This window comes from Stegostoma tigrinum, chromosome 15 (genome assembly GCF_030684315.1).
Source record: "Stegostoma tigrinum isolate sSteTig4 chromosome 15, sSteTig4.hap1, whole genome shotgun sequence".
NCBI classification, from domain to species: Eukaryota; Metazoa; Chordata; class Chondrichthyes; order Orectolobiformes; family Stegostomatidae; genus Stegostoma; species Stegostoma tigrinum.
Genome location: NC_081368.1, coordinates 48,240,474 through 48,528,831, shown reverse-complemented (window position 1 = coordinate 48,528,831; position 288,358 = coordinate 48,240,474). Strand labels below are relative to the sequence as shown.

General features: G+C 40.5%; 4 protein-coding genes across 7 annotated transcripts; 2 read left to right on the top strand and 2 right to left on the bottom strand.

The window, feature by feature from the left end:
• Positions 1-142,876: 142,876 nt before the first annotated feature.
• LOC125458886 (endothelin receptor type B-like) lies at positions 142,877-206,226 on the top strand. 3 transcript variants are annotated; one of them, XM_048544688.2, is made up of 8 exons: positions 142,877-142,946; positions 177,988-178,529; positions 195,555-195,667; positions 197,118-197,322; positions 198,916-199,065; positions 199,733-199,866; positions 200,823-200,931; positions 203,050-206,226. In XM_048544688.2, the coding sequence occupies exons 2-8, from the start codon at positions 178,056-178,058 to the stop codon at positions 203,194-203,196; spliced, it is 1,332 nt and encodes a 443-aa protein (XP_048400645.1). In that variant the 5' UTR covers positions 142,877-142,946; positions 177,988-178,055; the 3' UTR covers positions 203,197-206,226. The 3 variants fall into 3 exon arrangements, with proteins under 3 accessions (XP_048400645.1, XP_048400646.1, XP_048400644.1); XM_048544689.1 differs by lacking the exon at positions 142,877-142,946 and adding an exon at positions 166,554-166,944 and having other exon boundaries at positions 200,823-200,901; XM_048544687.2 differs by lacking the exon at positions 142,877-142,946 and adding an exon at positions 166,554-166,944.
• On the bottom strand, positions 195,693-226,371 carry polr1d (RNA polymerase I and III subunit D). The gene is made up of 6 exons (XM_048544690.2): positions 226,177-226,371; positions 214,020-214,117; positions 210,251-210,327; positions 207,093-207,175; positions 204,647-205,993; positions 195,693-196,603 (listed from the first exon to the last, which is right to left on the bottom strand). The coding sequence occupies exons 1-5, from the start codon at positions 226,216-226,218 to the stop codon at positions 205,934-205,936; spliced, it is 360 nt and encodes a 119-aa protein (XP_048400647.1). The 5' UTR covers positions 226,219-226,371; the 3' UTR covers positions 195,693-196,603; positions 204,647-205,933.
• Positions 226,372-226,413: 42 nt separating this feature from the next.
• sybl1 (synaptobrevin-like 1) lies at positions 226,414-246,560 on the top strand. The gene is made up of 8 exons (XM_048544987.2): positions 226,414-226,524; positions 227,604-227,756; positions 230,639-230,696; positions 231,102-231,239; positions 232,677-232,767; positions 235,339-235,406; positions 236,924-237,016; positions 245,565-246,560. The coding sequence occupies exons 2-8, from the start codon at positions 227,611-227,613 to the stop codon at positions 245,631-245,633; spliced, it is 663 nt and encodes a 220-aa protein (XP_048400944.1). The 5' UTR covers positions 226,414-226,524; positions 227,604-227,610; the 3' UTR covers positions 245,634-246,560.
• Positions 246,561-252,612: 6,052 nt separating this feature from the next.
• On the bottom strand, positions 252,613-287,865 carry LOC125458700 (SLAIN motif-containing protein-like). 2 transcript variants are annotated; one of them, XM_048544175.2, is made up of 8 exons: positions 287,317-287,865; positions 282,435-282,580; positions 270,516-270,665; positions 260,123-260,263; positions 259,056-259,361; positions 258,572-258,709; positions 255,955-256,291; positions 252,613-254,813 (listed from the first exon to the last, which is right to left on the bottom strand). In XM_048544175.2, the coding sequence occupies exons 1-8, from the start codon at positions 287,730-287,732 to the stop codon at positions 254,747-254,749; spliced, it is 1,701 nt and encodes a 566-aa protein (XP_048400132.1). In that variant the 5' UTR covers positions 287,733-287,865; the 3' UTR covers positions 252,613-254,746. The 2 variants fall into 2 exon arrangements, with proteins under 2 accessions (XP_048400132.1, XP_048400133.1); XM_048544176.2 differs by lacking the exon at positions 270,516-270,665.
• Positions 287,866-288,358: the final 493 nt, after the last annotated feature.

Below are 288,358 nucleotides of genomic sequence, written 5' to 3'. Positions count from 1 at the left end.
TAACCATTTTCACAACCTCAGATGTCTCAATTTGTATAATAGACAAAAAGTACATTGCTCTTTTAAAAAGCAGTATTCACTGTCATAGAAGATATGATGACCAATAGGACACAGCAAATTCCTGTAAACAACAATGAAATAAATAGTCAATTTTTTTTTAAACGCTGCAGCTTGAGGGATGAATAGTATCCATGAGGTCATGACAAGTCCCCTGCTTTTACTAAAACTTCTTTCGGATCTTTTATGTCCATCTGAGAAGCTTAAACTCAACGTCTCAGTTGAAAATCTATGTTGCACAGTAGTTTGCTTGTTTGAGAAGAAACGTAGTCAATATTGGCTATGCATCGTTAAGGGTCCAGGATCAAATTTTGATCTGTGTCAATCTAATTCCTCTCAGGAAAAATGATAATGAAGAACATTTGAAATTCTTGTCCATGAGGGGAAAAGTAAACTAGTCTTCTAAACTTTCACTGAACTCATTCAATCCCAATTGATCTATAATTGTGAGATGAAAACAGTTTGAGATTGGCTGGCTTTGAGGATGACCTCTTGCCAACGGTCAGTTACCCTGCTTTTAAACGCTGTCTGCTCATCAGTGACAAGTGACCACAAGGCTTTAGCAAGGGATAGCTATTGGTGACAACAGTAACTTATATTTGTGTGATTATTGGCACTGTGAAAGGAAAAGGAAGAAAATAGCTGGAATATAAACAACTCAGACGTAGCAAGAACTGCAGATGCTGGAGTCAGAGATAACACGGTGTAGAGCTGGAGGAACACAGCAGGCCAGGCAGCATCAGAGGGAGCAGGAAAGTTAACATTTGGGGTCAGGACCCTTCTTCAGAAATGGGGGAGGGGGAAGGGAGCTCAGAAAAAAGCAGAGAGAGGAGGGGTGCAGCTGGGGAAGGTATGTGGGATGGTGATAGGTGAGTGCAGGTAGGGAGTGGTGGGGATTGGTCAGTGAGATGAGAGGGGCTAATAGGTGGGAGAGACGATGGACAGATTGTTGTCAGGCCCCTGGATCTCCTCCAGTGTCAGAATGATGCCACCCACAAACTGGAGGAGCAGCACTCAATATTCCGCCTCCGGAGCCTACAGCCCAATGGCCTAAACATGGATTTTACCAGTTCTAAAATCTCCCCATCCCCGGCCTCATTCTATGTCCAACCCTCCTTCTCATCCCAGCCTCCTTGACCTGACACAACTTGCCCATTTTAGGGTTAGAGAGCTGTCTACACAGGGCCCTCCCTCTTCCCCTCGGGGATCTGGTGGAGGCTATTGAACCCGGCTCTCCCTTGTAACTGCAGATTGTGGTGGTTCACAGATTCACAGACCAACTGTCTGGTATATGGCGCTGTGGAGTCCATGGACCATGTATATATTGAGTGTGGGCACTTGCACTCCATTTTCAGTTACCTCAAATACCTCCTTTTGTGTTCTTGATTAAACTTCAGCCCAACACTCCTGATCTTTAGATAGCCAGGGTGGAGGGGAGTGGGCAGGTCAGAGGATCTCCTTACGGATCTACTCCTGGGCATGCCAAGCTGACCATTAGCAAATCCAAGCAGCGGGCCGTGGAGGGGGTCATTATGGCTGACTGTCTGCCCCTCTCCCGTGGCTTCGTCCATGCCCAGGTGTCGCTGGCAAAAGAGACATGTTGTGCATCAACACTCTCAATGCCTTCCACGAGAGGTGGGCACTGCAGGATGTATGCTGCTTTATTTCCCCCACAAACTCGGTTTTGATTTGATCCCTACCCTCCCCCTCACTTTTCCTTTCACATAGGCATTACCCCTAGGGGCTCCACTTGATACTGATTCTTTAGTTACATAGATGCTTTTCCTCATGGTATGTTAATAAAGTTATTTGTACACCTGGTGTTTTTTACAGTGTGTCACACGTGCACTGATAAAACAAAGAAAGAAAAAAGAAATATACATATACAAGGGATTTATAATCTCCTCAGCCCAGGGGTGGCATGGCAGCTCAGTGGACAACATTGCTGCCTCATAGCGCCAGGGACCCAGGTTTGATTCCCACCTGAGGTAACTGTCTGTGTTGAGTTTGCACATTCTTCCTAAGTCTGTGGGTTTCTCCCACGTGGGCTGGTTTCCATTCACAGTTCAAAGATGTGCAGGTTAGGTGGCTTGGCCATGGTAAGTTGCCCATAATGTTCAGTAATGTGTAGATTAGGTGGGTTACAGGGAAAAGGGTAGGGCGATAGGTCTGGGTGGAATGCTCTTTGGAGGGTCAGTGTGGACTTGTTGGGCTGAAGGGTCTGTTTCCACATTGAAGAGATTCTATGACCGACTATGAGTCGGCTAGCTGGCACAAGTAAATGAAAGGGTGACTTGGTGATGGAATACTGCCCTCCGTGCAGTTGTTTCAAATAAATATATATTTGTTCGCAGTAATTCAGCATCACTGGCTAGATCAGCATTTATTTCTTATTCATGGCCCCAGTAAGGCTGGTAGTTGACTGTCTTTTGAACCAATACAGTCCATGGGGTGTAGGTACACCCACCATGCTATTAGGAAGGCTGTTCCAGAATTATCACACATCAACTGTGAAGGAATGGTGATATAGTTCCAAGTCAGGATGCTGTGTCTTGGAAGGGACATTGAAAGTGTTAGTATTCCCACACATCTGCTGGACTTGTCCATCTAGGCAGTAGAGGTTGCAAGTTTTGAAGGTGCTGACAATGGAGTCTAGGTAAATTAATGCAGCGCATTGTGCAAATGGTACACATAGCAGTTACTGTGCATTAGTGGTGAAGGAAATTAATGTTGATGGTTCTAGATAGGATATTGATCAAGCATGCTACATTGTCCTCGATAGAGTTGAGTTTCTTTATTGTTCTTGGAGGTGGAACCAACCAGGCATCTAGCAACTCTGCCATCACACTCCTGAATTGTGCTTTTTCAATCATGGACAGACGCCAGGGAGAGAGAAGGTGAGCTTCTTTGTACAGAATTCCTAGACCATGAGCTACTCTAGTAGCCAGAATATTTATCTGGCTGCTCCAGTTCAGTTTCTGCTTAATGATAACCCAGGATGTTGAAGGTGGGAGATTTAGTGATGGTAATACTGTTGAATGTCAAGGAGACATGGATAAATAGTCTCTTGTTGGAGATTGTCATTGCCTGAGAGCTGAGTTTCGCAAATATTACCTGGCATTTGCCAGCCTCTGTCTGAATGTTGCCCAGCTCTTGCTGCTTTTGGACACTGACTGTTTGTGTATCTGAGGAGATGCAAATGATGCTGAATATTGATCAAACATCAGCAGACATCTCCACTTCTGACCTGATGCTGGTGGAAACGTCATTGATGGAGCAGTTGAAGGTAATTGGGCTTCAGACACGACCATGCAGTTTCCCTGTACTGATGCCCTAGGACTGATATGACTGATCTTCAGCAACCACAATTATCTTTATTCTAGATATGACTCAAACAGGCAGAGAGTTTCCACCTGATTCCTGCTGAGTCCAGGTTTTTTTAAGGTTTCTTGATGTCACACGAAATAAAATGCTGTTTTGATGTCTTAGGATTATAGAATCCCTACAGTACATAAAGAAGCTACTCCACCAGGGAGTTTGCACTGACTCTTCAAAGAACTTCCCACCCAGACCTATGTCAAGGCAGCTACACCCACTCTGGAGTTTAATTTGTTTGAATGTATTTGAACCGTGGCTGTAATAAAGTCAAGAGCTGTGTTGCCCTGATGGAATCCACACCGAACATCAGTAAGCAGGTCATTGTTGAGCAAGTACAGCTAGTTGGCACAGGCAAGGATCCTTTCTATCGTAGGTTGATGATTAAGAATAGAATGACAGGGTGGTAATTGCCTAAGTTGAATTTATCCTGCTGGACATACCTGGGCAATTTTCCACTTTGGTAGTTAGGTGCAATGGAATAGCAAGACTCAAGCCGCAGCTAGTTCTGCAGCAGGGTCTTCAGTGTTAATGTCAAGGTCCATAGGCTTTGAGATATCTAGTACATTCAGCCATTACTTGAGATCATGTGAAATGAACCAAATTAGCTTAAGAACTAACATCTGTGATGCTGGGGTCCCAGGAAGACGTTGGATGAGACAAAATCAATTATTTTAGCCTTTTCAAATTTCAGCTTCCTCTTTTTATGTCCATGGGACACGCGATGACTGGGTAGCATAATGTTCTTAGTGAGAAGGGGCACAGATGCTCCATAACTTGATAGGTTTAATATCACAGCAGCCAAATGTCAATCTGAAACCAATACATTTTGGCAAGTAGAAGAAAAACTTGCCTGTCTATTGTAAATATTCTTCTGATTCACCATCTTTTCAGAATGGGCAATCAGGTGTAACTTTGCCAATGTTACCGTGTCATGAGAACAAATGTAAGTAAACCCTAGCACCTTAGAAAAACTAGAAATGTGTTCACATCAGTAACATGGTCAATGGTCTTGAAGAGGTGCCAGGAAAATTCGAGAGTAACTTTGTTGTTCAGAAGTAAAATGCCCTGTTTCCACCTCTTGCTCATAGCATAACACATTAACAAAGTGCAGAGAACATTCAGGTTATGCTAATATGATAGGACATCAAAAGAGGGCATGGAGATGGAATGATATGCAAGGCACAACTGTCAAACACACAGCACAGGTGTGGAGAGGGAAGGAGAGTAAAATCAACCCCTGTGCATCTCATGAACGAAAACAGAAGTTGCTGGAAAAGCTCAACAGATCCGGCAGCATCTGTGAAGAAAAAAATCAGAGTTAACATTTCGGGTCTGGTGACCCTTCCTCAGTTCTGACGAAGGGTCACCAGACCAGAAATGTTACCTCTGATTTTTTCTTCACAGGTGCTGCCAGATCTGCTGAGCTTTTCCAGCAACTTCTGTTTTTGTTCCTGATTTGCAGTATCCACAGTTCTTTCAGTTTCTACCCAGTACACCTCATGATCTATTTGCCAAAGTGTTTTGCACTTTTTTTTTATGTGGAATTTTTTTGAGACGTATAACTTTTAATTTCACTCTGCACCAGCTCCAATTGTATTTAGCTCGGCACTTCTGGAATGGAAAGCAACAGGTTGGCTAACAAGTCATCAAACAATCAATAGATGAGATAAATGCAAAAAGTTTATAAACTAATTAAGTAGAAAACAGGAGCATATATTTATATATACTGCACTCCTACTTGCCAGAAGATGCTAAATATTTTAGAATATGAATGAAAAGGTTATAATGGTGGTGAAGAAACAGTATGGGAATGTGAACATGTGTGGTTGATAGTAGAGGAGAGTTGCATTCAACAAGTTTTTTTTAAACAAAAGGAGAGGGGAAGACAAAGGTAATAAGGCAACATATTCCTGAAAGAATGAACTGAACACACAACTACCAGTGGTTGAACAGAGGGAAAGATGAAAAGTAGGATACATGTGGAGTTTTAAAATAGGAGCAGGTCATGATGTTAAAGCAGTAAACTCCCCCAGTGGAGGAAACTCTGACTGATAAAGACCTGAAGTTCTTGTTGGACTTAGTCAATAGGCAGATGGAACTGATAACCAAAACAAAACGCTCTCACTTACCCAGTCGGTGGTACTATTATGTTACGATGTAAATAAAATCTTGTCACATCTCACTGATAATGTTTCAAAATTTTGTTTTTTCTTTCATTTTATGCCTGTTTAATTGATGTGCTGAGAGCCATTTGACATAAAACTTCCATTTCATGTTTCTGGAAGGCTATTTTTCTGCAAGTTGTAATTTTAATAATAATTCTCCATTGTGTAAAAAAAAATGATAGGACTTTAAGGCCAAGCAATGCCATGTCCTTCTGAATTGAACAGGAATCCTATATTGACAGGCACAAATGATTTTTTTTTACAACACATGAACAATGTTGAATTGAATCAGATATTTCTGACTTGTACCAGTTCCAATTCAGGTCAAAAATACTACAATACGTCTCACTCCAGCTCCTCCTCTAAATGTAAGTACCAGACAACATTGCATCTATATTATAAGCTGTGACTGATTGCTTCGGCTAGCAGACATGTTACTAAAATACCTCTTGCATTAACAAGCATTTGTTTGCCCTTATGCACACTTTAAACTTTGCTAATCAAAATTATTGCATTCCTTTAAATACAATTAGGATAATTTAATTAAATAATTGTTAATTGTCAGTATTATTTGAATATCATTGAACCCTTAAATAACAGCACTGAACTACTCCAAAATAGATCATGTCTCAGACGCTTTCTGAATTCAAATTAAGGCAGTTTACTTAAATTTGTCTTATTCGTCCTGCTAATAAACTGCTTTAATATTCAGAATCAAAGAGTTCCTTCAGTTTTGTTTACCCATTAACAACTGTATCACATCAACATGCCAGACTTCTTGAAGTCACTTGGGATGGCAAGGCGCACCAATGCATGCCACTCACGTTGATTCAGAGTACCCTTTGCATCATTATGTGATGGTGAACTGTGCCCCTGGCTGCTTTGGAGGCCCTATTTACTGCAGAGGAGGGTCCCTGGTGGATAGTAGGCCTACCCCAGCAAATCACGCAGGACATCCAATCAGCACCATCCACTTTGAAGCTTGCTTTCTTTCTGGACAACATGAATGATTCATAGTTTCTCAGTGAAGTGAAAAACAAAGAGCAGAACCCATTTATGTCCTGGCTGCTTCGTGTAGCTTATTACTGACAATGTTCAACAAATTACTTACAAGATGTTCATGTTGATTTGACGGCCCAGAGAGTGCACTGTTTGCTTGCCCAATTAAAACTTGCTAATCATAAAATATATTTGAAAAGAACAGAAGCCATCCTAATAGAACTAGCAACAAAGCTCACCATAAAAACCTGCTGTACACAGGGAGCAGGGAGACCAGTTACTCAGTGCCATCCTCATTAACATGCATGCTTGCATTTTATCCACGAACATCTGTTTAAATGTCTTCCTACTTTGACTTTCCAGATCAGACTAATAGAAACATTCTACACTTATAAAAGTGTTATTCACCACTGATACTGAACTTAGGTAGATCCCTCAGTAAAATTACAACATTCTTTTTCTCATGCGTGGGATCAGATTCATTTTTGCCCTTGTACTTATTTCGCTTGAGAATTTTTGAGAAGTGTGTTTGAATTTACTTCAGCTCACTGGTCTGCTTACATCTTTAGCATTCAGTGTACATTGACTGTTCAGGTTGGTTGGCTTTGAATTTATAAAATTGATTCAGAATTGTTGGCTAAATAACGATTGCTGCACTTCAAAAAGTAATTTATTGTGTGAAGCACAATATTGCCTTCACAAAGTTGTTTCAAATTAACTTTTATTTTTGTGAATCTTGTGCTCATCACAATACAGGATGTTTGTTCTAAGGCATGAAATACTTTCCATTTCAGAACCCCAGTATCAACATCTATTAATCCTGGGTATGCATAGCATGGTTCAATGAGAAATAACCCTTCTTCTGTTCCGCAAAAGGAATGATTCAAAATTCCACATTTCTTTTGAGTCAGAAGTGGGTAAGGCCCAACACAGAAGTCTGAAATTTGAAGCTTAAGTCAGAAATGACAAAGTTATACCAGCTTAATCTCCTTGTGATGGAGGCAGATCAGGATCAAGAGAAAGATGAAATGAAAGAATTGCGTAGAATGAAGTCACACCAAATGAGAAGGCCATCAGCTAGGAATGTACAGTTTACAATGCTCAGTAACATACCAGAAGGGAACTGATGAATGACATGTTGGTTTAGTAAGAACAGGCGAAGGAGATAAACAAACATTTAAAGATTATGCTCTAAAGACCCTGTCAAACAGAAAGAACAAAACGGGAACAGTCACATTTTAGAACACCATACTTCACGTTGCAAAATGGTTACGCTGTGCTAATTCTGTTCACATAACATACATTCGGATTCATATCTTACGTAAGTGATTTTGAGCAACACGCCATTCCTGATATACCTATTCTTGTTTTACTTTGATCCTGATGCATGTCTAAGGTACCTCCTGGAAGCACTACACAACATAAGATGCAGAAGCAGAAGGAGGCCATTTAGCTCATTGAGTCTGCACTGCCATTCAATGAGAATGTGGCTGATCTGCTAATGCTCAACTCCACTTTGCTGAGTTTTGTCCAATCTTGATTCCCTTACTGATTAAAGATCTGTCCCTATCAGCCTTTAATATATTTAATAACACTGTCTTGACAGCTCTCTGTGGTAAAGAATTCCACAGATTCACCACTATCTGAGAGGAGAAATTCCCCTTTATCTCCACCTTAAATGAATGACTTCTTATTCTGAGATTATGCCTTCTGGTCCTGGACTCTTTCACAAAGGGAAACAGCCTTTTTGCATCTAACCTGTGAAGTCCCCTAAAGATCTTATATCTTTCAATAAGGCGACCTCTCATTCTTCTAAATTCTACTGAGTTCAGGCCTAAACTACTCAACCTGTCTTCATAAATTGACCCCTCCCTACCTGGTATCAATCCAGCAAACCTTTCTGGACTGTCTCCAAAGCCAGCATGTCTTTCTTTGGCAGGAAAGATTTTGCCCCTGATCTAAAGTGCATAATAACATTTTGTCACACTATGTTCCATCCACCAACTTTTTGCCCACTAGCTTAACCATGGAATTACTCCGCAGGTCCGGAGCACAAATCTTCAGTGCGATTGCTGGATTGTTATCAGGGCCATAGCCTTTTTAGTATCCAGTGTCTGCAATTATTTCTTGATACCATGTAAAGTGAATCGAATTGGCTGAAGACTGGGTATCTGTAATGTTGGGGACCACTAGGGGAGGTCAAGATGGATCATCCACTCGGCACTTCTGACTGAAGATTGCTGAGAAACCTTCAGCCTTACATTTGAAGCAGTCCATGTCCAAATGCAACAAGATCCGGACAAAATCCAGGCTTGGGCTGACAAGTGGCAAGTAACATTCATTCCACACAAATGCCAGACTATGACCATCACCAATAAGAGAAAATCTAACATCTGCCCCTTGATATTCAATGGTGTTATCTTCACTGAATCCCCCACTGTCAACATTCTGGGCTTATCGTTGACCAGAAACTCAACTGGACTCACCATATAAACTAGTGGCTGTAAGAGCAGGCCAGAGGCGAGGAATACTGCGGCAAGTAACACACCTCCTGACTCCCAAAGCTTGTCCGCCATCTACAAGGCACAAGTCAGGAGGATGATGGAACACTCTCCACTTCTCTGGATGAGTGCAGCCCTAACAAGAAGCATGATACCATCCAAGACAAAGCAGCCCACTTGATTGGCATTACATTCAAGAGCATCGACTCCCTCGATCACTGACTCTCAGTAGCAGCAGTATGTACTATCTACAAGATGCACTGTAGAAATTCACCAAAGATCCTCCGACAGCACCTTCCAAACCCATAATCACTTCCAACTAGAAGGACAAGGGCAGCAGATACATGGGAATACCACTAGCTTCAAGATTCTCCCAAGCCACTCACCAGCCTAACTTGGAAATATATATCTCCATTCTTTTACAGTTGCTGCGTCAAAATCCTGACATTCCATCCCTGATGGCATTGTGGGTCACCCCACTTCAGGTGGACTGCAGCAGTTCAAGATATTAGCTCAGCAGTGCCTTCTCAAGGGCAAATGGGGACAGGCAATAAATTGGGCCAGCCAGCAATGCCACATCCCAAAAATGAGTAAATTAAAAAGCTACAGGTTGCCATCCTGAAAATATCCCTTATTTCAACTATCTGCCTTCTACTGGTTAGCCAATCCTCTATCCATACCGAGATATTACCTCCATCACCATGCTCTTATCTTAAGTGTGCCTAATGTGTGGCACCATATCAAACACCTTCTGAAAATCCAATTTCATTACATCCATTGCCTCTTCTCTATCTATCTCGCTTGTTACCAAGAGCTCAAGTATATTTGTCAGACACGATTTGCCCTTCATGAAGCCATGTCAACCATTCTTGATCATATTATGTATTTCTAAATGCTCTGCCATTGACATCCTTTGTAATAGAACCTAACATTTTACCAATACCAGACAGTAAACATATTGGCCTCTGGTTACCTTTCCTTTTCTCCTTCCTTTATCTCAAATAAAGGTGATACATTGACAGTTTTCCAATCCTCTGAGTATTTTCTAAAATGAATTGATTTCTGGATTTTAACCGTTGTGCATGTCTCTGCTGTAATTTCATGATATTCCTAGTTCAGGAGTGGTCACCATCTTCAGGCACTTCTGCATCCTCGAAGGATATTCAACATGCTGGTTCATTTCATATTCAGCCTGATATTGTTTACTACAACCTATTAGTCTGGAGGCTTTTCTGTCTTGGGATAGATACAGCTGTTCCTAGAGTCATAAGTCACTTCAGATAGGGTGAAGTTGTGTTGAATTCTTCTCAAATATTGACATTGATGATGGCATTGACGATTCTTCTAGAATAAATAATAGGACAGAGAATATAGAAAGAGTCAGGAGTCTAACTTCAGACACAGCAATTAAATGGGCAAACATGAGAAAGTGTGCAGTCAATGTGGGACTGACAGTGTTGCTCTTAAATCTGTGCAATATATAAATTAAAGTAATTAAGCTTATAGTGGAGATTGAAATTGGCAGGTGCAATGTTGTGGGCATCACAGAAATGTGGCTGCAAGCAGATCAGGGCTCAGAACTAAGTATCCAAGGATATGCATCCAATTAAGAAGACAGGCAGATGGGCAGATTGGCAGGATTGTCTTGTTAGTAAGAAATGAGATTAAATTGATAGCAAGAAGTGATACAAGGTCAGAAGGCATAGAATCTGTTTGGACAGAGTTGAGGAACTGCCATGTATGAAAGACCTTGATGGGAGTTACGTACCGGTCTCCTCGCAGAAGTCGAGATGTCAGGCAGAAAATAAATCAGGAATAGAATAAACACGTAAGAAAAACATTCTTGCAAATAATTGTGATACACTTTAATGTGCAGATTGAGTGGGTAAATAAGGTTTGTAACAGATCCCATGGAAAGGAGTTTGTGGAATGTCTATGAGATGGTGTTTTGAAACAGCTTGCGGTAGAGCCCACTAGGGAACAGGCAATTCTGGATTTGGTGATGATAATGAGACAGAGTTTAGTAGGGAGTTTAAGGAGAATGAACCCCCAGAGGGCAGTGACCATAATGTGATAGAATTCACCCTGTAATTTGAGAGGGAGAAGCTGGAATCAGAAGTAATGGTATTACCATTGAGTAAAGGTAAAGTCTGCAGATGACACCAAGATAGGTGGAGGGACAGGTAGTATTGAGGAGGCAGGGAGGCTTCAGAAGTCCTGGACAGGTTAGGAGATTGAGCAAAGAATTAGCAGATGGATTACAATTTAGGAAATTGTAAGGTTATGCACTTTGGCCCAGAAAATAAAAATAAATGACTGTTTTCTAACCATGGTAAGTCTTTGAAAACCTGAAACACAATGGGACCTGTGAATCCCAGTTCAAGACTCTCTAAAGATTAACATGCAGGCTCAGTTGGCAGTTAGGAAGCCAAATGCAATGTTAGCATTCATTTTGAGAGGGCTAGAATACAAGAGCAGGGAGGTAATGCTGAAGTTGTATAAGGGTCTGGTCAGACTGCATATGGCATATTATGGCCAGTTTTGTGCCTCATACCTAAGGAAGGATGTGCTGGTGTTGGAGGAGTCCCATCCCAGTCATAAAGAGCTTGTCATATGAGGAGCAGTTGAGGACTCCGGGTCTGTACTCAATGGAGTTTAGAAGGATTAGAGTATCTGACTAAAACTTACAAAATACTGAGATGTCTGGATAGAGTAGATGTAGAGAAGATGTTTCACTAGTAGCAGAGATTAGGACCCACGGTTACAGCCTCAGACTAAAGGGACAACCCTTTAGAACAAGAGATGAGGAGGGATTTCTTCAGCCAGAGGGTAATAACTCCATAGAATTCATTGTTGCTGAAGGCTGAGGAGACCAAATCATTGAGTGTGCATTAGACAGAGATGAATAGTTTCTTGATTAGAAAGTGGATCAAAGATTACGGAGAAAAGGCAGGAGAGTAGGGTTAGCTATCAACTATGATCAAATGGTGGGTCGGAGTCAATTGGTTGATTTCTGCTCCTATATCTTAAGGTCATTTAATCTTAAAAGAGTTTTTCTCCCTTAATCTCCTTTTAATCACTCAGTCCTGGGGCTTGAGCATTGTTAAAAGGTTTGTAGTCTTTGACCATCCTCATCTGTGCATGAGAAGGTTGTGGTGAGTGATCTTTGAATATCACCGCCCATGTGATATAGATACTTCTACTAATCTATCAGAGGTGGAGTACTGGGATTTTGACCCAGTGACAGTGAAGCAATGATGATGTTGACCCTGTTTCAAGTCAGAATTGTGTGCAACTTGAAAGGGAACAGTCTTGCAGAGCTTCCATGTGCTTGTTGCCCTTGTTCTTCTAGGTGGTAAGCTCACAAGTTTATTCGTGAAGGAGACTTGGCAAGTTGATGCAGTTCTTCCTGTAAATGGTACACACTTTTTCAGCTGTATGTCAAGAGATACAAGGAGTATCGTTGAACATTATGAATTAGGCCATATTCAAGCAGCTGCTTTGTCCTGGAAGGTTTTGCATCTTTTGAGTGTTTTTGGAGCTCCATCCATCCAGACAAGTGCAAAGTATTGCATCACACTCTTGATGGCAAGTTTCCCACTGTAGCATTCCCAGTTTCTTCCCTGCCTTCTCAGGCGTGCCATTTTTGTGCTTCTGGTTAATGTTAACCCCGAGATATTGATGGTGGGGTTTCAACAACAATCACACCATTATTTATTAATGCAACTCAGAATCTCTCTTATTGGAGATGGTCATTAATTTCACTTATCAATCTAATCCTGAATGTGTTCCAAGTCTTGTTTCATCCAGCATTGAGTGCTTCATTTTCTGAGGAGTTGTTAAGTGTACTGAATATTCTATAATCATAAGTGAACGTGCCCACTTCTGTGACATTATGGTTATCTGAAGACAGTTGGGCAGAGGTCACTACGAAGAATTCCTGGACAGATGTCCTGAGCAACAGTTATTGGCTGCCAACAATGACTACCATCATCCTCAGTGCTGGATACAACTTTAGCGAATGGAGAATTCACTCCCTGATTCCCAATGACTTAAATTTTGCTAGGGCTCCTTGTTGCCACACTCGGTCCAATGATGCATGATGCCAAGGGCAGTCACTCTCACATCACTGCTGCAAGTCAGTTCTGTCTGAGTGGACCATGACTGTAATGAAGTCTGTAGTTAACCAAGCCAGCAGAAACTCCAAATAAATATTCTTGAGCAAGTTATTGTTGAATGGATGACAAAGACATTCATTGCATTGTCAACAGGATCTTCCCTAATTTTGCTGAAGATTGTAGATTTACTCACAGTGTAGCCAGTGCTGAAACACAAGCCTTCACAATAATAAGGGAGATGGTTTCAAGGCCACAAATTTTGCTCATTAGTTAATCCAGTGCAGTCCATCATTTCTTGATATTATATAGAGTGAATAGAATTGGCTGGAGATTGGCGTCTGTGATATTGGGGACCTCTGGAAACTAAGGTGGCTACAAATGCCTTAGCCTTGTCTTTTGCCCTCGGATAAATACAATCTGTAGCTGCTAAAGACCACAGAGCCTAACGGGATATCCAGGTTTCAGCTGTTGAGTTGGTTCTATATCTATCCCATTTTGCACTATGGCAGTGCCACACAACATTGTTGGATATTTCCCTCACACACCAACCCAGACTTGGTCAGTCAAATATTTCACTCTCCACATACATTGAAGAAGATATTCTGGAATATGGTGAAATCTTCCCAAATCTTGGCACTCACCTTTTTCAAGATGCCACCATTGAGAAGGATATCAAACAGATCAATTGCACCAGATTAGCCTCTACAAGTTATGGCAGTGAGTGCTTGACAGCAGAGACCTCTAGTATCAAATGTCTAAGCATACACATGGTTACTGTCATTACCATACTCCTGTACTGCAACACTTCGCAGCACTCAAGAACTTTCATCACATTGCCTTAAGTGCATCTTCTGCTTTTACTGAGAGAACAGTTGATCAAATGTGTGTGTTTCTTTTGAAACCAACTCCACAATCACTTGGGATGAAACTGCCACAAAATCACCTTCAGTATCTGAATAATGTGACTGCTTGTCTGAAAATCATCACTTCTTCCAGGTACTATTCTTTCAATTCTCAAATAGCTTAACATTCAGGGCAGGACAAAGAAAATGCTTCAAAGAATCTTGCAAGCTCTCATTGAAGCACAGCAGCATTGATACTAATGACTGAGAAGATCTTGCTACCAATTGTTCAAAATGGTAAAAACATCCTCACCAAGTTGCTTTGAGTCATAATATCTTAATAAAGACAGCAGCGACTGAAAAGGAATTAAAACTGGCTTTCTGGATCCAACTACCTCATGAGGCAAAGATCTGTTTTCAAGAATCAGCATTATTGACCCATTGCAGAAACTTGCAACCCCGAGTTAGTGTCAGAATTCAATTGAGAGAACAGCGATTACAATGAGTACAACATGGCATGATTGAGGGGCTTCTTCTCCATAAGAACTGCATACTGGTCACTCTGACCAAAACAGTCATCCAGCAATGCAGCTGTGACATGTAGTTTGTTGAGGGTGAAATCAATTTTTTTCTTGTGTTGCTTTTCTCACTGGTGTTGCTATTGAGTCAGTCTTGGTGATTGACTTTTCTACGTGGACTCGATGTAGCATACGTGCTGTGCAATTCCTGCCTTCATTGTTTGTTCCAAGTGGTGTTCTACATAGAGGATTACTGATTTACCAGCAGAGAGTCAGCACTAGATGCTCATCAACAGGAAACTTCCTTGCCTGTGTTTGAACTGATGCCCATGAAAATTCATGTGTTCTGCAACCAGTGTTTAGTACTCTAGGGCAATTCCTTTCCTGGATGCTGGTGGAACAGGAAGTACCCTTGTTTGAAATTGAAATGGTCTCGGACATTGACAGTGAATATGACTAGCCTGTCAAGCTAGTTCAATTTTGCTACATTTTGTCAAATGTTAAAGATGAGAATTTGCAGGTGAGTTCAAATCAGGTGAAAAGTAATAGAATGGCTCACCTCTCTTTCCACCCCTCAGTTGACCACACAGGACTTTTCAAAGTATTTGTTTACCAATTTATGTTCTACATCTGTAAAAGACACATGCAGACAGATTTTCTCATAGCATTTAATAGAAATGGACTTGACACCCAGTTGAAGCAAAAATAATAAAGATGCTCCAACACATGCATTCAAGTATTCACATACACACTGAAGTAAGTTACAAAGTGGACAGGTGAGTTTAGTTGTTCAAGAAGCCAAACGAAGGTCAATTATATACAGAGCTAACAGATTGATAGTTTGGATGGTTTCGGAGAGGGCTCGGTGGTCATTCCAGATTCTGCATTAAGGTGATTTACAAATGTTGACAGGTGACTCAAGACAAAAACCCAATTCAAGAAGTCCTCAATGGCAGAGTAGGTCATGGAGGCTGAAGTGGAAAGTGGCTCTTGTCATCACAGTTCACCATGCCAGTGAACTCAGTCATCAACTACAAAAATTATGTGGAAATCATTGTCTGCATTCTAAAGGATGTCACACACAAGCTTCCATCAGGCAAAGCCTTTCATTGATCTAAGATTGATGACAGGGACAGATCTGTGATAACTGGAGGCCCCAGTTGAGATTCTGCACACAGACAGTTGATATGTGATAGTCATCAGGCACCTTTGTTGGGATTTGTGTATCTCTGGAAGTTGCATCTGCAACTGAACAGCCCTCTTCAGAATATTGTCTCCCACCACACCCCAATGGGGAGGATGCTCAATAAAGAGGCCACTGCAATTGGTTCATTGCACCTGTGCCAGCTCTCCAAATGAGCATTATGACTTACTGCAATTCAGCCACTCTTTCCACACAGTCCTGCATGTGCTTTCTAGTTAAAGAATCTCAGGCTTTGATTGAATTTACAACCACCATACTTCCAGAAAGTGCATTCCAGACCTTAACTACATGCTGCATGAGAAGGATTTTCATCACATCACATCTACTTCTTTAGCAAATCACTTTCAATCTGTGCTGTCTCATTCTCAATGTTTGAGTGGTAACATTTCTCACTGAATACTCTGTTCAGATTATTATTCTCATTATTTTGAAAACGTTAATCAAATCTCATCAATATTTGAAAGCCTCAATCTAATTTCCTTTCAAGTTTCTCCTCTTCAAGGAAAACAGTCAGAACTTTTCAAATCTACCTTCATAAATGAGCTTTCTCATCCCTGTAATCATTGTGTCAAACGTCTCTTGCAACTCTCACCAACGCATCCATATTCTTCCTGAAGTGTGGTGCTGAGACTTGTGCACAATACTCTGGCTAAGCTCTAACTAATGCCTTATACCAGCATAATTTCCTTGCTCCTGCACTCTATGTCCCTCTTAATAAAGCGCAGAATACTGCATGATTTGTTAACCAAAGTATAATCTGTCCTGCCAGCTTTAATGATGTCTGCATATGTACACCCAGACCCATCTGCTTCTGTACATTTTTTAAAGTCATACCCATTATATTCTACTGCCTCTCCCTGTTCTTTCTGACAGATGTATCACTTTACACTTCTTTACATTAAACTTTATCTGTCAACTATCCACCCACTTACCAACATCTCAATGTCCTGCTCAGTTCCACATTGCCTTACTCACAGTTTATAATACTTGCAGTTTTGTTTCATCTTCATGTTTTGAAATTTACCCCCGAACTCCAAGATCTATATCATTAATATAAATCAGGGGAACTAAGATTCCCAATACTGATTTCTGGGGGACTTCACTGTAATCCTTCCTATAGTTATCCATTAACTATTATTGCCTATCCTATTTCTCAGCCAATTTTGTATCCACATTGTCCCTTTATTTCATGAACTATAACTTCTCTCACAAGCCTGTTGTGTGATATTATATTGACTGTCTTTTGCAAATCCACATGCATGACATCAACCCTCTCTGTTATCTGCATCCCGTCTGGTGCTGAGATAGTAGGAACTGCAGATGATGGAGAATCTGAGATAACAAGGTGTAGAGCTGGATGAACACAGCAGGCCAAGCAGCATCAGAGGAGCAGGAAAGCTGATGTTTTCGGCCCAGACCCTTCTTCAGATAACATGTGCTTTTAAGACAAACGTAAATTACCCATTTGATGTCTAAGTCATGTCTCCTATCTCCACCTGTAAATCTCCTTTTTGATCTATTCAAAACCCTTCTCCTCCTTTTCCCACCCTTTTTCCATTTATATGCCTTTAGGAAATGTTTGGATTCCCCTTTGAAGGAACATACCTTGACCGTATCCAAACCATCATTTCTTTGAAGGTTGCTCATTGTTCAGCTACAGTTACTCCTTTTATTCTTTGGCTTCAGTTTGTCCAACACAGCTTCAGTCTTGCCACATTGAAGTTGACTCTATCTCTGTTAACTATTATTATTCTGGAGCATCCATTGTCATAGAATCATAGAATCACAGAATCCCTACAGTGTGGAAGCAGGCCCTTCGGCCCAGCAAGTCCTCACTGAATCTCAGTGCATCCCACCCAGACCAATCCCCCTATAACCCACCTAAGCCACACATCCTTGAACACTATGGGCAATTTAGCTTGGCAAATCCACCTAACCTGCACATCATTGGACTGTGGGAGGAAACTGGAGCACCCAGAAGAAGCCTACGCAGTCACGGGGAGAATGTGCAAACTCCACACAGAAAGGCATCTGAGCTCGAATCGAACCTGGGTCCCTGGTGCTGTGAGGCAGCAATACTAACCACTGTGCCACAGTGCCACCCCATTGTCCTTTGCTTCTGTCAACCTAAACCTTGTGATACAATGTACACTCTCTCCAAGACGCTTCCCCATTGACATTTAATCTACTCAATCCTATCTTGTTCTCAAGAACCAGATTTACCAGTACCTCCTTTCAAAGAATCATAGAATCCCTACAAGTGTGGAAACAGGCCAATCGACCCAACAAAGTTCCACCCAGACTCATCCCCTACCCTTTCACTGTATTTTTCATGTCTAATCCACCTAATTTACACACTCCGGACACTATGGACAATGTAGCATGGCCAATAAACGTACCCTGCATATCTTTGGATCATGGGAGGAAACCGGAGCAACTGAAGGAAACCAATGCAGACATAGGGAGAAGGTGCAAACTCCACAAAGTCAGTTGCCTGAGGATGGAATTGAAGCCAGGTCCCTGCCGCTGTGAGGCAGCAGTGCTAATCACTGAGTCACTGTGCTGCCCTTTCTTGTTGAACTTGACACATACTTCTGTAAAATATTCCCCTGAATTCTTGCCTCCCTCTGCCTTCAGAGTACCACGATCCCAGTCTACATTCAGGTAATTAATGCCCCCCTCTCAACTACTCTGCTTTACAGTATTTGCAGCTCTCTGTAAATTCCTTCCAGATTGCAAATTCCTGCATCCTTCCTACTGGTTCATGAGCTATAGACTGCATAGAACAATGTAATTGCACACTTCTTATTTCTTAGCTCTGGGCAAATTGATTCTGTCCTTGGTCCTAGGAATATGCCTTTGTTGTCAGCACAAAATCATAATTCCAAATGGCAATCTGCCTCTAAAACGCAACAGTTTTATTTACTAAACTCTGTGTTTTCACATACATGTAGTGTAACCCTGATTTTGTTTGTTTCAATTCCTCTCTGATTCTGACCCAAACTATAAGCTTTCTATTCTCTATTCTAATGTTCTCTGTATCTCCCAGCATTTTGTGTACCTCCCTATTACTCTTGAATATTCTCTCATGGTTCCAACACCCCTGTAGAGTTAGTTAAAGACCTAGCAAAATGTTCCACAAGGAAGCTGTACTCAGGTATAACCTGAACCTGCCCAGATCCAATTTCAATGCTGCAGAAACTTGAAGACCTCCCACCTGCATCATATTTCCAGCTATGCATTCATCTGTCTTATCATCCTATTATTCAATTGTCCATGATACTAGGAGTAATCTGGAGATAACTAAATTTGCTTGCTAATTTTCCTCCTAGGTCCCTTAATTCTGACTGCAAGCACATATCCCCGTTCCTACCTAAAGCATCCGTAACAATGTGGAACCCACTACCTGTCAGATCACCCTTCTCCCAGAGAAATGTCAACAATCACTGTCTGAGATGTTTGACTCTAGCGCCACTGAGGCAGTATAGAATCCTGGAATCATGTCTACAATCACAGAAAAGTTTATCTCTTCCACAAGCTAATGAATCCCCTGTCACTGCTGCTGTTCCACTCTGCTTCATTTACTCATATATATCTGGTCCACCTATTGTTCTATAGACCTGAAGCTCATAATATTCATCTGAAGAGCAATCACCTTCACAAATATCCAGAATGAAAGGCCAATTCCGTAGTGGGAGCTCAGGGACTCCCACTACCTGTCTCATCTCTTTGACTATGTAGTCACCAATTCCCTACCTGCCTGCATGCCCCTGACCTTCTGTGTGACCAGCTCCCTGAACATAATATTCATATAACTCAGCCTCTTAGATGCACCACAGTGAATCTAGCTGCTACTCAAGTTCTGAAGCTTGGAGCTCAAATTTCTGCAGCCAGTGACAGTTTCAGCATGTGTTCATGCAGGCCATGTGAAGTGTCCATGTTTACTCACAAGCTACGCAATGTACATTCCAAATGGTTGAGCTGCCTTGCCATAAATTAAGCTTACTTTTGTACTAGCATCCACAAACTGAAAGTTAGAGGCTAATAAACACCTATGATGTCACTCCTTTTGAAACACAAATCTTTCATGCAGCTTTTCAACTCCTGATCTCGACCGGCTGACAAAGATCAAAGGATAAAAAGAAAACAGCACCTCCCTGACCCCCTCACCAAGCTCCCTTCCTCACCAAACACACAAATGATTCTACTCTCCCCCACTGCAGTAATGTGCACCACACCAAACCTTTCACAATTATACTGCTCAGCTTCAAATGGGTCTGCTATATGGCAGTCACAGAAATATATCAGAGCTGTTACTTAAGGAGCTGGCCTCATCACTTGTCCAGTGCACAGCTTGATTAGCCCAACAAAAACTGGAAAAAAATCTTAAAACCTCAGGGCCGCAAATTTAAGAAAGATGCTAACTGCAAGAAGGTAGTAAAATTTCATAAAAATAAATTAACTTAAAACTTAAAAATACAACTCCAGTATTTACCAAAATTGAAGTGATTCCACTGTCTCAATACACTTCATATTTAAAGTACCTTTACATTGTCTACAGTTTGACACCCTTTGTGTTGCAGAATTGTAGCAAACCTTTAATATTGAGAGTTTTGCCACCTGTACCATTTAATTTCATTTCTGTAGACTAAGACAAATGTTTCTTTAGCCATTGTATTATGAGGCAGTCATGACTTCCTCTGTATTAAATGGTTAAAATTATTCAAGTATCCATTGGCAGAAACATACTGTTTCAAATCCAAGTGGTTTAGTTCATCAACTTCCACTCAGAATGTCTCAGGTGTCTTTTCTAATGGCATTAACATTTTTGTATGATTAAATGTCTGATTTTTTGCTACTTGGAAACTGCATTTTTTTCATATTTTCTAGGCATGCCCTTTAGTTTTAGAGGTGTAGCATACTTTTGTCATACTGAGTTATAGAGCCGTAGAAGTATAGAATTATACAGTATAGAAACAGACCCCCAGGTCCAAATCATCTATGCCAACCAGATATTTCAAACTGAGCTAGTCCCATTGCCAGCATTTGGCTCATATTCCTATAAACTCTTCCTACCCACGTATCCATGCAGATGCCTTTTAAATGACATAATTGTACCTGCCTCCAGCACTTCCTCTGGCAGCTCGTTCCAAACATGCACCACCCTTTCCATGAAAAATTTGCCCCTCAGGTTCCTTTTAAATCTTTTCCTCTAACCTGAAATCCATGCTTGCTCATTTTGGACTCCCCTACCCTGGGAAAAAGACCTTGGCTTTTCACCCTCCCATGACCCTCATGATTTTATAAACCTCTATAACATCATCCCTCAGCCTCTGATGCTCCAGGGGAAAAAGCCCCAGCCTACTCAGCCTCTCCCTACAGCTTAAACCCGCCAATCACGGCAACATCCTTGTAAATATTTTCTGAACCCTTTCAAGTTTAAAAACACCTTTCTTACAGCAGTGAGACCAGAACTGAATGTAATATTCTTAAAGTGCTCTCGCCAATGTCCTCTACAGCCACAACATGACCTCCCAACTCCTGTATTCGATGTACTGAGTGATGCAGGCATGTGTGCTAAATGTTTTCTTCACCACCCTGTATACCTGCGACATCACTTTCAAGGAACTATGCACCTGCATACCTAGGTCTCTTTGTTCGGTAACACTCCTCAGAGCCCTATCATTAACTGGATAAATCCTGCCCTGGTTTGCCTTACCAAAATGCAAAAAGTTCACCACTAAAAGTCTCACTAACTTGATTGAGTTTTTTGAAAATGATGAAGAAAATTGATGAAGGCAGAATGGTAGACATTGTCCAAGTGCACTTCAACAAGACATTCAGCAAGGTTCCACAATGTAGACTGGTTAGCAAGGTTAGATGCAAACTGTTCTCTTGGTAGATGACAGTTGGCTCTCCTCCAATTTTCCAAAAGTTCAATTTGAGTGCTCAGTGCACCTACAAACCCACAAGCTGTTGTTGCTCACAGACATCCACATTGAATCTCTAAGCTTAGAAAAAGCACAAAAGGGACCACATACTCCATTACCCATAGCATTTTACAATCACCAACACTTAACAAACACCAGATTTTAACTTCCAGCCTTCCAATCCACAAATACTCCAACTGACTTTGCAACATCTCCCCCCTTAAGATAAAAAGTGAATTATTACAACAAAACAATGGTTTTTTTTCCTGCATCTTAATGCCACTATTACCAGATCCATATCTTATTAATCTGCCATTACACATCTCATACTAATTCTACATAAATACAACATCAAACACTACCATTTCTTTATTATATAAACATCTTTCTTCCAAACCTGTGATAAAGCATCCGCAATAACATTTTCATGATAAGTAACACATACAATCTGTAAATTAAATGCTTATAACATGAGACTGCAATGAAATAATCTGGTGTTCTTGTCCTGAAATCTTTCCAGAAAATATCAAAGGATTATGATGGGTATACACAACTATCTCCAATGCATTCTTTGCAATGTAAATATTGAAATGTTATCAGGCCATGACCTAACTCAATACCTTTTCTTCAAATGTTGAATTTTTTTCTGGTGGATATGAAGTTTTTTTTGAAAAATAATTGATTGGCCATTCAATTCCACAATCATTCTGTAACAATGCAGCTCCAACACCTAAATCGATGGCAACTTTGAAGGGTTGCAAGAAATTTGGTGTGGCCAAAACTGGTGTGGTGGTTAACACACCTTTTAATTTCTCAAATGCTTTCTTGCATTATTCTGTCCACCAAAATTTTGCCTTCTTTTTGAACAAATCCGTCAGTGATGGCACCGCACTACTAACGTTTGGCGCAAACTTTCTGTAGAATCCATTTAATCCTAACAATTGTAGCACTTTCTTCTTCAAGGATGGTCTTAAAAATTCCCCAATGGCCTTCACCTTCACATTTCTTGGAATCTATCCACGTCCGATGCTGTGCCCTAAAACTGTCACTTCCACCTTCACAAATTTTGTTTTTGCCAAGTTTATGACCAATTTTGCCTATCCATTATCTGTCAAAGAGCTCTGCGAAATGCTCCTTTCCACAAATTGCTGAAGATTGCTAAATCATTTATATAGAAGGCACAATTAGTTGATCCTGCCACAACTCTGTTCATATGTGTTTGAAAAATGGCTGGTGCAGTTTTTGTTCCAAAGGGCATGAATTTAAATTGATACAGCCCATTTGAGCTACAAAAGCTGAAACTTCTTTTGCTCTTACCAAAAAAGGTACTTGCCAGTAACTGTTTGTGAAGTAAGTGGCTTGTCTTTTATCCACACAGTCTTCCGGCCTTGGATTTGGGTTTAAGCTAGATTTGGTCACAAAATAGACATTCCAATAATTTACGCAGAATGGATAACTACCATCATGTTTGGGAAACAACAGGCAAACTCCATTTGCTTTGTCTCGCCTCTGTGATGTCTTCTTGGAGCATCACTTCCACATCTTTCTGGAACTATGCTTCTTTGAGAGGATTAAGCCTGTAGAGGTGGTGTTTTATCAGAACAGCATTCCCTATGTCAACCTCATGTACTATGGTGTTAGTCCTTCCCATTCTGTTTCTACATAGATGCTCATGGTGCTACAACAAGTCTTGCAATTCAGTTCTCTGTTCCTGGATCAGATAGCTCATGACCTTATCACCTTCCTTAAGCATTTCCTCATTGTATAATTTATTTTGATGTATCCCAAAATCCACCACATCTAGGTTTGATTCCTCACTCTGCATGGCAGTCACCAGTACCTGTTTCTCTGATTCCCTTTCCTGTCATTGTAATGTTTCATCATGTTCACTTGACATACCTGTTAATGTTTTTCCCCTATCTGACATCTTTCCCAGATAATTCACCTTACTTAATTTCTTCTCATATCGACCTCATTCTCTAATAGGGGCCACTAAACTTTGCTTTGAATGAATCTCCTATCACTGGTAACAGCACTAATACTTTTTCCCATGGGAAAACATTCAAACTTTAGACTTCATACCGGCATCTTGCTCATTATGTGCTGTGCCACTTTCAATTGTTATCCAGCTAATTCACCTAAATTCATCTGTTTAATCTTTCTCTCACATCAGAAACATATTCCAACTGTGAGATCTCTGACTTCATACCTATCAACTTTCCCTTAATGAATTTTAAAGACCCTCTTACTTCGTGTCTCAAAATCAATTGCTGAGTCGCTGATGTGGGGAAGATTTGCCTCAGTGCAGTCACTGCTTCCAGGAAGTGCATCCAATGTTGGAATGGTAATTGGATGTACTTAGGAGCATAATGGTGGTGCAAAGTGTCATAGACGTGTTGTAATACTCAAGGTGCAGGCAGGTAATTGCAAGAATTCCCCTGTGGTCATTCCATCTCTCTAACAAGTATACTATTTTGGACACTGTTTGGGAGGGGGGAGCAGGTGCGTGGGTGATAACATATCGGGGATAACACTTGCAGCAGCTGCCACACTGATGGCGCCATGGCTGGCTCTGTTGTTAAGAAGGGAAGGACAAAGAGCACTAGACCAGGAGTTATAGAGGGCTCTATAGGTAGGGGTACAGATAGGCGCTTCTGTGGACGTAAAAGTGACTCCAGAATGGTCTGTTGCCTCCCAGGTGCCGGGGTCCAGGATGTCTCTAAATGGTCAGAAAGCATTCTGAAGGGACAGGGTGAACAGCTAGACGTTGTGGCACATATTGGTACTAACAACATAGGTAAGGATGAGTGATGAGGTCCTCCAGCAGCAGTTGAGGGAGTTAAGTAGAAAGTTAAAGAGCAGGACCTCTAAGGTTGTAATCTCGGGATTACTCCCTGTGCCACATGCCAGTGAGACTCGAAATAGGAAAATAGCACACCTCAACACGTAGCAAAGCAGGTGGTGTAGGAGGGAGGCTTTCAGATATCTGGAGCATTGGGATTTCTTCCAGGGTAGGTGGGACCTGCACAAAAAGGACAGGTTGCATCTAAACTGGAAGGGCACAAATATTCTGGCTGGGTGTCACTCGGGAGGATTTAAACTAGCTTGTTAGGGGGGTGGGGACCAAAGCAAAGGTGAATTGACTGAAAGGGAACTAGAGAATAGGATCAGTAAGACTCAGAGGAAGAGCAGGCAGGGTGTGGTTGCTGACCAAAGCGGGTCAGGTGGATTGTAATGCATATATTTCAATGTAAGAGCTTGGATTAGTAGTTGGAACTATGATGTTGTTGCTATTACAGAGACTTGGTTAAGGAAGGGACAGGATTGGCAGCTTAAAGCTCCAGGATACAGATGTTTCAGGTGGGATGCAGGGGATGTAAAAGGGGTGGGGGAGTTGCACTAATTGTTAAGCAGATAACCACAGCTGTACTGTGGGAGGACATTTCGGATGGCTCATTGGTCTGCTATTGGTCGCCATATCAGGAGCAAGTAGCTTTAGAGATTACTATCACATACAGGCCTCTCTACCACATTAAGGTGGCTATGAACAAAGGCCACCAAACTAATTAAATTACCTATTCCATAACGCATTCAGTTTAAAATCCTCATCCTCATTTACAAATCCTGGGACACCATCACACCTCTTATCTCTGTAGCATATTCAAGTGCGAGACTGGCTGTCAGACTCTAACCTCCCTGTTTACCCCTCCCTTCTCTCCTCCAACAAATGTCATTGAAACTTCAGCCAAGTGGACATACTTGCAGAAACTAATTGTCAATACTATTCTATTTTGCCACTTGTTTTGTTTCCACAATGCCGACATTTTAACCACAGCTTCCCTTTAATAGTCCTACTACTCCTTTGTGAAGCATCAGTTCTAAAGAATTTTGTGGAACAAGAATGATATTCAGATGAGATCGCTAAAGCTCCCAATTCCTGAATTATAAAAAAACTCTCCTCCAGACATAGATCATTAGGATTAGAAATCCTTTAGATCAGCACCTTCTCCATTTCATGTTGTCACTAACTACTCAAAATGATCCTTTAGAGGCTATCATTAGTACAACATAAAATCTACATCTTAATTCTATTGTACATCTCGTTTATGCTAAGTCTTTTCTCAAAAAAAACTCATGAAGTTGGATTGAAGCTCACCATTTTTATTATGCGCATTTGTCAGTGAGATGAGAAATGTGGAGGGTTTCAATTCTTTGGATTTTGAATGTCAGCAATATTTCATTATTGCACTTACCAAAGTCAGACTTTTAAGAAAAGCTGGATGAAATTTATTATTTGTAATGCATACATTTCTATTAATGTTTTCACAAATTAGAATTTCTCTCAAAGTTCTAATTTGAAAAGTGGATTTTAACATTTCCCTTCTGGGTTTGAATTCAAGCCAGGCTCTAACAGTCAAAACTCTGCCCCACTTATCGCCTCATTCTGTTGTTTGTACACACACACTCATTGTAATATTTTTATTAGATCATTCCTGAAATAGCTCTGCCCTCATTGTGTTAGCCTTAATAATAATGATCTCTCTCTGTGTTATACTTTGCCTTCAATATAACATGTTCAGTGATAATTCTTTTTGCTCTACTCCCAACTTCCATTATAAGGTTTATGCTTTAATCTGATAGACTGCATTTTCCTTAGTGGCTTTCGATTTTAATACACTTTACTGCAATTAGAAATCTCTAAGCACTTGTTCCACTCCATTTTACTTCTGTTAACAACTTTACAAATTCATAATAATTTAACAGCAACATGGATTAACACACTTTAATTGCAAGATCTCGTTCAGAAATTAACTGTACATCTGACTTTGTTATAAAGTTCTTGACTACACCACTTTCCATGCCGTACATCCCACATATAATAGCTTTTGTGCCTATAAACCTAGTAGACTTCAACCCTTGATGTTTCCTATTGCATTATGCTGCTGTTAATATTATTGGATTTTCTGCTGCATGTAGCCCTATAACACATAATACTTGAATCCTCAGGGCCATTCTCTAATGAGGTTTGAATGCAGTCTGATGCCCAGCAAATGGAGATAACATCATCTGTATTCAGTTTGCATCTCCAAAATTCCCTTCAGTGTTGGATAAAAGGATATTTTTCCTCTGTGTTTTGTGGAACTTCAAACTGATTTTCAGGGATTTTTTCCAGTGACTTCTGCAATATTCGTATCAGTCTTCACATTTCCTCAGTTGCTTTCATCACCCAATCCAGGCCTTTAAAAATCCAAATAGGGTTGGTTTTATTCACTTGTTTACATATCCACAAGATAATTTCATGTTTGCATTGTTATGCTGCCTTGGTTTCACATTGTTCATCAATGCAGTATTTACCGCAGGAGAATGGTGCAAGGATTAGATAAATTCTGATCAACAGTTATTAACTACACTGCGTTCAATGGGAGTAGAAGTTGTGAAAAATGATCATCCATCTGCATGCAACGCTGGCTGAATTTTACTGTGCATTTCAGGACACTGGCATCTGGAAAAAATGGGGATCCTGAGTGTGATCTGCTCAGCCACTGTCCTGAAGGCCATCTCTTAATTAGCTGCTTGTTGCTTAGGCTTCCAATTAAAGATAGCAGGGAGGTTCCCAACGCTGCCCACACACAGACATTGCAACTCCAGAGCTTTAGCAACCCAACTGAGTGAGGCTGACAACGCTGAGATTTGTCAAGGTTCAAGAGGAAACCTCCACATGGAGGCACCCTCAGTTACACCTTATTGAGTTAGTGTGATGGAAATCAAATCCCACCCTTCCCAGATTCTTAATTGAAGTTGATTTATTTAGAGTACATAAAGTCCCCAATTGATCACTCTGATAGATTTATGTAACAGAAAACATGGTCCAGGTTTCTGCATAAGTGTAACTTTTTTTTTTTCAGACTGTTATTAGTTCACACTGTTTCTCATCCGGTCCTCACCAGCTCTGAAGAGAAGATTTTATTGTGGAGTGCTGTTTCTGATGCGGACAGACAAGAAGCATTGGTGTTATGGATGGAACATAAAGAAAATCCTGGGGATAGAGTTCAATATCATCTCGGAGTTTGATGGAGGGATTCCTTTTCTTTCCTAGGTCCTTGAGTTCTCTGGGCTTTTCCTATGGATTCACTCACTTCTTCACAAGAGGCACAGAGGGACTAGCTCACGGATTATAAAGTCTCTGATTTACTGGTTAAAAGCAACAGTGTACAGCAACTGATGGAAGAAAAGACTTGGCTTTCTATAGCTGCCGTATTTTACTGGAGAGAGATTGACACATCTCCTCCCCTGCCAAAGGTCCAAATGCTTTTTACTGTACTGATCACACCCACAAGGTGTTCAGCTGCCCAGAGTCTAATCAGAGAGTTCACATCAAGTTAGTCACCTTTGATATTCACGAATGGTCACATTTGCACAAATCAGTCAGTTGCTTGTTGCTGCCTGAATCTGACCTTGTACATAAACCTCTGTGTTGTGCCATCTCTCCTTATATCTCCTCCCACTGTATTTCAAGCAATTGTGTAAGCACATAACTTCCTTTGCAACCGCAATTTCTTTCCAAGTCCTTAAATGTGTAGCAGTCCTATTCCTTATTCAGTCCACAATAAAAAATAAAGTAAAATTAAAAGATGTGATACTTACGCCTCGGGCAAGTAAATGTCAAAGGGCAAAAGACCCTGCTGACTGAAGAGAAAAAGCACTGCTAGGACTTCCTTTCCTCCCTGAAGCTTCCTCTGTAGGGCATGGAGCACGAAGCTGTCCAAAATCACAACAGGGAAGTTGCCTCCATGAAGCTCGTCACCTTCCCATGAGGCCGGGCCTGCCCCACCTCTGCTCCTGTCACCTAGGGTTCAGTGGCATTCAAGGCATTACCTTTGTTTCTCTCTCCACAGTTGCTACCTGACTTGCTTTGAGTATCCAGCACTTCCGATGTTTTTTGTTTAGTCAATTGCTGAGATTGCAGTAAACAGTGGAAACAGACCAGAGTGTTTTATCTTTGAAACTGAGAAATTAGTTTATAGGGAGACCTAGATCCATCCAAGAGTCAGTACACAGCCAGGTTTGTCAAGTCTCTCTAAGAACACTTGCAATTCAGAACTGGTGCATGGATTTGGTACCTGCTAGCACTTCCAGTTGATCCTTTAAAAGTGCATAAAGAAATTAGGGTACAAAATTTTTGCAATTCCAAAAAAACCAGGCTGAGTACAATCTTTTCAGTTCCAATGGATGTTACCACAGTTACTGTGTCAAAAATCAATACAATATGTAGCCTACCATACTGAAATGTTGCCGTAGTGTTTTGAAACAATCACTACTCAGGTAAAAGAGCAGAAGCCAGAGATCTTTCAATAAGAAACAAGTTGATCCTGAGACATAGACTGGAATTCCACATCAGGTACATACAAAAGTCCCCATGGAACCGATTCCTTGGCAATTGTCCAGTATGTTGAAACTTCCGATGAGCAATTACCTGGGGCCTGGAACTCACCAAAAATCTCAACACTAATCGAGACTCAGAGACTTTGAAGAGTTCTAACTTGTTTATGTTTTTAGTTAGACAAGAAAAGTTAGAGAATTAAACACTAAAGTTAACTCCTGGCTAGCTGTAAAACCTCCTGCCCGAGGATGATTCAGTCAGACCAAGGGTCCAATTTTACTGTCAAATTATTTAAGGAGGTTATGGATAGCTTAAGCATCAGACACTAAATCAAATGCATACCATCCTAAATCCCAGGGAGAATTGGAAAGGTGGCATCAGACCTGAATGACAATGCTTTTTTCCAGGATTACCCAAATGACGGGGATAAAGTTATCCCATTTATATTTTTTGCGATTACAGATGCTCCAAATGAATTGACTCATTTTACTCCATTTGAATTGATATTCAGAGACAAAGTAAGAGAGGCTTTAAAATTAATTAAGGAAAGGTTGATAGGTCCGAAGTCAAAGATCTCACAGATGGATTATGTATCTGAGGTGATAGAAAGATTAAATAGAGTAGATGAATCAGCTAGGCAACATTTGAAGTTAGCACAGTACCTAATGAAGCAAGAATCAGATAAGAAATCTTAAATTCATATGTTTGTCCTTGGGGATAAAGTATTAGTGTTGTTACCAGTGGTAGGAGATGCCTTCAAAGCAAGGCTAGTGATCCCTATCAGATTAAGAAATTAAATCAGGTGAATTATCTGGTAAAGATGTCCGATAGGAAAAAGAGAATTATCAGGTACATCATGTGAACATGCTGAAACATTACTATGACAGGGAAAGGGAACCAGAGAAACAGGTATGAAGTACTGCCATTTAGAGTGAGGAATCAAATTTTGATGATGTGGATTTTGATGTGCCTCAGAATAAATTAAATAATGAGGAAGTGCTTAAGGAACGGGCTAGGGTAGTCAGCTATCTGATTCAGGAACAGAGAATTGAATTGGAAGACTTGTTGCAGTGCTATGAGGGCCTATGTAGATATAGAATGGAGATGACTAACACAGTAGTACATGAGGTTGAAATAGAGAATGCTGTTCCAATAAAACAATGCCCCTACAGGCTTAATCCACTCAAGAAAGCACAGTTTCAGAGGGAAGCGGAAGCAATGCTCCAAGTGTCAAAGCAAATGGAGTTCGCCAATTGTGTCGGCTCCCAAATCTGATGGTATTCGTCAATGCTGCATCGACTAAAAGAAGGTCAATGCTATGACTAAAGCTGATTCACAACCAATTGCAAGGCTGGAGGACAGTGTGGAAAAAGTAGGACAAGGTACTTACATCACAAATTTGGACCTATTTCATGGATACTGGCAAGTACCTTTGTTGGTGACAGCAAAAAAAGGTTCTGCTTTTTAACACCATTTTGGGTATATCAAATTAAAGTCATGCCCCTTGGGTTGAAAACAGCACCAGCCATTTTTCAAACACTTGTGAACAGAGTTGTGGCAGGATTACTAAATGTATCATCGATAGAGATGACTTAGTTATCTTCAGCCATTTGTGGAAAGATCACATGGAGCATTTGGCAGAGCACTTTGGGAGACAATGGAACTGAAAGTTGGTCATCAACTTGGCGAAAACAGAACTCGCAAAGGTGAAAGTGACGTTCTTAGGGCACAACATCAGATATGGACGGAAGGTATTGAGGAATGTGAAGATAAAGACCATCAAGGAATTTCTCAGGCAATCCTCAAAGAGGGAAGTACTACAATTTTTAGTATTAAAGTAACTTAAGTAGTATAGTGGCACCATTGATGGATTTGTTAAAAAAAAATACAAAATTTTGGAGGACAGAACAATGCCAGGAGGCATTTGAGAATTTAAAAGGAGTGTTAAACATTGCACCAGTTTCAGCCATACCAAATTTTTTGAAACCCTTCAAAGTTGCCATTGACACAAACAATGTAGGTGTTGGATCTGTCTAAAAGAAGGGAGGGTTGGGCAAAGACAGGAGAAGTAACTGCCATCTGCCAGAGTTAACAGCTCTCAGCTTTTAAGAGAAAATTGCTGGCTCTCACGTTTTCCTCTGCGTATTAGAGAAAACATCATCTGAAAATCAAAGATACCAATGGCTTAACTAGTTGATAGTCCCCTCAGAAGTATCAATGGAGAAGGTGTTCTTGACAAAATATTTGACGGAGAAGCCATAGAGCGTGGTGGATGACACGCAACCTGGCTTCAATTCTGAGAGACTAAAGTTTTTTTTTAATTTTACATAGGTGAGAGTTGTATTTATTGGAATAGCATTCCATTAGAAGCTTGTTTTATTTGGGAATAGTCAGCTGATGTTTATTCGGTTAATTTGTTCACTGTTAGATAAATAAATTGTTATTTGTTGATTGTAATGTCAGTGTCAAAGATTTGTTTTATTTAACCACCAGAAGTTGCTGACAGGCAGGTTACACCATTTGTCACACTCTTTTCCCAGATTACAGGGCAAGGTGATCGTGTTTGGGGGTTTTGGTCTAATTCTCCACTATTGCTAATGTGCAAATCTTAGCGCAATGGGAAAGTGAAAATAAAGCTGTGGATGTGACAAAGTTAGTAAGAGTTTACGTTGAAGTATTGTTTTTAACAAGGCTTTTGTGCACTTGTACATCTCAAATGTGGTGAAACATCTCAAAACATTTTCTGGAATGTTATTCCAAAGAAATATACTGAGGCCCTTCCCAGCTGCAATAAAAGTCTCCTACCATCAGAAAGGTTAAAATAGCATGTGTGGCTTCATTGAAGAAATTAACTTACAAGATGTACGTAAAAGTGAAGTTCCATAAAGTAGGAAAGAAGTGGCTGGGCCAGACGGAGGGAAACTGGAATGCAGAAGCAGAATTCAAGAAATATAGCAGGACACCCTCTACTTAAAGTTGTGGTTGCATTCCTGAAAATCACTACTTTGCATAAATTGATTTCATGTGAAGCATGACTTCCCACAAAAATCAATGTTAAATACAGAGGTAGGTTCCTGCAGATATATTTTGCCTCAAAATTACAATGAACCAGTTGAAATACTGTACCATACATTTGAAGAATTGTGTAATTCTAGCTGTAATTACTTGCAATACAAAATAAATTACTAAATGTAAGAGGCACTGAACAGACTGGTACTTCATGACCTAATTTATATATTTCTAAACGATTAACTTTATAAACCTCATAAACTCAAAAAGAAAATAAATTTAAAAATATTGATGAAATAAAATATTGTGTAATTTCTATAAATCAATGTTAAAATTGAACTCACCTGATGAAGTTTTAACTGACCAGGCTCCATCTAGTCACAGAGGAAAGTCAGTGCCAACTCAACCACTTGTACTTACCAACCTGAGAATGAAACATGACTTGATATATCACATGCTTAGTTTATATCTATTTAGTTAGTTTACTTTAGGGTTAGTCAGTGAAATACGTTTACGTGAGTCTGCAGATATTTTTAAATACAGAAAACAAACAAAATCAAGGTATAGATATGTTACAGGTAAAAACATTTTAACACAAATATTAAAACAAAGTGTCACTTGATTCCTCATACAATCCATGATAGAGTCTCAAATCCAAATGAGTAATTCAATCCTGCTTCAACTCCTTAAGTTTCTACTTAACTGATTCCTTCCACTTTCTATTTCTTAAACCACAGACACAATATTCCTCGGGAAATCTGATGACATGAACTTTCACCAGTCTGATGTACTAAGCCTTTTCAATTCTAACAACCTTAGGAATTCTCCTGTCTTGGAAAATTTCACAAATTAGAGAAAAGCATAAGAGTTGCAGTGAGAGGTTTCCTCTGAGCTCAACTCAACTCCAAACTTCATGGTATGGAAGTCAGAGCTGGTACCTTGTGACTTTAGCTCACCACTTGCTCCAAAGGGCTTCCATGTAGAAGATTAGGCATTAGTATTTCCAGGGACACCATCAATAACCTGCCCTCCAGAGTTCTGAAAAAGTGTCACTGCACCTAAAACATTAACTCTGTTTTCTCCCCACAGATACCCCAGACCTCTTGAGTCGCCTCAGCAATTTCTGTTTTCGTTTTAGATTTACAGCTTCTAAAGTTCTTTGCTTTATAATGTTACAAAAAAAAACTTGTTTCTGACATAAAATCTTGAATTTTGGACTTTTTATCTGCTCTAAATTTCAATGCTGAGAACTCTTCAAAAGCTTTTTGGCCAACTGACAAACTTCGATCTCTGAAACGCAAAATACAGGCTAGAAGTATAGGTTCTGAGCTTTAATGTATAATCTTTTATCGATTTAAGGAGTCCTGTCACCAAATTTCCATATATTAGTTGAAAAGGGCTGAATCCTGTGGATTTAATAAGAGCATTCTAAATAGTAAACAGTACCAAATGAATTGATTTTATCCCAGTCATCAGGACAATAAGTCCATTCATCATCAGATGGATTTGAGTTGGTCTCCATTTCCTGATTAGAACCTTGTCTTTTAAATAATACTTAAGTTTTGGCTGTAATTAAATTTCTGAGCAGCTGCTTGCTATAACTCTCTCAATTCAATAAAAAGTCAGTCTCCTCTTACCTTCATTTTTTTTCATTTACATTTTCAAAATTTATGCTGATAATTGAATTTCCAAATCATTCTTTAGTCTCCTATTCCTGTCTAATCCTATACACCTGAGATCTAGTCACAGCACAGCAAAAAGAAATGCAGGGTGTTCCTCTTGTAGTATCTTTGTTTCTTTTGCCTCTATAGATTGTTCCATCATCTTTGTAAATATTTTTGAGCCAGCCAGGTTTCACAACTCCAGAGACAACTTTTTCATTTACCAAAACACCTTTAGTCAAATGTGACTGGTTTGTAACTCCCACATATACCTCCAATTAATATTTTTGTCTTTATTATACAGTTGGCCAATTGTCAGGCTTCATGGGGCTCCCTGGACTCATGGTGGAGCCCAAAAACATGGTAGCATTATTAGCATTACTCGAGTTGGTGAAAGGAAATTGTGTCACATCATCGCTAACAAGGTATAGAGCTGGATGAACATCACAGGCCATGCAGCAACAGAGGAGCAGCAAAGCTGACGTTTCAGGCTTAGGCCCTTCTTCAGAAATGGGGAAGGGGAAGGGGGTTCTGAAATAAATAGGAAGAGAGGGGGAGGCAGATAGAAGATGGATAGAGAAGAAGATAGGTGGAAAGGAGACAGACAGGTCAAAGAGGCGGGGATTGAGGCAGTAGAGGTGACTCATTCATAAAGGTGACTTCCCCTTAGCCAGCTCATTCTGGTTTAATTTATCAGATGATGGCTCTTTAAATTTTACATGAGGTGGGATTTCTATCATCACCAGAAAGACATTTTGTCCCATAGACCTGCCAGCCAAATGGAGGCCAGCAGCTTTGAGCATCAACAGCACCAGCAAAACCAGTGGCCACTACTGGCACTGCAGATGAGGAAAAGAGATGGTGGTCACCCATGGGCTACAACATTAAAGTACATCTGGAATCTCATGGAGTCCAGGCTGACAGCCTCCAGTGAGGAGATAGGGAGAGGATGAGGCATTTTGAAAGGACAGAGTTTGAGGGTGAAAATGGAGAGGCACAACTGTGATGATCATCTCTGTTGAGATTGCGGAGTTTCAGAGCACCCGAGCGTTCACAGACTGACGGAGGGACTTTGTAGCTTTGTTTTTGAGGTGGTGGGGGAGGCCGAGGAGTGATCTGGATGTTTCCTTTTCTTTTGGCTTTTTCTCATATATCTACTTCTGTTTTTAATCCTGTCGTTTGTTTACTAAGATGACACTAGCGAATTGTTTCTTTGTACACTTTTCACTGTACTCCTGTATTCCTGTACTTGAGTACACAAGGTAATAAAAACTAAATTTAAATCTAAACTTCCTTTAAGGCCCACTGTTATTTTCCAGCAGCCTACAGGGTTAAACCTGCCGCTCTGACCACTGTTCAAATAAAACCTTTAATGAGACAATAATTCCATTGTAAGAATCTCAACTGGGTAAGCCTGGCCACCCACCTAACATCTGCTTACAGAAGGTACAGAGGGACTAGCTCATAACTTATAAAGTTTCTGACTTATAAGCAACAGGTTCCAGCAATTGTTGGCGATAGGTAAGCTAGCTGTCTTCAGGCTTTATGGATTCTTCTACTGCAGAGAAAATGACACCACCTCTTCCTCTGGAGGTCTGGAGGCTTGTGGTTATTTCATTCACACCCACAAGCTGTTCAGCTACCCGAGAGCCAATCAATAGTTATTGGCAGGCAAAATGTCTTTGTCATCATCGACTGATCAGAGCTCCTCAGACCAATCAGCTATTTGTTGCTGGCTAGATTTCATTTTGTACTCACTTCCTGGTACCAGTTTATCTGCAACGAAGCAGCCCCCCAAAGGTAGAACAAACAACACTGTGAAAAGCATGTACACTAAATGCTAGTAGTTTGCTTTTAAAAAAATAGTAATCCCATCCACAACTCTTGGTTTTAAAAACAGCCATTTTGTCATTTAAGTGCACAATCAAAAATACAGAAAAACAAAAACATACTATCGTTACATTGGACTCTTCAATAATCAGTAAGAATGTAAGCTCCTTTCCAAAGAGAGGTATAGGTTGCACCTGCAACTCCAAGTCTTATCACCACAACTAGACAGATACGCACATTCTAAATGTGCAGAGGCTCTATGAAGGGAGACGGAGCCAAAATTTGAGTGTTGCTTTACAAGTAGAAAAATAACTGGAAAAATATTGGTTATTAATGTTAGGTAGGAACTCCAATGGTTCCCATATTATCTCCATTTGTGAAAGTTAAATACCTCTCTTTATTATACATGAAGTGGAAACAGATTTTGAATTTACCATATGATAGAATGTTCTATTCTTTCAATCATTATAGTCAGAAACACCTGTTTTTCGCCATAAATGTACAGTTTGCCATTAGGAATACGTTGAATGACTTTTAAACTTTTTATTGGTTTATATAGACATTTTCGAAAGCAGGAACAGAGCCATTCAAGATGAGATGGGACATCACAATGAACTGATATTTCACTCTGTTGTAACATCAATATTTAACTGGACTGATGCTACGAGAGTACATCTTCCCAAACATCTGCCACCCACATGCCATAAAATCAAACAATAAATAGACATGTCTGTCCAATACTGTACCCTCAGGCGAACTGCAAACAGTTGATTCCAGCAGCATTTCAGCACTAGTCTGTTTTCAGTTTCCTATCGAAACAATGATCAAAGAAAGGATGTGTTTGGCGAACGTGTAAGAAATAAAAGCTGTCTGACAAATACTGTAATCATCCTTCACTGTTCTTCGATTGCTACAGATCTCTCTCCCTCTCAGAGAAATGATAAGTATCGTGCACTGCTTAACAGTTTTTGCTAAGATGAAAGGTCTGCCACAAAACAACCTGCAGCTAACAGCAGGAGGTAAAAAGAAGTTTGAGATCTAAGACAATTTCTGACAATCACAGCAAAATACCGATTTAAACAAGTTGATGACAATGAGATATAAAGATCTGAATAGCATTTTAACTTTTAACTGATTTTATACTGATGTCATGACCAACTCTAGATAACTGTACTCTATAGCATTCTACTATACCCTGTTATTTTCCACTCATGCTCACTGAAGGGACATAAGCAGCACATTTAAAATTGTTTATATCCCTTCCACCTGCAGCTACACTTAGTAGTATATAATCATGTATTGAAAAATACACCTTTTGTCACACAGCATTGTGAATTGGCTTTACCTGGGCATCACATGGTGGCAGTGGTGTGGATTTGATTTGACTGCTCATACAATATACAATGAACAGCGGTGTGAGATCTTCAGATCCAGTTTTGAGTCATCTGCTCAAATAACACAATCAGTAACAGGAAAGAGCTGAAGATTTAAAATCTCTACAGACAAAAACCCTCATGGCAACCCTCATCAAGGAACGATGGGAAAAATATTTCAGACCTGGTAAGAATGTGCTGTAACAGAGAGTTAATGATTCTCTGAAAGAAAATTAATAACTCCAAAATGAATACAGGCTACATCATGAGGTTGTCATCTGTGGGAATTTTCTCAACTCAGAGCTCAGTGGTGAATGATCAGACATGGGTGGGTGCTTCAATGTGCAAAGCTTAAAATTCCTGGTGGTCTAGAATAACTTTAAAACAGGGCAGTAATCCAAGTTCCAAAATTGCTGCTGTAGTGAACAGACAGCATGAGACTTGACTGCAAAAATTGAAGTGCGGGGCCAAGCAAGAAATATTAATCTGAGGTCACAGATCCACGAACACCGCAATCCAGTAATTAAATATGTAACATTGTGCAGATTAACAGTCTCAGCGGAACTCGTCTAACAGGGATAGAAAGTTTGGGTGTTTTATTCAAGTTGCAGAAAAGACAAAAAATCCTTCATAAAAGCCACGACAAAGACAAGAATTATTTTGTTAGACCGTGAAAAACAGGAATCATACAAATAAAGCAAGAAACATGTATTAAGGCTATGAACAGTGGAATTTATACAACAAAACAGCAAAACTAATTTAAGATGTAAGGGGGTAAATCCATCATTTTACCTGTAAAATGCAGAAAGCCTCCAGTACAGCCCAATGCAGCAGCAGAATCACTATTATTATGAAAATATATAATCACCTTGTTACCTTTTGCATCAGAAAAGCAGAAAATCAGAAATAATATTGCCAATAAGAATTAATTCTAGAAGTGGGCCAAAAGGACACAAAAATAGACACCTTGGAGAAAACACTTTTTGAGATACAAAAAAACTTCTAATAAGATGCTAAATCAGAAGTTGAACAAGGAAATATACTCTGTACACAACTGGGAGAATAGATTATAATGTTGTTAATGGCTCAGTAAGAGATAAAAGAAGCAAAAGTTTTGAGGCACTAAAAGCCTTTGGCAATATGGAACAAAATTTTTGAAACAGCTAGGTGCAATAGGAAAAAAACAGCACCTGGGACATATGTTGATTTGATTAATTATTTCTAAGGATTATTGGACAAACGTAATTGCTGTGCCTTCAAGTCAAAATTCTTCAGGGACAGAATTGTTGTATGAATTGCTGTTTTTCTTTTTGTCAGATTTATTGCGTTCCAAAGAAGACCTGACTCTAGAGAAAGCCATTCAAATAGTGAGTGATGCATAAGTCTGGATGCACTACAGATCAATACAAAGAGAAGGAGGTCAAATTTGGTACAGGAAATCGGCAGAACCTATTCAATTCTTAAGTTGCAAAACAGCAAAAAGCATTTGTAAGCAATCAGTATAACAATAAGGACAGGCATCAGACACTAACAATCCATACCATCATTACAGACCAAAGAAACTTCATTGGTACCGACAGTGCCCAGCTAGTAAACGTAAATGTTTCATCAGTCACACATTCTTAATGAGCAGATGTGGGAAAAAGATTCAAAAAAGCAAGAGGTCAAACAGCTACCCACACAACAGATTAATGAGATACAACAGTCTACAAACAATAGAATATAGGCGATCCAGTCCTTACATTTCAGCAAGCTGTTATATATCTATTATGTAGCAAGCTGTTATATATGTCAATAGTCAAGTTTCACACCGAATCAAGCTTCATTACATTATCTGATAGTGAATCATGGTTAAAAAAAACCTGCAGGTGACAACTGTGGAACTACATTAACCAAAAGTATGCTACAAACAAGTCCATAAGATGTCACCGAATAGTAGAAAACCTATATATACTTGTCAATCAATAAATCCCACTGTTGAGTAGGAATTTGATCCTTAATGTCAATCTTCTTGAAAAGGCAGAAGGAGCTAAACTATATAAAGTTAAGGAAACATCAATCAATGAATTTCTGATCAAACGACAGCTAATGGAAGATTCCATAGAGTTTCCCTGGACCCATGGTAGAACCCGAACAAAATCCATTGAGATTATTTATGCTGGCTTGAGATATTTATTTCACAGCCTTAACAAGATGGGAACCTGTGAGTGTTTCATATTAGCACAAATGCCTTCCGCTGCTATTAACATTGAACAATGCTCAGACTGGGGGCCATGAGTACTCTAGTAATCTGGAGGCACAGGCTAATGCCCTGGAGTCCTGGGATTCAAAACCCACAATAGCAGCTGATGGAACTAAATTTGATCAATAAGTGAGCGTGTCTTTCAGTTTTAAGACAATTGGGAGTGAGGAACAAATGCTGGCTTTGCCGGCAGTGCCCAGAGGCCATGGAAAAACAAAGTAAAAGAAATGAATAAAGAACTGCAATAGCCAGCAATGTTTATAAGTAAGATGCAGCAATGAGATAGCCAATGAACAGTATACCCCAAGTGGTGAGTCTATAGCTGATGTAACTCAGCGTACAACACAGCTTGATGAACAAACAGCCAAATAGATTCAAGTCAGATGCTGGATGCTGAGGTGACTTGGAAGAATTCACGCAGAATATTTGGCGTCTTCATCTTCCCAGGAAGAATTCTCAGCAATTAAGACCCTTGCATTGGAAATTGGAAAAGTAAGAGGCAATTTAAATTAAATTATACATATACACACATATAGTTTTGCAGGGTATATGTTGTGGATGTTTCCTCTTGTGAGACAATCTAGAACCAGGGGTCACTGTTCAAAAATAAGGGGTCACCCACTTAAGTCAGAGATAAGCCTTTCTTTCACTGGCTTGTAAGCCTTGGGGCTCCTCCTTAAAGGCAGTAAAAGCAGAGTCTTTGAATGATTTTTTAAGTCAGAGGTGATTAGTTTCTTGGCTAGCAAGGGGAGAAAAGTTGCTAGGAGTTGATGGAACAAGTAGTTTAGACTATAATCAGATCAGACACAAACTTACAAAAAGGGAGAATAGGCTCAAGGAAGTAAACAGCCTACTCATAGTCCTAACTAGTTCAGTTTTTATTTTTGTCTCTATGTGAGTTTGTATGCCAAATCTGAAACAATCTTCTAACTGAGGAAATCAACATGTTGCTTTCAGCGCTAATGGAATTGCTAAGAGCAAATGAACGAGTCCAAATCAATCAACATGCTGAAGTAACAATTGTACCTGCTTCAGCACAAACCGGCATGAAGACTCAGAATAAAAAGGTTCTAGCACATAATGATGATATTATGTATATAACTCCATGGAAATCACCATTGAGAAGGAACGACCAATGTCCAATGATTCAAGATATTGCTAAAAGGCAATTGCCTATTTTATTAGGGACAAGTCCTCCACAAACAAAATCCAAATGTCTCCTGTTTAAAACAACCTACAGATTTCAGGAACAGAACAAAGATAAGAGTCTTCCGACCAACTAACTACCGTTCATATAGGTATGAAGAGAACCCATTCCGAGGGGAAAGGAAACTTCCAGGTTGCATGAATTTGTAATGTTAGAGGCTTGGGACAATGGCATATGTAATTAAGTACACAAATGTATAATAATAATGGCAAACAAAAGCTTGAGGCATAAGTCGCACATGGATCTGAAAGACTGAGGGGTATCATAGCACCATACATTATGATGAAATCTTATGGATGTGGGGTGATCAGCTTAAAATCTCTAATATCTGGCCCTCCTCAAAGTCTCATAAACCATGGGTAGAATATTCTGAATGAAGTGGGCAATGGAGGGAAAATTGGGAAAATCATGTGAGATGACCAGTGATGAGCTGCTTGACATCAAAAGCAAAAAGTGCATTTTCCAACCAAATACTGAACAGCAACTGAAGATTCTCTCCAATAAGTGACAAAAGAAATGTTTGCATGCATTTGCATATATTAACATCTCATTAATACTTAATATCACTTAATTAACATGCAGTTACCTATTCTCCCACCTGCCAGGTAGAAAGTAGATGGTGACAATTCCCAACGTGGAAGTCAGACCAATTATCAGGCAGTTTTGCTTGAGTCTGAGTTCAAGTTTGATTTATTGTTGTCGTATGTACTGAGATACAGTGTAAAGTGTTGTTTTGCATGTTATACAGGCAGATCATACAATACAAAATGTATCAGGATAGCAAAACAGAGTCCTTCAGCCCTCCTTCTTGAACACCACTCACAAGCACCTCAGAGCACAGTCTTTGGGCAGTGACCACATACACCCTCCTTCCACAGAGGTTGGCATCATACATGTACCAGTTTCATTTTGGCAGGGTCACATAATAATAACTTGCACTTCAATGCTTTATTTCGGAACACCTTCTTTTGGAATGCTGCTGACGGGACACTTTGTACACAGGAACAGGCAGCCAATTATTGAATTGGATCAAGCTGCACATCAGGGTTGCCCACTTGTTCCCTTAGAAAAGACCCTGTCAATATCCACCATATTGAGTTCCCTCAGAAACTAATGTTTCAATAAGACCACTTTTCATTCTTTGCCGAATGGATAAGGTACGTTCAACATTTCCTTGAAGATAATTCCTTTATCCCAGTAATGAATCAAATAAACCTTTTCTGAACTTCTTCTAACACAATTGTATGCTCTTTTAATATACTCCAGATATAAACCATCCAACACACTGTACCTGCAGTAAAACTTACTTATTTTTCTATTCCGTTTTTCTTGAGATAAATGCCAATGTTCAATTTGCCTTCTTTTTCACTTGTTGTACCTGCATGCTGTTCTAATATGATTCATGTGCCAGGATACCAGACTCCTTTGTATCACCAGGCACTAAAATCACTTTCCATTTAAATAGTACTGCTTTTTTAATTCTCCTGCCAATGTTAGAAGTTTGCATTTATCCACATTGTACTCCATCTACAATAATTGAAAAACTATGTATATCCCATTGCAGATTCTTTACCTCCTCCCTACAACTACCTTTTCTACCTATTATGGTGACATCAGCAAATTTAGCTATCACATACTTCATATAAACAGTTGAGGCTTTAGTACTGGTCACTGTGGCATTGCACTAGTTGGCTTGTTAATCCAAAATAAAACATTTATGACAACTCTCTGTTATCTGCTAGCTAACTAATCATTTAACAGTGTTAACTTGTAATCCACTATACCTTGTATTTTTATCCTGTGTAGTAACCTCTGATATAGCCCTTTCTAAAGCCTTTTGGATATCCATGTACATCACATCTATAGGTCCTCCTTTAGCAAACTTGCTTGTTACTTCTTTAAACCAACTCTAATAACTCATCTCCTGACTCCACAAAGCCTGCTCACCACCAAGGCATATGGGTGTGATGGAATACTCACCACTTATCTGGGTTAGTGTAAGTCCAACAATACTTAAGAAGCTTGGCACCATCCAGGACAAAGCAGCCCATTTGATTGACACTACAACCAGAAATATTCACTCCATTCACCACTGACGCTCAGCACAGGATGTACCACCTACAAGGCTCACTGCAAAAATTAATTGAGGCTCTTTAGAAAATACCTTCCAAACCCACTACTACTACCACATACAAGAACAAGGTCAGTAGGAAGCACCAACATCTGCAAGTTCCCCTCTAAGCCACTTACCAAACTGGCTTGGCAATATATTGGCATTCCTTCAATGTCTGTGGGCCAAAATTCCAAAAATCCTCCCTAACGGCATTGTGAATCTACAAACAATAAGTAGACTGCAGTAGTTCAAGAAGGAAGTGCACTACCATCTTCTCAAGGGCAAGCAGGGATGGCTGATAAATGCTATCCATATGACATGAATTAATAAAAGTAATTAATTACATACAACTTCACTTTCACAGAGCCGCATTCTCACTGCCTGATCACTTTAAGATTTTCAAAGTACCACACTATAATCTCCTTCATATTGTATTCTAGTACTTTCTCTTTAACAATGGCTGTCTTTTCTACTTTAACTGTTATTGCTTTGCTCAACTCAGTGCCACAGGTGAACTACGTGCAGTCTCCAGAGTGAAATTAAAGTGTGCAGTGGCCACCTTTAAATAACACCCCCAAGTCACAGACTTTAATTTCTCCAGCAACATTGATTTTATATTAAGCCTGGTAAAACATCTGCACTTTATTCACCAATAAAGCAGTGAAGTGTTTAGGTATCAGCTGGTATGCACAAGATAAGTGACTCAATACAAACAATCTTCCTTACTGTATCAAATTGTTTTTCCACATACAAAATTAAACGTATTTTACTGTTGAGCCAACAATAAATCAAATCGAAAACTAACTACTTGTGTAAATTATTTCATTTTTCTTAAATAAATTGCTTTTACTGGCAACATCCCCTAGGTTTCATGTAACAGCTCTCCTTAGAAACTCTGTGAACTATTACCCTAATACAAATCTGAATGCTAACTTGGATCTTCACTTTTAAACGAAACCATACAGCAATGCAAGAAGTTTACCTGTTCCAATCTGGGCTAATCCCTCACCTTTCAATTCTATTACAGTATCTAAACCTGCTTTGTAATCTCACAGCATGTACAATCACATGAAATAAGTGATAGGAAAAGAACAAGAAGTGGTAACCGTTCTGAAGAAGAAGAATATTGGACTTCAAATGTTAATTATGTTCATCTGTCCACAAACGTTGCCAGACTTGTTGAGGTTCTCCAAAACTTTGTTTTTATTTCAGATTATCAGCATGCATAGTACTGTTTCTATTTTGGGGAAAACTCTACATTGTATCTGACACAAAGGAAGATTTGTGCCATCTGCTAGCTAGAGGACAAGGACAGCAGTCACATGGGAACACCACTGCCTGCAAATTCCCCTCCAAGCTGTATACCATCCTGACTAAAAACTATGCAACCTTTTCTTCATTGTCATTGGATTAAAACTGTGGAGCTCCCACTTAAGGTGCACTACTGTGCCCCTCCTCCTTCGATCACTGCACACCAAATGCAATAGTTCAAGAAAGCAGCTCACCACAATGTTATCAAGGGCAATTAGCCACAAACAATAAATGCCTGAATGCTCAGATCACATGAAAGAAACATTTAAAAATATTTGGCCCACCCTACCCATTGCAGACTTTTTGCAGCCCATGTGCCAGTGACATAACTTTTGGAGGGACAAAATGAAATTTCTATATCTTTGCTGCTCTTTAGCTCTATTTTGCAGAATAGTGGATTCACAATGAAACCACACAATGAGGAAAGGATTAGATTGCCATTGAAAAATAAATTGCACAGCTTTATCTCCTTGTTGCAACTGGGAAGTGATAAACCCGACCTTTTTAAACCTGTTGTCTTAGCTTCAGCTCTTAGATGAAGTTGGATTGCTGAACTACAATTCTAACAGTCCAGTACTTAAACATACTCACCTTCAAGCCTCAGCTGCAGCTCCGATAATTATATAGTGATTAGGTTTCTTCTCCCTGCAGAGGTTGAGGGCATCCAAGTTGGGATTTAAGGCTATGGTTCATTATATAGTAATCCCAGTAGGAGTTGGCTTATTATTTATAACCCTCGCGTACACACTACTGGATATCTAAGAGGGCAGGCCAATTCTGAATTTATATCTTAATAATAATTTCTACTTCCATGGACAACTATTCCAAATCTAGATTTAAAAGAAGTTTAGAAATGTCAATCTATGGGAGTTTGTGTCATGGTATAACTGTTGTCAATGCTGAGTTGAAGAATATGTCCTTAAATTTTATAACCATCCTCTAAAATTTGTTTTTAAAAATGTGGGAGCTCATTAGTTAGATTTTAGTTTATTTATTGTAACTGACTTGAGCAAGGTTAGAGTCATGACTTGAAATGTAATCTTAGCCTATTATTTAGATATTTTCTGTACAATTTTCAATCCCAGCCTATCAATGTAAACAATTAGAGATATGTTTGCATTGAATAAGGCTGGAGATCTAACTGCTAAGGTTTATTATTTCAATGTCATTATAGCTAGTATTTTTGGCTCACAGTCAGACAAACATTACAACAGTCAACTCCTTTTCTAAAGATGGGCAACAATCATAAATCTATCTGTTGTTGGTACTTCCATCAGCCTGAAAGCTGTTCCAGGAAGAGGATGTGTTGTCTATGAGATCATAACTATACAGGAATTTCAATAGAAATCTATGTTTTTAATGTTCCTGGGGAGTTTGGTAGGGGGGTAGGTTAATATGGCTTTTTAATTAGCCCCCATAGACACAAGACAGACTGATTTCTACCTGTCTTGTGTTCTTTCAAGGCTTATATCATTTACCCTGACCTCCACAATCCTCCAAACTCTAGGGAATATTTTGCATTCTACTGAACTCTTCTTTTTTCATTTTGCTTACATTTTGCTTTGATATTTTAGATTAGAAATTGTTATTGGTGATATTAGCTATGATAAACCAAGCGTACTAATTTGCATTTCTCTACCTATTATTTTATAATGGTGTCTGCACTAAAATAATGAATGAAGGAAAATCAGATGCATGTGTAAAGTGTAATATAATATTAACAGTATTTCTAAATTTGTTATTATTTTCTAAACAGAGGAATACTCCTCAAGTTTACGTAAGTGATGGCTTCTGTGCAGATATAGGAAAGACACTAAATTAACATGACCATAGAATTAGTTAGTGCACTTTACAACGCATAAAAAATGTTCTCTTGAATTTGCAGTCTCAAACTTGCTCTGAATACAGGAAAGATTCAAAGATAATGCACAAAACTGGACAATACCCCTTTCCAGTGATGTGCACTCCAGCTCAAAGAGTTCCACATGGTTCAATACAATCTGTGGATGCTACACAGCTTGGTTCATGTGAAGTGTACATATTATATAATATATATTATATTATCAAATAATCAGGCTGAATCGTCAATCTAGAGGCTGCCCTGATTCAAGTGCAACCACCTCCTCGGTGCAGCAATATATGCTATCAGTTATAACACCTAAATTCTTCTAATAGCCTTTTAGGATTTTTGGCGCAATGACTAAGCTGACTCCAATTCTGCAGTTAACTCATTCACTGATGCTGAGCTTTATTTCCCGACAGAATTCAAGTAAAAGAAAAGATTGACTATTCTACAAAGCAGTTCTTGAAGGAAACCAGTCAGAATACATAGTTAAAGCATTTATATCTGTATGGTAATCTAAGATATGACTCTAACACTACAAGAACATAAGAAATGGATACAGGATTAGGCCATTCAGCTACCCCACCATGCCATAACATCATGGCTGATCTTCCCTAATCCAAGCTCCTTCTTTCACACGAGTTCACCATACCCTCAACTACTTGATATTTTTAAAATTCCATTCTAATTCTCTTTAAGTACTTTAAATGATCCACATCCACAACTTTCTTGGATAGAGGATTCCAACTTTTTACTACCATCTGGGAATAGAAATTCCTTTACATCAGCTTTAAATGAATGTCCCTCTAGACTGTAGTTCAAATGTCCCCCATTAGTGGAAACACCTTCTCACCATCTAACCTATGAAGCCCTGTCAGAGGCCGATATGTTTCAATTAGATCACCCCTCATTCTTCTGAACTCCAGTGCATAAAGGCCTGATCCGTTTAGCCATTCTTTCAAAGTCAACCCATTCATCCCAGAAATCAGCCTAGTGAATCTCTTTTGAACAGCTTCCAGCACAGTAAATAGCACAAGAAGGGACTCTAAACTGGGTCTACATTCATCTCAGCAGAGTTGCATCTAATATTCAAGTTAAAAAAATTCAAAGATTTTCGAAGGTAAACAAAGGTTAGTATTTCAGTTGTTGGTGAGTTGGTCGTAAGAGGGAATAACCTTCAAATTAGCGAGAAAGCATAAAAGGGCAAGGTCAGAAAGACCCATTTTATACAAAATACTAATCGAGTTTGAAACCCTAGAAGTTTTGCCTCTAGGAGTCTGGAAATTGGGGTTCTTGAGACAGAGATACTAGACGTTTATTTGGCAATGAAATATGAAGCACAAAAGGCCAAACCAAATGGTGGTACAGTTCAGCCATGACCTGGCTAATAACTGCACGAGAGATTTTTGTTGAGGCTTATGAAATATCTTTTAAATGTCTGCCACTCTCATGCACGTACTTCCCCTTTAACCTATTTTCCCAGCCCAATTTAGGCAACTCTTTCTCCACACTTCTGCAATTGTCCTATGTAACTTGAAGATATCAATTTGAGACCCAAGTAGCTCTCCTTCAAACTAAGTTTGAAATTCTATTATGTTGTGGTTACTACATGCTAGGGAATTCTTAACTACAAGATTTCTTACCAATCCCACCTTATTACAGATGACTTGATCTAAAATATTCTGTTCCTGGACAGATTGTGTAATGTACTGCTCTAAGAAAAATGTTACATTTCCCACGATATCCATCCAGTCAGTGTACAGATTAAAATCATCTATAACAATTATAATGCCCTTTTTATAAGCCTGCACTACTTTCCTACTTATATGTTGTCCTACTCTGAGACAACTCTTCAGAGGTCTGTAGATAACTGCCACCTGAATCTTCTTTCCCCTGCTTTCTTTGTTTCCAATGGAACTGATTCCAAGTCCCAATCTCTTACGTCTTAGGATCACATTGATAGCATTCTTTATAAGCAATGTTCTCCCCTCTTTTTATCCATATTTTCCCAGAACTTCAAATACTCTTGAATATTAAGCCCCCAGTCCTAGTCACGCTGCAACAGATATGGTGATATACAATATCATTAACATCTGGGTGAGATTGCTGAGGAATCCAAGGGATCTGTTGCAATCATAATTTCTGCTTCATGTGTTCAGCAGTAGTGTGACCATAAGTTTGCTTCTAATCATATTTGCCTCATGCCAAGTTTGGGATATTAGAATATAAGCCATACTTCACAGTCTAATTTTTTTTTGTCAACAATCTACACATTTTTGTTTGATTTATTTCATTTGTAACAAATTGCCTGTAGTGTTCAGTGATGTGTAGATTAGGTTGGTTGTAGGGGGATGAGTCTGGGTAGGATGCTCTGAGGTTCGATGTGGCCTTGTTGGGCCAAAGGGCCTGTTTCCACACTGTAGGGATTCTCTGAATTCTAATATCTAATTAGTCATTTTTTTCTTACTAAAGACACCTGGGTGATTTGATTTGTATACCAATCCAGTCTGAGATTCATACAATTAGCCATATTACCATTCTGGTTAAATTTAACATTTGTTATGAGTGATGGAAGAGTGGGACTGAAAAAGAATCAGTTTACCCTTCAAACTTGGTCATAACAAGATGTAAAATGGGACAATCCTTTCTTTTCTTTTCAGTGCTTACATTTACGATTTTAGGACTTTTTTTTATTGGAACATATCCCACTATCTCCAAAATATTTGTTTTAAAGTTGTGAAATTAGATTGAATCATTCGTTTACTTTGTTATCACAAATTTCATTTAAACATCACAAACAAGTTCATGTTGTACATTAAATCACTAGAAAGCCATTCATGTTTGAATTTTTTACAGGATGCTGAGGAACAGCTGAAGATGAATACCAGAGTTTACACAAGCTTAAAATGCAATAGGTAACTGGGTGCATGAATACCTGTGTTGTAATTTCAGAAGAAAATAGGATGGGCCCACTCAGAATTACACAGTGCTTCTAAATAAATGGGCCCTAAACATGCCCTGGGATTGACATAATATTCTGTTGGTACAAAACATCTGCAAGCTCTAAATATGGGTTTTGTCCTCAGAAGAAGCTCATTGGGCATCAAGAACTTCCCAATGTGGGAGTTCCCATGTCCCAGCCCTTTCTAAAGGCCAGAATGATTCCCAATCCAACCACCAATGCAAGTGAGATTCAGTTAGCGATTCAGGACAAAAATATGCCTCATCTTCAAACATTTAAGGCACAAATGTTTTAAAAGTAAAACCATACGAAGGAAATCAAAGGACAACAGAATATTTCCTATTTCAGTGAAGAAAGAAATTAGATTTTATTAATATCTAAACACAAAGATTTTTTTCCTAATGCTGAGCAGTCCTGCTTTGCAATCTATGACCGCAGTTCTCAATCATCGGCCTTCTCAGCAGAAGCAAACAATTCATTTCTCCCTAGACTGTTACAGAATGAGGCTAATATTTAGCTTCTCTGTCTTTCTTTCAATTTGTCTCTGAATCACAGCCCATTCACCAAAAGCAAACTGAAAACCTGAGAAAGTACTTGTACAAACAAAAGACAAACAGGGAACTCTGTGAATAATGTATAACTTTGAAATAAATCTCCTCAGATAGATTGCAGTGTCCACTTATGGTGGAGGAGGCTATGGCTTAGTGGTATTATTGCTAGACTGTTAATCCAGAGGCCTAAATAATGTTCCAGGGAGCTATGTTCAAATCAGATGGTGCAACTGAATTTGAATTCAATAAAAAAAAACAAATCTGTAAGGAAGAGTTTAATGATGACAATGAATCAATTGTCAGGAAGAACCCATCTGATTCACTAATCTCCTCTAGGGAAAGAAACGACCATCTTTATCTCATCTGGCCTACATGTGACTCCAGACCCACAGTAATGTGATTTCATCTAAACTGCCCTATGGGCAATAAATGCTGGCCTCCAGCAACACCCTCAGCCAATGAATAAAGGGAAAAAAGAAGCCTTTATATGACAGTTATATAAAAAATGGCACTGGATTCTTTTGCCGTCTTCTCAAAACTATCCTACACTGCTTTTTAAATAAAATTAACATCTTTATAATATTGTAGACATACTTGGTAATGATTGTATTTAGTATTCAAGAGCCCACATTTTCAGTTTAATATATTCAAAGATGACTCATCTCTTAATAATTAGCTTCATTAGTGTTTTAGTCAAAGTATGTTCATTCACTTCCAATGCACTACAAAATTCGGGCTGATATTCACAATACAATAGGAAGATTCTTTTTAAAAGTTATTCTTTCTCAGGACATGGACGTTGTTGTGCATCCATAAGTGTTCTTAAAAATGTGGTGGTATGCTGTCTTCTTGAGCCCCACAGTTCAAGATGCAATAGGTACATCCTCAGTGCCATTAGGAACAGAGCAATAGGATTTTCTTCCAGTACAGTTACAGCAGTGCTATCTATCTGACAACGTGAAGAATTACCCAGAGATGTCCCATATACAAAAATCAGACCAAGTCCAACCCAGCCGATTACCACTCCATCAATCTACTCTGAATCATCATTAAATCATCATCTATAAAACCTTGCTTAGAATACACTTGGAATATTGTGTTCAGTTCTGGTCGCCTCAATATAGGAAAGAGGTGGAAGTTTTAGAGAGGGTGCAAAGGAGATTTACCAGGATGCTGCCTGGACTGGAGGGCAGGTTGAGGAAAGGTTAGAGCAAAGAAAGATGAGAGGTGACTTGATAGAGGTGTACAAGGCATAGATGGAGTGGATAGTCAGAAACTTTTTCCCAGGGCAGAAATGACTATTACGAGGGGGCATAATTTTAAGGTGAGTGGAGGAACATATAGGGGAGATGTCAGAAGTAGGTTCTTTACACAGACAATAGTGGGCATGTGGAATGCGCTGCTGGCAGCGGTAGTGGAATCAGATACTTTACAGACGTTTAATCAACTTTTGGATAGTCATGGATGAGAGTGAAATGTAGGATATGCAGGGTAGTTTGATCTTAATAGGATAATAGGTTGGCACAACATCGTGGGCCGAAGGGCCTGTACTGTGCTGTACTGTTCTAAGTTCTATGTTCTTAAGTGATAGAAGGCGTCATCAACAGTGCTATCAAGCAACACCTGCTCAGCAAAAATCTGCTCAATGACACCCGGTTCGGGTTCCACCAGGGCCACTCAACTCCTGACCTCATTGCATCCTGGGAGTTACCATTGATCAGAAATTCAATTGTTGTCATTACATGAACAAAGTGGCTAAAAGTGCACGTCAGAGGCTAGGAGTACTGTTGCAAGAAACTAACATCCATCATCTACAAGGCACAAGTCAAGAGATCAGGGGCTACTTCCACTTGCTTGGATGAGAGGAGCTCCAACAACACTCAAGAAACTTGAAACCATCCAGGACAAAGTCAAAACTCACACTACACCAGATTATAGTCTAACAGGTTTATTTGAAATCACAAGCTTTCAGTGGTCATCTCCTTCGTCAGGTAATGTCTGAAGCTCTGCGGTATGAAGGCTGGTGATTTTGAATAAACCCGTTGGATGATAACTTGGCATTGAGTAATTTTTGACTTTGTCCATCCCAGTCTGACACCAGCACTTCCACATCATGGTTACCATCCAAGACAAAACAGCCCACCTGATTGGCATTATGTCCACAGGCATCCACTCCCTCCACCACCGACGGTCAGTAGCAGCAGTGTCTACTATCTACAAGAAGCTCTGCAGAAATTCACCAAAGATCCTCAGAGAGTCCCTTCCACATCCATGACTACTTCCATGTAGAAGGACAAGCGCAACAGATACAAGGGAACATCACCGCTGGCAAGATCCCCTCCAAATCATTCACCATCCTGACTCCGAAATACAAAATTCTGTTCCTTCACTGTTGCTGGGTGAATATCCTGGAATTCCCTCCCTAATAGCGTAGCAGGTCTACCATAGCAGGTGGACTGCAGTGGTTCAAGAAGGCAGCTCACCACCACATTCTCAAGGGCAACTAGAGATGGCCAATAAATGCTAGCCAGCCACTGATGCCCACATCTCAATTAGATTCAGCAACATTGAAGAAACAGTTTAATTGCAATTCAGGATGATAAGTGACTTGGAGGAAAAATCATGCTGGTAGTGCTCTTATACATTTGCTATTCTTGTCCTGCTAGTGGCGGAGATTGCTGGTTTGGAAGGTGAGGTCAAAAGGTGCCTTGTAATGCAACTGCAGTGCAGTTACTTGAAACAGACACAAGGGGCTGAATGGCCTACTCTTATTCCTGGAGCACAGTACGGGTGACGCAGAGAACTGTTAATTAAATGCAAGTGCTCACAGGCAGTATTTTTCCCACTGGTAAAAGTGTTTATTTTCATTTGACAGTATTTAAAATCTAATTTAAATGAAGCATCTGTTCGCTGTGCTTTGATTTTTACATTGAATTAAAGTCTATACATCTAGCACTTTGAGAAAAAGAAACTGACTAAATACCAGTCTTCTTTGGTTGTAGCCCTATGCAGCCTATGAAAAATGGAATATATGGCTGGATATCTTGTCAGACAACTTTAAAGACTGTAGTGTTTGTTAATGCAGTTCTGCAATGTAATCTCATTATGAATGCATGGACAACTTACAACCTTGCTATTAGATGCAGATCTGTAGAAGTTGTTGAAATTGTGACTGTGTGCTTTGTTTGATTAATTGTTTTCTGTAGAGCTAATACAATTGAATATTTTGACGAAGCTTTCGGATGACTGTTCATTTTGACAAATTAATAAACATTTGAAAGGATATTGTCCATATTGCACTGGTGTGATTGACAGTTTTACAAGCTTCTAAGAGAGATTCTTTTACAGTTGTGGTTTGAGTAGGTGACTTTTTTATTTGCTGAGCACTTAAAAGTCTTCCCAGTATAATGATATAGTTTTTGAGCTCTGCACTTAGTGGATACAGGGTGAGGGGAGAAGGGCATGGGGAATAAACAAAGGATTGACTGAGTATGGGATATGGGGGTTTGTGAGGTAAGAGATAAGGACTGGATTCTAACAACCATGTAGAAAGCTGGGACAGAGACTCAGCAAACACAGATAGGCCTTTTAACCTAGTATCAGAGATAATGGGAACTGCAGATGCTGGAGAATTCCAAGATAATAAAATGTGAGGCAGGATGAACACAGCAGGCCAAGCAGCATCTCAGGAGCACAAAAGCTGACGTTTCGGGCTTGGACCCTTCATCAGAGACAGGCCTTTTAACCTGCTCACTTTGGCATCCATCCATTCCCATTCCCACCGTGTATGTACTTCCACTGGAGGCAGGCACAATTCCACCCCAGACCAATACTGGGTCATGAAAGTTGCATATGAATGGGTTGACTTTCAGAAGTCAGGCATGCAATATTTGGATCTGAGGGATAACTTTTTCACACAAAAAGTGGTGCATATGTGAAACAAGTTGCCTGGCAAAGTGGTAGAGGAGAGTACAATTACAATATTTAAAACACATTTGGATAGATATGTAGATAGGAAAAGTTTAGAAAGATGAGGGCCAAATGCAGGCAAATGGAACTAGTTCAGTTTAGGAAACTGGTCAGGATGGGCAAGTTGGGCCGAAGGGTCTGTTTCCATGTTGTATAGCTCTATGACTCTAATTGTCCCAAATCCCACTACTTTGATTCAGAAGGGAAATGTTTGGCCTGGTGTGTTGGTGGTACTTAGAGCACGGTATTGTCTTTTGAGGCTATGTCCACCTGTTTGGATGTGTTGAGAGAAAAAAATTGGGTTTCTTTGGCTAGAATCCTTATACATGAACACAAACGTCACATTCACACATAATAAAGGCAGAGACAGACAGCGCTAAGGACAGGTGTGAAGGTACAAATGGACAAATACTAGCCACTAATCATGGATACGAAACAACTAAACCCCTTTGTCAAAGGGTTAATCACGAGGGGGCAAATTTTAAGATGAAGAGCAGGGGTTTTAGAGAGGATTTGAGAATTTTTTTTCACCCAGAGAGTGGTAGGAATCCAGAATGTGCTGCTTGGGAGGTCAGCAAAGGCAGAAAACCTCACAACCTTTAAAATGCATGAGGATGAGCATTTAAAATGAGATAACATTCAGGACTGTGCACCAAGTGCTGGAAAGTGGGATTAGTGTAGGTAGGTTGATGCAGACTTGATGGGCTGAAAGGCCTTTTCTGTGCTCTACGATTAATTGGCACTTTATTTGGCAACAGGACAGATTCTTAATGTCAATATTCTTCTTGCTATCTGTAATAAAGCACTGGCTATTCTGCTTAACAAATTAACAACATTACTGAGATTGAAAATTTGAATAAAATTATTTATACAGAAGATAGATAAAAGAAAAACTGAATCAGAATTAGATAGAACTGTTACCTGGCACACCCTGTGTGATTTTACTGAAAACCACACTCTTTGCAATCTGAAAGCTTAGAAAGAAACAGAAATAGTTATTTCTATTGACTGCCTTTACCATTTGAAAAATTACTTTTTAAATAATTTAGAAATGTAATGAAATTGAAATGACCTCTTCAACAAACTGGCTCAGGTCAAAATGTGTTACAACAATTAATAAAATGTATATTTAATAATACATTTAATTAATCTCCAAGCCGTTTTATGTATGTTGCTAAGTATAGTTACGATACAATGGTGAGTTTGGCAATTTGAAAATAAAAATCTTATGTGCTGTGGCTAACCCCTTAATTAGATGAGAATTACCCAACAGGCTGTTCCAAGTGTCAGCAGAGCTCACTACAGCTGAGGAGATTTGTACCTTGGCTTCCCCAATGAACCTGTTGTTAGCATTCAGTAGGCTGGATTCATTCATATTATTGATTTGTTAAACTCATTTCCCTGGTGCTTGGAGACAAGGAGCAGATGTGCTCTTTATTTCATTATTATGTAACTACAGTGAAGTACCATCAGAAAGAGTACATTCATTATTTGGTCAATTATTAATTAGTCATCACCACAATCAATTGCAGTTTCTGGAAGTGAATGTGATTTGTCTTGTTTGCTCAATGGGTTCATATCAGCACTTAGTATTACTCCAAAAAGTGTAAAAGGTGGAGTGGTTTTTAGGTCCAAAACTGAACAACTTGGTATACCTTAGCTTCTAAGTTTTCGATTCATTTTTGTGCCTAACAAAGTTCTGATTCTCGAATAGGTGTTCACATTTATAAAGAATGAATTCATTGTTTTGTAGAAGAAAAATATCACAATGATATTGTAAAGTTTGGGGTTAATATGCATTCAGAAAATGGAAGAGAGCTTGACCTTTCATCTGACCTATGCTCCAATCAATATGCATTTTTTGAAGAGAAAAATCAGAGGAAATTTTATTGAACACATAGCCACAGAAATCATGGGCTTTGATTTATACAGGGAGACAGAGAGGGAAGATAGGGCAGATTGGAATCCTAGAATCATGGGTAACTTGAAGTTCTTGCCAAATTTAATGATTGGGCCTCAAAACTAATAAAAAAGGATTGTGGAGTGTAGGGTGGGTAAGTCAAGTGAAATAACAGAAAATCCCAGGGAGTTGGGAAAGCCTATGAAACAAACAAGAAAGGTTAGGGGACAATGTGTGGTCTGTACGGCTTAAGATGATCATAGACAATAGGGCAGGGGTGAGGATCCTGCATATGGGCAGGAAAGGGTTAATATCTAGAAGCGTGATTAGAACCACCTACATTGCTGATTTCATACAATCAGAGACAGTCTGAGACAATCAGTGGAGAGAGGTGGAAGACTTTGAACAAGATCAATAGTACTATTATAACTCAAATTCTCTACTAGTTGGGCTAAAGAGGTACATTGCCCACATCCACAACAAACAGTAACAGGATGTAACAAATGGAAAGAAGGTCAGGCCTGAAACAAAGGTGCAGAAGAAGAAACATGATGATTTTCAAAGTAGAGGTATTTTGTATGGGGCAGTTGTCTGCTGGGTATACTTTCAAGCTGAACAGTAATCAATGACTAGGTTAGAAAAATCTGTGAGAGAGTTATAAATCTAAATAATAAGACAGTAAACTCAGGCTGGAAGGTAAAGTATTGCAAAGGTTCTGCAGCTCCTATCAGGCATCACCATCATTACATGTGGCAACTGTGAACGGAGAAAAAAAAACTAAAATGTGCCATGAAAGCCAGATGCTCTTGGAATGGAATTTCCCATTCCAAAGATAGTCTGAGATATTTGGATTTTTTTTTAAATGGTCAGTTAATTTAACAATTATTATTGAACCCTTAAAGTAATTCAAATAATTCAAACATTGTTCTGGACATAAGAACAAGCATTTCAGGAGTTTAAAAAATACCAATTTCCACTGATGTTTTAGCATTTTATAATACTTTATTACTAACTGTATTAGCAGTGCGCTCTTCACCGAAAGGCTTAGCTGCAATTTGTTTCAAGGGGAGCCAGGTAGTTATTGAAGACCAGTTTATGATGCACCATCTAAAGCATTATCAGTGATGAGATGTGGAGTCATCAAAAAATACATTTACACAGACACGTGTGAAATTCTCAGACTACATCATTGGCCTGAAAGTAGTTATTGAGACAGAGCACAAGCTCTCAGTTACTTTGGGCAGGAGGAAATTGCAAAAAGCTTGAAAGAATACAATGATTCTCTTTGAGATTGATGGGATTTGCATATGGAACAGTTTATGTCCTAGGTAAACTGCAATCAACAGTGCATGGACTCTCTATTGCAACCATTGATTGTATTATGTGATGAGATACTTCATTGAAGAAATTGAATTTTATACTCAGCCTATGAGAGCACAATGGCCAGCAAGTCGGAGTATTTTCAAACAAATCAATGAAGAGGAAATACTGGACCAGGAATGCATCAAAATCTGTCAATATTGTATCGAGGGTTTGCCAAACCAAAGACCTGGTAGTATCTAGTCATGAAAGTTCATCATAAACAAAGAAGGTACTTTACTGATGTCGACAAAATTTTAGCCCATGTTGAGAGATTTCATTTATAGAAAATACCTTAGAAATTCAACATCTAAGTAACTTGAATGTCACTGAATTTACATCAAGGATTGAAGCATCAATGTGGCCTCAGAATTTCAAAGAATATTGAACAAACAGGGTTATAATTACCAAATATATGCAAGATATTGCCTGAACTGAAGGTAACAATTGATGTTGACTAAATCTCCAACCATGACTTGGAAACGACTGGACATAATTATATTTGTCTTCAACGGCATGTCATATTTTATTAACATTAATTACATTCAAGATGGATTGACGTTTAAAATATTATATACTATGAGTATGGAAATAGCTATCAGAGTATGAAAGATTTTTGCAGGTCATGGTAGTCCAAATAGCTGTTTCTGACAATAGACCACAATTTGAAAATAAAAACATCAAATACTTGGCAGAAGTTGTGGATCTGAAAAGGTTCCAGGTTTGCCAACATATCCTTGGTCAAACTATCAGAGCTATCAAGTCACTTTTGAAAACAAATTTCAAAGATCACTATTAGACTACAAATCTACTCCACTTTAATGTAAATGAGCACTTTCTGTGATGTTGATAAGAAGCAAACTCAAAACACAACTTCTTATTCTATCCCTATAATTATTTACAAGGCTACAACCCAAGAATTATCAGTGAATTCAAAACAAAAATAAGTCTTACAAAAAGCAGCAAGTCAAGAATTACAATAAAACATATAGAAGGTCAAAAGGTATGGATACAAGATCAAACAGAGGAGATTGTCCAGATACTGGTATAGTATAATTTTATACTAGTAGAGTAGAAGATGGAAGAGAAGAGATCTTATCCCAATACATTAAGAGATATCCACATTATATATCAAGATGAGCAGATGTTGAACCTGAAATCATAGAAGTACAGAAACATCAAAGTTACAGGAAAATCATCGAAGTCAAGAACAAAATGGTACAGAAGAGGCTACCATTCTTCTGAGTTAGAAGAGAAATCACATTTGAGGAAAGTAGTAAAACTTCCAAGCAGACTGAATTAATAAAGCCAGAAACTTAGGGAGAGACATAGAGTAGATGTAAATGTTAGTATAAAAAGATGATTGTATACACCAATAATAGTAAAAATGGGCCAAACACTTGCGTGGAGAAATGTCATATATGGATATGGAATGGTTTAACACTTAGAAGTGTAATTAGCACCACGCATGGTGATGTTGTTGCATAGACAGACACAGTCAGCCTGAGACAGTCAGTGGAGAGAAATGGAAATCTTCTAGTGTATGCCACAGTAACCAATAGAAGTACTCATGTAACTTCGGTATAGTTTACAACATTGAATTGCTCATTGTTAAATCTTTTTTTATTTACCGTATTGAGATTTCTACTTGATAGACCAAAGAGACAAAGATTGTCCTTATCCACAACAAACCAATACAAGGATAAGCGCCTAATCATAGGTGCCTGATGGTATGAGAGAGTTCATTCATGGGGAGAAGTAGGTTCTTTTATTGAATGGTGCGAAGTGCTGGTTTACCTGCTCCATGAGAGTACTGGAAAAGCACTGAGATGCTGAGTCTGGCTATTTTCACCTCTTTTCACCCGCACAGTTCACTGAGCCATGGGAACACCAATCTATATCATTAAATTTAAAATGAGGTAGAATTTGAGGCTCACAGCATGATAAAAAAAGAATATAAATTGGGAAGTAATCTCTGCAGAACAGATTAAACACCTAGTTTTATTAAAATCACAAGCAGATACATTGATGGAGCCTTGGGGTCTTATATTCCAGAAATAAATCAAGTGAACTTTGTCTAAACTGTTTCTACTGCAAATTAGGGATAGACAGCAAATACTGGTATGTCTAGTGACGCAGATACCCCATGACAGGACAAAAAGAATTGATTTCAGCGATGAGAAAAATAGGATCATCATCATCATAATTATGTCTTGCAGTATCCTTATTTGTCCAATACACATACATAACTTTTATCATGACAATGCATTCGCACATTTAATGGTAGGACTCATGGACCAAGGCTTCTCAAGAAAAGAATTCCTTCTGAGGGTATATCACAGGAATCTTGCATGCTTACAAGCTCAGATATTTGTAATTCACTGAGGCCATTTGGACAGATTGTTGGGACTTCATCAGGGGACAAGAACAAATGATGATGACAGTGACACTGGGGAATATTTGTGTTGAAGAGCTTGGCCCTCTGCAAGTTCTGCTGAGCTGGAAATTGATCCTGCATCCAGTGCATGAGTAATGGAACAGAGAGTCATTGAACACCAATAGAGAATGTGTAAAACAGTGACAGGCCTTCCAAGCACATTGACAACATCTGTAGAGAGAATGGTGGAGCCTACCTCAAGCACAAATGGATTGATGCTGTTGGACATTTTGATGCTATGTTCTTGCACAGGTTAGATTAGGTTCCCTACAGTGTGGAAACAGGCCCTTCGACCCAACAAGTCCACAATGCCCATTGAAGCATCCCACCCAGACCCATCCCCCTATAACCCACACACCTCTGAACACTACGGGCAATTTAGCTTGGCCAATCCACCTAGCCTGTACATCTTTGGACTGTGGGAGGAAACCAGAGCACCCGGAGGAAACCCACGTGGACAGGGGGAGAATGTGCAAACTCCACACAGGCTGGAATTGAACCCAGGTCCATGGTGCTGTGAGGCTGCAGTGCTAACCACAGAGCCACCGTGCCACTCCTGATAGGGTGGTCAGTTCTGCAGAGCCACCAGTCAAATAATTCTTTCTGTAGTTCTACCATCACCTTGCATACTGGATGACAACATGTCAGCAATAGCAAATGGAACAAAACCCTGAAAGATGGTAAATGTATTTAACCTTGGCCTCACTGTACCACACAGACCTGCGCCAAAGTGCTTTCTATCAGGGTGATCACTGCCAAGTGCAATCACAGCATGAGAGGCTTAATGATCAAATGGAATGTGAAAGTAGGTATTGTATTCAAACTACTTCACACCAATTTACCGTTTTTCATTCTGTCTTATCTTCTGAAGGCCAAGTCTGCTCCAGTTCTGCATAGTTGCACCAGGGTTTAAAACAGCCTTAACCAAGAGCACCTCAGTGGTCATTCCAGGGATTTGAGCAGCCTACTTCTACCTCTGCTCAAGCCAGGATTTGCAGCAAGTCGGAGCAGAATTGAAAAGGAAAAGCTAGGCACATGAGTGTACGGTAAAATGTGGTGTTGTCAGGTTTCTGTTATAGAGTTTAAAGATTTTTAATCTTTTTGCATAAATTTCCTATCTTGTCCTTTCTTAGTTACTAGATTGTAAATTGCTTTTTAACTCATATATAGTGACAAGAACCAACAAGGGGGCCAATGTGCACAGGTGGTGGAAAAAACACATAGTCCACTGGCACAACTTTAGTGCACTACATTATTACAGAATCCCAGGCAATTATGTGACCAGCTGCTGATGCATGACTGTCATGACCTTCCTCTTCCTCCTCAGAATCAATTAAAGAGGAATGAGTTGTGTGCCTACTGCAGGTAGAGCCCTCTATGTTCCTCTATGTCGTACAAAGACAATCATACCAGCTCCATTCAGCCATGACTGCTGCATCCTCCAGTGGAGTAGCAGGTGCTTCTCAGGAGCTGAAGCCCAACTTCAACATGCCAGTCATTTCTTTGATCAGTTTTGAGGAAGGGTCACCAGACCCAAAATATTAACTCTGTTTTTTCCTTCACAGATGCTGAGCTTTTCCAGCAACTTCGTTTTTATTTCTTTGATCACATCTGATTGTTACATGGCATTCGCTGTAGCTTCATTGACTTCATTCACTACTGGGCTTCATTGAGTCAGATTTCTCACAGGTTTAATCAGAAAGATTAAAGTGGATATTGCTTGTCTTCCAGCGAACACCTATATTTCTGCCTCCAGGTCCAAAAGTTTCAGGGAGCCTGGACTGCTGTGGGACAAAAGCATCATGGCATCATGCTGAGAATCTGATAGACTCTTGTCATTTTTGTCATTGCACCCCAGATGCACATTGATTGAGTAGAAGCTCTGCAATACAAGAATATTCCTGGTTGACCCAGAGGCGCTCAAATTGCCACATGTGTGCATCAATGATATCCTGCTCCTGTGTGAAACCAGCCAGAGACTCAAAACCAAACTCTGAGCCAGAGCAGCCAAATAGCATACTGCACATTCCTCAAGAGCAGGCACCTACTGATGGGCATGCTGTTTCTCTTTGAGTTTCAATCTCTGACAGCCAATGAGCCATTTACCCAGCTATGGTTCAGAATTCCTGAGAAAATAAAACGTCATCATAAAATACTGTGAGCAATCCTTTTCCCACCAACAGGTGATTAAACAGTTAGGAAAACTGACAACAAAATGTGAGGCTGGATGAACACAGCAGGCCAAGCAGCATCTCAGGAGCACAAAAGCTGACGTTTCGGGCCTAGACCCTTCATCAGAGAGGAAAACTGAATGTTTATACCAGTATTTCTGCTTAATTTCAGCCCCAACGTTTGTGATTGTGTTATCACCATGAGTTCACTGGGCAGCTTTAGAAATTCTGGATGGTTACTTTAAATTTGAAAATGACCTGAAATATTGTTCTAACACTGGAGTTACAATTTGGGCGTTCAACATTAATTAATCTGAGATTTTGGGACTTTGGAAGAAATCTCAACAAGATATTTATTTTATGTGCATCCATGATCAACATTTTGAAGGCATTTGAGTTAATAGTAAAAGTTTCTGCACTTCAGATATATCTTCTTTTCTACAGTAACAACAGAGAACTGGGAGGAATCTATATATACAAAAACTTTTATTAGGAAGTTAGGAGTTACATAAATGCTAAATTTTCACCTCCTGTAGTTTAAATGAGGATGAAAGTCAGATCCCTTTCCAGAAAGTCGGCTTTGATAACGTCGTGGAAATGACAACATTTTATAAAATGCAAAACAGTCTCTGCTGAGACAAGCCGTGTGAATATGGCTGCTATGCCTGCGACAAGTAATTAGAGGGCAGGGTCAATAAGGCTTTCTTTTTATATTGTAGCAATCTGAATAGCTTTCAAGGAGAGGGCAAGATTCACCTCGCCTTCCCTCGAAAGCAGTTCATTAATTTCTGTATTAGAAAAAGTCTTGAAATGGAAATGTGTTTAAATGTCATTCCAGGGCTGGGCCTCATCAACCTTAACAGGCCTTTGTGCTCTGCATAATTTTATTGGCATCATGCATTAATGATAAGATCTAAAAACTAAGGGAAATTTACCCTCAAATGGATTTTGCTACTAAAATGATGAATATTAATGTTTTTCATTATCTTGACATAATTTTGATCTACTCATCGTGTGCCTTTCAAAGCTGAGTAGGTATCTCACAAAATGGAACCAGGCCTGAACTCCGCATTGCAATTCTGGAAGCTCTACAGAGAACTTGGGACATAATCTGACAATCATGATGAACATATTCCCTCTTATGTTGCACAATTCTCAAAAGTACTGAAACAGAAAGTAGGGTCGATACCTCATATACCATCTTAACACAAGTTATCGGAGCTGGAATCAGCCATTCACCCCTTTGAGCCTGTACTATCATTCAGTGCGATTATCTCCGATTTCCTATCCCAGCACTATTTTCCTGCACAATCTCCACATCCCTTGATGTTTTAAACGTGTGAAAACATCCATTCAATATGGATAGAAACATCTTTTGTATAAATCAGCACTTTTATTTCTGAACACCCGCTGTGCCTATGCAATTAGAAGTGAGTATATTTCCATAGAGTATTTACACCATGCATCCTATTTTCTGCCATTGAAACTTTAGTAATGCTTAATCTAACTTATTCATTAAAAAACCTGACGTCATAGTTACTTGGAATGACTTGGAATCATATTGTGAAAGAAAATTTGTGTTTTATCTGAACCCAATCCCGTCATCCTAGAGGCTGGACTCCAACGTCAGCCCACGTCAACACACTCAATTTGTATTTCCCTGACTTCCTGTCCAAAGAAAATGAAATGAAGGTGATTCCATTAAGCAATATTGTTACAAAATACATTAAAAGTAAATATTTTCATATTTATACTTTATATTATTACATGTTGATCGCAAACTTTGATGAATACTTATTGAATGCTATGATGCTGCTTTATTGCTGTTATATTTTTATTGGTATCTGGGATCATGTTAACTTCCAAAATGCAAAATAGAGTTCTATTGGAAAATGCTTTGGAAGCAGTGTTTAGGGTTTTAATTTTGACCCTCTTTCTTCCACCCTGAACTCCAAACCAAGGCCATAGTGTCCACTTCAGGGTCAAACATGAAAGAGGAGTCAAATTGTATGGAGGAAGTTTTCCCTTTTCTGGTAAAGTATCTTGGTCATGAAGCAGCCACCTCTGTAATGGCCCAAAGGCATTGAAAGGAAGCAAGAATCTGAGTATTTATGCAACATGGCAACTCACAGGATATCTGCTGCGCACTTCCTAAATCTGGCATCGGTGTCACAGATAAGCTAATAATTAATGGAGCAAAGGCTTTTCAGTTGATGAACACTACAGATTAGTGATATGGAATTCTCAAGGCAACATGGCTGCAGCCTATTGCACCTTGCATCTGGACGAACCCAGCAATGTTGAAGAATTCCACAACTAGAGCTGCTAGATTCTCCCCATCACAGGGGAAGAATATAAAGAGCCTGTTTTCCAGAGAAAATGCTTGAGTGACAACTCGGATGCATATGTGGCTTGAAGATTGGGCTTTCTTTTATTCACATGTGGGACATGGGATATGGGCGTTGCTGGCTGGCCAGCTCTTATTCCCCACCCCTAACTGCCCTTGAGAAGGTGGTGGTCGCTGTCTTCTTGAATGGCTGCAGTTCACCTGCTGTGGGATGACCCACAATGCCCCGAGGGAGGAAATTCCAGAATTTTGACCCAGTGATTCTAAAAGAATGCTAATATATTTCCAAGTCAGGATGATGAATGAGATACACAATGATATCCCCAACCTTCATATTTCATATTGCCTTTTATGTTACTGTCCCTATGTCCCCATTCACCTTTTGCCCTCCATCCAAATTTCTGTTTAGTCTCCTTATGTTCCTCATTTGCCCCTGAGACCATGGCATTCTGAATTACCATGCACTTGTTAGATCTACACTCTTCCTGCATTGAGGCCAGAATGACTGTGTCTTTGGAGAACCAACTATCCCCATAACTTCCTGTTCCCTCCTATGGTCTGGGAGATCTCACCATCTTTCTTGAATTTACCCATCTCACTGCCAGAATTTCCTCAGCAAACCAGTCCAATAAACATCAACTCCAGACCTGAGCTTTCCACTTTCCTCAGGACTCCACAGACTGCCTTCCAAATAAATCCCTGACTGTGACTACCAAATCCCAAGTATTGAGTGTGGTCCATCTTTAACCCCCTCACCCCTCACCTCAGACTGACTTGGAAGGGCAGGTCAGACTGAGAGTATCCTAACCCACAGAAAGGTATCTCCACAGTGCCCCAACTGATCCTCTGACTTACCCTTGATTTATAAGACTGATGGTGCCCCGTTTCCCACACTGAGGAGAGGTAACTAGTATGATAGAAAAAGAGCTAGGGAAACTAACAGGACTAAAGGCTGATTTGTGGATCTGATGGGATGTGACACAGAATATTGAAAGAAATGGCTTCAGGGACATTGGATGCATTGGTATTCATCTTCCAGGTATGCTTAGATTCTGGAAAATCCCAGAGGTTTGGAAATCTGCCAACGTATCTAAAAGGGAAGGAGAATAAATGTCGCTATAGGCTGGTTAAGCATAATGTCTGTTTTTTGGAAAATGTTTCAGTCTGTTATAAAGGATATAACAGCAGAGCATTTGGATATATACAATACAACAAGTAGCCGCAGCATAGCTTCACAAATGCAAAACAAGGCAGTCCAAAGAAGGTTAACATTGTCGATCCAGGGTCTGGAGGGACTGTCTCATGAGGAAAGTTTGAAGTTGTTGGGTCTGTCCTCATTGGGGTTTAGAAGAATGAGAATGACTGTATTGAAACTTATAAGATTTATGAGGGACTTGACAGAATAGATGCAAAAAGTTGCTTCCCTTTTTAGGAGAGTTGAGGACCATAGGGTAGTGTCTCAAAACAAGGGGTTGCATGTCTAAGAGAAAGAGAGATGAGAAGGAATTTTTTTATCTCAGAGGGTAGTGTTTCTGTAGAATTCTTTACCTCAGAGGGTTGTTGAGGTTCGGTCTCTAAGTACATTTGAGACTGAAACTGACGAATTTTTAATCTGTAAGGGGATCGAGGAGTATGGGGAAAAGGTAGGAAAACAGAGCTGAGTTCAAAGGTGGAGCAGACCTGATGGGCTGAATGGCTTGCTTCTGTTCCAACATCGTGTATTCTTATGAATTGCAAGAATTATTATTAGCTTTTATTAATGGAGGGGTCGAGTTCCGGAACCAAGAGGTTATGGTGAAGCTGTACAAAACTCTGGTGCGGCCGCACTTGGAGTATTGTGTACAGTTCTGGTCACCGCATTATAAGAAGGATGTGGAAGCTTTGGAAAGGGTGCAGAGGAGATTTACTAGGATGTTGCCTGGTATGGAGGGAAGGTCTTACGACGAAAGGCTGAGGGACTTGAGGCTGTTTTCATTAGAGAGAAGAAGGTTGAGAGGTGACTTAATTGAAACATATAAAATAATCAGAGGGTTAGATAGGGTGGATTGGGAGAGCCTTTTTCCTAGGATGGTGACGGCAAGCACGAGGGGGCATAACTTTAAATTGAGGGGTGAAAGATATAGGACAGATGTCAGAGGTAGTTTCTTTACTCAGAGAGCAGTAAGGGAATGGAACGCTTTGCCTGCAATGGTATTAGATTCGCCAACTTTAGGTACATTTAAGTCGTCATTGATTAAGCATATGGGCGTACATGGAATAGTGTAGGTTAGATGGGCTTGAGATCAGTATGACAGGTCGGCACAACATCGAGGGCCGAAGGGCCTGTACGGTGCTGTAATGTTCTATTTCTATGTTCTATGACACCGATTCTTATACGCTAATGAGACCATGCACCTGTTTGTCCTTGGCTATCCCCTTGGACTGAAATCAAAGAAGCCTCTTTGGCCAACTGTAGCAGCACCCCTAACTGGCCATTGTTCCTTTTCATCAATTGGCCATCAGGGACAAGACTCCTCGCCTAATAACTAGAGCTGGCAGGTCTCAATGTACTCATGTGCTGGCAGGAGTGGTGCCCACAATCTGTGGTACACTCAGATGATGAGGAGACAAATTGTGATGGATTGGAAATGTGTTAGTGCTTGGGTTTGGTGACAGGATAGAGTCCTGAGTTTAATATGTCATGGTGGGAGAAAAACTTGAAAAGAGAGGAGGGTATATCTCGAAGGGCACTTGATTGGCCCAGCAAGCCACTTACAGAGGGAATCACCACCACCTTCCAACAGTTTCAACAGATGAATTGAGATGGCCCCTTGATGTGGACTTCTCTTGGCACTGGCTAAATGCCAATGGCAGCAGTGTGAGGACCTGACATAGTATTAATTGTCATAGTCTTCAATTGGCCTATTTGCAGATGGAACTATCATTGACACCCCAACCAGTATGGTGTGGGCAGTGCTAGAATGGATGGGTAGTCACTAGGTTACCCATTGGATTTAACATGTCCCCTTGCCTCCAAATCAACTAGTAGGGGAAACATTAAATCCAACTCCAAGTCTAATCATTTCCCTTGGAGTTAGGGTACAGGCTCAAAATTTACTCAAATATAAGTGAGCACATTTCCAATTCACTGCATTATTGATATAAATTTGTGTAATTTGTATTAGGATACTTCATATGGCCCTGGAGCACAATAGCATCTGGAAGCCAAGGTCTTTGAATTCAAAGGCATGAAGGAAATGTAATTGATAGAGGCTACATCTATGCCTCTATTGTTTTTCCAAACTCACAAACTGTTTTAGCTGCCTCAAAGTTAGTCCGTCCAGTTAGAGACAATTTGAGGTTATAGACCCCACCACAACATTTTACAGTCCCTTTCTTTTCCCTTGAGCTGACTTTCCCTCCCCAGTAATATTCTTTGGAAACTGCATGGCTGGCACATACACAGTGCAAGGTTCCACGCACTCCATTGCGGCACTGATTTATGGTCCCAGAAGTCACTGCTGTACACAGGCTTGAGAGAACCATGGCAGCTGGAAAAAATGTTAGAGGGAATGCTGCTCCCCAGTTCTGAGGTGGGCTATGAGGAATTTTACTGTTAGCCCAACAAAGTCATCTATATAACTAAGGTACTACAAAATCAATTGGAGTCGGTGGTCAGCAACTGTAACAGATTGGAAACCTGCCTTATCACCTTTCTGCTCAACTTCCGACTGGGAGAAAAAGCCTTGTCCAGAAAATCCTGCTTTCTCACATCCAGATCCTTACACATGCACATAAAATACTTTATTTAAATCACATCAAGAGATTTCATGCCAGTTCATATGATAATATGGCTCTAAAAACGTGTCAAATTAAATTAATTTTACATTAGGCTCATTGAAAATCCAAATTAGAAACAATGTGCTAGAAAAGACACAGACTAATTGGTATGATCTTTCATGAGAATGTATGCTGGCAATTTTGTAAAAAACTATTGAGGATTTTCCATTGGTCTCTAATCTGAGGTCCACATGGCAGCCACCTTTGACATGGAGGTGCTAGTGTGGACACGGTCTGAAACTTTTTTCTATTCTATCACAGGATGTGTGCATCACTGGCAAGGCCAACATTTGTTGCATATCACTAATTACCCTTGATAAGGCTGTGCCAAGAAGCCTTCTTGAACCTCTGTGATCCATCACGTGCAGCTACACGCACAGAGCCGCTGAGAAGGCTGCCCCAGGATTTTGACTCAATGGTAGTGAAGAGCTTCAATGTTCTAAATCAGTATGATGCAAGGTGTGGGTGGGAGATCTTGTAAGTGGCGTTCCTATACGTTGGCTGCCCTTGTCCTTCAAGGTGGTTGATGTCATAGGTTCAGAAAGTGCTGTTGAAGGAGTAAGTTGCTGCAGGACCTCTTGTGTAGGTACACTGCTGTCACTATACATCATAGGTGAAGAGACTCAATGTTTAGGTTGGTGTATCTGGCCCTAATCAAGCATACTGCTTTGTCCTAGGCAATGCTAAGCTTCTTACATGTTGTTGTAGTCACACTAATCCAGACAAGTGGGAAGTATCACAATTCTGACTTCTGCCTTGTGGAGGATGGCCAGGCTTTAGGGAATCAAGAGGTGATCTAAGCACTACAGAATTCCCAATTTCCCTTGTCTTGTAGCTACAGTAGTTATTTGGCTAAATGTTAATGGGTGTGGGATTCAGCAAATTAGATTCATCTTGCAAGGTTGCCTTCAACAATGCCACCATACAATCAAGCAGTATCAGAGGAGCAGGAAGTTTCTGTTTTTTCTGAAGAATGGTCTCGACCCGAAACGCCAACTTTCCTGCTCCTCTGATGCTGCTTGGCCTGCTGCGTTCTTCCAGCTTCACACTGTGTTATCTCAGATACTCCAGCATCAGCAGTTCCTACTATCTCCACCACATAATCACTTAGGTTTATGTTTTGTCGTATGTCAATGTCTTCTAATTCCTGCAAGATAGGTAACAGTGGAAATGCACATCCTGTAGTCACTGTCTTGACACATGGCCCGAATAATAAAATGGAAATCACGCAAGAGTGACACACAGTTGCACATTTCAAAAATACTGTGAGAAGTGAACTTATGGGCTCTGAGGTGCCTGTATTAACCTCACACTGAACTCCACTGCACTTCAAATACTTCGATGTTTTCATTCACGCATATTGACAATGCCAAAAGTAGAATAGTGTCACACAGAATTAAGAACATTCATTTACTGCATCCAGCCAGTAATGGTTATGTTAACTCTTTACATGACATATCTTATTCTTGGTATACTTAATAAATATCTATTTTCTCTTGTTACGTTAATAATGTTCAGGAAGAACTTTAACACAATGTAAACTATCATAATTTCAGAACACCTTTGTGACTTTCCCCTCTTCATTGATGGCCCTCAGCAGAATTAACTGAAGCTTAAATCCTCAATACAATGCTGGAATGGCAATGTGACTTGCTTTGTAATTTTAAAAATGCTCAGGAGTTCTCAAAGTTCCTCATTAAGTCATATATGATTCCAACCAGAGAAAATAGCAAGAACTGCAGATGCTGGAGTCAGAGTCAACCCAGTGTTGAGCTGGGAGAACACAGCATCAGAGGTGCAGGACAATCGACATTTCGAGTCAGGACCCTTCACAGTCCTAATGAAGGGTCCCAACGCGAAACATTGATTCTCCTGCTCCTCTGATGTTGCCTGGCCTGCTGTGTTCCTCCAGCTCCACACTGTGTTGACCATGATTCTAGCCAGGTTATGAGAACTAACCTCTCTGAACAAGGAATGATTCACAGTCCTGACCAATACAGCGTGATCTCTGAAGGGAAGTAGTGTCTGTTGCTTCTTTCCCTATCTTCTGGTTCTCTCTGCTGTCCCTCCTGAAAGATTTGTTTGATTAAACCTTGTAATGGCACTTGTGACCACTCACATCTCTAGCATCATTAAGACACATCTACAGGACTGCCTCTTAACTTTGGAGCAGCCAGACCTCTGCCAGCATCACTGCAACCACGAGTGCCATTACATCAACACATCAATTGTGTTGAAAATAATAGCAAATAGAGAAAACTAACCAAAGTCAGGGAGAACTGTAGCATTCACAGGAACTGGGAGGTGAATTTAAAGAAGTCAGAAACTTACTGAAAGCACAGTTTGACACTGAGTTAAGATTTGGGAACCATTCAATCCAACAAGAGTTGGACGCTTCATACCTGTTCAGGTGTCTTGAAAGTGTCTCATCACAAATCTGCATAAGTGCATGAGCTACCTTGCATAGGGTCAATTAGGAGGCTCCTGAGTCAGCTTGGGAAGTTTAAATCCTGTGCTGGCTTTTGTCAGCAAAAGCAATTGCTAGTATTCAATGATATTAGGAACTGCAGATGCTGGAGAATCTGAGATAACAAGGTGTAGAGCTGGATGAACGCAGCAGGCCAAGCAGCATCAGAGGAGCAGGAAGGCTGACATTTCGGGCCTAGAACCTTCTTCAGATAATGGGTCTTCTGAAGAAGGATCTAGGCCTGAAACGTCAGCCTTCCTGCTCCTCTGATGCTGCTTGGCCTGATGTGTTCATCCAGCTCTACACCTTGCTATGCTAGTATTCAATGTTTGTTCTGTGATCAAAACAAATGTCAAAGATTACATTACATTGCCTCAAACTTTTTCAAATGCCACTATTATGAAACAAGTCATTTGTTTCAAAGAAGGACACAAAAGGAGAAATGAATTGAACAGATGCAAAAAGCACACTGTTCACTGCATCTCTTGTTTAAGATCAGGATTTGGTAACAATTCAGGAAAGTTTAAGCTTCAAAAGATAAAGTTTTCAGAGATTATGCCACACTTCATGAACTGCTTTTTTTTAAACTATCCTAAATTTTCCTCACAATAAAATCCCACTGTTGGAGTTGAAAGCTCAGTAAGAAGAAACAGGGAACTTTCAGAAATTATATCATCACAGGAAGTACTAATAGGCCAAGTGTATATGGTGAAGCTGCAGTTCAAACTCATTATAACAAGATGACTTGCTACTGTCCAGAAACTGCTACAGTAGAATAATAAAAAGTGAGTCCAGTTATCAACAAAATAGGCTTACACCCAATATAAGTAAGAACAAAAGTTTCTTGCTAAGTCATCACCGGATTGAGACATTCCTATATGGATTTTTACTTATTTGCCCACCATGAATAAAAACTTTAAACTTTTGCACAAATAACCTGTTCCACACAGCTGACTGGCACCTGCACATCTGAGTACTGACACAGTCATACTGATGGGAACATAATTGTTGAGAGTTAGCCTCAGCTCAGAATCTGGATCACTTGATCCATTGGAACTGGAGGCATAGGTTTGTACTACAAGGCACAGAACATACAGGGCATTTAATAGAGGTCAAAGAAATAGCACTGAATGGATCAGCACCCAAGTCATGGGCTAGAGATCAGAGAAGGTAATAGATACTAATTTCTAAAAAGCTGGCTTGAGGGGTAGTATGGTTTAGGGAGGGACTTTCAGACCACAGAGCTGAGGTAGATGAAAACAATGCCATATATGGTCCAGTAAAGGAAAGAGGTGATAGTTCAGGAGGTGAGAATCAGTGGACTGTGGTATAAAAGAAGGGATACAAAAGTGTGATGCACTATTCTGTTATTTGCAACTCATCTAGACACATGTTTTATTTCTTTCTCTTATTCCATTACCATTTTCTTTGATCTTCTACTGCCTTCCAACGATGCACAAAGCCAACAACACCTGGATGCCCCATCGTATCAGGCAATGGGACCCTGTGTGAGAACCTATCTGGCTATGTCGAGGGCATCTTGAAACCCATTTTACCAGGAGCCCCCAGCTTCTTTTGGGACACTACAGATTTCTTTCAGAAACTCAGCACCCACAAGTCAGTTGAACCAGAAACATTCCTCGTCACAATGGATGTTTCGGCACATCCTGCACAACGATGACATCATGGCAACAGCCAATTTCCAGGCACCATCCCACAACTCATCCTTTTCATCCTCAACCACAATGCCTTCACCTTCGATAACCAGTTCCTCATCCAGAACAGCCATGGGGGTCAGTTTTGCTCCCCAATGTGTCAACATTTTAATGCACAGGTGCAAACAAGACTTCTTTGCTGCACAGACCCTCGGACCAATGCTACACACCAGATGCATTGATGGCATTTTCTTCTTTTGGATTCACAGCAAGTAATCACTGAAACCGCTACCAAGTGTTATCAACAAGTTTCATCCCACTATCAGGCTACTCTTCTGAATCAGTCTCATTCTTAGACACACACATCTCCAACAAGAACAGATACCTCCGTATCTCACTCTACCACAATCTCAAAGGTTACCTCACAATGCTGCATTTCTCTAGCTTCCACCCTATAGATATTAAAACAGCCATCCCTTGTAGACAAACCTGTTTGGATGAGGAGAAATGAGACAGACACCTGAAGGTGTTGAAGGATGCCCTCACAGAAAAAGGATACAATGCCCAACTCATCGATCGCCAGTTCTAAAGTGCCACAGTGATAAACTGTAATGACTCTCAGAAGACAGACACAGGATACGCCTGACAGGGTACCATTCGTCATCCAGTACTTCCTGGGAGTGAAGAAACTATGCCATGTTCTTCGCAGCCTTCAACACATTATCAATGACAATGCCAAGATCTTCCCCACACCTCCACTTCTCACCTTTAAACAGCCACCAAACATTAAACAGACCATTGTTCGCAGCAAACTACCCAGCCTTCAGGACAACATTGACCACAATGCTGTACAACTCGATCATGGCAATCTCTGCAAAACCTGTCAGATCTTCGATATGGACGCTACCATCACACATGGGAATACCAGCCACCATATGCATGGCAGATACTCATGTGGCTCGGTCAATGTTGTCTGTCTCATACTCTGCAGGCAAGGATGCAGGCATGGTACATTGGCAAAACCATCAAACATTACGATAATGGATAAATGGACATCATGCAATAATGACCAGACAGGGATGTTCCCTCCCAGTAGGGGAACACTTCAGCAGTCAAGGACATTCAACCTCAGATCTTCAGGTAAACATCCTCCAAGGCAGACTTCAGGATACACAACAATGTAGAGCCACCAAGCAGAGGCTGATAGCCAAGTTCGGTACAAGGATGGTCTCAACTGGGGTCTTGGGGTCATTTTGCACTACAGGTGACCCCACCACATGAACACTATCAAACATACACACACACTCACTTACACAAACTCACACAGATCCTCTCTCATACACACACTGTCCTTCACACACACACACACACACACACACACACACAACACACACACACACACACACACACACTTGAAACTTTGGGGTGAGTTTGTATTTGCAGATACATTCTATCTTGTTTAAAAACCGTACAATTTACAGACAGTCAATGTGGCATTTTATAAATTCCAACTTTAGAAGTAAAACTGGTCTGATTCCAAACCAAAATGCAAACAGATTCTAAACAAGGCCACACACCCATCAGGCATTGTCTGACCTAAAATGTCACCTCTTCTTTACCCTGATAAAAACCTTTATTTCTCTCGGGACAGTGACTTCAAAGCAACTCGTGGATTTACATATACATATGAATCAATTTATATCTTCTGATTAAAGATTTAACAGCATCTTAGGTTTGTTTAATACATCCGCATCAGTGGTACGACCCTTTGAACCTTTACTTAAAAATTCTGTGTCTGATAGTACCTCTCTCACAAACACCTGAATAAGGAGTAAGACTCCAAAAGCTTGTGTTTTCAAATAAACCTGCTGGACTATAACCTGGTAGTGTGTGATTTCTGACCTTGTACCATGGAAACCTTTTGTCCTCTAACCCACCTCTAAGAGTATCACAGACCTCCCAAACATCACCTATTCCACACCCCCTCCCTCCTCCCACGCCATTGAAACTTTCCTTAGTTCTGATTAAAAAATCACACATGAACTGTTACTATTTTTCTCTCCCTAAGCAGGTGTTGTCTGACCCACTAAGTGTTTCTAGCATTTTCTATTTTTATTAAATAGTTGTACAGCCTTAAAATAGAATTGATAAGTTTTTCTAGATTTTGTTTCCAATTCAGCTCTCGCTGCTAGAACAGAAGAATCGTCATTAAAATGAATATAAGTTTGGTTCAGAGATAATGGGAACTGCAGGCACTGGAGAATCTGAGATAACAAAGTGTGGAGCTGGATGAACACAGCAAGACAAGCAGCATCTTAGGAGCACAAAGGCTGACGTTTTGGGCCTAGACCCTTCATCAGAGAAGGGTCTGATGAAGGGACTAGTCCAAAACGTCAGCTTTTGTGCTCCTAAGATGCTGCTTGGCCTGCTGTGTTCATCCAGCTCCACACCTTGTTATAAGCTTGGTTCAGTCTGCGCCACGATTATTTTACGAAATTTAAGTTTCACGATGGTGGGTTAAGGTGCAACAAGAAAGTCAGCAGAATGTTTGTGATCTGTTGAGGATTACACCAGCTGTGGATACTTACTATTGTGAAACTTTTCAATAAAATCCTACATTTAAAACAATGCCAGTGAGAATATTATGGCAACCCAACCATTAAAAGGTGGCATTTGTCATGCTAATGATAACAGCCTAATGATGAACTGTTTTGATTTACTGCATACGTTAGTCTAAACATAAAACAAATTCAGATAGGAAGGAGACAGTACGCTACACAACTTGAATTTTGAGCATGCACTTAGCAAACCCAAAGCAGACTAACTGTCTGGAAGAGCTGCAACATTGTATACGCGTAACACATAGCGTCCTTAAATGCAAATTCTCTTAAAGACAAGGTACACACACAAAATGCTTCTCCTTTTCAAAAGAATGCTTAACTGTTTACAGCACCTTGTGAGCTTCTATCACGTATAAGTAATTTACTGATACATTCAGATCTCATGACGGGGATTTTGTCTGAAGGTGCTGTTGATTTCCATAGCCATCAGTGGTTTTGTCTGGTACTCCCGCCTGTTAATCAAATTTTCCTGGGCTGTTGTTGCTGTGCCAGAATTTGCTTAAACAGATGAATGCAGCCATGTTTCATTCCAGATTAACCAAGCACTGATCATGTTCATCAAGCTGTTTTCAGTGATTCAAATTTTATGAAAATTTGCTGTTTTCCTTAAAAGCTTCCAGCTCATTTTGAACCTTTTAGTTTTATACCCCAAATTTGTAATCCTACCAAAGTTTTAGCCAGTCACAAGACAAATATTTTTTCTTCTTCATAAACGGTTCTAGTAACTGTCCATCCTCTTCATTTTGTTATCGTTTTGAATTCTTTAAAGCCTAGATCTCTTTCATCAGCTGCTACAATGGTTGTTTGACTTATGTGTCCAGTCAGTTCTTTAACTACAGCATCATTGCCCACTTTGATTGCTGAAAAACAAGTGATTTTCTGATCAGTCTTGTGTGTATTGTGCCCCTCTATCTGTTTTTAACAGCTGTCATTTTCTTTGTCTTAACTTTGAATTCAAGTCAATATTTCAGCAGTTGCTCCTGCTGAGTCTGATCTGTTTTATGTGTGAATTACTCCAGATATATTTGCAAGTGGCAAACTATTCAATGAATCAATAATATAACAATTCATGTACCTTTGTGAGCTGAGTGAAGGAATCCACTAAATACTTCAACATCTCAAATGGTATTCTCAAGTTTGGATTTATCATGAGCTAGTATTTTAGCCTTTTTTCTCTTAAGTTTTCATTTTTATCTCAGCAGCAGAGATATTAGCTCCACTAATTCAGATGTAAGTGCAGCATTCCATTCTTCCCTCATATTCATTTCTGCAAGTGCTTCTTGAAATAGTGTGCTGCAATTTCTGTTGGGTCTCTGATGCTTGACTGGTTCTATACATTGTATCTAGTTTAAGGACATTACATGCTGGCGTACTTCATACTAATATAACATCCAGGCAGATTGATTGTACTTGTACTCCAATATTATCGGTGTTGCACATGGAATTGCAGAACAATGTATGCTGTAAGCCCTACATTAATATGATTCATCATGTCCATAGATACATATCATAAAATTCACAGAAGTATGTTGGCACTTGTCCCTGTGTGCATCTTAGCCAATAATTAATAGTCACTAGCTTTCTGAAGACAAATTGTTTGAATGATGACACTGATACTTTCCAGAGGGTTGACAGTGTGAAATGTGTTCATCACTCTGTCTTGTCATGTATTTTTGTTCATTGATCACTTCATGCATATGCCTGTGATGGGATGCCAGATGGTCTCTACTATGACTTGTAGCTACTCATCCTCTGCAGTCTGTATCTGCACCAACCTTTGCTCAACTGCACTGTCTCTGCCAATAGCCATTTACTGCCGCATGACTCACAAAATTGATTAAAATCTGGACAATTTCTTGGTGCATACAGAAGGCCACATCCATATTTGGGCAATCTCACAGTTGTGTCCACTGAAAGCTTACTAGAATTAGACGTAATCACTGACTCAACAGTTCTGTGTGGTAGCTCCCTGAAAAATCACATAATGAGCCCTTTTCTCTGCATCTGCTGACAGTCATCTGTAGATTTAGTAGGCTTCTGTGTAAATTTCATGGATTTTAGTCAATGAATACAGAGGTTTAATTTTACTCTTAACTGACCTTCTAATGTGGTCCATACCTTGTCAGAATTTTTTAGCTCATTGGCTATTAACCTTGACATATTACGTCAGAGCTTTGTTCTCAATTGCCAAGCAAATCTTAAAAGCTTGCTTTTCTATATCATATAGGGATGAATCTAAAAACCATAGATGTGAGCATTGTTTAAACATTATAAATTCTGTTAGGAGGCCTGCTGTGTCTCGATTTAAACAAAGAAATTTTTGTTTATACAAATCGCACAACCTATCTCTTGCTTTTCTCAATGAATTAAACTGGCCTCTCATTATGGATTGGTCTGAAAGTTGCATTTTCAACACTCTATGAGGGTTGTCTCAGACACTCTAGCATGATTTAAGTCTGTTGACCATGCGTTTCACCTATAGATCAACTTCCTTGGTGACTGTTCAAGCACAATAAATGAATGAATGATTTCATTGTCACACGTATTTTACGATGAGAAAAACAGCAAAATAGTCAGAAAAGCAGCAAAGTACTGTAAAACGATTGTCACATCAATGCAGCAACATTTTGAACAGTTTTAAGAATAAGAAAAAAGTAGAAAGATATAGTTTAAAGAGAGCCCATCAGTGCTGAGACAGCTCATCATCAACAACACCTGCACCGCCATCCCTCCTCCACCACCTCGCCACCGTTTACACGGAAACCAACTAACACAGAAGTCGTTGCTCTTCAAGAACCATGTTTCACCACTGGGCCAACTCCCCTCTATCACTGCCTTGCTGCTGCCTGTGTTGGGCCCACCAATGTCTGAGTTACATCTCCCGCCTCTGGGCCCATCTTGTCAATGTCACTGTGATGCAGTTCCACCACTGCTTCGTTGCAGGAAGCACTGGACCCAACCAATGATGAGGTTGCCAATCCTGACGCGTCATCTTTTTCCGCTCAGCCCAGCTCGCTGATGTCACGTCCACCGATATAGCAGCCACCAACCAAATGCCAGGTCCTTTGCTCATCCCCAAAAAGTAAGTAGGAGCTCAGTCACCAAATTGAGTCCGCTGAGCCCTCTTGGGCCTATGCTGGGGTTCCTCATCCACAACCAATACCTTCCAAACTCTGGGCAAGAGGTAAACACAAAGGAAAAGAAAAGAAAAGCAATCAGAGTAGACGAGCCCTGGCTTTGAACTTCACCTCGCTGCCATCGTGATGGGCTTCATCAGCGCATGTTTACCACTGTTATATGCTATGTCATGTTATTGATCATGATCCAAGAAGCAATTGCTCATCAGGGTTGATTAATGACGTGTTCATTTACTGAAACAGTAAAACATGTTATAACCTTGTAGCTGACGTTACAGTAACTAACTGTTTTGTGCACGTGCAGCCTGTAGTCTCAAAGCAGACTAACTGCCAGCAAGAGCTTCAACATAATATGCACACAGCACATGACGGTCTTAAAAACAAGGATCACATACAACAGCACTAGCCTATGAGCTGTATGCAGTTGAGTGTAAGGTCAGCAGTTCTCCATGCTTAATTCCGTGGCACAATGGATAGGAACAGATTGGACTCTTCCATGGAAGTTCAGGGCATTCAAGTGTAAGTCAGTGGTTAATAGAATGAAAAAATGGTTGTGAGATCCAGAGAAGGACATAGGTGGCATTGGGTATGAAGGAAGTCAGTGAGAAGGACTTGCCATCCTTGATATAGTGAGAACTGGTTAGAACAATCAGTCAGGATGAAAAAGAGAGGATACTAAAGAACAGTGACAGTGCCATCCAAACATATATCCCTTTCAGGGTGCTGTTTGGTCCTTACCGAGCTTTGAGTATGCCTTCATTTTTCAATTACCTACTTTGAGGATTCTTTTGGACATTGTCCTTTACAATGCAAAGAAGGAAGAGTCATTCATGTAAGTTCATTCATGTCCCAGAGTGGTGAGGACACTAATATCCATTTGCAAATCAGCTTAAAGAGATGAATGCACGACTCAAAAGCTCTCATGGCATGGGAGAGTATGTCTGGTACTAGTACCAGGACTGCAAAAATCAGATGGGCAAAAGATAGCTTAAGTGATAAGTCCATAGAATGTTTTCAAGATAGTTTCTTAGATCAGCATGTTCTGAAGCCAACCGGAGAGAAGGCTACACTATGCCTAGTGAGAGATAGTAAGAACTGCCGATGCTGGAGCCTGAGATAACACAGCGTGGAGCTGGAGGAACGCAGCAGGCCAGGCAGCATCAGAGGAGCAGGAAAGCTGACATTTCAGGTCGGGACCCTTCGGGACCCCTGAAGAAGGGTGCCCATTAGCTTTCCTGCTCCTCTGGCACTGCCTGGCCTGCTGTACACTATACTTAGCTTTGTATAATGATTTGGGATTAATTAATTACTCCATAGTGGAAGTGCCCCTATGTAGCAGCAACCGTAATATAATTGAACTCTTCACTCAGTTTGAAGAAGAAAGGAATAGGTCAAAGAATATTTTATTTTTAAATTTAAATAAGAGTAAATATGAAGTTATGAGAGCAGGCCTAGCTACTGTGACTAGACAAATTGAGTTGAAGGATAGATCAATGGAGGGACAGAGGCAGACATTTTTGGGATAATTCAGAATGCACAGAATAGATACATTTCAAAGAATAAGAGAAATGGTGAAACAGAATGAACTACCATCCATTATTAAAAAGAAAATTTAAAGGTAGTATCAAACTTAATGAAAAGGCACATAATTGTTCCAAGGCAGATGGTAGGTCAGAAAATTGCCCAGAATATCAAAAACAGCTAGATTGACCAGAAAATTAGCAAGGAAAGAAAAATTAGGTCCAAGAGAAAGCTGGTAAGAAAAATGAAAATAGATAACATAAATATTTTATATAGAAAAAAGTTAAATTGAGTGGTGGTTCTACAGAAAATGAGTCTGTAGAATTAATCATGGAAAATAAGGAGATAGCAGATTAATTGAACAGGTATTTACCATGAAGAATATAAGTAACATCCCAGAAGCAGAAACAAATCTGGAAATTGAACGGAGGGAGGAACTCGAGACAATTGCAATCACTCCAAAAGTAGGACTCTTTGGGATGACGAGTGCCCAAGTTCTGGTGGACTTCATCTAGCATCTTAAAAGTCAGGTCTAGTGAGAAATGTTATTGATGCATTGGTTTTAATTTTCCAAATCTCCATTTACTTGCGGACAGTCCCATTAAATTGACACATAGTGAATTAAGCACGTCTATTTGAAAAGGGAGAGATACAGAAAGCTGGAAATTTAGGTAGTGTGAGTGGACAAAGATCTGGCAAATATAGTTTCGTGCAGGAAAATGTGAAATTGTCCATTTTGATAGGTTGACTAAAAGGATGCATACTATTTAAATGGTGAGAGATTGCTAAATTACATTGTGCATGAATCACAAAAGGTACAAGTAGAGTAAGTAACTAGAAAAACCTATGGTATGTTAATTATCATAAAGGTAACTAAATACAAAAATAGGAAGTTAACCTTCAGTCACACAGGCTTCTGGTTCTCATTTGGAGTACAGTTCAGTATTTGTCACCTTACTTAAGAAATGGTGTAAATGCATAGGAAACATTTCAAAGAAGGTTTGACAGACTTTGACCTGCATGGGAAAAGGTTGAAAAGGTCTTGCCTGTATCCACTAGAGTTTAACTAAGAGGCAACTTAACTCAAACATACAAGATACCGAGAAACAATAGAAAAAATGATTAACTCACATGGAAGAATCTAGAGCCGAGGGAGTTACTGTTTAAAAATCAAAGGTTGTCCATTTAAAACAGAGAATAGTCAGCCTTTTTGTTACCTCAGTTGATTTACATTCTTTGGAATTCTCTTCCTGAAAGGCGAAAGCAGAGTTCTTGAATATTTTTTAATGGGGATTTGGAAAGGTTCTTGTTAAGCAGGGAGGCAAAAGCTTGTCTGACAGGCCAGAAAATGCCATGATTTTATTAAATGATGGAGCAGGCTCAAGAATTTGACTGGCCTACTCCATTGCTCAAGTGTCCACAACATAAACATTCAACAAAGAGTAAACAATATTGTTTCATCCACAATAAAGGAGATGTTTATAACTCTGCTACAATGTGAATGTATTCAAACTGCAGTACAATCAGCTCTCTGACTGAGCTATTTTCAATATCTAACAATGATGCACGTGTAAATAAAGTGAAACTAATGCAACATGAATTATTTACAAATAAAATTTAATTTTGTTAAAAAAAACTACGTTACCTTTCAAATTTTGTGTTAATAGCAATGTAATTGGGCAAGAGTGTTATGGCTAGGATACAGATCTCCTCTATTTAATCCGGAGAACCTAGGTCGCTTATTAATGCATCACTGTTAGCCGATGGTGGTTTTCACCAATGAAAATCTTCCCCAGCTTATAAATCAAATGTGTTTTCCATGCATGCTGCTGGCACTTAAATTTTAACTATAAATTGCCTGGGAAAATGAATCAAGAGAGGAAAGTTAATGTGACTTTCAGTTCCCACTCAGTTATGACATTGGAAATGGCATGCTACTGACAATCCCAGTAATTATTTTCCTTAGACCAAAGGGAGTTAACAGAAGTCTTAATAGAGGCATTCAAGAAAATATGAGGTTACGTAAAGAGAAATGGTTTCCATGGGCAAGTGGGATGACAACTAGATTTTAAAAATTCAGAAAAGATCAAGAAGGGAAATGAAGAGAAATTTCTTCACTCAGAGTCATGCTAGAATTTGAAACACATTTTTTGAAATGCTGGCGGGAGCAGATTCAATATGAACTTTGAAAATGCATTTGGACTAGCAATATAAAGAGGATTAATTTGCAAGGTGTTTGAGGAGAAACTGAGATTAAATCTGACAACTCAATCAAAGAAATGGCACAAGCACTATACATTGAATGGCTTTCTTCTGTTTTGGTAGATTTTGTCCTGAAGAGCGTTGCTATAACTTTTTCTCCCCCTAAGTGAAGAACGTGAGTGTCTCTTTAAGGGGATAGAGATGGTCCTGGCTTATGTAACTTTTTGGAACGGTGAGGATGAGTTTGTCTCTTTGTGACTGGGATTTCCGTATCTTCATCTATATCACAAAAGACAGGGTTTTTTTGTTTTTCTCCAGTTGATATGTGAATAGAATACCTATTTTTCTCTTCCAGATGGACACAATTTTATGTCCTTCTCAGGAGAGCAGATACAGTTTCCATGTGCTCTGGTTAACAACTTTGAAGAATTGCACTTATTTGGTACAGTTTCCACTTCATATTCTTCCAGAGAACAGGTTGAATAGAGTTGCAGAATGTTCTCAATTACCAGTGAGGCAGTTCACAATGTCACATACAATTATGCTTTTTAAAATATTTCCCTTTTTTGTGGGATCTAATCAGGCAGCCTAATTTGGTGCAGCAGAGGATCATTGACTTTAATACAGATCATTTCAGAACAGTCTGCTTTAGACCTTAAGCCCTCTTAAGAGTGCAAGGTTTGGGTATAATGAGCTCTGTAGGGATTTCTGACACTTGAGATACACCACAAGAAAAAAAATGAATCCAAAAAATAATAATTTGGTGATTTTCTTGGAAAAGAGTAATCATCGTATGTGGAATTTTACTGCAAATCAATATTGCTCCCTCACAAGCTGATTTTATTACAGACAGAACACAGGGACCATGCAGTTATAAATCATCAAATGAAATGCATTGTACAGTATTATTGTGCAATTCTATCAGCACCACATCTGTGGTCAGGGTATCTTAACAGAAATCCTTTACATGTCATGGTATAATTGCATCAGGACTGTATCACATGTAATGATTCAGTACAAGCTGACATGCAAAACAGTCATGATGCAATTGTACATTGCACTTCACATTGGGCCAGATTTTACTGTTGTGAGCATGCCCCTAAACTGCTCAAAACTAAAAACTTTTGACCACTATGTTTCCGTAAGTGGGAGATGATTGTGAGTAAACAGGCTTCTTGGACCTGAATGAACAAGCAGTGCAACAATGTATTTTCTAACTCTGTTGGATTGAAAGACTGAGAAATAACTTTTCACTGTACTTAAGTACAGGTAACTACAATAAATCAAATCAAATTAGCTGCAGAAGAACTAGGGAGGAAGTGTAAATCGGAGTGGTGGATTTGAATCAGGTACAGGAAGAAAAATAGGTAGAGGGAGCAAAAGATTTAGTTGGGAGAATGAAAAGTGATAAAACTAAAATAGTACATCTGACATTTCTAAAATCTCCAAATATAATCCCTTAGGGAATGAAATATGTAATAGTTCACTTTCAATACCAGTAAAGTTAATTGGAATTAATTAACAATCATTACATTGTTAATATAGTACCTACATCTGTAAGGAAAGACATAATGTCACAAAGTCAGATTACTTTTTTTTGCCTAATTAATTGGTGGTTATCAATGTTTACATGTAAGTTGTGCCAAATTTTGTTGCTATGTTCCCTACGTTGCAGCCATGACTACACTTTAAAGTACCTCACAGTACATTCAAATGTCTTTGGAATGTCTCGTGGTCATGAAGAGTGCTATATAAATGCAAATCTTTTCTTGTAATGTCCTTTGGCAAATTTAGTTATGTTCCTTACAAGTGTTATGCCTAGGTGGGAACACATTGGCTGGAATGTGCCATTGTTACATGTTTCCTATTTTAGTTATTTTATTGTCCCATTGGAACATTGGAATGCTTTATCAACATTTGAAACCACTGTATCCAAGTCTTTGACATGCTTTCAGCCTATTCAATTCAGTGTATCTGAAATTCAGGAAAATGGTGTCCAGTAGTTGTTTGGTAGTGTAGTACTTTGAGTATTGTGGAGAAAAAGAAATATTTTATCAAAGTATTTGATCTTGCTTTCATCAGATCAATTTTCAAGAATACCAAAACAGGGAGATCCAACATTTAACTGTTTTTATTCAATCCATTTGAACATGCTATGACACATCTCTGTGGCAGACAAGGCTTGAGAAAATCATTCCTCACTCTTCTGAATTCATAGAGACATAGAGAAATGGAAGATGGGAGCAGGGGGTGGCTATTCTGCCCTTCGCGCCTCCTCTGCCATTGATCATGACCATGACTGATTGTCCAATTCAATAACCTAATCCTGCTTTACCCCCATAACCCTTGATCACATTCACCCCAAGTGCTATACCTAGCCACCTCTTGAATATTCAATGTTTTGGTATCAACTGCTTTTTGTGGGAATGAATTCCATAGGCTCACCACTCCTTGGATAAAGAATTGTCTCCCCATTTCAGTCCTAAATGGTCTACCCTGAATCCTCACACTGTGACAGTGATAATGGGAATTGCAAATGCCAGAGAATCCAAGATAACAAAGTGTGGAGCTGGATGAACGCAGCAGGCCAAGCAGCATCTCAGAAGCAGAAAAGCTGATGTTTCGGGCCTAGATCCTTCATCTGATGAAGGGATCCAGCTCCACACTTTGTTACCTCAGACTGTGACCCCTGGTTCTGTATATAGCCAACATTAGGAACATTCTCCCTGCATAAACCTTGTCTAGCCCTGTTAGAATTTTTAGAGTCTCTATAAGAGCCCCCTCTTTCATCTGAACTCCAGAAAAAACAATCCTAACCTAATCAAGGTGCAAAGTTGGATGAACACAGCAGGCCAAGCAGCATCAGAGGAGCAGGAAAGCTGATGTTTTGGCTGTGTTCATCCAGCTCTACACCTTGTTATCTCAGACTCTCCAGCATCGGCAGTTCCTACTATCTCCCTAATCTAATCAATATCTCCTCATACGTCAGTCCAAACATCCCTGAAATCAGCCAGGTAAAAATTCACTGCACTCCCTCAAAAGTAAACCACAACAGAATTAAACCTGTGAGTCCTTGTTTTTACTTTTCACCAGGAAATGGTGGGGGGAGGGTTGCTACAGATTACCTGTTTGGCAGCAGTGACCCCACCGATATTTCTTATCTCTCAGCCATGGGCCAAAAGGAGGGGAACAAAAGATTAATTTCAGTAACAGAAAACATCTTTTTGGAATAACCAGTTAGAATAAGACTGAACAAAACAGAACAATGTAATAACAATGTGAATAATTCAGGAATTAATGCCACAACCAATTCCAGATGTGCATCTTTCACTCAGTATGGGTTTAAGAGTGATGGGTGTGTGGAATGCACTGACGGCAGTGATAGTGGAGGGGAATAGAGACTTTTAAGCGACTCTTGGATTGGCACATGGAGGTTAGTAAAATGTAGGGCATGCAGGATAGATTGATCTTAGTAGGATAATAGGTCGGCACAACATCGTGGGCCAAAAGGCCTGTGCTGTGCTGTACTGATCTATGTTCTATGTTCTAAAAGCAAGAGCATCCTTCCTCAGAAAAAGAGTCAAAATCTGCCCACAATATTCTAGATGTGGCCTCACAAAGGTTCTGTATAACTGCAACAACACAACATTGCTCCTGTACTTGAAACCTCTTGCAATGAAGGCCAAAATACTATTTGCCTTCTTTGTCACCTGCTTACCTTCAGTGACTGGTGCACAGGGACACCCAAGTCCTGCTACACACTCCTCTCTCCCATTTTACAGCCATTCAAGCAGTAATCTGCCTTCTTGTTTCTGCTTCCAAAGTGAATAACGTCACATTTATCCAAATTATACCGTATCTGCCATTGATTTGCCCACTCTCCCAACCTTTCAAGATCACGCTGAAGGCTCTCTGTATCCTCATCACAGTTCACCCTCCCACCAAACTTGATATCATCTGAAAATCCAAATCATTAATATTTATTGTGAATTGCTAGGGACCCAGCACCAATCCCGGTGGCACCCCACTAGTTACTGCTTGCCAATTTGAAAAGGACCGATGAATTCCTCTGATTTGTTTCCTCTCTGCCAACCAGTTTTCTATCCCTCTCGATAGACTGCCTCCAACCCCATACTCTCTAACCTTGCACAATAATCTTTTAAGCGAGACTTTGTCAAATGCCTTCCGAAAGTCCAAATATACCACACCCAATGGCTCCTCTTGTCAACTCTACTGATTACATTTTTCTAATAGCATCGCTACAGTGTGGAAACAGGCCCTTCGGCCCAATAAATCCACACCGATCCATAAAACATCCCACCCAGTCCCATCCCGATATCTGTATCTTACTCTTTCATAGAATACCAACAAATTTGTCAAGCATGATTTCCCCTTCATAAATCTGTGCTGACTCTGTTGGATCCTGCCACTGCTTTCTAAATGCTCCACTAAAAAGTCCTTGATAGTGGTTTTGAGAATTATCCCCACTACCGTTGTTAGGCTTACTGGTCTATAATTCCCTGTTTCCTCTCTACCTCCCATTTTGAGTACTGGATTGACATTAGCTACCCTACAATTCCACAGGGGATGTTCTAGAGTCTATAAAATCCTAGAAGATGACCAACAATGCATCCACTATTTCTACACTTCCTTAAGTACTCTGGGATGTAGATTATCAGGTCCTGGGGATTTATCCACCCTCAATCCCATCAATTTTCCCAGGACCATTTCTCTACTAATATTGATCTCCCTCAATTCTTCCCTCTCTCTAATTCTTGCATTCTCCAACATTTCTGGCATCTGATTTGTGTCCTTCAGCTTCAAATGAACAAAGCTGTAACTTGTTTAGCCATTCAGCCTATTCTTCCAGGAATCATCCAAGTGAATCTCAGTTGAATTGCCTCTGATGTCAGAATATCCTTTATTTAAATACTGGGAACAAACCTGGTTGTTAGTGTAATACTTCACACACTCAGAATTATAAGAGTGCAAAATTGCAGAATCACAACTAATGTTGGGCACTGTTTTGTGAGTTTCATAGTTATGAGTATGTTCAATACCTTGCTTGCTGTGAACAATGAAAAGGACCACTATTGAAGATAATCCTCCTGTTTTTGGTAAATATCCCACTGAAATCTACATAGCACATTATTCACTTGCATGATCAGTAGCACTTCTTTTGGCTTGACAGCAGCATCCTATTAATGATGGACACCAGTCATGCTATTACTCTGTAGTAGCATCATAAAACAACTAACTTGAAGTTACTCAAAGCTTTTCTTTCAACTCTTCCAACAAATGAAAAGCTTCGACAGAAGTGTCTTTTGTCCGATATATTAGGAATGGTCTTCTTGTGGTTTTGATTGTTCTTAATTATATCAGTGGTAGGCAATGATGAATGAAACAGCCAAAGTAGAACTGTTTAGTTAACTGCAGCATCTTGGTGTTGGATTCCAGTGATGATCTCTACTGGGGACTACCTGAAGTCCCAAAGAGACCATGCCTAAGGCTGCTGGGTCTACAGAGCTACTGGCCTTCAGATTGTCCAGCAGCTTTCTGAGATGGAACTTCCTGTCCCTGAGAGTTGAAAATCCCACCTCCGACCAACAAGGTAACCATTGATGGGGTCCCCACTGGCTCATACCAGAATGGGGGCTGGCATAGGGACAACTGCATCCGATGAAATCCAAGCATATAGTATAGTTAATTAGTCTGATAGCTGAGTTTCATTAGATTAATGTAGCAAACTGTTTTAATTATTTAATATTTAAGCAAATGAACTCCTCGTAGAAGTTTTACAGTAACACTGTCTCAAAATGATCAGCCATATGATCCCAACGCTGCACATCAAAGTAGTTCAAAAACCAAAACACAGGCCTTTAATATTTTATTATCATTACATAAAATCTCTGTTAATCCTTGGAGATGAGTTAGCTTCTTTTAAGATCTTGTTCTGTCTGTACACAATGTCTGATTCCACCAAATCTCCAACTTACAGCTTCACAAAAACTAACTGATCATTTGCTGCTACTTTTGTAACCGATGGCAAACTGCGGACACCTCAAGAATAAAACACCATATTCTTCTCTGAAATGGTAGTGCTTTGTTACTTGTTCCTCCTTTTCTTCCTTAAAGGCAGTGAATTCATGCTGGGCTATAATTCTATGGTTGCCTCTAGTCAGTCAGTACCTTATTTCAGATGACTGTTACTTGTAAATCAATTAAGCCCAAACCCAAAATGCTTATAAACACTCTTAATAAGAGTCACTGGAATATGAAATGGACCTAAACTCAACCATGCAGAGGCCAACTTCATGGTTCAGGCTTCAATACACTGAAGTTAAGAAACTGAATCAAAATTTTTTAATTGAATTCAGATCTTTATTATTATTTTCTTGTGGAATGTGGCTGTTGTTGGCTAGCCAGCATTTATTGCCTGTCTCTTGTTGCCCTTAAGAATAATTTCTAAGCCACTTTAAATAGAAAATATATATGTTTTGGATCAAACATTCTCTCCAAGTCAATTTTACCATAAAAGAAAATCCCATACATTTGTCAAAAATTGGCACAGAGAATGTGATTATCCTCAAAGCCATTCTCAACAGAATAAAACCAGTCCATTGATTAGAAGAACCAGGTTTCGAGTCATTCCATTGAGTTGTGAGCAGTCGGTTAGTCAGTTAGTAGAAGCAGAATCAAAGAAACACAGAACTTCATGGAATTGAATGGGAATGCATTTCAGCTCAATGCACCTGTCATGACTCTGTAGGGTACCAGTAGTTGTGCAGTCAAACTATATTTCAACATAGCACTCATAGTCAAGCAATTGTTGCACTTAACTCCTACAATGTCACATTGATCTATTAATGTACATTATTCAGTACTCAATAACTGTTGTTTAATTCACTTTTGCACTGCAATATGAGTGTTGAAATGAGTGCAAAATGCCAATAGGTAGTAAAATATATTCCTCGGTTATTAGGCACATCTCTGCAATCAGTGGGCACAAATATCAATGCAATGTCATATATAGTCCCTTACTGTATAACTTAAAAGGGTACACATTTCATTCAGCTCTGATTTCCTGAAATCTCTGAACTCTTCTACTTTCAGAATTGTGCTGTTCCTCTGAAATGCATAACATAACCCCTCTGCTATAACTTTGCTGTGTCACTTAATATTTCCAAAACTTTATGGTAGGTAGTTTGCTCTAAACTAGAATACTCCGTTCACTACTTACTGTGCTGGCTGCCAGGATGGCATTTACTGCTAGTGATTTCCATTCACTCTCCTGTTCAACTTCTGCTCGTTTTTGCAAATTCAGCTCTGTGCTCTTCTGCTAGAATTCTCCATTTGCCAGTGAGCAGGATTTTACAGGACCAGTGGCAGTAGGCTAATTTAAACAATGCACTGCAGTTACTGTGGGCATATATTTCTGTCACCTGTTTATCTGTGCAATCAGAAAATCCATTATCTCTCCTTTATTTTGTAGGAGATTGTAGAGGCCTCCCCTCAGCTGACTCTATCAATATGCCTGGATACTGTTTTTCTGGAAAAACCTATTTGCACCAAATTAGAAGATAAAACACATCAGCCCAACTTCTACTCATTTAAATAAATGGTGAACAGGTTAAACAACCTCCAGTGGAGCACTGGAACAAAAAAATCAAAACACTCATGGGAACTCATCAAAATATCGCTACCAGGGAGCATGATGTTACCTGGACACTGCAGCCCACCAGTCCCTAAGCATGTCTATTGTGCCAGTATAGTCCACATTCTCCATCTCCATGGAAACTTGAACATGGAGTAACCACAGAAGGCGAGTAGCCTGTCAGGTGTGACAATCTCCTCCACATCGTCTACCAGTCTCCAGTCAGACACTAGCCCCAGATGAGTTGGGAAACTGCACAGTTTTCTTCTTAGAGCTCCTTCCTTGAAATGTTTCTTATCCACCTGCATGCGTTAATTTAAACACCTATCTTTTTTAAACTTCTACACAGACCTTTGTTGCAGAGCCTTACAATTAGAGATTGTCTAAAAATGGTGGCGTTCCACAGCATGAAACCTTCCAGCATCTTATTTGGGGCAGCATTGCTTGAAAAAAAAACTCAAGGAGATCGCTTGAATAGGATTTCCCTCTTCTGAAACCACAATGACATCTGTCTATGTTATTTACAAAAAATAAATCTTTAAGGTTACCATAATGTTATACTCTCACCCATTATTTATTTAATGCTAATGAGTCTGAGGTTACATGGGTTGTCTTGTTGTCTTTTCTCGAAAACAAGCATCATGCCAACACAATGAGACTGCATGGATGTTTAGTGGAAACAGGACCATTTGTGAGCTCTCCTTTCCCTGTTTTCCTAAAGTCTGTCCAGAGTGGATTAGTCTTACACAAAGAGGGGTAACTGATACAAGGTACTATATGCTGTTGCCACCCAGGAAACAATGCATCAGCATGAGTTGCCGGTATCTGCAAGTGGAGAAGGGAAGATTAGAAAATAAAATCCGAGAAAGTTTAGGCGTTGCTTATTTTATCTGCATTTTTCTCTTTTTGGGCAAAGAAGTTGACTATACAGACATAAATTCATGCTGATCACAACAAAATAAATGGAGCCAGCATTTTTACAAAAGCAAAATCCAACCAAGGCTAGAAAATGCTGTAAGTACTCAGCAGATCCAGCCGTATCCGTGGAGGGAGAAACTGAGTTAACATTTCAGATCTTTCTGCAACATGGAAAGATAGAAATGTAAAAGATTTTGTACAAGTTTGGGGAAGGATGCATCGGGATAAAAAGTAAGAGAAAAATTTGCAAAGTGGTAAATGAGAGAAGTGAAAAGTTCCATGGTACAAAAGGCAGATGGATTGGTTTTATTTTAATCGTTCACAGGATGTGGGTGTCGCTGGCTAGGCCAACATTTATTGCCCACCCCTAATTGCCCAGAGGGCAGTTAAGAGTCACATTGCTGTGAGTCTGGAGTCACATGCAGGCTAGGCAAGGTAAGGATGGCAGATTTCCTTCCCTAAAGGACATTAGTAAACCAGTTGCATTTTTACAACAACAAACAATTGTATTATGATCATCACTGGACTTTCAATTGCAGGTGTTTGTTAATTGAATTCAAATTCAACCATCTGCCATTGTGGGATTTGAACCCATGTATCCAGAAAATCAGCAGAGTTTCTGGATAAATAGTCTTATGATAAATAACCAGGCCTCTGTTGAGTTATAGTAAAGAAGCAAAAGATATGCACAGAGTGGGAATGAATGCCATAATGAACAGTTAGATTCAGAAGCAAAAACTTGAAAAACAAGTCTTAAAACTAGCAAATTAAACAAAAATACAAAGTAGGATACAAAGAATTCATGGTCTGAAATTGTTGAATGCAACATTTAGTTCTGATGGCTTTAACATGCCTCATCGGAGGATAGGGTGCTGTCCTGGGGCTAGTGCTGAGCTTCACTGAGACAGTATAGAGAAGACCACATTGTAAGCAATAAGTTAAGTACACTGGTTAGAGTAAAGCACACATAAACCACTGTTTCAGCTGGTAGGTATGTCTGGGACTCAGATTACGTGGAGAGGGTAGGTAAAGTAGAAAGCATTGCATTCCCTGAGTTTGCATGAGAAAGTAATATGGAAAGAGGACAAAACGTTGGGAGATATTGAGAAGTGGGCCAACATGATGCTGAGGACAAGATCTTTCAGAATGTTGACAGGAAATGCAAGGAATATCTGTTCAGTTGAAGCTTTGAAGTGGCAGAAATGACAGAAAATGATCTGTTGCATATGGAGGCTGGAGGAATGGAAGGTTACGATACCTTATCTCCAGATCCAGGTTAGCAGGCCAATAATATCCAATAGCGGTTAGCATGTCATATATAGTTCGTGTTCCTCTACTTACAAATGGGAATGTCCTTTTGACAGAACGGAATTTTCTGTAGAGATAATGAGAACTGCAGATGCTGGAGAATCCAAGATAATAAAGTGTGGAGCTGGATGAACACAGCAGGCCAAGCAGCATCTTAGGAGCACAAAAGCTGACGTTTCGGGCCTCGACCCTTCATTTTTCTGATGAAGGGTCGAGGCCCTAAATGTCAGCTTTTGAGCTCCTTAGATGCTGCTTGGCCTGCTGTGTTCATCCAGCTCTACACTTTGTTATCCAGGAATTTTCTGTAGAAGGGTACCAACCTAAAACGTCAACTTTCCTGCTCCTCTGATGCTGTCTGGCCTGCTGTGTTCTTCCAGCTCCATACTGTGTTATCTCTGACTCCTACATCTGCAGTTCTTGCTATCTCTCAGTTTTCCAAAATGTTGTTTCAACTAATGCATATTACAGAGTGGGTGAACGTGTAGCTTACGTGATGCTGCCACCTATTGGCTCACAGCATTCAGCCTGTCTATTTACAGAGCTAAGAAATCAGCACTACTTTTCAAAATAACCTATGCCAGATAGCACATGACTTATCAAAGTACCTGTTCAAATATTTCAGACAGCCCCCACGTAACATCACTTAAGAAAAACATGCTAATACACACTGTGCTATATCAGTCCATATTAGTGTCAACCATAAAGAATTCCCTGAGTACAGATCAAATCAACAATTGCAACAGCACACCATACTGACTTGTTGACATCGATAACTCTGATTAGTTTGTTGATAAATGCATGTCTAATGTGGAATTAAGTTGTATACAGCAGGAATTAACTTACCTCAGCCATTATCATTGCAGCCCAGGAAACCTGAGATAAGGTAAGATCAACCAGAGCTCTTGCTGTCGATTAGTGATCCCTGTCAAAATGTCTCTCTTCAAGCCTAATGTAAGTTTTAGTGACAATGAGCCCAGATCTTAACAGGGATAGGCTGTTAACAGCCTAGAAAGTGGCATAAGCCACGAAATAACAGTTCAAGTGGTAGCAACAGAAGATGTGGAAGAGCCTGGGCCCAAATTAAACCCACAGGGGAACCATTTCTGTGCCTGTTATTTCAGTGCATTTTTTGCTAGATTACATATGAACGCATGAAATAAGGGCCGAAAGAGGCCACTTGGCCCATCAGTTCTGCTCCACATTCAATAAAATTGTGACTGACCTGATTTTTCCACATTCCTGTCTATCCTTTTGAAGGGCTAACTCAGACTGAGATCCTTATACTTGTATGCCTCAAATCACCTCAGCCCTAGATACAGAAAAATGTTTGATCGTAATGAATTAGCATCAACTCTTTCAGAATCATTTGCTTATTCAACTTCTGTACTCAATTTTTTCTCTCTGTTATCTTTTAAATGTTCATTTATATAAATACTTTTGCTTTTACCGCTGCCCCATCTTGCCCTACGTCGCCGATTTCACAAATGCCCAGCAGTCTTGAAACTGCATCATTGTGTCAAAATGCATTCCCTTCTGGTTTAGAAGACTGACAAGTCTTTAGCTTGAGGGTTATTAATTTTAATTCAAATGTTGACTTTGATTGGTCAGTAAACCTTTTTCTCTACCAGAGGCCTTTTTATCACTTGGATGGGCTTTGTGGAAAAGGTGATTCTTGTTAAACCAGGTAGTTGGTTCATTACCTTATGTAGAGGTTATTTGATCTCCTGAATTTCCCTCACAAGTGAACACTTCCCTGCTAACTCAGTCTCATGGCCAGATGCGTTAATTCCTTCCTTTTAAGTATGTCCTGAATCTGAGGGCATTTTTCTGGTTTCTAAGGAGTCATAGAAAACTGATCTTCCTTTTGATCAAGTGAATATTTACCATCAGTTTGCTAATATATCTTAACTGAAGCATAATAGTTCCCTACTTAAATTTATTGATGAAACTGGAGTCTTTATTCGCCTACAGTGGTAGGGTTTCTGGTGCCAGAGATATTTTCACATCCTGTCGTGTTACTGCCCACTCATCTCTATCTCTGTCACTGGCACTGATGATTCAGCTTTGCAAGACAGCAAATTGAAATTTTCTTCAGCAAAGGTAGGAATTCAAAATGAGTCCACAAGTCCTGTGAAGTATGCAACATCCTTCCTGCTGACAGTAAGAAATAGTTTCTCTTGAACCAACATAGGTAATCTCAATAGAATTGTTCCTACTTTGGTTCTGTTATCGTCTAGAAAGTTTAATGTAGTCTTTATCCAGCTGCTCCTTAACCAGTTGGTTGATAGCCATTTGTAATTAAACAAGTTTTCTTCAGGAACTAGTCAAAGCCCTTCCTCTGTCACAGGATGATCAGGCCAAAGCGAACCAGTAGACTCAAAAGTGAGGAGTGTTGATTGTGAACCACGCATTCATTTTCAACACTCATTCACTGTTTATGTTGAGGTTTTATTTGTAACGCACCTTTAACCTTCGGAGTTATTCCACCCGGATGATGCGGTTTCATCATTGTAGGCTGTGATCTTTATTTCTTCAGCCATGGTATCTATTGACAAGACACTCATTCCTGGATCAATGTTGAAAATAATAAGATGTCCATTGACATAAATTGCTTCTGTGAAACGCGAAGCAGGAGAATCATTAATTTCAGTTGAATGACAATTTTCCCTTGGGAATGCCTTAGGTATCTTTTTCTAATGCAACAAAATTGTATAAAGTGAGTATCTTTTAAAAAGGAGGGGATCCAATCATACTAACCTCATTGTAAGTATAGGCATTTGGTTTCTTGCTGCTCTGAAATTATGTTCTACTTCTATGTGTTTTCTGGATGTGACAGGTGTAGAATTCTTTCACCACATCTGAACATTGTTTGTGTCTGTGAAGATGTGTTGTTCCAGAGAGCAGATGCTGAATCTTAGTATCTGCTGTTTGGTTTATTTTCCATGTTGATTTATCTTGTCATTAGAACGTCCATGCATCGTAAAGTGAATAGATTCTATTCTTCTCCAGTGGTAGGATTCTTCTCCTTCTCTCAGCATCTATCTGTGAGTCTTTATGGTCTCTGCAGCGAGCACAATTTGAAAAGCTTTCTCCAAAGCTAAATCTTCCTTCAACAGGAAGAAATCTGACAAAGTTCATCAGTAATTCCAACACCAATTCTGTTTCATATAAATTTTGATTTGAAAATTCCATAGTCACAGTATTCCACTAATCTGTAAAGGTCATTATTGATATTATCTACAGGTTCCACTGGAATCTGTACTCTTCTATTAAATAATGCTCTTCAAGATTTTCATTTAGTCTCAGATCAAAATAGTTACCAAAGGCTTTTAAGAGATTGTCAAAAGTATGCTTTGATACTTCAATGATTTATAACACTGTCTGCTACAGGATCCAATGAACACAATTCTGTTATAATTTGCTTTGTTTCAGAATTTAATGTTTAATTTTGAAGCAATTCAATATCTGAGGAATTAAATTGATAGCATTTCAAGTTTTTGTAATTTGTTGCCTTTAAGCTTGTATTCTTTCATTGAATCAATGCTGTTTCAACTTTGTTATCTTTTTTCTTCAGATTTTTGAACTCTACATTATTGCTACATCACTGCACTTTGTTTATCTATCAGATTTAAATTGTATATTATGCCAATATTATATGAAATTCCTTTAATAAAACTTTAAAATCAGTTAACTCGTAAACTGTAGTATTTCATTTCTTTCAAAGGTCCAATTGCATTAAATAACAATGCTGCATCTCTGTACTGGTTAGATGTGCTTTCAATAATCAAAACAGTGGTTTCCATCTTCTGGAGCATTTTTTCACCTCCTACAGGAAAGATGAAGGCTTTCCACTTCTTCGTGGTCAGAATTAATGTTTTTTCATCTTTTGCAATCCAAAACACAATGCATACGCTGTTGAAAAACTTCTAAAATAAAGGTCTTCGGTTGCAGCCTAAAAAAAATTCCTGTTGAAATCACGGTTTAGAACCTGAGTGACTTGATCTTCTAAAAGTCTTAAAATTATTGTAACTTACTTTCTCTGTCAGATACTTCTTTTAATTCTTTTAGATTGTTCTTTTTGTCCTCTTAAATAAATCCTACAAGTTTTCCAATATTTTGCTGTTTGGATTTCTAGAAGGCATTCAACAAGGTACATCACAGAAGGTTAAATCATAAAAAGAGGGCCCATAGCATTGGAGGAAAAATGTTGGTATGGCTCGGGAATAGATTCATGACAAGGAAACAGTGAAAGGGGATAAGGGGTTCTTTCTCAGGCTAGTGCCATGTGACCCATGGGATTTCAGAGGGATCAGTGTTGGGACAGGAAATGCTTACAATATGTATTCAAGGCTTAAAGAAAGGAAGTGAACATACTGGAGTCAAATTTGCAGACAACACAAGAAAAGATGGAAATGCAGATTCTGAGAGGGACACGAGCAGTTACAGAGAGATATTAATAGGCTAAACAAGTGGGCAAAAAGATGTCAAATGGAATATGGTGTGGGAAAATGTGAAATTGATCATTTTGGAAGGAGGAATAAAAGAACAGAATATTAGTTAAATAAAGAAAAACTCCAGTAAGCTGTAACACAAAGGGACTTGTTGATACTTGTACTTGAAACACAGAAAGCTAACACACAGGTGCAGCCGGTATCAGGATGGCTAATGCAAGGTTGGCCCTTCCTTCAAAGGGGTTGGAGTACTGGAGTAGGGAAGTCTAACTGCAACTGTACAAGGTGTTAGTAAGATCATGTCCGGAGTACTGTGAGCAGCTTTGGTCCCCTTATTTTAGGAAAGATATCATTTCATTGGAGGCAGATCAGATAATGTTCACTGGCATGGTCCCTGGTATGGAGGAATTGTCCTAAGATCAAAGGCTAAACAGATTGGGAGTATTTAGTAGAGTTTAGAAGAATGAGAGGTGATCTCACTGAAACATATAAGACTCTTACTGGGCTTGACAGGGTAAATGCCAAGAAGATGTTTTCCCTTATAGGGGAGTCAAGGACCAAAGGACATAGACTCAGAATAAAGGGGCACCAATTTATGACTGAGATGAGGAAGAATTTTTTCTCCCAGTGTTGTGAGTCTATGAAACTCCTTGTCACAGAGAGCTGTGGAGACAAAGTCCTTGTGTACATTTAAAACTGAGATAGAGGGATTCTTGATCAGTAGTGGAATCCAAGGACTGTGAGGAATGAGCAGGAAGGTGGATGGGAGGAATATCAGAATAGCCATGAGCCTGTTGAATGGCAGAGCAAGCTTGAAGGGCTGAACAACCGTCCACTGGTTATATTTCTTATTGCTTTATGGTCAACCTGTGGATGCGAATTTGATTTTAAAAAACTGGAATTAAAAGCTAGACTAATGGTAAACACGTAATTATTGTCAATTCTCATAAAAAAACATAGCCGATTCCCCTCAGTTCTGAGGATGGATCACTCAGCCCAAAATGTTAACTTTGATTTCCCTCCACAGATGCTGCCAGACCTGCTGAGATTTTCCAGCTATTTCTGTCTGTGTTCCTAATTCACTAATGTCATTTAGGGAACGAAATCTGCCACCCTTGCCCAGAGTAGCCCACATGAGACCAACTGCAATTTGTTGATCCTTAATTACCCTCTGAAATGCCTTGGCAAGCCATTAGTTATAGGGCAATTAAGGATGACAATGAATGTTAGTCTAGCCAGTGATTTCGAAATCCCATGAACAATTAACAAATAAATTAATATTCTGGCCCTTGCTCCGTCTATTCCATCCCTACTGGCTCCTTCCTAGCTTAGTGCGGCAGCCTCCCTATCTGGTATAATGGCGCAGCAGACTCTCGCATAAACATGGCCTCGGCTGTGGACTTCTGGTCTCAAGGTGATTCTTCAAAGTGAAGTCCCACCATGGCTAATCACTTAAGAAAGACTGTAATGTTTGAACTCTCAGCTTTCTTTCTTTATTTTCTGATTAAAACTAAGAAGGTCCACAATGTGTAACTTTTATCCTTATTTCCTATGTTTTATGTTTTACCAGGGGTGGGGAAGCTGAGACCTTAAGGCCACATGCAGTACTAGATGCAGCCTTCTGCCTATTTGCCCGCAAGTACTAAATCCACCTTTTTAAATCTGTGTTCCATTTTATAAATGTTTACTGATAACCCAGTCATGTCAAAAACCAAGAACATTAAAGGAAGAGAAGTGAGTATCAATAAAGAATGGGAATTGTGGTATTATGTAGTTGCTGCGAAAGATAAAAAGATGCGTTTGCTCTGCGATGCAATAATTGCAACAGGGAAGAAATACAATGCGTATCAGCATTATGCAACTTATAAGGACCACAAGTATGCTAAACTGGAAGGAGAACTGTGAAAGTCTGTGAAAGTCTGCACTTAAGAAAATAAAAGATCAAATGCGGCAGCAGCTACAGGTACTATAAATAATGTCAGGACAAGGGACTGACATCACTGAAGCAACACATAAAGGAGCCTATATATTCGGAAGAAGAGGTAAGCCATTTACCAATATGGATATCATAAAATAAAGCATTGTTGAAATTGGAGGATGTTTAGGATTAGACAAGGTTACTAAGTACAAGCAACTACGTTTTTCAAGAGGGACCATAAATGATCGGCAACATGAATTAGCCTTCAATGTAACAGAACAGCTTCATACAATACGCCAAAGCAAAGATATTTATTATTTGATTGCCGTGGATGAATCCACTGACATTACTGACACAGCGCAGGTGTTATTTTTTATTCGTGTTATAACTACAGACTTTTATTGCCGCAAGGAGTAACTGGCTTTGGGTACCCTTATGGCAAGGACAGGTATAATTGGCATCTTCACTATCTCCAAAGAAAAATGCTGTGAAACAAAACTGAATTAATGTAATTTATTAAGCGTATGCACAGACAGTGCATCTTCCATAAGAGCAAAATGTGAAGGATTTGTTGCGTTACTACAACAAGAATAGCCCGATCCAGATACGTTGATTTCCTTTTGCTGTCTTTTGCATCAACAGAATCTCTGAAGAAGCATCCAAGACGTGAATCAACTTTCCTGCTCCTCTGATACAGCCTAGCCTGCTGTGTTCCTCCAGCTCCACACTGTGTTATATTTGTGCCAAATATATTGTATTAAGGGACACACTAAATAAAGTTATAGGTATTGTAAACTATATTCAAACAAATGCATCAAAGTATCACCAATTTCGCAACATGCTTCAGCTGAGTGAATGAAACATACAGTGTGGGTCTGCCATATCATTCTAAATTGCGCTGGTTGTCACAAAGACAAAATTTTGCAAAATTTTTATCTTTGCGAAAACAAATCTCAAGATTTTTTGAGGAACTAAATGAACCATGTGAATTGTCAAAAGGGATCTCTGCAGAAATATTGCATTTTTGTGTTATGATTTTGCATAATGTCAAAGCAAAATTTTCTGAACTTTCTGGCAAGATACAACTAAATCTATACAGGATAATAAAATGTGAGGCTGGATGAACACAGCAGGCCCAGCAGCATCTCAGGAGCACAAAAGCTGACGTTTCGGGCCTAAACCCTTAATCAGATGAACGGTCTAGGCCCGAAATGTCAGCTTTTGTGCTCCTGAGATGCTGCTGGGCCTGCTGTGTTCATCCAGCCTCACATTTTATTATCTTGGATTCTCCAGCATCTGCAGTTCCCATTATCACTAAATCTATACAGGAAATGTGGCTAAAAATCTCAGCATTTTGGAAAAAGCTGACCTTTTTCAAAATGCTCCTTACCCGATTGGAACTTTCAGCTGATCATGTTCCTAAACTGAAAAAGGTAGTTAATGAACAGAACACAAGGAAATCATTAAGAAAATGTGATGTGAAAGAATACACTGCTATTCTCTGGACTCCCTGATTGAAGAATACAATAAAAGGTTTGCAGATTTTGAGAAACATGATTTCACACTGAAACTGGCTTTTCAACCATATCTGGTTGATGTCTCCAAAGCACTTGATGACTTACAGCTGGAACTGATTGAGCTCTCAGAAGATGATATTCTGAAGTCTCTATTTATGCTAAGAAGGACTCCATTGAAATATGGAAAAATGCCACTGGATACACACATCTATGCCATCGTGCTCATCGAATGTTGGCTTGTATTGGCACACCTACAGTTGCGCACTAACATTTTCATATGTGACACAAATTAAAATGCGCTTGAGATCTCAGATGATGGATATTCACCTGGAGGACTATTTAAAGCTAAGGTCAACAATGTTGGAAACAGATATCCAATTCCTATCTCACAATAAGCAATCACAAAAAGTCATTATAATAAAATGTGAGGCTGGATGAACACAGCAGGCCAAGCAGCATCTCAGGAGCACAAAAGCTGACGTTTCGGGCCTAGACCCTCTCTGATGAAGGGTCTAGGCCCGAAACGTCAGCTTTTGTGATCCTGAGATGCTGCTTGGCCTGCTGTGTTCATCCAGCCTCACATTTTATTATCTTGGAATCTCCAGCATCTGCAGTTCCCATTATCTCTGATACAAAAAGTCATTAAATGGTTTTTGTCTAAGATTTTTCACTTATTATTAGGCTAGTATCAATTTTGCCAAACAAATAGATGTGTCTTTCCTGAATGTTTATTTTGTTTGAAGACCTCATATAATAGCAGGCTTTAACAAAAGTTAGCAAATATGTTGACAAAAATATGACATTTTGTTGTATATGTTAAATTCTCAGCTTGCGGCCTAATATCTTGGTTAACTATGATGTGGCCTTCCAATGTAAAAAGGTACCCCACCCCTGTGCTATGCTATAATTACTGCAATGTTTAACTTATAACTTTGTTCTTTATTTCTACCTTATTCTTACGATTTTGTACCTAGGTACATGTACTCAAGTGGACACATTGGCAACATTATGCACTTTTCATTGAACTCTTGTATTTTTGTACTTGAGTACACATGAGAATAAAATAAAATCAAAGCATGGAGCTTACTCACAGAAACAGCGATGCTCACTTTGAACTGTGTGCTGTTCAGAAACTGGCAGTCGTACAAAACAATGAATTTATTCACTATGGCAATGCGAAACTCTCAGGACAGACCTCAGAATACTCCATCTGGAGCAGACACTCCTGCTGAGCACCTGAGGAGACACGCTGATGAGCATTTTAGATGTGAGTGTCCAAAACATTTATGGACTCTTCAGCAAGGCTCAGAGCCCTGGTGTGAAATGGGCCTGTCCAGACTGTTCCTTATAGCTTCCTATCCCAATGAGTCATTGACGGTGATCTCGTTCTGCACCATGTCAATTCTTAATTCTGTAATAAAGGCCTTATCTCTCACATTTTCAGTCTTGCAGATGAAGCATGTATACAATGCTAGTAAGTGTTCTCTAATGGGAAGAAATTTTCCCTACAATAGAGGATAGAGCCATGCACTTAGCAAGGGTCAATGATGAACAGCAACTTGGGAAAGGGAAGGGGTGAGTACAGACTTCTGTTCATTAAAGGGTGCATCGCAGTCCAAAACATCAGATAGTGCAACATGTTAAAGATTCAGCAGCATTGGGAAACAGCCACATTGCAAAGGTTTCTGTTTTCCAAGGTAATTCTCACAATTTCTTGTGCCTACCACAGATGCCAACATCGAGATGCTATGACTGAATAATCATCATCATGCAGACAAATGCAGCCAGGCCCAAGCTCTGCCAAAGCATGGACATAGGTCATAAACGCGCCCTCTGCCAACACAGATACAGTAGCACTGATGGGTCCTTGCATACAGTTAGGACTAGTGAAACGACAAGCATTTCATGAGCATTCAAGAGGCAGATCTAAAACCAAAAGTGGATGTGTCCCTTGGAAAAGAGCAGGCTTTTCTGCTCAGCTGGAAACAGATATGGAACATTGAGATCACAGGTTAGGAAGCTGCATATCTGATTTCCTTAAGTGATACATTGTCGTGGGCTGAGAATCCATCCTATCCATGAGCACCAGGATACATGCCACACTATGTAACCTTAACTACTCAGTAATGCTGTTGGTGTAGTGACATTTGGAAAACATGCCAGTCGTTCTGCAGTTAATGTTCTCCTCCAGGCATGTGAAGTGCCTTCCAAGGGCTGAAATCATCACTGAGAGGGGTGAGGATGCATATGGGGTGCTATCAGCATCATCAGCCTCCATGAAACCTCTAAATGTGGGAGCATCTGTGAGATGGTTGTGGTTGTTAAAGGTCAATCATCTCAGGCCCATGCAAGATTCAACAGGACAGTGGCCCGGGACTAATTATCTTCAGCTGCTTCGTCCATGACTAACTCTAAGAATTAAGATGGTGTTCTTTGCTGTTGAGTGATTGGCAATGTTTCACACCATTCAAGATTCCTGAGACACTGAAGTAGTCTGTATCTGTGTGCAACAAACATTCAAGCTTGAGCTGATATATTGTGAGTAACATTGGTGCCATGCAAATGCCAAGCAATGATAAATGTAAAAATCTTGAATGAGGGTGGGGGGAACCTCATTACTTTTATAAGGTCCAGAGTAAGTTCTCTAGATATCAATGTCCTGAAACAAATTTTAGATACCATTCTCACTGTGTGCAGAAACCCTCCAATTAGCCCCCTAAGCAGTATATTTACAACACCAGTTTCTAAGTTAGAGCCATGTACAAGTTCTTATTCCAGGTCTTCTAGCCATTTTCCTGTGACTAAAAAAGTCACCCTTCCCAGCTAAAACAGTCATGTCTTCCTGGGTTCTGATTCTTATACCCTTTTCTGACTGGCTCCTTAGCATATCAGGTAAAACCCTAGTAGGATCATCCAAATTGGCTAATTGGCTAATTGAATCCTGATGCCCAACAGCACCTCACACAGATGAATATTTTCTACTCTCAAATGGTGGGCAAGGGGCAAGGACTGCTCCAGGTGTAAACCAGCAACAGATCTCCTTTGCTTCTGATTTCTCTCTTTAGGCTTATTTATAGAAGTCAATCAATGATGGCTTTTTATGAGAATTCTTCTCCCTTTGTCCCAATGTCCTCCACACTCCATATTTCTACCACCCAATGAACTCCACATGCAGGATACACTACCATTGGTTATGGTTTACTTAAAAAAATACAAAAAGAAATCAAATGGGATTATCATCTCCATATCCTCTACCATCAACATCCTGAGGATTACCATTATTCAGATGCTAAACTAGACAATTGGTATTCCATGCACCATCTTCACCTTTAACTCCCTCACTACTGTTGCACATTGACATCAGTGTGTACCATATCGATGATGCAGCAATTTGCTAAGCATCCTCCATCGCACCTTCTAAAACCCGTAGCCTCTACCACCTCAGACAATAAAAGGTAGCAGATACATGGGAACACCACCACCTATAAATTCCCATCTAAGCCACATATCCTCCTGACTTGGAACTATATTGCCATTCCTTCACTTCTGTTGAGTAAACATCTTGGAATTATCTCCATAAAAGGACTGTGGGTGTACTCACATCAAATTGACCCCTTCGGTTTAAGATGTTTGCTCACTTCCTTAAGGGCAATTAGGGATGACCAACAAATGCTGGCCTAGCCAGTGATGCACACACTCCATGAAATTACTTTTAAATCTTCTGGTGGTGATGCATTGGTAGTTATTAGGACAAGGAGATTAGCGCGCAAATCTCAGCAAAAAAACAAAATAAAAAAATCAGGCTGCCACCACCTCTTCTGATGATGCAAGAGGAACACCCCAGAGAGTGGAGTATTGGCATCAGCCAGAGCAATGAGAAGGCCTTTTGGTGTCTATCACATGTAATCATGCATTTCCTGTAACTTTGAACAGCATGGAAATATTGGCTAAAGATGCCAGATATGTGAGATAACAAAGTATGGAACTGGATGAACTCAGCAGGCCAAGCAGCATCTTAGGAGCACAAAAACTGACATTTTGGGCCTAGACCCTTCATCAGAAAAGGGGGTTGGGGAGAGGATTCTGAAATAAATAGGGAGGGGGGGAGGCGGACCGAGGATGGATAGAGGAGAAGATAGATGGAGAGGAAAGTATAGGTGGGGAGGTAGGGAGGGGATATGTCAGTCCGGGGAGGACGGACAGGTCAACGGGGCGGGATAAGGCTAGTTAGTAGGACATGGAGGTGCGGCTTGAGGTGAGAACATTGGCTGTTTTTGGGATGCAGTGGTGGGAGGGGAGATTTTGAAGCTTGTGAAATCCACACAGCTACCATTGGGCTGCAGGGTCCCCAAACAGAATATGAGTTGGCAACTCATATTCCGCTTGGGAAGCTGGCAGCCCAATGGTATCAATGTGGATTTCACCAGCTTCAAAATCTCCTCTTGCCCCAATGAATCGCAAAACCAGTCCAGCTCGTCCCCTCCTCCTTAACCTGTTCTTCCTTTCAACTCTCCCCTCCTCTCACCTCAAGCCGCACCTCCATTTCCTAACTACTAACCTCATCCCACTCCCGTGACCTGTCCGTCCTCCTGCACACTTTGTTAACTCAGATTCTCCAGCATCTGCAATTCCCATTATCTCTGATCGCCAGATACGTGAGCCTCCTTTTATTAGTGGCAGCTCAAGAGAAGGAGTTAAAGAAGCAGAGAAGAAAAGATCTATGAGTGTTGACAATGAAATCTCTGGGAAAACTTCTATCTTTCATTGCAAGCAGAAGTTGAACAGCAGATGCGTTCTCTCAACCAGTTCAAAGTGAGTTCCACACCATGTTGCTCAACCTAGATAATAGGCATTCAGCTGTACTCTGTCTTCATCAGGTGACCCCCGACATTAATGGTATTCTGGCAAGACCTTCCAGTCCTGCAGTGCCTTAGCCACCTCATTGTGCAGCCAAGGCACCTCCATGTTCTGCATCTCCAGCTTCCTCTTCCATATTCTGAGCCTCCTTTCCCTGTTTTGAGTTGCATCCATCCAACATTTCATTATCCTCAAGGTCGTCACCTCTCTGAAGGAAGTTGTTTCTGTTGTTGCAGACTGGTTGAACATTGAAGGCGCTTTTCCTACTGATGAACTTCACTGGCAGTTCTGTCAATTCCTTAATGGCCACAATGGTGCAGTCAATGATACCTCACACCTGAGATAGTCCTTGTGCTGGAGGAAAACCTCACTGTCCACTGTATCTGTGAGACTGCATCTGGGAATTGGAGGGACTGTCCAGATATCACATGAAGGACATCAAACACCTCTAAAACCTCCCACATAATTGAGTTTGTCAGCCTTTTCCCTCATCTTCTGTGCCCATGATCCCAGGAGAATGACAAATGCCTGCACTGGCCATGCACTTACTACCCATCTTTCTCACAACCTGTGCTGACCCGATACCACTTGTAACAGCATTGGCTAAGTTCCCTTTTGCTATCTCATGAGGTCCAGATAATTACTTGGACCACCCATGACTGGCTCCCAACTGTGCAATTGCCTCCAGTCACTTGGCTTGCCGCACAGAGCTTACAACCCATATAGCCGCACAAAACCCAAACATAGGCCCTGAACAATGTCCTAATGATTTGTTTTTCAATGAGTTTTAAGTACTGTTGCTGTATTGAGTGCGTTATTGGGCAGTTGTCTGCTCACTAGCACCAGGGATGGTGAAGAGAGAACAATATATTTAGTTTGCACCCACGTCCATTCACTCCCCTTGTGTGATCTGATCTGACTAGTCTAGTTTAATCAATGGAGTCAGCTTTAACAAACAAACAGCTGCATCAGGTTGCAGGGCAAAAGACGCCCTTGGTTGGAGTCATACCTGACACAAATCGAAATGGCTGTGATTGTTGGAGACCAGTCATTTTGATCTAGGACATCTCCACAGGAGTTCCCCAGGGTTGTGTCCCTGCCCCAAACATCTACAGCTGCTTCATCAATGGCCTTCCCTCCCTCATAAGGTAGGCAGTGGGAGTATTGACTGATGATTACACCATGCTTAGCACTATTCTTGACTCCTCTGATTTTGAAGCACTCCGTGTCCTAAAAAATGTCAGCCCTCGCGTGGGCTGACAAGGGGCAAGTAATATTCACACCACACAAATGCCAGGCAATGATCATCTCCAGCAAGAGAGGATCTAACCGCTGCCCTCTGACATTCAATGGCATTACTGCCACTAAATTCCCCACTATCGACATCATGGAAATTACCATTGACCAGAAACCAAACCAGACTAGCCATATCAATGCAGTGGTCAAAAGTGCAGGTCAGAGGCTAAGAATCTTGCAGTAAGTAACTCAATTCCTGACTTTGAAACCCTGTCCACCATCTACAATGCACAAATCAGGAGTGTGATGGAATACGAACCATGTGCCTACTCCAGTAACTCTCAAGAAGCTTGACTTTATGCAGGTCAAAGCAGCCTAGTTGACTGGCATTACATCCACAAATATTCACTCCTGGAACTACCAACACTCAGCAGAAGCAGTGTGCACCGTTTACAAGATGCACTGCAGATATTCATCAAGGTTCCTTTGACAGGTCTTTTCAAATAAGGGTTAGCTGCATATTGTGGGATGGAAATGACATTGAAATTAGAACAAGTACGAACTGCAAATATCCTTTCCCGAAGAACATCATTAACCAGTTAGTTTCTACAACAATCAAACCATTTTTAATGATTTCCTAGCTCTAAGACACCAATTATCAGATTGAATAAATTTAATTCCACAACTTGTCAAATGAACCTGGACTGACAAACCAGAAAACCAATGATGTTTACATTGCTTGCCCAGTTACAACCAGTCAGCATAGAGTCAGATTAAGCATGGTGGCTCAGTGGTTAGTATTGCTGCCTCACAGTGCCAGGGACTCGGGTTCAACTCGTACCCTCAGGTGACTATCTGTGTGGAGTTTGCACATTCTCACTGTGTCTACATTGATTTCCTCCAGGTGCTCCATTTTCCTCTCACAGTCCAATGATGTGCTAACTATGTGGATAGGCCATGCTAAATTTCCTGTAGGGCTGTGTAGATTAGTCGGGGTAGAGGGCAATGGGTCTAGGTGGGATGCTCTGAGTTCTGGCATTGACTTGTGGACAACATTGTGACTCAGTGATTAGCACTGCTGCCTCACAGCACAAGGGACCTGGGTTCAATTCCACCCTTGGCTGACTGTCAGTGTGGAGTTTGCACATTCTCCCCATGTCTATGTGGCTTTTCTCGAGGTGCTCCAGTTTCCTTCCACAATCCAAATGTGTACAGGGTGGGTGGATGCTAAATTGCCCATAGTGTCCAGAGATTTAGCTTAGACATAGGGGAATGAGTCAGTTTGGGATGCTCTTTGGAGGATGGTGTGGCAGTGTGGATTTGTTGGGCCAAATGGCCTGTTTCCAAACAGTAGGGACTCTATAAATTTTGCTTCAACTTTCTTTTGTTGTGTTTATTTCACTCTTCGTTAAGCCTTTCCCTATAGGTCACATCTGCAGATGAATGATGTCTTTACATAGACATCTCCAGATTTTTTTTAAAAATCAACACATCTACTATGACACACCTCTGGAACAGGTGGAAATGTAACCTGGATCTCCTGTTTCAGAACTAGGGACATTACCACTGCACTGCAAGAGGCCCACACATGACAAATTATGGCCAATGAGGGGAAACAGGAGTACGTGGGGCAGGGGTATAATATTGTGTGGGTGGCTGGTTATTTAACATGCCTGGTGAGCTCTCATTTTGCTTCACAAGCTGTATTCCTGTAAATACCAGAAGATGGCACCACATGAAAGGGAAACTACAATTGATAAATCCTGTCAGATTTACAGCTGGCTTAATGCAGTATGCATTAACATTGGAGCCATACCATCACAATCAAACCTACAAAGGCCAGCTAATTTCCCGATTTATCTACTGATACTTTACAACAATGTTATTACTGCCTCAATTTTTCGAACATCATGCATCTTTCCAGCATTCCTGATCCACAAAGTTGCAGTGATATAACTGAACTAGTTTTCAACATTTTTCTGACAAAGACTATCATGTCTGTTGAATGTATTAACAGTTGGGACATTAAGCTCACCACAGTACTGAGAATGGGGACAGACTCCTCCATCTTTCATCACAAACCACTGACAGCTCCTAATATACATGTATGTTATTTCCTTATCGTATGGCCAAGCACAGAGGCATATTATCTGCATGCGGCTGAGCACGTGCCTGGTTCACTGGCTGTCCCCTGGTGCCAGAGGGTAATCCTACTTTCACCAGCTATACAGGCTGGTCAGTGATGTGCTCACCAGATTGTACTCCCAAAGCTAATCTAACTAAAGTAGCTACTGAGATGAATGCCTCTGTGCTGTTGGAGGATGCGTCTTCTGACACCTTCCTCATCAGATGTGGTATTAGGATGAAGGGTCTGAGGCTGTTGTTGTTTTGCTTTGCAGAGCCATGGGTGCTGCTAATGGCTGCATTAAAGAAGAAGAATATACAGTTGAAGTTGCAGAACAGCTTATGGAGAGCAATGTCTTTGCCTTCACAAACATCAAAAAGCCCAAAGAGAACAGTTGGTTACTGGGTTGCTAGCCCATTAGCATCTCCTCATCAGAACAAATTACCTGTTTCTGTTCTGCAAATGTTGTGAAATTCTATGTTTGTATGATCTAACTATGCAAGAGGATTATAATCTCAATTTACTAATTATTTAAACTTTCAATCTCTTTGATCTGGAGTGGGGGTCAAAACCTTTTTATTGCAAAGAAGAGATATTTAATACAATAATTATTAACTATATCCTATGTTATAACTTTAACTAATAACTAAGTTAAAGATCAACATAATCTAAAATGTTCCTTTCAAGTGAAATAAAGACTTACTTGTGCATCTTTCAATTTAGCAAAGTGTTTTCATTGCTATAATATACTTTCCTCTACATTAGAGAGACTAAACTCAGGCTGGGTACCTGCTTTGTGGAGTGCCACCATTCATTCTGAACACCCAGTTGATCCAATGATGACCTTTCTGTCTTTGGCCTGCTCAATGCTCCTGTGAAGCTCTACACAAGCTTGAGAAACAGCATTGTATCTTTTCATTGGTCTTCTGGACTCAACATTGAGTTCAAAAATGCTCCAGGGCAATCACATCCTTCCAATAGTGAGGAGGCCAGAACTGCACAAAGTATTCCAACTGTGGCCATACGATAAGGAAATATCATGCATGCTCCTATCTTGTGAAGGCCAATAATCCAGATAGCTCAAACACCGAGAATTCACAAAATAGATTTTATGATGGACATCTATGGTTTAACCCTGCAGGCTAAGGGTGCTTCTTTCCTGAGTCCTTGTAGTAATTTAAATTCTCTTCCAGTGGGAACCTGGCATTTTGCCCCCAATTGCCTCCACCCACCTTGTTTCCCATTCCAGCAGCTTCACCAGATTTCAACCAATGCCTTCTTTTCACTGCTATCCTTTACCTTCACTTTCTATAAATCGTACAAATTATAGATGCCAATGTTATTAAACAGCACCAGATTGATCTTTTTCCATTGGCTTAAGTGAGCCTGAGAATATTTTGCAAGCATCTTTCCTCAGTTAGCCGGATTTGGCCAAGGAGATTATTTCTGTTTGACGTAGACAGTGAATATCTAAGGCAGCACAACCACGTGGAATGTTATATTGAAAGTTTCCTGTCCATCCTTTAAAGTCTGTTCGTATGTTGTCAAGAAACCTCATATTCTTGACCTAATGCACGTAATTTTATGTTTATATTAATATCGTAATCTGTTGCCATTCATTAGCCCACCCAGCTTGCTCTTTTTGAATGTTATCATTCTCTGCTGCACTCATGAACTACCCTCATACCCCACTGTTAATAGCAAATTTCTTTCCTGTGTCAAATGTTTTTCTAGCCCTTCATATCGCAGCTGTTGATATTTAAAGATCACAATATACCCATACTTATCTCCTGGCTTGGTATGCATTATTACTGCTGATACCTTAATCCATACAGACCTACTACAGGCAGAGCTAAACAAAAGAGAATGAATTACTACATTGGCCAAAGAAGACACTGCCGCAGGAACATGAGTAAGTTAGCGATCAGGCATAACTTTTACTACTACTTGACTGATATCTTTTTACTGTTGGCAACATTTCACTCTTATGTATGCAGATGACTGGGAAGACAAAATGAATGCAGATGCATTGAGGTGACAGCAAAAGCAGCCTTGAACCACATCTTTTATCTAAATGAAAATCTGACAATAATAGTGTTGAAAATTTTCACAGCATTCTCGTATGACTTGCAGTTGATTCTTCCACCTGTCCTTTATTTGAAAAAGTCCGTTCCTATTTCACTCCTGAATGCTGTAATTTTGAAATTGTACCATTTTGTTCTGGATTCCCTCACATGAGGAAATAGATTCATTTCAGAGAAGCTACCAACTCCTGTTTTTTTTAAAATACCTTACTTAGAAGATCCTCTAACCTTCCAAACTGTAGGAAATACAACCTACACTTGTACAATCCTTTCCTCATAAGTTAACACTCTAACCCTGATCATCTCACTGGCGTTGGTTCTCAATGGTCCACTGTTCTTTTCTCTTAATTGATTGTTCACGTAATCCATCCAACCACTGTTCATTCTTAGAGTCTGAACTTAGGATTCTATTCAAACAATGTTACAGTGTTGTGATTTATTCCCTTGTGATTAGATTTGTCTTCAGTGAGATACTTAGATAAGGAGTCTTTATAAAAGTGCTGTAGAAAACCATTTCAAGCATGTTTGTTGAACAGTGTGAGCCTTAAATCAGGCTTTGTTCTAGAATAAATCATTCAGTTTAGGTGCAATAGCTTTGGGGTGTTGTGTGGAGTATCAATACATAGGTATTAAATGTGTGACTCCCTCTCTTCAAATACTACTCTGTACAAAGCCTAACAGTAGCATAGAACATAGAACAGTACAGCACAGTTATATAGCTCTGCAGCATAACCTTGCGGCTCTAAAACTCAATTCCTCTGCCAATGAAAGCCAACACACCATACACCTTCTTTACAACTCTATCAACTTGGGTTGCAACTTTGAGGGATCTACGGATGTGGACCCCAAGGTGCCTCTGTTCCGCCACACTGCCAAGAATTCTGTCATTGACCCTGAATTCTGCATTCACATTTGACCTTCCATCAATGTGTTTTGTCACATAACCAAAGATTCATTAAGGCTTGTGAGGCATGACCTGCCCCTCACAAAGCCATGCTATTTCTAATCTGACTGTGCTTTTCCAAATAAACAGAATCCTCTCCAATAATTTACGCACCACAGAAGTAAGACTGTTTCAGAGATAGTAAGAACTGCAGATGCTGGAGAATCTAAGATAACAAGGTGTAGAAGAAGGGTTTAGGCCTGAAACGTCAGCCTTCCTGCTCCTCTGATGCTGCTTGGCCTGCTGTGTTCATTCAGCTCTACACCTTGTTATCACAGAAGTAAGACTGACTGATCAGTAATTCCCAGGATTATCCCTATTCCCCTTCTTGAACAAGCAAATGACATTTGCCAACCTCCAGTCATCTGATACTACTCCAGTGGATAGTGAGGACACAAAGATCATCGCCAAAGGAGCAGCATCTCTTCTCTCACTTCCCTTATTAACCTTGGATATATTCCATCTGGTCCAGGGGACCTCTCTTTCCTGGTGTTTTTCAAAATTTCTAGCACATCCTCCTTTCTAACATCAACCCATTTGAGTGTATCTGCCTGTTTCATGCTGTGCTGACAAACGTAAAGGTCCGTCTCACTAGTGAATACTGAAGCAAAGTATTCATTAAGAATCTCACCTATCTCCTCTGACTCTGTGCACACGTTCCCTCCACTATCCCTGATTGGCCCTACCCTCACTCTGGCCATTGTCTTGTTCCTCACATAAGTATAGAATGCTTTTGGCTTTTCCTTAATCCTACCTGCCAAGATTTTCTCATACCTTCTTCTAGCTTCTAGCTCTCCTAAGTCTATTCTTCAGTTCCTTCCTGGCTACTTTGTAGACCTCTAGAGCCCTGTCCGATCCTTGCTTCCTCAACCTTAAATAAGCTTCCTTCTTTCTCTTAACTAGAAATTGCACTGACTTACCATCAATATGGTTACTTACTTTCCTCGCCTTAGTGGGACAAGCCTATCCAGTACAATGTAGCAACTGCTCCCTAAACAACCTCCACATTTCTGTTATGCATTTCCCTGAGAACATCTGATCCAATTTAAGCTCCACAGTTCTTTCCGAATAGCATTATAATACCCCCTCCCCCAATTAAATACTTTCCCATGCTATCTGCTCCTATCCCTCTCCATGGCTATAGTAAAGGTCAGGGAGTTGTGATCGCTATCACCGAAATGCTCTCCCACCGAGAGATCTGACACCTGGCCTGGCTCATTGCCAAGCTCCAAATCTAATACGGCCTCCCCTCTAGTCGGCCTATCTACATATTGAAATCCTTCCTGGACATACCTGACAAAATCTGCTCCATCCAAACTATTTACACTTAGGAGGTTCCAGTCTATATTAGGGAAGTTGAAGTCACCAATGACAACAACCCTATTACTTCTGCACCTTTCCACAGTCTGTCTCCCAATCCTTCAGTGTCTCTGTTGCTACTGGGGGGGTCTATAGAAAACTCCCGATAAAGTGACTGCTCCTTTCCTGTTTCTGACTTCCACCCATATTGACTCCATGGACAGACCCTCCTCGACAACCTCCCTATCTGCAGCAGTGATACCAGCCCTGACTAGCAAGGCTTACTCCCCCATCTCTTCCTCCTCCCTCCCTATTTCTTTTGAAACATCTATATCCCAGAACATCCAAGAACCATTCCTGCCTCTGTGTTATCCAAGTCTCCGTAACAGCCACACGTCGTAGCTCCAAGTACTGATCCATGCTCTAAGTTCATCACCCTTATTCCTGACACTTGTTGCATTGAAATAGACACACTTCAACCCGTCGCACTGACTGCAGCTTTGCCCAATAAACTGCTTATCCTTCCTCACAGATTCTCTGGTTGCTGTATCTGCCTGTATACTGGCTACTCCATCCTCCCAAAGAGCTCAGGACATGACTTCAACAACAGTTTCAAAGTTGCCTTTGAAGCCAGGCCCAGCAGCACGTTGCGGATAACAAGCACAACAAATTTGTGCTTCAAACAACTTATTGTTTTTGTTGTATTCCTGCAGCTTCTCCAGAATCATTTCAGAATCTACTCTGCCAGCAGTATTCAGAACATACTTTAAATTTGGCAGTCTTACTGCCTTCTTTACATTCAAAGACTGAAAATTATTCCGTTCCACAAAGCACTAAATCAGTGTTAGCAGTGGTTCCAGGGGACAGCATCGTTACAGATATTGACACTCGTGTGCAGCAAAGAGCTTGACTCCAAATGCTTGAGTCCTGCCTTGTGCCAGAGATCCGGACATCTATTCAGTACTGGAGAGAAAATTGAAGCTGGGAGAGGGTGAATCCTGTTGTTGTGGTCCCTATATGACCAATGACAGAGGCAGGTCAAAGAAGAAGGTTCTGCACAGTCAGTATGAGGAGCTAGGCACCAAAGTAAGAAGCAAAACATCAATGGTCATAATTTCTGTACTATCATTTAAGCCACAAGCAAACTGCATAGGGCTAATGATATTTAAGAGATCCATGCATGGTTCAAAGACAGGTGTGAGAGAAGTGGATTTCCATTCATAGAGCACTAGCAACAGTACTGGGGAAAGTGGAATGTGTACCAGTGCGTAGGTTTTCATTTGACCTCTTCTGGTATTCTTAGCACTTGCAAAAGAGATGAATTCTCAACTGATTAGTGGGGACAAGGCACTAAATTTGGGAAAATGTAATATATAAAAGAGTAGGCTTGGGGCCAAATAGAAAGATATCAGTACTGGAAATGATATCTTGGAATCTTGAAGTCTACAGGACCTTTAAATATGGCAGGCAAGTAGGATAAAGTGGAGGGGTGGTTCTGTTTTTAGTGATGGTATTTAAACAATAGAGAAAGGATGAGTTAAGGTCTGGTAACCAAGATGTGGAAATATTTTAGGATTGAGTGAGAAATGCTCAAGTCTAGGAATCACTTGTAGCCTCCCAAGAATAACCACACAGTGGAGTGAAGTACAGAGGAAGAAATAATGAGACCTTATCAGAACAACATAGTTATGATCATCATAACCTAAATAGAGACTGAAAAATTTAGATAGGCAAAGAGTGCCTAGATGGGAAATCCATTTAACTCTCCAGACACTTCCTAAGCACTACCAGGGATCGGTATTAAATGCTGGGCCAGGCAGCAATGCCCACATCCCATGAATGAATAGAAAAAATAAGCCGAACAATTTTACTGTGTTATATCCACTAAAGGCAATGCTTTAAGCATCTTGTGAGAGTACAATTCTACACTCTTCTTCAATCAAGTCAAGCCACGATACAAAATAAATAGTCACCACCTCACATACTATCACTTCCTTGGTCTGCCTATGCACTTGCTGAATTTGATCCTGAACGGACACTGAGTAAAGTGAGTAGGAGCAGACTAATGACATGCTTGTCGTAGCAAGATGGCATTGAAGATTTAGGCAGCACGGTGGCTCAGTGGTTAACACTACAGCCTCACAGGATCTGGGACCCGGGTTTGATTCCAGCCTTGTGTGACTGGCTGTGTGGAGTTTGCACGTTCTCCCCGTGTCTGCGTGGGCTTCCTCCAGGTGCTCCAGTTTCCTCCAACAGTCCAGAAATGTGCAGGCTAGGTGGATCGGCCGTGCGAAATTGCCCATAGTGTTCAGGGGGGTGTGGGTTATAGGGGGATGGGTCTGGGTGGGATGCTCCAAGGGGCAGTGTGGACTTGTTGGGCCGAAGGGCCTATTTCCACACTGTAGGGAATCTAATCTATAAAATACAACTGGTCATTCCCAAAGTGACTTTCCCTTCGCACCTTTCACAGTGTAAGGTGAAATTAGATTCTGTGCTTCCCAGTAACATTCATTACATCTGGTCACAGTAGCACAGCACAAGTTCAATAAATATAGCCAAATACATTGTTAAGGCAGGCAATGAGCTCTTCAGCAAGGCCTGCTGTTCCTGAAAGCACTTATCTTCTTCTTAAGTGTGAAAGTCGCTGCATATCTCCAGGAGTAAAGACTTCTGAAATGTGTGAACGAAGAAAAATCACCCAACTTCAAATTCTGTAGTATATCTTAAAGAAGGACTGAAATGACACAAATGTCCAAGAATTGAAAACTGGTCAGATCCTTGAAATGATCATTTTTTTCAAGGCACAGGCTGACTGATGCACATTATATGCTGAAATTTTGAAGGTTTTAACTTCAGTGTGGATGTGGTTGATGTCAATATGCATGAAACTATTAAGATTGGCATTAACTCTCTGAGTAAAATAAAAGAAAGCTTCGCTGAAGATCAGCAGGATGAAAGCTAACCTCTTCCGAGTAAGCAGGAGAGAAAAGGATCAGCTCCACCACCTTGAATTGCTGGGAATGTCTAACAGACATTAGTTGAAGTCAAGAACCATGACCGATCTCAATGCTAAAGTGCAGAATCAATGCTGCAAAAATTATACAGAGGCACTGTTCTAATTAAGCACACAACGCTTCAACATTAATATCATAATTTGATGTCTTTCTTAATTCCAATATTACTTAGAATGTTACCTAGAATATTACCTAGACATCTTCAAAATGTCCTGAAATGTTGTTACGTTTACATTCAACAAAATGGAGGAAGATTCTTCCACCTCTGTAACTGGTGTTGATCATATTTACATGAACAAATAAATTAAACAAGAGATATTGGTTATATATTTTTCATGGGAAGTTTTGCAGATCAATTTAACAAGCGATTCAAATAAGGCAACTTTGAATGAATAGGATAAGACACTACTAAAGATCTGTTTTCGAACGTAAATATCTTTTCCTGGAAAACATAAATAATTTATGCATTTAGTTAAAAGTTACAGAATAAAAGTTGATGGTACTACAAAGAGTAAAAGCAAAATATGACAGATGCAGGAAATCTGATATAAAAATATCGAAAGATAGAAAATAGGTGGAGGAGTAGGCCATTCAGCCCTTTGAGCTTGCATCACCGTTCAATATGATCATGACTGATCACGCAATCTGAGTATTCCAATCCTGCTTTCGCTCCAACTTCAGTTCCCTCTTGAATATACCTAATGAACTGGCCCCAGCAGCTTCCTGTGGGTCTGACAGCATCTTTGGAGAGAAGACTCACTAGACCTGAAGTATTAACTCCATTTTTCTCTCCATATATGCTGCCAGGTCTGCTGAGTTCCTGCAGCACTTTCAGTTTTTCCATGAGTCAATTCTCTTCATGCAAGTGAGCTGACTTTTTCATCTCAAGCATTAACATGATTTGCTTTAAGTTTGACAAACAGCAGAATAATATTTCACTAGACTGTGACCTCGTCTTTGAGCAGTAACAAAATTAATTACGTCAGTGAATTAATCCCTTGCTACCAGGCACTCTGATCAAGGGACCTAGCATCAGGAGGGAATTGTTGCTGAAAGGCACCCCATATCTTTGCCTCTTAGGCCTTTTCCCCTGTCCAACAATCCCTATCCCGTAATCCCCAATGCAACCTCATTCACCTTCAGCCTAGCTTATGGTCTCTTATTAATAGTGGACCATGAGGATGTGCATTACCAGTATTTGGCACAGCACCCAGTGACAATGAAGAATTACTGACCTTTGATTAGACAGCAGCATTCAATGTAAGGAATTTCTGCCACCAGGGTGCAGAGTGACCAGCTAACGTGGCTGAGGGGCTGTGTGGTTAGCACTACTGCCACACAGTGCCTGGGACCCGGGTTCGATTCCACCTTCAAGCAATTATCTGTGTGGAGTTTGCACGTTCTCTTATGCATGAGTTTCCTCCGGGTGCTCCTGTCTCCTCCCACAGTCCAAAGATGTGCAGGTTATATAGTTTGGCCATGATAAATTGCCCACAGTGTAGAGGGATGTGAAGGCTAGGTGGGTTAGCCATTGGAAATACAGGGATAAGGTAGTGTAGGGTGGGTCTGGATGGGATGCTTTTCAAAGAGTCAGTGTGGATTCTATGAACTAAGGCTCTGATGAAGGGTCTGGGCCCGAAACGTCAGCTTTTGTGCTCCTGAGATGCTGCTTGGCCTGCTGTGTTCACCCAGCTTCACACTTTATTATCTTGGATTCTCCAGAATCTGCAGTTCCCATTATCTATGAACTAAAGGGCCTGTTTCCACATTGTAGGGATTCTTGATAAATTGCCAGATGGTCACAATCCTGTTGGACATCTCCCATGGAAATGACGGGCCTTCCCTGCACGTTGTTCAACTTGTGGATGAGACTTTGATAATTAAATCTGGCCCCTATTTTCACAGATTTGGCATTTTTAGTTCCAAAGCTGTATCCAGACACACTTCTATCCTGAGAGCATTAGCATGGTCATTAGAAGCTTATACCAAAAGTGTACAATGCGCTCAGATTGTTATAGCAGTCAGTGAGGAACAATGTAACAGTGTGACAAGCATATGGATGTACATGGAATGACAAGCATATGGATGTACATGGAATAGTGTAGGTTAGATGGGCTTCAGATCGGTATGACAGGTCGGCACAACATCGAAGGCCGAAGGGCCTGTACTGTGCTGTAATGTTCTATGTTCTACGTTCTATACAGTAACCTGATTTGATGGTAGGGTTGCAATTGGCATTTTGTGTGAATGTTTATCATTGACTTTTACATCAGTATACCAGCTTGATTTTTTTTTGTGAAGTCATAAAGGTTACCGTTTTTTATGATCTTTATTTTACTCTTCATATCTTCTCAAATTGTACCCGTATTAATGATTTGATCTCACTCACCATTTCACACAGACAATGAAATATGATACATTTTAAAAGTGAGTTCTCTTGATGTGCTGAAGGAAATTTTAATTAGCTGCTTACCCATGGAAAGAGGCCAAGCAGCACTGGCACAGTGGGTAGTGACTGGCAAAGATCTGGGCATACTGCGGAAGATCATATGCTTTATGCTTGTGACATTTTTATTTCAAGATATTTTCTAGAAACAGACACACTAGTGTATGAGAGTCAAGGCAGTAAGCAGCAACACTCTCACATGTACTCGAACATCAATTACATGCATGACCTATAAGCAAGCAGTAACTGAACTTTATTTTTGTTTAACTGCCTTGCTTCATGTTTTCCACTAAAATAAATTAAACATTTTATAAAGAATCATGAATGATTAACTTATTCTTTTCAATTTCAGTTATAATATGAATAAATTAATGGAGGCCCATATTAACCCTAGCAAGCTAACATTCTGAAAATTACATTCAGCAGTTAATGAATTTTGGTCACTCTTGCCAGAGTGTTTGAATTTTGGGAGGCATATCAGCAGAAATTGACCCAGCCCGCAATCAATGCTCTCTGCATATAATATCCAGCATGGGTCATTGTTGACACCAGGATAAGGAGTATCAGCCAAAATCTCCCCTCCCTAGTCCAGAGGTAGAGAAGCCAATTAAAACCTCCTCATTACTAGTCCTAATAAAATCAGCTAATGAATCAGAATCAGAGGGCAAAAACTTAGACAGCCCTGAATGATGTAGAGTTTGGTGGGAATTCTGGGAGAATCGCGTGAGGAGTCCAGCAAGGCCTTCCACGATGTCAGGAAAAATTAGCTCTATTTTCCAACAGTGTTCTGGAAGTCAGGATGCAGTTCTCACTGGCTAGTGATGAGAGGCCTACGAACGTGGACCATTTCTTATTGTCATCCTCATTAGCTGCACATCCTACTTCATTAATATGCTTCCTCTTGTCCTACAGGACAGATAGAAACTAGATGCTGAGAACTCCCAGTACAAAAGTTTGAGCAGGTACCTGGTGTTTCAGCTCAGCATCTGCTACTGCCCCCACCTCCCACTAATGCTCATACACTACCACTCTCATTATAGCATGCAACATCCTTCCTCACTCACACCCATCCCCATAACATCCCCAGATTACTAAGCCTGCAGACCCTCTGTGCTGCCTTCTCACCCATTTGAATTGCCTCACCACCTTTCCCCTACCTGTACCCACATTAATAGCCACCTTCATCCACTCGATCCCTCCCTTCATCTCATTCCAGAAGAAAACAGCCACAGTAAAGTGGACAGAGCAAATGTTCAACATCTACGTACTCACCACCACCCACTCTGTCCCCCCCATAAGGAAAGGATCATTGCCTTTGCAGGAAAAGGTAATGACCATTGATGTGGTGATGCCAAGACTCTCTGTCCTAGCAAGCAAGTAAGATTTCTTGTGAAGAGCTGCACCAGTCTCCCATTACCACCATTGTGAATATATTCCTAACAAATACCTTTGTTGAAAGCATTAGTCAGGATGTGGAGGAATATTTAAAGTATTTAGGATTTTGAGAAGGTACGTCATACAGTGTGAGAAAGACTGTTAGAACAATTGGGCAGGATATTGGGGAGGGGGAGGGTCGATACCAGATAGGCATGCTTGGTATTCTATATATATTCTGCAATTCATTCTCCCTTTTGTGTCCTATATAGACCAGTCACATCCACACAGTGTCCACCCTGAACAGACCAGTCCCTCAAGACATCATTTCTAACTCCACTTCTGAAAAGGAAGCCACAGATTCCCCCTCCACTAACTCAAATATTGACACCTTCATAGAGTACAGCTAGGAATACATTTTTGTGAGCTGATCACTGCTACATCTCAATAGACATGAACATTGAGCGCCAGGGACCCGGGTTTGATTCCAACCTTGGGTGACTGCCTGTGTGGAGTTTGCACATTCTCCCCATGTCTGCATGGGTTTCCTCTAGGTGCTCTTGTTCCTCACATTGTCCAAAAATGTGCAGGCTGGGTGGATTAGCCATGCTAAATTCCCCATAGTGTTCAGGGATGCGTAGATGAGGTGGGTCATAGAGGATCGGGTCTGGGTGGGATGCTCTGAGGGTCAGCGTGGACTTGTTATGGCAAAGGGCCTGATTCTGCACTGTGCAGATTCTATGAATGAATTCCTTCCTTGTCTCACAGCTATCCTCATCCACATTAATCTTCCCCTCTTCTCTCTCAATTTATGTTTTTTTTCTGTTTTTATGTTTCTTCTCCCTCCTCATGTTTTTATACATTCTTTCCTGTTCTTTTTATCATCTGCCCAATCTTCTGACCTGCCACCTACCTTTGCATAATTACATGAACATGTGAACATACAAAATAAGAGAAGTAGGCCAATCAGTACTTTGAGCCTGTTTCTCCATTCAGTAAGATTTTTTTTGTTTCAAATTCCATATTCTCACCTATCCCTGACAACTCTTGATTCTTCTTCTTAACAAGAATCCAGCCACGTCTGTCTTTAAAATATTCAATGATCCCACCACCATCACTGTCTTCGAAGGCATAGAGATCCAAAGTTGCATAATCCTCAAAGACAAACAAATTCTTCTCATGTCTGACTTAAAACACCTCCTGACCCAGAGGTAGGGACATACCACTGCACCATAAGAACACAACAAAGATTTCTGTCTGTCTCCCTTTTTGAATTGAATGTTATATATGCTACTTTGCAATCTAATGAAATCTAATGCATCTGCCACCACATTAGCCACCTCTTTTAAAACACTAGGATGAAGTCCAACAGGACCCAAAGACCTGTCAGCCTATAGCTCAAGCACAAGTGATTATAATCTCATGAAGTTTTTCCATTCCTTCAGCTTCCAGATCCATAGGCGTTTGGGATGTTTCTTCGTATTCTGTTTAGTGAAGACGGAAGACAAATAGTTATTCAATTCATCTGTCATTTCTTTACTATCTACTATTAACTCACCATTCTGACAATTTGAAGATCCAACACTCACTTTTCCTAATTAAATAACTGTGGAAACTCTTGTGACCTATTATAACATTTCTACTAATATTCTCATTTTTAGTGCCTGTTTCAGTTTCAGTGTGAACAAAAAAATATATATTTTTGATGTGGAGAAAATTTTTCCTGACTTTTCCCTTAAGCTAAAAATGGCAAATTCATACTCTCACCACCAAGGAGTGATTATCTTATTTCCATATGTTTGTACCTCCTTCAAACCCAATTCACATTTCTCTCAGAGATAATGGGAACGGCAGATGCTGGAGAATCTGAGATAACAAAGTGTGGAGCTGGATGAACACAGCAGGCCAAGCAGCATCTTAGGGGCACAAAAGCCGACGTTTCGGGTCTAGACCCTTCATCAGAAAAGGGGGAGGGGGAGAGGGTTCTGAAATAAATAGGGAGAGAGGGGGAGGTGGATTGAAGATGGATAGAGGAGTTCCGGAGGGTAACTTCTTAGAACCCTCTCCCCGTCCCCCTTTTCTGATGAAGGGTCTAGGTCTGAAACATCAGCTTTTGTGCTCCTAAGATGCTGCTTGGCCTGCTGTGTTCATCCAGCTCCACACTTTGTTATCTCACATTTCTATATGCCACTTCTGATTGTTGTCTCCTTTCCTGAGAAGCTACACTATCTAAATTCCTGACATGTTAATTACAGCAGGTACCCAGTGGCTGGGGTTCACTGAATGCTTGTCACAGCATCATGCAACTGCTTCCTTTGAGCAATGTCCCAGCATGTCCCATAGCCAACATTCTCCTCAACTCTTTAATCTACCATGTCACCATTGGCAAATCACCAGCTTCACCACATCATCTTGCTTGCTCTCAAGTCAAACATTCACATTTCAGTCCTTCAACACTTTACTTTGGAATTCAGCAGCATCCGTGGCTCGTATGCTTCTGCTAGGTTGCTTTGCAAATAGAGAGGCAAACTAACCTCATGTAAGCATACACGATATTCTAGAATGTACTGACTGCTCAAAAATTCTTGATATGAACCCTTTGGAATGTCATACCTTGTAAGGTGGTAAGGGAACTGCAAAGAGAAAGACAACAAAGGGCAGAGACACCAATCTCGTTATCTCCTCTCAGCAGAAAATCAGGTTATATTTCAGACTGGGAACCTAAACGTTTGTGTTCACCCTTCCAAGATTACATAAAGTGTTAAAAACCAACACTGACATCTGGTCTGTACATGCTAATGGAAAAAGGTATGTGCCGTGAAGTCAGAGCTGGGTAAACCCCGAGTCATTCTTGTTCTGCAGGTTAACAAGGAAGAAATTCTGTCTGTGTGTCATCTCGTTCTTTCTCTCTTTGTTGGTTTATTAAAGCTAGAACATAAGGGAAATTAGAATTAAAGCGAAACAAAGCAAGGACATTAGCTGATCTGCAAAGACAAGCATCTTGAAATCCCTTCTCATATCTTCTAATCTTCTAACATCTGTGCTACCAGTATCACCCAATGTTATGTCCACAACATCCCTTCATCTACTCTTCACAAAACTCAGAGACCATTTTCAGACCCACCATTTATTTCCAATCTATGCATATACATGTTGTGTTATTATTTCTTCTTGTAGTTAATAGCTAATAAACTTATTTTGTTTTATTAAATCTAGAAAGCCTGGTTAAATTGACTCATTTTGAAAACCAATCCATTTGGTTTTGGAGAAAGGCATCCATAAAGGAAGATAACAAAATGTGACGCTGGATGAACACAGCAGGCCAAGCAGCATCTTAGGAGCATAAAAGCTGATGTTTCGGGCCTAGACCCTTCGTCAGAAAAGGGGAATGGGGAGAGGATTCTGAAATAAATAGGGAGAGAGGGGGAGGCAGACCGAAGATGGATAGAGGAGAAGATAAGTGGAGAGGAGAGTATGGGTGGGGAGATAGGGAGGGGATAGATCAGTCCGGGCAGGACGGACAGGTCAAGGGGGTGGGATGAGGTTAGTAGGTAGGAAATGGCAGTGCGGCTTGAGATGGGAGGAGGGGATAGGTGAGAGGAAGAACAGGTTAGGCAGGCTGGGACGAGCTGGGCTAGTTTTGAGATGCAGCGGGGTTAGGGGAGATTTTGAAGCTGCTGAAATCCACATTGATACCATTGGGCTGCAGGGCTCACAAGTGGAATATGGGTTGCTGTTCCTGCAACCTCCAGGTGGCATCATTATGGCCAGGATGGACATGTCGAGCATAGGTGTTCTGAAATGCAGTCGCCAAGCCTCCGCTTGGTTTCCACAATGTAGAGGAAGCCACACCGGGTTCAGCGGATGCTGTATACCACATTGGCAGATGTGCAGGTGAACAGCTGCTTGATGTGGAAAGTCATCTTGGGGTCTGGGATGGGGGTGAGGGAGGAGGTGTGGGGGCAAGTGTAGCACTTCCTGCGGTTGCAGGGGAAAATGCTGGGAGTGGTAGGGTTAGAGGGGAGTGTGGTGTGGACAAGGGAGTCCCGGAGAGAGTGGTCTCTCCAGAAGGCAGACAAGGGTGGGGTGGGAAAAATGTCTTTGGTGGTGGGTCAGATTGTAGATGGCGGAAGTGTTGGAGGATGATGCGTGTATCTGGAGGTTGGTGGGGTGGTATGTGAGGACGAGGGGGATTCTCTTTTGGCGGTTATTGCGGGGGTGGGGTGTGAGGGATGAGGTGCGGGAAATGCGTGAGACACAGTCAAAGGTGTTCTCGACCACTGCGGGGGGAGGGGGGAAGTTTCAGAGGTTGGTGGGGTGGTATGTACGGACTAGGGGGATTCTCTTTTGGCGGTTATTGCGGGGGCGGGGTGTGAAAGATGAGGTGTGGGAAATGCGGAAGACACAGTCAAGGGCGTTCATCCCACCAACCTCCAATAACCGCCAAAGGAGAATCCCTCTCGTCCTCACATACCACCCCACCAACCTCCGGATACAACGCATCATCCTCCAACACCTCCGCCATCTACAATCCAACTCCACCACCTAAGACATTTTTCCCTCCCCACCTTTGTCTGCCTTCCAGAGAGACTACTCTCTCTGCGACTCCGTTGTCTGCTCCACACTCCCCTCCAACCCTACCATGCCGGTACCTTCCCCTGCAACCGCAGGAAGTGCTACACCTGCCCCCACACCTCCTCCCTCACCCCCATCCCAGACCCCGAGATGACTTTCCACATCAAGCAGCTGTTCATATGCACATCCACCAATGTGGTATACTGTATCTGCTGTACCCATTGTGGCTTCCTCTACATTGGGGAAACCAAGCGGAGGCTTGGGGACTGCTTTGTAGAACACCTACGCTTGGTTCACAATGAACAACAGCACCTCCCAGTCGTAAACTATTTCAACTCCTCCACCCATTCCTCAGACGACATGTCCATCCTGGGCCTCCTGCAGTGCCATAATGATGCCACCCAAAGGTTGCAGGAACTGCATCTACCTCCCCACCTATACTCTCCTCTCCACCTATCTTCTTCTCTATCCATCTTCAGTCCACCTCACCCTCTCTCCCCATTTATTTCAGAATCCTCTCCCCATCCCCCTTTTCTGATGAAGCCCCAAAACATCAGCTTATTTCCTCCTAAGATGCTGCTTGGCCTGCTGTGTTCATCCAGGTCCACACTTTGTTATCTCGGATTCTCCAGCATCTGCAGTTCCCATTATCTCTGATCCATAAAGAAAGATGTCTTTTTAAAACTATCTTTGTTGTAATTAACTAAGGGAGTCAGTTAATTTAAGGAAAGGGGAGTCAGCTTGTCCCTCCTCACCTGGGCTTTAGATAGTTTGGGAGACCTCATCGAGAATGGGACGAAATTAGGAAACCTCGTTCAGGGACTGGTCATAACATTTTAAGCAACTGAAACCATATGCAGCAATGCTGTTAATATGGTGCTAAAGGCATGAAAATCCAAAAGCCCCATCAATGAGCCACGTCTGCCTTTTTAGTTGTCCAGTTCCCTGGGAAAGCTATTCAATAGCCTAGTTCTGTAATTAATAAGGAGAAGGGCAGAAAATTGCTTGGGAAAAGTCTTTCTGAACCAAGGCAGACTAGGCATTATGTGTCTCACTCTGTAAAGCACTTGAACTGTAAATGGGAGAATTCTGTCCACACAATCTCTGGAATAATTCCTTGTAAACTTAAAGGACCTTTAATCCCTTCAATGACTGTAGTGGTTCATGGACACCTTCCTCCCCGACTTGTCCCACGCTTTGTGGATAGTGGTGCCTTCAAGCTGTGAAACCACTTGACCCTCTCTAACGGAGGGAGATGCCTATGGTGCTTTGTGGACTTCAGCGAATTAGAATGCTTTAAATTGAACCATTCCAAAAAGCTATATTTACATTCAGCCATTTCTCAGAGTTGAGTGACCACTTTCTCTAAGAGACATTTGGGTACTGATAACAGTGGTGAGATCCACAGTCTTGATGTCATTGTTCAGTGTGATCACTTCAATGAGGCAGATGTTTAACATTGTAGTCTCTCATTGAAAATAGAAGTGTATCGTGTAATCACTGTCCTCAAAAGGTCTGCTTGCTATCAAGCATCTTGAATTCCAAATTTTGCTGTCATCCAACAAATTACTGAACAATCATTTGATCTGCTTCAGTGTTGAAAGAGATGATGTATGTGTGTACTCGTGATTTGGTCACTTGCTGCAAACCTAGACTCCAAATTCAGATAAAGATAACAAAGTGTGAAGCTGGGTGAACACAGCAGGTCAAGCAGCATCTCAGGAGCACAAAAGCTGACGTTTCGGGCCTGGACCCTTCATCCAAATCATTGTTTCTTTCCACATGCACACTTGTGAAGGACATTTTTGCCCTGTCTTATCTGCTCTTGCTCTGAACTTCTTGTTATTAGGACTCAGTTAGCTCAGATGGCTAGCACATGTTTCAGGCTTCACTCATGGCATGCGATTGATTCTCCTTCTAGCCGAGGTAGACTTGGGACCTGGCTCCTCACCCTGTCCCTGAGAATGGAAGACAATGGCCAACCATCACTGATAATAAATTGTTAAAGTAACCAGGTCAGGAAAAAGCTGAGCAAACACTGAGCAATGACTTATCTTCAGCCAGACAAAGTATGACGTGAATAAATTCTTGTTGCATAATGATGATGGGTTTAACAATAATCAGTGGTATGTGAAAGTTATGATCAAGCAGATGTCTTTTCAGTGTTATGGCGAAATCTAAAGAGCTGAATAAATACCTTCCTATTCACCCTGAGGTTTGTAAAGCTGAGTTTTGAAATTTTGAATGGATGTGTTATTTTCTTCAATGTATTGAATATACATTAAATCTATAACGAACCAACAAGACTGATCAAAATTAGAAAGATAGGTTTATTGTGAACTTATACAATAAAACATTGAAGCATTATTAGAAAGAATTTCTCTCTCTCTCTCAAACACACACACACACACACACGCACGCACGCACGCACGCACGCACACATACACCCTCAAACAAAATATGGTACATGATGAGAAGAGATGGCATTGAAAAACAAGTATAATTTTTAGGTGAAGGAATTATACATTCCAATATTGATCTTGTACTAACAGTGTGGGAAATGTAACTAAGGTAGTTGAGTTGTCCTAGTGGATGTAATTGAATCAAGCAGTTTTTCACATTTTCAACATTTCAGTTCACAGCTGATCTTCTCCCAAGACTGATCACTTTTGCAGAACTGGGCACACACTTCAAAGGAAGCCAGTTCTTTTCCCAGATATTGCTCTTTTCTTCAGCGAGAACAACAAAAGCTAATATACTCGTGACTTCTCAGGGGAGCGGATCCCACAATGAGGAGTTTAACAAAGTGTTTCAATAGCTCTTTGTCAGAGTTCCTCTGTTATCTTTTCAAATAGGTTGGCGTTGGGATGAGGATGGGGAACTTAATCTTCCACTTTGCATATCACGTTTTAGGCTTAAGGCTTTGTTCTAGTGATAGCTATAATCGAGAATTTTCATTCATCCGAGACATTTGAGATCTCATTAAAGCTATACATACCAGATGATGAACTTAACATTCAGCTTTTTAACCCTTGGATGGCCTTTTCAAAGTGGTCAGTTTCAGCTTTCTGATTCAAATATTTGTGCTTATTTTGCTATGTTTAGGTCAGGTGATTTTGGCAGCCATTTTGAAGTATTTCTAACTGTTTTCCCTCAAATTCAAGGCCAATGCTTTTAAGTTAGTCAACAAAATGTAACAATTGACAGTTCATATTTTATATCATGAGACCAGCCAGAAAGTGTGGCTGGATCAATATGATATGAATGGATTGTTCAAACATTTGCACCTCCAACATATTAGCTCCTTGATTGTCCTTTCTCAGCTTGTTAAATCATTTGCTATCACCATGTGATTGAGGATTGTATCCCAATGTCAGATGGTTGAGAATTCTGTCAGTTGCTAAGAACTCGGTGAACTGACTGGAAACAAACTGCAGTCCATTGTTTTGTAATGATAGCCTTTGCCAAAGCTCGCTCTGTAAACAAGTTGTCTAAAGTGTCATGACCAAAGACATGGTTATATAATTTCTTGTGATTTCCAGCATTTGCCCAGTAGATATGAACCACAAGCTAAAATAGTTTTAACGTAAGGGCATCTTGCACTTCTCCAAAAATATATGCTTGGCACTGTTTCAATGGTTTTGTTGAGCATGCAATGAGCTGCAAAGATGTGGGACACAGTTTAATTGGATTTTCACTCAGTATACCTAGGATGCAGTTTCTTATGAACTTTTCCAGGCAGCAATCTCCTGCTGACCACCAGGCTGTTTCATGAGATTGTTGTTTCATCACAACAGTATCCAGGTGTCCTTCATGGGCAAGATGTGACAACGTCATTCAGCATAACTACTCAAGTTCTGCACATGATAAAATTTGCCATCAAAGATGTAAGCTCATTGTATATTCTGTTGTGCAAGAGCAAATCTTTTTCTATTTCATGAGGCGATTCAGGTTTTAGGAATTAACTTACTTTCTGTGGTCCGTCTGTTGCCATTTTTGTGTTTGACTCTTCTCGTGTAGCAAAATTCAAGAGTTGTATGTGAGACTATGGTAATCGTGTAACCTTACTAACACTATCTGCAAAAGCAGCACAACTCAGCATGTCAGCCAAGCAGCTGCATAAACCCGCGATATACCCTCGAATTTACACTGATCAAAACCATCAATCACACCAACTTCTGATGTGGCTAACAACACAATCAGACTTGGTGATCAATGCAATAGGCTAACTTTCTACCATAAAACGACATGTGCCTGTGTTCACAGCATATATGTAGGCCAATTCTATCTCAAGAGGGTTGGAATATAAAAGCAATGATGTGCTTCTGAGACTTTACAAAGCTCTAGTTAGGCCCCATTTAGAATACTGTGTCCAATTTTGGGCCCCACACCTCAGGAAGGACATACTGGCGCTGGAGCGTGTCCAGCGGAGATTCACACGGATGATCCCTGGAATGGTAGGTTTAACACACGATGAATGGCTGAGGATCCTGGGATTGTATTCATTAGAGTTTAGAAGGTTGAACGGCAATCTAATAGAAACTTACAAGATAATATATGGCTTAGAAAGGGTGGACGCTGGGAAGTTGTTTCCATTAGGTGGGGTGACTAGGACCCATGGGCACAGCCTTAGAATTGGAGGGGGTAAATTTAAAACAGAAATGAGGAGACATTTCTTCAGCCAGAGAGTGGTGGGCCTGTGGAATTCATTGCCACGGAGTGCAGTGGAGGCCGGGACATTAAATGCCTTCAAGGCAGAGATCAATAAATTCTTGATCTCACAAGGAATCAAGGGCTACAGGGAGAGTGCAGGGAAATGGAGTTGAAATGCCCATCAGCCATGATTTAAATGGCAGAGTGGACTTGATGGGCCGAATGGCCTTACTTCCACTCCTATGTCTTATGGTCTTATGGTCTTACTCCCAGTCTCCAATGCAGCATTTAAATTCCGAGAAATGGTTATGATATATAGGTGCATAATCAGTTGCTTCCTTCAATGTGATGATAGCGCATCTCCAGTATATTCCAAGACACTTCAGTTGTGATATATTTCCATACGTGATGGTGTTGCTATTTTTGCCGTTAACATGTTAAATGCTGTTTGATGTAGGATGGTCCATTCCCTTTGTGGCATCTTTGTGCAATAGCTTTCAAAGGGGTTCCATGATTTCTTTGTACAAAGGAATGAATTTGTGACTAGAGGTAGTAGTATACAGGAACTTCATCAAATTTTTCACGTGGAAATGTACGAATGGCTTTCATGTTGTTGTGCATAGGCTTTTGTCCATCTGTTGTCACTTTGTATTCTAGAAAGCTGTGAATATGTTTTCTGAGTCAAATGATTACACCTCGTAACTATTGATTGTCTTCTGCTTATGATTTTCCTAAACAACATCAACAAATAGAATGAGCATTTCATCAATTCTGACAAGAATGAAGAAGCAATTAACTGGAATGCACTAGGTGATGAACTTAGTCACTACAGTATTCTGCAGTAGTTAAACACAGCTTTGTGACTTGTATGAGATGTAAGATATTGGCTTTGCTCCATCAGTGACAACTATAGGATATTCAATTACGTGTCAAACTTTGCGATGATTGCACAGCCACAAAATTCCAACAGTTTTTGGATCCTAGAAATATAGAACATAGAACATAGAACTGTACAGCACAGTACAGGCCTTCGGCCCACAATGTTGTGTCGAATGCTTGCCCTAAACCTAAGGTCTATCTAACCTCCACTCTTACCTTATACTATCATCCATATGCCTACCTAATAGCCGCTTAAATGCCCCAAGGAGGCCGACTCCACTACCCTCTCCAGCAATACATCCCACGCCCCTACCACTCTCTGAGTAAAGAACCTACCTCTGATGTCTCCCCTATATCTACCTCCACTCACTTTAAAACTAAGCCCTAATAGCTCCTCCACCCTAGGAAAAAGTCTCTGGCTGTCCACCCTATCTATACCTCTGATCATTTTGTACAGCTCTATCAATTCACCTCTCATCCTTCATCATTCTAAAGAGAAAAGCACTAGCTCTTTCAACCTTTTCTCGTAAGACCTTCCCTCCATTCCAGGCAACATCCTGGCAAATCTCCTCTGCGCCTTCCAATGCTTCCACATCTTTCCTGTGATAAGGCGACCAGAGCTGGACATAATGCTCCAGATGTGGCCAAACCAGGCTTTTGTATAGCTGGAGCATATCTTCATGGCTTTTGAGCTCAATCCCTCTATTAATGAAAGCTAACACACCATGCACCTTCTTAACACCTCTATCCACCTGGGTGGAGCTTTCAGGGAACTGTAAACATGAACCCCAAGATCCCTCTGCTCCTCCACACTGCCAAGAATCTTTCTGTTAACCCTGTGTTCTGCTTTCAAATCTGTTCTTCCAAAATGAATCACCTCATACTTTTCAGCGTTAAATTCCGTCTGCCACTTCTCAGCACAGCTCTGCATCCAATCAATCCAATCAGAACAGCCCTCCGCACTGTCAACAACTCAACCCACCTTCGTATTGTCCACAAACTTACTAATCCACCCTTCCACTCCTATATACAAATCATTTACAAAAATCACAAACAGAAGTGGACCCAGAACAGATCCTTATGGTACACCACTCATAACCTAGCACCATGTTGAATATTTTCCTTCCACTACCATCCTTTGTCTTCTGAGGGTCAGCCAATTCTGAACCCAATCTGCCACATTTCCCCTTATTCCATGCGTCCTTACTTTCCGCATGAGCCTACTGTGTGGAGTCTTATCAAACTTAATTACACAAAATTCTGACAGTTCTTGGATCCTAGAAATATAGAACCTAGAACATAGAACTGTACAGCACAGTACAGGCCCTTCGGCCCACAATGTTGAGCCGAACTTGACTTCTTTTAGGCCAACAATGACTCAAGTTGGTCATTTCTTCATCATTCAATGACTAGGTTTGATATCCATGGGAATGAGCATATTCACTATATGATACCAATCAATTTACTCATTTCAGCTCCTGTGACATTTTGGCTCAAGTTACAAATTGCAACCTTCTCAAATTTTGTGACACTGGCATAAAAGAAGTTGTGACATTGGCATTTTCTTAATCATTTGGACATAAGGCAATTCAGTAGAGAAGGGGAGGGCTTTTTCCCATTGCTGCCATCAAAGGGCCAGTCTGACTGACGAGGGCTGCCTATATGTAGGTTGTTGTAATGGTCAGCGCTCATGGGCAATTCAAGAGGACCTGGCTCCACTGCTACAAGAGAATGAATGGGCTGCTTTACTCCTCTATGTAACATATCACTCAATGCTTCATGCTCCTATGAGAATGAGTTAATGACGCAGAGTTGTCACTGAAACAGATACAATATAGGAGGCTGGGTGCAAAGGATATTTATTTGATCCCTCATGTGGAATCAGCGTCTATCACTTCATCACATTTACCAATGTAGTACTATTGGCACCGCATTAGTTTGTCTTTCACACATCTGTCAGTTCATGCTCAGTCGTTCCCATTGTGATCTTTCATCACAACCAAGACAATGTTCTAATCTGACAATTTGTCACCAAGCTTTGCTTAAAACAAGGAGGTTTTGGTCAAGAAAAAAAGGGAAGCATATGTTAGGTATAGACAGCAAGGATCAACTGAATCCCTAGAAGAGCATAAAGGCAGTAGAAGTGTACTTAAGAGGGAAATCAGGAGGTCTAAAAGGGGACAAGAGATATCTTTGGCAAATTGGGTTAAGGAAAATCCAAAGGGATTCTACAAATACAGTAAGGACAAAAGGGTAACTACAGAGGGAAATTGGCCCCTTAGTGATCAGCAAGGCTGCCTATGTGTGGAATCACAGGAGATCGGGGGAAATACTAAATGAGTATTTTGCATCAGAATTTATTGTGAAAAAGGATGCAGAAGATGGAGACCTTGGGGAAATAAATAGCGTCATCCTGAAATTGTCCATATTTCAAAGGAGGAGGTGCTGAGCACCTTAAAATGCACAAAGGTGGCTAAATCCCCAGGATCTGATCAAGTGGATCCTAAAACTCTGTGGGAGCTATGGATTTGTTTCATGGTAAAATTGGTTTACCATTAGACATTTGAGGCTTCTTCATTTTAAAATTATAAAATTATAAAAATATTTTATTCGTAAGTATTAAGCACTTCATATTTTTTGGTTAAGTTCTTTCAATTACATTGAATGCATATTTGAAAGGTATGCCAACAATTCTTTTGCATTTGCACAACCCACACTATCGCATGTATTGTTAATTAATTTACTGTTTGCCGAATCACTTTCCTGTGCTTCCAAAGGATGAAAATGCAACACGTGGTTTCAAAAAAGTCCATAATGACTTTAAATGTTAACATGTACTTGTGCGTTTATTGCAGAAGTGAGAGAACTCAGTCACTATTTTATAATTCATTGAGCTTTTGGTCCGACCAGTCCATGCCGAATATAATCCCAAACTAAGCTAGTCCCACATGCCTGTTCCTAAGTGAATTTTGTCACCTTTGAATTAATCAATTAAAGTAACTGTTAGGGTAGTTCACTTCATCATTTAGTCATTATTTTGAAGAATTTCCATTCTGTCCTATGATTGGCATTCCCGTGAAACAGATTAGAAATGCTTCATTATTATAGTTGAGATATGGACTAGGTTCAAAATAGATTTGGAGTGAATTATTTGAGCTCATTGGTATTTTGGTCTCAATCTATCCATTACAACCATCCATTATCCATTAAATAAATACCAAGGTCACAAAATCTCACACAACAGGTCAGTTTGTTTTTCATGTATTGACTGTTAGTGGAATCCTATGAGTTGAGCATTTAGCTAAAGTGGGAAACAAGGAAAGCTGCTGAACTTGCTCGTGGCAGTTTTGCCCCTGTGACTCACTGAATTTCCATTTCTGCATGGTGCCAATACACCCATCTAAACCACAAGAATATTTCCAGAAAACTATTTTTGCCAAGCCCCAGATGAAACAGGCACTTCTTAAAATTTCCACAAGAAGGCAATGAGGCTTATGGTTCCCAGCACAGCCAACTATCCCAGTGAGACTTGTTGCTTCACACAAGCAAATTATTTTTCGTGGAATAAGAAATTTATGCCATAATTAATCACGGTTTTCCCAAAAGGTGATAGTTTGTGTTTGCAGGAGGAATACATTCAAACAATATAGCGTACAGAAGCTGGGAAGAAAAAACCAAAAACATATCTACCTTGAAGAATGAATTTAAATCAATGGAAAATGTAAATTCTTATGTCAGCCCTTGTGTCTTGCTTACATTGCATGCACTTGAATGCTGGTAAAATTGGTAATTTTGATCGAAAACGAACTTTTTTTGTGCTGTCCACAATATGGGATGCCTGTGTTATGTGCAAAAACATTTCCCATTGTGCTCTCTGTGGAATCAGAAACTTTGAGGTATTACTATGTTAAAGTTCCTTGGATGCAGCTTCAAATGTTGGCTGCAAGGGATGCAATAACTGCAGAGTCATCTGGACTTAAAGTGATCTTATATAAAATTTGAATTCACTTAGAAATTTCTATGTTTAACCCATGAAAATAATTTTCCTCAACATGTACTGCTAAAAGCTAAACTCATAGGAGCACGTTAATGGATCAACATTTGGGAAAGCAAAATTAATTGTACTTTTGTGCTCTTAATGGTAAAGGATGCCAGTAGTATAGAATTAAATAATTATCATCTCAGAAGGAAAAGCTTGCTCAAGACCAGTTCAAGATTTAACATTTTGAATGATATTTGTTGATCTTAAACTGATCGACTGGAGTTCACTGATTTACGGGAAGTTCTACAGAGCCTATTGGAAATTCATTAAGGATCCCCAGCTGCTGTATAATACCGTAATTTCTCAGCTGAATTTCAGATAAATCATCATTGCTTCTGCAACTTGACTTTTACTGCCTCTCCTTGTGATAAAATGAATTCTGTCAATGAAAATCCATCTGAGGGCATGTTTATTTACTAATAAGTCAACATATTATGCAGGAAATTGCAAGAATTATATAAGTGATAATTTCAATGAAGTTTTACAATTACAGTTAAATTGTATCTTAATTGGCTCCAGAATATTCTCAGTATCTGTGTGAAGTGGCTCCATGAAGGCCAGCATTCTGTCACCAAGTCACTCTTTATTTATACATGCATAGTACATGACACTGACTCAAATCCCTCAGAGCCAGCTCCTATAATTAACAGAACTTCTGACAATCATGTTTCTATCTGTCAGTCAGGGCTCCCTGATTGCACCAGGTTAACAGCCCCAATCAGGGAACTCATATTCTATGTTGTCCACCTGGCTGACCTTTCTCCAATCACTATGTTATACGAACTAATACATTTGTAACATCGTACATCACCAAACCAATGAAAGGTTACTTAATGAGTTCAATCAAGGAAATTTGTGTTATTTTTTATTTCATTATTTTTCATTTGGATTGTATTGATCCTGTACCCACAGGGAGCACCCTTTATCAACCTCCCCAGAGCTACCATTGCCCAAGAATGACTTTTTTAAAAATTAAATCATGGGGCATGGGTGTTGCTGTCCGGAACAGCATTTATTGACCATTCCTAGTTGTCCTTGGAAACATGAATGTGAGCTGCCTTCTTAAACAGCTTCAGCCGATGTGTAGTAGATGGATCCACAATTCCATAGGGAGATAATTCCAGGATTTTGACCAAGCAACAAATGTAACAGCAGTATATTTCCAAAATGGATGGTGAGTGACTTCGAAAGGAACTTGCATGCATTACAATATATCTGCTGCCCTTGCCCTTCTTGGTGGTAGTGATCATGGGTTTAGAAGGTGTTGTGCAAGGATCTTTGGTGAATTTCTACAGTGCATCTTATAGATAGTAACATGGCTGCTAATGTGAATCAGTGGTGGAGTGACTGAATGTTTGTAGATGTAGTGTCAATCAAGTGGGCTGCTTCATCCTGGATGGTATCAAGCTTCTAGGTGTGGCTGGAGTTGCACTCATCCAGGTAAGTGGGGAGCATTCCATCGCACTGCTGACTTGTGGTCTGGGGAGTCAGGAGGTGAGCTACTCACTGCAGGATTCCCAGCACCTGACCTGTTCTTGTAGCCACTGTATTTATACGGCTAGTCCAGTTCATTTTCTGAAACGGTAGCCCCCAGGATATTACTAGAAAGGGATTCAATGAAGTTTAAGTTGAGGAGCAGATTGTCGAGGGTTAGATTGTCTTTTATTTGTACTGGTCATTCCCTGACATTTGTGAAGCATGTACATTATTTGACATTTTTAGCCCAAGCTTGGATATTATCCAGGTTTGGCTGCATTTAGACATGGTCTGCTTCAGTAAATGAGGAGTCACAAGTGGTGCTGAACATAATGTAATCATTGGCCCCCTTCTGACCTTACAATGGAGGGACCTCATTGATGAAGCAGATGAAGATGGTTGGGCCTAGGACACCACCCTAAAGAACTCCTGCAGAGATGTACTGGAGCTGACATGACTGGCCTTCAACAACCACTGCCATTTTCATACATGCCAGATATGACCCCAACTAATGGAACTTCTTCATCTGATTCACATTGACTCAGGTTTTGCTAGGGCCACACTCAGTTGATTGTGGTCTTAATGTCAAAGGCTGTCACTCTCACCTCATCTCTGAAATTCAGTTCTTATGTCCAGGTTTTGAATAAAGGCTGTAATGAGGACAAGAGCTGAGTGACCCTGTCAGAACCCTAGTTGAACATCATTGAGCAGGTAATAGCTGAGCAGGTGCTGCTCAATATACCTGTTGATAACACTTTCCATCACTTTACGGATGATTAAGAATAAACTGATGGGACAGTAACTGGCCAGGTTCGATTTGTCCTGTGTTTTGTGTACAGGACCTCCCTGGGCAATTTTTCCCATTGTCAGGTAGATGGCGGTGTTGTAGCTATACTGGAACAGCTTGACTAGGGGTCTAGCAAGTTCTGGAGCATTGGTCTTCAGTTCCATCGCCAGAAAGTTGTTAGGGCCAATAGTATTTTCAGTATCCAACCGTTTCTTGATATCTCACATGGAGTGAATCAAATTGGCTGTCAACTGATATTTGTGATGCTGTGGACCACCGGAGGAGACCAAGACAGATCGTCCACTCGACACTTCTGTCTGAAGATGTGCGGGTTAGGCGGTTTGGCTATGCTAAATTGTCCATGGTGTCCAGAGATGTGCGGGATAGGCAAATTAGACATGGGAAATGCAGGGTTACAAGGATAGGGTAATGGGTGAGTCTGGTGCAATGCTATTTGGAGGGCTGGTGTGGGCTTGATGGGCTGAATGGCCTGCTACCACACTAGGGGTCCTATGATTCTACGAAGATTGTTGTGAATGCTTCAGTCTTGCCTTGAATGGGCAGTCATGAGGATCATAGACCTTGAACCTACAAAGTTCACTACCTTTTAAGTACTAAATCCCTAGAAATAAATACCAGCATTTTTAATTTTTTTTTAATTCCTCTGCTGACTTGTAATATTGCTTTCAGTGGTCTGCTCATCAGTATCTTTACATTTCTTTGCAGTTTCGCTCTGTTTATTTCCCTGTTTCCAAATGGATTGGTGGTATTTCTACTTTTCTGGCCAGAAGTCAACTCTTCGTTATCACTCTTAAAGTTCATTTGTCATTTCAAATACCCAGTCTACAAGTTTTCAAATTACTTTGTGTATTCAGTTGCATTGGTCCTTGGCGTCAGCATTACCCATAAGTCAGTATCATTTATAAATTTTGGCACTATGTTACTTGCCTATAAGTTATCTTTGTGTACATGTCCAGAGCTACTTGATGGCAACAGGACAGGTTAATAAGATGGATAGGGAGGCAGGTGGCATACTTTCCCTTATTAGTCAAGGCATTGAATACAAGAACAAGGAAATTATGTTGAAAATACAGTATACATTAGTTAGGCCATCCCTAAGGTACTGTGTGATGTTCTGGTCACCATCATATTGGAAAGAAATGATTGCACTAGAGAAGGTGGGTAGAGATTCACCAGGGTATTGCAGGGGCTGGAGCATTTCACCTCTGAAGAGGAACTGGATAGACAGCCTTTGTTTTTATTTACAGCAAGAAAGGTTGAAAGTGGGCCTGCTTTACGTCTACATAATTATAAGGAGCTTAGACTGGATTGATAGGAAGGCATTTTTCCCCTTGTTAGAGAGGTCAATGGCCAGGGGCACAGATTTAAGATAAGGGAAAGGAGGTTTATAGCAGATTTAAGGAAGAGATTTTCCACCAGTGTGTGGTGGGTATCTGGAACTCACTGCCGGAAAGTTTATAGGCACAGAAAACACACTTAACCACGGAAACAACAGTTACGCAGTAATTATGTGAATATCTGAAAAACATAGAATTTGAGACTATGAGCCAAGTGCTGGAAAAGGGGACAATAGTGGACAGGGGCTTGATGATCAATGCAGATATGATGGGATGAAGGACCTTCGTCTGTGCTGTAAAACTCTTTGACAATGTGAACCTAAGTGTAATCATTAATGCTAATTACAAACAAAAATGGTCCTAACGTCGAGCCTCTTGGGACATGGGCTTTCTATCTTCCTCCAATCTGAATAATTACATTTTACTGTCTGTCTGCCTTATCATACTTGCAACTTCTTAGCTGAACATTTGGTGCAGTTAATAGGTAAAACATTGGATTTCTATGAAATAATATTGGCAGACACAGGGTGGGAACTGAAAATCATGCTTTTGTTCCCCTGATTCTTTTATTGAATACTTTATAAAACATGCTTTATCTAATCACACAAGGAAAGGTTAATTAAACCATGAAATACGAGTAAATATTGTAATTACTCGGCATGAAAAGTCAGCAGGCTGGTTTGAATACAGTCACAAGGCCTAAAGGAGTCCTTGGGGGTAGTCACAGAAAACAATGATCCCTATGTTTTACAATAAAGGCAAAAATAATCAATAAGGAGGATGCAAGATTTTTAAACTGTATGTGGGTTGCAAGACTTTCTAAATTTTGAATTTTTATAGCAGCTGAATCCCACAGGGTCCAAAGAGTTACATCAGTATCAAAACAAAGGATAATGCTATTCAACCCATCAAACTGTAACACTAGCCCCAAGCTGACACCTCCAAATTGTAACACTGGGTGAAGAGCCTGTTAATAGCAAATCAAATGGCCATTTTAGACATTAACTGATTTTCTTTCCATGTGAAGAAAGCTGAGGCTTGCATACTAAAGATGGCTGGTTGGTCCAGTATTTCAGCTGTGACCTAATCAGTACCTTGTGTTACTTTGTACTTATGCGTAAGATACATGCACTAAACCCAGAATCCTATTTGTCTTCCACATTCAAAGATCTGCATATCTGCACCCCAAGATTTCTCCACTCACTGTAGCTCCACTCTCTTATCATTGAGGTATAATTCTATTCAACACTTTCATTCACAAAATATTCTTCTTTATAGTCTTCTGAACTAACCTACACCTTCCATCATTTTGCCCACTTCAAGCACCTATGTATGTCCTCCTGCAACTAACTGAGATATTACATTCAGATTCCCTGCTGGAAAATGGTCTCCATTAGCAAATTTCTACTGCTATTCATGGTGTGTCATTGTTTAAATCATTTACATAATTTAAAAACAAGAAATCCCAACGATAATCCTTGAGAATCACAGCTATCAAAGTCCCAACGATATGAAAAATTTCCATTTATTGCTACCCTTGCTTTTCTGTTCCATAACCAACTCTCAATCTTTCAATGAAAGAAAAATATTGCAGATGCTAGAAATCTGAAATAAAAACTGAAAGTGCTGAAGAAACTCAGTAGGTCTGGCAGAATCTGTGGGGAGAAAAATAGAATCAATGTTTCAAGTTCTTCAGAACACAATTGTCAGCTTAAGTGCTAACATCTACATGTAAGAGGCTGAGCGCCAGCTCTCAAATACTTATTCTGATCTACACCTGGATCACGAGCCCATCAGTGAACACCAAACCGTTATTTCTGGAACTGTCACTAATCTCATCTCCTCTGGAGATCTACCCTCTGGCCCAATATCCACACAGGACTGCTCTACAGATCCATCATTTCAGCCTGTTTCTACCCCACCGAATTTATTTCTTCCGACCTTGATTCTATTTCCCTGCATTTGTTCAGTCACTTCCCACTTACATTCACGATTCTCATGACACTTTATGTCAGTTCCACAATTTCCAAGTTTCAACCCTAGCGACCTCCTTCTTATCATGGATGTGCAATATTGCTTCACATCCGTCATATAGCACAATGGTCTGAAAGCTCTCCACTTCCTCCTTTCAAAGAAGCCTGAACAATCCTAATTAGCTACTATTTACCATTTCTGAAGAAGGGTCATATCAGACCCAAACCATTAAAGTGTTTCTGTCTCCACAGATGCTACCAGACCTACTGAATTTCTCCAGCACTTTCTGTTTTATCACATTCCTTTAATACCATTTACATTCAACTGCATATGATTTTCTTATATATTTATCAAAAACCTTTTGAAAATCTTCTTATACAATATTCATCTTTATACATGCAATCTATGAGTTCCTCAAAAGAACCCATACACTACTTATTTGATATCATAGTACATCCAATCACCCATCAACTTTATAATCTATTGATTAAGTGCCAGCTGAAATATCTTGTTCAATTCTGGGCCCCATATATTAGGAAAGATTGAAAGACCTTGAGAAGGGTGCAGGGGTAATTTTGTAGCATGGTCCTGGTGTTAACGTGATCGGAATTTAAGCCACGTTATCGGAATGTTGTCCTAATGAATTGGTTCTTAAAGGCATTATAAAATGTTTTGCCAAGGATTATTGAGTTCATTTTGATTGATTCAGATACATTAAGGTTTAGAGAAAGCAATTTGTATTTTCTGAATTCTTTTTGGCAATATAGTGCTATTAAGAAGGCTTATGGTGTGTTAGGTTTTATTGGTAGAGGGATTGAGTTCCGCAACCGTGATGTCAAGCTGCAACTGTACAAAACGCTTGTGCGGCCTCATTTGGAATCTTGCATGCAGTTCTGGTCGCCCCGTTACAGGAAGGATGTGGAAGCATTGGAAAAGGCGAGGAGGAGATTTACTAGGACGTTGCCTGGTCTGGAGCGCAGGCCCTATGAAGAAAGGCTAAAGGATTTGGGTCTGTTCTCATTGGAGAGAAGGAGGCTAAGAGGGGGTTTAATAGAGACATGCAAGATGATCAGACGATTAGATAGCGTGGACAGTGAGAGTCTTTTTCTGAGGACGATGACTTCAGCTTGTACAAGGGGCAGAGCTACAAATTGAGGGGTGATAGATTTAAGAAAGATGTCAGAGGCAGGTTCTTTACTCAGAGAGTGGTAAGGGCGTGGAATGCCCTGTCTGCCAATCTAGTTATCTCAGCCACATTAGGGGCATTTAAACAGTCGTTGGATAAGCATATGGATAATGATGGGATAGTGTAGGGGGAGGGGCTTAGATTAGTTCACAGGTCGGCGCAACATCGAGGGCTGAAGGGCCTGTTCTGCGCTGTGTTGTTCTATGTTCTATGTTCTATGTTCTAATATCCAAGCTCTGTGTTACCAAGCAACAATTTTATTGGTAAAATGCATCTATATGATTGTACAGTTACCATAATGTCAGACTTTTATTCCTATCAATATTCACATGTATCATTTATTTATGTTTTAATGTTTTTCTTTAAGAGTTAGATTACTCAACAAAAATATTGGTTGCAGGTTTCTACTTTATTTTGAAGCCAGATTTTGAACATACTTCAATTTTGCCAGAGAAGCATTGAGAATTACTGACAATTCAGCAAAACTTTTCACGAATTTAAATGAAAAATAACAATAAACAGGAAAACTAATAATCTTCAAAGTTGAGTGCTGAGAAGTTTCAGATATAATAATATTTGTACTCTGACTGGAACAACATATTGTGTTGTTAGAAACAACAAACTGATGCAATAATGCAGTTTTTTTAACATTGTATTGTTCAACAGTAGCTTTAACCAATGATGATTTCTTAAACAAAATTATGTTTCCCCTGTTTGAACAAGAATTATTCATTTACTGAGCATCAATGACACACCATGGAAACTTTAATATATAAATTTAGCTCTGAGGAAAAATAACTTGCCCAACACTACCTTATAGCACAGCAGGCTAAGAAGGATTTTAATCAGAAGTGTCCAGAACTATGAATGATTATGAGAGGTTAAATAGGTAGGCGCAGGATGCAGACTTAACATGATTGGCAAAATATCTAGGGGTAGATGAGAAGGTAATTTGTTCTGCAATTAGTCATTATGATCTGGAATTCACTGCTTGAAAGGATGGTGGAACCAAATTTAATATTAACCTTCAAAGAGAAGTGTGACTTATTGGTTAACTCTTCGAAGAATTAGCACTGACACAATGGTTTGATTCGGTACTGCGTGCTGTTTGAGACATGGTATTTTCAACCTATTTAGTTGTAACTGCACGGAGCCATCACATTGAAATGAGCAGAAAAGCACAAAAAAACTATTAACTGTCCTCTGAAATAGAAGTCAGTCAGCTCAAGGAAAATTAAGTTTAGACAACCATAATGTATAAGAAACTGAACATGGTGATGTAGAAGAAACCATAATTTATTATGTAAAAACAAAATACTGAAGGTGATGGATATCTGAAACAAGCACAGACAATGGTGGAGAAACTCAGCAAACCTGGTAGCATCTGTGGAGAGAGAACCATTTTGAGACCAGTAATGATTTTTTTTCAGAATTGACACTTACTATAACTAGGTATTATGTACAAACATTTCAGCGATAGGTTTTTCAGGGGGCTAACATTACACTATTGGATTATAACTGATCAACATGTTTCTTGTAGATGTCATGCTTCAAATGAACCCAGGATAAGATGGAATATGAGACTGTTGTGAACTCAAGCCACATGACATGATATAGCGATGGTTGGGTCTCTTACTGATCATGAGGCATAGCACAAGGTCCCTATTTTTACAAAAAAATTAAAAACTTATATCAAATAATTATGCATAGTTGGAACAGGCACAGGCTGTCAATTCAATTATTATGCAACCACATAAAATTGAATATACAAGACTGACATTTAAAAGATCAATATAATGCTTTTGAGGTTTGACAAATCATCCTGATCTGGTAATCTACATCAGTACTCGTTGTTGTCTGCCGCATTTGTGAGACAACTTGGTTGTCTTACAGCTCATTGTTATCACTGAATATCACCACATGATCATCATAATTAGAATATTCTTACGGACTCCTTTCATTCATGATTAATGTGTCATACATTGGCTTAATGTGGTTTTATTGTATGTAGCATGATAATCACTATTCTTCATGTGATCTGACAGGCTGCATATTTCAGGAATTTTTCCTGGTATTTCAATCATCTCTATGCGTATTTCTAATTTGCACTCTCTGCCCAGTGTCTGGTTTTGGTAATTTTCTAACTGCTCACTCTTTTATTCACCTCTGTCTTTTAAGAAAAATGTCCTGTGCCTCAAAATGTTTGGTCAATTGATTTCTGAGCAAAAAGGTTCACCCTTGCCTTTCAAACATAAATTGCATTGGGACTGGTAATCTTTTCTCTTTGGTATTGTGTGAAAATGCAGCAAATCAAAGTGAAAATCTTGCTTTGTCATTCACTACTTAATGATCATTGATTTGATATTACATATTGTATGCTCTGTTAAATCGTTTGAGCATGGAGAATGAGGTGACAATGTGACATGGGTCACTTCCAGTCTAGTACACATGCCAGTGTTCTGCTGTCGGTTATCAGACGTGCTCTTTGTGTGAGCAAATGTTGAGCTTGTTATGTTGTTAAATCATCAAACAATGGGAAATTTGGAAACATAATCCATCAAAAGGATGTAATCTTCCCTGTGCCTTGTGAATAGGTCTGTTGCAGCTCTCATCCGAGTGTTGGGAATATTGTGTGAATGTGGAGACTCCTTCCACTGCTCCACATTTGGCAGACCTCATTTGCATTCACTAGTTGTTGAATGTCCTGATTCATCCCTGGTGCCAGAGCACAGATTCATGTGCTAACCACCTTGTGCGAACAGTACCCATCTGTTTCTGGTGGAACATAGATAATATAAATTGATGTAATGCTTTTGGTATTAGGAATTATTTGCCCTTGCAAATGGCTTGTCTTGATACATCAAAATTTTCTTTCTATCATCAAAATGATCAAATGTTTTCAGGGCTTTTTTTCTTACTGTCAGGCCATCGCTGGATAATGATCTTTTGCAACTCCTGTAATTGTTCAGCTTCAAAGTTGCAAAGTGCTAATTGCAACTGTTCACATTGACTCTGGCTAACATGTCATATTTCAATCCTAAAAACATCTAATACTTGATAATCTAGAGCATTAATGTGTAGGTTGAGAAGACTATCATGGTATTACTGTGCTTGGATAATTTGTTCAGCATGTCAAACATAAATTTCCAGGTACCTGTCTTATATCTTGCTTCAAAATCATATCTTTACAGATTGTTGACTGATTTGATCGCATCACAAGTTGTCTGTTTCAGCAAACTATGCGTGGTTTGAACCTAATGAATTGCTGCCAATGTTGTGGTGTTGCATCATCTTGTTTGTCACTTGTGGTTTGTTTTTGGGCCTAGCTTGGCCTTTGGAGCAAAATTCCTGCATGTGTGTGGCCAAAATGTCATGGTGCCACGTGCTTTACAACTGTCAGTTAAAACTTTTGGGTAGGTGACAAACTGCATCTGTTACAACTTTCACTGGCTTGATGTAATTTTATTATGATTGCAATTGTACTGGCTGCACCTAAATCTTGTTTCTTTTCTTGGTCTGTTACTATGGCTTCTTAAATGTGTCTGCCCTCAATGAATGTGTCAATGGTAGAGCTAAAGAATTTCCCAGATCTTTTATGACTATCCATGAAAAGATCAAATGTGTTAATACTACAATCCTTGCCAATAGCCAGCAATTTTTTTAGAGTACTTCCTCGGGATTATCTACTGCCTGTTTTATGAAATAAATCTGTACAGATTGTCTTAACAGCTGGTGATTCAGCAATGATGCCACTGAATGCACATTCCACAATGAAATGTTTGCCTTCCATTTCTTTTTTCAAGTCCTTGTTTTTTTTAAAAGTACAATGCAGTACAATGTTTGGTTATTTATTTTAATGGTTTTGCTTCTCTCTCCTTTTTTTTCTGTTTCTGGTTCTGATTCCATTTATTATTTTCTATTGCTGCTCTTTCAAGAACTGTATGTTTGCAGCAGTTGGTTTCTGTTTGTGAGTGGCATTCACACCAAAAAAGAAGTGATGATGTGACTTTTTTTCATTTTTGTGCCAATTTAAAGAAAGAAAACAGTGGAGATAAATAGTATCTGGACATAGGTAAGTCTTTAAAAGGTGTAAAAGTGCTTTATTCATGTTTTAAGCTGTATTTTCCTTAAGTGCTTTGGATCAATCAAAAAGAAATCTTCTTGTTGGTCAATGCTTTTTTTTAACAGGTCTGCAGAGCAGTCTGTTCTCATAGAAACTGAGATTGTTGATTGCATGAAATCGCTATTATCCAAACTATTGTTCTTCAATAAGTTTGATTTTCAATAAGTTTTCTAAATATTCATCATTTTCAGCACAGGCTTAGAAGGTCAAAGGGCTTGTTCCTGTGCTGTATTGTTCTTTGCTCTTTATTCTTTATCAAAATATTGGAGTCTTTTGGATAAGGCCACCTCTGTTAACCAGGATATTTGTTTGCCTCTATCAGGATATTCACATTATACTGCAATGCCAATGTTATCTCCTGTGGCATAAGAAATTGGGCATGCATTACCTGGCATTAGATAACCCAAAAGATATTGATTATAACTCGCAATTATGCACAAACATTGCAGTCAATCTCTTAGCCTCTCCCTTCAAAATCTGCATTTTTCACCAAGCTTTTGGTCATCTGACGTCATATTTTGTTATTTGCCTGGGTGTCATACTTTGTTTTATAATGTCCCTATAAAGCACTTTGTAATGTTACATTACATTAAAAGTGTTTAATAAATATAAGTTATATCATCATTTCTGCGGAGGACTCAGATGAAAACTTCAGCAGGGCTAATGGGCACTCACGAACTGGTGCATCAATATTTGTCAGAAACTCTTCTGATGGACTGCTATATTACCAGGTGGTGTTCAGTATCGGGAAAAATCACCCGCAAGCACTCACAAACACCAAGGAAAATACAGGAGCAAACACACAGAAAACACACAGGAGCAACCAGCCAGGGAAATATCTCCCCCAGGAGTAGAATGAGCAGAGATGTTGAATAGGCAGTGGTGGATGGAGGGACCACATAGAGGGGTATATTTGCAAGGAAGCCTTAGCCAGTGGTGTCCAGGGTAGTGGCAGTATAGTGATTGCAATGAGATCAGCCAGGTCAACCTCATAGAACATGAATTCCCTGATTGGTACTGTTAATTTTGTCCATTCTTATTACAAATTTACATCCGTAAAGGTATTGGTAGAACTTCCTGACTCTAAATAAGACTGCCTACTGTATCTGGGCATATTTAACTCTGCATTAGGCAAAGTCCAGGATGCATATGCTCTTGGGTACTCCTCTTCATTGAGCCACCTCTGAGCTAATACTACCCTGATGCCATACAGGGAGGCATCACATATCAATAACAGATCTCGTTTGGGATCATAGTGTGCCCCCCACCTTAGATAATGATAGGTGTTTCTTCACTTCCTGGAAAGCTGTGACTTAGCTACACAACCATTTCCAAGGCTATTCCTTATTTAAGAATTGATGCACAGATGCCAGAATGGAGATTAGATTATGTGTGAACTTTCCTTAATAATTCACCAGCCTAAGGAAAGACCTAAGCTCTGGCACAGATGTAGAAACCAAGACACATTTGATCACCGTCACTTTATCATTCAATGTTTTTAACTCAGTCTTGTTGACTCTATAGCCTAAGTAGATCACTTAGGCTGCCTGGAGCACACACTTTTCTCTTCCAAGGCATACATCTACTTGGGAGAACTATCTAAGGAGTACGTCCAAGTTCTCTAAGTGTTCTTCATTGGTCTTCACTGCTATTAGCACATCATCCAGATAAACAGCAATCAGGGGTGGACCTTGTGAAATGTTCTCCATTTTCCACTAAAGGATTGCACAGGCTGATGATACCCCAAATGGCAATCTCTTATATAGGTACATTATATATTAATTGTAGCATACTTCTTGAGTCCCCATCTAACTTCAACTGCAAGTAGGCATGGCTCATGTCCAGCTTCGTGAAGGACAGCCCCTTGCCTGCTTTGTGTGTAAAAAGCTGTTTACCATTTGTTTAAAGTCCCCACAAAGGTGAACTGAGCCACCAGGCTTCACAATCAGTATGACCAGTACTGCCCATTCTGCAAACTGGGCTGGTTAGATGATTCCTTCACTTTCCAGCCTCCTGATTCATTCCTCGACATTTGCCCATAAGGCAAAAGGCACTGGGTGGGCCTTGCAGAATAGTGGAATTGTTTCCTGGTCAAAACACAAGGTGGCCTTGTCTTCTTCAATAGTTCTTAGACCTTCCTGAAAAACTTTGGGCATTTAATTAGGATTTTACTCAGACAACCATTTTCTAATCATAAAACATTGAGCCAATCTAGATGAATCTTTCTCAACCAATTTTGCCCCATCATGCTTGGGCCCAAACCTTTTACTACAATCAGCGGCAACAGAACCAGCTGCTTCTCATAAGCGACCAGGACCAAAGTTGTGCCCTTAATCTGCAAAAGGCTCCGTAAAAGTCTATTCAAGGTCTTACACAAAATTAAGTGTTGGAGTTGAGATAAATTTTGTTGAAGACTGGTTCTGCAATCACTGAAACAGCTGTGCCAGTACCGCTCTCCGTTAGAACTGGATGACTATTTAACCAGACATTTATTTTCATTGGTTCTGATTTGGATGTTGCGAAACAATTTAGTTGTTCTAAACCAAGTATAGGTGGACTTGCCAGGAGTTCCACTCTCCTGGGACCCAGTCTATGAGTTCTATTACTCCATTCAGGCTGAGAGGGGCTCTTTTGCTATCTTGAGTCCATGTTTTGGCAGTAAATACAATGGTTTGCCAGCTTGGATTCTGAAGAAAATTTTAACCATTTGGCCAAGGCTTGGCTTTGTTTTGGAGGTTTTGCGGTGGGCTGACCTAGAGTCCCTCTGTTCAGCATATTGTCCTGAGTGAGGTTATGTAATTGCCTTCACTCAAGTGGCGATCCCCCAAGCTCTGTCAGAACGATAACGGTGTCCACTTCCATCAGAATTCCCTGCAACTCATATGCTCCACATGCCACATTTTCCAATGCTAAAGCCTTTGTGCTGCCTGTTTGAAGTCTGGTTGAGCTTCAGCTACTGGGTAATTTTGCATGGTTATGTCATTAATCTCACATACCAAAAGGTCTCACAGCACTTCATTCAGGGTTAAACCAAATTCATATTCCTCTGTCAGTCAGCTTAACCTAGTCAAAAATCCTGATACAGATTCCATTGGTTCTCAAATTACCAAGTAAAACTGATAACATCTCAGAATTATAGGAGGCTTGGCGTAATAATATTCCTCAACCAGATCCATCAACTCTTTGAAGGTTTTGGTATCTGGTGCCTTAGGGCAAGTTAGGCTCCTAATAACCTGAAAATCTATGGGTCCACAAGCTTTCAGGAGAATTACTTGTTTTTGATCTGCCCCACTGTCATTTGCCCAGAATCAAAATAAACAAGCACTGTACAAAAATACAACACATTGCACAACAATAATACAGTTCTTTCTATAGGTTAAGATTTCTAATTGTTTCTGATTCTCTTATAGTCAACCTTGAAGGGTACTGATCACCATAGGTGCTCACAGGGAGCTATATAAAATAAAACTGCAGATGCTGTAAATGAGAAACAAAAACAAAAGTTGCCAGAAAAAGCTCAGCATGTCTGGTAGTATCTGTGAAGATAAATCAGAGTTAATGCTTTGGGTCTGGTGACCCTTTTTCAGAACTAATGGCACCTAGGAAAAATGGGTTTATATGGCTACAAACAAGTTCATGTCTTCTTCTGTTATATTATCATTTCATTAGTGAGCTAGGGTATATAGAGGACAGCAAACAATTACCCTCCTGAATCAAACTGTGGAAAGCTTGACACTATCCATGACAAAGAAGCTTACTTGATAGTTATTACATCCAGTGCCTCCACAACCGATGCTCAGTAGCAGCAGTATGTCCTATCTACAAGTAGCTCTGCAGATATTCACCAAGACCCTTTAGAGAGCACTTACCAAAGTAACAATGATCACCATCCAAAAAGCCAAGGGCAGCAGGTACATGGGAACGTCACCATCAGCTAGTTTACCTCTCAGCCAATCACCATCCTAACTTGGAAATATATCACTGTTCCTTCACTGTCGATGGATTGAAATCCTGCAATTCCCATAGTAAGGGCATTGTGGGTCAACCCACAGCAAGTGGACTGCAGTGGTTTTCTGAGGATTTCTCACTGGGATCATTAGGTATGCCTTCTGGGATATGTTCCTGCTACCCATCAGCCAGGCCTGGAGACCTTGTCAGGGAGCAAACATTCACAGCACAATGATGGTTCATCCCATCTCCTCCATCAAAAGTATTCAGGTACAACTATCCCCCATTGGCTGATTCCTGCCACCTCCAAATATACACCAACTTAATCCAAGTTGAGAGATAAAAATGCATCTGAGTGTGTTGCAATATTGTTTGGGTGATATGGTTGACATGGTTAAATAATTAGCAGTGTATCAAAGGTGTGAGACATTGTTGTGAGTCTTGTGATAGTTAATTCTATCTTCAAAAGAGTGGGGTATGAATGATTCACTAGGTGTAATTGACAAAATTGTTTGTCAGTGGTGGTAGAACAGTGATGTACTGTGCATCACAGACCCTTTTTCTGAAGAAGGATCCAGACCCGAAACATCAGCTTTCCTGCTCCTCTGATGCTACTTGGCCTTCACAAAACTTCTGGAACATCAATAGGTCAATGACATTCTTTCTTCGCTCCATATTTTCCAATATGGCATTTAGTGCAATACTCGTGTATTTTCCTTGTGAAAGTTACTTTTAGAATGACTTGAAGCACCTATGTTAGCAAAAAGGCACTTCGCCTTTATGAGGTCCAGTTTAGGTTTGAGCAGTACAGACTAATTTGAATTTGGACTGACACTGCTGTTTTTGACGAAGTTTGTAGATCTTCCTGTCAGATTATGCAAAGGTTTTCTTAAGGGGTTTCAGAGGGTTGAACAGCAACTTCCTTCCAGCTAGCTCCAGAAATATATTTGGATAAGGTCTTCAGTGTTAATACTGCCCATGACCAAGAATTTGAGGGTGAGTTCAAAACTTAAATATGAACTGCTGCGTGCCACTTCCGGACTCCAACAGAGGGGAACATATCAAAACCTGGTAGTAAGCTTTCCATTGGGCGAGAGTCTTTGTGTGGGTCCATATACTCCTGGCTCCTGCTCTTCCCAGCAGTGATCTTAAAAGGGGAAATTCTGCACCAGGAATGCAACAACTGGGCCATTCAAATGACTCAATATTGGAAATTTAGAGGGATCACTCCTCTTGAAAGAAGGAAATATAGCTAATCTACCCTAGATCTTATAGCTAAGACCCTTCATTTTGTCATCTTATTTTCAAGTTTTAGTAGCATGTACCATCAAACTTTTAAAAATTAAATTGCACATTATATTTCTGTTTTTGAACTTAATATTTTCTTGAATTTGGGCCCTCATACAGGCTAGCCCTCATTCCCACGGCTCAGAGTGTGCCCTGATTTTTTTATGCACTATTGAGCATTGAGCTGAAAACCTTTGTAAAAACATTTCAGCTCTTTGGTAATATCATGTGTCCTCACATGATTTTTCTCAACTTCAGAAGACAGCAAAATAAATATTTTTCTGGACTGTGGTTTGGTTATAATCCAAACAGATTTATTAAGTGAAAAGAAGCAAATGCAAGTTATGAATTTATAGTAGTTACAGCCTTTTCCTATATTAGCATCTCCTTTACATTTGCATGATAGTTTTTGCTCATCATCCAGAGAAACTCCGTGTTATATTCACATGGAGACAGATAACTTTTAAAAGGATATTTGAATCCCATTGATCAATTTAAAGGGATCACTTGATGAAATTTCAAGTTTTAAGACATTTACTATAACAAGATAACTAAAAGCAACATCAAATAATTGTAACTTAATAGGCAGTAAATGCTTAAAACCATACAAAACATAAACCCACTGTTGTTTTATTACAACCAATAACTCCAGGCCAGTTTGTATTTCCAGGTTACAGAACCATTACAGACAACTCTCTATAGGGTTACCATATTTATAAGAATCAACCTCAAGCATGTTGTAGACAAATTTCTCCATTTCTCCGATTCATAATGTTCTGCACTGTTACAAACTGCTTCCATTAGTCTTTGGAGGATTCCACCCCAGCTTCCAACATTAAGGCTACTCTAGCAATTACAAAAACTGCATCCCCACCCCGTTTCACTCAAGCAAGTCTGCCTGAGTACTTCAAAATTACTTCTTGCCTGTAAAACATTTTGAAATGCCCTAGGATCAAGATGTTATATAATTGTGAATTTTTTTTATTTATTTTAAAATTTTCATGAACATCAAAACAGGCATTTCACAGTACAACTGAAGAAATACATCCCCACTGTAAAATTCCAATCGTTTTGAGGCAAAATCCAACATTCCATTAACCTTCATGATATTGTTTATACTCAAGTATTAGATTTACAAACCTTTGAGATCTCCGCACAGCTCTAATTCTGTTATCCCTGATATTATTAATCCTACAATGGTGCCCATACCTTCAGCTACCCAAGTCCTAGAATTTTCTCCTGAAACTTCATCTCCTTGTTACCTTTCCTCTTTTGTTGCTCCTTAAAAAAAATTACCTCTTTGACCAAACGTTTGGTCACATGCCCTGAAATCTCTATGTGATTCAGTTCCAAATGTTGTCTGTGAACACTCCTATAATCTACCTTGAGATGTCATGTTTCTTTAAAGCCACTGCATATATCCAAGTTGTGGTTAGTGATGACAACTTGTCTTTTTCAGATCCTAAGTATGTGTCCTGTCTTGCCCGCATCAGCCATCAATTTGCATTCATTTACTCTGCTGTTTCTCTTAGTAACTTTCTGCACCCATCTGCACAAGACAATGTGCCTTTTAGGTTTTTGTCATTCTTCTGAAAACAACACAACTCTGTGTCCCTCACAATCATTAAATCATTCACTTAAAAATTGGAGCACAACTGCAGATTCCTGGTGAACATCATGGTTGCCATATTCCATTATTTGGAGATTGCTCCCATTCTCCCTACTCTCTTGGCTGGATTTGTACACTCCCCCCACTAGCAGGTTTGAAGATGGAGTGGGGCATTAAAATCCCATGTGTGGCTTTTCCAGTCTCGCTGTCTGAAATGATATGGGAGGGGCAGTGGAGGCATATGATGGGCTGCCAACTCTTGGGCTTACTCAAACCAAATAATAGTCACTTAATGACCTCAACCCAACGTCAGCATTTTACCTGTGGGAGGGGGAGGTTTGCAGCACACAGCTTTACCTGCCTGATGTGATGCCAGGAAAGGTGGGGAAGGGTGTGGGTAGACATCCTTTGCAAGTCCCCTCAGTCCTCTGGAGGCACTGAAACACCAAAATCAACCCCACCCTGACCCTTCCTCTCCTACCCTCTCAAATCCTTCACACGCACTTTGCGGAGGGCGCAAAACCTTGATTTATCTGTAGTGCGCATAGTGGCCAATACTGCTAAGACTAAGACTACAGAATTGCTGGCAGCTGTCTAAGGCAGGACTCCCTCCTGAGAAAGGGGTAAAAGTTGCACCTTAAAGCAGCTCATCCTGACTAATCATTAAATTACTGTGGGGCAGCCATCAAGATCCAGAGCAGGCTGCCCCTGACCTTTTATTCACGGTGTTGCAAACCAGTGCGACCCACAAAATCTGGCATTCTGTGTCCTAGCTCCCAACCGATTCTCAACCAAGCATACTCATTTTCCCAGAGAAAAAGAATCAGAGTATTCAACAAGCCAAAAGTATTTTTGCCAATGCACAACAGAAAACTATTACAACAGTTGATTGTATCCAAATCAAAACATGGGAAAAAGAAATATGTAGGATTTTCCTTTGACTGATTTAGATCCCATATATCCCATAGTCAGGTAATTTAGGTATATAGCCATGGTTTAGGGATCAGTAATCATGCCACGTAATCATCCATCCTACCAGTATGGAAGACTAAGCTTTCATTTATTTGTCCAATTATTATCACTCTATCTGTCAGGGCACTAACTCACAGATATCGAGAACATCTCAATCACCACTGACTATTCTGCAGTTTTCATCTTGGGCCATGGTGTCTGGCCAATCAGCCACATATATTGGCTCATGTATCAAATTACCAGTCTGCTTTTGAGGATGAACTTGCTAAATCCAATGAAATCTTGATCAAATTCCCCTCTTACAGGTTTGAAAGATTCAGTGTGCAAAACTGCATTTATAAATGCATTGTCCTGATTAACACAAGGTTGATAATAACTATATTAATCTTTTTGGGGATACCTGCTGAAATAACAGAAAGGTGTAATTCATTTAATTGAGCTGCAAGATTAAGCCGTCTAATGAACTATTTCACAAATAAACTGTTCAATTAATGTTATTTTCAAAGTAGACCTTATATCTTGTCAGATTATTCATCTGACATGAAACAGGGATTTGGTTTTAGCAGAATAACATTCATCACAAATCTTTTTTGTAATGAGATTACTTAACATAGTCCTATGACTAGTTTGATAAAGGACGTGTGATATTGCTAAATGAAATCAGAATCCTTAAACAAGAACCCCCTGTGATAATACTAGCAAACTCTATCCCATGACTGCAACAAGTACAAGTTCTACAAATTGATTTTCTGCAACAATGTTTCTTCACAATAAACCATTCAAGAAGGATTACTATCAATACGGCCATCAAACATGTGTTACTTAGAAGCATCAGTGTTTGTAAGTGAGATCCTGTTATGAAACAAGATTGCATTAAGATCTGCACTAATTTAAATTGTTGTACTTTTCTACATACTAGTTCAGTGGCATTCAATATTTTTTAAATAAAAACTGAAAGAACTGTGGATGCTGTAATTCAGGAGCAAAAACTGAAGTTGTTGGAAAAGTTCAGCAGGTCTGGCAGCTTCAGAATTGAGGAAGGGTCACTGGACCTGAATTGTTAACTCTGATTTTTCTTTACAGATGCTGCCAGACTTGCTGAGCTTTTCCAGAAACTTCTGCTTTTGTACAATAAATTATTTCTTTGTTGTCACTGGAGACAGAGGAAGCACTTGTGCAGCTGAACAAGTCATCTCTCTCTAATCACCAAAGAGACGGAATTGCTTGAGGAACTCTTCCATAAACTGAACTACACCCATGTTTTGTAGTGAGTGGTTCAATTTAATAACAGAAAAGCCACAGGCACAAATGGATTAAGGACTATACCAAAACCACTCTATATACTTTCAACTACAGACCAGCAGAAACACACTGTTCAATTTTAGTCCTGAAGCTAGCTAGGACTGAACAATGAAACCATCGTGAATTGGGTGGGATTTTCCAATGGCTCTTCCAGCTGGCATTACCCAAAGTGCTCCTGCAACTCAAGTTCTCCACAGAGCTATCGGAAATTACCTGGACTCCCCAATGAGCCGTCACAAATCTAACAAAACTACCGTAAAAATAAATGGCTCTTAGTAAGAAGGAATGACACCTGGCAGTTGGTCAACCTAGCTGAATTATCCATTGATGTTATTAATATCTTAGATCATAGGATCCTGTCCTGGCTGGTGTTGAACAGGTGCCTGGTCTCTGGCAGCCCTCCAAGTGCCAGCAGCCAGGGGTGCTACTTCCTTGAACAGCCAAGGAGACATGTTAGTGTCAAGTTCACTAGAAACTGCTCCCAACTCTAACGGACTGGTAGAGTGTGCAAGAGATGGCATTGACAGCATAACCTCTGAGGGATCAGTGGTTTTTCCTCAGATTTGGAGGAGATGATATTTGGATGGTCTGAGAGTCAATTACAAACGAAGATTCAATGGAGGTCACTGATGCCTGCAAGAGGAAGGAGAGTGAATAAGTAGTGCGATGGGGTAGAAGTGTGTTAAGAATATATTCATTGTGATAACAATGAGAGAACAGCACAGCACAATACGATGAAGATTCTCTGGTTGCAAGGATGTAGTGATTATGGATTCATAAAATTCCCCTGTGCAGAAGCAGACCTTTGAGCCTAACAGTACACACTGACCCTCTGAAGAGTATCCCACCCATACCCATCCCCCTATCCTGTCCCTGGATCCCTGCATTTCTGCTGGCCAATTCACCTAGCCTACACATCCCTAGACACTATAGACAATTTAGTATGACAAATACACTTAACTTGCTCATCTTTGGATGATGGGATGAAACCAGAGCACCCAGAGGAAACCCACGCAGGCATGGGGAGAATGTGCAAACTCTACACAGACAGTCGCCTGAGGCTGGAATCAATCCCAGATCCCTGGTGCTGTGAGGCTGCAGTGCAAATCACTGGGCCATCATGTCACCCTGAGCACGGCATCATAAATTTAATTCAGAAATTATAAACCAAAACTCAGGGTTGAGTACACATTTTGGCTTCATCAGTAAAGACTGGGAATAACAAAGGAGGGAAGGAGTAAATCAAGCAAAACTTGACTGTCTTGGACACAAGAGGGAAACAGGAATCACTGTTTAATTTCATTGTGCGTTTATCTATGACATTTGGATGGGCAAAATCAAGAGAATAACTCTGGATCTTGAAGGGAATAGATGTGTCATCTATGTCCCTCAACAATCTTAGTAACAATATCCAAATAACTAATGTAATTTGCAACTAATTGGTATCATGCAACAACAAACTACACCTAATTAAGAACGTAAAGTGTGCCATACCCAAAACCAGCAAAACAGGTGTAATATACAAAATACCATGCAAGGACTGTGAGAAATACTGCATAGGCCAAACCAGAAGAAAACTGACAATACGAATACACAAACACAAACTAGCCACCAAGAGATACAACCAATTCTCACTTGTCTCATTACACACGGGCAACGAAGGACACAAATTCAACTGGGACAATACATCCATAATCGGACAAGCCAAACAGAGACACGCCAGGGAATTCCTGGAGGCCTGATATTCCAAGCACAACACCATCAACAAATACATTTAATTAGACCTTGTGTACAAACCACGGAGAAACAGAACTGGAAACGGTACCAAACACCCCAGTAAACCGAGGCATATAAATAACAAGTGGGACAGAACACTGACGCTTCACCAGAGGTGAAACTGACGATGTTACCTAGCAGGGTGACGAAACGTTTGCAACAAAACCCACCAGCTTGACGAGCACGTCTATAATCCAACCCACAATCTGAGCTACAAATCGTCTCAAAAACTTTAAACACCTACCGGCACAACACCCTGAAACTGGCCCACAATACCCTGAAACAAATGCCAACCCACTGAGCTCAACCCATGAACAACTATACTTCCTGCACGAATTCCTCAGAAAGCAGATACTACCACAAAACTTAAAATATAAACCACCTGTCTACAAGCCACGGGCACGGAGGACAGCTGAACAGAACAGCCGCAGAATGATAAGGGTTATGATCAATGATGCCCACAACCACCTCCACAAATATAAGTGGGAAAGTGCGTGCCAAAAAGCTCTGTACTCCACAGCTACAGACCAGGAATGGACATCCACACTGGATCAAGCCATCAATATACAACAATAAAAGACTAGAACAAAGAAAAGAGTAGCCCTACAAGAAATGACTGTCAAAAATCACCCACATCAACGACATGGACAACATAGATTCATAGGTTAAAACTGGCTCAGAACAAGCACTTACAGACGCTGAGGAGACCGTCCTAGTATGTGGACTGAATTATAACTACAGAGTTGCCAAAAAGACTGACTTCCTTGCCGAGCTGGAATCGACATTAAAGAACAATGGACTTATGGAAGAAGTACAACTGACCATCAGACAGATGATAGTCCCAATACTGAGCAAAAAAGGTAAGTGGAACACATTCAAACAGAAGAGAGGAAAGCCCTGGAAAATCTCAGGAAAGGCAGGAACATTGTAGTCTTACGAACCAACAAAAGATGCATGACTAATCCTCAATAGAACCCAATACATTGAGAAAGCTAATGCACTACCAGCAGATACCAACACCTATAACAGACAGTGATAGATCCAACACCACAATTAGGGAGCCAGTTTACAACGACCCTGAAGAAATTACACAAATCAAGAGACATCAGCAAGACAGACTACCAAAAATTGAAACCAGAACGATCCAACACACCCCGATTCTACCGACTCTCTAAGGTATACAAAGGTCCCCCTCGGAACCATTGTCTCACTACCAGGCACACCAATATTTAGACTTGCCAAAGAACTACAACAGAAATTGAAATACTTAGTGGATAACGTTAGCCATTCCATCCACTCCTCCCAAGAATTCCTCATCTTTAAGGACACCAGGATAGAAGAGGATGAGATGATGATATGCTTCGACATAACAGCACTATTTACATCCATAAACATTGACCTAGTCTAGGAGACAACTGCCACGCTACCGGACAAATCAAATAGGCAGGCACCCCAGGACACCAACAACATTAGTAAGGTCACCACCATGAAACTACTAGATCTGTGCCTCACAACCCACTTCACCTTCAACGACAGCATATACAAACCAACCAACGGAACATCAATGGGATCCCCAATATCAGGTCTGATTACAGAAGCAATAATGAAAAGGTTAGAATGGACAGCGCTCCCCAATATACAGCCCAAACTTTGGGTCCGCTATGTAGATAACACCTTCGTGATTATTAAACGCACGGAACTGGAAGAAACCCACTGACACATAAACAACATCTTTACCGGGATAAAATTCATGAAAGAAGAGAACAACAACCGACTATCCTTCCTGGACATAATGGTAGAATGCAAAAACAACAGGGAACTCCAGAGTAGTGTATAAAAAAAACCACACGTACAGACCAGATACTCAATTACACTAGCAACCACCTCATAGCCACAAACAGAGCTGCATCAGGACTCTACTTAAATGAGCCAAACACATTGCAGCAACCCAGAACTACACAGAGCAGAACAGGAGCACCTATATGGAGTCTTCAAAAGGAATGGATACCCAAAAAGCACAATCCACCTTTACCTCCAAGACAGGCCACAACAAGAAGACACAATATAACCAGACTCACTTATCACCCTACCGTACATCAAGGACATTTCAGAGACAACCACAAGGTTCCTCATAAACCTAGGCATCACAGTAGCCCACAAACCAACAACCACTCTATGCCAGTTACTGGTGAACATAAAGGATTCCGTACCAAAACCCTGCAAAGCTGGTGTAATTTACAAAATACCATGCAAGGACTGTGAGAAACATTACGTAGGCCAAACTCAAAGAAAACTGACAATACGGATACATGAACACAAACTGGCCACCAAGAGAAATGACCAATTCTCACTTGTGTTACTACGAGAGGCATGAATTTGATTGGGAGAACACATCCATAATCACACAAGCCAAACAGAAACACAGCAGGGAATTCCTGGAGGTTTGGTATTCCTAACAGGACTCTGTCAACAAACACCTTGAATTAGACCCAGTGTACAAACCACTGAGAAACAGAACCAGAATTGGTACCAAACACCCCAATAAATTGAGGCTTATAAGTAACAAGCAGGACTGAACACCGACACTTCACTGGAGGCACACTGATGATGTTATCTAGCGGGATGACGAAAAGTTTGCAACCAAACTCATCGGGTCAGCGAGCATGTCTACAACCTCAAAGACAATCTGAGCTACAAATCTTCTCAAAAACTTTATTAAGACAAGAGCCTTTTTTTGCAAAGCAACACTCAAGCCTTGTTTCTCTCGTACCATAACCCAAATAGACCCTTAGACTCAGTCAAGGAAAGAAATTGCAGGCATCTGTGTAAACATTGCCGTGAGATTGCTTGCTCCTTATCACCAGGTCCAGCTTTCAATCCTTTAACTGTGGCACAGGGTAGCGTCCTAGACCCAACCATCTTCAGGTGCTTCATTAATGACATTCGCTGCATCATAAGATCAGAGCTGGGGACATTTGCCAATGATTGCACAATGTTCAGCACCATTCGTGACTCCTCAGATACTGAAGCAGCCCATGTTCATATGCAACAAGATCTGCACAATATCCTGGCTTGGGCTGACAAGTGGCAAATGTCATTTATGCCACACAAATGCCAGGCTATGACCATCACCATTAAGAGACAATCTAACCACCATCATCTTACCATCACTGAATCCCCCACTATTAACTTTCTGGGGGTTACCATTGACCAGAAACTCAACCACATTAACACAGTGGCTACAAGAGCAGGTCAGAAGCTAGAAATGCCGCAGTGAATAACTCACCTCGTGACTCCCAAAAGCCTGTCCACAATCTACAAGGCACAAATCAGGAGTGTGATGGAATACTCTCCACTTGCCTGGATGAGTGCAACCCCAACAACACTCAAGAAGCTTGACACCATCCAGTTAAAAGCAGCCCGCTTGATTGGCACTACATCCACACGCATCTGCTCCCTCCACCACTAACACTCAGTAGCAACAGTGTGTCCTATCTACAAGATGCACTACCGAAATTCACCAAAGATCCTCAGACAGCACCCTCCAAACACACAACCACTTCCATCTAGAAGGACAAGGGGATCAGACATATGGGAACACCACTACCTCCAAGTTCCTCTCCAAGCCACTCACCATCCTGACGTGGAAATATATCACCATTCCTTCACTGACGCTGGGTCAAAATCCTGGAACTCCCTCCTAAGGGCATTTGGTCAACCCTCAGCAGGAGGACTGCAGCAGTTCGAAAAGGCAGCTCACCGGCACCTTCTCAAGGGCAAGTAGGGGTGGGCAAGAAATGCTGGCCAGCCGCATCCCATATCCTACAAATGAATGGAAAAAGAAACACTCCTTTGTTTACATTTATATACACCGTAGGTTTTCAAACATTGTTTCCTAATGTGATGTCTAAGACCACTCGCTTCACATGTTTATTCTAGACTGACATCTTCTTTCTTATGAATGTCAGAATCACATGATTAAATATATCATCATGACCTACTGGAATCTCATTACATAACATTTGTAGCTCACCATATGGACTGGGCGTTGATAACTTTTGTATCTGAATCAGCAGAAAAGGCAACTGTTCTTTTACTTTGACATCTGACCTGAAAGGGCAGCATATCCAATGAAGCAGCACTTCTACAGTACTACACTGAAACATCATTGCAGACAATATGCAAAATTCCTTCAGTGAAACTTGAATCCACAAACCGTACAGACACATGTTGCCAATGAACCGAACCAACAGATGTGATTAAATGTTCAGGTTTACTGCAATGTTGATATTATATTGAATTCACCATATTGCCAAGCAAAAAAAACAAACTGTACAATATCTTAAATAAGGAAAAAAGCATCAAAAATCTGGAAAGCATATTTCTCCATAAGACCAAAGCTAATTCCATTCCTATATCTACAAATGGATATTTGGCTTTCCACCAATGCTGTGTGACATGTTGATTGTTCCCAGCATTTTCTGTTTTAGTATCAGTAACATAATAGAGATTGTCAAAGACCTTGGTGAAATTTCCATTAGACATATTGGCGCACACTCACATAGTATGAATATTGATCCTCTACAGGAAGATACAACACAGATCCAGTATTCTTTATGGATCCTCCTGTTCAGCAGACCTTTTGGAACAAAATTCTAAGCAAGCATCTATGATTTTGATAACAAATGTCCACCCTTCCTCATTTTCTTATTATGTTTTTCATAGTCTGTACAGAAAGGTATTACGTATTTGCTGAAATAATAACTATTCTGTTCGGCTACCAATATGAACAGAATTTTATTTTAGAAAAAACAAAAATGCCAAATGTTATCTACTTGTGTTTTCTTTAAATTGAGATTTAAACAGTTTTATTTAACACAATGCTAGCAGCCTTGAAGAAATTCCACTAGGTCTCGCATTCTTCATTATCATGCTGTATGCTTATTGATTACGCTATTTAAAACAAGGACTAGAAGTAATTTAGAAACCAAAAGAACAACAGATGCTGGAAACCAGAAACAAAAACAGAAATTGCTGGAAAAACCCAGCCGGTCTGGCAGCATCTGTGCAGAGAAATTAGAGTTAATGCTTCAGGTCTAGTGGCTCATCTTCAGAGCTCAGAAGTAATTTGTTTGAGTGCATCACCCCACATAAAACAAATTATATTTTTAATGGAAACCAGGTAGGGGTCCCTTGTCAAAGAGATCACATTGGTGACGGTAATACAGAATTCAACAGCACAGAATTCAACAGAGTGACTCTTTGCACAGATCTCACTTAGTGGAAACTCATTTCTAAATCTGGCTTGGAAGAGGGCTTGAGCGCTTGATTTTTATGGGAGAATATCTCAATTCAGCGCTTGGGCATAGGACAGAAAGGACAGTTGCATAGGGATGAATGCACAGCCAGAGGACAAATTACCAGATTTAATGCCTATAACTAAAATTAACTGAAAATTTGGCTGGTTCCTGTTTATGAATGTGTGCTTCTCCAATCCTACTCTACAACACTGAGACCATGTAAACCAATACACCCAGACACAGAAATAGGAGTGACTAATCTTTCCCAGCTGTTAGAGTTTATGCAATAAGCATTTCAATTAAAAAAGTCAGGCACAGCAGTCCAAACGTCTAACATTTGATAATGGAGAGCAATCAAATTCCTGGATGATTTGTGGGATGAAAATGTTGCCCTAGATAAAAACAAAAAATACTGGATACTTTTATATAAAAAAAACAAAAAAGTACTCACAGGTCAGGCAGCATCTATGGAGAAAGAAACGGAATTAACGTTTCAAGTGCATGACCTTTCATCAGAAACTGAAGAAGGTACGAATGTTACAAAAGATTAATGTAAGTGATTGACTGTGATAGCATGGAACACAGACGAAATTAAATGACAAAAGAGCTGGTAGTGCCCCATGAAAGGGAATGGCAACTGGGCAAGTATAAACACAAAAGTAGTATGTGGAGGAGGTGGAATATTAGAATGATAACCTGTTAGTGTTCCAAAGTCAAAAACAAGGCGAATATGGGACTGCAACCACAACTTGCAAAGGAAGAGGAAGCAAGATGTGGCAGATATTGCAGTCTGAAATGGTGTAATGAAATGTTGTATCTAGGAGGCTATAAAAAGTGCCTAATCGAAAGATGAGGCGCTGTTGGCCAGGCAATAGTCAAGGTAGCCATGGGGCTTATTGACACACAATGAAGAAATGTTGTTTCCTTTGGCTGGAGAGTCTAGAATCAGGTGACATTGTCTCATGTTAAGGAATCAGTCATTTAAGAATAAAATAAAGGGGAGCTGTTTCACTTGAAAGGTCTTTGGTTGTAGATAAGATTGGTTGAAGTCTTTTTCTTATCCCTATCTTGCATTATAAGTTCCAAATCTTCTCTGGTTGAAAGATCAATTAGGACTGAATAATTTCTTGTAAAGAAACCTGTATTCTCTGTACTGTTTGTATTAAACATCAGGCTCAATAATGTGTTCTCATCTCAGGACTCAACTTTCACTGCCATGACCAATGGAGAAAATGTAGATTCTGAAGACATTTATTTAACATATAGTTTAGACACCAAATGCTTTAACAAACTGGAAGAGAGTTATTTATATTATAGTTGGGCCTGCTTCGATTTTTATACTCCAAGTTAAGGAGGAATTAGCTGCATTTACAATTATTATAGCTTACAGATCTATCTGACCATAGTCAAATTGCAGCTCTAGCATTTCATATAATAGAGTAGCTTAAAGCTACTCTCAAAAATCAAACTGCAAAATTGAAGAATCTTTGGAGCTGTCATCAACTGTGTAAATAATGAATTCTCCTTTCCTTTAGCTCTAGCTCTGTCTCTTCACCACATCATTGCTTATTATGTCTTTAGTCAGTGGCTTGTGTCCTCTAAAATTCTCCTCCCAAACCCCTCTGCCTCTCACTTCTCCTTCTTTAAGATTGCGCCCCATCCACAAACCGATTTTGTCAACCTCTCCTTTATTCAGCTTCTTGTTTCAATTTAAACTTAATTATGACATTTTTCATACTTGTTTTCTTAAGTTTTAGAAACATTTGATATGAAATCTAATTTTCTTCAATTTTGATGTAAACAATACACCCTGAAATAGATCTTTAAAAAACCCAGGTCATTAAATGAGTATTTAAAAATTTATGATTTTGATAAATACAGGTATGTACCAGATACCAATGGGCTACAGTGTGTAAAGCTTTGAGCTAACATGGATCACATAACTCATAAGTCCTGAAAGCTAGAGTCCTGCACTGATACATATTGTTTTTCTGCAATGTCAAATGATGCAAATCAAAATATGAAAGTAATAGGTCTTTCTTCCCTTTTTATAGGTTTTTGCAGTAACTGTTGTGATGACAACGCTGCTTGGTCATTTAACGCATGTTTCTGTTTTAAGCTGGTTAATTAGGCATCTTAATCCTTTTGACAGTAACTCGAATAACAGACGTGAAAACTGACTGGAGAAATAAAAGCCACATAATGTATACTATTTCCATTACCAAGATGTGGATATTGCTGACAAGGCCAGATTTTGTCACTTATCCCAGGAGTTCTGAGAAGGTTTTGTTTGCCTTTTTCTTGAGCCGCTGACATTTAACTGGTTGGTACGCTAATGAAACAGCTGGGTCATTCAGATAGGTCTTAAATCCTTTTTCAGTAGAGTGAGATGGGGAATTCAAGAGGTCAAGCTATAGATATCTAAAAACTGTCAAAATTGAGACAGAGGAATGTAAGGATACAGATTTGAAGGAAGTTTCTTTGAGGTCTGCAGAGCAGGAGAAAGTTCCAGGGAGGGTCAAGGGTATAGAGAGATTTCAATACAAGCAACAATAATGATGATAGTAATAAAGGTCTAATGGAACATGATATGAGTTCAGAAATAGGAAATAGACTTTTGGATAAGCTCAAATTCACAGAGGTACTAGTGTCTTTTAGGACGGTAATATATAACCAAAGAGCTTGTATGTGAAAAGCAGAATGATGGGGAATGCAGACATATACTAGTGGAGGTTCTTCTGGGGTATTGGGTTTCACATATATTGAACTGAGCCAGTTAAAACAAACAGCTAGAGCCTGAGGAATGCCTAGGGAGTTAAGCAACTTCTGCAGCTTTGAGTTTAGGTAATGCATAGTTGATAGCTCAATATTTGTTGCATTTTGTTCAGCTCCTCAGTAAGTGGTTTGTTAGTCCTGATGCATCCAATCTCACAACAAGTGATACTGAATAATGTTGTATACTTTTGTGATTGAGGGGCAAAGTAACCTACGTAATGTGTATCCTAATTACTCTGAGTACTTCGCAACATTCAGAACCTTACCTGTCTTCTTAGACATGAATCTGCCTCTGAAGGGCTGTTGTTTGTGGTGTCAGGCATTACTATGTGATATTAAAATGAGACATAGTGTACATCATCACATAATAAGGCAAATTTCTTGTTATATAACATCACATGATGTATCTTATTATGAATAATGGATGTGAGTTTCCATTTTGCATTCGTCATGTCAGTCATCGCTACTTCTGCTGTGTCCCAGAAGAAGTACTTTCACGTGGCCAAGTGCCTTTCAGCTCATTTTGTGTGCATGTGAGTTGGACAACAACACATTTAGGGCAAGTGACTTGGAAGTTCTTGATCTCGAACCTTCCAGGTCAAAGGTTAAAGCAACAAAAGAGGCTTTGTGGGTAAAGTTTAGGAATTAAAAAGGGGACAGCAACTCTGCTTGTGTTGTATATTAGACTTCCAAGATGTCAGCAGGCAACAGTGAAGCAAATAAGTAGACAATTCACTAAGCTGTGCAAAATTAATAATATGGTAATTATATTAGGGGAATTCAAATTCCCCAACATTAATTGGGATAGTCAGAGTATAAATGGGGCAGCTTTCTTGAAATGTATTCTAGAGAATGTTTAATATTAACATGTAGATGGTCCTGCAAGGAACGGTACAGTGTTAGAATGAATTCTGGGGAATGAAGCTGGATGGGTCTTCATGTGTTTGTTTATTCACTCATAGGATTTGGATGTCACTGGCAGGCCAGCAGTTATTGCCCATCCCTGGTTGCCTTTGAAATGAGTGGCCATTTCAGTAGGCAACTGAGAGTCAACCGCATTGCTGTGGTCTGGAGTCACATGTAGGCCAGACGAAGTGAGGATGGCAGATTTCCTTCCATGAAGGACATTAGTGAACTAGATGGGTTTTTCCTGATGACTGACAATGATTCCATGGTCATGGATTCTTAATTCCAGATTATTGTTGAATTCAAATTCTACCATCTACCATCATCAAATTTAAATCCATATTCCAGAACATTAGCTGAGTTTCTGGATTAATAGTCTAGAGACAGAAGTTTAGAGATAATGAACTCAATGTTGTACATTTTAAGTTTGCCATGGAAAAGATACAAGACGCTCTTCAAAAATGGATTTTGGTTTGGGAGTAGGGCAGATTGTATTAAAATAATGATGTGGGGACACTGGTATTGGACTGGGCTGGACAAGTTCCTACAAGTTTATTTGAAATCACAAACTTTCGGAGCATTTCCCCTTCACCTGAAGGTGAAATGTAAGAGCAACAAGCCCAGAGGACACTGGATGTCTAGGAATATGCAGGACTGGATAAGAAGCAGTAGAGATGTCTTTAACAGGTACAAAGGGAAAAATCAATGGAGGCCCTTATAGAGCATAGAAAGTGCAGGACTGAACTTAAGAAAGTAATTAAAAGAGCAATGGGAGGCCCACAAAAACACTGGCAGAAAAGATTAGGCAGAAACCGAACACATTCTATAAGTATATCAAGAGTAAGGGGGAAAGAGTCAAGTCCATTTGGAACCAATAGGAAAATCTGTGTGTGGAGACTGAAGGTATTAATAAGGTGTTAAGCAAGCACTTCACATCTGTCTGAACTTTGACAAAGAATTTGGGGAAAGGATTGTGAGGTTCACAAGTAGTTTGGCATAGGGAGTCAGGAGGTATTGAAGGTTTTGGTAAGCTTAAAAGTGGACATATCCCTCGGTTCAGAAGAGTTTAATCCCAGGCTGCTGTGGGAAATGTGCCAAAGGACTGGAGGATCGCTAATGTAGTACCACTTTTCAAGAAGGGTTAACTTGAATGATGGATTAACTAGGGAGTTATAGATCACTGAGTGGTAAGGACATTATGGAGAAAATTCTGAAGGAGTGAATTAATCTCCACTTGGAGAGGCAAGGTTTGATCAGGGTGAGTCAGCATTGCTTCGTCAGTGGGAGGTCATGCCAAACAAATTTGTATGAATTTTTTGAGGTGTCCAAATGAAGGTAGTTCATACGGAGGGTGGTAAGAATCTGGAATACACTGCCTGGGAGGATAGTTGAGGCAGGAAACCTGACAACTTGTAAAATGTACTTAGATGAGCATTTCAAGTATCATAACATTCAAGGCTATAGAATGTGTGACCAATGTAGATTTAGACTTGTTTTTTTGTCACTGCAGACTCGAGGGGCTGAAGGGCCTCTTCTCAGACTGTATTATTCTATGATTCTCAGAAATAAGTCAAACAAATTTGAAGAACACCACTGATAATGGGAACTGCAGATGCTGGAGATTCCAAGATAACAAAATGTGAGGCTGGATGAACACAGCAGGCCAAGCAGCATCATTGGAGCAGGAAAGCTAACGTTTCAGGTCTAGAGCCTTCTTCAGAAATTGTAAATCCAGTGGCCATCTAGAGAGAGAGAGAAACCATGGAACGCCAGACGTAATATGGTTCTAAGGAACCTTCAAAGGGATCTACTTTACAGGGAGAAATGTATATCCCCTGGGAGCTATCTCAGACTGTGGACATAATGGGAGATAACGTAGCAGTCTGGGTGAGAGACTTATTCTACATGGTTCCTTTTCAGGTATACACAAGAACAAGAGTTAAACCTCAGTTCAGTCCTGGTCTGTGTGTGATATTGGAAGATGTGTTAGTGAGCTGAGATGCTCATGTGTGCCAGCAGACTAAGATATTTTTACGTATTAGATTATATTCAAGCTGTAGTGTGCAGTGAAGGTCATAGTCAAAGAACCCTGCCACTAGTCACTTCTGTACTGCAGGTAAAGGGCACTGTTGTTCTGAATGCCAGAAGCCCTATAGTTAGCAAGCCAGTTAAAAAACAGGAGATTTTCAGTCAATCTGCAAAACTAAGAATCACAAAACAATCAATATTCCACTATCCACTTTTCACAAACAACTAAGAGACTGAACTGTATATCTTTAAACTTTTCGCTTTTTTGGACTCAATTCTCATTTCCAATCTGTATGCAGATGTTGTGGTATTATTTTTTCTTGGATTTAATCTGCTAAAAGCCTGTTAAAATTTGCTCCTTTCAACAAATAAATTCATTTGCTATGGGAGAAAGGTATCAGAGGGGGTTCTTTGTAAATTAGTCTTATTGAAACCAGCAGAGGGATCAGGTGAATAAAAAGGGCAGCCAATTCATCCCTCTTCATGTGGGAGCTTAACAATTTGAGATTTCCTGTTTTGTGGATCCTTGCCCACCATCTGGTTGTAACACACAATATCACTTTATGTAGCTTCTGTGAAATGCATTATATAATTTTATTACATTAAAGGTGCTATTTAAATAGAAGATATTGTTGTATTGCACATCCGTGACATTTATAATCAACTCTATTTTGACAAGTATGATTAGCCTGATGCAGCATTAGATTAGATATTGCCCTGTTTTGGATTTACAATAACTCCACAGATGTAATCATAGAATCATACTGTAGAGAGGAGGACCTTTGGCCCATTAAGTGTGTGCCACCAATATTACACCAAATCTTACCTTGCAGCATAAGCCCATAGCTTTAATGTTATGACATTTCAAATGCTCTCAAACAGTGAGAACACATAAACCTTGACTGAACCTTAAAGATTATATCTAATCTGATACATATCCTATGAAAGCTATGATTTATGTGCTTTCAGTTGTTTACTTTGACTGGGTGTCAAATAACTATCACAGATTTCCCTTTATGGGCCTGGTTTGATTTCTAACTGCACAATTCTGACTACAGGGTTGATTTGTCATTGAGGGTGAAGTAAACTGAGACTCCAATTTCATTTTTGATGTCATTTTATTGGTTAGCACTCATTCACCAGCCACTGATTAAACAAACACTTTGATATGATTTAAGGTGCAGTTAGTGGTAGAAAACTTCACTGTTAGACTTGAGATTGGGTTAAGGTCTATGTGTTCTCATTAAGTTCAGGAGATGTTTGTAGTTCGCGTGATTCGGTTACGTGTAACATTCAGTGACAAATCCCGCATTTTACTACACTTACAATCTGAAGATCAATTTGCTAGCCGAGCACAATCATTTTAGACAACGAGTCTTGAAGGTAATGAAACGTTCATTTTCAAACGCAAACGTATGATAAATTCCTTGTCCTCGTCATCTGAACAGTATTCTGCTCATTCTTGAAAACTGTTTTATTTTGTATAAAAAAATCTCAACATATCTTCCGGAATGTTTTGTCTCTCCCGCAAGCCTCAAAGGATATATGAATCTTAATAAAAGTTAGAATCTGGTCCTTTTTTACAATTTTACATGATATTTTAAATTTAATTTGAGAACATTTTATTTAAGTTTACGATATATGTGGTGACTGAGAATCTAATTGCGATTGCTTAAAGCTGTGGAAGACCTGAAGTTCCATTGGCTGTAGCCACCTGCTGGCGAAAAGCAGTCTTACTTGAACAAGTTTGAAGCTGATGGATGCCTGCCTGTAGCCACAGTCCCAAGACTCCCGAGGAATCGAAGTCTATAAAAACCGCCTCAATATTCCACATTACACAACTGATTCTCAGAGAAACGCGCTGCGAGGAAATGCCTTAGAGATAATTTACTTGGCACTATAAGAATCTTGAGTTTAAATGAGAGCTTTTATCACTGAAGCTAATTAATAATACGGAGCGCACGGGAGTGGAATCTGTGGAATACTAGCAAGTTTGCGACATCGCTTTCCTTGGATTTCTCACCTCCCACGGGACAGAAAAGGGGTAGGAAAGTCTGCTTTTTGTATTAAATAACAAGCGTTATCCAGATGGAGACGTCTTTCCCTGAGTGGAGAAAGTCAAACGGAAGAGAGTGAGAAAATCGAAAGAGGAAAGAAAGCTGTTTCAGGTTACAATCATTTAGATAAATAAATTTCCACAACTATAAATATTTATGGATGGAAATCAGGAGACAGTTTAAATTTTAAAAAAAGCACAAGGCACAGAGCGTTGTTTTTGTTTTATAATGTAAAAGTAATTCCCAGAATAAAATCGAACTGATAAAGTATGATGAAGACTTGAAACGATTTTTTTAAACAAATCTCACAATCATTTCATGATTTGAGTAACGCACCCTGTTGTAAAAGTCACAGCGTCGGTACAGCATCATTAGGATTAGGACAGATTCTAAAAGTAATTTTTGAACAATTTATATATGGTATTAATATTTAATAAACAGTCTGAAAAAATCCCGCTGTAAAACAAATACAGTTCACAAACTGGAAATGTTTAATTTATTAATAGCCTACGATTTTATCAATTATGAAAACAACTTTGGCCGGGAATGACTTCAGACTCACTCCTGATCTGGTGTCATAAAGCTTGGCAGAAATGCTTTCAATGTTATAGCAACTGGACGGAACAGAGCCACCACCACGCAGTAAAGCCACAACAAAAGAGCAGAAGGAACTTTGGGGAAGAACCTGAGGCATGGGTCAAATTTTGCTATTACAACACATTTAATGGTATATTTTTAGGTAGGCGCGCCTTTGCACTCTTCAGAATAGAACACTCAGTCCACCTCGCTCCCAGAGTTGTTGACAGCACAAGATGATGACAAAAACTGACTATCTGAATGTAGAATCAAGACTTTAGAAACAAGTCGCAAGGATTGGGAAATTAACAGCAGAAATACTGAGCATAATGGTAAATAAGAGGATGGATTCAATGTCAAATTGGGTGCAAAAAGAGAAATATGGAATGGGTACAAAAGATTGCATTAAAACAGAGGAAAAAAAATTAAAAAGTTTAAAAAAAACTTAAATTGAACACTTTCAGAATCTCACTGAAAAATTCCAAACCTTGGCAAGGTTGATTGACAGTAATCAGCAGTTATTATTTCTGAGCATTAAATATCTGCATTGTGCTTTGTTTATACAGGAGAAATAAACTATGCAACTTCATAACTTTTGTCCAGATATTTAGATCAGCAGCAAACAAATGCCATTTGCCACCTACTATGTTCACACCTAACCACAGACTTGATGTGATCATCATATATTTTGATTTATGCAATCGGACACAGCAGCACAGCACCCCTCTACGGGTGATCCAGGACCATAGTGAATATGTCAATTCCCAGCTTGTCTCATCAACCAATCAGCCTGAAGAATCCTTACTGAGGGCAGAGTCCAAATCAAAAGTCTAAGTTACGGTAGTTAATTCAATGCAAAATAATGTATAGAAAATAAACTAACAAGAGGGAAAAAGATGTCCAGAGAGAGACACATAAAGAAAAAGTTTTAAATATATTATTTTAAAATCTTAAACAATAATCAAACTCAGAAGGATTGAGATTCTACATGTGGGGGCAGGGGAGAGGTAGATTTCCAATGACAGATATGTTATTTGACAATCATTCCGCTAAACAGGTACTTACATTGGAATGGACGTATCCTACTTTATTCTTGTTGTAACCAGTGGCCACGTAATGGGTATGTATTAGAACATCACATCCATCACATGCTTGAATGCTGAGTCTGTCAGTGAGATATTGGCGTAGTGAAGCTTTCAAGAAGCAGAGCAAATCAAATGGCAAGTCCGCGATTTCCATCTTTAACTATATATGTGCAGATGTCAAAAGTTGTCCGAGATCTACTCATCAATAAATGTCAATAGTGAAAACTTGACTATTATTCAAATCACAAAATTTATCTCATTTTATAAACGTCAACAGTGTGGCAGACATCAAAATGCCATGTTTGTGAAGAGATGGCAGAGTAGCACAATTCTGACAGCAAATATTCACATTTAACTGTGCATATGTTTCTAACCTAATATTGTGGTTCTATTTGGACACAAATAATGAGAAGTAGTATTAGCCTTAATGTTATTTTGACAGCATATTCTAGCCAATTATACTTTGCACCTCTACAGGGCATGTAGCATAAATAGTATTTATGTGCATTAATATATTTACAACTCTGTTATATATTTATCTTCTAAGATTGCTCATTAATCCAAGATCATCTGGAATGAAAAGATAACCCCTTTCTTCTTTCGCGACTGGAGATCAGCTCCTTAAACCTTGCTTCTTGTCTCATACATATCACATATATAACAAATTGAAGGGATTACGTTGTCACTAAATTGTGACAGTTTTTCAACTTCCACCACCACCTTCCACCCTTTCCCACTAAAGCAAACACCCCTTAGATAAGTTCCTGAACACATATCAACTTCATTTTCAAGGTTGCTTACCTCTGTATCTACATTGTTGGTCGAGCCTCAGTTCATTTGCTGTTAAATCACTCATCCATTCATTTGGTATCTTTAGACATGGTTATTCTAAAATGATCCTGAGCTGTCTCCCATCTTCTAGACTACTGTTACAAACAGTCCTGGGAAAAGTTCCCCAATTTCTTAAGGTTGCAGATTAGATACTCCAAGTATCAAGTTCCTGTGCAAGAAGGAATGAAATGGCTTCCTTTCTTTATTCGCCCACCCTCTTAGTGATTGAAACAGTTTAAATATATCCCTACCCTTGTGGATACCTTGCCCCAAGACCAAACGAATTTATGTTTTAAAAGGAACAGATTTAACCAAGTTTTCTTGAATTAAGAAGAGAAAAATTTATTGGTTACTGAACATGGGAAGAAATAGTAATGCAACACGTATTTTCCGTGATTAGAAATCAGAACTGATTTCAAAAAAGTAAAAATTAAGAAGAATATACAGATAAGCCTTGAGTTCTGTGAAAAGTGAATGATGGGACATTGCCATCACTGTTGGGTGATAACGGCAACACTGATGTTGATTGCTGAGTGTTCGATTTTGAGAACCTGGCTTTGTGGGTCAGCTGAAAGGCCTTCATCCTATTTCCTTTGACAGCAATTTTGCCTACTTTCTGGCTCCCAGAAAAAAGTGATATCATTCCTTCATTTTTGCCAACACAGCAGGTATAAATAAGGGTTTTCTAAATTGTGACTAACGCTGCACACACCTTCACACACTAACACACACAGATTAGAGTTAAAACTGACTTTATCTCCTAGGCTTGTGTCTCTTGAAGGGGGTAAACACAAACATGACTCTCACCCAGATTACTCTCTTTTCTCCCACGGTATTCATAGTTTGAAACAACTCGTAGCAGATCAGTGTAGTTTATAGCCATTTCTCTCTTTTGAAGTCCATCTCTTTGGAGCTAATATGACATCTGTCAGTTGTGATAATCCATGGTCTCAAGGTTGGGCATAATCCATACAAGCCTACCAGATAATTTCTGAATTACATTATTTGGATTTACAGTCTCCATTTTTTGGTTGCAAGTATTCTTTTTACAAAAAGTGTTGGAATTAGAAGTTCGACCTAAACATTGGCAATCCAGGGTTATGATCAGCTGCCATAATTTTGTTTCCAAAAATATACTTTTTTCCATAAAAATTCCTTATATGCATGCATAGTCACTACAGTGGCTCAATTCTATACAGTCTTTTCATATGTAGAGCAAACAAACATTGGAGTCTGACTTTCCCAACAGTTCCGACAAACAAACTCAAGGCATTTCTTACTTATGCAAGATACTGTTTACAAATGGTCACAAAGCTTTCTTTGTAAAGTTCTAGATAAGGCATTGTTTACCAGACTAGGAATGGTGAGAAATCTCCATTTTGACAGCAAAATCATGGGACACCCCAATAGACATTAGTGTTACTATTTAACAAAATAAAAGCTTTAAAAGAAATGAAACACTACCATCTGCCACTATTTAAAAACTGTAATACAAGGAAAATAAAACAGCATTAATATATACAAAAGTAAAAATCTTTTAGTGAAAGACAACGCAACAGCTTTGGAGTACACCAGAATATACCATACATACTTGTATAAAAGTCAAAGGTTAAATTTAGGGACTGACTATTACACAGATACTACTCTTGAGGGGCTGAAATTCATATTACAGGACAAAATAGTGTATCATTATCAGAAGCCCAAATGATCTCTAAACAAATAAAGAAAAAAAACTCAAATGAATTACGGTATTTACCATAATATCCTCTAGCTCAGCAAGCAGCTTTTATTTAACTTTTAATTCTCTGCCTAAGTATTTAGTCATGCCTTCTTGTGAACCTTGTGCACCATCCAGCACTTGCCTTAAAATCTGAAATTCCATCCTTTTTTAGCATGGATCCAGATGGCTTCGTGACATGTTCCACTTTGACGATTTTCAAGTACCCACTCAGCAATATTTTTCTCCAGTTGTGGCGAATTAGTAGATTTAACTCTGTTGGGACACTTTCATTTTGGCATTGTCTGAAGTTGGTTTGATATCTTTCTCCAGGCAGTCACAGGTTTCTCTGAAACACACAATTCTTGTGCTGCTATACAGTTATTTGTCTTCTCTGCAACTTCAATAACTTTCAGTCCAAATGCTGCTGTATTTTTTTTTCTGGAGGGCATTTTTACACAAAATGAAGGGATTTCAAAGTGCATAATAGCACAAGAAACAATTTATTTCCTCATCATAACATTTCTGTACAGGGGCTAAAAATTCACAACAGCTCAGCATAGGAGGAAATAAGATCAGATCACAGATACTCTAGATTTGATATTGGTTCAGAGGCAGAGAGGGAGAAGAGACACTGCTCTGAGCTTTCCTGATTAACCTGCCAAATTTAACAGCTGGACCAGATTCACAATGTTTTGTACTTCATTTCCAGTTGAGAGGGTGGCTGTTAGGCTAATGTGTAGCCCTGTAGCAGTAGGCCAAGGTCAAGGAGCAGAGGAAGGAGAAGGAAGTTGATAAATCCAGGAATAGGAGATAAAACTAGAGGCCAAAAATAACATCAGGGTCCAGACCGGAAGAAAGAAAACTGAAGGCTTCGTTGGGACAGGTGCAGAGGGGACATTGGAGTTTTGAGCAGGGCAAAAATTGGTGATCAAAAGGGGAAATCAGTAATGGTTGTCAGAGATCAGAGGGCTGTTGGAAAGAATCAGAAAATTCACTAAGCACAGCATCAGCAAAAGTATGCGCTATTAGACCAATTGTGTAAATCCAACAATTTGAGGAAGTGGGGCAAACTGTAAAGATATTCAGACTGTGGCCTGAAATGCTAAAAATTTAAAGGGTAATTTTAAAATTACGTTTAAAGCCAAATTGTTATATTAAAAACGCAGGTGCAATAGATTATTTTGCAAGGATTGGCGTGACACAAGATGCATCCAGCCACATTTCAGTGACTTTCTGGCATTCCTAGAATGCCAGGTGTACTTGTTGCATTTTCTACTGACATCAGGAAAACTCTCAACAACTCTTGAAAATTCTCTAGGATCAGTGTTTAAGGTTCTGGTGCAAAACCTCATGACCAATTTTTAAGGCTGTTACAAATGACACGTGGCAATCTTGTTGGGAACACAACTTGAATCAGTTTTAAACTGAGTCCTCTGTACTTTTCTGAGATTTATGGCTCCTACATGTAAATCCCAGGATGTCAGCTGCCCTCAAGTTTCTTCTAATCGTAGTCTATTGCACAATACAGGCTTCTGACTGTAAGCTGCTCATTTTCCATTTTAATATAGATTATCCAGTACAACAAAGAAGTCAATTCATACGCACAAAACAGAAAATAAAAACATTTGTAGAATAAAACTTGCATCAGAATAAACAACTTTGATGCGCAACTTTCAAAAAGATATAATCATCCAGATGACTCTGTGATCCATATAAGGTGTGGAGCTGGAGGAACACTGCAGGCCAGGCAGCATCAGAGGAGCAGGAAAGCTAACATTTCGGGTCTGGACCCTTCTTCGGAAATGGGGGAGGGGGGCTCCAAAATAAATAGAGAGGGAGAGGGCACGGTGATAGAGGTTGGATAGTGGAGCAGATAGGTAGGAGAGAAGACGGACAGGTTAAGGAGGTGCAGATGAAGCTAGTAAAGGTGAGTGTAGGTAGGAATTTGAGATAAGGGTTGGTCAGTGAGGATGGAGGGGCGAATAGGTGAGAGAGAATTCGGACAGGTCAAGGAGGCGGGGACGAGAGTGGGGCTGGTCTTGGATGAAGTCGCGGTTGGGGAGATTTTGAAGCGAGCAAAGTTCGTATTGAGACCACAGGGTTATAGGGTTCCAAGGCAGAATATGAGGCGCTGTTCCTCCAGTTTCCAGGTGGCATTGTTGAGACACTGGAGAAGGCCCAGGATGGACACCTCATCCAGAGAGTGGGCGGGAGAGTTGAAGTGATTCGCAACAGGGAGGTGTTGTCGTTTGTCGCGAACTGAGCGTAGGTGTTCCACAAAGTGGTCTCCGAGCCTCCACATGGTCTCCCCAATGTAGCGGAGGCCACATTAGCGGATGTGCAGGTGAACATCTGTTTAATTGGAAAGGTTTTTAGGGGCCTGGGATGGGGATGAGGGAGAGGGTGTAGCACATCCTCAGGTTGCAGGGGAAGGTGCTGGGGGTGGTGGGGCTAGTAGTGAGTGTGGAGCAGATGAGGGAGTTGCAGAGAGAGCAGTCCCTTCAGAAGACAGATAAGGATGGGGAGGGAATAGTATCCCCCATCTCTTCCTCCGTTACATCGATGACTGTATCGATGCTGCCTTGTGCTCCCACAAGGAACTCAAACAGTTCATCAACTTTATAACACCTTCCACCCCAACCTCTAGTTCACCTGGACCATCTCTGATATCTCTCTGTTCTTCCTTGACGTCTCTGTCTCCATCTCGGGTAACCACCTTGAAACTGATATCGATTTCAAGCCCACCAACTCCCACAGCTACTGAGACTACACCTCTTCTCACCCACCTTCCTGCAAGAATGCGATCCCCTACTCCCAATTCCTTCATCTGCACTGCATCTGCACCCAGGGCAAGGCTTTCTACTCCCAGACATCCCAGATGTCCTCACGTTTCAAGTATCGCAATTCCATGCACAACCACCCCCCCCCCCCCCACCACCATCGTGGTCAAAAATGCCCTTGACCACATCTCTTGCATTTCCCATACCCCAGCCCTCACACCCCCTCCCCACAATAAAAACCAAGACACAATTCCCCTTGTCCTCACGTATCACCCCATCAACCTCCGGATTCAATGCATCATTCTCCATCACCTGCAATCTGACCCCAGTACGAAGGATATATTTTCCAGTTATGTGTATGAAGGATCTGATTAGAAGGGCACTTCGCACTACCAGTCAAATTATAGACTGTGACTTGTTTGAAAATGAAGTTCTACCACCAATGGAATCATTGGTTTCAGCAATTATTTGTTCAAAACAATTATAGTGATGACAATTCTTATACTGATGTATCACTTTTGAGGTGTGGGAGACAGTTTTCTGTGTCAATAAACAGTAGAAAAGGGATGGAGCAAATATATATAAATTTTGCTTTATCCATGTGCATAGATATTACAGCAAAACACAATTGGCAGTATTTTCTCCTCCCTGGATGTAGCAAGAGAGGCAAGACTTACCTTCTCTCCATGGATCATCTGAAGACTAGGCCTCAATCCAGGATTTTTGTACCCTGAAGTTGCCAGTCTCTGACCTGCAGCTTCTAGAAACCTAAAAAGCTAGTGTTGAGGGCTATGATTGGTGAGATACTCACCATTGCTTTTAATGTGCTGATTATTGGTTGGGTGAGTTATCTCAACAGTGGCAATGTCATGCAAATTACCACCTAACATGCCAACTCAAATAATTAAAAGAAATATGAGAAAAATCATATTTAATTACTTTGCTGGTCCTGCACCCTTTTTCTGGATGATTTGCAGCATCAGCTCCTTGCTGGTGCAGGCTTCATGACACTCCATCATAAGAAGAGTCCCATGCAAGTGTCCTCACCATTTACCAGAAGGGTCTAAATTGGTTGTAAACTGACAAAATACAGTCCAACTGGCCGATGTGTCAGTTGGATTCCTAATCTTGACCAAGCAGGTTCCAGACAATGAGTTTGTGCATGATCCTACACGTATCAACAAGCGTGAAGATGCAAGATTTGGCCAAGTTGTAGATAAGGTCATTTTTAAGGACTCTGCTGCTGCAAAGTATCAGGAAGCACTCTAAAATATTTTGAGATCCGAGATTTTCTGATAGGTGTTACTCTATTCTGATAGGTGTTACTCCATTCTGATAGGAATGCTAGAGGATTCAATAATTTATCCACACCAAAGCGACAATAGCCGTGGGGGCAGCAATGGTAATTCTCGATGTACTTTTCTTTCTGCAATTGTGGGACGTGGGCATCACTGGCTGGCTAGTATTTTATTGCCTGTCCCTAGGTGTCCTTAAGGAAGTGATGGTGAGCTGCCTTCTTGAACTGCTACAGTCGGTGTGCTATAGGTGGACCCACAATGCCATTACGAATTTCAGGATAAGACTCAATGGCACTGTGGGAATGGTGATTATATTTCCAAGGCAGGAACGTGAGTGGCTTGGAGTGGAACTTGCAGGTGGTGGTGTTCCCTTGTATCTGCTGCCCTTGTCCTTCTAGATGAGAAGTGGTTGTGGATTTGTTGTTAAAAAGAAAGCTTTGGTGAATTTCTGCAGTGCCTCTTGTAGTTAGTATGCAGTGATGCTGCTGAACTTCGGTGGTGGAGATTATGGACGTGGTGCAATCAGCAGGCCATTTTGTCCTGGATGGCATCAAGCTTCTTGTTGTGTTGTTGGAGCTGCACCCATTTAGGCAAATAGGGAATTTTCTATCACACTCCTGACTTGTGCCTTGCAGATGGTAGACTGGATCAGGGGAGTCGGGAGGTGAGATACTCGCTGCAGGATCCTTAATCTCTGATCCACTGCTATCTTTATATCATGCGTTCAGCTCAGTGTCTGCCAATGCAAACCTCCAGGATGTTGAAAGTGGAGCATTCAGTGATAGTAGTGCTATTGAATATCAAAATGTGATGATTAGATCGTCTCTTATTGGAAGTGATCATAACTTGGCATTTGTTACTCACCACATTGTCTTCCAAGCCTGGATGTGGTCCAGATCTAGCTGATGTGAGCATGAACTGCTTCAGTATGTGAGGAGTCACAAATTGTGCTGTACATCGTACAATCATCAGCGAACGCCTCCACTTCTGACCTTCTGATGGAGGCCAAGTCATTGATGAAGCAGCTGAAGATGGTTGGCCCTAGAACACTACCCTGACGAACTCCTGCAGAGAGTCCCGGAGCTGAGATATCTGACCTGCAACAACCACAGCCATCCTACATGCCAGGTATGACTCCCCACTGAAGTTCAAACTTGTGCCTGCAGCATTACAAGGGGATGGAGAAGTAAAGCTCTATGCCGTGCCCTCTGCAAAGTTGGAAAATTTGTTGGAATCCACTGAAGGTGGTGTCATTTAGTTTTCTCTATAGCATGCTACACAGCATGCTGATAGTCCTGTGTCACAGCTGTGCCAGATGCCTATCTCATTTTTATATACTGCTTGCTGTGCTGTCTTACAGTCCTCATTGAACCAAGGTTGTCCCTGATTAGGACCAGGACAAAGGAGTACTTCAATGTCCAATGTTCCATCTGCCATTTCTGAGAATCCCCAGATCTTCCTAGAGTCTGCAAAAATCCAGCCCGTAACCTGCATCGGGACTGATGAGGAGTGCTGTTCTGTTGGACCTGCCAGCTTTCATATGAGACAATGTGAAGCTGCATCCATTCTCTCAGTGAATATGAAAGAAGCTGTACCATTAATGGAACATAAAAGCAGTGATGTTCTCCTCATGTCTCAGTAGTTGTCCTTCATCATTTTCACAGAAGTAAAATTATTCGGTTATGATTTCATTGCTGTTTATAGGACCCTGCTGTCAAATGACATTTTCAGAGCCTAACAATAATGAGTGCATTTCAAAAGTATATCATTAGCTATAAAAGAATTTAACACATCTGACTTCCAAGAAACACTGTATAAATATGCAACTTCAAACATTTCCTTATTATTATGGGTGAAGGTAAAGGATGTGAGGGCAACGTTTCAGTTTGGAATTGGGGGAAGAAAGGAATTATAGCTTGATTTTTTTATCATCCACAAATCGGGAATGCATTTATCTAGCACCTTTCAGAACTTCTGCATTCTTTTTTGGTGAATTACAAAATCAAGCTCTAGTTCCTTTTCTCCAAATTCCAAACTGAAACATTGCCCTCCCATTCTTTACCTTCATAAGGAAAACAAATTTTGCATTTATCTAGCATCTTTCAGAAATTCAAGTTCCTTCTAAATATCAAGACACATAGTGATTATGGAAAGTACATTTTTAACTTGTTCATTGTTTTTAATCTGCACAGTAGAATCTGTAGTAGGCATTACATGTTTAGTGGAAAATATAACACAGCATGAAAGCAAAGTGCTCCACAAAATGAACTCTCCAGAGCAAAGTTTATTTTAAACTCTGAGCCAAAACAAAATGAAGCTTGCTTTTAACTTTAATTAAAATGGTAAAAGTTATTTACCATTTTGTGTGGTCAGAATGTTTTAAAATTAATTTCAAAGTCCATGGTTCCAAGGATCTATACACTTTTGCAGTAAACAACTGTGACCAGATCCTCTTCAAAGTTTATGTCCTCTTCATTTGACCACTACAGGGTCTGGTGGGATTCATTTCCTCAATTAATCCCCAATGAGCAATGAGTTAGAAAACCCTTGGAAACTTTACCAACCAATGCTCAGCACCAACATATTCCAAAATGGGATCATAATTATCAGAAAATGTAATTGAAAATATTTTTAAAATTCCAACAGCAGAAATTTTTCAGTTATGTTTTTTCTATAAATGTTGAAGGTGAAGTATATTTTTGCAAGATCTTATTTTGTTCTTTGTTTTTTATTTATTTAGTTTCCTGCTGACGAAAGAGATTTCATCATTGTTATTTAAGTACAAATCTACCAATTACTGGTGAATCCATGCCTGATTCCATGGCTGCAGCAAATGTTATGATGTTCCTTGCTCTACTATTAACATGGCAGATTGTGATCATATATGGGCAAGGAGCAGCTTCCAAAAATAATTCCAATAGGAACTTTAGTACAGAAAAATTAATGACAAACAGAATTCCTACTCCAAGCCCACCAAGACCGAAAGATGTCCTGGCCTTTACAGATGGATATCAGAAAACAGCTATTCCCTCAAACAAAGGAATTGGGTCTTCATCTCCTCCTATGTGCATTAAACAGACGGAAATACGACATGCTTTCAAGTACGTCAATTCTGTGGTCTCCTGTGTGATCTTTGCGGTGGGAATCATTGGAAATTCTACATTGCTCAGAATTATCTACAAGATCAAATGTATGAGAAATGGACCGAATGTCTTAATCGCCAGTCTTGCCCTGGGAGACCTGCTCTACATCTTAATAGACATTCCCATTACAGTATACAAGGTATGAAGGATAACAGAGGGGCAAATGGAGAAAATGCATGGTGATGGTGGGAACATAACCAAGCTTTACCATAAGACGGCTACATTCCATGGGTAACTAAGATTAAGTAGGCTCCAAGTTCTCTGAGAAGGAAATGAAATTGGTATACTAAGATGTGTTTGAAAAGAGTCAGATTTTATTGTGGAGGCTTTATAACGAAATGCAATAGATGTTAAATAATTACACTCCAGGAAGAATTAGATTCTTTATGAAGAAAAAATATTATACTAGTTGGGGGAGAAAGCCCAAATCAGATTATATCATGGGGAAAGGAAAGATTATTATTAGTAAAGAAGAAGTAAATAATCATTTAGAAAAGAATAGTTTTCCTTTATTAGGAAGGAGAAATAAAATTTATTTGGGGAAAGGGATTAGGCTCAAACATGGAGCTGGATCAGCTATTGCATCAACTTGGAGTGAACAGAAGTTGAATAGTTAACAACTTAAAATATAATGTTGAACATTGTGAAAACAAGAACCAAAGCAAGAACAATCTTATAATATACTAGTTATAAAAATATGATATATAAGTTTAAAAAAAAATTAGCATATCTGCATAATTGGTGAGAACTGCACTGTAAGTCAAATCACAGAGGAATAATATTGAGTTTCAAAGTAGCTGAACCAATGTAAATGGAATGTGCAAAACCCATTCAACCCAATGCTTTAACTTAAGACTAAGTAGAATCCATTAGTTCATTCGGGTTAATAGCTTGTGTATCTAAAAATAACGCTACAGTTGATACTTAACTATTTCACAGTGCCACTGGTAGTGAACATAAGTGGATATTAATGATGAAACAGAATCCTTCTGTGTTTATAAGAATGTTTATTAAGGATTTCTTAGTAATGCAGATAAATCTGCAAATAACTGGTGATTTAACTCCCGCATGTCTCATCTTCCATTTGTTTCCAATGGTTTTTCTCCCTCTGTTGACTATAACTCTATACCCTACCACCACCACGCCTCCCCCACCTCCCCAACCTTCTCACCATTATTTATGTTCTAACTCTTGGACACACAATCCAGTGGCATGGGATCAGCTTTCACAAGTGTACTAGTAAAACTCAGTATCACTTTCTCTATCACCTTCCAGGCTATTGCTAACCACTCCAACTACCCATGCACTATCGAGAAGTGGAAGTACTTATATTTCCTCCAATTAAATACCAGCAAAATGGACTTATTCTTCTTAGTTTCTATTTCCACTTACAAGTCTCTCTTGTTCAATCCATTAATTTTCACAGCTGTCAACTTAGGCTACATCCATTGATGCACAATGCTCTCCCCCTAGATTTTTACCATTTTCCAAATTGATTTATCATTTCAAAAGCATTTACTATTTATTCCTGGCTGTTAGCAAAATCTAGTCTCCAACTTTATCACCTCAAGATTCAATCTCTTCAATGCTTTCCTTGCCAGCCTCCTGCTTACACCATCTTTAAGAAAGAAATGATCAAACTGCCATAATTCGTGACTCTACATATACATAAGCATGTTCTCATTCTCTAGATCACCAACCCCAGAGAATGTATTTTAAAATCTTTGTTCTCCTCTTCAAATCTTTTGATGACCTCTTCCACCATTAATCAGTAATCCCTTCCAGTTGTATATTCCTGTGCACATCCTGAGAACATATGGTGGGATAACTTATCCAATCTTTATGCTTCACTCTAGCCAGCAGCTCATTGCTCTTCCACAAGGTTTCAGGCTACTGGGTGTAATGAATGGCAGATTGAATTGACTTAAATTTAGGTTAGTCATTAAGATTTAAATATTTCTGAAGTGAGCAAGAATTGTGCTGACAACCAATTTAAGGTTGCAATTGGGCTTACAGTGTGCATATTTGTATGCACTGGAAGCTACATATTTACATACAGGGCACCATTCTTTACAAATGAAGAATATATACACACATTATACCAATGTTTAACAAAATAGGTGATTGCCATCCTTTAGTTAATTTCTCAGAGCAATGCCTTTACTAATCCAAGGGTGTATTTAAATAAAGCCTGGCTGTTATTTGTCTGCCATCATCTACCTGGTGCATTCTACGTGACAATGCTTCTATCAAAGTCCACTTGCCATCCAATCGGCATTCTCTTCTTATCCAGTATAAAATCTTATTCCCGTTTTGATTGTTATTCTTGTGAAATGTTCTGATAAATGCAAGACAAAAAGCTTCAACAAAGGGTGACTTATTTCAGCTATCTGTATAGATTGCTTTGGTTTATTAATATGTATTTTTCAACAATATTAATCTTCTGTACCATTAACAATACTAGTAACACTCAGTATCACTTTCTCTTTGACCTCCCAGGCTATTGCCAATCACCCTAACTACCCATGCACTATCAAGAAGTGGAAGTACTTACGTTTCCTCTGATTAAATACCAGCAAAATGGACTTATTCTTAGTTTCCATTTCCACTTACATGCACAGGGCCATGGTCCCATTGTAAAGTTGTCAGATTGTTGGGAAGAATAGAATTTTACTTAGGGACATAGAGTTTGTGCTCTATGGAAACAGACCGATTGGTCTAAGTCATCCATGCTGAATAGATAACCTAAATAAATCCAGTCCCATTTGTCAGCATTTAGCCCATGTCCCTCTAAATCCTTCCTATCTACATCCCCATCCAGATGCCTTTTAAATGTTGCAGTTGTATCAGCGTCCACCACTTCCTCTGGCAGCTCATTCCATACATGCACCACCCTCCGTGTGCCTTTTAAATCTTGCCCCTCTCACCTTAAGCTTATGTCCTCTGGTTTTGGAGTCCCCCACCCCAGGGAAAAGTCCTTGTCTATTCACCTTATCAATTATCCTCATGATTTTATAAACCTCCAATACTTCAGGGAAAATAGGCCCAGCCTATTTAAGCCTCTCCCAGTAGCTCAATCTCTTCAACCCTGGAAAAATGCTTGTCAATCTTTTCTGAACCCTTTCAAGATTCACAACATCCTTTCTGTAGCAGGGAAATGAGAATTGCATGCAGTATTCCAAAAGTGGCCTAACTAATGACGTGTACAACATAAATATCGCTTTCCAATCGCTAAACTCAATGCATTGACCAGTAAAGGCAAGCATATCAAATGCTGCCTTCACTATCGTGTCTACCTGCAACTCTACTTTCAAGGAACTATGAACCTGCACTTCAAGGTCTCTTTGTATAGCAACACTCCCCACGACCTTCCAGTTAAGCCCTGGTCTGTTTCATTACAGAAGATCGATTTAGGTTTCTTTAATATTAGTCACTTGTACCCAGGCACAGTGAAAAGTGTACAATGTTGTCATGTTCTGGCACCAGAGATAATGAGAACTGCAGATGCTGCAGAATCCGAGACAAGAAAGTGTGGAGGTGGATGAACACAGCAGGCCAAGCAGCATCTTAGGAGCACAAAAGCTGATGTTTCGGGCCTAGACCCTTCATCAGAGAGGGGGTTGGGGAGAGGGTTCTGAAATAAATAGGGAGAGAGGGGGAGGTGGACCGAAGATGGATAGAAGAGAAGATAGGTGGAGAGGAGTGTATACATGGGGAGATGGGGAGGGGATAGGTCACTCCGGGGAGGACAGACAGGTAAAGAAGGCGGGATGAGGTTAGTAGGTAGAAAATGGAGGTGTGGCTCGAGGTGGGAGGAGGGGATAGGTGAGAGGAAGAACAGGTTAGGGAGGCGGGGAAGAGCTGGACTGGTTTTGGGATGCAGTGGAGGGGGGAAGGGATGAGCTGGGCTAGTTTTGGGATGCAGTGGGGGGAGGGGACGAGCTGGGCTGGTTTTGGGATGCAGTGGGGGGAGGGAACAAGCTGGGCTGGTTTTGGGAGGCAGTGGGGGAGGGGGAGATTTTGAAGCTTGTGAAGTCCACATTGATACCATTGGGCTGCACCGTTCCCAAGCGGAATATGAGTTGCTGTTCCTGCAACCTTCGAGTAGCATCATTGTGGCACTGCAGGAGGCCCATGATGGACATGTCATCTAAGGAATGGGAGGGGGAGTTAAAATGGTTCGCGACTGGGAGGTGCAGTTGTTTATTGCGAACCAAGCGGAGGTGTTCTGCAAAGTGGTCCCCAAGCCTCTGCTTGGTTTCCCCAACGTAGAGGAAGCCACACCGGGTGCAGTGGATACAGTATACTACATTGGCAGATGTGCAGGTGAACATCTGCTGAATATGGAACGTCATCTTGGGGCCTGAGATGGGGGTGAGGGAGGAGGTGTGGGGGCAAGTGTAGCACTTCCTGCGGTTGCAGGGGAAGTTGCCGGGTGTGGTGGGCTGGAGGGGAGTGTCGAGCAGACAAGGAAGTCACAGAGAGAGTGGTCTCTGCGGAAGGCAGACAAGGGTGGGGATGGAAAAATGTTTTGGGTGGTGGTGTCGGATTGTAGATGGTGGAAGTGTCGGAAGATGATGCGTTGTATCCGGAGGTTGGTGGGGTGGTATGTGAGGACGAGGGGGCGGGGTGTGAGGGATGTGTTGCGGGAAATGTGGGAGACATGGTCAAGGGTGTTCTCGACCACAGCGGGGGGACGGGGCGGGGAAGTTGCGGTCCTTGAAGAACACGGACATGTGGGATGTGCGGGAGTGGAATGCCTCATCCTGGGAGCAGATGTGGCGGAGGCGAAGGAATTGGGAATAGGGGATGGAGTTTTTGCAGGGGGTTGGGTGGGAGGAGGTGTATTCTAGGTAGCTGTGGGAATCGGTGGGCTTGAAATGGACATCAGTTTCTAGCTGGTTCCCTGAGATGGAGACAGAGAGGTCCAGGAAGTTGAGGGATGTGTTGGATTGGCCCAGCTGAACCCCACCACACCTGGCACCTTCCCCTGCAGCCGCAGGAAGTGCTACACTTGCCCCCACACCTCCTCCCTCACCCCTATCCCAGGCCCCAAGATTACTTTCCATATTAAGCAGATGTTCACCTGCACATCTGCCAATATAGTATACTGTATCCACTGTACCCGGTGTGGCTTCCTCTACATTAGGGAAACCAAGCAGAAGCTTGGGGACCACTTTGCAGAACACCTCCGCTCAGTTCGCAATAAACAACTGCACCTCCCAGTCGCGAACCATTTTAACTCCCCCTCCCATTCCTTAGATGACATGTCCATCATGGGCCTCTTGCAGTGCCACAATGATGCCACCTGAAGGTTGCAGGAACAGCAACTCATATTCCACTTGGGAGCCCTGCAGCCCAATGGTATCAATGTGGACTTCACCAGCTTCAAAATCTCCCCCTCCCCCACTGCCTCCCAAAACCAGCCCAGCTTGTCCCCTCCACCCACTGCATCCCAAAATTAGCCCAGCTCGTCCCCACCTCCCTAACCTGTTCTTCCTCTTACCTATCCCCTCCTCCCACCTCAAGCCGCACCTCCATTTCCTACCTCCTAACCTCATCCCGCCCCCTTGACCTGTCCGTCCTCCCCAGACTGACCTATCCCCTCCCCACCTACACTCTCCTCTCCACCTATCTTCTCCTCTATCCATCTTCGGTCCGCCTCCCCCTCTCTCCCTATTTATTCCAGAACCCTCACCCCATCCCCTTCTCTGATGAAGGGTCTAGGCCCGAAACGTCAGCTTTTGTGCTCCTGAGATGCTGCTTGGCCTACTGTGTTCATCCAGCTCCACACTTTGTTGTCTTGATGTTCTGGCACCGTCTTGGATTACAGAATAAATTACTGTATAAATGGTAAAATACTAAATAAATGAATATTTAAATTGATACCACTGAAACCAAAATAGCTTCAAAAGTTCATTTTTGCCTCTCCATAGTCTTCACCCTCTTTGTTCCCCCAGTCAGCGCCATTCAATATCATCCCCTCAGTCCTGGCACTGTGCTCCTTTGCTGCCACCACCAGTGCCATCACTTCTGTATCCGCTGCTTCTGAGCTGGAGACAGTCACACTGCACGTTTCCTGCACCTTCTCCTTCGACACTGGACATTGGTTGACACCAGTCCTGGCTCATCTTTCGATGCCGCCACCTGAGGTGGAGTGGGGATGGAGGTGCATTGGGCCCCAGCTTCCAGCAGGAGGACGTCAGGAAGGCCCAGGACAAACACAAATTTTTAAAAATAAAAGTGACTAAGCTCCCGAGCTAGCAAGGCAACAATGAAGCTGTGTGGATGCGACTGAGCGCTGCTATCCCTGCCACTGCCATCTCGTGTTTCAACATGTTTCTTTAAATCAGCGGTGCTGTTCAGGTTGATTGATGGTGGTTTCATGTTTGATTGCTGGGTTTGTCTGGGCTGTTTTAAAACCCAGGATTTACTCATTCCCGTTACAGAAACATCAGGCAAGACAACTTTCAATAGAACGGACAGAGTGCAGACAGGTAGCAGAGTGGCTAACTTTCCTCCCCTCAATCTGTGTATGAATAGAAAATCCTTCACCTTGTGAAAGAGGACCACTCACTGTGGGGGATGCCAAGGCCTTCAAGCCCTGATAGGAAATAAAATTCATAGCACTGTGCTGCAGTACAAACACACACATCGCTGCCCCCGCCCCCCCCCCCCCCAATTTAGCACCAATGTAAACAAACTCCTAACAAGTTCAAGGATCTACACTCATTGCACAACTCATTCTCTTTGTCTTATGCAGGCAATAGTGGCACCTCCATCCACAAGCGACCAGCCCCTCCACATATCAGCTCCTTCTCCACCTCTAAGGAAGATGCCATTGATCCCTCAAAGGAAACACTGACAAAGCAATATCCTGCAAACTCCACTAGTTTAGATACTTTCACCTTTGAGGGCACTTTAACTAGATTGGCCTCCTGAGTCTATTGTGGTGAGTACATCACGAGCATAACTCTGAAGCTGGCTGAAGAAGAAACACCTCCAATTAGTGGCACTCAGACTACTTCAAGAGACCTAGTACCAGCATCAACCCCAAACTAAAGCTGATGCCATTGTGTCAGTCATCAATAACTTAGTGCAAGCGCATAGATATAGGAGCAGCAGTAGATTTGTCAGAGACATTTAGTAAATTAGATTAAAGATTGAAGGAATCTAATCAGTACAGTGTGGGCTCTGACAGGCAATTGTTTAGCTATCTAGAGAGATTGGTTGGCAGCTGCCATAGAAAGCCAAGTCTAGCAGAACAATCAGTGAGCGCTTGACATATATGCACAAACTTGACCTCCATTGCTTTAGCCATTGGTGCTCTGCATCAACAGCAAACCAAAACACAATGAGGGCATTTGTCCTCAATTCAGGTACGCCTTCATCTCAAGGATATACGCATTGCCAGGAGGCACCTGGATGGAGGACGAACCATATACGGGACCCCCAGAAGTCTCCTCCCAGGAGGATCCAAAGGTGCCCAGGCCCTCCATCTTTACTGGGTCACCCTTAGCTGTGGAAGTTACCCAGGAAAGTGAAGCTGCATTTGACCAGGAGACTTTTACCACGTCAGAGTTCTTTCGCCACAAATGTCTCTCGTCTGCCCGAATCTTTGAGGCCAACAGGCTCCATTACATGTCTCCTCACCAAATGCAGAACCCTGGGAGTTCATTTAAATGTATTGGGAGGGTAGGGAAAATAAAACTCTCTGAGCACACATTGATGGTACAGATGATGCTTCATTGTTCACAGAATATCACAAGTGCAAATACGTGTGCTCTCTGATCGACAGTCATTTCAGTTTCTCTGCAACATCTTTATAAGGCTATGAGAGCAGCGATAACACCTGTTGTTGCTGGATCCATTCAAGACAAATGCAATAAACCTGTGTGAAATTATCAGAGATGAGGCAGTTTCTGAGTGCAATGACCCATTGCTAGTCACAGCAGAAAGAAATAACACTTTGCCATAGACCTCAATAAAGTAGGACATGAATGCATGTGACTAAAGGAGTCTCTACATGAACCTCTAATATATTAGACCTTGCTCAGACATATGAAGCCCAGTCTATGTCACACAATACATGATGATATCACCAAAGCAGTAGGAATACTACCACCCTGAATCCCCTCTCCTCCACAAATCACCTAGAAACTCAACATTTCATTCTTGAAGTCATATTCTCACATAATTATAGGTCAATGTGAGAGGACAGCAGCTCCAAGCCCGTGTACAACTGATGGCACCTTTGGAATATGAATTGTTGACTGCAGGTGACATTTTAAACATCACCTGCCATCATTTTTGCTTCACAGAAATTAATAGGATTAACTTTTAATAATCAATGACATGGTCAGGATTGCTAGTTGCCAGGATTTCTCACGTACCTTGTTGGTCAATGCATGAGCAGCACGTGCAGATTCATGTGATGGAAGATATGCACCGTGAAATCTGAGTGGCTGATTAATACACTTGTGTCTTGAAGGGCCTCACATTACCCAGACAAAACAGAAAAGTTTATTCCACCTGGGTATTCTGACAGCTATTTTTCATCTTTATTGCACAGTTGAGATTTGGTTAAAAATGAAAGGCTGTTTGAGTCCTGCACCAAAGGATGAATTACAGACTCTGCCAGTTATTCTGTGTGCACCCAAACCCTCAACAACCTTTATGTTAAGTCCTGTAGCTGTTCCTGTCAATGCTATCAGCATTGTCAACACCATCAGTGTCCCCAAATCCCCACCCAATGCTTTCATTTAACCACAATCTCCCCAACTTTTTCCACATTCCAGACCTACTGCATATCCAACATCATTCCCCTCTGTTCATAATCAAAGTGAGGCAGGAAGAGACTTGTGAAGATACCCCCTTCCAAAATATGTTGTGACATTCCAAGCTCCCATCCTTATGGAGGTGCCCTTCACAGTCATTGTCTTCTCTGTGTCTCAGTGCACTGGGTCAATCCTCACACTTGAATTTTCCACTTTCCCATATACAGATTGCACTGCCCTCTGATAAAACTTCCCCCTTAATGTTCACCGTCCAAACCCCAAGACTGATCATTGCTGACTTAGAAGGACAGCCTTAAGCACCTGACTGCTCATGGCCCAGCGCCTGGACTGAGAACAGATTCCTTATTGACTGCAATGGCACCCTCTGCCTGACCAAAACCCCTTCACTCAGATAAAGGCTGCTCTCCTTAGGCATTCAACACTACCATCTTCTCGATGCAGATGCACTGTTTCCTGCATAACTGCTGGTATATTCTGAAGGTGTGGCATTGACGTAACACAGCATCACACAGTAATATTGCTGTACCCTTGAATGTTTCATGCTGGCAACAATAACAAGATGCCTGTGTTTTTGTCTGTGCTACAATGCAAGGTGAAACAGAACTACTGTGGGCCTGTCTCAGGCTTGATGCAGTGCTCCAATGAAGCTCAGTGCAAGCTGGAAGAACAGCTCCTCATTTTCCATTTGGGGACCCTGCAGCCCTCCAGATTCAATACTGAGTTCAACAACTTTAGGTTTTGAGCTCTTCCATGTTCTTATCCAGACTGCCACGTACCAGGCCTTGTTATCACAGTCTGCTATTACACACTATTCTTTGTTAGTCACTAACAGTCTTCATTCATAGCTATTCACCCTCCTAGACAGATCGTCATCCACTCCTTTGTCTGCCCAATTGTTTTTCTCTCTCTTTGGGCTCTATCCCCACCTATCATTTACTCCTTACCCCCTTCCCCCACCTATCTTCTGCATATGAAACAACAATTTCCTGGCTACCATCAGTTCTGAGGAAGGGTCACTCAACCCGAAATGTTAATTCTGATTTCTCTCCACAGACACTGCCAGATGTGCTGAGCTTTTCCAGTAATTTCTGCTTTTGCTACTGTGAGCCTGCAAGTTCTGAATGAAGCAGCAATACACAAAAGGCAAAGCATGTCATTAGTACTGTGAGCATCCAAGTAAACACGAAGTCACTCTGCACTAAGAAAGCAAGCTAAGAGCCCTGAGATGTATTAAGTTCAAATTCATGCAATGGGTGTACATCTCTGCATCAAAGTGACCTGGCAGGAGCATTGCAGTGTAAGGTCCTGGTGAGCTCCAAAATGCAGCATTGTAGAGCTAAACCATAAGTTAGTCTGACATACGCCAAATTACATGATGAGTCTCATGCTTTATTGATGCCAACTTCCATGGACAGAGGTCTAGGCAGTCCCTGTCCATGGTACATGCCCTGAGATGTTGAGGAATGATGATCAACACAGAGGCCTGGAGAATTGGCCTGCAAGCAGCAACCACCAGCACTAGTTGCTCTGAATTTCACATCAGTCTAAATCAACATCATCTAGTTTCTCACCAGAACCTGGAACACAGCAATTGTGTGGAAATGAGATGAGATGAAATTATGGAAACAGGGCTTTCATGCTTACTAGTGGGATTCACATCTAACCCTCGAAAGCTTGAGATTTGTTGTTATCAACATCAAGAATTTCTTTTCATTCTTGCAGTATTTTCCCAATTTTCTTGCCATTTCCACATCATTCACAAGCTGTGAATAACATAGAACAAAGAACAGTACAGCACAGTACAGGCCCTTTGGCCTACGATGTTGGGCCGATCTATTATCCTACTAAGATCAAACTACTCTGCATACCCTACATTTTACTATCCTCCACGTGGCTATCCCAGAGTTGTTTAAAAGTCTCTAAAGTATCTGACTCCACTACCACTGCCGGGATTGCATTCCACGCACCCACCACTCTCTGTGTGTAAAGCCTACCTCTGACATCTCCCCTATACCTTCCTCCAATCACCTTAAAATTATGCCCCCTTATAATAGTCATTTCTGCCCTGGGAGAAAGTCTCCAACTATCCATTCTACCTATGCCTCTCATCATCTTGTAAACCTCTATCAAGTCACCTCTCATCCTTCTTCACTCCAATGAAAAAAGCCCTAGCTCCCTCAACCTTTCCTCGTAAGACCTGCCGCCCAGTCCAGGCAGCATCCTGGTAAATGTCCTCTGCACCCTCTCTAAAGCTTCCACTTCTTTCCTGTAAGGAAGTGACCAGAACTAACACAATATTCCAAGTGTGGTCTAACCAGAGTTTTATAGAGCTGCAACATAACCTCATGGCTCTTTAACTCAGTTCCCCTGCCAATGAAAGCCAACACACCATACACCTTCTTTATAACCCTATCAACTTGGGTTGCAACTTTGAGGGATCTATGGACATGGACTCCAAGATACCTCTGTTCCTCCACACTGCCAAAAATCCTGCCATTAACCTCATATTCTGCATTCAAATTCGACCTTCCAAATATGAATCACTTCACACTTTTCTAGGTTGAATTCCATCTGCCACTTCTTTGCCCAGCTCTGCATCCTGTCTATGTCCTGTTGCAACCTACAACAGCCCTCCACACCGTCCACAACTCCACCAATCTCCATGTCATTGGCAAATTTACTAACTCACCCTTCCACTTCCACATCCAAGTCATTTATAAAGATCACAAAGAACACAGGTCCCAGAACAGATCCCGACAGCACACCACGGTCACTGAGCTCCAGCTAAATAATTTCCATCTACTATCACCCTCTGTCTTCTATTGGATAGCCAGTTTTGTATCCAGAAACCCAAATTTTCCTGAATCCATGCCTCCTTACTTTCTGAATGAGCCTACCATGTGGAACCTTATCGAATACCTTGCTAAATTCCATGTACACCACATCCACTGCTCCACCTTCATTAATGTGTTTTGTCACATCCTCAAAGAATTTAATAAGGCCTGTGAGGCATGACCTCTCCCTCACAAAGCCATGCTGACTATTTCTAATCAAACTGTGCTTTTCCAAATAATCATAAATATTATCTCTCAGAATCCTCTCCAATAATTTGCCCACCAGAGAAGTAAGACTTACCAGTCTATAATTTCCAGAATTATCCCTATTCCCTTTCTTGAACAAAGGAATGACATTTGCCACCCTCCAATCTTCAGGCACTACTCCAGTGGACAATGAGGACACAAAGATCATTACCAAAGGGGCAGCAATCTCTTCCCTTGCTTCCTGTAGTAACCTTGGGTATAACCTGTCTGGCCCAGGGGGCTTATCTATCCTAGATAATGAAATGTGAGGCTGGATGAACACAGCAGGCCCAGCAGCATCTCAGGAGTACAAAAGCTGATGTTACGGGCCTCGACCTTTCATCAGAGAGGGGGATGGGGTGAGGGTTCTGGAATAAATAGGGAGAGGGGGAGGCGGACCGAAGATGGAGAGAAAAGAAGATGGGTGGAGAGGAGAGTATAGGTGGGGAGGTAGGGAGGGGATAGGTCAGTCCAGGGAAGACGGAAAGGTCAAGGAGGTGGGATGAGGTTAGTAGGTAGGAGATGGAGGTGCGGCTTGGGGTGGGAGGAAGGGATGGGTGAGAGGAAGAACAGGTTAGGGAGGCAGAGACAGGTTGGACTGGTTTTGGGATACAGTGGGTGGAGGGGACGAGCTGGGCTGGTTGTGTGGTGCAGTGGGGGGAGGGGACGAACGGGGCTGGTTTTGGGATGCGGTGGGGGAAGGGGAGATTTTGAAGCTGGTGAAGTCCACATTGAAACCATTGGGCTGCAGGGTTCCCAAGCGGAATATGAGTTGCTGTTCCTGCAACCTTCGGGTGGCATCATCGTGGCACTGCAGGAGGCCCATGATGGACATGTCATCTAAAGAATGGGAGGGTGAGTGGAAATGGTTTGCGACTGGGAGGTGCAGTTGTTTGTTGCGAACCGAGCGGAGGTGTTCTGCAAAGTGGTCCCCAAGCCTCCGCTTGGTTTCCCCAATGTAGAGAAAGCCACACCGGGTACAGTGGATGCGGTATACCACATTGGCAGATGTGCAGGTGAACCTCTGTTTAATGTGGAAAGTCATCTTGGGGCCTGGGATAGGGGCGAGGGAGGAGGTGTGGGGGCAAGTGGAGCATTTCCTGCGGTTGCAGGGGAAGGTGCCGGGTGTGGTGGGGTTGGAGGGCAGTGTGGAGTGAACAAGGGAGTCACGGAGAGAGTGGTCTCTCCAGAAAGCAGACAGGGGTGGGGACGGAAAAATGTCTTGGGTTGTGGGGTCGGATTGTGGATGGCGGAAGTGTTGGAGGATGATGCGTTGTATCCGGAGGTTGGTGGGGTGGTATGTGAGAACGAGGGGGATCCTCTGGGGGCGGTTGTGGTGGGGGCGGGGTGTGAGGGATGTGTTGCGGGAAATGTGGGAGACGCGGTCAAGGGCGTTCTCGTCCACTGTGGGGGGAAAGTTGCGGTCCTTGAAGAACTTGGACATCTGGGATGTGCGGGAGTGGAATGCCTCATCGTGGGAGCAGATGCGGCGGAGGCGGAGGAATTGGGAATAGGGGATGGAATTTTTGCAGGAGGGTGGGTGGGAGGAGGTGTATTCTAGGTAGCTGTGGGAGTCGGTGGGCTTGAAATGGACATCAGTTACAAGCTGGTTGCCTGAGATGGAGACTGAGAGGTCCAGGAAGGTGAGGGATGTGCTGGAGATGGCCCAGGTGAACTGAAGGTTGGGGTGGAAGTTGTTGGTGAAGTGGATGAACTGTTTGAGCTCCTCTGGGGTGCAAGAGGTGGCGCCGATACAGTCATCAATTTCACGGAGGAAGAGGTGGGGTGTGGGGCCTGTGTCGGTGCGGAAGAGGGACTGTTCCACGTAACCTACAAAGAGGCAGGCATAGCTGGGGCCCATGTGGGTGCCCATGGCCACCCCCTTAGTCTGTAGGAAGTGGGAGGAATCGAAAGAGAAGTTGTTGAGGGTGAGGACGAGTTCGGCTAGGCGGATAAGGGTGTCGGTGGAGGGGGACTGGTCGGGCCTGCGGGACAGGAAGAAGCGGAGGGCCTTGAGGCCATCTGCATGCGGAATACAGGCGTATAGGGACTGGATGTCCATGGTGAAAATGAGGTGTTGGGGGCCAGGGAATTGGAAGTCCTGGAGGAGGTGGAGGGTGTGGGTGGTGTCATGGACGTAGGTAGGGAGTTCCTGGACCAAAGGGGAGAAAATGGGGTCCAGATAGATGGAGATGAGTTCGGTGGGGCAGGAGCAGGCTGAGACGATGGGTTGACCAGGGCAGGCAGGTTTGTGGATTTTGGGAAGGAGATAGAAACGGGCCGTGCGGTGTTGGGGAACAATGAGGTTGGAGGCTTTGGGTGGGAGGTCCCCTGAGGTGATGAGGTCATGAATGGTGTTGGAGATGATCGTTTGGTGCTCGGGTGTGGGGTCATGATCGAGGGGGCGGTAGGAGGTGGTGTCAGAGAGTTGGCGTTTGGCCTTGGCGATGTAGAGGTCAGTGCGCCGTACTATCACTGCGCCACCCTTTTCTGCGGGTTTGGTGGTGAGGTTGGGGTTGGAGCGGAGGGCTGCCCGTTCTGCGGGGGAGAGGTTGGAGTGGGTGAGAGGGGTGGAGAGGTTGAGGCAGTTAATGTCTCGACGGCAGTTAGAGATGAAGAGGTCAAGGGAAGTTAGGAGGCTTGGGGGTGGTGTCCAGGAGGAGGTCTTGTGTTGGAAGCGGGTGAAGGGGTCAGTGGAGGGAGGGTTGGGCTCCCGGTTGAAGAAGTAGGCGTGGAGGCAAAGGCGGCAGAAAGACTGTTCTATGTCCAATCGTGACTGGTATTCGTTGATGTGTGGTTGTAGGGGGACAAAGGTGAGCCCCTTACTAAGGACTGACCGTTCGTCCTCAGTTAGTGGGAGGTCTGGGGGAATGGTGAAGATGCGGCAGGCTTATCTATCCTCATGTTTTTCAAAGTTTCTAGCACATCTTCCATCCTAACAACAACCTGTTTGAGCATAATATTTCACCCTGTGTCCTCATATCCCATGGTTGATACTGTCTAGGTTTTGGTCAACCGACAAAAGCAGGAGAATATTTTCTGTTGTCTAGATTTTAATGGGAATGATACAAACTAGGTTCATTCCTATAGTCTACTGTTCCTTGTACTAAGGTCCACCGTCTCTAAAGTTCATTTTTGAAAATATTATTTGCCTCTTTAAGCTTACAAATTAAGTCCAATTTGACCAAAGCTAAGTCCAAGCTGTTTTCTGTTGTATTTGTATTACTCGGTCAAATGTTTTAATTGCTCAGATTTTGCAGAAAGTATTGCAGATAGGATACATCAGGTTAAAAAAAAAGCAAGCTCTGGAAGCTGCAATGTGAAGATGTGACTAAGCAGATACAAAGGTCCATGTGAAGTCTGGGTGATATGATAAAAATAGCTATAAAATGAATTGAAATTAAATTTTAGATAACATTTCTAGATGCCGTCCTTTTTACACATGATATTTACAGTTTCATTCATTCAAACCAAAAATTGTATAAACTAGAACATAATTTCATCTGAAGTACCGGCACATTATTACCAAAACATATGATACATGAGCACATTATCCTCCTGAGAACAAAGGACTTCCTCCCATTCAGCTATTTAATATTGCAAGTTTTTTTTCTTCTGTATCATCACAGACGAGTTGGACCAAAGGGCTTGTTTCCATGTTGTATGACTCTGACTCTTGTGAATTCAGAGGTTCAGTTAGTAAGTTTGCAGATGACATCAAAAAAGTGTTGTAATGGACAGTAAGGAAGATTATCTCAGAGTAAAATGGGACCTTGATCAGATGGGCCAAGGAGTGGCAGATGGAGTTTAACATAGATAAATGTGAAGCGTTGCATTTTGGTAAGACAGACAAGGGAGCACTTGTACAGTTAATGGTAGGGCCCTGGGGAAGTGTGGCCAACCAAACAGACCTGGGAGCACAGATGCCTAGTTCCTTTAAAGTTGAGTCACAGTAGATTACGTGGTGAAGAAAGCGTTCGGCATGTTTGCCTTCATTGGTCAGTACGTTGAGTATAGGGTTTGGGACGTGATGTTGTGATTGTACAGGACATTGGTGATGCCACTTTTAGATACTGTGTACAATTCTGGTCATCCTTCTATAGGAAGGATATTGTTAAATTTGAGAGTGTGCACAAAAGATTTACAAGTATGTTGCTGGAACTGGAGGATATGAGGTAGAGGGAGGGGCTGAATAGGCTGGGGTGTTTTTCCCTGAAGCATCAAAAGCTGAGGGATAACCTTATAGAGGTATATGTAAAGTCATGAGGGGCATGAATAGGATGAATAGCCAAGGTTATTTTCCTAAAATGGCATAGTCTAAGATGAGAAGGCATGGGTTTAAGGGGACAGGGGAAAGATTTTTTAAAAATCTGAGAAGCAACTTTTTCATGCATAGAGTGGTGCTGTATATGGAGTAAGCTGCCAGAAGAAATGATGGAGGCTGGTACATTTACAACATTTAAAAGGCACCTGGATGAGTATATGGTTAGGAAGGCTTTGTAGGCATCCGAGCCAAATGCTGGTACATGGAGCTAGGTCAGATTGGGATGTCTGATCAGCATCCATGAGTTGGACCACAGGATTTGTTTCAGTGCTTTACAATACTATGACTCTGTAACTACCCAAAAAGACATTTCCACTGGTGTAACTTCATCTGATTGCCTTTTCAGCTAATCTGTGGGAGCAGTCCCTCACCCTTCATCATTTAGGTCAAATTAACCAAGACAGAAGTTTAAACTGAGGAACAAAAATATATGATTAATAAATCCACATGAGTATTACATATATTTATAACTTTTTATTGATAACTCCCACTGAATCCTTCCCTCCATCAACTTGGTCAAGCATCACATGGACTTTAAAGTTAGTACAGTTGTTTTCAAACCCCTCCATGGTTTTGCCTGTCCAACTCTGTAGTTTTGTACAACCCCATTACCCGTGAAAACATCTGCATGTTCCTTTTATATATTCCCAGATGTAACTAATGTATCAATTGTGACCATATCTTCAGTTGATCTGGCCCAGGTTCTGGAACACACACACACACCTCTTTGCCACTCTTCCTCGCCTTTATTGTTTAAGATACTTCTTAAAATCTACCTCTTTGAGCAAGCTTTTGGTTATCTGAACTAAGATATCCTTACATGGTCAGTATCATGCTTTGTTTTGTCATGGTCCTGTAAAGGGATGTTTCATTACTTTAAAGTCACTGTATGCATTTTAATTAATGTTATTGTTCTAATATATTAATAGCACTTAATTTCTATTTTTATTTGTTTTAAATAGCTCTTGGCTGTAGACTGGCCTTTTGGTGTTGAAGTATGTAAGCTGGTACCATTTATCCAGAAGGCATCAGTTGGTATCACAGTCCTCAGCCTGTGCGCGCTGAGCATTGACAGGTAAAAGAGCTCTCAGGCACTATCATTTCATTGTCACCTTATTCAGATAATAAACCGGTGGAAGAAGCAATTTTATTTATGTTGATGATCACAAATTTTAATAGCCAATTTAATACAAAATTGAATTAAATGGGTGGCAATAGAGCTAACAACTGATGCCAAAAACAATAAATATGATGAACAAAACCTCCAACTTGATTAAGTAGCCACTTAACTTCAGGCATTAACTTTGTTTGCTTGGAATTAATGCACAATATTTAGGTATCTTCCCTGGGGTCCTCTTGTTGCACAGAAATAAAATCCCTACCCCTGAAATGGGACACCTGGGTTCAAGTCCCACTGCTCTTGAGGTGTGCAAAAACACCTCTGAACAGGTTGATTAGGGAAAATAGGTTAAATAAATCAAAAGTATCTTCCTTGAATCAATTAATCATGCCTGGACCCTATGTCCCAAAGGTAAGGCCACAACACTGCATCACAAGAGCCCATCTTCCCCAAATACACTGTAATTGCTCAACTTAGCCAAGATACTGAGGTCATTATCACAAGTATCAAGTTACTTTGTAAAGTTTATATTATCCTTCTTTACAACGTTCTCTTAAAAACAGTGACTGTAAAGATTATTTACAGTGTGGTGAATGCACAGATTGCTTTTACAAAGCACTTCAATATATTAGTCAGTAAACCAGGTTGATTCCCAATTTATTGGTAATGGTAGACTGGAGAATATGCTGGGCCAGGAGGTTACAGATTGTAGCCGAATACAATTTTCCTATTGCTTCTTCAACTCCTCATGGACGACCAGTTTTGAGTTCAAATAGGATAGATTTCGATTCAATCTAGTTCACCATAGTATACACGGCATGGTGAATATCTTCAATGTGAAAACAGGATTTTGTCTCCACAAGGACTGTATGATGGTCACACCTCCCAATCCTGTTAGGGAAAGATGCATCTGTAACAGGTAGATTGGCAAGCACAAAAAGTTTCTCTTACTGATTCCTCACTGCCTGCCTCAGATCCAGTTGAGCATCTGTCTCTGGGAATTGGCCAAATCAGTCAGGAACAACATATCTAGTAAACACGAGACAGACTGCATGAAAGACTACCAACTTCTTTTACACAAATGAGATTCCATGATTATACAAGGTCTACCCAGATTTTGTGTTGCTGATGGGCAAGATTCCAACTACTACATTTAAAAAAAAAACTTTACAATTAGACAAAGGCACTATTTAGTTTGTCCATGAGCAGTAATGAGAAATCAAATGATATGTTTCCAAAATCTTGTTAATGGCATCAACCAGTTGACTCCAAAATTAATCACAATCATTCTGCTGCGCAGAAATAATGGGTGTAGATTTGCCTTGAAACAACTGAGCATTATAACTGCCTTTGTAAATACAATTTTCTGAAATCAAAACATTTTAATTAGAATTTTTTTTTGCAGGTACCGAGCTGTAGCATCTTGGAGCCGAGTTCAGGGAATTGGAATTCCCTTGAGGAAAGCAGTAGAAGTAATAGCTATTTGGGTCATTTCGATTGTTTTAGCAATTCCAGAAGCTATAGGGTTTGACATGTTCTCCGTTGATTATCGGGGAGAGAAACTGAAAGTATGTCTACTCCACCTAACCAAACCATCAGGATTCATGGAGGTAGGTGTCACCAGAAAAGATTAATATAAAGATTTGAAATTTTAAGCAAAATAGGACAAGAAATACAGACAACTAGAAATTTGGCCATAACAGTCCAATCTATATTGGATGTGAATATTTAGGCTAAATACTGTTGTTACTCTTATTGTACAGCCGGATGTATTATGAGATAGGGAAGGGAATGGAGATGTTCTGAATCCAGGACCAGAAAATAAATGATCCATGAAACAGATCTAACCCAGAGACAAGTGTCCAAATGTGAACCAACAGTTTGGGAGGTGAAAGAGCCAACAAGACCAGGGACACGGAAATCCAGTATATCTTAATATCTTTGGCATATCATAAGACTGTCTCACCTGTCACAACGAACAAGGTTAGAAAGTTTGAGACCTTGCTTTCCTGCAAAAGGGCTGCCACCTTTCCCATAACAACCATTTTCAAGTGGTACTTCATTGACATTGTCAAATAACTGTATATTTGCAAGCCTCTCTCAAACATAATTTTGGATGCAGTTATATTACAACTTAAAACAATCTAAACAATTCTAATTTAAATTTGAGTGGCATCAGTTCAAACTGAATCTTCCTTGAAATGCGAATGGAGGAAGGAACACAAACTGGATTTAAAAAGTGTGGAAGGGAGTGAAGATCCATTTCCAATTTAGAGAACTTCGTGCTGGAATTGATTTTTCTTCCCTGGTTAGGATCAAATACTGTTTTCTCTCACTCTATAATGGTACTTTTTCTGTTTTTCAGCCATTTAATCAATTATTATAAAATTTAGATAAAATAATCTTTGAGTCAAAATTCCAAATGAAATCCTGACATTCTTCAATAAGAATGGAGCTAGAATTACTTACAATCAGATATTCACTTGTCTATGTGAAAAGCAACTAGCAGTTTCCAACTTGTGTCCAGTTTAAAAAATACCTATCATAGTCCAGTTCTGGGCGCCCTATTATAGGAAAGATGTGGATGCTTTGGAGAGGGTTCAGAGGAGGTTTACCAGGATGCTGCCTGGACTGGAGGGCTTATCTTATGAAGAGAGGTTGACTGAGCTCGGTCTCTTTTCATTGGAGAAAAGGAGGAGGAGAGGGGACCTAATTGAGGTATACAAGATAACGAGAGGCATAGATAGAGTTGATAGCCAGAGACTATTTCCCAGGGCAGAAATGGCTAGCACGAGGGGTCATAGTTTTAAGCTGGTTGGTGGAAAGTATAGAGGGGATGTCAGAGGCAGGTTCTTTACGCAGAGAGTTGTGAGAGCATGGAATGCGTTGCCAGCAGCAGTTGTGGAAGCAAGGTCATTGGGGTCATTTAAGAGACTGCTGGACATGTATATGGTCACAGAAATTTGAGGGTGCATACATGAGGATCAATGGTCGGCACAACATTGTGGGCTGAAGGGCTTGTTCTGTGCTGTACTGTTCTATGTTCTATGTTCTATATAGTGAATTGTATTAGGATTTATTTTCAAAATTAAATTTTCAATTTCTACTTCCTTCAACATAAAAGTAAATGGAGCTTTGTTAAAGTTTAGGTAGCTGTTGTTTATCAATTATGAATTCATACTATCAGGATTATTTACATACAGTTCTACAAGAATGTGAAAGATTGGTGGCTATTTGGCTTTTACTTCTGTCTGCCTCTGGCCTGCACTGGCATATTCTACACTCTTATGACTTGTGAGATGCTGAGCAGGAGGAATGGGATGCAAATCACTCTCAATGATCATATCAAACAGGTAAGGAATCTGAAACATTTAGATACACGAAAATACATGAACAAACTACCCAGTTTACAGAAAAACAAGCTTTACAGTTTACAGTAAAGATAAAGTTTCGAAGTCTTCCAAAATTTAAAGAATGCAAACTTTCACAACTTCAACATGACGCACTTTACACCACAATCAGCGGCTCTGTACTTCAATTTCCTTTGGCTATGCTTCAATGTAATGAACCAGGTTTCAAAAGGCACAGCATGGACAACAGATAAAAGTCATAAATGTGATGGAAGTGATAAGGCAATCATTTGTCTTTTTCAGGAACCATCCACAACAGCTATTAAACGAAGACCACTGTCCAAATGGGTCCAGCTGTACAATTAAGTAAAAGATTAAATCAATATAATAAAACTGCCCACCCAAATCTAATCACACACAATCCCCATAAACATCTCTTCAGTTCAAAGGTACACTTGGGTCTGACCAAAGTAGCTTGTAGACTATTTGTGGCTGTACTGTAAACTGCATTTTTCCTTTCATGTAAAGAAACATTTTATAACTTCTATTTATTTGGTGGCTCTTTGTTCAAATATCAGCACAGTTATACTAAGATGATCTTGGCTATTCTGTTAGGGCAATATACTCAATAATCAGAGAAATGTTCACATGGTCCCTTAATTTTCCCCAGCGACGTGAAGTGGCTAAAACAGTCTTCTGTCTGGTGGTTGTCTTTGCTATGTGTTGGCTCCCACTGCATTTAAGTAGAATTCTGAAGAAAACTATCTATGATCAGCAAGACCCCAACAGATGTGAACTCCTCAGGTAAGTTTGTGGTACATTTTGAAAGATGCTGTTGCTTCTATTTTGTGGCACCCTGCACTATAGATTTTGGTTTTTCACTTTGATTCCTCAGTTCAGGTACACAGGATCATTAAAACATTGTCCATGCTTTGGGTAGGTTCTAAGTCTTCCTTAGCCAAGAATGGAATTGAACCAAAGCAGCCTGCAATGAGTAACATTTGAAATTATTGTGACCACCCTGTTTATTCTTACAGATAAATGGAAACATTTAATAATTCAAGCTCCTAAATCAATAGGCTAAGAAACAGCAAAAGAAATTCATCTTTATTCCATGAAAGAGATTAAGGAGATGAGAAAATTGGAGACTGACTTAGATGATGGGACGGCACAGTAGTTAGCACTGCTGCCTCACAGCACCAGGGACCCAGGTTCGATTCCAGCCTCTGGCAACTGGCTGTGTGAAGTTTGCAAGTTCTCCCGGCGTCTGCGTGGGATTCCTCTGGGTGCTCCAGTTTCGTCCCACAGACCAATGATGTGCAGGTTAGGTGAATTGGCCATGCTTAAATTGCCTGAATTGGTCAGGGATGTGTAGATTAGGTGGGTTATCGGGGGATGGGTCTGAGTGGGATCCTCCGAGGCTCGGTGTGGACTTGTTGGGCCGAAGGTGCCGTTTCCACACTGTAGGGATTCTATTATTTGGGGGACAGCGGGGATGAACAGGAAGAGTAACAAATCTTGTGTTGTCTTCGCTTAAGTTATTAGGATATGCAAATGCATTGTCCTATAACCATTTAATTTCAGACTTTCACCACTGTCAGAAACGACGTTTCCGTTCATTCTATTTAGTGTTAATTGGAATCCAGTTTGTGAATTGAAAAGTATCAATAGGTCTGACAGTAATTTCATTCATTAGAAAACAGGTAGAAAATAAATAGTTAACTTATTACATAATTAATTTTCACATCACTTCTATTCAGTTTCCTTCTAGTTCTGGATTACATTGGGATTAACATGGCTTCTCTCAACTCCTGCATAAATCCAGTGGCATTGTATTTTGTGAGTCAAAAATTCAAAAACTGCTTCAAGGTAATTTTGAACTTTGAAACAAAGTGTACAAATAGTGAAATCAAAGGGTTTTTTGAATTATATGCCATCCTTCAACAAGAATAATAGAACTGATCAGCCTAAAAATCCTGTAAGCAGATAGAAGGATACATAATTTCTGAAGAGTCTAGGCCTGAAATATCAGCATTCCTGCTCCTCTGATGCTGCTTGGCTTGCTGCGTTCATCCAGCTCTACAGCTTGTTATCTCTATAAGGATACATGGGACAGGACCTCACTTTACTGTGAATTTCTGGAACTACGTCCCTAACAGCACTATGCGTGCTCCTACACCTCCAAGGAATGTAGCAGCTCAAAACCTAGCTTACCATCCACTCCTAGAAATTAGGTTTGGGCATTAACTGCTAGCCTAGCGTTTTACACTCCCACTTGAGAATTTTTTATTTTAAAATGATTTCATCTTTTTACTTTAATTTCCATTGGAGATCATGTGGCACTGTGACTGCAACCCTACCTCTGGTCCAGAAGTTCTGGATTAGAGTTTTGCACCCCTCCCCCCAGGATGGTTACAGAAACGGTATTATAATGTGGCCAAACAGGTTGATAATCTCATAAATGCTTCTGTCTTCAACTGATGTTAAGAACAGGCGAGTTTCCTAGTCAGCCAAAATCCTATGGTAGCTGCAGTGTAACAGCCTGTTCCATGTAAAAAGACTCCACGTGGAGACTTTAGCCATAAGCAAGCATCACGCTCATTCTGAGGGGCTGTCATACACATGCCTTCATGTTCCTTGTCTGCTATCCACCAATTTCTCTACCCTTTTAACCTTGACCAATCTTACTCTGCATATAAATTAATACAACAACAGCCTCACCCAGATCTCACCATCATTTATGGCCTCTCTGTTGCCCAGATCTCCATGCCATTTTCTGTCCACTTGTTAAACTCCATTTCCACCCACACATTTCTCCCCACCACAACCCTAGAAAACAACTCTCTCACTTACTCTATCAATGACTCACTTTCAACGCGCTCATCTGATTCTTGACTCTCTGAAACTACGTTTCAAAATAAAGGGACACCTACTTAAGATGGTGATGAGAATTTTGCTCTCTGAAGGCAAAGGGTCTTTGGAACTCTCTTCCTCAAAAGAAAGTGGAAGCCGAATTTCTGGATATGTATAGGGCAGAGGAAAATAGATAATCAAAGATGAAAGAAGATTGCAGCAGGTAGGAATGTGTAGTAGTCATGGCAGGGTAAGCTCAAGGAGCTGAGTGGTTTACTTATGTTCTTAATCTGTCTGTTCACGTTTTTATCCAATAACAGCTCTGCCGACATTCACTTGTTAAATAATCCTCAAGTCCCAGCCTCCATGAGCTCCAATTTGTTCAAAATTCAATGATCTTCAGTTCCGCCCCATTTATCTGTGTCTTCAGGCAGTGATCTACTCTGGCTCCCTTTTACGCAAATAATAATTAGAATACTTCTATTTTCAAATCGCTATCTTGACAGCATGTTGCAGTCTTATACCATTCATACTGTGTTGAACCTGCTCCCCAACTCCTTCATGTCCTCTAGCTGTGAAATCCTTCTCAGAATATAACTTTTCAGGCTAAGTTTTCATTCAGCTCTCCAAGTCATTTCCTTAATGGTGAGGTCATATCATTACTCCCTCAAAATGTTAAGATTTCATGTTTGCATTTTTATAGCATCATTAAATGCAAGAAAAAAAGGTTACTGGATGAAAACAGGCTGCTTCTCGTGTCAATCATTTTTAACATTGGGTCAAAACCCTGAACCTTCTTCACTTTGGCATTGTGGGTTTACCTAACCACATGGATTGCAGCAGTTCAAAAAAGGCATACAAAGGTAGGCAAGAAATGCTAGCCCAGCTAGTGACACCAACATCCCATGACTGACTTAAAAAAAAACAAACATCCACCTTTTAGCTGGGAGATGAAGAACAGCAGAAGGCCAAGAATATGTGAGAACATTTAGGCAACAACGGGAGGGCGAAATAAAGAGAAAATTGATTCAAAAACACAGTATCAAATCTTTCTAAACTGGATTTGCCTAGGTTACAATGTTAAGATTGCATCTGTTAATTTTCTACTAATTTATTTTCCTATTTACCATTCAGTCTTGTTTATGTTGCTGGTGTCAGCGGCCAGCTCGGAGCACACCAATGGATGAGAGAATGGCTGTTGTCAAATGGAAAGCCAACTGCCATGCAAATGGCCTGGATCGGAGTAGCTCACGCTTCAGTAACAAGTACAGTTCATCATGAATGTTTTTTAAGAAAACAAAGAGAAAGCACCTCTTGGCTCTCACTGCCACATTTGTCTGTTTCATATCTGAACTTGCATGCGTGCACTTTGGAAAATCCAAAGCAAATGTCTGTCTACACATTGAGAATCTGAATATTTGCAGGAACAAACAAAGCAAACACTTTCTCTGGGGTCGCTATATTCCAATATCAAGGTTGATCTTTTATTGATCACCCACATAAATGTTTAATTGCCATAGAGCACAAACTGAAATATGAATTGGTTATCCTAATGGCAAAACTTCTTTCGAATAAGAAACTGAAAATCAACATTATTTCATAAAGATTCCAAGAAATTGCAGTTGCAGGTCTCTATGCACCAATCCACTAGAAGATTCCTTTCTCCTAGAAAGCATACCCACCTTTTCAAAATAATTAGTTAGTGTTTCTTAATGGCCACCTGTAAGGCTGTGTTGCTAAACACGTTCTACACTATATTCTAATTACTTCATTTATTGGAAACTTCAAATAAATGCCCTCTGAATCTGTAAAATTAGAAATGAAGACTTCGGCCCCAGAACTAGCTGCATACCTTGCCAAGCTGTTCCATACAGTTACAATACTAGCATCAATGTGATATTGTGAAAAATTGCCGAGATATATCCTGTGAACAACAATGCAGAACAAATCAAACTAACTAGTTACCATTAGGCTATTTTCCATCATCAGCAAATTGACAATAACATCTTTCAAGTGAAACTTTTTCAGCTCACTGATGCTCAGTTTGGCTTCTGTCAGGGCCTTTTGGCTCTTGACTGCATTACAACTTTAGACTGAAATGAACAAATGAACTGAACTGAGGACTAATGGGAACAGTAACTGCACTTGACATCAAGGTGGCACTTGAATAAGTATGGTACCAAGTAGACCCATCAAAACTAAAGTCAACAGAAATCAGGAGAGATCTCTTCCACTGGTTAGTCATGTCCAGCTCAAAGAAATATGGTTGTGGTTGTAGATGTAATCTAATCATCTCAGACCCTCGACACCATCACAATAAATTCTTAAGGTTGTACCTGATGCCCAATCGCCTTTAGCTACTTCATTAATTACCTTCCCTCGTCATAAGGTCAGAATAGATTTGTTTATTGCTGAATATTCAGTAACATTTATAACTACTTGGATACTGAGGCAGTGTGTTGATAAGCAGCAAGATCTATACAACATCCATACTTGGGCTAATATTTGGCAAATGAATAACATTCACATTACACAACTTACAGGCAATGATCATCTCCAACATAACAGATTCTAGCCAACTTCCCTTGACATTGAATAACATTATGATTACAGAACCCTCCATTCCAAATTTTGGGTTATCATTGACCAGAAACAGAATAGGACCAGCCATATAAATACGATAGTTACAACAGCAGATCAGAGATTGGTAATTCTGAGACAAGTAGCTCACCTAAATTGTCAAAGCCTGTAATGCCAAATCAGGAGTGTGATGAATATTTTCCACTTGTCTGGATGGATGAGGTCAAATGATTAACAACTCATTCACCAATTTGAAACAGCCCTCTCTCCATGACCCACCGACCACTGCAATACTGCATGCACAGATGCACCACAGCAATTCCATAAGCGTCAATTATTAGTACTTTCCAAAACTTCTAAAATCTGGAATGACATGGGCAGCAAACACATAGAAACACCATCTGTTAGTTCTCCTCCAAGCCACATAAAAATCATGATTTTGAACTATATCATTATTCCCTCATAATTATTCATTCAAAACCTTGGAATTCCCTTCCAAACAGTAGTGTAGATGTGTCAGTACCAGATGTGTTGCAGTAGTTCAAGCAGGCGAAACTCTGCAGGTCTGGCAGCATCTGTAGAATGAGAAAACGTTAATGTTTGGGTTCACTGGACTGAGTTAGATAGATGTAGGCCAACAATCCTATTGCAAACTAATGTTAAGAAGCAGGTACCTATCATTGACAAATTCCTTGGTTGAAATGAAACACCTTTAAAGGTTTCAAACACAACATTTTCAAAGGCTAAAGCTAATTTTTTAGTTAGCAGAAACAAACCAGGAAAACCATACTCACACAGTGCTACTCAAGAGAGGGGGAATATCCCAACCACAAGCATAGTCTTTCCTGAAACAACCTCGAGACAAAGGCCAATGCTCACAATTAAATTTAATCTTACCCATATTAAACTGATTCAATTCCAACCAGAGAAAACATCCAAACATTTTTTTAAATTCAGGAAGATAACTAATTTTCAGTCAGCATCTTTCTTTTTTAAGGCATTTACAGCCTACTCTTTATTGCCAGGCTACATGACATTAACTAGCTGACAGTATTTACCTTGCTTAATGTTCACGTTTGCAAAAGTCCCTTTAGATCTGCCAAGTTGCACTGCATGCCTGTTGTATTTTTATAAGCAGCTGGATGTAACAGGAAATGTATTGCAGATAAAAAGATCTAAGACAAGCAAATCTAGTCTTCAGTTGGACTTACCGAGTATCTGGAATTTCAAACTCAACAATCTGATCTAAAACAAGAGAAGATCAACCTAGGAAATTAAATATGTACTTACCTGCTTCCACAAAATCAGCTGCCTTCAACTGGTGTGGTAGGGTTTCTGTGAAGACTATTTCAAGCCATCAAACAAACTAATTTTAATGTTCTTAATGTTTATTTTTCAAAATATAAAAATATACAGCATCATAAAACTGTGTGCCTTATCACAATTGATCCATTCGTTCTTCTTGTTTATGTTGCTCTTTATATTCCTTAATACTGACCTAAAAGAAGAAATTAATCAGAATCAGCAATGTGACAGTCAAGCAGAATGCATTGCAACAAGCTGATAATTCTGTGAAAGTATATCTCAGTATTGATAGATTCAAATTGGGAAGAATAAGCACTTCCTGAATGATGCAATTAAAATATATACCCTCACATTGTGTAGTTATTGCAAATACACTTATAATTCGACTGTGTATACAATCCTACTTTACATTGTATTGTCAATACAAATGTAATAAAACAAACTTTAGCTTCAGGTTGAAAGACTTATTATGGTAATTTCTGGAGATATATCCTACAAAAGCAGACAGCAAGAATTAGAATAATTTGCACTGTTTCCTGGGTACCACAAGTGTCCTTGTTGCTCCAGGAATGGCGGGAAATGTGTAGAAATGAGGTACGAGGATACCAACAACAATGGTTTCAGTCCCACTTGCAGCAATAGCCATCTCAATAATGGCCAACCCTGTTTTCTCCATGAACTTAAGACATGAGGCTTCTCAGTGTTGAGTCCCTCGATCAGGAACTGTGTGCTTTGAATGACAGAACCTCTCCTGGGAGCCTGCAGGCAGACACAATCAGCTTGCATTTTGGGCTTCAAGCACAGTGATTTTCCCACTTGTCACTGCTGGAGTTTACAAATGGCGGCGGTGGGCATTGATTACTGACCGAAGGGTCTACTGGCAGAATGGGAAAAGTCATCCATAAAACTTCCAAATTCCAGACTGAATTTCCAAACTTGAAATGGAAGTTGTGGGGAGGTTGGGGGAGAAATATTTAAACTAGATGAGGCAAAAACAGCACATTTCCTTCCCCAAAGGATATCAGTAAACCAGTTAAATTTTAGAACCAGCCTGTAGTTTCATGGTCACCATTTTTTAAAAATAATTTACTCATGTTACTAATAACAGCTGAATCCAGTGATGCGGCAAAATGCTAATCTTAAAATGTACAGCTACTACAAGACAAAGTTAACAAATGATTGAATAGGTTCAGACACAAGCAAACAATTTTGAATAATTTGCAGAATTTTTTTCAGTGTTGCAGCTCTCTGCAAGGAAGTATTAGGAACTGTTTAGTGAATTTGAGACTAACCTCAAATGTATTCAACACATGTTGACAGACAGTCATTAGTTCATTGAGACCCTTGCGAAAAGGCTCTACGGATGGAATTCCACCTGGAAAATAATTCACAGTACATAGCAATTAACTCCTTCCAGTTCACTGCAGCATTCTGTTTCACATTTACAACATGCATCTCTAATACACTATTCCCTATTGACTTTTCACAGTTCAATTGTTTCTTTGTTTTACAAACTTTTCATATGTTCACAAAAAGTTAACATTCCTGAAGGCTTATCTACAATTAAAATATGAAAATGGTTATATAGCTACAGCTTATGGATGGACGCAAATTTCAGGGACACATGCTGTGGGAGACAGTGCTTGCTGTTGTACTTTCTCCAAAATGACAACTACTTGATTGGATGTATATGTTTAGCAACAAAAAAAAGTCTTTTATTATGCTACAATAGTCTAGAATGCAGTGCTTAAAGTAACAAACAATAAACCTAGTTGAAGAGCCAGGATACTTGTTCAGAAACCACTGGAGCAGAAAGCAGCAGAACTGAAAACGAGATGTAACTATTCATTCGTTATTTTTTGGTTGATCATGTGCCATCAAGATCACAATTCTCAGTGAACAGAAATGCTCATGTGGTTGTTTATTTTTACATTCATTTACTCATGGAGTAATCAGGATGTAGAATTCTATTCTAAAATCTCTAGGTATAAATGTTGACAAATGGGATCATGTTCCCTCAGAATAGATCCAGGCACAGTCAGAATTCAGGGCAGTGTATTTCATTCCGTAATCCCACAGAATGGCCCTGACTGGACAAAATCCCAAATACTTTTACTGGCTGAGGGAAAGAAAACAATTTAGTTGATAATCTTGCATCCTTGCCAAATCAATCTTCAGTGACAGGCACAGAAAATCCTCATGAAATGGAAAATAAATAATTGCAGACAAAAGCTTTGGGAGTTATTTGAATTCAGTGACAGCAGTGCAAGCAGACAGTACATTTGGACTATTCTAAAAGGATATGTTGACACATTTAGTAGTACACATCAAATCAAAAGATGCCAGATTGTTTCCAGCCCAATTAAGTAATGCCGAGTACAAAAAAACACAAGTTCTTGAAACTGTCCTATTTCAGTAGAATTTAATTATTTTGGGAATGCATTCAGCATTGTGGCATGGCACATAACACATCATCTTCATAAATGCAACCTCCTAACTCATTTGACTCCCCCAATATCTACATTATAAAACAAACATTAGGGATGATTAATTTAAGCCTGTCTGAAGTAGATGTGAGATTAGGACCGAAACTGTTTTAAACGCCTTAAACTATGGCTTGCTGCAGGTTTCACTTTTGTGAGCCAGTTACAATAATATCAGATTTAACACAAAAAAAAGGTACTGAGTAACCCACCCAGAAAGAACAAATGTATTCTCCGGTGCTAAGTCATGCCAACAACAAACTCAAAGAATCAATTGTCTACCTGTTGCTGAGGTAGCCAAACTGAGCCAGAAGAGGATTGATTTTGTGACAAAAATCGACCACAGCATACTTGGGATAAAAGAGAAAAAGACCCAGCAATACTCCATATACATGCATCGATGCCAAGTGAGAACATGAAAAGATAATCAGTTGTGTCATCCTCCACGGACAAATAAGAGTAACTGCTACTTATATAGCCTCCATAATGTTTTTAAAAATAAGGTGCTTTACAAACTAAAACAGAGAAATATATACAAGCAGAAGTGAAAGACTGATTCAAACACTGGTCAAAAACATAGGATTTCCGCAAATTAATGAAGAGGCTTAGGGAAGAGCGTCATACTGTAAATCCTAGACAGGTGAGGGATCCACAAGCAATGGCGATGCAAAGGAAGCTCAAATACAAAGTTAAAGAACTTAATGCAGGAAGAAACTGTAATAAAAAAAAAGTTTAAGGTCATAAGAGATAACAAAGTCTGAAGCTGGATGAACACAGCAGGCCAAGCAGCATTTCAGGAGCACAAAAGCTGACGATTCGGGCCTAGACCCTTCATCAGAGAGGGGGATGGGGAGAGGGAACTGGAATAAATAGGGAGAGAGGGGGAGGCGGACCGAAGATGAAGAGAAAAGAAGATAGGTGGAGAGGAGAGTAGAGGTGGGGAGGTAGGGAGGGGATAGGTCAGTCCAGGGAAGACGGACAGGTCAAGGAGGCGGGATGAGGTGGTAGGTAGGAAATGGAGGTGCGGCTTCAGGTGGGTGGAAGGGATGGGTGAGAGGAAGAACAGGTTTGGGAAGCAGAGGCAGGCTGGGCTGGTTTTGGGTTGCAGTGGTGGGAGGGGACGAGCTGGGCTGGTTTTGGGATGCAGTAGGGGAAGGGGAGATTTTGAAGCTTGTGAAGTCCACGTTGATACCATTGGGCTGCAGGGTTCCCAAGCGGAATATGAGTTGCTGTTCCAGCAACCTTCGGGTGGCATCATTGTGGCACTGCAGGAGGCCCATGATGGACATGTCGTCTGAGGAATGGGAGGGGGAGTTGAAATGGTTCGCGACTGGGAGGTGCAATTGTTTGTTGCGAACCGAGCAGAGGTGTTCTGCAAAGCGGTCCTCAAGCCTCCGCTTGGTTTCCCCAATGTAGAGGTAGCCACACCACGTACAATGGATACAATATACAACTGCACATCCCAGTCGCGAACCATTTCACCCATCCCTTCCTCCCACCTCAAGCCGCACCTCCACTTCCTACCTACCACCTCATCCTGCCTCCTTGACCTGCCCATCTTCCCTGGACTGACCTATCCCCTCCCTACCTTACTCTCCTCTCTACCTATCTTGGTTTCTCTCCATCTTCGATCCGCCTCCCCCTCTCTCCCTATTTATTCTAGTTCCCTCTCCGATGAAGGGTCTTGGCCTGAAACGTCAGCTTTTGTGCTCCTGAGATGCTGCTTGGCCTGCTGTGTTCATCCAGCTCCACACTTTGTTATCTTGGATTCTCCAGCATCTGCAGTTCCCATTATCACTTCGTAGATAAGTCATGAGTATCATATACACAGTATGCACAACAAACTCAAAAATCAATGACAGCAAGGAAACAATAAAGATGTATAGAGCATAGACAAAAGATTAATCAATACTGAAAATTTCCTCAAATCAGACAGTGTCTCTTATTGGAAGAAATACAGGAATTACCTCTTGTTTGAATTCTGAAGTTAATTTTGCTTTCTGATGGATGAGTGATGCTGTAGCCACAAAATTCTACATCTGGGCTGAGAATAAAGAAATTAGGCTTAAAAAGTGAACTGTAAAGTTAAAAATTACTTTTTCACCAGATTATAAAACTTTTCTGTAGTGTTAAAAGACTTTTCATTTTAAAAGGATAATCTTTGGGTTTGATTTAAGTGATCTTTGTCCTAGAATATTACACATGAATTTCTACAATCCAGAAAAGAAAACAATGGAACACTTTTCCATGGAACCTATGGTGACCAAAGTGGGTGTAAGAGGAGGGTATGAGCTACAATGATGAGTAACAGGGACTTCTTCAATTTTGGCTTTCCACATAGAGATCCAGATTACTGGGATGTTTCAATCTCACTTTCAAATTGGGATATGTAAAGATGATACTTTTTTTTATATATGTTTGATTGTGGACTGAAATAGGAAAAGGACTGTCTTACAGCAAGGGCCCAAGGAAGGAACCGCTATACTTTTAAAAACTGAAACTTGGTGTAAGGTGGGTTTACACTGCTGCTTTGTTCAAGCACTGGGGGAGACCATTTGTAGACAGGCTGGCACCAGGAAGCATGTGCAAAGTGAGATGCTTCCTGCAACAGGCTGCTGATTGGTTTTTGAAGTTATGACCAGTTGTGGATGCCAAAACGTGACAACAAACCAACTGGTTCCTGGGTAGCTGAGTAGCTTGTGGATGTGAATAGTACCAACAGAAGCCTTCAGGCTGCTACAAGGACAGACAGTGTGTTTTACTTTCCAATAAAATACCTAAAGCCTGGAGAAAGCCAATTTATTTTCCTTCACCAGTTGCTGTAAGCTGTGCTCTTTAGCCAGTAACTAAGAAACTTTTCAGTTAATGTACCAATCGCATAGACCTCCTGCAAAGAAATGAAAAGAACCTGGAGAAAAGAGAATGAAGAAAAGAATTTTGTTTCACTCTATCCATACCACCGATTTTTTTTGTCTGTGTGTGAAGTTGGAGGTGGGGGGGGGGGGGGGGGGGGAAGCGAGAGTGAGTGAGTGTGAGAGAGAGAGAGTCTGTGTGTGGTGGGGTTTGGTTGGGGGACGGATTCAAGTTTAGAATAGTATATGGTAACAGTTCATTGTTGTTTACCTATGATTAGAATCCATTTTATTTGTAATAAATATTAGTTCCTATTAAGTACAGAAACCTGGTCCAAATTTTCTGTTAACCTGAGTGCATCTGGCATGTAAATTCGGGACTTTGTGGACTTTGATAACATTTTTTACTTTTGTGCTTACTCTCAGAGTGGCAGGGTTCAATTTTCAGCACGTTACCTCAGGTGAAGCACAAGAACTCGACTGAAATAAAGTAATTTAACTCACTAACTGTGGTAAAGTCAAATCTAATATGTTCCTTAAGCCATTTACAGACTTTTATGTTGCTGCAATTCACTAGCTCTCTGTTACTGAACTTCAATAAAAGTCTAAATGGTTAATAATTTGGTGTGGGGACTGTAACCACAAATAAAAATGTGTAAATGTTGCATGAAAAAAATACAATAAGGATAATCACTTGATTCGCACCATCACGACTATATTCACAAAATGTGTGATATGTTATAGGCTTTAGCTTAAAGGCATAAAGCTGTACATTTAAATTTAATATTAAAGTATTTTAGTTATCTACAGAAAATAATGCTGGCACGATCAAAGTGCACAGCTGGTTACATCAAGCAATGATTGAGATCAAGCAATTTTGGAGAACAAGATTAAATGGGTTGTTGTGATGTATCAGTTAAAGAATGGAAGGGGCTTAAAAGCCTGCACAGAATTCCATAAATTCCCATTACTCTTCTTCAGAAAGAGTTGCTATTCTTGAAACATTAACTCTATTTTCTCTCCACAGATGCTGCCAAATTTGCTGAGTTACACCAGTAATTTCCGCTTTTGTTTCAGATTTGCAGTTCTTGGTTTCGATTATATCCATAAATTTCTTTTTGGTTCAATTCATTCCTGAAAATGTTGTTCATTCTTCTCCAAATTAATAAGTTTACATAGATTCCAATCTATCGTTGTCAGTTTCACAATATTCAAGGGTGAGAAATACAGTATTGCTTGCACGGTGACAACTCTAGGAGTATTATAGGCAAATATTATTTACAATCTAACCCAAAGCTTCACAATCCTTTCTCCAATGAGCGGAAATTTTCCCTGTATCTAACTTTGCTGAATGTGTTAATCATTTTAAGTACCAATATTCAATTACCCTCAACCTTTTACCCAAAGGACTAAAAAGGTATGCTAATGTAATCTGTCTTTATAATTGAACGCTTTAAGTTCTTGCATTATTCTGGTGAATTAACACAGGTACCCTTTTCACAGCCACTGAAGTTTTCCTTAGGTTCAATACTCAAATTTGAACTACAGTATTCCAGGTAAGTTTTGGACAAGGACCTGTGCAACTGAAGCATAACTTCGTTACTTTTGAATTCCAATCACTTTGAAGTTCAACACTTGTTAGCCTTCTGCTCACTTTTTGTGAAATAATTGTGCACAAATACAATGAGCAGATTTGTGCAGTAACAGTTCTACAGTAACAAATCTTCAAAACAATATTCTTCTCCCATACTAAACACAAAGTCATATGGGGAGTGGTATTGCCCCAACGCTCTGCAATACTACAAATTTGGAATCATCTCATCTACCTTAAGAAAATGACCAGATTGATCATTGTTGAGCTCTAGTTTGCTATCAAGACAGAATTGATGCTTATGGAAAAAGAAATTGGATTGATCAACCTGTCCTTATTTTCCGTCTGTTTTTCTTTGGTATCACACAATTTATTGGTTCAAAACACATTGCTTTGTGGGCTATTTGGACGAGTTTGTCTGTTTATTTTGAAAGGATTGATCAGAACATTAAAAAACAATCAAAACATTTGAGAAAAGGAAATACGCTGCCCTTGAGAATATGGTCACTGGTCAATTAAGGATGGGCACCTAATGTTAGCAATGCTCACATTGTATTTTTTAAACTTGTTCATGCAAAGCAAGACACTGATTGTGCTGGAAACCTGAACTCAAAACATACTCAGCTAGTCAGGCAACATCTGTGAAGAGAAAAACAGAGGTAATGTTTCAGATTCGTGACTTTTCATCAGTGGTCTCATGCCACACATAAAAGTTGCAACAAAATATACTTTAAAAAGTCTGCTGTGCAAATACAGATGGGATAGAACTTATAAAGCTTCTGAAAGATTATTCAGAGAGGCGTTGGAATGGTTTCAATTTAATTTTGCAATGGAACCTATGTAACCCTACCCTGTTGCTATTTGCAGGATACGTAATGCTGACAGTGTGAATGGGAAATGGATAAAACATACACACATTTGCTATGGCCTTTATTTCTGTTTTGTTTACATAGTTTGCTCTCCACATAAGTACTAGGGTTGGTGTCAATTGAGAGAAAAACATACTGGGACAGAAACCCATCTGTAATCATGTATTAATCTAATCCCACACTAACCAAAAAAGTCTATTCAAAGACTATTTACCACTGTTTCTCACTAGAATACATCACAAGCATGTAAAAGCAAAAAAAACAAACACTGTTAAAATTAAACAAGAACATTCACAGACTCCAATTTAAAATATTTGATTTTCACTCATGCACCTGAATTAATGAGTGCTAATCATGCTCTTTGGCCTAAACTTTCAAACACAGTATTTCCAAATATTCAATTACAGATAGCTAAACTGCTTACTTCTTCATAATCATATACCGTAGAGCATTCCCAAGTGTGTGGTCCTCATCATGCAACACAAATGTAACGCTGGAATCTTCACAACCTTCTGCTTGTACCTAGAAGAGACGCAGAATAACAAATAAAACCATGAATGCAAGACAGTATTGATTCCTTCCTGCCAACCGTTACAAAAACAACAAAAGAAAAGTTCAATGTTCCTATAATATTGCTCACTTCTTTGCCTACAAAAAGTCTGTCAAGATCACAACAAGAAAAAACATCCTCGGTTCTCTTTCCACTGCAAAATAAATACATAACACAATTATCACAGCAGATATTGTGAGTACACAGATTCTGAAATATTTTCAGCCCCTTTTGCAATACAAAGAAACATGGGAATTACGGGACTGTATAGATAAAGAAATCTCAGTGGAAGGGGCAGGTGTTGGGCACTTGGATTTTCAAAAATATTTTGCTTCTTAATAAAATTAAGAAACATGGTATTAAAGGAATGTAAACAGAAACCACAAACAGGAAGTTGGTTTCGCAGGAACAGATGAAGAAGCCTGTGAACATATTCAACTAGGTCTGGTGATATGTTCAGGATCCTGAGAAGCAAAAATGCTATCACTTTAATTTTGCTGATGCCTTCATCCACTGTCAGGCTTGTTTCGACACATATCATGAAATGTTAAAAACCAAAAGAACTGTGGATGCTGTAAATCAGGAACAAAAACAAAGTTGCTGGAGAAGCCCAGCAGGTCTGGTAGCATCTGTGAAGGAAAAAACAGAGTTAACATTTTGGGTCTGGTGATCCTTCCTCTGAACCAACCCAGAACCATGAAATGATATTTTGGAGTGTTGTTGCAAAAGGTGATAATGGGCGTGTTAAGAAAATGGATCTCAAGCACGATCCTAGTTATTGATGTAAACAGTTTTGAAATTATTTTCTAGCACGACTCTGCTTCTTTCTCACTTCTGAAGAAGGGTCCTAACCTGAAACGTCAACTTTCCTGCTCCTCTGATGCTGCCTGGCTTGCTGTGTTCCTCCAGCTTCACACTGTGTTATCTCTTCATTTTCACTTTCTTCTCTGTAATTGTAATTGTAGCCAGTGGATTTGACAGGCGACCAACATCAGTGATATTACAACTCACACTGCTGAATTCAGTTTTGCACTCAGCAAAAGCATTCCTTCACTAATATTTCTTTAGCATTGGACCTCTCAAATTTGAGACAGACAAACAGAGTGCATCTGTAAAACCAAATTTAATGTAAAAATCATAGCCACCCACGAATCAAAACTTAAGATTACAGCAGAGTGGTGGCGCAGGATTGTTTTTCAGACTGGAGGTCTGTGACCAGCAGTGTGCCACAGGAACCACTGCTGGCTCCACTGCTTTGTCAAATAGAAGGTACGATTTGTAGGTTTGCAGATGACACCAAAATTGCTAGTGTAGTGGACAATGAAGAAGGTTATCTCAGGGTACAATGGGCCCTCGGTCAGGTGGGCTGATGGGCCGAAGAGTGGCAGATTGAGTTAATTTAGATAAACATGAGGTGTTGTATTTTGGCAAGGCAAATCAGAACAAGACTTATACGCTTAATGGCAGGATCCTGGGCAGTGCCAAACAAAGAGACCTTGGAGTGCAGGTTCATAGTTCATTGAAGGTGAAGTCACAGATAGACAGGGTAGTGAAGAAAGCATTCAATGAGCTTGCCTTCATTGATCAGTGCATCGAGTATAGGAGTTGGGAGATCATGTCGCGGCTGTACAGGACATTGGTTAGGCCACTATTGGAATACCGTGTACAATTCAGGTGTCCCTGCTATTGGAAAGATAGTTAAATTTGAAAAGGTTCAGAAAGGATTTACGACGATGTTGCCAGGGTTGGAGGGCTTGAGCTCTAGGGAGAGGCTGAATAGCCTGGGGCTATTTTCTCTGGAGCATTGGAGGCTGAGGGGTGATCTTATAGCGATTTATAAAATCATGAGGGGCATGGATGGGGTGAATAGCCAAAGTCTTTTTCCCAGAATAGGGGAGTCCAAAACCAGAAGACACAGGTTTAAGGTGAGAGGGGAAAGATTTAAAAAGGGGCCTAAGAGACAAAATTTTCCACACAGAGGGCGGTGCATGTATAACTGAGCTGCCAGAGGAAGTGGTGAGTCCTGGTAAAATTACAACATTTAGAAGACGTTTGGACAGTTACATGAATAGGAAGGGTTTGGAGGGATATGGGCCAAATACTGGCAACTAGATTAATTCAGGATATCTGGTTAGAATGGACAAGTTGGATGGAAGGGTATGCTTCTGTGCTGTACAACTCTACTACATTGTAACAGAGAAACTACCCTATCGCATGAAAGAAAAACAAAGTACTGAAGAAACTCAGCAGTGTCACTGGGCTGGAGACATTTTTTTTTCTCCAGAGATGCTGCCAGACCTGTTCAGTTTGTCCAGGATTTTCTGTTTTTGTCAGTTCAAACTTCTATTTTTGTTTGACCTTATCATATGCACCAGCATAGTTTGACAGGACTAGGGCTTCGATGGCCTTGTGATATAATTGAGAGACAATTAATCCAAAGACTCAGGTCATGATCTGGGCGTGAACCTGCCATCACAAGGGGAAGAGTTTAAATTCAATAAAAGTCTGAAATTAAGAACCTAATGATGGCCATGACTCCATGAATGTCATTTTAAAGAAAATGATTGGTTTACCAATGTCCGTTAGGCAAGCAGACTGCTGTCCTGACCTACATAACCTCCAATCCCACAGCAATGCAACTTGTAACTGTCCGCTGGTCAATTAGGGATGGGCAATAAATGCTAGCCTAACCAGCAATGCCCACATCCTGTGAATGAATTAAGAAAACTGCAAAACCAATTATTTCCTTGGCCACGTGGACTTCAACATCCCAAACTTGAACACAGCTCGCTCCATACAGTTTGCCTTAAAATTCTCTCATTAATTTACAACAGATGTTGTACATGGAGTGCACACCCAATAAGCAATCTGTTTAAATATAAAACGCATGTATCACTAGGCCATCTTACATCACTTTTAGACACAGGTGTACAATGTTAGATATACCAGGATTGCCGTCAACAGGTGATGATTGGCACCAAATAAATATTGCTACATTCCTTATTTTAAAGTCAGTACAATATCAAATGATTAGCCTCTGAACATAACAATGGCACCCGCCTTTGAAGACTCTCCTCAACTTTGCTTAATATCTGTTATACAATTGACAACAACCATAATGCACAAATATCTGCTCCGCTTTAAACCCATAAACAATCTGAAAACAAGTCAACATCAGACAGCTTTCAAGTGATCAGAGATCCAAGCCAACGCTTGAAAATGTCAAGAAACAAAATTACAAGAACTTGCATTTTAAATGTAACAAGAAATAATCACAGGAGCCTTCGCAAACAAAATTTGTCACCAAGCCACATTAAAAATAAAAATCAGGATAATGACCAAATTCTTGCTCAAATTAATAGGCCTTGAGGACCTTCTGGAAAGAGAGAGAGACAGAGAAGATTAAGGAAAGAGGGAATTCTGGAGCTTAGAGCCCACAGACTGCCAATGGCAGTTAGAGAACAGGTTATGCAGAGTTGAAGAGTGCTCAGTAGAAAGTTATAGTGAGACAGGGAGTGGTAAGATCACAGAATGATGTGAAAATAAAGTAGAGAATTTAGAACTTAGGAAACTGCAAGATGTGAATAAGTGTAGATCAGAAAACATTGAGATCACGTGTGAACAGGACTTGGTTCCAGTAAAGCTATAAAGTTATACGAGTTTGTTTATGTAGGGGAGAAGATGGGAGATCAGCCAGAAGTGTATTTAAATATTCAAGTTCTGAGGTAACAATGACAAGTTACAATCGAGTTTTGAGAAGATTTGTAGCTCAGGTTGAGGTTCTGGATGTGAGTTTGCTCGCTGAGCTGGAAGGTTAGTTTTCAGACGTTTCGTCACTTTTTTTATTTGAAAAAATATACTTTATTCGTAAGATGTACAAAAAATAAAACATATTTACACACCTACCCAGTCATGCAAGCCGCTCTGGGTTACCCGGGGGTACAGAAACCAACTAAAGGAAAAAAACAACGAAGGAAAAAAAACAAAGCAAAGAAAACACCCCGGCAGTCGTCACCCTGCACAGTCCCCCAGTTGGCCCCCTGACCAGTTGGGGAAGGCGCCAGGTGGGCCCAGTTACCAGATAGGGTTTTTTTTCCTATTCTGGACGAGGGGTTTCATACCGTGGTCGTTCCCCACCGCGCCTTGGCGGCGGCTGCCCCAAGCTTTAGCGCGTCCCTCAGCACGTAGTCCTGGACCTTGGAGTGCGCCAGTCTGCAACACTCGGTCGGGGTCAGTTCTTTCAGCTGGTAGACCAGCAAGTTGCGGGCAGACCACAGAACGTCTTTCACTGCATTGATGGTCCTCCAGGCGCAGTTGATGTTGGTCTCGGTGTGCGTCCCCGGAAACAGCCCGTAGAGCACGGAGTCCCGCGTCACGGAGCTGCTCGGGACAAACCTTGACAAATACCACTGCATCCCCCTCCAGACCTCCTGCGCACAGGCACACTCCAGAAGGAGGTGATCGACAGTCTTGTCCCCCCCGCAGCCACTTCGAGGGCAGCGTGCAGTGGCGCAGAGATTCCAAGCATGCAAAAAGGATCTCACTGGCAGAGCCCCTCTCACCGCCAGCCAAGCAATGTCCTTGTGCTTGTTTGAAAGTTCTGGCGATGAGACATTCTGCCAAACGACTTTGGCAGTCTGCGTGGGGAACCACATGACGGGATCCACCCTATCCTTTTCCCGAAGGGTCTGAGGATACGCCATGCTGACCACTGCCTGACGGCCTTGTGGTCAAAGGTGTTTCCTTTCAAAAATTTCTCCACGAAGGACAGGTGGTACGGAACGGTCCAACTACTCGGAGCGTTCCGCGGCAACGAGGCCAGGCCCATCCTTCGCAACACCAGGGACAGGTAGAACGTCAGTAAGTAGTGACACTTGGTGTTTGCGTACTGAGGATCTACGCACAGCTTGATGCAGCCGCACACAAAAGGTAGCCGTCGGGGCGAGGGTGGCGTTCGGTACGCCCTTTCCCCCATTTTCCAGGTCTTTGTACATGGTGTCCCTGCGGACCCGGTCCATCCTCGACCCCCAAATGAAGTGGAAGATGGCCCGGGTGATCGCAGCAGCGCAGGTCCAGGGAATAGGCCAGGCCTGCGCCACATACAACAGTACCGAAAGCCCCTTGCACCTGACAACCAGGTTCTTACCCGCGATGGAGGGGGACTGGAGCGTCCACCTGCCCAGCTTCTGCTTCAATTTGGTGATACGCTCCTCCCAAGTCTTAGTGCACACCCCAGCTCCACCAAACCAAACACCCAGCACCTTCAGGTAGTCTGTCCTGACGGTGAAGGGGATGAAGGAGCGGTCGTCCCAGTTCCCGAAGAACATGACCTCGCTCTTACCCCGATTGACTTTGGCACCCGAGGCCAGTTCAAACTGGCAGCAGATGTCCAATAGTCTACTCACCGACCGATGATTGGTGCAGAAGACGGCGACATCATCCATGTACAGGGAGGTCTTGACCAGAAGGCCTCCACTGCCTGGGATAGTCACGCCCTTCAGGCTCACGTCCTTCCTGATGGATGCGGCGAAGGGCTCCACACAGCACACGAACAAGGCAGGAGAGAGCGGGCAGCCCTGCCTGACTCCAGATCTAACAGGAAAACTGTCTGATTCCCACCCGTTGATCGAGACTGCGCTAACGATGTTGGCGTAGAGCAGCCGGATCCAATTGCGGATGCCCTCCCCGAACCCCAATTTGGAGAGGACGTCCCTCATGTAAGCATGAGAGACCCTGTCGAAGGCCTTCTCCTGGTGCAGGCTGACGAGGCAGGTGTCCACCCGTCTGTCCTGTACGTAGGCAATCGTATCCCTGATGAGCGCGAGGCTTTCAGCGATCTTCCTGCCCGGCACAGCACAGGTTTGGTCAGGGTGAATCACCGACTCCAGGACAGACCTGACCCAGTTGGCTATGACCTTGGCCAGGATTTTGTAGTCCACGTTCAAAAGTGAAATGGGACGCCAATTCTTAATTTCTTCCCTCTCCCCCTTCCTCTTGTAAATGAGGGTGATGATGCCCTTCCTCATGGACTTGCACAGTTCCCCTGCCCGAAGCGCACTATCGTACACCTCCAGCAGGTCCTGGCCGACCAGGCCCCACAGAGCGGAATACAGCTCGACTGGTAAGCCGTCGCTTCCGGGAGTCCTATTCCTCTCCAAGGACTTGAGGGCTCTGGTCAGCTCGTCCAGGGATATCGGCCAGTCCAGCCACTCCCTCGTGCCGTCGTCTAAGACCTCCGTGATAGACGACAGGAACGACTCGGAGGCCGTGCTGTCTGTGGGCTTCATGTCGTACAGTCCGGCATAGAAGGATCTGCTGATCCTCAAAACGTCGGGCCGAGACGACGTCACCGAGCCATCGTCCTCCTTCAGCCGGCTAAGCACAGAGCTCTCTTTGTGCACCTTCTGAAAGAAGGAACGTGAGCATGTCTCGTCCTGCTCCACGGAGTGGACCCTGGATCGGAAGATTATCCGGGAGGCCTCCACGGTGAAGAGCGAGGCTTGCTGGCCCCTCACCTCGCGGAGGTCCTCCGTGACATCGACCCCCATCAACTGCAGAAGAAGCAGGTTCTGCACCCTTTTCTGGAGTCGCGACAGCTTTCCCCGCCTCTCTCTCGCCTACTGAACACCCTTGAGGACAAAGAACCTCTTGATGTTCGCCTTCACCGTCTCCCACCAGTCGCCCGGAGACTCAAAGAGGGGTTTCACGATTCTCCAACCGGCGTACTCCCTCTTAAGCTCCTCGACGTTCTCTGGGGTCAACAGAGTCGTGTTGAGCTTCCACGTCCCCTTGCCGGCCGGCTGGTCGTCCTGTAAGTGACAGTCGGCCAGCAGGAGGCAGTGGTCAGAGAAGAACACCGGCTCGACGCCGGTGGACCTGACCGAGAACGCCTGTGACACAAACAGGAAGTCTATCCTTGAGCGGATAGACCCGTCTGGCCGCGACCAGGTGTACCTCCGCTGCGCTCCGTCTGCAGGGGTGCTGAAGACGTCGAGCAGCTTGGTGTCCTTCACCGTGCCCATCAGGAATCTGGACGTGACGTCCAGTTGACTCCCCCCACCCGCTGTCCCACGCTGGATCTTCCATCTGCATCGATGATGCAGTTGAAGTCTCCGCCTAGGATGACGGGCCTGGACGTAGCCAGCAGGGGTGGAAGCCGCTGCAGGACGGCCAACCGCTCACTCCGTACTGGTGGGGCGTACACGTTGATCAGCCTCAGGGGAGCGTTCCTGTAGGTGACATCAGCCACTAGGAGGCGCCCACCCACCACCTCCTGAACTTGAGAGATGGTGAAGTTGCGCCCCCGCAGCAGAATAGCCAGGCCCGAGGACCGACAGTCGTTTCCCCCCGACCAGATCGAAGGCCCACAGGTCCAGGCGCCGGACCATTTCCCGTACCTGCCGAGGTGCGGTATCCCACACTCCTGCAGAAACAGGAGGTCCGCCTTGATGGTGGTCAGGTAGGCCAACGTGGATACACATCTTGCGGTGGACCTGACACTGCGCACATTAATGCTCGCAACTCGTACCCCCATTGTGGGCAGTGACCGCAGTACCCTCCTCAAGTCCAAGGTCCAGCCCCTCCATCTGTCCCTTCATGCCCATTGCCCGGGCTAACTGCTGGGCGCTCTCCGGGCTCAGGAAACCGTCCGTGCTGCCTTCCGGGTGGCATCCCCCCGTCAGGGGTGCGGAGGCAGGTGGGTCCGGCTCTGGGTCAGGCTGGGGACGCGCTGTTTCCTCCTTCCCGCCTGGAAGTTCCGGGGGGCCCTCCAGTGCCCCAGCAGCACTTGACTGGGTGTCGGATGGAGCCTCAGGGTGCCTCCCAACACCTGGAAGCCGGGTGCTGCTTTCCTTCTCCCTCGAGATCTTTAACTTCTGCTTCGGGCGGGCCCTCTCCGAATCCCCCTCGTCAGAGGAGCTCTTATAGCCCCCCTGTAGCAGCCTCTTCCCGCCTGATGGTTGCGGTTCCTGGGCCCATCGACGCACCTTCCTCCTCGCTTTCTGGACCGTTGTCCACTCCCCTGGGTCGCCTGTCGCCGCCTCCATCAACTCCGGGTTGTCGGGGGGGAGCGGAGCCTGCAGGGGTGCTTTGCTGGCCTCGGGCCCATCCTGCGGGGCTGGGCCCTCCTGCATGGCCTGGCTCTCCTGCACATTAGTGGGGTCCTTGCTGGGCCCTGGTGCCTTCCTCTTCTCCGGGGGGGCTGGCCCCGCATTGCCCCTGCCGGCGACCTGGGCGTAAGTGGTCCCCTGCTGCAGGCATGCCCTATAGAGGTGGCCCGCTTCCCCGCAAAGGTTGCAGGTTTGCAAGGTGTCCCTCCTCCCTGCAGATGGTGGCTTTGCAGTCGGCCGCCACGTGACCTGACCTACCACAGGCATGGCAGACTTTAGGTTGCCCTGCATAGGTCAGGTAGCCCTTGCTCCCGCCGATCGCGAAGCTGGACAGTGGGTGTACGACGTTCCCGTCCGCGCCCATCCTCAGCGTCACCTTGACCTGCCTCTTACTGGTCCAGATGCCAAAAGCGGTCCATGATGTCAGTTAGGTCCCCTTCCACCTTCACGTATCTTCCAAGGAAGGTCAGGACATCAGCTGCTGGCACACGCGGGTTGTACATGTGTACAGTCACCATACGACCCCCTGCGCTGGCACCACAAACAGCGGGACAGCGGTCAATACAGAGAGGGGGCCCTCACCTCCTTTCTCCTTGAAAACCTCCAGGAAGCGCTCGCAAAGCTTGGCACTCCTGAAGGTCACATTGTAAAAACCTCCTCCGGGGAAATCCTGCAGGCAGTAAATGTCCGCAGCAGCGAACCCACAACAGTCCAACAGGACCCTCTTCATGAAGAAGGTGCGGTCCACAGGTGCACCTTCATCCACCTTCTTTACAGAAACACAAATGGTGTTCCGGACCCCCTGACCTGGGGCACGAGCACTTGCCGCAGCCATCGTTGCAGGTTGGCTGCTCCCCTAAACCAGTGTTAGGCCGAAGCCAGCATTAAGATCAACCGGTCGCAAGGGTGCACAGCCATCCCGACGTCCTTCTTTCACCTCCAACACAGCACTCTCCTCCTCTCGGTCCACAAGAGAGTGGGTCTTTATTTTGTTCCAGATGTAAGCTGGTTCACTGATCTTGAAGGTTTGTTCCCAGATGTTTCGTCACCATTCTAGGTAACATCATCAGTGAGCCTTCGACGAAGCGCTGGTGTTATGTCCCGCTTTCTATTTATCTGTTTAGGTTTCCTTGGGTTGGTGATGTCATTTCCTGTTCTTTTTCTCAGAGGGTTGTAGATGGGCTCCAAATCAATGTGTTTGTTGATGGAGTTCCGGTTGGAATGCCATGCTTCTAGGAATTCTCGTGCGTGTCTCTGTTTGGCTTGTCCTAGGATGGATGTGTTATCCCAATCAAAGTGGTGTCCTCCCTCATCTGTATGGAAGGATACTAGTGATAGTGGGTCATGTCTTTTTGTGGCTCGTTGATGTTCACGTATCCTGGTGGCTAGCTTTCTGCCTGTTTGTCCAATGTAGCAAGACTATGGCAAACACTACATTGGACAAACAGGCAGAAAGCTAGCCACCAGGATACGTGAACATCAATTAGCCACAAAAAGACATGACCCACTATCACTAGTATCCTTCCATACAGATGAGGAAGGACACCACTTTGATTGGGATAACACATCCATCCTAGGACAAGCCAAACAGAGACACGCACGAGAATTCCTAGAAGCATGGCATTCCAACGGGAACTCCATCAACAAACACATTGATTTGGAGCCCATCTACCACCCTCTGAGAAAAAGAACAGGAAATGACATCACCAACCCAAGGAAACCTAACCAGATAAATAGAAAGCGGGACATAACACCAGCGCTTCGTCGAAGGCTCACTGATGATGTTACCTCGAATGGTGACAAAACGTCTGAAAACTAACCTTCCAGCTCAGCGAGCAAACTCACATCCAGAACAAGTTACAATCTCAGCAGCAGATGAGCTGAGGTAGGAGCTGAATCGAGCAGTGCTGCAGAGTTGGAAGGAGACGATCTTCGTGTGGAAGTGAATATGCAGTCAGCTAATGTGCAATCATATTCAACAGTCTTAAACAGTGGCCACAAAGATGAACAGGGTCAATAGCTTGGGAGATGAGATTGTTTGAAAGTTTAAATCTTCATCTCTGCTTACCTCTATCCAACCTGCTGTTTAGTTTAGATTTGAAGAATTCTACCCCATCCTACCAAAACAGTGATGGCCAGACTTACTGACTGATCAAGTGTCAGGAGCTTTCTATGTGACTGATTACATTAAAATGATGAAAGTTATAAGATCATCATCTCGAGGTTGGATCTTCAATTCATGATTAATTGAAAAGTGGTTATGTGACCTGTTCTGAATTGCTCTTGATAGCAAGCATGGATTGTTTGTTTGTTAGAGCAAAGAGGATCCAATTTGCTAAACTGAGAAGGTCCAGACCAATCTACCCAGCAGAAATGAATCTGTCAATTACCTTATTGGTTGGGCAGGCCACTTCTTGTAAAGTCCTATCTGCACATTGCAAATACGCTCTATCCTGCTACATGGCACTACCATTCTACTAAATGGGGCAGAATGGGATAGCAACTCAAAACTAAGCACCTTTGAGGCATAGTGGGCCATCAGCAACTGAATTAAATTCAGCTACAATCTGTAACTTCATGGCCTTGCATAACTCTGCTGTACAATTACTATCAAGCAGAGAGCCTGATTCAATGAAGAGTGCAAGAGGGCATGGCAGGAGCTACACCAGACATATCTCAAAGTATGCAGAAACTACAACACAAGACTACTGCATATCAAATGGCAGAGGCAGCAAATGATATAAAGAGAGCTAAACGATCCTACACTCAATGAATCAAACCTAAGCTGAGCAGTTTTTCAACAACTAGTCAGTAACAGTAGTGGACAACTGAACAAGTGGAGCAATAGGCTCCAAAAACAACTCTTTCCTCAATGAAAGGCAGCCTAGCATATCTATGCAAAAAAGCAAAGATGAAACATTTGCAACCCTCTTCAGCCAGAAGTGCTGAGTACATACCTTATACATCAACATCATTTATATCAGTCTTCAGCCAATTCAGTTCACTCTGTATGATTTCAAAAAACAGCTGACAGCACTGGATACCACAAAGACTATGAACCCTGATGATAGTGCATTGATGGTATTAATTTTGCACCCTTCTTAAAATAGAAAAACAATACTGCTTTGTGGAAGCTGAGAAGAAATACATCTTCTTCCCTGACTTGTACAAAGTCTGAAGGTTTGAGCAAATATTCATGCCTACCCACTTTATTGATCTCTGCAGAAACATTGTCCAACCATACAGTGTTATATTTCATCTTTTGGATAGTCTCTCAGCAAACGTGGGCATATACCCAAAGTTAATCTATCAAACTGTTGGAATCTTGTCTGAAACTAGTAATGCTCTTTCCAAAAATCTTGGGTGACTACATCGTATTTGAGGAGTATATTACTGCCTTCAAGATTGTTTGTTTTTGAACCATTCAAGGTCTAAGGTGGCCTGGAAATGGCTGAGCATGTTAGAGAGGTCGGCATAGCATTGGATTTCAACGGTCTTCTATGCCCACTACTTATTCTTGTTGACAGACATGCTCAGAACTTCATATGTGAGTCATAAGTATTTTTTTCCTGTGATATAAAGTAATTGCTTTGAAGACAGCAAATAATAGTCTGTCTACAGACTCCATATTCTCAGACCTTATCGTTCTTTCCAAACGCCTTCTGAAAATTCAGATCACTTGCATCTATGATTTTATCAATTTTCTCTAGTACCGCCTCCAAAACAAAAACAAAAACAAACAAGGTTAGTCAAGTTAATAAAATGTGAGGCTGGATGAACACAGCAGGCCAAGATGCTGCTTGGCCTGCTGTGTTCATCCAGCCTCACATTTTATTATCTTGGAATCTCCAGCATCTGCAGTTCCCATTATCTCTGATACTAAGGTTAGTCAAGTGCTGGACACTACGAGAGAACGTACTCACCACTTCCAGGACAGGTTTCTGCATCCCTTCAGCTGTTGCCATCCTCACGCTGTCGCTCTGGGGTCCACTTCGACACTGGATGTCGACGCCGGTATTAAACGTCGTTCTCCATGGATGCCGGGAATTGTAGTCTTCGAAGGATAAACGCGCCTGTAAATGTCCGTTACTTTCACGGCTTGAACGACATTTCCCATAATTCGCGTAAGGCTGATGGTTGCGTGCGTTTTGTGAGGAGGCTGGCCGTGTCGACCTGTGCGTGCGCGTGGCAAAGGTATCACCTGACCGGAAGTGTGTGGAAAGGGTGAAGCTTGAGGATAAGGCCCCGGAGTGGAGGAAGCTCAGGGAAGGGTATGGGACAGTTTTTGTTTAATTGTTGCTGTCATTAGGACGTTAGTCGAGCTCGCCCAGAGTTTGTGGATGCTGTTTGTTTTTATGGTGAAGACATGTAACGTCGTAGTGTGGAGCTTTCAGTTTGGGGAATGTTTACCTAGGGAAAGGGCTCAGGTGTCACTGGTGTTTTGATGAGCTGCAGGTGGAGAACTTCAGCTGTGGGCTGTGTTGGGTCGCATCGCTTCTTCCGTTTGTTGTAAGACCCGTACTTGAGTATCTAACGTTTACTGCGAAGCGTGAACGGTTGTTGGTGAAGGAAGCTCGAAAGCGAAATTAGTTGGAGGATCAGTTTGAGACGTCTTGCAAAGACTATTTAGAGCTCTAGGCCACAGTTGGTCACCACGCTATTGGAAGGGTGTACTTGCAGAAATGATCCACTGGGATTGAACATTTTGGCCACAAAGACAGAGTCGCTAAACTCAGGTTATTTACTTCTCAGCAGAGAAGGTTGAGGTGTATAAGACTGAGGAGAAAGGACTTGTTCTCCTTGGTGGCTGGGTTAACAAGGAGGTGTAATCTTTAAGGTAAAAAGTAGGAAGTTTAGAAGGGATTTAGAGAAAAGCTTTTTTGACTGTATGGTGGTGGGGATCTGGAATACACTGTCTGGGATGGCAGTTGAGGTGGGGAAATCTCAACTTTTGAAAATGTACTTGGATGAACACCTTGAAGTGTTGTAATATTTAAGTCTATGGGTCTAGTGTAGATGGTAATAGTGTAGTTTTGGCAGTAAAGAGTTAATGGACCAAAGGGCCTCTTCTGTACTACATGATTCTATGAAGTAAGGTGAACATTCATTTCAATCCTATTTCCAGGCTAGCATTAAAATTGATTCTAAGCAAAGCACTATGACTTTAAAACTTTCTTGTCTGGCTGGCTTGTTCCTTAATCTGTAACTGTGATCCTGCTTTTCTCATTATGATGTCTTGTACTTTTCAGTATGGAGTAAATAGTGTGTTCATAGTGGGAGTATTTATCTTGTTGTAATCTAGTGATTTGAAAGTTGTGATGTACATTTGTATTTTGTATCACCTTTTCAGAGGAGCCATGGCTATCTTGTTTGCAGTAGTTGCAAGAGGCACTACCATCCTGGCAAAGAATGCCTGGTGTGGAGGGAATTTTTTGGAAGTGACTGAACAGATACTATCAAAAATACCATCAGAAAATAATAAACTGACTTATTCTCATGGAAAGTAAGTCCCGAGATCTTTGAGCTGAGAATTTTGTAACTGCTGCTTTCACATGCTGAGAAGTTTTGTTTTGGCATATTTTGAGTTAAAAGCAGAAGCGTCATTTCTCTATGAGTGATATCATGCATGTATGGAAAAGTTGTTCTGGTAATGAACCATTCTTTCTTACATTTATTGGACATTCTGTAGAATAAACATTCACAAGGAAGTTCCTGTAATCTAACACCATTGTGATCCTAGACTAGGGTCCTTCCCCCACCCCCTCTTCCCCCTGCACCTTCCCTGTTATTTTATGGTTAATGAGATTGATCATGTTTTTGTGTCTATACTCTTTGGAAAATAGAGTTTAATGGAATGACTTACTGCCACACAGCCAACAATATGCTGAAATTTGAATACTTGCCCATTTTTGGCAAGATCACCAGATTAATGGGATGACAGGATTGTCATGAAAGATTGAGGAAACTTGGTTTGTGTTCTCTAGAACTTTGGAAATGCAAGAAGTGACCCTTTTGAAACCTATACAAGTCATAAAATGTGACAATGTAGATATAAATAGGGCACCTCCTCTGTGACCTTAGACCCAGGGACAGATCTCCGGCTAAGGAGCACAGCATTTTAAGACTGTGATAAGGAGGAAAATCTTCAAATGAAAGGCATGAGTCTTTTTAGAATTCTCTACTGTAGAGGATTGTGGAAGCTCAATCATAGTGCAGGTTGAACTCAAAATATGTCACTTAAGGGACATTGTGATAGTGGGAAAAGAACTGGCACTGAGATGATTGATCACCTAGGATGGTGAAATAGCTCTGTGCTGAATGGCTCACCCCTTTTCCTGGGTCAAACTAGTTGGGTTACTTATGGATGGAGAGTAAACTTGTTTTAACTCTGTATTTTAACAGTTTCTGTAAAAGAGAGACTTGTCATTGTAGTGCTAATAGGATTTTTCCATTTCTAATTTCAGCTTATCTATGGCTGCCATGTTGCTGCTGACTTTAACTGCATTTATATAATGAACCCAAATTTAATTTTGCATAGGCATTTGCTTGGAGAGATGTCCATCCACATCATCAGAGCTAAATTTTAACTCGTTTAATGTATTCAAAGTTCAAGTTTTTAAACTATAAAAGGCATCAAGGGGTATGAGAGAAGGTGGGCATCTCCAGAGATTAAAGGATCAGCTATGATGTTAAAAAGCAGAGCAGACTTGAAGGGCCAAATGACTGCCAGCTCCTGATTTGTACTTAAATCAGATGGAAGAATACAGAGACAATGCATTGACAATGGCACTGCTAAACCACATTTTAAGCCTGTAAATTTTGCTTTAAAATGCCTTGAATGCCCTATGCCTTGGTGAGATAAAATGTTAATTGTTAATGTGCAATTGCTAATCTGTAACACTGTTTGGATTCAGTAAGTGGAATCTAGATAGGTTTGAGCAAGACTGCTTGTATTGTATGTTGATTTTGTTTGAGAGTTTTGCCTTTTGTAGGTGTAGTGTTACGTAATCTGTTTATGTCACAACTTTGTACCCTACTCCTTCCAAGCTTACAACTGGAATGTAACTAAGGTCACAGTTGTCTTGTTTAGAAAATTATCTGCTTTATTTTCGCTTTGCCTGTACCTTGCATCACCTGATCAATTCTTTTCAAATACAGATCTCATTAACCACATCCACTTAGCACAAACTTCATTTACAGCAGTTCGGAGTCTGCAGTCTTCTGTATTAAATTTGACAAATTCATTGGACACTGTCCTCCTCCAGTGGCTCAACTGGTGCACCTGTTTACAAATCTCTACGTCTCTCAAGCTATTTGGATATTCTTCAGTCAGATGTCCAGGTGTATGTACACTGCCTCCGAGTCTGGAGTGGTTTTTGTTTCCTGACTCACTCCATTAGAATTTTGTGTAGTTAGTGTACCTTTTCAAAATTTCCAAACCCTATCTCTTTTTGCATGTTCAGCTTCCTAACTTTTTATTTGACGTGCTTTGTAAGTCATTTTTATGAATGATATTACATGTGCCTATAAAAGCTTCTGCCATTGTTGAATCCCCTACCGTCCATATTCTCAGGGCTGCCATTTATAAAAGGCTGAACTGCACCAGCTATCTTAAAAACTGCTGCTACAAGAGCAGGTAAAAGGCCAGGAGTGAGTAATTCATCTCCAGTTCCCCAAAGTGTATGCATCATCTACAAGGGTCGAATCAGGACTGTGAAGAAATACATTCCATTTGCCTGAACAAGTGCAACTCCAACAATACTTTAAGCTTAACGCCATTCAGCACAAAGTAGCTCACTTGATTGATGGCATCCCATCTAACACCTTCAATGTTTACTCCTTCCACTACTGCACAGTGACAGCAATATGTGCTATATACAGTACACACTGCAACAACTCACCAAGGCTCCGTTAGTGACTTCTGCCAACTTGAAGGACAAAGGCAGCAGGTGGATGGGGACACCACTGACTGCAAATTCTCTTCCAGGTCTCTCATTATCTGGATTTGAAACTATTTTGCCATTTTTTTTCTGACCATGGGTCAAAAATCCTGGAAGTCCCTTCCCAACAACAATGAGGGTACCTACACCAAATGGCTGCAGATGTTCAGGAAAACAACTCAACATTTTCTGAAGGGTAACTAATTTTGACCCAACCAATGACCTCCACATTCTGTTTTAAGTGTTTTTTTAAAAAATATTATTGTTCAACTCATGTTAGCTAATAATCATAAATAGCCAAATAGTTGTGGAAAAATATATTTTTTATCTTCATGTACACTGCAAGTGGCTAGTGACCAAACATATTGATAAATTAATAACAACAAACTATTCAACTTAACCAGCTTTTGCATATTAACCAATTTCTCCTTGCGTTTTTTTTCAGTTACTTATTCCATTATATTTGCCAAGAGAGAATAATATACTTGTGTATCACAGATGACGTAAGTATGAAATCTAAACAAGTAACCTTTTGGGGATTAGCAGCATGTATTTAAACGTGGTATAGAGATTTAGAGCCAGTAGCGAGTGCTGTTTGCACGATTAATTTATGTTTTTTAATGAGCAGATTTGTTATTTTTTAAACTGCTTTGACAACTTTCCTTGTACAATGTAAGAATGTACTGTAATTCAGATCTCCTAGATTTTAATCTCTAGGTATTTCAAGTCTCCTGACTGATTTGTAGTGGTAATGTTAAGAGAAAAAATGGGTTGACCTTCAATTGTGCCCCAGGAAAGGAACATGTTGACAATTGTTCTTGTTGTCTGTTTGCATATATACGATCCTTTGAAACTTAAACGACGTTCTGTCATCTCAAATGGCAATGTTGTTCCTTTTAACACTTTAGGATTTTGAGCGATCAAGAGCATTTACTTTTCTAAATGAAATAAAGAAAAGATTTCAAACTACATATGGATCAAGGGCACAGACAGCATTGCCTTATGCAATGAACAGTGAATTCTCCAGTGTGTTGGCTGCACAAATGGTGAGTGCAGTCTCTAACTGTAAATGATGCATTAGTAACAGAACAGACAGTTGTTTCAAATGAGAAACAACTGTGATTGAAAGGCTAGATATACTTTGTGCTTTAATTAAAACAAAAATTATGAGAAAACAAAGACACTGTTCATATTTGCTGTTTTAACTTTCTTTCATCCTGTTGTGCGCAACTTTGTCTCACTACTCTGACGGAGACTTTTTTGATTGCTTTGTGTATGTCAATTCAGTCAGTATCTCTCTACCACTATTCCTCAACTTTTAATAAATAACGTGTTTGTAGTTTAGTACAGAATAAAATGTTCTGTAAATCTTTATCTCCCTGCCCTCCCCTCAACAGAATATATCTGTTGAGAAGCTAGTAGTTAGATCTGTGATCTGAAGTTTGATATCACCTTGCCTAAGAATGGTGTTTAAAGTCAACATTCAAAAAAGCACTTGGCTATATTGACCAGAAGGTTACAAGTTCCATTTTTGTCTTAAGTTAGCTGATCCCAGCTAAGGCAGCTGTTAAAGATCTGTGGATACATCCAGGACATCTGAAAAGGGAAATAATGGTCGAGATTCCCAGGCTGTTGAGAGCTATTCATTGATACCACCAGCTCAATCATCGCTAGACTCATTGTTTAGGCTTGCACAAGGCAGATGTGGTCTGAAGACTTCCTGGCTCTGTATAACTGCACACGTGTATGTGCAGTCAGGAGAAAGTGTAAAGAGAATTATAGCTACTTTGTCCTGAATGTGTTGCCTTAAATTAAAGTGCAATACCTTGTCATTACTTTTATATGACATTTCTTGATCAGATATTTTCATAAAAGTCATCCTATGTGTTCATTTTATAAAAGGGTGTCAAACTAGGGAAGGTGAGGACTTTGAGTAATTAGATATAAACAAGGAAGAGTTGAGAGGGGAAAAAATATGGCATTAACTCTGGGGCAAAAGTGCTTATAATTTCAAATGTATGCTGTCCAGTTTGGCTTCTCAATAACAGACTGTTGACTCTTGTGGTCTCTACTTCAAGTTTGCTTTGTTCAAGCAAATGGTTTCGATTGAAGACACGAACTCTGAAGTTGTGAATCAATCCCATAGTGTATTTATTATTACCTCAATGAAATCATTAATTTTAACAAAATTACAGAATATAGAGTTGAAAAACCCTTTACGTTTGTTACCATTTTAATATTTCTGATTACCTTGTGTGCATCCAGCACTTAGTATAAATTCATACATAATCTCAAATAATTGTAAGAAACTTCCTTGAGCCTATGAAGATGATAAGGAAATTCTAGATTGGCAGTTATTCAGCATTGCTTTCCATGCAACTGGATATCTGAATAAGTAGCTTGAATGTAGACCTGCATAGATGTTGTGTGCATTTGCCCTTTTTTCCAAAATAGAGAATATTGAACTTGTCACATGATTTCAGAAACACTTGTCAGAAAACAAGAACTCTGATCGTGTTCTGGAGACGCAAGCACAGGTTGATGAGTTGAAAGGAATCATGGTCCGAAATATTGGTATGTATAAAAATGTCAATATGTGTAACTTTAGAAAATCTAGTTTGACGTCGTTCTCTTGGCCTTACTAATTTTTACCTAGCTGCTAAGTTTTGTGATAACTGTGTATTGAAATACACCAGTACCTCTGCCCTGAGGGGCCTGTATAAATTGTGAATTTACACCCTAGAAAATATTGATCTACAGTACAATATTAGTCACATTGCATTGCTTGACTGGCTTAGTTGCTTCAGTTTTTGTACTATTTTATGATTTCAGCATTGATTGTGAATCTGTTAAATCAAAATCCTCGTTCCCTATTCACACCAATGTGTTTTGGATTTAGTCAAATAAGATATAAATGATGGGAACACTTAGTGGTTCAGGCAGTAGCTCTGCAGAAAGGAACATGTCAAATCAATGACATTTCATCAGTTAAACCTGAAATTTTAACCCTCCAGATGCATCTTGACTTTGCTAGAAATGACATTATTTCAGATTTACAACATCTGCAATATTTTGCTTTTAATTTAATTCTCAGTACTTTTATTCATGTTTCTCTAAAACTGGGCTGTAGGGTGCGGTGAATATTTATGATTGCAGAAATAAGTGGTTAGTGCAAAATGTAGTAGTATATTTGAGGTTGACATCTACCATCAGAGTTGGCTCTGTCTGTTATGAGCAATTCTAAAATACCCTTCAGAGTCCTGACCTTTTTAGTCTATTATCCTTTTGTGCGTGTCTCTCACAAGGTTCATGACGTCTGTGGATATTTGTAATGTGATAAATTCAGGGAAGTGTGAGCAACCAAGAAAGAGGAACCACTGTAAAACTTCTTTGAGATTTTGTTTTCTGTGTGCTGTAAATCTGACTTGTGCTGTCTTTGCTCTCAATCAAAGCTTGCCTCCCCTGACTTTATCGTGTCTTTCCCTGCACTCAACTCCTGCCATCCCAAACCCCACATCTGTCTCAATGAAAACACCTTAGTGAATGCCCTTATTCATCCTCTCATGAGGCAACCTTATCAATAGAGAGGGGAGGAGATCGTGAGATGGTTAAACAGTTGAGATCAGTCATAGGTGGGACAATTTTGAGAGAGGAAATAAAGGATAAAAGAAAGCTTGGAGAATATTAGATCAGTCTTGTATAATCTGATTATCAACTCAATACTTTGCTACTTTTAATTGCTGTTGCCTCTGCTATGCCTTTCCCTCATCCCCACCAGATTATTTCAATCTTTATTTCTCTGTGCAGTAATCCTCATCTTCACACATTTTATGGCTAGAATTGTCTGCAGTTTTGGCACTTAGCCCTCTCTGTCCTATTCTTTCAGGATCATTCTGAATTGTATATGACTTATTTGTGACATGTGACACTAACTTAAACTTATTTCTGCTATCTCAACACCTTCTGTTTCAGTATCCAATGCAGAGCATTTGGTACTTTCTGTAGTTTGTTCCTCTGCCTAGTCTTCCTTTTCTGCCTGTAATCTTCCAATCGCTTTGCAATTTCCCTTCTATTTTGTTGCCCTTTTTCTCTCATCTCCATTTGTCCATTAAAATTGTTTAATTTGACTTCTGAATAATAATCCTTTTTTAAAACTAGGATGTGCAGAGATTTCACAGGCTTCCTTCCATCTTTGCACAGTTCAATTAGTACGTTATCCCTAACAATGCCTCTGTCACCTAAAGCCCTTGGGTATTAACTAACTCTCGTTGACTCTCCCAAAATACTCTTCCAATCTCTACCAGTGAATTTCTGTCCTGTTTCCACAGTGCCAGAATTTCCCTTTGCGTATTTACCCTCCAACATTTCCACAGCTCTTTAATAATCTGATCCATTATTACTTCCTCCTCCACCCTTCCTGTGTTGCACAACTCCATGGAGCTAAACAACATTCCATTATTACATATTTGAACTCAGCCAGCATCTCCAATACCTTTCCTTTCTACTGTATTCAGGGATGAGTACTTCTAGGCCTTAAGTTCTTTCTATCGATTTCAACTGGTACTCATTCTGTTTGAACAGTGCTGTTTCAAATCCAACCTTTCATCCATAACCACCAAGGCCAATTATTTAAATCTCTGCCAGCTTCATCCACTGCCTCTGTCTAACCTACCTGTGAAATCCTCGTGCATGTTTTGTCATCTCTACATTCCTTTCTCAAGTTCTCCTTGCTGGCTGCCATATTTCTTTCACCCTGCCCAAACCGTGAGCCACAATGTTTCAAAACTGCATAATCACTGCCACACATGAGGCTGTCCATTTACTTGATGTTGCTGTTAAGAAGCATATTCAATTTTGAAGCACTTCTCTTCAAATTCCTCCACAAATTCACAGTACGTTCTTGTCCTGCCTTCTTCAGTGGTCTCCTGTTATTTCCAGTAATATACAATTGTGTTAAAGGCAAATAGTTAAAATTAATTTTAAACTTAACTTGCAGTATGTTTGCGCAGTATGTATGCCAAGAATTAACATTCGATTGAGCTACAGAATTTCATCTGAAATATATGAACTGATTTCACAAGTGTTCTGAAATTTTGCTTTGATTGCTTTGCAATGTGGCTTCACCGGTCGACTTTCCCAATTTAGATTTGGTAGCACAAAGAGGAGAAAAATTGGAGTTGTTAATCGACAAAACTGAAAATTTAGTGGATTCCGTGAGTACCAAGTGTCTTTCTTACCACTCGCACTGAAATACAAAATGAATTCCAGTATAATTTACCTCAGGTGATGGATGACTTCTTCATAAGCAATGTTACAAGTTCAGAGGTGGAGGAGAGATTTATGTATAATATTCAGTAATGTCTTTTGAAGCCTCTTAAAAGTTTTAAATGTGCGTTAGTTTTCCACCATGACCACAAGTCTTTCCTCAGACTCTGGGGAAAGCCTGCAGTAAGATATGAATGAGGAACAAGAGTAAGCCATTTGGCCCTTCAAGGCTATTCCACCATTCAGTAAAACCATGATTAATCAGGTTTTAACCTAAATTCTACATTTTCTGCATATCTTGAAAAACCTTAGATCACCCCAAGGGGATGTATCTGCCTTTGCCTTTAAAAAGTATTGAAAGATTCTGAAACATTTCCTTTTTCGGAATGGAATTCCAAAGCAACTCAGACTTGAAGGGTGAGAAAGAACTGTTTCCTTGTCTGTTTTAAATATCTCCTATTTGTAAACTCTGACCCATAATTATAGATTTTCCTGCAAGAGGAAACATGCTTTTAACCTACACTCAGTCATCACCCCCAGGATCTTGTATATTTCAGTTAGGTAATTTCTTCTCACTCTTAATTCCAGAGCGCACAAGCCTATCCTTTCCTCATAAGCAATCACCTTAATCCAGGTATTAGTCTGATAATCCTTCTGAGCTCCTTCCAATACGCAAATATATGCAATATTTTTTCTTATTACCCATTGATTTGAAATGCTGGAATTTAGTTTGTGTTGGAATTGTGGGTTATTAAGTTAGAAAAGTGAGACTGCAAGTATATCTGCTCTTAATACATTATTTTTGTCATGCCTTGAGTTTTGTCTTTCTCCTTTCATATCTGCTGCTGCTGCTTTGTTAGAATTGCCACCTCAAATCACAAGATTCTAGCTCAAATTCCACTCCGAGGCTTGAGTACAAAAATCAAACCTGAAGCTTCTGTGCAATGCTAATGGAGTACGGCAGTGTTAGAAAGAGGTGCTGTCTTTGGGTGAGATGTTAAACCAAGGCTTCATCTCCCTGCTTGAGGGGATGTAAATGATCCCGTGGCATTTTCTGCCGAAAACCAAAACATTCCTCCCTGGTTTCCTGGCCAATTTTTAATCCAGCTTAATATCACGAAACAGTAGCAACACTTGCTATTTGTGGGAGGTTAACATGTTCCTATTGGCTAATTTTCCTTCGTTACAACAATGGGTACTTCTTTGCCTTTAAAGTGCCTTAACCACCTGGTAAGCATAAAAGGTGGTTTTCTCATGCGAGTATTTTGTTTTTAACATGCCCACTTATTATGGTGCTTGCTCTGGTTTTGCAAGCAGCCAAGGTAAAAAGCAGTGACTGAAGAACCTTTCCAACCTACTCCTGCCTCATGCTTGCCTTAAATTCTCTACCATCACAACATTCGTGTTCCTTTTTTTTCAATTCTGTTTGGAATCAAAAATCAAATATGTGTATTTATTTTTGTAGTCGGTAACGTTTAAAACCACCAGTAGAAACCTGGCCAGAGCGATGTGTATGAAAAACCTCAAGTTGACCATAATTATTGCCATCGTAGTAATTGTAAGTATATTTCTCTGTTCATAATGTAGCTGGTTGGGGGATAGAAAAACATATTAATGAACACGCTGATTGGACAGTGCTTCCCTGCTCTGAAATTCCTTAGTACAAAATGTCCTATTTAGAGTCCTGCATGTGATGTTTGGAGAGTTGGATGTTAAAATAGCAGCTTAGCTGCATTGCAAAACTGGTAATGCTTTGTTCTACTTTGTAACTGACAAAGGATTTTGACCCTGTTACAGCGAAGAATCTAGTATGGTTCCAAGTGACAATAAGAACTGGCCCTAGAGGGAGCTTCTGGGGATGCTATTCCCATGTATCTGCTGCACTTTTCTAGTAGAGGTTGCAAGTTTGGAAGGTGGTGTCTTGGAAGGCTTGGTGTCTTGTTGCACTGTACCCTTAGGTGACATGCAAGCCACAGTGTTTATTTGACTTATCCAGTTCAGCTTCTGGTCACTGTAAATCTTAGGATTTTGATAGTGGCAATTGAGCAATGGGAATGCTCTTTGAATGAATGTGATGGGCTGGTGACCAGATTCTCACTCTCCGTCTCCATCTCCCTGCGGTCATTGCCCAGCACTAAAGTGGTGCTGATTTGACCTGCCCTGCAAGTAACATCAAGCCTCAGATTTTTGCAGTATCTGAGCACAGATTGTTTCACTGTCTGAGCTGTTGCAAATGTCATTGTGCGCTCATCATTGCCATTTCTGGCCTTCTAATGTCGTTGAGGAAGAGACTTTTTTTAAAAAAAAAACATCCTCTGAGGCAAGAAAATTTTTCTGTCTAAAATATACTACCGCTTACTTTTTTGAACAGTAACCCCTAGTTGAGTTCTCCCATAAGTTGAAATGCCCTTTCAACATCCAATTTGTTAAGACCCTCGGATCTTGTTTCAATCAAATCACCGTTTACTCTTCTGAATTCGAACAAACGAGCCTAGCCTATCTGATTTTTTTTTCTGATTAACCCCCCCCCCCCCCCCCCGCCTGCCATTCCAAATATTGGTCTCCTAACCTTTCTCTGACTTACTTTCATTGCATTTAAATCTTCATCAAATACCTACAGTGTGGAAACCGGCCCTTCAGCCCAACAAATCCACACTAACCCTCCTAATAGCACCCCCCCCCCCTCAAAAAGACCCATTCCTCCTACCCTTTCCCTATAATCCTGAATTTCTAAGGCTAATACACCTCATCTACACATTTCTGAATACTTTACTTTTTTTTTAGTATGGCCAATCCACCTAACATGCACATCTTTGGAGGAAACTGGAATGCCTGGCGGAAACCCACACAGACACAAGGAGAACACACTCCAGAGAGACAGTTGCCTGAGGTTGGAATTAAATCCAGGTCCTTGGCACTGAGGCAGCAGTGCTAACCACTGAGCCACCGTGCTGATTTCTTTAAATAAGGAGACCACTACTCTACACAATACTCCAGATGTGGTCTCACTGGTGCCCTAAGATAACTGAAGTAAAACATCTGACCATTTTTGTACAGTCAGTCCCCCTCACACTATTTTTTTGTTACTTTCTAATCTCTTGCTGTGCATATTAACCTTTCACTTTGTGCTGTAGGATACCCAGTTAGCTCTATAACACTCAGCTCTGCAATCTCTCATTATTTAAATAATATGGTGCTCCTTTTATTCTTGGCAAGTTGTACAATTTCACATTTTCCCATGCCATATTCTATTTGCCTGATCTTTGTCCATTCAAGGGCACTGCAAATGTGTGTCCTCAAACTAAGTTAACTTGATGACAAAGAAAGAAGGTAAAGCACCATACCTTCAGTCTATCTTCTTCCAAGACATTTGTATAAATTGCAAATGGTTGAAGGCCCAACATTTGATCCCTGTGGCACAGTTCTCATTACAGTTTTACCGTGTAGAAAGTGAGGCATTTTGTCAATTGTTTCTTGTTTGTTAGCCAGTCTTTTTATCTGTATCAATACTATACATCCTACTATACATCAATCCTATACATCCCCATAAGTGAAAGCCCTGAGCTTTCACTTTCCATTATATCCCTTTAAGGTGATACCTTATCAAATACCTTCTGGAAATCTAAGCACATCCACGTGCCCCCTTTGCCCACAGCACATTACTACTTGGAAAAAAATGAATTGGGACGTAGAATCAGTGAACAAAAGGCCCCCTTACCATCAAGTCTGCACTGACACGAAAAACACCTGACCTTCAACTTAATTCTACTTAACTTGTACCCTAGAATGTTATGACATGCCAAGTGGTCTCCAGATCCTTTTTTAAAGGATGAGGTAGCTTGCCTCTACCAACCTTCTAGGCAGCAGAATCTAAACTGTTACCACCCTTTTACTCAAAAAGGTTTTTGCACATGCACATGCTCCTGCCCCCTCACCTTGAACCTGTGTCCCCTGGTGAGTGACGTTACAACTAAGTGGAACCGCTGCTCCTTATCCACTTTGTCCATACCCCTTTATAATCTTGTACACCTCAATCAGATTGCCCCTCAGTCTTCTCTGCTCCAGTGAAAACACCCCAAGTCCATTTTAGTACTATTTGCCTGTTTTGGCCTGTATCCACGCGAACCTTACCTATTCATGTACCTGTCCCAGATGTCTTTTAAAAGTTGTAACTGTACTGGCATCTACCACTTGCCCTGGCAGTTTATTCTGCATATGAATCACCCTCTGTGCAAAAGGGTTGCCCCTTAACTACCTTTTTTAAATCTTTCTCTTCTAACCTTTTAAAAAGTACGCCCTGTAGTTTGAACTCACCCACCCTAAGGAAAAGACCATTGCTACTCACCTTATCTATGCTCCTCCTGATTTTATAAACCCTGCTAAAGTCCCCAGCTTCTCCTTATAACTCAACCCTCCAATCCTGTTAACATCCTTTAAATCTTTTCTGCACTCTTTCCAATTTAATATCCTTGCTATAACAGGGTAACCAGAATTGTGCACTCTACTCCCCAGGCAGCATCCTGATGGATCTCCTTTGCACCCCTTCCTGTGCTATCACATCCTTACTGTAATGTGGCAAGCAGTACCCTAGCTGTGCGCTCTCTCAAGGTCTACAGAACTCCACCATGATTTCACTCTTCTTCCAATCCGTGCCATGATCGACAAAGGCAGGTGTTGACAATGTCTCTTTCACCATCCAACTAACATGCTGTTTCTGCCTTGATCTTTGGGCAAACACACCAAGGTCCCTTTGTTCCACACAACTTCCTAATGTCATGCCATTTGTTGAATATTTCCTTGTTAAATGACTCCTTTGAAAGTTTATCACCTCACTTTTCAGTGTTTAAATTCAATCTGCCACTTACCTGTCTATTTGATCATTCTGTTTTATGTCAAGAGCTCACCCTCACAGTTAATCACCCAGTCTTTGTCATCTGCAAATTTATTAATCCAACCCTCCACACAGACTTGTCAGTTATATAAACGATGAATAATAAGGGATCCAAATAGATCCCTGTGGTACGCTACTGGACACTGGCTTCCAGTCACTAAAGCAACCTTCTGTCATCACCTTTTATCTCCTACAACTGAGCCAATTGTGAATCCACTTTATTAAATTGCCCTGTATCCCCTATGCATTTGCCTTCCTGAAGATCTCCAATGTGGGATCTGTTAAGACTTTGCTGAAGTCCATATAAACTACATCAACCGTGCACTTTATTGTCATCTCAAACGGCCAGTCAAATCTGTTAGGCATGACCATCACCTTATGATGCCATGCATTCTATTCCTGACCAAGCCTGCCTGCCTTCAGAAATTTCACTAGTAGTTTCCCTATCACTGACCTGAAACTTAATGGTCTGTAGTTCTCTGGCTTATCTTTACAACCCTTCTTAAATATTAAACCATATTAACTGTTCTCCAATCCTCTGGCACCTCCACTTTGGTTGGAGAAGAATTAAAATGCAGAGACACTGTCCCAAAAATCTCCTTCTTTACCTGGGGCACTGTTCTTACGGATCTGAAGATTTGTCCATATTTAAGCTTGCCAACACCTCTGATCTTCCCTATGTGAATTTGCTCGAGAACTACTGGGTTCCATACCTTCATCTTCCATCTGTTGGGTGAAGATGGATGTGAATAATTTGGTTAAACGTTCTACCAATATCCTCTGGTTCCACTCACAGTTTGCCCCCTTGGCCCCTGGTCATTCGTGTTCCTATTGATATAGAACGTCTCAGGATTTTTCCCTACTGCTTTCTCGTATTCCCTCTTTATTTTTATAATTGCTTTCTTAAGCTCTGCCTTAATTTCTGTATTCCGCTAATGCCTCTACTGATTTAGTTCCCTTGTACCTGCTGCTGAAAGCCACCTTTTCTTTCTCATCGTATCCTGAATTATATCTGGTTATCCATGGTTCTGTGAGCTAATTAATCTTTCACCACTCTTAAGAGAACATGTTAGAAATGTGTACTCTCCCCAGTTACCTTTTTTAAATGTCCGCTATGGCCCTTCTGTAGATTTTTCCCTACCAGTAGCTGCTCCCAGTCTTGGCCAACCCTGCTTTGTTTTACTAAAATCCACACTCTCCTAAGCCAAACCTTTTTTCAACTTGTCTGTTTCTTCGTGCATAATAAGCTTAAATTGAACCACGTTGTGATTTCTAACACTAAACTGCTCCACCACCACTTCAACCACCTGCCCAGCTTCATCCTTACAACTACCCCATCCCTTGTTGACCGTCTACATATTGGTCTAAAAGGTTGCCCTGTACATATTTAAAGAAATCCTTTCCATCCAAGTTCTTAACAATGTCCCACTTAATGTTGGGTAAGTTGAAATCATGTTTGATAATTAACCTTTTGGTGTTGTTTATACACCCCTCTGAATTGTGCACAAATTAGCGCCTTGATTTCCTGCTAATGGGGGTGGGGTGAGGGGTTACTTGATAAACACCTACAACTGGCTGCCCTTTCTTTTTAATGCTCAACCACAACCCATAAAGCTTCAGTTGATGACTGCCCTCCAAGGTATCATTTCTTTATGCGCTAACTGACTCCTTAACTAAAAATGCAATGGCACCTCCTCTTTTATCCCTTCCTTTGTCTAACCTGAAGATTCTACAGCCCTGAATATTGAGTTGCTAATCCTGCCCTTCTTTCAACACCATGTCTGTCTTGCTACTATATCACACTTCAATGTGTCAAGCGTTGCCCTTGACTCATCCACTTAACCTGGGATACTTCTTACCTTAAAGACCATCCAGCTTTTCTTAACTCTCTTAAATTAATACAGCTGCACTCCCTCTGACTTGATTGTTTTGCTGTATGAATATTTGTCCTTATTTAGCTAACACACTGCCCCTTCCCCCTGCTTAATGAGTTTAAACTCCTTCTAACAGCACAAGCAAACTCTCCTGCTAGGATGTTTGCCCCACTCTTGTTCATCTGCAGACTATCCTGTTTGTTCAGGTCTTATCTTCCCCAGCAACAGTCCCAGACGGACAAGTCAAGGAGATGGGATGAGGTTGGTAGGTAGGAAATGGAGGTGCGGCTTGAGGTGGGAGGAAGGGATAGGTGAGAGGAAGAACAGATTAAGGAGGTGGGGACAGGCTGGGCTGGTTTTGGGATGCAGTGGGGGAAGGGGAGATTTTGAAGCTGGTGAAGTCCACGCTGATACCATTGGGCTGCAGGGTTCCCAAGTGGAATATGAGTTGCTGTTCCTGCAACCTTTGGGTGGCATCGTTGTGGCACTGCAGGAAGTCCATGATGGACATGTCGTCTAAGGAATGGGAGGGGGAGTTAAAATGGTTCGTGACTGGGAGATGCAGTTGTTTATTGCGAACCGAGCGGAGGTGTTCTGCAAAGCAGTCCCCAAGCCTCCGCTTGGTTTCCCCAATGTAGAGGGAGCCACACCGGGTACAGTGGATGCAGTATACCACATTGGCAGATGTGCAGGTGAACATCTGCTTAATGTGGAAAGTCATCTTGTGGCCTGGGATGGGGGTGAGGGAGGTGTGGGGGGCAAGTGTAGCACTTCGTGCGGTTGCAGGGGAAGGTGCCGGGTGTGGTGGGGTTGGAGGGGAGTGTGGAGCGGACAAGGGAGTCATGGAGAGAGTGGTCTCTACGGAAAGCAGACAAGGGTGGGGCTGGAAAAATGTCTTGGGTGGTGGGGTCGGATTGTAGATGGCGGAAGTGTCGGACGATGATGCGTTGTATCCGGAGGTTGGTAGGGTGGTGTGTGAGAACGAGGGGGATCCTCTTGGGGCACTTGTGGCGGGCTGTGAGGGATACGTTGTGGGAGACGTGGTCAAGGGTGTTCTGGATCACGGTTGGGGCGGCGGGGGAGTTGGTGGTGTAGTTGCGGTCCTTGAATGTGGACATCTGGGATGTGCTGAAGTGGAATGCCTCATCCTGGGAGCAGATGTGGTGGAGGCGGAGGAATTGGGAATAGGGGATGGAATTTTTGCAGGAGGGTGGGTGGGAGGAGGTGCATTCTAGGTAGCTGTGGGAGTCAGTGGGCTTGAAATGGACATTAGTTTCTAGCTGGTTACCAAATAGAATACCGTTTTGAGAGCGGGACCTGGGGTTCCTGAACTACCTGCTATTTCTGTTGGGCTGCTTGGTGGTTACTCATTCCCTTCCTCCTTCAGGTCCCTTCCTCTGCAGTGTGACCACCTCCCTAAACTTGATATCCACAATTGTCTCAGATTCATGGATGCTCCACAGTGTGTCTAGCCATCATTCCAGCTCTAAAACTCAAGTTTCCAGGAGCTGCAGCTGCACGCTTGCAGCACACATGCTGGAAATGTGCCCGACTTCCCACATAAAACAAGAGCGGCAAACTATGGCTTTGAGCTCTCTTGCCATGACTAAACCACTTAGGCTAAAAACTTCAGTAGACTTTTCTTAAAATAAATAAAACCAAATAAGTACCTACCTTTGCTTAAGCAATGACTTAGAATTTAATAGTTTGGAAATACCCACTTACTCCTCAGTCAACTAATCCTGTGGCCTTGGGTCACTTCCTGAAATGTGATTGCTAGTCTGCTCTGCTCCTGACATCCATGTTCGCCGCTGTGCTGCAACTGCCCCTGTTCCAAATGCATTCAATTCTGCCTCGGCTCCTTAGCCAGTTATGTGGAAACTACATTTGCTTGTCCCCAAGTTTGTTTTACTCTGCTCCTGCTGCATTGCCACTGCTCCTTGTGCTTGGAGTCATTTAACCATTCAGGAAACTGTGACTCTTCCTGATTAACCCACAACTTTAAGTGCCCTGCCTTTCCTGCTTTCTGTCTCCCTGTTTTTTTGAATAAAGGAGTTACATTTGCTACCTTCCAATCTAATGGAACGTTCCCTGGATCTAGAAAATGTAAAATTAAAACCAACCCATCAGCTATTCACTGGCAGTTCTTTAGAATGAAATCCACCACAGCCTTGTCAGTATGCTGTTCCAACAAATTGCCCTGTGCAATTTCTCCAGCCTCCCCCCGTCTCTTCTATATCTGAATTTGCAGATATTTCCACCATATTACCTTTATCTACTATAATGACTGTGTTTTCACTTCATCTGTCATTTTCCTATTCTACCTTTATCAAATTCCCCAAATGCACACTGGATTAGAATCAATGCTCATCTAGGTGTTTTCACAATGTTTGTAGAAACTCCAACCTGTTTCTATTATATTTTTCTCATTCTAAATCTCCTCCCTTTATTAATCTGTCATTCTTGCTGTCTCTTATTCTATACAACCTTCGGCCACATTTTGCAGAATTACATGGTTTCTCTTCAAATTTAATACTATCTTTAACTTTTCTAGTTGACCAAAGATGGTAGATTCTCCCCTTTTTGTTTCCCATCAGAATGTATTTCTTTGGATTCTGAAGTGTTCAATCATAATATTGCTGCTACCTATGGGTGCCTACACTGAGGTGTTAAGATTTGGCAGTCATTTCACTATCTAGGTCTGATACAACTTGCTCCATAGTTGGATCCAGATTGCTTTTGTGTTGGTATTTTTTTTTAGGAACTCACAGGATATGCTGTTCCAATCTAGACTGATTTTTTTTTTTTACTACGTAGATTAAAATGCTCCATGATAAACACGTTTCTGACGAGCTTCAATTATTTCTATTATTGTTTTGCTATTTGAGTTGTGACATCAAAGCCAGAAGTGACTTCCTGTCTTTATCATTGCTTGTCCTTATCTAAACCGCTTCTACATCCTAGTTTCTTGAATTTAGCCCCCGAAATTGGATCAGTACCTTTTTTCTAATACTGACAGCCATCTTTTCCAAACTTGTCCTTCCTAAATGTCATGTACCCTGTCATATTCTGGTCCTAATCTGACATTCTACAGCCATGTCTCTAAAGTGACTAGTAAATCATATTGTTATTTCAATTTACACAATCGGTTCACCTGTTTTTTGTTTTGAATACTGTATATTCAGATTTCACCACTTTCCTATGGACCAGCTTTTCACATGTACTGTTCATCTGTCTCGAAGTGTTGTTAAGTATATTATTTCATGACGGTAATGGGTTGGGTGGAGGAGAACGAAACTTGCAGTGCGAATCTGCTTTGATAGAGAAACTGTCTTTTGCAGGTTGTCATTTACATCATTGTATCAGCAGCGTGTGGTGGTCTCTCATGGCCGACGTGCATCAAGAAATGAGTAAGAGCTGGAAGGAAAGGTGGAGCAATCTTGTTTTAACCACTGGTACGCAGATGTCATTGGAGATCTACGTGAAATTCATCTTTTCTGCCTCCAAATACCATGCATTGAAAGGCTGTAGTTTCTGCTTGCCTTATATTTGACATTTTTTATACTTTTCCTATTAACTGAAGGAGTTACTGCAACTGAAATAAAAATCCATATTTTATTGTGTTCAGTTGTTGAGAAATAATTGTTCTAAAATTTTTAAAATTAATATAGTGCATTACTTTGACTTGAATCAACCTGTTGAGCACTTTCTAAAATGGTGCGCAGAAGACCAATGAGAAGCGCGACATCAGTTGTGATTGCCTTTCTTTTCTCTGGTGCCGTCCCTCCCTACCCCAGTTAAATGAGAATGATGCAACATCCTGACTTGTCTGAGTGGAAACAAATCATACCAGTCCTTCCTCCAAATCATCCAAGGGAGTTGACGATCTATTCTTCTCAAACAAATTGGGGAACTGTAATGCTAACTAGCGCTCTTTCACATTTTGGAAGGTGTTTGAAGTGTTGCATATCTCTAGAATTGAGGCATGGTGTTAATCAAAATGATGTTTGAATGGACACTGTAGTAATGGGAATCCTTACTGGACCAATGTAAAAATGTAAATATGTTTCTTATGTCAGTCGTGTAGCCAGTATTTATATATGGTACATCCCAGCAAATATACCATAGCAACGTGGTACAAGTGATTGGGTACCCAAATGGTTACTAATAATGCTGCTGTATGTAGAGCTTTTGTTTGCCAAATCTGTACATTTTTTTTATGGTTCACATTGAATGTGTTGGTACAGCTTTGATCTCTTTGCAGGCAGAATAAGAGTTTCAGTTTAAAGGTTTTGGTTTTCTGTTATAAAAACTGAACAGGCCTTTTTCGGGGGGGGGGGGGGGGGGGGAAACAGCCTTGATGATGTAGTCTCTGTAGACTTCTGGACCCAGAGGCAGCAAACTTTTTAAAATCTTAAACCATGTGTTCCTGTAATTTTGGATTTGTGACTGGAGATTATGCAGGGACTTGTGGTTTTATGATTTTTGTTTTATAGTGGTGGCTGTACACATTCACTTGTACAATTTTTTGGATTTGCATTCTTTTCAAGAAAAGCAAAGGTCATCCCTCTCATCGTCTCCATGTTTCTGATGTGAACTACTGGGTGATTGTGACTAAGAATGATGATCAGATGCATGGGATATGGATATTTATGAAGCTCAGCTCCGTGAGGTGGAACTTGTATGGTTCTGAGTGAGAATGACTTAGATCATTTCTTTTCAGTTCTGTTCCCTATGCTTATATCGACAATGATGTGGAATCTCATGAGGACTAAGAATGCAAGAAGATCCTTTTTTTAAATGTTTGTTTTGGTTTACTAAATACATGGGTTACTGTTGTGCCAGTTGTTGGGTAAAATGCTGTGCAGAATGGTTCCTATTGATCAATTGGTCCTTGTCAGGGAAAAGAAATGCAGCGTTTGTACTGTTTTTCCATCACTATTGGATTAATAAGAAGGGACAGTTGCATCAAAGTATCAACCTGTGATTATAAATATTAACTCCTAAGAGCTGTTGTTAAATATACATAATGCAACAATATGCAACTAGATTCTCACAGTTGGTGCCAAAACAACACTTTTTTCTCACAAAAATGTTATGCTTGTATTTTAGTTTTTGTTTTAATGGAAAATCTGTTAATGAACCCCCACCTCTAAAGAATCTGCTCAATGGGCTGTCATTTAATGTTACATCTTTGCCTTTTAACAAGCACAAATTTACAGAACGAGGGCTTTGTTTGAGTTAGCATGTAATCTCTGGTGCAAGTATTACTTTAAGATGGTGAAGTATTATCTGTTTTAATCAAGATTTATGCTTTTGTTTCTTTTGGTACTTCTTCCTCATTTTGTATCTTGAATAGTTGTGTAGATTGAAGCAAACCTAGATGTTACTAATTCGAGCTGTAGTTGCATCTCAATCATTTTCTACTGAAATCCCCCACTGTTCACTGTAACATCTTACATGATTGATGGAGTACGGTCTTGCTCATAGAAGATTCATGTGATATAATGGCCTCTAAACTGTACCTGTTCCCCACTTTACTTATCTCCTTTTGAAGGTTATTCAGATCACTGTCCAAGTTTTAAAACTGCATAATTGGAAATGTATTAAAATCAATCTTGCTTGTGATAAAATATTAATCACATTTGTAATATAAATCTTGGCTGTATAAGAAGCTTTTGCTCTTGTACTTTGCATTATATTGAATGGTAGAAATAAATATGTTTAAACAAGTCTATTTGTTTGTTGCATCTTATTTTAATTTGGTACAGCAAGAGAATTTAATATTTGTGGAGCTATAAAGCATATAGCTGTGTGGATTCTGTTTTCCAGTGGTGTTGAGTACAGTCCAATTTGTGCACTTAAATCAGCTTTTGAAATTTTTTTTCACAGTTGCACAATAATAGTTATTAAACTCTTAATTTGGTTAATCATAAATTGGCATCTTTAAATGAAATTTTATGTATTGTCAGACTTCATGGTATGGTTTTCTCTCTAATATTACTTTATATTTTTAATGCAGAAAACAAATTGCAAGATACAAACTATATTTCTAAATCCACAAATGTTGCTATTTGAACACCAGGACAATCTGAAAAGTGCCTCACTGGAGGCTGCTGAGTAAGGTGAGGACCCATGGTGTTGGAGGTGAGCTACTGGCATGGATTGAGGATTGGCTATCTGACAGAAGGCAGAGAGTTGGGATAAAAGGGTCTCTTTCAGAATGGCAACGGGTGACGTGGTGTCCCACAGCGTTCAGTGTTGGGGCTGCAGCTGTTCACTATATATAAATGATCTGGATGAAGGGACTGGGGGCATTCTGGTAAAGTTTGCTGATATGAAGTTAAGTGGACAAGCAGGTAGTACTGAGGAGGTGGGGAGGCTGCAGAAAGATTGACAGTTGAGGAGAGTGGTCCCGGAAATGGCTGATGAAATTCAATGTGAGCAAATGCAAGGTTTTTTTGCGCGTTTTAAAAAAAAATACAGGCATGGACTATTTTCCAAACAGTGAGAAAATTCATTTAAAGGCAAAGTACAAAGGGATCTGGGAGTACTAGTCCAGGATTCTCTAAAGCTTAGCTTGCAGGTTGAGTCTGTGATTAAGAAAGTGAAAGTGACAACATTACATATCTCAAGAGGGTTGGAACGTAAAAGCAGCGATCTGTGCTTCTGAGGCTTTATAAAGCTCTAATTAGGCCCTGTTTAGAATACTGTGGCCAACTTTGGGCCCTGCATGTCAATAAGGACATGGTTGGCACTGGAGCATGTCCAGTGGAGATTCACATGGATGATCCCTGGAATGATAGGCCCGGATCCTGGGATTGTATTCATTGAGTTTTAAGGTTGAGGCGATCTAATAAAAACATACAAGATAATGCATGGCTTAGAAAGGGTGGATGCTAGAAAGTGCTAGAAAGTCATTTCCATTAGATGGGGAGTCTAGGACTTGTGGGCACAGCTTTAGAATTAGAGGGAGCCGATTTAGAACGGAAATGAGACATTTCTTCAGCCAGTGTGTGTGGTGGGCCTGTGGATTTCGTTGCCTTGAGGACATTTTAATGTCCCAGACTCCCCTGTGCTCCATGGCAGAGATTGATAAATTCTTGATCTCATAAGGGCCACAGGGAGAGTGTGGGTAAGTGGAGTTGAAATCCCTATCAGCCATGATTAAATGGCAGAGTGGGCTCGATGGGCCAAATAGCCTTACTTCCACTCCTATGTCTTATGGAAATTAGGTCAGACTTTAAGGATAATTGTACTTGAGTTCTATCAAAGTTCTACCTTCCTAAGAATCCTGTTCAAAGTGGTACCAGGCTATCAGTGGAATTCACTTCCAAATTTCAACTTCACTTTCTTATTCATTGGGCTCATAACTACTATTGGGGAAATTTGCCCCAGTGCAAGTATACTTTTTACACCTTGATTGTAGACTAAAATGACTGCATTGCTTTGTAACAATGTCTGTAGAGGCTTTTCTAAAGAAATTTGAACTTCTCAATTAATAGCTGAAAGATAAATTACATGTAAAACTGATGCAATATCATTTGTTGATCACTGTGGTTCAAAGCACAGCTCATCTAATTTAGTATAAATAAAACATCTTGCCTTTTGTTACACTGGCCTTTGAGATGAACTTTCACTTCCCACAGAATTAGTTCAAAATGGTTCTTGGCTCCAGAGGGTTTTGTTTTTTTTTGTTTGGTAACTTGTAATCCCAGAAAAGACAAGACACTGAGAATATTATTGGGGATGGTTTTTAACTAAGAGACAGAAGGCTGCCATTAAAATGACTAATGGAATGAAGCAATGCTGAGGGTATTAATTCCAACAGAGGGAGGGAATAAAGAAACTAGCACCATACCTAGAAATGATACCACTGGCAGATGAAGCCTTCACACTAGTGAGACTCATTGCCCTATAGCCACTGTGGACTGAGACATCCTTTTGGCTCCACCAAGTGTACCCAAAGATGCATCACTGTGACAACCTGCAGCCAGATCCACAGTATGGCCATTAAAGAGGCAATGAGACCAAACCTCACTTGCAGCATGTACAAAAATCAATAATACCCAAAATACCCAATAGTAGTTTAATAGCCTTAATTACCTGTGATTCAGATTGGTAGCATACTTGGCTGGGTCATAAGTCAAAAAGTTCAAATCCCATTTTGAGTTCCAAAACAGAGGCTAACACACCATAGCAGGATTGAGATCACTACATCTGCATGAGCAGACAGTTGGAATATTTATTTTAACACCATTTGGTAAAAAAATTCCCCTGATGCTATTCTTAAAAGCAGAAATTATCCCAGATGACCTGACCAATATTTATTCTTTAGCACAGAATAGACCCTTCAGCCCATGATGTTGTGCCGACCATTGATAGTCATGTATGCACCCTCAAATTTCTGTGACCATATGCATGTCCAGCAGTCTCTTAAATGACCCCAATGACCTTGCTTCCACAACTGCTGCTGGCAATGCATTCCATGCTCTCACAACTCTGTAAAGAACCCACCTCTGACATCCCCTCTATACTTTCCTCCAACCAGCTTAAAAACTATGACCCCTCATCTTAGCCATTTCTGCCCTGGGAAATAGTCTCTGGCTACAAACCCTATCTATGTCTCTCATTATCTTGTATACCTCAATTACCCACTCCTCCTTTTCTCCAATGAAGAGTCTGAGCTCAGTCAACCTCTCTTCATAAGATAAGTCCTCCAGTCCAGGCAGCATTCTGGTAAACCACCTCTGAACCCTCTCCAAAGCATCCACATCTTTCCTATAATAGGGCAACCAGAACTGGACACAGTATTCCAAGTACGGTCTAACCAAAGCTTTATAGAGCTGCAACAAGATCTCAACTCTTAAACTCAATCCCCCTGTTAATGAAAGCCAAAACACCATATGCTTTCTTAACAACCCTGTCCACTTAGGTGGCCATTTTAAGGGATATGTATCTGCACACCAAGATCCCTCTGTTCCTCCGCACTGCCAAGAATCCTATCCTTAATCCTGTACTCAGCTTTCAAATTAGACCTTCCAAAATGCATCACCTCGCATTTATCCAGGTTGAACTCCATCTGCCACCCCTCAGCCCATCTCTGCATCCTGTCAATGTCCCGCTGCAGCCTACAACAGCCCTCTATACTGTCGATGACACCTCCAACCTTCGTGTCGTCTGCAAACTTGCTGACCCATCCTTCAATCCCCTCATCCAAGTCATTAATAAAAATTACAAACAGTAGAGGCCCAAGGACAGAGCCCTGTGGAACACCACTCACCACTGACTTCCAAGTAGAATATTGTCCTTCTACTACCACTCACTATCAACACGATATTTTTTAAAAACTGGTCATTTTCACATTAGTGTCTCAGTTGTAGGAAATGTGGCAGCAATTTTCATGATATGTAAAGTACCAACTTCTAGTGGTCTTGAGAAATCAGACAAAAAGAGCTTCATTTTGCTTATGCATCCTACCCTCATCTTTTGAGGTTGATTAGAAGTAGGTCAACGGAAGGGAGATGGTTTTGTGCTGACTCATGTGGTTTCACAGACTGGTAACACTGACATGTTTGTTATGTTGGTCTTCATAAAAAATGAGTGCAAGTTCCATGTTGATTCATACAGATGCAAAATCAAGGCTAGAAATGGAATTGGGATACAGAAAATCATGATATCACTGGCAACTGGAACAGGTTGAATAGACTGACAGCATATTCAACATGTGCAACAGATAACAGTTGAGATTTTTGTAATCTGAATCTTAACTGTCAGTTAGAAATTATATTGAGCAAGAAGCCCATGTGTTTAAGTTGAAAAATATTATATTAACTACATCGTAGCACTCTTTGATTTGCTAGGAATTTTGTAACAAAATGAGATAAGCAAAAGAAAACTTGTGCTATATTGCAGATTTTTTCTGACTTGGTGATTACCATACGCAATGCCCACATAAACATCTATCAAAAAAAGATAATGTCACAGAACATCATTATCTTGGACAGTTTTGCCATTCTTTGGCTAATGCTGAGTCAATATCTTACTGCCTACTAACATCATTGAGAGGAGATCACAAGGACTGTAACAGTTAAAGGAAAAGGCCTACCACAACCTTGCAATCCAACCTAGGCATGGGGGCAGTAATGGTTCTTTTCCTTCCAACTGTACTAAGAACAAACAAACAAAATATTTTGCTTGCTGCATGTGAACAATAGCAATGCTTTCCTCAACATCCTTTTGTGTTGACAGGATTATAAGTCAGAAACTAAGTTTGTTGAAATTTGAAGCGCCAGTGGGGCATATAGTAATTGCTGCACGTCAAAAGATTAAACCACATTCAGAAATTAATCCAAAAAAGTTTCATTTAATAAAGAAATTCAAGTGGAATGCCTTTTACACTTAATGACACTTAATGTCAGCAAAGGAAGGAAATAAAAACACATCATGACTTCATGCTGGTCTACAACTGACTATAAGCAGACAGTTAACGCTTCTATCTTATAAAGACTTTGCAATACACAAATTCAAAAGTTGTTCAATAACGTCCTGTAAGAACTAAAATTGAAAACAAGCTAATTGAGTTGCTTGAGAATGGCAATTATGAAATTCACACATAGCATAGACCTTACTACTAACTCACAGAGATTAGTTGCGTTAGAAATATATTTTGAAGACTCAATCCCATTCTTCAACTGGTTTGCTGCTGACTGGTAGATAACTGATATTTCTTAGTGAGGGAAAGTAAGGTAATTGATCCAATCTACACTTCAAACTTGGCCAGATAAATTGTATATAAAAATAGGGCATACTGATCAACATAAATAGTATTTAGCAGTTTACTATTGAAACTTGCTATAGACCATTGTTCCCAAAAAAAGTGGTGTTCTCTTTGAATTATTTGAACTAACTGAAAAATTTCAATTTTGTACTGAAACAGAAAATTGATGGGCTGAATTTTTGTCCCCTTTCCCATTTGATTATTCAAGGTTTCACAAGGGTTATACCAATTCATCTTCCTGTGTTCCAAATTTACACTGCACTTAGATCACACTTGTAGTTCAGTCAATTTCTCTTTCAGTTAAAAACATGCTCAGAGATCAAAACCTCACTGTGCAAATGTGAGACCTTTGACTTGTGTGCAGGGAGCATCTTGGCACGTGGGGGGGAAAAAAAAAAACTTGTCAGGTGACAGCAGGCAAAATTAGCAGTAGCTGGGAATTGTGAAAGAATAACTAACAGCAATTGATCACCACCACAGAGCACAGGATCTATTACATCATTTCAACATTACAGTTGATTTAGTGGAGTGGCTAAGAGATCAGTAGCAACGTTCTTGAAACCTTTAAACTTACTGCACTACATCACAAGAAATACTGTCTTTTAAACTTTCACTTCAACACAGATGGAAACTTTTGTACTCTGGGGCAGGGACATACCAAACTATGATGCCTAGGGAGGTCACAAGATTTTGGGGTCACAAGCTTCAAGGCAAAAGGTGGCTGTGAAACTTGAACTGCATTTTGATTGCTCAGATGTCTCCTTTAAATGGTTTTATTTCCTGGTCAGTAGATATGCCTCAGTCTGATTGGAGGCCCAACTGCTTCTGAACCACAGCCAATGAAAGGCAAGTGTGAACTTTGTTCAGTTTTAAATACCTTGCCCCACCAAATGTCCCCGTGATCCTATTCATCAACCATACCCCTAAATCCTCACATTCAACTTTTCACTTGAATCACGAGGCATTAAAATGTGTTCAGAGCAGAGAAACAAGGTCAGCACTATCTTAAGAGAGTAAGCATGTTTTGTTAAATACTGCGCATTTGGAGCACTAAGATATTAGATGTTCAACTTACAAAAAGTTGAAGACTGTTCTCAGCAGCTCCTGCAGAATCCAACAAGTACTTGAGAAAGACACAGACTCCTGAGTTCATGCAACATAGTTTGATCAATTGCAACACTAGCTCATACAAAAAAGCTGCTGTGGCTCTTATGAACCAATCTTTACATAAGTTGCTCAGTTCTTTTCTGAGAGCTTGCAAAGGAATGTTTAAGTACTTGGCAACTACAGACACCTCCAAAGACTGATCTCACTTTTTTTTGCCTCCTTCTGTTGTACACTGATTTAAGAAAGGAATGAAAAGAATTAGATGTGAAAGTATCAAGGCAAATTGTGATTGATTCTGCCACTGAAAAGATTGAGTGTTACATAATTTTACCTCAAATTCAGAATAGGTTTGGAGAGTTCAGGTTTGCTCTGCATAAAATATGTAAACTAAAAAAAGGTACCTACATGAAGTGACCCGACTTTATATAACAGAGCTGATGATGCAATCAACAGGAGGCCAGAAAACAGAATCCTGGCATAGATGGTCTATGACTTTTAAAAACCAGTCTTTACAAAATATTGTTCATTGCCAGAAACTGAATTTTTCTCTCATTTGATTTAAATTGGACTTCTGCCCAGCCAGCTGGGCTTCCACTTCATCGGGTGCCAGCAGCTTGAGAAATCTTTGGGTTTTCCTCAATAGCAGCCTTCTTTCCACTTGTCTTCAGTCACAGTGCTGTGTGTCTTCGGGAGTTGTAGTGTCCTGATAATAGGATAACTCAGTTAGTTCCAATCATATTGTAACAGAATAACAAGAAAAGCTCACAAAAACAAACAGTTTGTTGCAGCAAACCAATAGCAGTGCTTGATATTGTAAGAAATCGACTGGCAATGGCGAGTCTCCAACTAGCAAGCAGCCCACTATTGGGGGAAAAACCATTATCCCCATTCCTCTTCCGATTACCTATTATATATTCTTTTATTTCTAACCATCTCAAAATCAGCTGGCTGTGCATCAATTGCATTACTATCTGAATATTCTTTGCCATTACTAGATCCCATTTTTCACCTTGACTTTTCAAACTCTTCACCTTCAGTATTTTGTTGGCTTCAGTTGGCAACAATGGTTAAAAAGATGGGGCAAAAAAATGTTGACAGGTGGAAATTTTTGCAAGTTATTATTGCAAGCATGAAGTTGATCAAGTAGTTGCTATTTTTAAGTTGTCAAATTAGCATATTACTTTGGCAAGTGGTTTCAGCATTTTGTGAGGATTTCTAAAGATCACCATGTCTGCTTCGACTCTTTAAAAAAGTGAGTATGCATCAGCAGACTTTAAACAGGCTGCTTCTCATTTAAATAAAATGGGTCCAGCAGGCTGCACTTTAAGCACATGTAGGTGAGGTAACATGAAAAAGAACTAAAAATATAAAACATGCTGTAAGAATTCATATAATGGTCTGTATGAGTGTATCCGAGTATTTTTTTGTCTCTCTGCCTCGGTCAAAAACAAATAATTTAACAGGGCACACAGGACATACCAGGGATTTAACATGTGTTGGTTCCACCAATCATTGAATGCATGTGGAACCAATACAGGTTAAATGGCTTGTAGTATCATAGCCAATGAACAGTAGCTATGGTAGAGAACACCTGGTGTCAATATAGCACTTGAAGACTGCAGTTCCAAATTGATGGAATGTTGGTAATATATTAGACTTGCCTGTGAAGAAAAATCAGAGTTAACGTTTCAGGTCCTCTGGAACAAAAGGAGGCTCACCAGACCCGGAAATGTTAACTTTTTTTCTTCATAAGGGCTGCCACACCAACTCAGCTTTTCCAGCAACTTCTGTTTTTGCTCTTTATTTACAGCATCTGCAATTCTTTTTGTTTTCGTTAGACTTACCTCCTTGCTGGCTGCAAAAGCTTGGTCTTGGAAACGGAAGAAGTGGGAGTGCAAGTGCTAGCGCTAGCAACCCGTGACTTAGTTGGGGTGCCCTTAGGGACAGGAACTGAGCTAGACGATCTTCCGTTTGTGGTAACGCCAGTCGGTGAAGAAATGCTTGAACAAGTTGAAGACTGGATTCTACGAACAGTACTGCCAGAACATGGGTATGCCGTTTTCACTGGATGCCTTGTCGTTAAGGGAGAGTTACTGTTTGCAATAGCTTTCACTGGCTGTCTGCTTGAGGGAGAAATTTGGCTACTGTTACCAGTAGTATATCTGATCTTACCAGATGAACCTAGACAAAACAGAGAAACTATTAACAAGGCACTTGTTATTGTTATCTTCAGGAGCATCTTCTACATAAAGCTACTTTACCCATCCTTTAAAAGGTGACAACTAAAATTTAAAAACATGGACTGAAGAGCCAAAATTTCAAAACAGTGAATTCCATTCCCACCATAAATAAGGCATGTAAAAAGCTGAATTTATCCATTTGGCTGAACTGACGAACTTGTGATACATCAGACAGCTAAGGTGCTCCAACATAAAAATTGACTAAAATTACACCATAACTGAAAGAACAATGTCCATCTTCCACTCAAGAACCTTGCATCCTTTAGGGCTTGATATCAAGGTGAACAATTCCAGAGTATGATCACCTTCTTCCATGTTTATTACCCACTCCCACACCCCCAGATCCTCTAATGAAATGGGTTGCTTTAAGGACAGCCAACCCATTTTCCACACTCACCACTCCCATGTCAGCTATCAAGCTTCACTCTCCCCTGGCTTACTATCAACAATCTTCTTTCCTCCCTCTCTCCTTATATCACCTTCCCGGCCCCTACAAAATTGACACGTTACAAATTTGAAAAAAAAAATCAATGAACACAAACTGCATTCAATACAAACTAAGTGGTGGGATTATAGCAACCAAAAGGTGCAACTGATTCAATAATTAATATTGAGCAGCATAGGTCAGCTACAAAGCCAGTTTGTAAGATTCCACATTTTCCAGAAGAGCTGGTTTAAAGAAAAACTTAGCCACAAGAAGAAAATGGGAGATAATCTTAGGGCACCTTTCCTATTTCATAGGCAGCATTTCTCACTATTACAAACTGAATCTGTATTATCGACGTTACATGCATACCGCAATATTGTTTATTTTGGATACCTTGTCAAGCAAGTGTTGATAATTCAAGAGAATATACCTGATGTTATGTCAAAATGGGGCAGAAGGGAGCTGTCTATAAATCAGTGCAAATCAATGCAAACTGCTAGCGATTCACTGTTGATTCAGCGAGTGGGGTTTCACACAACACTGTCAATAGCAAAAGTAATGATGGGTCAAGGCCTGGAATATTAACTGCTTTAATCTCCATTGATGCAACTAGACCAAGTGTTTTCAGCATTTTCCATTGTTTTTGTAACTAATGCAACAATTTACAACGTTGTTAATGACACTTTAAAGGGGAAGAGCACTCCTCTTCCTCTACACCAGTTGCATTCGTGGTCATACTGGAGTCCATTCACACTGGCGGCTGATTTTACTGCAACAATTGCTTTCACATGTTTCTTGCCTCAACATTAATATTCAGTCTTAATTTGAAGAAATTGTATAATGGCTGCATCTTGATCACTTGAGGTATCTATTGAACATAATCTTTAACTCTATGAGAGACAGAGTTTAGCTATGCAAACTTGCAGTTCAGTCAAAAATTTTTAGTCAAAATTGTCACTCTGGATAAATCTGATCTAAAAATATAAAACACTGGGAATCTGAAACAAATACTGAAAAATGGAAATAGCAGGTCAGGCAATACCTGAGGTGCAACACAGAAACAGGCCTAAATGATCCATCAGAAGCTTGCAATGGTGACTGTTTCTCTCCATGGATGTTGCCTGACCTCAGTATTTCTCTGAATTTATTTTTATTTTGAAAGCCTTTTATTTGTACCAATGAGTTCCTGCTTAGATCACAGCACAGGAGAAATTAGTTGTTGTGCTAATTAGGCATTTCTCCAACAGTATGATATTCAGAGCCAAGTTTCCTGGTGAACTAGCATAGTCTTATTCTGTATACATCCAGGCTTATTTAACTATTAGATTGCAATTAATCCCAAATCAGAGGCCAATCCCATAAGCAGTGTACTCAGAATCCTTTTCATTGCTGGATGAGAGTTGTTTGTGCAGCATTAGCCCAATAAAAGGAAAGTTAGGAAAAGAGGCTCTCACAAACATTAGACAACATTAAATCAAATATTAAACCTTGCAATTTAAAATGTGAAGTAACCAAATTCCTCAAGTTGAGACACGATAAATCTTCAAACTGACCATTGGTCAAGTTCCTAGCTGACCTAGTCATTGTTTTGGATGATAATTAATAGAAAAGCCTTTTTATGTTCAATCTTACTTTGAAATTCTCAAGTAAAAACAGAAAGCTAGGGAGTCCATCATATCAAAAATTTTACCTGGCAGGCTAATTTCACACTTGAGAAAACTGAAAATATGCGCTTCGAATGAGTAACTGGTTAATGATTTCCTTATTTCTCAGAACAGATCCAACATGACGTACCAGCTGGAGACTGCTGCAATCGTGAAATTCGACTGCTGGGTATTTGCAAATTAGATTCAAAGCTTTGACTGCCTCTACCAGAATCAGAGCCACGAATCCCCGACTTGGCTAGATTGGGCATGCTGCGACGCATTTCCTCTGTAACAGAATGAAGTAAGGCTTAGCTGACCCAGCTTACATGCAACTCCAGTCTAACAGAGTGGTTTGGTTAAGTGCTCTCAGCAAACAGGCTTGGTCAACAAATGCCACCTTTCAGACAGCTGTCAACATCTAAAAACAAAAAAAAATTTACATGTTCAACATTCAGAAAATCCAGAAGATGAGCACTTTGTCCATAAAGATAAGTAGAGGTGTTTATCATCGACACGTAGATGCACCAAAATAGAATATTCTAGAATCACAAGTTCAACATTGAAAGAAAGAATTGCACTGAACAACATTCACAGAAACTTTCATTTGCTCAATTTAACTATAGATTTAGTACCTTGATTTTTTGTATAATTCATTAGCTCAGACACACGACCCTGCAAACAGCGTCGTGAAGGCCGAACTCTAGCTGCATTTGCTGCTCCTCGAACTGGAGACTGCGATCGAGGTGAGTTTCGTGGAGAAGGCGAATATCTATGCACGCTGTACTGGGGTAATGAGTAATCATATTCATCTTCATCATCCAAACTGTAAGTATCAAATTCCTGATCGCTGTAAGTACCTCTCCTGAGGGAATTTAATGAGGCACTGGAGCTGCGACGGGAAGCAGATGCTGAGCTTGAAGCATAGTCCTGACGGAGACCTTTTTAAAAAAAAAAAGCAGAGTTCCATAATTAAGTAGAATTTTGTTTCTCTTTGCTCACCTCAAAAGCAGACACAAATAGGCATAGACGTCATGCTGCAAGACCTAGCCACAGAGCATTGGCAAGACCAAAAACTTGGAAAGTTGTATACAGATTGGTCAACAGATTCAAGGAAAGATACGATTTTACACAATACAGCAGAAGTTTGTTATATTGGTTGATAGAATGAAAGGTTTGTCCTCCAACGAGAAAATGAGTAAACTGGGCTTATTCTCTTTGGGGTTGAGAAAGATGAGGAATGATCGGATTGAAACATTAAAAAGGATCGCCAAGAGGGCTGGCAGACATTGTTTGCCTGGCATGGGAAATCAAGAATATGTGGGCAATGTCATGATAATGAGCCAATCATTCAAGACAGATGAACATAAAAGTTTCTTCAAAGGGTTATGAATTCTTAGAATTCAACACCACATGGTTATGGATGGTCCCCATTGTCAAGTATACTTGTGACAAGGGTGCCAGTTATTTTTCCTCAGGGACTTGGGGGATACAGGGAGCAAGCAGAAGAGTTCAACTGAAGCATTAGATCAGCCATGATTGTAGGGAATGCCAGGACAGGTTTGGGGAACCATACAGTTGTCTCCTGCTCTTGTTTCTTATGTTCCCATGGAATAATCAACATCTACCTAGGGCAGGCTGTTTCACATTACCCAATGAAAACGAGATAATATTGTACTATTTCATACTTTTCCCCACTTACTTTCTTCCTGTAATCGAGCCATGATCTGGACATCTGTCAGATCTTGCAATTTATACCCCATGGAGATGGAGTCGTCAGAGGTGCTCAACTCACTATCAATGGATGACTGGGAACTCAGTGCTGAGTGGATGGTTGGATAACCTTCATAAGTCAAAGAGAGATGGAAAAATAAATGTGAAATATAGTAAATAGCCAAAGCAGATTTGCAGGAACACTTGATCAAAGTACTAACTCAATTGTCAAATATTAGACAGATGCAAATATTTTTCTAAACAAAAAAAGTCACATGGTTAGTTGGTCATTTCCTTGTTGATTTTGACTGACACCAATTCTCTGCTGGCTCAAACAGATACATGATTTTAAAACGCTAGTTTGATAAATATTAGTAACAACTGAACAAACCACACTACATCTAATTTTTAATATATAAAAACAGGACAATCACATGCAAGATGGATTCAATCTTCTTAAAATACATGGCAGTGCATTACAATAAGAACAACTCACATACACAAATAAGAAATATAATCGAAAAAGAGACAGTGGTGCAAGTGGATTATCATTGTTTTTCATTATTGGAATCAGAGTTCGAATCGAAACCCAGGCTGATTACGTAAATGTTTTCTCCACAAAAGACTCCTGTGTGAAATGCATGGGAACCAGTGAAACCACTGAGCAAGAGCCTAGAAAATAAATTGCTCCAACCTTGGCAAGCTCGTGTAAGCAACAAAATAAAATCCAAGCTGGGAAAGTAGGAGGGACTCAATTTTATACAAGAAAGTAGCAAGTTTTATTTTTCACCCAACATGTAACTTTGTTGATGTTTAGAAAAAAAGGTAAATCTTTTGCTTATATTAAGATCATGAATAGACTGTGAAATAAACATGAAGGCACACAAAGGTGACAATGTGTTTCATTCACAGAATCTCCAGTGTGGAAACAGGCCCTCCAGCCCAACAAGTCTACACCAACTCAGAGCATCCCACCCAGACCCATGCCCCTATAACCTACCTCATCTACACCTCCCTCAACATTACGGGCAATTTTTCACAGCCAATCCACCTAGCCTGCACATTTTTGGACTGTGGGACGAAACCCACACAGTCACAGGGAGAATGTGCAAACTCCACACAGTCACTCAAGGGTGGAACTGAACCTGGGTCCCTGGCGTTGAGGCAGCAGTGCTAACCACTGAGCCACCGTGCTGCTTCCTAATATTTCAACAACCATCTCGAACTTTGTTACGACGGGGAATGGCTGAATCCCTCTGATAATTAAACTAAAACACGCCCCAGTCTGTTATGACAGGAGTAGGGGTTCCACTCTGATAATTAACCCCAAAACACCAGGGGAGCTGGTCTTTCCCCTCAATCTATTAAGAGTGTGGTTAAAAGAGAGAGAATCCCTGGTCTCCACTTTACAAGTAACAAGAAACAATTTATTTAACCCCAATGAAAAAATTAACAAAATTACTAACAAACTGACTGCTCCCTAAAGGGGAACTATCAGTAGTCTAACTAGTCTAAATTCTACTGGAATGCTGTTTAAATAAAGTCAAGTCCCATTAATATAACCCAATTAATAAAACAGTAATAAATTATAATTTAATCTGTCCAAGTTCACACAGACTGGAATATTCTTTTGTCTCTGGTCTCTTCACAAATGCTTTTCCTCTGCTAATTCTGCTGTCAGAAGTGTTTTATTTCTATAATTTCTTCAATGAGGACTTTGAACTAAAAATATTGCAGTACCTTTAATTAATTAGATGGTGGTCTCTCGGAAAGGTGAAATGGTGCTAACTGTGGCAGGCGGCAGTGGTCTCTCTTTCAGCTGGCACTCCTCCAATTTTCCAAATACCCTCGTCCATTATACCCGAAATGATATAAACAAATTTTTTAAAATATGCTAGGTTTCACACTTTCAACACCAGTTTTAAAATTTCACTAGCTTTGGATCGCTGAGTTTGTTTTATATTAATTATCTAAGGTCAAACTCATTGTCGCAACATCTGCTGTTTTGCCTGCCACCTCTAAGGTTTATTTGATACAATTGTTTTACTTTTTGAGGCTCTCTGTACTGGCAACTTCAGCTGAAGTACAGACAAAATACAAATCTCTTAAAAGGAACCACACATTTTCACTTCCTACCTTCCAACTCAATTACTCTACCCAGCTTCATAACATTCTTCCATAGGATATGGGCATTACCAGTAAGGCCCTCTAGGCACATCCCCAATGAACCTTGAGCAGTCTTGCTAGTCGTTTCCATCGGCATTTGCAAGTAAATCACAATGCTGCGAGTCGAGTCATTTGTAGGCCAGACCTGACTGGACAAGGTAGTGGGTTTCACTCTCCGAAAAACTGAACTAGGTATGTTATGATGACAAAAGACAATGATCACCATTAGATACGTTTTTGAGTCCAGGCTGTACAGGATTTTAGCATGTGCCTTGGTGGAATTTGATTGTATGCCCCCAGCATGTTAGTCTGGGATTCTGGATAACCAGCCAAATGACATTACCATGATGCCACCACCTTTTCTGAGCCTACAACAAAAATGTCAGTACCTTGAATACAGCTGATACCAAAATTTTATGCACCACCTACTTTTCAATGGGAACGGGGACGGAGGAAGGAGGCTGCTCTATCCTTACCTTAAAACTGGATTAACCAGAGTTGCTACAAGAACAAGTCAGGCGGCTATGAATACTGCAGCAAGTAACTCACCTCCTGACTCTCCAAAGCCTATCCACTGTCTACAAGGCACAAGGCCAGAAATCACAACATAGGTTATAGTCCAACCAGTTTATCTGAAACCACAAGTTTTCAGAGCTTTGCTCCTCCTTCAGGTGAAACAGCAAAGCTCCAAAAGCTTGTTTTGAAATAAGCCAGTTGGACTATAACTTGGTGTCGTGGGATTTCTGAACTTATCCACCTCAGTCCAACACTGGCACCTCCACTACAAGGCACAAGTCAGACATGCGACAGAATACTCGACCCGTATGGATGAATATTTAGGAGGCACACAGTTAGTAAGTTTGTAAATAACACCAAAAAAATTGGTGGTATAGTTGACAGTGAAAGTTAGCGAGCTAGAGAGATTAGAGCGGGATCGTGATCAATTGGGCCGATAAGTTGTAGGTGGAGTTTAATTTGGATAAATGAAAGGTTTTTCATTTAGGTAAAACAAATAAAGGCAAGACTTCTATAGATAATGGGAAGGAAATAGGTAGTGTTGTCAAGAGACAACAGAAAGACCCAGGATTTCAGGTACATTGCAGCTTTCAAAAGAAAATCACACACAGACAGGGTGGTTAAGACAGCATTTAGCTTGCTTTCATTGCTCAGACCATTGCATATGGGAGTTGGGACATCCGTTGAAGTTATACAGGATGTGGCAGAGGGCACTTTTGGCGTACTGTGTACAGTTCTGGTCACCCTGCAAGAGGATTTTTTTTTAAATTAGAGTGAGAGTTTAGAAAAGATTTACACACACACACCTACTTGTATTTACCTTCATTTGAAGCTCAAGAATTTTTGGCATGATTTGCTGTGGAGCATGTAGATATCTAGAACTAACGATATTGTTACACATGTTCCTAAAGAACTACTTCACCAGTCCCATGCATATTTACAAAATCACTGAGGTGGAAAACTAACTTTTGTGCTCCAAATCTCCACTTGTGCAAGAGGATGTGTGTAATATTTTATAAATCAGCAGGCAATTTTTAAAATATTCTCCAAGTGACCCACTAACTCCAAAAAGGCAACAATGGAAATTGAATACAACTACAAAAAAAACACACAGACAGAACGTCCAAGATCAAGAAATGATCAAGTTGATAAAAAGAGGGACAAGATAGCTTAAAAACAAAATCTCATACTTGGTCCTTTCCTAGTTTTTTGTTTGTTTGAAACATGCTGATCCAAGCAACAAATTTGGGATTGTTTTTGATAACTTCATACCAAAATCTACATATCCCTATTTATTGGAAACTGCATTCCCTTTACCTTGTGAGGTATGACTGAGGGGGAAAAAAAGAAGAGGCAGTGTAGAATTTAAGTCTACTTAATACAAGAATTTGCAAATTCAGACTAGTTTGCAAAGACTGCCATGAGGTGCAATTCAAAATTCTTTCCACTCTTACGACACCCAGGGAGGAAACTACTTCGGCATAGAATACCAAATACACATTGCTGCCTCTTGCTTTAGAAGATGCATTCAATTTACAAGACAAAAACCGGACTGCTTTAGCACCTGACCTTAACATCTCCCGAGGCTTTTGTTGGGGGAAGTGTGCATACTGGGATGACCCAACATGGTCTGTAGCATACTTACACTAGTATTAAACCATATTGAATGGAGTTCACTTCTGTTGATCTAGTAAACCACAACCTCATTTGAATTATTTTCAAAGTGTGTCATTGAGACGACAGGGTCACTGGCAAAGCCACCATTTGTGGGCCTATTGCTAACTCTCCTTAAAAAGGATGATGGACCTTCTTCAACCATAGTCCTCGTGGCGTTATGCATGTGGTATTGCAAAGGAGACAACCTCAGATTTTGCCAGTCAATTCTTTCAGAGTACAGTTATAGAACTGCTGCAAAGGCAAGTATAAGATACTGGGTATTACTTATTCTTGAAGCTTAATGAGAACAATGGCTGAAAAACGTATGTGATTATGTACTATATATTAGATACTGCCTCTTGAGAGCCTCAAACTCAAAGAAATAGGTCAAATCAACTACCATAGGGATCATTAGGTGGTTGTTTCAAATAAGTACTAAAGCCAATTAATGTAAAAGAACAGTAGGTCAGCAACCATAAGTGGTGCAGTGGACTAATCGATCAATAAATGCAATTGAAACACCAAGTTAAGAAACTTCAACTACAAGGAATTGAAAGTAAATGATGTTTAGAATAGTCAGACAAGTCTATTTTAGATGCGTGTATATTTTGGCTTAAAATCTGAGAAAACACTGCCCATTGACTTTCCAGGCGATTACCAGCCAAACTTCCACAGTAGGAGCCTTCATAACCAAAGCAGTCCAGCAAACCAGGCTGGCAGCAGACAAATGGATCATTGCAAAAACAGTTTCATTTTTTACAACTTGATGAAAATGGTGACCATGCAAATACTGTCAATTGTCTTTTAAAATCCCATCCAGTTCATTAATGTCTTACAGGGAAGGAAATTTTCCATTCTTACTTGTTCTTGTTAATACATACAATCGCCAGACCCATAGCAATGTGTTTAACCCTTAACTGCCTTTTGAAATGACCTCAGTTCAAGGTCAATTAGAGATGGTCAATAGGTGGCGACTAGGCCAAAGACAACTGCATCTCATGAGCCAATAAACTGTTCAAGCATCCTGAAGCCACTGACTGCATCACAATGATGGATCATTACTCCCAGAGTATATACAGACACACTGAACTTTTAATTGTTTGCAAAAAAAGACAACATAGCCAAAAAGACTGTGAATATACATTCAAACACGATGTTTCAGTGACCACAAGGAACCTCCAGGATTACACCCAGTCAAAAGGGAGAGCAGAGCAGAGTGCCAAAGCCAACAGGTGCCAATTATCTCAGATAGTGAGCTTGATGGGAAGAGGAAAAAACACATTCTCCCCATCTCCCCCACCCCCTTAAAGAATATATCAGCGTTCAGCTCAAAATTCAGTTTCAGCTTTGGTTGGTGACCCCTAATTGGGCAAGGTAATGTGCTGAGAGGGGCACAGCTGAGAAAACAGCAAGTCATCCTTGCATTGTTGGCTTCATTTAAAAGAAGAAAGAAATAATAATGTGACTTTGCTGGAAGTAAAAATCTATTTGAAAGGAAACATGACAGTCTTATTAGCTGACATGCAAAGTCAAGCATCTCAAAGTCACTCACCAACAGTGTGACCAGTATCACCAAAGGTAACAGCCACAACTTCTCAATATCTACTCTTCAGGAAGACTAGCTGATTTGCATACCTTTAGTGTTTTATTGGAGTTGCCACTTGTTTCAAATCAGAATGTTTCACAATATTATTTCTTCTCTCATTTACTAACATAATAAAAAACACACGAGTTAACTCAAATCCTGTTTAAAATGGTTTATTTTGAAACAAATTTACTTGGTCTGGGCAAAAGATATTCACAAAGGGATTTTTTTCAACTTAATCCTGTCATGACCAATCAAGGATGGGTGAATAAAGACAGCAGCAGTTCATCTCTCCTGACCAGACAGCTTGACAATTTACAGCATCCATCTGGAGCCTAAATAAATTGGAGAACAAGAGGCTGGCCATAACTTTAAAAAAAATAAGTAACGATACAGCTACCAGGTGAATTGGGTGTAAGTGGCTTGAGATAGTCATGTGTCTGAAGGATTGCAGGTAATGCTCAGTTTTATTGTCAGTCAGGAGTGAGCACAGGTTTTCGTCCCTTGACCTTTTCCTGTCAAACTATTAAGATTAAAAATATTCAGAACCCCTTGAAACCTGGCTTCACGGAATTGGGGACTTGATCCAGAAGTTTTTAGGTGCCTGAAAACTGCCCTTGGAAATTTCAACTTCCCAATTATCTTGTAATCCAGTCATTAGGGCTTTCAAAAATCCAGACAAATTTCTTCCCTAACAGAAGAACATCTGTACCCTGCTTTCCATTGGCATTTCCTACTGCCTATGACTAAACATTTTGCAGTATTGCTCAAAGTCATCTGCTTCTATATCCCAGATTCTAGTTTTAATTCTCTATTAATTTAGAGATCAAACAGCAAAACAACAGACATTCTCAATTACTGAAACAATTTACAATTTACTCATCTTTCAATCAATAGTTTAAGAACATTTCACATACTGCTTAAAGAACAAACAAGATCAGTAACATTTCCTGTCAAAATCTTGCATAGCAAAAACAAGATTAACAGTACAGACAGGCCTTCAATACAAAGAAAGAAAATATGGGTTAATTATTAGAGGATTCCTAACCTCTACGAAATTATCTTAGTAAAAGGTCAGTAATTTAAGAAAAATAGTACACAAAACAAAAAATGAAAATCAAGCATGGAAACATAACACCCACTTCAATTAAAATCAGAAAAAACTTCAAAGCATAATAGTCTATAGAATATTTGGTTACGCTTGACAACAAATCACTGATCATAACAGGGGTTCAGTTAGCTGGATGGCTGGTTTGCAACATATGGGTTTATTTTCTGCACCAGCTAATGTTACCAGAAAGAACTCTCCTGACTCAGGCTCGGTGATCCCGAGGTTAAATCACCAGTCTTCTCTCTTCAATGACAAAGCAGCCCTATAGTCTGGTAGGACGATGATTACTGTTATTGATCATAAAAAGCTAACTTGGCACCTATATACAGCATTGCAGCAGTTTCTTGAATTTGGGATCAGCAACATTTCGTTGATATTGAAAATTTTCAAAAAGAGTTTAAAAGTTTGAAATAAGTCAGCATTTTAAACCCAATATATGTGACAATTTGCTAAGCGTCTCCAGCATAAATTCTGTATCTATACTTGCAAATTATCTAAGTGTGAAAAAACAGTAAATTCAGTTGGCACTTCAAACTAATTTAAGTGAAATAATTTTTAAAAATAAAAGTTTACTTAGAATTAATACAATTATTTTCACTACTGATTCATCCACCTTCAACTGTAGTAGAAACAATTTTGGTCACAAACAGAAAAGGCATTATCTACAACAATGACGAAATCACAAAAGGTTAGCGGTAATAGGGAGGGCAAGTGGAATGCTGCCCTTTATTTTGAAAGGGAATTAAGTATTAAAATAAGGAAGTCTTCATAAAATTATACTAGGTTCAAGTTCGATCACAGCTGGAATACTGAACAGTTTTGGACCCCTTATCTAAGGAAAGATACGCAGGCATTGCAGGCAAGCCAATGAAGGTTTAATGGACTGATTCCCAATATGGAGGGACTTGTATGGAGAAGAGGTTGGGCCTGTGCTCACTAGCATTTAGAAGAACTAGGCGACGTTACTGAAACATGCAATGTTCTTAGCAGACAGAAGGATTGGTTCTAGATACACTCAACAGGGCAACAATGGGTATAAATTTTCGAATGAAGGGTCACCAATCAAGACAGACAAGGAATTTCTTCTGAGGATTGAGTATTTTTGGAATTCTTTACCAGCAAGAGCTATAAGTTTAAGTCAGTCAGTATATTCAAGGCCCAGAAACACATTTTGAAATCAGCAAGGGAATCAAGGGTTACAAGGGAAAGGGAGGAAAGTGGAGTTAAGAATTTTCAGATCATTCATGATCTCACCAAATGGCATGCTTATTGTCCTCCGGTCTCATATCTGGCAATGAGCTTATGAATAGGTCTATTTGCAGAACAATGGTGCATCTTTTTGAAATAAGAAAGTCAAGTGCAGCATAATAGCTACTTATGTCCAAACTAAAAACTTGTACCTTTCTTCGGTCTTTTTCATGACAATATCACCCACATGGAAAAAGTTAAGAGTTTACAAAGTGATGTTATAAAGATGTATGTAGCCCCAAAAGTTCTAGAGGTTAGGACTTAGAACTCCAAAAATAACTGGAGTGAAACGTGAACCGTCAGTACCAATTATTGGCTACTACTTTAAGTCTTCTAAAAAAAATTGAAAGAGATGTTGAGCAAAAAAATCAGATTGAGCTGCATCATATTGGTGAAGAATGGATATACTGGTTGTAAACCAACTATAGGAGTATACAACAAAACAGGTGTAGTACCTTCAGGAAAAGGTAGGGATAATGCAAATAAGATCAAATTTAAAAAAAACACCTGTCTGGCACATTGGAAGCAGGACTGTTCAAAAATCTAAAATGGGCAGTGGAGACAAAGAAGCTCACACTCAAAAACAAAGTGCTGAAAAAAAAAAACCTGGAAATATCTGTGGAGAGAAAGCAGAATTAATGTTTCAGGTCCAGTGGCCGTTCTTAGGCAAGAAGTTCACAATGTTGCTGGTAAATGAAAAAGGCATGAATTATTCATAGAATCAATACCCTGCTCATTCACTGTTTGTTACAATGGTAAATTGTTGTAAATTTAACCTTAAAAGGCACTCAGTTCATTTATGTCCCAAAAACAAAAAAAAATATATCATGATATCCAACCACACCTCTTAGTTTAAGATCAGAAGAACGCCCTCGATGCAGTTATAGAAAACTTGATATATCCCTCTGCACTGTTTCTGGAACAGATTTTTATTAGTCTTTTAAATATAAAACCACAATTTGTTTTTAATGCACAGATAATTGAATTAGAGCATGCACCCATTCATAATTAACAATCCATTCACAAATGATAAACAACACTACCTTTTAAAATCAGTATGATTTTGATAGAATAAATCAGTTGTTTTCTTAGATAATTCAGTGCATTATAATTTTCAGCACTGAATTACTCAAATCACAGAGGACCTCCATTCAGTTTGGAACTTGTAATTAAACTAACTTTGTTGCTCTGCTTTGCAATTCATTAACAAAGCAGTTTGTTACCATTCATACGGCCAGGGATTCTCTCATTCATTACCCCATATTCCATTTTAGAGATTTTTATGGTGATCTCTGTTAAACAGAAGATTCAGAGATAAATGTCTCCCAAGGTCAACATTTCTAACATTCATCACGAGGGCTCACAATGAATAAACAGCATTCAAATAAGGTACAGCAACACAGCCATGGAATCATATTTTAAAGTGAATTAGTGCCTTCAAGAAAAGTACAGAAATAAACTATGCCCCACTTTTAAATCTTCAACTAGATCACAAAGCACAGTACAAACTCATCTGTTCAATCAGTTTCACTTGGACAGCAGGCAATAATTTTCTCTTGCAAACCAATAATTGCATTGAAGGTAGTTTGGAAAAACAAAAGGAAATATAAATAAATGCAGACAGATTCGATTCTGGCAGTTTTTAATTCGGGAAAGACACTCCTTATAGAGGAAGTAATCTGCTAAATTGTTAATAGTACATTGCTATTTTGATGCACTGTATTCCATTTAGTATACCTTAATGCAATCAAAAGTTGAATCCAAGATCAAGAGGAAATGTTGTGAAACCTAACTAATGTTGTTACAGTCAGTACCTTTAGTTTCTAATTTAAGATTCAGTTTTGAAAGTAAATATGCAAACTTTGCAACTTTATTATTTGTGGCATAATCTGGGACTAAAACCAGTGAGTTTTCATGAAAGCCATGCAGCTAAGCAAAAAACAACATCCATTATGCATTATTTTCAATTTCATGCTGATGAAATCTGGAAGGTCTGACAGATCATGCTTCAATCTGTACAAAGTTTTTTTAACAAGTTCACTTAACAGTTTAAAATACTTCACAGAATCTGTACTTCATTAATGGACAGGTATACCGTACCTGAACTGCCATGGGTTAGTACTGGTTTAGTAGACGTTTTGAGGAAACCAGAAGTGTTTAAGAGATTGCCACACGAAGTGACATCTGTATTGGAGCTATAAGCACAGGCTGAAGCAAACGGGGTGCAATAGATGTTTCTCCATCTGTTGGCTAGAGTGGAAAAGCAAAAATGCATGCACAATTAGATACAAATACAACAGGCAAAGTTAGCATTGACAGTGGACATTAAAAAGAAATCTAGCTCTGTTGCAGATGTACTTTTAGGTTACATGGGAGGAGGTTAGGTTACTGCCCTTGATGCTGCAATGAGTCAGCTCATGACTGACATGGCAGGTTCTATGCGGATGGAAAAGCCGGCATATTTCTCTTTACAATTTGAGATATTGGATTAAAATAGGTCACCAGAAGTGGCTGGATTAGTTAACTACACTAACTACACTGGTCACAATAGTGAAGTAACAAAGCAAACTCTACCACATCACATCAAGTAACGTATTAAGAGAATCTTCCATGAGCTACCAGGGCTGCAGCTATAATATTGCTACAAGAATTACGATTGGCTGAAGTGCTGGCACTCTTAAAAAGTTAAGTTCAAATCCCACTCAAGGGAGTTCATGCATAATCTAACTGGGCACTAGTGCAGTACAAAGGATGCATGCTGAAGATCTGTCCAAGCAATGTTCTATTTGTACATGCCAGTGCACGTTCCAAACCCTTTGGCATGATTTGAGAGAACAGGTAGTCCACCTAAAATCATGATCATACTTGCTTCAAACCAAAGCTAAAATTAATTGATCTTATTTCTACTTACACCTATTTGAAAAGTCACATTAATCTATGATGATGCAACATTATTTTATAGGATAGCCAATACACTGCAAAAAAGAATTCAAAGCATATGGGAATGTATCGAAATGCAAAATTCAGCTCACTTCAATTCTTGGCCTTCCCTCCCTCCAAAAAGGGAACATTTTACCACCTATGCATTTGGAATTATATTTGTGTTACAGTGGTTTAAATATTAAATCGATATTACTATTTAACATGCATCTGGCTGTTTTCTACTACAAAGCATTTGTGATTTATTTTCATAATTAGATCTGTAATGATTAAAAGCTCAAAAGTTGTGTGGATGTGATAGTGGATTTGAAGATTCAGATCAGCCATGTTATCACTGAATGGCCAAACTGACAATGGGCCGAATGGCCAACTTCTGTTCCCACATCTTATGGAGAACCTTTTCTGTAGATTGAAGCAGAAGCAAAAAATCTTTTTAAAATCACCTTGTTCATACCTCCAAGTATACCAAAACAACAGTAACACCTGCCCAAACCAAAATATCACCTCATGGCTCTCAATACACTGAACTGAATACAAGTACTTCTTCCCCATTACAAAACCTTACTTGAACACTGCTCAATACTATGACCAGTAAAGGCATTTCCAGTGTATAATTTCAAAATGTAGACAAAGTTTGAACATAATTTTTCAGAGCAGTCTTTTATATAATTTGCACATTCACAATAAGTCTAAGATGGTTGGTGGCCAAAGGTTAGTTACTCAAAATGGCCTCTGCGACTTCAATAAGTACTCTTGCACTACTAGAGAAAACCAATGAGGAATTTTTGGGTGAAGGACTTCCCTGTGAACTGAACATGCCCAGACAGCAATTCTTTGAAATTCATATTCAGCACCGTTCAAAGCTTGCTTCAAATTAGGTATTCAATTGGCTTTCAGACTCTAAAGCCTTTGGGATATGTTAAAACTAAAATCAGTAGACTAGTAATCTAGGGGCCAGGCCGATACATTAGATCTGTACAAATCTGACCATGGCAGGTTTTTTTTTTAAAAAACTCTTCAAGGATGACAGCATTGTTGGCAAGTTCAGCATATACTGCCCAACCCTAATTGCATGGAGGAGAGTTAAGAGTCAACCAAATGCTGTGGGCCTAGAGTCTGCAAGCTGAACCAGGTGAGGATGGCAATTTCCTTCTCTAAAAGAACATTAGTGAATCAGATAGGTTTTTTCCAACAATCAACAAGTCAGCATTAGATTTTAAATTCCAGATTTTTAATGAATTCAACCTCCATGTACCATGCCAGGACTCAAATCCAGGTCCCCAGAACATTACCTAGGCCTCTGGATTAACAGTCAAGCAATAAACACCACTAGCCATTGCACACCCTTGGAGAAGTTTAAAAATCAGGCATACAAACTTGATTTCATAGGTGACTGAAATGCTCAATGGTTTTTTTAAAAAAAAGTATCAAGTTCATTAGTGTCCTTCAAAAGGAATACCTGGCTATGTATACCTGACCTAGCCTGGCCAACATGACTCAACCGACAAAATGGTGGTCAACTTTGAAATGGTCAAAGACAATTAGGAATGGGCCATGGATGTTGGATTTGCCAACGATGCCTATGTCCCATGAAAGGTTTTCAAAAGTGAAACAGGTAACATTGTAATTTGGACAGGTAGATTTTTCAAAGACATCAGCAGTCCCAAGACAGCAGCTAATTACTGACTGCAGCTAGATAAAGCATTTAGGAATTTTGAGTTCAAGGGATTTTGATGCAATAAAACCGAAGGGCCAATCTCAATAAAAAGAGATGAAAAACTTAAACGGACCAAGTAACAATTCAACAGACAATGACGTGGACAGAACTTTAGCTCCTTAGAAAGCGAGAAGAGAGACAGCCACTGTTCAGTCTGGACTGCCACTTTAAAAACTAAGCATAGTGTCACAGAGGAATAAGTGATTGAACGAGGAGTATCCAATAGCAGGGCCCGAGAGAGCTAGATGAGACACCAACTATCTGAAACAAAACAAGCTTAATTCATGCAGAACAGAAAATCTCTGCTACCATGTCAAGAACTACAGAAAAATGAGATACAACAGTTCACATTTCCTGTCAGCCAAAGTTATGTACATGATGAAATGCTAACTCTAATGAGCTCAAATTGATAGGTATAATAAATAGGTGCATTCTTCGTAGATGTAAATATGAAATCTCATACTCAGATTAAAATAATTGTTTCTCCTAATTTGTTTCTGAAAAATCATGCAGATAAAGAGCATGTACTGTTATTGATTGATGCTTGGCTACAAATGTTCTTGTAGAATATGCACTAATGTATCAAAGGCAATTATATACACCCAACAAATGATAGGAGAGAGCAAGCAGCACGTTGCACGAATGAATTAGTTTTGCCTGCTTTGAAAAACTCTATCTAGTTTTAACTTACAGTTCTTCTCTTCAGGCATGTCATATAGGTTTCGGGGGACGTTCCTCTTTTCCTGGCTGTGGTGCAAGTGAAAGGACCAGACTGTTAAGAATTTGTGTGTTCCAGTTGTACTAAGAATGTTACCTTTTATCTTTTAATGCCTGCAGAACACTGAATCAGATCGGAGTGCGGTGTCAAACTGGGTGTCAGGAACTTGTGGTAATATAGGATAATGAATCAATATGTACGAATCAACAATTAACAAATCCACAGAATTAAACAAGTGCCTGTGATACAGTAACCCAAAAAGCAACTTTGTTTTCTAATCTATTGCTTTACCAAATTCACCTCCACCAGATATTGCTGCTGTTGGCATTCATTTGTTTCTTTTCCTTTTCAGCAAGATGTCACAAGGGCCTATTATGGAGTATTGACAACGTAGCTATGCCAGGTTCTATTTCACAGGTTGTACAGGCCACTTTACAACACCTTGTTATTGCTATTCCTTTGATATGTTGTATAAAGGAAGACTAAATCTTGGCATGGGTAGTTCTTAGATTTTGGGGGAAAACAAGCAGATAAGGTAATTTCAGAAAAAGACTGGTATTGGAGGGTGGTAAATGAGTTGAGCAGGAACACGGAGGAGGGGACAAATAGACCTTTGACCAGATTTTAGCTTAGCTTTAAGTCTATGAAACAAAAGTCTCCCAATGTCTTTAGTCTGTAAGATATTACCGGTCGATGAGCTTCAGAAGTTTAAAAAGTTAGATAATATGTTTTTATAAACATAGTTAAACAGATGAGAAATTCTTGAGAACAAATAATACTAATACACTTCGGATCATGCAAATATTCCTTTCGCCCAAAGCTTCACCACAACTGATGAATGCAAGAAATTGAATAAGCTGAAGAATGCCTTCCTGATAAATCTGCATTTTGATTGATTAACGTCATGATTAAGTGCCAATCTGCAAATCAAATTCAGTATTTATTTCACCACAATGTTGCAAATGGCTAATTTCTTCATTAGCAGGATCAAAAGGTATAAATCTTAGCAGCTACTGCTTGCTCTGAATTCTGGATATCGAGAGGCTCACTTTATTTTCACACCCATGAAATTGTGCACACCATATTTTGACTTTGTACTTTGATGTCTAATTAGGGGCTAGGTAACGTCTTTTGTACATGATGTGTTAGGACATCATTTCTTCGCTTTCATTTTGATGGACTTCCGATAAGATTGTCATAGCTGCAAGCATGCTTAGAGTTATTACGATGTGTGAATGGGCACATTTGCTGGTTTCCCTTTAACTGGAATATTAGTTGGTCAGTCAAATACAGTGTAACTAGCTTCTCTGTAAAGTCTAATGGGAGTTTAATTTTTTCGTAACATGTATCCTGACTTGTGAAATCATTCACCATGCAGCTCATTTACAAACGTTCAGATGTTGTATTTCCAAAGGGAAGGTAATCCGTTAAGGATGGAACATTGTCTAGCACTGCGTGTCTCACTGCCAGGAACCCAGGTTCAATTCTACCCTCTGTCTCTCTACGCACAGTTGCCTTTCCGTTAGTGTTTGTGTGGGTTTCCGATGGGTGCTCCAACTTCCTCCCATAGTCCATAGAAGCGAGTGAGTGCAGGTTAGGTGGACTGGCCATGGAAAATGCAGTGATTAGGTAGGGGGCAGGGGCGGGATGCTCTTTGAGGGGAGGGTCAGTATAGATTTGATGGGCCAAATGGCCCACTTCCACACTGTAGGGTTTCTAATGATTCTACTTTAGAAAAGGTGTGTAAATAGATGCAATATATAAAAAAGTTTTACATAACTCAAATATCTATTTTATAGGCACAGGAATGATGGTGAAAGGAAGTAATTCTGTTTTCTAGTCTATATTCTGAACATGAGTTTAGGCACGGCAGGGCTATGGCTGGGCTTGAAACCTCCTGTACGTGCACGTGCAGAAATTGACACTAGCTGCATGAAGTGAAACTCTGGGATCCAGAACAAGGTGACTGTGACAAATAACAAATTTGAGAACTGAAGATGGCACTTATTTTTGCAGAGGACAGGGACAAGAGAAGAACATTTGCACATGCATCTACAGCTGCATGTAGATACAAGTGCAGGGTTCTATGTTGCCTCCCTGGTGCCAGGAACAAGGATGTCAGAGTTGTTCCAGTACATTCTTCTGCCAGAGATGATGATTGTGGTTCCAATGACATAGGATGATATCCTTCTTTCTACCTAAAAGCAGACATTAAAGAATTAGGAAGGAGATGGAAAACGTGTACTAAGGCAGCACCACAGAATGAGAAGTCAAATTGAGCAAATGGACACAGCTGCAGAAAATGTATTAGGAGGGAGTGTTTTCAATTTCTACAGTCGGATTCAGGGGGCAGGTAGGTCTTGCACAAGGAGAACAAGTTACTTAAGATGTAGGAAAAAGAGGAAGATCATTTGGCTTAGTCTACTTAGCCATTCAACGAGATTATGGCCACTGATAATCCTTAACTCCACTTTACTGCCTTATTCCCATAAGTTTTTTTTAAATTCTTTTTCAGTCCCTGAACTTATATAATGACCCAGCCTCCATAGTCCTCTGCAGTCAAGAATTATGCAGATTGACTTACCTCAAAAAGACAAACATCTAACTTCATTTAGCTTAAATGGTGAACCCCTTACTCAGATTATGCTCGAGTTTCAGACTCACCCACAAAAGAAATCAACCTCTCATCTACCTAGTCAGGCCCCATAAGAATCTTAAATGTTACAACAAAGGTTTCCTCTCATTCTTCTATAGCCCAAACTACTCAACCTCCCTGCACAAGAGCCCTTCATGTACATAGATGTTAGCAAGTGCCTTCAAGAACTGCAGGAGTTCTTGGTGCGCAGTAACACCTAAAGAGGAGTTGTTAGGAAGGGATGACTATGAATTTAACCCAGTGACAGTGAAGGAACAATGATACAGCTCCAAATCAGCTCGGAGTGGGACTTGGAGGGGAACCTGTAGGTAATGGTGTCCACAAGCAACTGTTGCCCTTGCCCTTCTAAATGGTAGAAGTTTTAGTTTGTAGGGTGTTATTGAAGGAGCCTTTGGAAATTACTGCACTGCATCTTCTGAGGCACACAGTGCCAATATGCATCAGTGCTAAAGGGAATGAAAGTCAGTCAAAGTTGTTAGACAAGGTGCCAATGATGCAGGCTGTGTGTTGGTTGAGGCTGCTTTCTCCTGGTTGGTGTCTACCTTTTTGTTGAAATTGCACACATCCAAGCAAAACGGAGATTATCCTATTGCACTCCTAACTCATGCATTACAAACAGACGGGCAGTGAGAATAAAAGGGCATGTATTGCTTTCTGCAGAATTCCTAATCCGAGACCTGCTCTTGGACAGAGTATTCATGTGGCTGACCCAGTTCACTTTCTGGTCAATGCTAAACTTGGAAGTTGATAATCAGGGATTCAGCAATTGTAATACCATTGAACATAAAGGAAAGATAGTTAGATTCCCTTTTCAGAGGCAGCTATTGACTAACATTTGCATGCTGCTAATGGGATGGTGATATCAGAGACAGCCTATCAATCATACTACACAGACAATGTCGGGCTGTTGTTTGACCAGCCTGACTAGTTTAAAGCAGCCAGAGGATGGAACCAGGCAGAAATCAGATGTGAGAGAAAAAACTAACAATTGTTAAGTTTTGATGTAGTAAATGAAAGTGGAAGAGAGCAGAAACAAATACCAGCAAGTCAAATTGTAGACTAGGATAACATTAAAAGCAGCATAGTTAAAAGGGACACTGAATGCATGCAGCATTCACATCAAAACAGGTGAATTGACAGGAGAAATAAGTTGATATTATCTAGTTGCGATGAAAGATGTGACCCAAGAGTGGCCATTGGTAGGAATGAAAATTCAAAAAAAAAACTGATATTTAGGGAAAGATAGGCATCAAGGAAAAGAAAGTGGGTAGTTATGATAAGGGATAAGAACACCACATTAAGGAAGGATCATAGGTCAGAAGAACAAGATGTAGAGAGTATGGAATCAAGAAACACCACAAGGCAAACACTGCTACCAATGTTTATAAGCCAAATATTGGTGATAACATGGATGCAACTCCAGGTGCTTGCATGCTCAGAGCACAAAAATATACCAGTGGCATTGTTGTTTCTAAAAAAAAAGGAGCTGCAATAAAAGGTGCAGTCAGATTTTACATTTGGAGGTACGTGTCTGGTAAAGAAATAAGCTGTGCCATTTCATTGCCAGAAAGACACGTCGGCTCTCAGTAGTAACAGACAATTTAGTTCACCACAGAAACCTGCAGGGAACATGCCATGACTGTCCACAAATGGAGGGAAATATTGTAGACAGCATTCTCAATTTCCAGGCATGCACTAATGAACAGCTTCCATCAAAATGCAGGCAACCTAAAATGGCTGCACTCATTCGAGTTAAACTGCACCCCAATATCATTTTAATAGTTAAAGAATCATAGAAAAACACTTGTGATTACAACTGAATTGTATCTTTAATGCTTGGTTTGGAAAATTAATGGACTGCACTGTTGATTAGAATACCTGGAGGACTGCAGACCTGCAATTCTGAATTTCAAAGCATTTCTTACTGGTGAACAGAAGATTTGCATATGCAAATGAAATTAAATTAGTAACTACGAAAGCCAATATCTTCGCACAAAATCGAGAGACATAGGATTAGGTCTTCCTATCAGAAAGATCTGTGAAAAGAAACAGGAAATTATGAGTTGTAAATTAAAACTTTTCTCCCCAATGGTAGTAATATAAAGCACAAGGTAAATAAAGATAACCAGATAAGTGTCTAAAAAACCTCAGTTGAGCTTTTTGATGAGGAATCAACAGCTTAAGAATAGTAGTGTGGTTGATATTGTGCACATAATTTTCCAAAACAGCTCAACAGATGTCAAAAGTTGAAGAACGCACAAAGAATCTCCAAAGCTAAGTGGCATGAACCCAGTGCTCAAGGGCTGTTACCACACCTTCCCTCACTACAGCGAGCTGGAAGTTATATACTGGTGCTTTTAAGCATCAGTACTACAGCCACTGTTCTGTGCATCTATATTAATCATTCAAACTTGGGTGTAGATATGTTTATTTACAAGATGCACATCAAGTTGCAAGCACTGATTGTCTGCAGTAATGATGCTCGATACAACTTTTTTATGAAACAGTAGGAATCAGTTAACCAATCTGCAATCCATGTCAATATATTATCCATACACCTTTTTCAGCCTCATGAGTGTATGACAGCTTGTGTGGCATCAAATGCCCAGGTAACCATGTGCTTAATAGATGCTAAGATTGTCTCTTTTTTTCCTTGAACACTTCTATTACAAGTCATGCAATGGATAGTTTAATACAACACAAAACTCAGCCATGGAAGCCAGAACGTTGAGGTAATGAAAGAGTCTAGAGAAGGATGAGCAGCAATCAGTATTTTTCAGAAGCCTATTCTGAGTTCTTTTGCTTCCATTCCTCATGAAACTAAATGAAGTTACTTCAGAGTCATTTTAAAATACTTCACCTAGCCACGCAGGTTGGTGTGAAATAAAATTGGCAGGCGATTACTGGGAAAGAGAGTTTTGTCCCAGAATCAGAAAGACTTGATTTTAGAATGTGTACTTCATGGCTACCAAAAATCATGAAGGGCTTTACAGCCAACTGAGTACATTTTGAAGTGTGGTGGTCATTGAGGTATCAAACATTGTGGGACATCCATGATTTTGATTTCATTGCAGTCCTTAAGGTGTACGGGCAACCACAAATCTGTTAGTCAAGGTTTTCCATGACTTTGACAGAATGAAGGAACAGCTATGTAGTCCCAAGTCACTGTATTTATGCTGGGACAAAGTCACAAGTTTTGAAGGTGCTTGGTGAATTACTGCAGTCATTGCGCAGGTGGTGATAATTTTTTTTAAACTGAATTCCCAGAGGTCCCCAGAACATTAACATCTGGGTAACTAGTCCAGTGACACTACCATTATGCCACTGCCTTCGCCAAGGTGAAGGCAGTGAATGTTGATGGTGCTAATCAAACTCAGGATTTCACATTTTGTGCATTGGTTTTGCACTAATAACTTTTTGACCTGGTAATAGCAGGTGGTTACAAGCTTTGTGAAGTGCAAGAAATATGTTGCAAAGGACATATTGTGGCTACCTGGACTATTTCATCTTTGATGTGGAGGTGCTGGCGTTGGACTGGGGCGGACAAGGTCAGAAATCAGATGACACCGATTATAGTCCAACAGGTTTATTTGAAATCTCAAGCTTTTGGAGCATTGACCCTCCATCAGAATGAGGAGAAGAGCACACAGACCAAAATTTATAGGCAAATTAGTCCACAATCATACAAATGGTGTGACTGGAGTGTGGATAGGCTGAATAATAGGTCTCCACAGGTGAAGACTGTCAGACGGTGTGAATAGTGTCAATCACTGAATAACAAGGGAAGGGTTGACCTATAATCTGATCAAATGAGGCAGAGAAATAATTACGAAACAAAAATTTAAATAAAAAAAGTGGTGCCAGAGACAAACTAAATGACTGGAATAATATAATAGGTATAACAGTCACATGCCAAGGGTTTAACGAAAGCAATAAGTAACCCAAATCTGTACAAGCTCATCAAGGTAGAAAGATCATAATTTGTCATGGCGATGGTGTCAAAACAAGGCAGTCAGGAAGATTTTACAGGTCCAGAACAGTGTGAAGGGGTCACTTATAGCATGATGCAAGCTCAAGATCAAGGTTCAGGCTGTCTCCATGGATATAGAACTGGCCTATCAGTTTCTGCTCAGTGTTTCAGCATTGTTGGGTTTTGAAGGCCACCTTGGAAGACACTTACCCAAAGATCGGAGGCTGAATGTCCACGATAGCTGAAGTGTTCCGCGTGGGGGGTGGTGGGGTGATTCTTGTCTGGCGATTGTTGCGTGATGCAAACCCACCATTCTGTTCTGTACCCATAAAATCTTCCTGACTGTCCTGTTTTGACATCATCACCTTCATAAATTGTTATGATCTCTACCTTAATTAGGTTGTACAGTTTTGGATTACTTGTTATTTTGGTTGGACCTCGACATGTGACCGTTATACCTATCGTGTTATTCCAATCATCTGGTTTGTCTCCACTGCCATCTTTATTTTCAATTTTTTTGTAATTAACTCTGCCTCATTTGATCAGATTTTAGGACATCCCTTCACTTGCTAGACACTAGTTGACACTGATACCATTTGACACTCTTGATCACCTGCAGAAACCTATCATTCAGCCTGTCCACACTCCTCTCACACCATTTGTATGATCTTTTGATCTCTGTCCGTTGATGCCCCTGCCTATAAATTATGTGCCTGTGAGCTTCTCTCTTCTTCCAACAAAGAGACACTCAAAAAGCTTGTGATTTCAAATAAACCTGTTGGACTATAACCTGATGTCATCTGATTTCTGATCTTTAGCTTGAGTGAATTACTAATTTATTAACTGATTGCCCCTGTTTATTCTCCTGTAAATAAAGACGATTTAGTCTGACTATGGACTATTTACCAGCTTTCAGAGTGAAGACAAATCATAATGATGCTGTCAGGCACAGAGTAGCAAATTCAGGGGCAATTCTTCCATTTTGGAGCAGCAGGTGCCAGTTAAAACAACTAGAAAATAAGTTCAGCTTTGTTTTTATAAAACCAAACTGTGCTTTAGGAATCTTGTTTCCAAAAGTAAAATGCAAACCAAAACACCCCATAACAAAGAAAAATTAAATAAGACAAGGCAAACAGGATGAAAATCAATATTACCTCAAAGTGCAACAGGAGAGGCTACTGGTTGAAGATCCTATTTTCAATTTGTATTGAATGAAAAGTCACAAGTGATGCATCTGAAGTTACTTATCTTACTTGCCATGAGGATATAGATCAGGTCATGACGTGCTCAAGCTCCTTACAGACATTGATACTTAATAAAGAATGAGTATAGTTAAAAGACTATGCCTGCAGATTCACTGCTTAGCTACTCCAAACAACTTGGCCACCTAAAGATCCTGGTTAATAAACTTTACAAGGCCTAAAGGAGAAACTTGAATACATTACACCTGCTAATGAGAATGATTAAAAATTTCATAGCAAGCTGACTTATTCAAGGTTGCAGATGTGGTCATGTAACAGCTTCAGAAATGGCTGTTAAGATTTTTTTTGCTATATATGCACCATGAACATTAAATTTTGCTACATCTGAAAAGAATCATCAAAAGCAGCTTGTACAAAACTCAAATATCAAACAGAATGACTGAATAAAGTCATTAAATTGAAACAAAATACTGTTGAATAGCCTAAAACGCAAGCATCAGCAATTTCAGAACCACTCCAATTAGGTACAAAAGCATGTCAAAAACAGGGACTTTCCATTTAAGATTTTGCTAACTGCTAGTTCTAACTGCCTCCTACACTTGATATTTGATTAATCTGACAATTACAGGAAATTTATAAGTGACAGCTATTGCTCTGCAAGAAAGTAAACACAAATCTAAGCATGACAACTTTCTCCTATGATCCTAAGGTCCACCCAAAAATATAAAACATTGTACCAAATGTTGAACGGATCTTTGATTACTGACAGACAACCATGTGTACAAAGTATTTTGTTTGGCTACACAGACAACTTACCTTGATCGAGTCTACAGATGAGGCTACGACAGGCAGCTTCAGTCTCTCGGCTGGGATGATCGAGGACTTGTCTGCACCATTTGAGAGGACTTTGTGCCTTCTGGTTTGCATCTGTTGTTGCCGTCTTCTTTGGTGAAACATATAACCTTGCACAAAAGAAAAAAAAAAATCAGGAAACAATTCCTTTTGCAGAGGTGCAACTTCTATAAGAGTAGTCAAGAAACCATGGATTATCATAGGTTTGAACTTAAACCCTCATTACCCCTAAATGAATATACCAGTATTGCTCCCCTTCTATTAATAGGGTGGTGCAGTCAGAGGCCTACAGCATGAAACAGGCCCTTCGGCCCAACTTGCTCATGCTGCCCAGTTTTCACAATTTAAATTAGTCCTATTTGCCTGCATTTGGTTCATATCCTACCAAACCTTTCCCATCCACGTAGCCCTCTAAATGTTTCCTAAATTATGAACTCAGACTTATATCCTCCACTACTTCTGGTAGCCCGTCCCAGAAATTCACCACCCTCAATAGAGAAAAAAAAAGTCCCTCAATGATCCATGTTAACTTATTTGACTGCACATTTAACAATTTAAGCATCTGGTTTTAAAAGCCTTCCAATTGCATGGTTTTGAGTTCTAAGCTTTTAAAATTTGCCACTGACATTGCAGTTTCAAATGAAGTTAATACGAATATGGCAAGAGATATTTATTTAAATGGTGAGGATACATTCTAGACCAATGACTGAAGGATCTACGCTGAATTCTTACAAAAGTTGTATTTCAAGGAAGGAGGATTTATGGAGCCTGAAGACAGATTACATTAGGATAAGAAGAACAGAGAGGTGACTCAATAGTTATGCTGTTAAATTATACAAAATGTTGGCTCATTTAACGTTAAAGCAAAAATAAAGTTGATCAATTTGAACATTATGAAGCTAAACTGTTTCAGGGTCAGATGAGGCAGCTGCAATTTTACATACTGAAAAAAAAATCAATGGATGCTTAAAAAGACGTGTTTAAAGTCTGGGGTTGGAGCAATGATCAAAAGAGGTCGGTTCAACTAATTGCCTTGATGGAGAGTTAAAATAGTACATGGTGCCATCAATGCATTCGAGTTAATAGTGCAATCAATTCACTCTTTCGGTTATATGTGTGCAGTTATGCACAAAGACCTAAAAAGTTGTCAGCCAAATCACTCTTCGTCTCCTTGGGACATTTAAGTACAGAGGTTTAATGATAATTTTGCAAAGAAGTTAATACAAGTATGAGGTTGTAGCAATGCTGCATTCATTTTTAGTAACATGATCAGTCAATCTGACCCTGGCAAGTAGTAGAGTCTTATTCTTGGAAAAAATCTACAAAACTTCTGCTTATTTTTCCTGTCTTTTCCATTTATATTACTCTCTGTATCAGATGTAATCTAATTTGTATTTGCTGTTTAGTACTTCTTGGTTTGGATTCTACTTCATGGACATTCTGTAGCTTGTTGGTTTAAGGTCACAAGACCATAAAATATAGGAACCGAATTAGGCCATTTCACCATTGAATCTGCACTGCAATTACGAGCACAGTTGTCAGACCTGACAACTGACAGAGCAGCAAACCATGATACCCCTTTGTCATTGAATTTTCAGATCAATCCCTGATAGCAAAGTAGGAGACCAGAAAAGCAAATAATGAAGTAACATATTTCACACCCACCAGCAAAATCAAAAACCTCCACATTAAAAGATCTGATGCAAAAATACAGTAATCAAACAACTCAAAAGATAAGCAATGATATAATCTGCTTTGTAGGCACTGGGTGAAGGACAAAATGTTAAAAAGGTGAAGTGGGTGAAGTCTCGGCTCTCCAAAACAAATTCCAAACCCATTTGAAGTTCAATTTAGTATCACAGCCTAAAGAAACATGCACATATTGGCCCACATCAACTGCAGAGTAAACATGCATGCTGCTGACCTTGTTTAAAACTACGTGCTTATCTTTTACAGTGGAGGCTTGGACCTTTCCACCTTCACCCCATTCTGTCCCAGAAGATCGGGGATGCTATTTCAAAGATTTCATACCATGATCTTGGATTGTAAATTGAATCTCCAACCTCTTCACTGGGAAGGATGTGATAACCTGAGGTAAACTAACAATCCAGGATGTTAGAAACTTAGCTTTAGTGACACTTTACACAGCAGCTTACCTTTGTCCAACAACAGTGGATCTCTTCCAGTAAACAGTAATACTTTCAATTGGAAATTCAGTATTCCTGTCCTTATATCCTCCTCCCAATACCCATTATGACTTCATCTTAGTCTTGCAAAATTATAGTTTGTCAGTGAATAAGAGCATCCAATTGAAGGATATCATAGCTGACCATAATGTCCAGTATTTCTCACTGCCCACCTACAAGTACTAACTTCAATTTTGCCATCTCACTCACACCATTTCTACCTAGCAAAGCTGTAGGTCAACTTAAAACTGCATCTGCATACAGATCCAGCCCATGCTAGCACTTCGGAATGCCAGCTCACCAATCATCACCTCTCCTCCATAGAGTGCCCACTCAGTTGCGAATAAGACCTACCTGTCCCCTTAGGTTATTTTAAAGAACGTCAGATTTCACTCCTGTGTCCTTTTGATATTGATCAAAAAGAAGTTGTTGATCATGGCAGAATGAACACATGCACAAGTTGATTGCCACTGTTCCCTTCAAAATAGTGCCTGCACTTCCAAACATGTTAAACTCCCAAGTTCTGCATTCCTTTAGCCCTACATATGTGATTGCCTTCAAAATGTTTAAAAAAGTTATGTAAAAGTAAACGCACACTGTTGGTTCCCAGCAGCTCTCTCATGTCACCTAAGCTGGATAGCACCATTGCAGTCATCCAAACCATCTTCCACTTCATTTGGAGGACTAAGATGAACCATGTCCACAGGGACACCATTTACAAAACTCTAGATAAAGTGGGGAAGAACATATCCAACATTGCCCTCATCCAGATAGCTACCTTTGTGTGTAGCTCTTTTCAGATCCTTGGTATGCAAGCACCAAGCGTCACTTTGTACTGAGGTTCTACTTGGCCCTGGTGTTACAAACAATGGTCTAGTCTCTGCCGTGGAATGCTCAGAGTAGTTGGCCCACTCCATATTACGTCCTCTTAGGTGGAGAAAAAAACCTCTGCTCACTAGTCCATCAGGAAGCGGCAAGCATGAAGCATCCTCAAGACTCTACAAGAAAAACACAGGGTAGACCTTGTTGGGTTGTTCCCTGAGCAGACTGTTGTAGTCAAGTGGTAGAATGCCTCATGGCCAGAACTTTCTAGCAAGCACCTAGAGAAGTGCACTACCTGTGACATCCTTCATGTATGCCCAGACACACTGCACCATCACTGAAGAGTGGACTGATACAACTGTCACACATCATCTGGTGGAATGTGCCTTCACAGTCTAGACAGATGCAGTGGGTTTTGTTGAGGCACTCTGCTTTACTGTGATGTTCCCAAGGACACATGCCGAGATAAACATCAACTGTGCCTGGAGGACCATCAACTCAGTGAAAGACAGACACTCTTTAGTCTGTCGGAAACCTGCTCATCTTCCAGAGCACTGAGTTGACATTGAGTGTTACAGACTGACGCATTCAAAAGCTCAGGACTGTGTGCTGAAGTACGTATTAAAGCTTGCGGCAGCAGTTGCCAAGGCACTGCGAGGAAAGACAACCATTTAAAGTCTTTCTGCCAAAATTAAACTGGGGTCCACTCTGTTTTCAAACAACTACCACACCCTACCAATGGCTCAGATACATGTAAATAAAAGGGTTGTGCAAGTAAGGAATGCCTTTGGTTTGTTTGTTGGATAAAGTCAACCAATAACATTTGTTTGCTTCTTCATATGCTACTGTACAGAGTCAAACTGTTTTTGTGACTAAAGATATTCTTATGAATACAGTATATTTTTGAAATAAAAAGGTTAGCTTGAGATGCAGAATGACAGTGTGGGGTCAATTCCCACAGTTAATATTAAGTACTTTGTAACATGTCCCCGGGCCTGAGGTATTGTGACCCTCATGTTAAGCCATCAGAATAGTGAGAGAGCAGCCCTACGATCTGCTGAGATTGTACTGACTTTAATCTATATTAAAAGAGTTAGAGTTAGTCTTGTGTTAATTTCAATTCTAGCTCTAAATCAAATCAAATTACCAGACAGTACCTTCTTGAACCAAAGTAGGCTTAAAAATCAAGACAAGAAAGTTTACTTTATGAAAAAAAGCCATTACTTTGTTGATTTTAGTGTATCGGGCAGGCAGGTTAATCGGCAAAATTCTTTCAATGATATACTTAAGCGTACAGCTTCATTAGCTAAAAACTAGCAACGCTACGTATTTAGAGTCAATAGGTAATTTTGCAGCCAATAACAGATCAAAGTGTGAAGCTGGATGAACACAGCAGGCCAAGCAGCATCTTAGGAGCAGAAAAGCTGACGTTTCCGGCCTTTGCAGCCAGTACTCCGAGTTTAAAATGATTTCGCGTCGTTAAAGTGTAATTTATGTATACTCAATGAAACATGAAAAAAAACTGTGAACAGATTAAAACAGTGAGAACAAGTTATCTCCAATGGGGAAATAAAGTAGGTAGTTTAAAAATGATCCAACACAAATGCTTGGCTGATAAAATTCTGCTGTGAAAAGAGTGCGTTCTCGACAGCCACTATCCTTAAGCTGCCCTGGGAGAACACTTGCACGACTAGACCCACAACTTCCCTAAATATGACAGCAAGAATTTTGAGAGACCCCTTCTAAGGATCTCGAGAGGCGGTTCAAAATGTCGGGATAGGTTGACTGCCATCCAGACTGGGCAGGATAACCGTGCGGTCCTGCATGGCAGTGCTTACCAGCTGTCCTCCTCCGCAGTCCCGAAGTCCGGCTCCAGGTCCAGGACATCCTCCTCCAGATAAACCGGCGGCTGCTCCCCCGGGAGGACACTGCTCAACAATGCCTCACAGTCGGCCGCGAGCGGGTCACTGGGACTCAGCTCCACGTCCAGAGCATCGTGGGCGGAGTCGGGCAGATCGCCGTTAGCCGCAGGGGGCGGCCCATCCCCGCCGCCAAGGAGCACCTTACCACCTCGGCCGCTCCGGCACCGGAGCTGCTCGTTCTGCAACTCCAGCTTTTTGACCAAATCCTGCAGCTTCTTCACCTCCTTGTCTGCATCGAGCAGCGGTGTGACGATGGCAGCCGCGCATCCCGAGCCGGTTGATGCCCGGGGGTCAACTCCGGCCTCGGGCTCGGCTGAACTCGGTCCCACCATTTGTTACAGTAAGTATCGCTCACACAACAACCACTCGCACCAACCCCGCCACCATCTTAGATAAAGACGACCTCTGATACCCCCGCCTCAACCGGTCCTCATTTCAGGCATGCGCAGAGCCCAGTTGTACCGTGGGCGCGTGCGCTGGGGTCGGCGCCAAATTGGACCATGGTTTCAAAAAAATAAATGAATGAAATGCGTCCGCAACAGCCAATCGGGAAACACGGAAGGTGATGCATCTCCCAATTACTACACGCGAGAAGCCAGACGCTACTCTTGCTAGAAACAAAATAACGTTGAGAAGAGTACTGTACAGAGAAAGTTGGAGAAACTCAGCAGGGCTGGCAGCATTTGTGGAGAGAGACACAGTTTAGATCTTTTCGAGTCCGATCTCTCCAGACTCGCTGAATTTCTCCAACATGTTGTACTTCCAGCACCCGCAGTATCATGCTTTAATTTTAACGTTGAAACGGATCAGCGTGCAAGTTCGTAACTTTTCGCCAGATTGAGCGTCACTCAACTGCTCTTGCACAGAAGTAACAAAGTGTGGAGCTGGATGAACACAGCAGGCCAAGCAGCATCCTAGGAGCACAAAAGCTGACGTTTCGGGCCTAGACCCTTCGGAT

Excerpts from the sequence above, each read along its gene's own strand:
- LOC125458886 (XM_048544688.2), top strand. The coding sequence starts at position 178,056 with ATGCCTGATTCCATGGCTGCAGCAAATGTTATGATGTTCCTTGCTCTA. Across the intron at positions 197,323-198,915 it reads AACCATCAGGATTCATGGAG|TTCTACAAGAATGTGAAAGA; the intron begins GTAGGTGTCACC and ends ATTTACATACAG. Across the intron at positions 199,867-200,822 it reads AACAGATGTGAACTCCTCAG|TTTCCTTCTAGTTCTGGATT; the intron begins GTAAGTTTGTGG and ends ACTTCTATTCAG.
- polr1d (XM_048544690.2), bottom strand. The coding sequence starts at position 226,218 with ATGGCAACAGCTGAAGGGATGCAGAAACCTGTCCTGGAAGTG. Across the intron at positions 214,118-226,176 it reads AGAAACCTGTCCTGGAAGTG|GTACAAGCAGAAGGTTGTGA; the intron begins GTGAGTACGTTC and ends CGTCTCTTCTAG. Across the intron at positions 205,994-207,092 it reads ATGTGTTGAATACATTTGAG|GTCAGTATTAAGGAATATAA; the intron begins GTTAGTCTCAAA and ends TTCTTCTTTTAG.
- LOC125458700 (XM_048544175.2), bottom strand. The coding sequence starts at position 287,732 with ATGGTGGGACCGAGTTCAGCCGAGCCCGAGGCCGGAGTTGACCCCCGG. Across the intron at positions 282,581-287,316 it reads ACTGCGGAGGAGGACAGCTG|GTTATATGTTTCACCAAAGA; the intron begins GTAAGCACTGCC and ends CTTTTGTGCAAG. Across the intron at positions 270,666-282,434 it reads CATCTGTAGACTCGATCAAG|CCAACAGATGGAGAAACATC; the intron begins GTAAGTTGTCTG and ends TTTCCACTCTAG.
- sybl1 (XM_048544987.2), top strand. The coding sequence starts at position 227,611 with ATGGCTATCTTGTTTGCAGTAGTTGCAAGAGGCACTACCATCCTGGCA. Across the intron at positions 230,697-231,101 it reads ACTTGTGTATCACAGATGAC|GATTTTGAGCGATCAAGAGC; the intron begins GTAAGTATGAAA and ends TTAACACTTTAG. Across the intron at positions 235,407-236,923 it reads CTGAAAATTTAGTGGATTCC|TCGGTAACGTTTAAAACCAC; the intron begins GTGAGTACCAAG and ends TTATTTTTGTAG.